The sequence below is a fragment of the Pipistrellus kuhlii genome, unplaced genomic scaffold, assembly GCF_014108245.1.
Source record: "Pipistrellus kuhlii isolate mPipKuh1 unplaced genomic scaffold, mPipKuh1.p scaffold_m20_p_5, whole genome shotgun sequence".
Taxonomy (NCBI): Eukaryota; Metazoa; Chordata; class Mammalia; order Chiroptera; family Vespertilionidae; genus Pipistrellus; species Pipistrellus kuhlii.
The window spans coordinates 74,142,848-74,431,205 of NW_023425551.1; the positions used below are offsets into that span (position 1 = coordinate 74,142,848).

Below are 288,358 nucleotides of genomic sequence, written 5' to 3' on the forward strand. Positions count from 1 at the left end.
AGGATGAACAACAACAACAAAAATAAATGAATGAATGAGACTCTGCTTTCCCCTGTCACGGGGTTAGATCGCATTCGCTCTTTATCCATCTCAGATTTCCTAAAAGACACCCCGCCACCAGCAGCGCAGATGCCCCTGGCCTGGGTTAGGGAATCTTTCGTGATCCCAGCACCCAAGATCCCTCCCATATGGCATCTATCACGCCGCCCTGTACTGTGTCCCTCACTTAGCTGTGAGCTCCGAGGGAGCCCTGTGTGTGTGTTCATCAGTGTCCCTCCCTCTCCCGGCCAAGGCCTAGCGTGTGGTGGGTGCTGATTACATAAGAGCATCCCGAGCAAAGAGGAGCGAATGAGCCTGGTGTGCAGCAACGTAGAGCATGGACTGGCTGGAGTGAGTGAGGGCGGGAGAGGAGGCTGGAGAGGTACACAAAGGAGTGAACGTGTTAGACAGCGGGGAGCCAGTACAAGTGTTAAGTGACACGATCAGCTTGAATTTTAAGGTGACAGGTTGCTGCAGGTGCAAGATGGGGGCATTCAGAGAAACGCAAGGGTCATGGGTGTGTAGAGAAGAAGGGGGGGGGGGGGGGCGAGGCCTGCAGAGGGGACCAAACCTGAAAGGCAGAGAGAGAACACTTCTTGCAGACCCTGTGGACCAGGGAGGGAGAGTGAGGTGCCGGGATGATTGGTTTTCTGCTTGGAAGGCTAAGGGTGTGGTATTGGGACATAATCAGATGTGGTATCATGACTGGGCAGGTGGAGTTAAAAGCTTGGGCTCAGTGCCCGACTGGCGTGGTTCAGTGATTGAGTGTTGACCTATGAACCATGAGGTCATAGTTCAATTCCTGGTCAGGGCACATGCCCAGATTGTGGCCATGCAGGAGGCAGCCGAGCAATGATTCTCTCTCATCATTGATGTTTCTCTCTCTCTGTCTCTCTCTCTCCCTCCTTCCCTCCCTCCCTCCCTCCCTCCCTCCGTCCCTCCCTCCCTCCTTCCTTCCTTCCCTTCCTCCTTTCTATTTTTGTCTCTGTCTCTCTTTCTCTTTCCTTTCTGAAATCAATAAAAATAAGTCCTAGCCAGTTTGGCTCAGTGAAATCAATAAAGATATAAAAATAAAATAAAATAAAAGCTTGGACTCAGCAACAAAACACCTTGATTCAAATCTGAGCTCCACCACTCACTAGCTCAGTCCTAAGGAAGTCACCTTCTCCTCTTCAGTTCACCTGTTCAGGAGGCATCGCAGAGATGGTGAGAAGACCGAATGAAGTAAAACTTGTAAAGCTCAGCCATTGCCTGGCACGTAGCAGATGGCATAAGAGTTAGCAAAACGATGCATACACAGCATGGTGGCTTGCTGCAGATGGCAGCCAGGACTCTTTCCATCCCTGTAAGTGCCTGCTGCCCACCTGCGAAGAGGTGGAGTCTGTTTCTGGAATCTGGGCTGGCTTTGGGACTTGCTTTGACCAAATGCATGCCCCACATGGTGACAATGCCCTGTGGGAGCCAACCCTCAAGTGGAGAAGCGTGAGAGGCCGCACAGAGGGAGTGAGAGGCACCTGCCGACCGACAGCACCACAGTCCCAGACAGCTGAGTGAGGCTCCAGCCTCAGCTGAGCCCATAGAATCATGGGAAATCATAAACGGTTGCTGTTTTAAGTCGGTAAGTGTGGGTCGGTTCGCTACACAGCAGTGAACTTGTGTAGAGAAGAAAAAGGACATTACTGGGGCGGTAAGGGCTTCATTTCAGGGCCTCCATCTCAACCAGGAGGCAGGTGGATAGCAGATCACTACATGGATAGTACGCAGTTATGTGCATCTAGGTCACTAAATAGAAATAACTCGGAAGGTGTTGGAAGTTCAAGTTTGGGCTCAGGAAACAGGTGGAGGGAGGAGATAGAGGTTCAAGAGTCAGTCAGCATCGGACAAGACTTGGTGTCCGGGGAGAAGCTAAGCTTTTCAAAGGAGGTGACAGGAACAAGAAAAGAGTGCCAGGATAGAGTTCTGGCCTCGTAGATGTTTAAGGGGTGGATGGAGAGACGTCTGTAATGGAGACAAGAAGTAATGATCAAGCATGGACAGAGAATAAGACAGAACAGGGAGCTTTGCTTTGAGAAGGGAGGATGGAGAGCTTACAGTTACAAAGAGCAATGGATCTGAGTAGGAGGGAATGGCGATGACAAAGCAATTTGTTTCAAATAAAGTGGCAGGGGTGGAAGTCAGATGATAAGGGGCTAACACTGCAATAGAAAGGCTGTCCCTCCTCCTGCTCTCAGCTAAATCTTTTTTTTTTTTTAATAAATATTTTATTGAGGAAAGGAGAGGGATAGAGAGTTAGAAACATCGAGAAACATCGATCAGCTGCCTCTTGCAAACCCCCACCTGGGGATGTGCCTGCAACCAAGATACATACCCTTGACCAGAATCGAACCTGGGACCTTTCAGTCTGCAGGCCGACGCTCTATCCACTGAGCCGAACCGGTGAGGGCTCCTCAGCTAATTCTTGTTTTAGGTCCCCCACTAACCTTTTTAGGACCCTTATATTCTGGACTTTAAGCCTTCTCTTTCTGTAAAAATCAAACACACCTCAGTGGCCTCCTCCCAACCCCAAGTTCCTCTCCCTTCCCCTTCCCAGCCAAACTTCTCCAAAGAGTTATCTATCAGCTCCGTTACCAGCTCCCACCCCTCCTGCCGCCCCTGCAGCCTGTCTCCGGCCACTGCTCTCCCCTGACACAGCTCTCCATGAAGTCCCAGTGAGCCCGGGAGACACTCACTCACTTCCTGTTCATTCCTTCTCACCCTCCCAGCCCTGCTGGGAAGCTCTCACTGACCTCCGAACAAGGTCAAACCACCCACCGGGGCACTCTCTGTTCCTCCTGCCTCTGTAACAGTTCTTAGTTGTCACTGTTAAAAAATGTCCCGTTTGTGCCAGTATTCCAGGCCTCCTCAAAGACAGTGAGTACGTCTGTCTTTATTGGCCTTGGCAGCGAGGGCCTCACTGGCCAGTGCGGGACACAGCAGGTGCTAAGTAAAGGGATGTTAGATAAACAGTCGGTGCCAGTCTGTGCTAGGCTTCAGGTGTCTGATAATGAAGAAGGTTCCAAAAAGTGAAGGTGGAGGAGAGGAGGAGAGCCAGGGGAGGGTGGGAGGAAGGGCTGCTCCCGTCCTGCTTCCAGACCAATCTGGAGCCTTTTTACAAAGAACACACACCCCACAGCTGTCTGAAAGGTCAGCGACCGGGGTGGGAATATCTGCCTACCATCCAATAGTTAGCATACAGAGCTCTGCAGTGAAGGCTTTCTATCCACTATGGCTGACGCCTCTTCCAGGCATCGAGCTACCAGAATCCAGGGTCTGGATCTGTCTCATTGTGCCCACGTGTGCCTGGCATCTTCCACGTCACTGGTCCCTGGCGAACTCCACAGAGCAGCAAAAGGCCTGTTCTCTGCTGTATCGCCACAGCCAACGGCCGTTTTATTGCGCTTAAATGCTTTCACTACTTGGTTGCTGATTTCCTGCGGTATATCAGTACATAAACACTCACTTTTGACATTAGAAGGTCAATACATATGACAAATATTTAATATCTAACAAACACAGTATGGAGATGCAGCCAGCAAAATACAGACTATCAGAAACTTAACTGAACAAATGACCAGGTTTCTTCCAACAAAATAATTGAGGGGGGAAGTAGTTTAAGTGATTTAAGGGACATATTAACTAGACAATTGTAAGGGATTGTTTGGATCTTTATTTAAATAGAATAACTTGAAAAGGAAATTATAGGACAATCAGAGCAATGTGAATATCGACTGGAACTCTGATGATAATAAGGCTATTTCACCACTTTTTTTTGGAGTTTGGTGATAGTTGATAATATTGGGGTAAGGTTTTAAAAGGGTAGTCCTAATCTCTTTGAGATATAATTGAAATACTGATGGATTGTGAAATATGAAGGAATACAATGGATGGGATTTGCTATAAAATAATCAGAGTGAAGTGGGGTGGGAAAGAGGCCAGGGTTTTAGAAGGAAGAAGATTGTCAGTTGTCAATGGTTGAGAGCTAATATAACTATTAGAACCCCAAAGGACCTTCCTTTTAAAGTGATCTTTAACGTCTGTAACAACTTAGAAGTTTTACACTTTTAAAAATGTCTAAAAGAGAGCAGTGCTTTGATTCACAAGCCTTGTGAGATATCTTGGAAAAAAGGCCTCAGAGCTCCCGGCTGCTTGCCTTTGTCTGTTGTAGGGCTCGCCTCTTTGCCCCCTCACAACAGGCGCTGCGTCTGTTTCAAGGATGCACCGACCTGCCTGCCCTCAAACAGCAGGAAGATACCCATACCCTCGGGCCAGGCCAGAGAGTTCTCAGCCTTCCGGCTGCTTTCGGACCCAGGCATGTAGCTCTGCATCCACGCCTTCACCGGGCTGTACATCCATGCCTTCCGGGCTGTTTGCAGGGGCTGTAAAACACTGCCACGCCTGTGCTTTAAGACCACACCCGGGGCCCTTGTCCCTCGGCTTTGCATCCCTCTCTGACACACTGGGCCAGCCAGGTGGCCTGCCCGTGTCTGCCCTTTACCGCTTCTTTCTCATAAAACTTAGAACTAGCCACCTTCCAAATATTCAGAAACTTCCCATGTCCACTGGGCTCTGCCAAAATCGGGTGTCGGGAAGAAATGAAATTCCTGCAAGAGTTTAATGACATTCAATCGCCTGCTGATACAGACGACACTAACCACCACTCACATGTACTGGGCTAAAGCGGACATGCTGCCTGGCCCAGCCAGCAGTAACGCCCCCGTCCAATAACCCTTGCTTGGCTACCATCTTTCTTCATTTCTACGAGACAGAGCCAGTTGCTGAAAACTTAAGAGAGAGACAGATCAGGGGTTCCCTCCCCGCATCCCCCAGCAAAATAAGTCTTCCCTAAACCTTCCGTGGTTAAATCAACTCTTCTTAAAAGAAAGCAGCCAAGTCATTCCTTCGTGTGACGGAGACAAGATAAACAGCTAGATTTCATCCAGCGGCCTCAAAAACACACCGCACAGAACACCAAGAGCCGCATTTATCTCGTCCAGGAGCAAAGCCAATGACAACAAAGAACAGCAGCATGCATCAGCGGAAGCACGGGCATTTTCCAGCTGCACCTGCACCGGGGCAGGGACACGCGGACAGCACCCCACCCTCACCCCCAGCTCCCTCACCCCCACCCTCACCCCCAGCACCCTCACCCCCAACCCCACCCCCACCCTCACCCCCAGCACCCCCCCTCACCCCCACCCCTCCACCCCCTCACCTCTCCACTCCCCCCCTCACCCCAACCCACTCCCCTCACCCCTACCCCCCGCGCGGGATCTGCCCACGGGTAGCCCCCACTGAGGGTCAGTGGAGACACAGACATGTATGCGTGCTGTCTTTGTTTTGTTTAAATGGGGAGGAAAGGAGGACAGTGCGGCGTTAGACATTGGAAATGTCTCAATTCCCTCCTCTCCCCCCACCTCCTCCGCGGGACTACGCAGGCGGAGCGGGGAGAAGCCGGGGACAGTTCCTGGGCGTTAAATCCCCGATGACAGCCGGGGAGGCCGGAGTGTGAGTTCGGGGAGGGAGATACGGGGAACCCGAGCCTGGAGGGCGGCCCGGGTCCCGGAGCCTGCGCCCCGCCGGCCGCCCCGGCCCCTCCGGGCTCCGGGCTCCGGGCTCCGGGCTCCGGGCCGCCCGGGTCCGGCCGGGGACGGCGCCGCGGGGCGGCCCGCTCGCACCCGGGCTGGCGGCGGCGGGCGAGGCTCCTCCACTTCCGGTGGCAAACCCCTCCCTCCTCCTCCGGGAGAAATGTGACATCCCCGCCGCCCTCCCAGGCTGACAGCCCGGGGCCACCGCAGAGCCCGGGCGGGGGTCCCGCCCGTCCCGCCCAGCGGCGGAGGGGTGACAGCCGTGGGGGGGTGGGTGGGAGAACCAGGGGGAGGAAGAGGAAGGGGGTGTGGAGTCTCACCCTCCCGCCCCCGCCCGCCGACTGCCGCAATTGGCCAAAAACGCAGTAATTCGAGGTTAGGCCCCCCAGAGCCCCCCGAACCCCGCAGCAACGAGGAACCCAGTCTCTCCCATCCAGGTGGCCTCCGCCTTCTCCCGCCCCCGTAACTGCCTGCGGGGACCCTGGAGCCCCGGGCCACGCCGATCTGCAGAGGCTGCGGCTGGAGGGGGGAGGGGGTAGGATCAGGGTTTGGGGGCGGCAGGAATGGGTTGGGGGAAGGGGTGGTGGAAAAGAAAAAACCAGAGGCAAGCAAGTGGCTCCCTAGCCAGCTGTTCCAGCGGCCGCTTCCTCCGACGCGGGCCGGGCGGTGCACTATCCTCCCCCCCCCTCCATCTTCCTTCCCACTGCCTGTCCCCCCACCCGCCACACGCGCACAGTCCCCCCACCAGGAGCGGATCTCCGGCCTGTCAGGGGAAGGTAGGGAGGAGCTGGGGGGGAGGAGGAGGGCTGCGAGTGTCTAACCTTGTTCTTATAAACAAACCCACATGTGCAGCTGCCGCTGCTGCAACTCACCCCACAATCCCGGATATAAGTCCTGCCCCTTTAAGAGGAAAAAAAAAAAAAAGCTTTCCCCTCCTGCCTCCCGCCCCACCCATCCACCAGGACCTTTGTCTCTCCACCCTCTTTGTCAGCCGGCCCCGCCCCTCGGGGTGGAGGAGCCAATGGGCCGAGGAGATAAGGCCGGTCCTCTGACGTCATCGCGTCTGGCCAATCAGAGGGCGCGTTGGTGGGACGCCTCGCGGAGGGCGCGCCCGGAGGCAGGAAGGCCGGAGCGAGGAAGCTCGCCGCCAAGATGGAGACGGCTCATTGCTCCGCGGCCGCGGTCGGGAACGGGGACGCGGGGTCCCAGCGGGAGCGGAGCCTGCTGCCCGAGCGGCTTCAGAGGCGAGATCAGGAGAGGCAACTGGAGGCGGAAAAGCGCAAGCAAAAGCGGCAGGACCAGGAGGTGGTGGAGGAGAAGAGCGACTTCTTCACGGCCGCCTTCGCCCGCGAGCGAGCCGCCGTGGAAGAGCTGCTGCAGGGCGGGGAGTCCACCGAGCGGCTGGAGGAGGCGGCCGCCCGGCTCCAGGGGCTCCAGAAGCTGCTCAACGACTCGGTGCTGTTCCTGGCCGCCTACGAGGTGCGGCAGGCCCAGGAGGCGCTGGCGCAGCTGCAGGCGGCCCTGGCCGACCGGCGCCAGCAGCTGCAGCCCAAGAAGCGGTTCGCCTTCAAGACCCGGAGGAAGGATGCCGCTTTGGCCCCGCAAGGAGCGGATGCGGCTCCCGGCGCCGCGGCGGCGGGAAGCATCCAGGCCTCCCCGCCCTCCGTGACCGAGGACGGAGCCGCAGGCTCTAGCTGGCTCTGCGGCTTCTCCAACCTCAAGTCCCAGGTCTTGGAGAAGAGAGCGGAGGAGTTGCACCAGCGAGACGTCCTTTTGACCGAGCTGAGCAATTGCACGATCAAGCTGTACGGCAACCCCAACACCCTGCGGCTGAGCAAGGCCCGCGGCTGCACGCTGCTCTGCGGCCCGGTGTCCACGTCTGTGTTCCTGGATGACTGCAGCGAGTGCGTGCTGGCCGTGGCCTGCCAGCAGCTCCGCGTACACACGACGAGGGACACCCGCATCTTCCTGCAGGTGACCTGCAGGGCCATCGTGGAGGACTGCCACGGGATCCAGTTCGCCCCTTACACCTGGAGCTACCCGGGGATCGACCGAGACTTCGAGAGCTCTGGCTTAGATAGGAGCAAAAATAACTGGGACGATGTCGACGATTTCAACTGGTTGGCTCGGGACATGGCCTCCCCCAACTGGAGTGTGCTCCCTGAGGAAGAGCGAACGATCCAGTGGGACTGAGCGGCTGTTCCCCTTCTCTCCACCTACACCAAATGCTTCCCGTGTGGGACTGACTCCCAGCTCCTGGGACCCCAAAGTGTACTTATCATTGTCACATAGTGTATGGTCTCAGTAATTAAGACTTAAAATTGTGATAGGCGATTTGTGATTTCCATTCAATTCGAGACAGGTATAACGCTTTTATTATTTAACACTTTTATATTTTGATAAGTATTGCTAGTATTTGCCCATGTCAGTTTGAAGCCTGGGGGACGGGAGGGTGGGGGGGAGTGTGGTTCTCTGTTGGTTTTTTTATTTGTGGTATTTAAAGCTTATTGCACGAGAAAGCAGGCCTTCAATAAATATTTAATAAATGAATGAATGCAGTGGGGCTCTCGTCAGAGGCCGTTAGTGTGGAATGATGGTACCGAACCTGTGCCAAGGACCGTGAAGGAGAACCTTCTTGGGTTGAGTGTCTCAGCAGGTGCGCCTGGGGAAGCCTCCTCTTTGGCCTTCAGCTACACCCTAGTGTGAGCTCCTGGAGTCCAGCTGGTCATTGGCTTGTTTGGGTCCAAACGTTCGGCTTGGACCCCCAGAAGCTCATGGGTTTTCCCACCTGTACAGCCAAAGCTAGTATAGCTACCAATTTTTTGTGCCTTGAAAACCTCATAGACACTGTTCTGAGTACCTCACTCCAATACGCTTATTAAGGCCTCAGAATCGTATGCGGTAGGTTCTGTTTGCACTGCTTTTCAAGCGAGGAAACATAAGTGTGCTGCTCGAGGTCCCGCATGCTGGTGGACTGGAATTTAAAGTTGGCCTTCACCTACTACAAATGGTGATTTTCAATTGTGTTGATAAGAAGCATGCAAAATAATTAAAAAGGGCAAATTGCTTTTTAGAAATATATATATTTTTAATTGATTTCAGAGAGGGAAGGAAGAGGGAGGGAGAGAGAAAAAAAATCAGTGATGAGAGAATCATTGGTTGGCTGCCTCCTGCATGGCCCCCGACATGGGATCAACTTGCAACCCCGGGCATGTGCCTTCACCGGAATTGAACTGACCACTGAGCCATGCCAGCCAGGCGAATTGCTCTTTTTTTTTTTTAACTTCTCAGGCACAATTATGGTAGGTTTCCTCATACAAAAAATGGAGACAGCCCTGGCAGGGTCGCTCATTTGGTTCAAGTGTAACCCTGTATGCCAAGGTTGTGGGTTTGATCCTGGGTCAGAGCACATGCAAGAATCAACTAGTGAATACATAAATAAGTGGGATAACAAATCAATGTTTCTCCCTTCCTCTCTCTCTCCCCCCCAAAATAAAGTAAAATAAAAGAAATTGAAGCAAACATCTAGTTAGTCTATTTTTTTTAATGGTGTTTTCTATGACCATGTGGTATTATATGTAACATGACATAGACATTAAATGGCTGTCTAGGGAAGAGGGCATGGAGACAAGATCCAGCTCAATTTTCCACTCATTTTGCTATGATTAAGGTTACTAACGTGGCTTTCTGCTCTATACCACTCATTATTCTTAAATGGCTAGTTGAAAGATTTTAAAAAAGCTTTTTTGGGTCTAATGGCCTGTAACTAATTGCTTTATATTTAATAATTGCCACAATTATTAATGTGTTTGAAGTACCTTAAAGCATTTATATATTTAATATTTATATGTTCTATTTTGTTCCAAAAAGGGTTTAAAGTAATTTCTAGGATATGTGAACTGTAATAAGATAACTAAAGAGGAGGAGGAACAGGAGAATCACAAAATGGAGGCAGAAAAGTGGTCAATGAAAGTGTGGCCTGCTGTCCTGGCTCAGTGACTCAGTTGGAGCATCGTCCTGTTCACCAAAATATTGTGGGTTCAGTTCCTGGTCAGGGCACATAGCTAGGTTGTGGGTTTAATCCCTGGTTTGGGAGGCAATCGATTGATGTTTCTCCCCCTTCCTCTATCTTTAAATCAATAAAAACATCCTCGAGTGAGGATTTAAAAAAGAAGAAAAGTATAGCCTGCTGAGCCCTATTCCTTAGTCTGACATTAAGCCAGAATTTCCCCCCTCTATTAGCTGACTTGAAAAAGGATCCTAGTCAGTTTCACAATTTACAACATGCACAAAGAAAAAGAAGGGGGAGGGGGAGAGTCAGTTGCTTAGGAGAAATAATCCTAATAATAAAAGATAAATATTTTGTAATGAAATTCTCAACCATGTCTTCACATTAGAAACTATCAATATGATTGGTATCCCAAGATTATGTCCCTGAACACTGACAGTTTAACACCAAGTATACTGCAGGAGAGACCCTGCTTGTGGTACTAATAGGCTTGCAATTCATATGTGTGGAATGATCATTTTTGTAAGAAAGGTAACTACATCTAGAAAAATGAACCTTCTGCAAATCTGCAGTTTGTAATCCTATATAATAAAACCCTAATATGCAAATTGACCAAACGGCAGAGTGACCAGTTGCTATGATGCACACTGACCACCAGGGGCAGACAATGCTGGAGCTGCCCCTGGTGGTCAGTACGCTCCCACAGTGGGAGCATCGCTCAGCCAGAAGCTGGGCTCATGGCTGGCGAGTGCAGTGGTGGTGTTGGAAGCCTCTCCTGCCTCTGATGCAGGTGGGTGGTAAGGAGTGAGGGGTCCCGGACTGCAAGAGCCCCTGACTGTCAGAGGGATGTCTGACTGCCAGCTTAGGCCCAATCCCCCCTAAGCCATCAGTCAGACATCCCTAAGGGGTCCCGGACTGTGAGAGGGTGCAGGCCGGGCTAAGGGACCCCCAGCCCCCCCACCTGCAGTGCACTAATTTTGTGCACCAGGCCTCTAATAGATAATAAACTCACAAAATATGGCAGTTTGAACCCTAGTTCATGCTTGCTAATCTCAGCTGAGCTTTCCTTGCTACTTAGCAAGCCTGTCCTGCCTTCCTGAATAGCCCGCACCACATTACTTATGTCTACTATCCCAGACCTTTTTCTTCTTTCCTAAAGCTCAAAATTGAACGGCTGTAACTGCTGATCTCGCCTAACACATTGTAGGCCATCCAACCAGCACCCCCTTAACATTCCTCAATATTTGAAAATATTTCCAGAGCTACCTCTTCCACTTGTGCCCATCCCCTCCTACTTCCTATAGAGCCTGCTCCCTTCCCATTGGCTTTTTTCTTTTTTCAAAATACCAGATCCCCGAGATCCTCCATCCTACATATCACTGAATGGTGTTCCGGCTCCTTACCTCTGTCAGCCATCGCTTTTTAAAATATATTTTTTATTGATTTCAGAGAGGGAGAGAGAGAAACATCAATGATGAGAGAGAATCATTAATCGGCTGCCGCCTGCATGTCCCCTACCAGGGATCAAGCCTGCAACCCGGGCATGTGCCCTTGGCAGGAATTAAACCCATGAACCCAAGACTTTCCAGTCCACAGGGAGATGCTCTATCCACTGAGCCAAAGCAGCTAGGGCTCTACCAACCATCTCAAAAGAGTAGCTGTGTCCACCTACAACTACATCTGCTCCTTTACGTCTGGAATCTTACCTTGTTTTCTCGGCTGAACTGGCTCATTGATGGTGTCAGCAGCCTCAGCACCAAATCTAGCAGACCCCGCTCCCCTCCATCCTGTCCCTTCCCTCTAGGTGCAGTTCACTCCCTTGCCCTTGAAGTTCTCTCTTTCCTGGCCCTCCATAGCCTTGCTCTGCCCTGTTTCTCTTAGGGCAGCTTCTTTCCCTTCATTGGGGTTCTGGTGACCTACAGGCCTTAAGTGTGAGTGATGCTCCACGTTTTGTCTCCAGCTTCTTGTATTTGGTCTGTTCAGAATCCCAGCTCTCAACCTGATGTGCACAGTCCTGCCTGTATCCCCGGCTTCCACCCTCAGTGGACTCAGCTGCCTTTCAAATTCCATGTATCCTTTACAATCTCCATTCTCACCTCTTTCCCTCCCAAGTTCCATGTTTCATTTAGCGATGTGATGTTACTGTTCTCCAGACACTTAACAGCTTACCAGGGCCAAGCAGGCAAAGTCAATGAGGAAGCTGCTGGGAGTAGGCCATCGGGAGGAGGGGACCAGATGACTTGGCAGACAACATCACGCATTTTGAAAACACTGTACGAGCCAAGCCAGGCTTTTCTGCAGTCTGCATCTGGTCCCTGCGCCGTCCGATTTGTAACATCAGATTTCCAAATCAGATCAGTTCCACCCTCAGCAGGTCCTGCCCACTCATCCTATCCCTTCAAGTCTCTGCCATTTCAGAAAGTTAGACCTTACTATGTTTTCCCTACACTTAAACTGCCATGGATTTAAAAATATATATATACATTTTATTGATTTTTTTTTACAGAGAGGAAGGGAGAGGGACAGAGGGTCAGAAACAGCGATGAGAAACATCAATCAGCTGCTTCCCCCCCCACCCCCCCCACCGGGGATATGCTCGCAACCAAGGTACATGCCCTGACTAGAATCAACCCTGGGACCCCTGAATCCTTAGGGTCTGCCATGGATTTTTTTAAAACCAAAATAGCAACAATAAAAACCCCTCAAAACCTATGTTAAAGTCTCATCCCTGATTTTTAAATGTTGATTAAAGTAATTTAGTTAAGTTTTTATTATGCAAATGTAATGATAATGTTAGTACAATGAGGGCCTATGGCACCAACAGTGTAATGACCAGTTTCATTAAAATTAACTCTGGCCCCAGGTGGTTTGGCTCAGTGGATAGACCATCAGCCCAGGACTGAAGGGTCCTGGTTCGATTCCAGTCAAGGGTATATACCTAGATTTCAGGCTCAATCCCCAGCCCTGCTCCAGACTGTGTGGGAGGCAACCAATTGATGTATCTCTCTCACATCGATGTTTCTCTCTCTGTGTCTCTCCCCCTCTATCCCACTCTAAAAATCAATGGAAAAATATCCTCGGGTGAGGATTAACAACAAAAATTAACTCTGGAAAAGCAATAAAATAGCACATTAGTCAAGTGATTCGTTTGTTAAATTTTATTTATGAACAGATATGACATATGGTATTATATGAATATTGTATAATTATAAAGGATCACTCCAGAGTCTCAACCCAATAAAAATAAGAAATATAGTCAATTTCCTTGTAAGTTCCAATGCTGAAATTCTGATTACAAGAGTTATTATTGAGATCAACCAAAGGACTTGTATACATGCATATAAGTACAACCAATGGACACAAAACTCTGGGGAGGGAGGGTATGTACGGGGGGGGAGGGGGCAATGTTAAAATATGTACACAGATAATAATTTTTAAAAAAGTTATTATTGAAAAAAATTGTTTCAATTTTCTTAATCAGGCAGAAATGGACAAAAATAGCAAGATGTAAAGATTCAATACACTATGGCTAATGTTACATGATAAAACAATCTAAACTAATGAAAGGGTAATACGCTAATGAGACTGGGTCAACCGAACATCTTCGGGTCCTCAGATCCTCCTTCTGGACAAAGCCACAGTGGTAGGGGCCAAGGCAGAGGTTGTTAGGGGTGATCAGGCCAGCAGGGGAGAGCAGTTATGAGTGATCAGACTGGCAAGGGAGGGCGTCTAGGGGCGATCAGGTCGGCAGAGGAGAGCAGTTATGGGTGATCAGGCAGGCAGGCAGAGGGTTAGGAACAATCAGGCAGGTAGGAGGAGTTAGGGACAAGCAGGCAGAGGCAGTTAGGGGTGTTCAGGCAGGTAGGTGAGTGGTTAGGAGCCAGCGGCCTTGGATTGTGAGAGGGATGTTGGGATCAGGCCTAAACCAGCAGTTGGACATCCCCTGAGGGGTCCCGGATTGAAAAGGTTGTAGGCCAGGCTGAGGAAAGCCCCCATGCATGAATTTCGTGCACCGGGCCTGTTTTTTGTTTGTTTGTTTGTTTGTTTGTTTGTTTTGTTTTTTATAAACATCATGCCAATTACTCTGGTACCATAGAAATTAGACAACTAAATTGCATTTACTTCAAAAATCTCATCACCAACTTAAAAACTTAGTCATACTATTTAAGTATTTTCTTATAAATAAAATAAAGTGGCCATTACCATTAAGACGAGGGTAAATTACTTACCCAGCTTACCAGGGCCAAGCAGGAAAGGAGGGAAGGCACAATGTGGCATAGAAAGCCACACTCAGTTCAACTAATCAAATGTTTTAGCCTTCACTATGCACCTGTGTAGTGCTGAATGCTAAGATCATAATGCTGAACAAAGCAAGCGTGGTCTTCTCCTTCATGGAGGTTCCAGTCTAGCTGATGATCAAATGAGTGAAAGAACAACCATGATGGAGACATTCTGAGAACTCTGAGTGGGCGCTGCCCCGTTCTAGCCTCTTCAGGGGAGAGGAGCCTTCAGTAAAGCATCTCTAGCACCACCAGTCCAGGTTTGAAGTCCCTGGGTGACCCCCCTGCCCGCTGCCCACTCAGAGCAGCAGCATCACAGGAGAAAGGAGTTACCCAAAGGCCTGGCTTCCCACCGCTCAGACACTGTGCTTGCCCTGAACTGCAAGAACTGACTAAACCAAGCAAGACGATGCAAAGCCTTTTATTCACCTGGTAACCATCCTCAACATTCTGTTCTGCCTACATTATTATAAAATCGAGGCCCGGTGCACGAAATTCATTCAAGGAGCTTGGTCCGCATAGTCATGGCGGCTGCCTCGGCCCTCGCAGCCCCCACTTCATCTGGAAGGTCATTCAGAAGGTTGTTTGGCTGCCCAGCCTAATTAGCATATTTCACGTATAGATTTTTTGTTTGTTTGTTTGTTTGTTTTAGTTTAAGATCTTTCAGTTGTGTTTGTTTCACCAAGAAAGCTATCTATAACCTAATTTTTACAACTAATATCAAGGTACAGGTTTGATTCTAAAATGATTTTTTAAAACAGGTAAGACATGCGCAGGGATCAGAAAGATCAAAATAAAAAGTAATTCTCCCTCCTTCCTTTGATCCCAGCCATTCAGTTCTCTTCTAAGAACAACTACCCTTTACCTGTTTCCTTTGTATTCCTCTGGCTTACACAATTTCAAACTTATGTACAAAATATCCTTCTTCCATATGTACCATAGGTACCTTGCCTTTGTCACTAACATTATAGTAAGTCCTCACTTAATGTTGTCAATAGATTCTTTGACTTCAAGCAAAATGACAGATAATGAAACCAATATTACCATAGGCTAATTGATACAAACAAGAGTTAAGTTCCTAAGGCATCCCATCAATGTTATAATGAAACTATGGGGCCCAGTGCACGAATTTGTGCACCTTGAAAGGAACTGTGGGCCACAAGGCTACAGCAGGCACAGGGGTGGGTTTCAGCCCACCCTCTGAGCCCCCATCCAGCCCCTCCCACCATGGCTCCCAGTCTCCTGTCTGCCAGCAGCCTCGCTCCTGCTGCTGCCGCTCCCAAGTGTCGATGACACTGGCCCCACTTGTACCCACTGACGGTGTGAAGCAATTGGAGCTGATGACAGCAGCGAGTGTGAGCAGCGCCTGCTGGGTGATCAGGGCCGGCAAACACCACTGGCACCCGCTGATGGTGCCGAGTGATCTGGATCAGCACTGGGCACTGGCAGTGGGTGCGAGTGGGGCCGGCACCAGCAGCAGGTGTGAGCGCCAGGTGGGACCATGGCGCACGGGAGCAAAGAATCCTCAGTAACCACCAGGGCTCGCCCCGATGACAGTGACGGGCCTTAGTCTGGGGCCCTGCGCGCCTGCTCCACCATCCCACCCGGCTAACACCCGTCATGTTTTGCACACGCCCTGGTGGTCAGTGCACGTCACAGCAACTGGTTGTTTGGTTGTTCGTTTGTTCCAGTTGCTCTATCAGTCGATTTGCATATTAGCCTTTTATCATATAGGATGACACTGAACGAAACAATGCAGAGTCCTCTCACTCTGTTTACCTGCTGAGTAAGTGTTTTGGTATATGGCAGGAATGTACCGTACTTCTTTATCCAGTCTGTGACGAACATTTAGGTTGTTTCCAATCTTCCACCATTAGAAAAATATACAACAAATGTCCATATACAGAAGTTATTTGGCATGTTTGCTGTGTTATCTGTAGTCTAAGTACCTAGAAGTGAATTGCTCAGTCCACAGGTTATAAACATTTCTAATATTGACAGATCTTATAATATAATTGCCATCCAAAGAATTTCCACTCTCTCTAGCCACGTCTGAGAGTGCTCTTCCTCCACACCCTTATCCATATACTATGCTATCAGGTTTTTGGATCTTTGCCAGTCTGATGGTTACAAAATGTTACCTTCCTGTTACAATAATTGCGATCATCTAACCTGCCACCCGCCTCCAATTTCTAAGCCATTCTGCAAGTAGCTACCAAACCAGTTTTCTTAAAGCATGTCACGGCTGGTCTAAGCCCTCTCAGGTTCCACTGCCTGCCGGACTTCTTGGCCTGGGAGACAAGCTCCTCCGCCATCTGCTCCTCCCCAGCCTCCTGTTCCTACACCGTGTTTCACTGCTTCATCACACACACTTCATGCTCCAACCGGTCTGAACTAACGCCCATTCACCAGACACTGTCTCCGGCAGGGACCTGGCAGGAAACAGATGGCGCACTCAAAATGGGTAATTGGAGAGGAGCTTCCTTCAGGAGCTACACACAGAGCTGTGGGCAGGGTTTAGGAGAAGCATGAGGGATGGGGTGATACCTGTCACATTAGCAGGCCAACTCCAGAAGCCCATAGAAAGATAACGTATCAGAGTTTATTCTAGGAAGGTCAGAATAGTCTGATTTTAGGAAAAATGACATTTAATTTACCACACTAAGAGATAAAGGGAAATCCTTTATGATTATCTTAACAGAGATAGAATAAGCCTTCTATAAATTTCAGCTTCTATTCATGAGAACACACTTTTGGCAAAGTAGGAAGAGAAGGGAACTAACTTCTTTAACTTGTTAAGGATATCTTCTAACCTACAGCAACCATGATACTTAATGGTGAATCATTAGGAAGTTAATTAAGAACAAGACAAAAACAAACAAAAACAAAAACAAACAAACAAACAACTGTAGCAGTTGGTTAGAGTTTTGGCCTAATATGCCAAGGTTTCAGGTTCAATCTCCTGTCAGGGCACATGCCAGAAGCAACCAATGAATGCATAAATACGTGGGAAAACAAAAATCAATATTTCTCTCTCACTTCCTCTCTCTCTCTCAAATCAATAAAAAATAATGTTATAAAAAACAGAGAATATTGAGGGAAAAAAAGAAGATCCTGAAGACTGTGTATGATATGATCTAACTTTGTGACTCCAAAAACAAGCAAAAACAGATGTGTAGGGAAATAAATGCTACATGGTGGTTATGTGAAGAGAAAAGCTAAGGCGTCCAGAATCACGGCTATGTCGGCTGCCATAGCAGAACACCACCGGCTGGTGGCCTGACTGTAGGAATCTATTTCCTCACAGCTCTGGAGGCTGGAAGTTCAAGAGAGAGGCGCCCGCTGGTTTGGTTTCTGAGGAAAGCTCTCTTTCCGATTCCCCGCTATGATCAAGCTGTGCATGTATGCCTGTGGACCTTCCTGTATGTGTCCATGTTTTAAAAGTAATGTTGGGGCCTGGCTGGCGTGGCTCAGTTGGTTGGGCATTGACCCACGCACCGAAAGATTGCCGGTTCCACCCCTAGGAGAGGGTATGCAGGAGGCAGCAGATGGATCAATGTTTCTCTCTCATGTTGATGTTTCTCTCTCTCTCTAAAAATCAGAATATATTTTTTAAAAGTAGTGTTTTGGGGGGCAAAGCAAAAAGAATACTTAGATGATTCTATTTATATCAAGTTCAAAATCATGCAAAACGAAGCAGTGTGTGTTTAAGGATGTATGTGTAGGTGGTACCACTAGCGAAAGTCACGAGATGGATACATACCAAATTCCGACGGTCTCTGGGAGGAAAGGAGGGACATCCGGTGCTGGGGATAGTCTGTGTCTTATGCTGGGGGAGGAAATAGAGGCGTTCATTTGAGCCTATTCTCTTTATGTATGACATACTTACCAGAAAAAAAAAAAAAAAGGAAAGAAGGAAGAAAGGATGACAAAGAACGGAGGATAAAGGAAAGTCAGGATGACAATCAAGGGAGAGAGGTTAAGAATATGAAAACCAGCCGAAGCCGGTTTGGCTCAGTGGTAGAACGTTGGTCTGCGGACTGAAGGGTCCCAGGTTCGATTCCGGTCAAGGGCATGTACATTGGTTGCGGGCACATCCCCGGTGGGGGGTGTGCAGGAGGCAGCTGGTCGATGCTTCTCTCTCATCGACGTTTCTAGCTCTCTATCTCTCTCCCTTCCTCCTCTCTGTGAAATATCAATAAAATATATTAAAAAAAAAAAAAAAAGAATATGAAAACCAGGTCAGTGACGGTCTGAGATATCACCGCCAAGCTGGGAACCGGGGAGATGGCCGAGACTGACCCCAAGACTGTGCAGGATCTCACCTCCGTGGTGCAGACACTCCTGCAACAGATGCAAGATAAACTTCAGACCATGTCCGACCAGATCATTGGAAGAATCGATGACATGAGTAGTCGCATTGATGACCTGGAGAAAAACATCGCAGACCTTATGACACAGGCTGGCGTGGAAGAACTGGAAGGGGAAAACAAGATACCTGCTACACAAAAGAGTTGAAGGTTGCTAATTTACACTGGAATCTGGAACATTGTTTTTATAAGCCAAGAAAAGACCAGATGGCTTTTTGCAACTAATTGCTATGTGTAGACAGGGTTTATGTTGTAAAGCGTGCATTCTTCTTATCACTTACTATATATTTAGTCGGTAGAGTGGTCCCCCTCCCCCCTTTCTTGAACATGATAACTTAACACCTCAGATCTTGGTCAGTTGTGCTATTAAATATTAAACACTAAAACTTTGGCGGTTCTTCCATAAAATTGTCAAATTTTTTAGTGTATTTTTGTGAAGTCATTTTTTTCTATCATTCTTTTTGTAGTAGTTGCTGTTTGATAAGAGTTGCTGTGTAATTTTTTTCTATTAGACATATAGTCGGTTATTCCTTTATAGTTAGACTTTGTAAAGTAAGACATTTATAGAGTTTGGGGTTCTTTGACTTTCAACAGTGTGATGAACTAACACCAAATAATGTGTTGGTAATACTTTTCCAGTAGTTGAGAACATTTAAAAATTGTTTATTCAGAAATACCTGGCACTACTTGTTGCCAAAACTCAGACTTGAACCATGATTTTGTCTAAGTCTTTGAGGTCAGATGCTGAAGTAATGAACAGTAACCACTGCCACTTTAGCGTGAGAATTTTTAAATATGGAAAATGATAGAATTGCCTAATGTAATGAGGCATTCATCAGTTAGAGTTCTGCATGAGATTTGAATACTTGAGTAGGACCTTACATTGTTCATCTACAATAGTTACCCTACAAAATGTGGCAGGATTTTAAAACTCAGTTGCTCCATCTGTTCTGCGAATTACTGATTGGAAAAAAGGAACAGAAAAGGAAAAGAGACTATGCCAGTTGCTTCACTAGAAAATAATAAGAGACTTGTGATAGGCTCAAGTTTTTTAAGAAATACTGTTTCTTTAAACTACTACTTACCTAAACTGCAGAGTAATGGTTTTATTATTCATGATAGAAGAAAGGGATAACTCTTGCAACTCAAAAATGTAGTGTCGGGAATGCTAAGCCTAAAGGCCAGTATTGACTGGAGGAGATCCATGTGATTGTCACAGCAAAGTGTTCATAGAAAAAAGTGAAAAATGGACTTTTTCGGTGACTGTTAGATTTGCGCTTAATGATTTTTTTTTGTTTCCTATATCACTAGATTCGATTGTATTGCAAATATATAATAATATTAAATAATTTTTCCTATTTATAAATTATATGGAAAACACAAAGGAGTAAATTTCTTTTGTGATAAAATGAGCTAAATCTGTTCATTGCCCAGTGCAGAAACTCCTTTGATGTGCTGCAGGTTTAGCCCAGCAAGCCCCAGAGCCTGCTGCTCTCCAGCCAATCAGATGGAACCTGTGTGCAAGGTGTTTTCAAGCCTAGTCAACAGCAACTGGAAATGGTAGGCAGGAAGGATAGCTAGGACTTAGGGAGGAGTTGGCTTCCTTAAGGGAAGATTCCTGAGGGAAGCTCCACTGACCACAGTATCTGCCCTGAATAAAGGTGCCTGAAATCCTAAAAAAAAAAAAAAAAAAAAGAATACGAAAACCAGTTAATTATTCAAAGACCCAACCAGTGCCTTGGACAGGGGTCCAGAGAGATGATTTTTTTTTTTTTTTATAGAGAGGGGGAGAGAGAATGAGAAAAAGAGAGATTTGTTGTTCGCTTATTTGTGCATTAATTGGTTGCTTCCTGTATGTGCCCTGACCAGGGAGAGAGCCTGCAACCTTTTGGTATGCAGGACAACACTCCAACCCACTGAGCCATCCAGCCAGGGCTTGTTTTTTTATTTTTTTTAAATCCTTAGCTGAAGACATTTTCCCATTGATTTTTTTTTATTTTGATAGAGAGAGAGAATGGAAGGGAGGGGAGAGAGAGAGAGTGAGAAACATTGATATAAAAGAGACACATAGATTGGTCGTCTCCTGCACACGTCCTGACCCTGGCCGGGGATCTTGCCTACAAGCGAAGTGTGTGCCCTTGAACGGGAATTGAACCTGAGACCCTTTGGTCCGCAGGACTGACACTCCAACCACTGAGCCAAACCGGCCAGGGCTTGGGTTTCTTTATTGTTTTAAAAAGGTATAATTTCATTATTTTCATCCCATTATTATATTAGCGTTAAAGGAATGAGTAAAGAAAACCAAATCACCCTTAATTCCATTAACATATTTATAACTGACTTATAGCATCTAGACTCACCTCCAGTGGCCCAGTGGGGGAGGGAGCCAGCTGTCCATCAGGGATTCCTTAGTCTTTCCTCTACAACCCACCGTCCTCTGCTTGCTCCTCACCACATCCTGCCTTGCTTCATAAGCTCGAAGGATTTGGCCTGGGACCTATCTGAGTGTCTGGTTTCTTAGTTTTCTAGATAATGTACATCCTCCACGATTCTAGCCCAGGAGGTCTGGTCCCCCTTTTCTCTTCACGGAGGCCATTCTACTTCTGGCCACCAGGGGGAACCCTCGGGCTTGCGAGGGCCTCAACTCTGCCCGGTAGGTCCTTTGAGGACTATAAGGTCCTTGACTAATCCAGTTATTTTAGAGCTATTTTAAGATTTTTGGTTCTCGTTTCTACATCAAATCTTTCTTCCTTCCCTCCCCTCTGATTTTCTGTTGTTTGCACACATCTCTGAGAGTCTCTCAGTCATTCTGTCCCTTTTCTCTCAGGGTACTTGCCTTCAGACTCTGTGTATCTGAGCCAGGAGTCTGCTCCTACTTGTGAGCATTTTCTCTTGTGGGAAAAAAGCTACAGAAAACAAACCACATTTCCCCCCAATGTCTTTGATGGTGAAGAGTTGAGATCCTTTGACGGTCCAAAGCTATTGGAAGCCAAGTCTGTCATTTGGGATATAAAAATGTCAGCCTATATATAAAAAAAGCTTAATATGCTAAGTGTCTGATCGTCTGGTCATCCACTCAACCAATCAAAGCATAATATGCTAATAATAAACTAAAACTGCTCAACTGCTCACTATGCCGTGCACTGACTACCAGGAGGCAGATGCTCCAACTGATAGGTTAGCTAGCTGCTGGGGTCTGACCAATCAGGTCTGAGGGAGATGGGCCAGACATGCCCCGGACCCCTCCCACGGTCCCTCCCTGGCTGGCCAATCTCCCACATCCCTCCCTGGCCCCAATTGTGCACCAGTGGTGTCCCTTGGCCTGGCTTGCACCCTCTGGCAATCCAGGCTGAGGGACCCTCCCTCTTCCCCTTCCCTCTTCCCCCCTCCCCCTGCCAAGTGCACCAGGCCTCTAGTCTAACAATAAAATAACAAAACTGATTTCCCCATATGGCCCAGACCTGACTTTGGAGAGCATGCCCAAATTGGAGTCTAACATTAAAATGGAGGTTGAGTAATGGAATCGTGTTTCTTTAACATGGCCTTTTCCCTTTCTGTCTGTCCATTCCCCTCCTTAATCATTAAGCCCTTAGGACATCAGATTCTGGTCAGCATCAAACTGCCTAGGAAAAAAGCCCAGGCCCTGGCCGGCGTGGCCCAGCTCATACAACAAAGGGAGAGCACACACCAGGTTGGGGTTTGATCCTTGGGGGTGGGGAGGAAGGGGGTAGCGGGTGCATACGGGGCATCGATGTTTCTCTCTTCCTTCCTCTCTAAAATCAACTTAAAAAATAAAACAAAACATATCCTTGGGTAAAGATTTTTTTAAAAAGCCTCAGGTCTGTTGAGTCCAGGAACAGAGTTTTGTTCAACTAAAAACAACATCTTGACTTCAGCTGGGTTCCCGTCCCATGAAACCAGAATGACCTGCAGACCAGCCCTTAGGAAACCAAGCAGATCAGATCGATGCCATGGCTGACATCAGGCCCGAATCAACAATCCACTGTCCTGACTCTGGCCCCAACCAAGCATTGGAGCCTGTGACCCCAACTTCTTTAGCCACCATGAGTAGTAAGTTTTCGCTCTATAACCCATTTCCTGGAGGCCAGTGAGAGACAGGTGTTTGAGCACCAGCTTACCTGCGACTCTGGGCTTGGCACCATTTCCTCAACTAACAAACCGTTTTTCTTGGCTGCAAACTCCTGTTCAGTTTTTATTTATTTATTTATTTACTTAATTGATTTTTTACAGAGAGGAAGGGAGAGGGATAGAGAGTTAGAAACATCAATGAGAGAATCATCGATCAGCCGCCTCCTGCACACCCCCTACTGGGGATGTGCCCGCAACCAAGGCACATGCCCTTGACCGGAATCAAACCCGGGACCTTTCAGTCTGCAGACCGACGCTCTGTCCACTGAGCCAAACCGGTTTCAGCTCCTGTTCACTTTTGATTGGCTTTGATGCACACAGGCAAATGGATCCCTTTGGAAAAACCCCTTGTGTCTCATTGCTTTGTTCTGACATCCCTTCTGTGGAGAACACTCCTGGGATTTTACTCAGTGACCTGGAGATCGTACAGAGGAGTGCACAGATACTGGATCTAGTGGAGCCAACATGCCTAAAGGAGGAAAGGTTCCAGGTTGGAGATTTGACCCACTTTCTGCCTGAGCTTCTTATTCTAATTATGAAGCATTATTTGGTATCAAGAGCACATGAATTTGAGGGCAACATTGGTTTGTTATTAAAATTATTGTGCTGCCCTGGCTGGTATGGCTCAGTTGGCTGAGCTTCGTCCCCTATATACTGAGAGGTCACTAGTTCAACTTCTGCTCTGGGCACCCGCCCCGGTTTTGGGTTTGATACTGTATTGGGGTGCATGTGGGAGGCAGGGGATCCATTTCTTCTCTCTTTCTCTCTCTCTCTCTCTCTCTCTCTCTCTCTCTCTCTCTCTCTCTCTCTCTTTTGCTCTCTCTTTTTCTCTCTCCCTTCCTCTCTCCCTTTCCCTCTTCTTCTCCCTTTCTCTCAAAAATCAATAAAAACATATTAAAATGTTTTAATAGAGATAAATTATTCTCCCAAAGGCTATAAAAAGTACAGCCTAAAGAAAACAAACAACCTAATTAAAAAGTGGGAAAAGTGCTGGACAGACACCTCACCAAGGGACATATACAGATGTTAAATAAGCATATAAAAAGATGCTCCATATCATATGACCTCAGGAAATGGAAATTAAAACAGCAACGAAGCCCTAGCTAGGTTGGCTCAATGGATAGAGCGCTGGCCTGTAGACTGAAGGGTCCTGGGTTCGAATCTGGTCAAGGGCACATGCCTGGGTTTCGGGCTCCATCCCTAGAGGGGGGTGGGGGTGGGCGTGTAGGAGGCAGCTGATTGATGATTCTCTCTCATTGATATTTCTATCTCTCCCTTTCCTTTCTGAAATCAATAAAAATATATTTTAGTAACAACAATAAGATACCACTACACACTTATTAAAATGGCTGAAATAGCCAAAACCGGTTTGGCTCAGTGGATAGAGCATCAGCTTGCAGACTGAAAGGTCCCGGGTTCGATTCTGGTCAAGAGCATGTACCTAGGTTGCAGGCACATCCCCAGTAGGGGGTGTGCAAGAGGCAGCTGATCGGTGATTCTCTCTCATCGATGTTTCTAACTCTCTATCCTCTCTGTAAAAAATCAATAAAATATATATTTTTTAAAATGGCTGAAATATTGAACACTGAAACACCAAATGCTGGAGAGGGGGCAGAGCAACAGGAACTAGCATTCATTGTCTGTGGAACTGCAAAATAGAACAGTCACTGTGGAAAACTGGCATTTTCTTACTAAGGTAAACCATAGCCTTACCGCATAATCCAGCAATTATGCTCTTAGGTGATTCACAGAAAAACCTGCATGCAGATGTTAAAATGTTCAATTTATAATGCCGAAAACTGGAGGCACAGCTCGCTGCCCTCGGCGAGGTGAGTGGTTCAGCTAACAGTGTGCACCCACGTAGTGCAGGGCTGGGGAACGTCCGGCCCTCTGCCCGGACAAGGCCTGGACAAGGCCCGAGAAATCAGTTGGTCTGGTCCTGCCCAGGCCTTAGGGTGAGTTAATTAAATGTTTGACCTAATAGAGCAGGCTAACTTTTAAGTTGATAATTTTGGGTGGCCCGTGAATGATGTGAAAAATATCCAAATGGCCCCTGGCAGAAAAAAGGCCCCCCCGCCCCCCTGAGTGGAATACTATAGAAAACGAGCTATGAAGCCACAGAAAGACATGGAGAACCTGTAAGTGCATGCAGGTAAGGAAAAGAAACAAGTCTGGAAAGGTACATACTTTATGATTTTGACGATCGGACATTCTGGAAAAGGCAAATGCAAAGGGACAGGGGAAGCCTGGGCTGGGGCAAGGCGAGGAGGGGCAGTGAGTGGGAGGAATGGGGGACTGCTGGTAGGCCAGTGAGACCATTCTGTCTGAGACTGTGGGACGTGGGGGACACGGGAAGTCACGCATTTGGCAAAACCCATGGAGCCGTACAACACAGAGCTGACCCTAATGGAAACTATGGGCTTAGTCAGTCATAACGATGCTATATCAATATTGGCTCACCAAGGTAACAAATGTACCACGCCATCGCAAGATAAGGGAAACTGGTTAGAGAAAAGGTGTTTATTGGAACCCTGTCCTTTCTGTTAGTTTTGTGTGTGTGTGTGTGTGTGTGTGTGTGTGTTTGTGAGTCTAAAGCTGTTTTAAGAAATAAAGTTTAGCCCTGGCCGGGCTGGCTCAGCATTGGCCCTCAGACAGAGGGGTCACAGGTCTGATTCATGGTCAAGGGCCCGTGTCTCAGTTGCAGGTTCCCGGGCCCAGTGGGGGTGAGCGCAGGAGGCAGCCAATTGATGTGTCTCTCTCACGTGGATATTCCTCTCTCTCTCCCACTGGTCTCTCCCTTCAACACTCTCCCTTGATCAATGGAAAAACTATCCTCGGGTGAGGATTTAAAAAAAGAAAGTTTGTTAATTAAAATAATTAATAATAATAATAATAATAATTCACAGACTCAGCAAAAGTTTGCATCTCACTTTAGGCTATCTTTGTTTTCACTGTTTGGTGACAGATGCTCAATCTGATGAATCCAGTTTGGTATTTTGTTAGTTTTAATTTGCATTTCCCTGTGTTCTCCTCAGATTGAACATCTTTTCCAGTTAGTTGGGCATTTCACGTTCTCTTATTATAATTGTTATTGATTGACTGATTCTTAGAGAGAGGAAGGAAGAGGGAGAGGTATATGGGTAGATAGGTATCAGGATGATGTTCTAACCAACTGAGTTACTCAGAGACTCAACATTCCTTAGTACAAGTTGTTTGTTCCTGTTTGTCCAGTTGACAGTTGATCTTTTGATTGTGGAATTATGGGAGTTTTAAAAATTTGCTTATTCATTCTCTTTTTTTGTTTACATGTTGCAAATATTTTCTCAGAAGCTGCTGTTTTTCAACTTGAATAATGATGTCTTTTCTCCATAGAAAGCTGTGTTTTGTTTTGGTTCTTCCTCACCGGGGTATTTCCCCATTGATTTTTGGAGAGTGGGAGGGAGGGAAGTGAGAGGCACACATCCACTGACTGCCTTCTGCACGTGCCCTGACAGGGGCAGGGATCGAACCTGCAACCCAGGTAGGTGCCCGTGGCTGGGAATTGAACCCGAGACCCTTCAGTGTGCAGGCCGACGCCCTCACCACTGAGCAGCCGGCCAGGGCACGGCCACAGAAAGTTTTACATTTCGAAGGAGTTTGGCCTGGAAAGGTGCTCTGTGACCCGGGCCCGCCCTCGGACGGGCCCCATTGCTCTGGCCAGCCTGTCCTTCTGCCCCCGACGCCGCTCCAGGCTGAGCCGACTCTGCTGCGGGGCGTCCGCCAGCCTCCGGGGCAGGCGGTGAGCCTGGCGTGGCTTTATCTAATGGGATGAACCCGCTAAGGAGATTAGCAGGCTGCCTGCGGGTCCCCCTTCTAATCTGCACCTTCAGGCTGTCCCTGGCTGGCTGGGAAGGAGCAGCTGCAGGAACGGCGGGAGGACTGGCCCCTGCATGAGCTGGGACTGAGCCGAGGGGTCCCGGGCCAGGGCGGGCACCATGGGCAGCCCCCGGAGCGGCGCCCTCCCGGAGGCCCTGAGTCTCCGGCCCTGGGCTCGCTGAGGCCACGGAGGAGCTGAGAGGCCGCCAGCACCGCGCCCTGCGCCATGGCGCTGCTCAAGGTCCGATTTGACCAGAAGCGGCGGGTGAGGCTTGCCCAGGGGCTCTGGCTCCTGAACTGGCTCTCGGTGCTGGCCGGCACGGCCGTCTTCGGCCTGGGCCTGTTCCTGAAGGTCGAGCTGCGGAAGAGGAGCGACGTGATGGACAACGCGGAGAGCCACCTGGTGCCCAACGCGCTGATCGGGGCGGGGGCGCTGTCCTGCGCCCTGCACGCGCTGGCCGGCAGGGTCTGCTACGACGCCCTGGACCCCGCCAGGTTCGCGCGCTGGCGGCCCTGGCTGCGGCCCTGCCTGGCGGCCTGCGCCCTGGGCCACGCCGGCCTCCTGCTGGCCGCGCTCTGCTGCCTCCTGCTGCGCGGCTCCCTGGAGGCCTCGCTGGCCCTGGGGCTCCGGCAGGGCCTGCGCTTCTACCGCGACACCGACACGCCCGGCCGCTGCTTCATGAAGAAGACCATCGACCTGCTGCAGATCGAGTTCCGGTGCTGCGGCAACAACGGCTTCCGGGACTGGTTTGAGATCCAGTGGATCAGCAACCGCTACCTGGACTTCTCCTCCAAAGAAGTCAAAGAGTGAGTCCCCCCCCCCCCCTCCTGCCCCCTCCTGGCCCATCCCCGCCCCCCGGGGGTGGGAGCTGACGGCCCGAAGCCTGTGTCCGTCCGCCCCGTGGGTGGTCGCTGTGCTGAACCTCTTTATATATATTTTATTGATTTTTCACAGAGAGGAAGAGAGAGGGATAGAGAGTTAGAAACATCGATGAGAGAGAATCACGGATCAGCTGCCTCTTGCACAGCCCCTATAGGGGATGTGCCTGCAACCAAGGTACATGCCCTTGACCGGAATCGAACCTGGGACCTTCCAGTCCGCAGGCTGATGCTCTATCCACTGAGCCAAACCGGTTTCGGCTGGAATGGCTGACATCCTGACGCGCTGATCCGTAAAGGTGGCCACTTCGTACGGTCCCACCTGACGTCGGGCTGTGGTGGGAGGAGGTGTCGGCTGTGTAAGCCGTGGGACAGGAGTCCCCGGGGAGGACTGTGGCGTTCGCAGAGCGCGTTCCCGAGATGCTGGCCAGCGTGTCTCCTCACTCGGAGGACCTGGGTGCAGCCCCAGAAGCTTGCACTGCCTGGTTCGTTCCCCTGGTTCGGCCTTTGGGGCGGAGCACGGCCCTCAGCGTGTCCGTGGGTGTGGAGGGGAGAGCAGGGGACGGGCAGCCGGGCAGCCAGGCCGTGGCTTTGGCTGTGCCGTTAGTGCCAGGGACCGTGGGTGAGTCACCTGCCCTCTGGGCCCTCGCCTGCCCAGCGGTTAGATAAAGACACTGGATAGTCCGTCTAGAGCCCGGCATACAGCAGGCGCTCATTAAATCTTTCCTTCTTAATCACAGCAGTGCCAGACGGTGAATGTGTCTGAGTATTGTATGCTTATTTTTTTCTTTCTCTACTTGGCAACATTCTCCTAATTACGCAAAATCTGCTTTAAAAGTCACCTCAATTAGTATTTCCCAAGTCCATGTAAATTAACTCCGTCCTTCTTATTTTCTGAGGACTCATTCATTCATTCACTCATTCGCTTAACAAACATCTATTAAGCTCTTGCCAAGTTCTAGCCCTTGTGCTGGAATTCGGAAGTGAGCAGGCTATAATCTAGTCATCAAATAATAACTCACTCCTTAAGGAGCCATAATGCAGTGTGGTAACTTTCGATGTTAGACACACGCGCTAGCAACCTCACCCCTTTACAACCTGTGAGGTTCACCAGACTTTTCCCGGGTACCTGGCGTGCCTGTATTGTGTGTGCAGCTATGGCAGCCTAGGTGGGAAGTCAGGAGGTGCTGGTGGGAGAGGGAGTCTCGCCCTGGAGCTGCGACCCCACGCGTGCGACGCCAGCACACGGCTCCCGGTGCCCCCGCCGCCCGGGCTCCAGCCCTTCTGCCAGTGCGGGAGGTCGGTCATCACCCAGGCCATTTCCTGTGCGGCCGGCGAGTCCGCGGGGCGTGCACACGGTGCTGGGCACAGGGCAGCGGGGCTTGGTGAAGCCCAGACGCCACCACCGAACCCCGGAGGCTGCACCTCGGTGGGAGGGCGGTCGGCTGAAGGTCACCGCCAGGATTCTATTTTCTCCAAGGCCGGGGATTACTGCTGCAAAGCCCCGCCAAGGAGGGGCTGTAACTGCGCTGCCCTGCCCAGGGGACAGGTCTGCAGGGACCGTACGGAGGCGTGGTCCCTGGACGGAGCCCGGAGGGTGTGCAGCCCGAGGGACGAGCAGAGTTCCTAGGTGGGGTGGGGAGGGGTCAGGAGAGGGGGGAGAGGGGTGTTGCTGTAGAACCAGCCCTTGTGAGCTTTTCAACCCTGCCTTTCCCGTCATTTCCCGTGACTGCACAGGGCCAGTCCTTGGAGAGACTTAAAAATCTCCCTGTAATCCCCAATCCCCTTCTGTCCCAGAGCGGAGGCATTCTCCAGGCTGTTCCGTTTTCAGGCAAACATTAAGCTCAGTGCTCCACACCAACCAACTTGTTTAGATTTTTAAAAAAGTGTCTGACACAAAAAAATCAGGTGACAACATTAAGAGAAACAAAAACAGAAAAAGAAATTCAAGTTGGATTCTCAGTCACAACTAAACCTCACCCACTTTAGTTTTTCACTTTTCATCCTAGCCTCGTTAACATGCACGTGATGACACAGAGCAACCACGGCATAAAGACAATCGAGAGCCCATTTTTGCAATTTGATAGCATAACCTTTGCTTAATGTTCAAAACGATCACTTCCTCTCAGCATCACTGCGACATGATGAACAAACACAATGAACAAATAGCACTGTGAAAGGTGAAGGTGCACAGTGTCGGTTTGATACATCCATAGATTGCAGAATGATCGCCACCACAGCCTTCGTTAGGTGACATCATCACAATTTCTCTGCTGCAGGGAGGATACTTAAGGTCTACTCCCTTGAGCAACTTCTTATTTTTTTGCAACTTTCGAGGATGTAACATAGTGCTGTTCAGTGCAGTCACTACGTGTACGTTAGATCCCCAGAACATTCCATCTTATCACTGGACGTCTGTGCGCTTGGACCGGTAGCGGCTCAGGCGGCCCATGATTGGCAGCCTTCAGCCTAGGGCGTTTCTATGCCTTCTGGTTTCCCGCCTCCACGTATACGTGATATCAGACAGTATCTGTCTAAAACGATTATGATCGCTGATTGTGCAATAGTCCACTGGACAACGGACACAATTATGTGGTCATTTCGGTTGTCTTTATTTATTTCTATTATAACTAACGCCGGAATGGGCATCTTTGAGGCTTTTCCTCTCTCTCTCTCTCTCTCTCTCTCTCTCTCTCTCTCTCTCTCTCTCTCTCTCCTCTCTCTCCTTTGTCCCCCTGCCCCACTTCTTTTTTAGGCTGCATTTCTAGAACTGGAACTGTAGAACGGAAATCCTTTCTCCTTTCCACCCCCCCCCGTGACGTCACACCGTGTTGCCAAGGGAACAGCCTGATAGGTTCCCTTGACAGAGAGGCTACATCATCATTCCCCACAAACTTTTAAATCGATGCTCAGAGGGTCTGTGAGGGAGGTGAGGCCCCTGGGCTGTGACCAGAAAGCTCTGTGGGGGCGGACTGCCTGAGGGCCTGGGCTAGCCGTTGATGGAAAGAACGAACAAAGGAATGAAGGAGAGAACTTGAGTGGCACTTCTCCCCCCCCACCCCCATTTCTTTCCGTTCGCATTCTGATTGCTCACTCAGAGAGATAATTACGTTTACCTGACAAAGCTGATCCCCAGCGCAGACAGTGCCTGTGTTTTTTGAGACGGCAAAGCCCCGAGAAGTGGTCAGCGGCCGCCGTTCCCGGCTTTTCTCAGCAGCATTCCCGGGGCTGGAATTCCGAGGCCACAGAGGCCAAGGGAAGCAAGGTCTCCGGAGGAGGATTTGTAGTTGGCGGCCAGTGCCTCCATCTTCAGCTTTCACACAGAAAACCCAACATCCCAAACGCAGAGAGGTTCGACGCACTCCCATGTACCACCACCAGCTTCCACAAACACTGTGCCTTTCCAGTTCATTAACACAAATCCTGGGCATCATCTCCCTTTACCTGTTAATGCTTTAGGAGGGACTGCATAAGGAGGGTGTTTTTTGTTTGTTCTGTTTTGTTGTTTAACGTAAGTACAAGTAATCACCTCAACAAAATTAACATTAATATCATCTAATACCCAGACTGCTCAATATTCTGATCGTCTCAAAATGTCCTCTCCGGCTGGTTCGTTCAAATCAGGATCCAAGCCGAGCCCACACTCTGCACCTGGGTGCTTCTGAGTCTCTTCTCCTCCATCACAGTTATCTTTTCCTGAAAGCCAACCAACCAACCAACCAACCCAAAAACATTTGTATTGATTTCAGAGAGACAGGAAGGAAGAAACATCCATGTGAGAGAGAAACATGGACGGGTTGCCTCCTGCAGGGACCCGCCTGGGATTGAACCCACAACCGGGGTGTGTGCCCCGGCCGGGAATTGAACCGGTGACCTTTTGGTGCACCGGTGACACTCAACCTAATGAGCCTCTGGGGCCAGGGCGGCAGTTACCTCTCATGCCATGAGTGTCGGGGAGAAAGGGCCGCGTGTCCTGCAGAATTCCCCTCACTCCGGGCCAGGCGGCCGCAGCCAGGCTGTCTCCTCGTTCCGCCCGCCCCCCGGGACCGGCTCCGGGCGCAGGTGCCACCGGACTGAGGGGCTGAGAGGGTGCTGCTCCGGGCATCTGACCTCATCACACCAGGAGGCTGTGATGTCCCGGCCTATCTGTAACAATTCCCTGGTGGCTTCCTGTTCTCAGGATGAGCAGAGCTTCCGTGTCTGGGGTGGGAGGCAGACAGGAAGGAGCGCAGAGGGCGGCCCAGGGGCTGAGAGGTGGGAGGCCTGGCCCGGCTCTCACAAGGGGTGGAGTGGGCACTAAACCCTCACTTCACTGTCCGCAAGGGGACCCGCTGGCTGTAGGCATCTGTTCCTGTTCCTGTGCAATTTATAGACATCTTAGGCCGTCTACACATTGGCTAGAAGCTCCCTGAGGACAGGGCCGTGTCCCCTCAGACGGGGGCTCCCTGAGGACAGGGCCATGTCCCCTCAGACTGGGGCTCCCTGAGGACAGGGCTGTGTCCCCTCAGACGGGGGCTCCCTGAGGACAGGGCTGTGTCCCCTCAGACGGGGGCTCCCTGAGGACAGGGCTGTGTCCCCTCAGACTGGGGCTCCCTGAGGACAGGCTGTGTCCCCTCAGACTGGGGCTCCCTGAGGACAGGGCTGTGCCTCCCCTTTCTTATGCCCCCCTCCCCCACTTTATGTTCTGTGGCCACCCAAAAAAGAAACACTAATGCTGCACTTGCTGTATCCCAGGTGCTGTCTGTGTATTCTCCCCTTTAATCTCCACCACAGGCTTGTCGGGCCTGCCATTTCTCAGATGAGAAAACTGAGGCTCACAGAGGCCGTGGCCAAGCTCGATAGGGCTCAGGTGGGGACTGGCTCATTAGCAGCCATCCTGCCTCCCCCTCTCCCTGCTGTGCTGTTTCCCTTCGGCTTTCCTTATTGATTTATGGATTCACTGACTAAATTATATTGGTTTCTCCAGGGAAACTCTGACGTGATGAGTTCCCGTCAGGTGGCTTGGCCGGGGGACAGTGGGCTACGACAGAAGGCGGCAGCCGATGGCCCGTGAGGTCGGAAAGGATGGCGCCGTGGGGCTAGAGCATGGGCTTGTCAGCGAAGACCCTCGGGAGCCTGGGCTGAGCAGGCAGTTTGCAGCCTGGAGCGCAGATAGGAACAAACAGCCCCCTGAGCAGCATCTGCCCGGCTGTGTCTCAGGAAGGCGATGGGGTTGTCATCTGTGTTGGAACAGGGCAAGCACCAGCAGACAGATGTGCTTTGGGGGAGGAGGGCCAGTGGGGGACACACAGCCTGTCAGGGAGCCCCAGTCTGAGGGGACATGGCCCTGTCCTCAGGGAGCCCCCGTCTGAGGGGACACGGCCCTGTCCTCAGGGAGCCCCAGTCTGAGGGGGACACGGCCCTGTCCTCAGGGAGCCCCAGTCTGAGGGGGACACGGCCCTGTCCTGTAGGGACCAGCAAGGTGAGGGGAAGGCGCCACCCAGAAGGCCAGCCTGCAGACCGAGGCAGCTCTGACCTGGGGCCTCAGCCCATAGACTGTGGCCCGGCCTCAGGCAGGTACGGGAGGCAGACTACAGTCCTGCCCTCACTCAGGTGCGGTGCTGGGTGCGGCCCTGCCCTGCTGGGGCCCCCTCCTCTTCTGCAGAACCACCTGGTGGTGGGCCAGGTCCCAGGGAGAGGGCCCTGCCTGTGGGGAGCCCACCTTCTCTGGGGGCTGGGTCTCTGCTAACCCACAGCCGCTGAGGGCGGTTCCCTCACCCCCAGCCCGGGAGAGAGGCCTCAGTGCTGCTCAGGTGCAGGCTCGGAAGACGCTGACGCTGGCTCTTTCCCGCGGGAGGGCACTGGGGACGCCCCGGGGGGACGCGGTGCTGGTGGAGCTGCGCCAGGGCAGGGGGTCAGGCAGGGCGGCGAGCTGGCTACTCCCCATGAGGAGATGAGGAGGTGGCGGTGGGGCTGGTCTTGGGGTGGGCTGTGACATGGTCAGTGGGGTTGGAGCGAGAACTCTGCCGCTGGTGGGGAGCCGTTCTCTTAGCGGGCGCTCCCTCCCAGCCTCCTCAGCTGACAGGGCCCAGCACCCTCCACATGTGATCCCGGAGTGTGTCACGTTGTCACAATGGCTCCCCGGTCAACGCTCAATCACACCAGCTGGGCTGGATCTTTTTTTATAGTCTCGTTTTATTAAGTAAAATATGAATGCTTCATGACTTGGTGTGTCATCCTCATGCAGGCGTCATGCAAATCTCCGTGTTCCAATTTAGTACACGCGCTGCCAGAGCGAGCACCACAGATGGCTCTGCAACATGTTAGACACCAAACTCCAGTCATGAGAGAAGTGGGAATTAAAACAACCATGAGATACTGTTTTTTTTAGTCCTCACCCAAGGATATGTTCTTTTGAGAGAAGCATCGACGTGAGAGAGAAACATCAATCAGTTGCCTCCCGTACTCGCCCTGATAGGAATTGAACCCACCATCTTTTGTTTTACGGACGACACTCCAACCAACTGAGCCACTGAGAAGGGACCCAGGATACTCTTTCCATGGATCAGCTTTCCCTTACCTATCCTCTGTTCCCTTACCTATCCTCTGTTCCCTTACCTATCCTCTGTTCCCTTACCTATCCTCTGTTCCCTTACCTATCCTCCATCAAACCTGTGCGGTGTGGCTGTGGGGAGTGGCTCTCGCAGGTGTGGCTGCCCAGCTCTGAGGAGAGATGCAGAAAGGGTCTGGGGTGCTCACCCTCTGGCTCAGGAATGCATCTTTGGGGGATTTACCCTCTAAATGGATCCATAACATGAAGGACGACACGTGCATGGTTGTATTAACAGGAGACTCGGAAACCCCAAGCGCCCACCACGGGGAAGGCACAGTACCCCAGGCACCATCTGCACAGTGGACACCATGCAGCTCACTGAACACCTGACAACACTCCCCACTGGCAGATATAAAACATTTTCAAGACATTGTTAAGGGTAAAAGGACAGTAGTATAGCCTTAGCCGGATGGCTCAGTGGATACAGCATCGGCCTGTGGACTGAAGGGTCCTGGGTGTGATTCTGGCCAAGGGCTCATACCTTGGTGGCAGGCTGGATCCCGGGCACTGGTCAGGGTGTGTGTGGAAGACAACCCATTGATGTGTCTCTCACATCCATGTTTCTCTCTGTCTCTCTCCCTCCTCCTTCCCCTCCTTAGAAAAAAAGAAAAAAGACAGTAGTATATAATGCTGCTACTTGGGTTTAAAAAAAAAAAAAAAAGCAAACCAGGAAGAACATTCAGGGACCACACGTTTGCTGTCCCTGCTTGAAGCCCCCCCAAAAGGACAGACATGTTGGCCATAGTGGGGGGGTGGGAGGTGGGAAAGGACTGGAGGCCCAGGGATGAGAATGAGGGGAGTTTTATTGCATGAAAGAGATTTTTAAAAATATATTTTATTGATATTTTTACAGAGAGGAAGGGAGAGAGGGATAGAGAGCTAGAAACATCGATGAGAGAGATATATCGACCAGTTGCCTCCTGCACACCCCCTACCGGGGATGTGCCCACAACCAAGGTACATGCCCTTGACCAGAATCAAACCTGGGATCCTTCAGTCCTCAGGTTTGCACTCTATCCACTGAGCAAAACCATTTTTGGCACATGAAGGAGATTTTACTTAGAAGCTAAATATGAAAATCTATTTATATTGTCTTTTTTTTTTTTTTTTTTTTTTTTTTTTTTTTTTTTTTACAGAGAGTTAGGGAGAGGGATAGAGAGCTAGAAACATCGATAAGAGAGAAACATCGACCAGCTGCCTCTTGCACACCCCCTACTGAGGATGTGCCCGCAACCAATGTACATGCCCTTGACCGGAATCGAACCTCCGACCTTTCAGTCCGCAGGCCGATGCTCTATCCACTGAGCCAAACCGGTTTCGGCTATATTGTCTTTATTTTTAATATATATATTTTAATTATTGTCTTTAAAGAGAGAGAGGGGGGAAAGGGGAGAAACTGATTTCTTCTAAAAAATATATTTTATTAATTTTTTACAGAGAGGAAATGAGAGGGATAGAGAATTAGAAACATTGATGAGAGAGAAACATTGACCAACTGCCTCCTGCACACCCCCAACTGGGGATATGTCCGCAACCAAGGTACATGCCCGTGACCAGAATCGAACCTGGGACCCTTCAGTCCGCAGGCTGACGCTCTATCCACTGAGCCAAACCGGTTTCGGCAACAATGATTTCTTATTCCACTTATTTATGCATTCATTGGTTGATTCTTGTATGTGCCCTGGCTGGGGATCGAACCCAACCTTAGCGTACTAGGATGCTGCTCTAACGAACTGACAGCTACCCATAGGGCAGATATCCTGTTGTAGAGTGCAATTACCAATTCAGTGAATATTGTGGAAAACAATTTCTATTTTAAACAAGCACTGGCTCTCTATTCTTGTGCTGTAGAAGTGTGCTATCGCTATGGAATGCACTGTTCATGTGCAACTTAAACTGTTTATTTTTTTTTTTTTTACTCAAGATAACATGCATATAGTCAGGTGCGCCAATCTCAAGCGTGCAGCTCGATGGATTCTGACACATGCAGGCCTGGGTAACTTCCCTCAGGACAGGTGGAGCATAGCCAGCCCGCCTGGTGGGGAGGGGAGACCTGTCGCTATAGAGACATCCCTCCTCTTGAATCCTGAACCCACACGAACATACGGCTGCTCTAACTAAATACCTACATGAATACAGAAATGCAGTTATGTGGGTGCATCCTTCAGTGAGTAAGGAGTGTCCACCCCAGCTGGACAGTTCATGTGGACGGTGAGCAAACGGTGAGCAAAGCGAGGGGCAAGCCTCCTCCCCTGCGCAGGCCCTGGCACATCGTTGAGAACGGATCTGGCCAGAGGGGGTCTTGGTCCAAAGGGGGAGATGAATTTGGAGAGAGGGCTGGGGCTGGAGTCTGTCCCAGTCACCTGGGTCCTGCTGCTCTGACCAGCTGCCGTGGCTCTAAGAAATCGTTGCATGCCAGGAGGATGGGTGATCTCTACACCCCCCCCCCCTTATTTGCTTTTTGATTTATCATCTATCTCAACCCCCCTGAACGGGGGCGTGGGGAACATCCGGCTGTGGGCTAAAGCCCGAAAAATCGTTCGGTCTGGCCCTGCCAAGGCCTAAGGGATGAGTTAATTAAATGTTTGACCAAATGTTACAGGCTAATTTTTAAAAAATAACTTTTTTTTTTTTTAAAGAGTATATTTTTGTTGATTTCAGAGAAGGAAAAGGAGAGAGAGATGAAAATATCAATGATGAGAATCATTGGCTGCTTCCTGCACGTCCCACACTGGGGATTAAGCCCACAACCTGGGCATGTGGCCTTAATCAAAATCAAACTCAGGACTCCTCAGTCCCCAGTCTGATGCTCTATCCACTGAGCCAAACCGGCTAAGGCCAGCAGGCTAATTTTTAAGTTAATAATTTTGTATGGCCCGCAAATGATGTTATAAATATCCAAATGGCCCTCGGCAGAAAGAAGGTTCCCCACCCCTGGCTCCAGAACATAAGTTCCAGCAAGGCGGGGCACTGGCTCTCTGGGGTCACTGCTCCATCTTCAGTGCCTGGAACACTGGCTGGCACATAGCTGGCGCACAGCAAATATTACCGAGAGCGAATGAATGAATGAATGAATGAGACTGCGGTGGGGGCGGGGGGAACTGGCCCCTGGTGAGAAGTCCAAGCGGCCCTCTCAAGCTGTCTGGTTTTCCTCCAGTCGCATCAAGAGCAACGTGGACGGGAGGTACCTGGTGGACGGCGTCCCCTTTAGCTGCTGCAACCCCAGCTCGCCGCGGCCCTGCATCCAGTACCAGCTCACCAACAACTCGGCGCACTACAGCTACGACCACCAGACGGAGGAGCTCAACCTGTGGGTGCGAGGCTGCCGGGCCGCCCTGCTGAGCTACTACAGCAGCCTCATGAACTCCATGGGCGCCCTCACGCTCCTCGTCTGGCTCTCTGGCGTAGGCTCCGGCCCGGCGCGGGGCAGGGGAGGGGGAGCTGTCTGCCCATTGGGATTTTGCATTTTATTTTTACTTTCAAATCCTCACCTGAGGATACTTTCCCCATTGATTTTCAGACAGAGTGGGGGGAAAAAAGGGGGGGGGGGTGTTGGCATCAGTGTGAGAGAGACACATTGGTTGGTTGCCTCCTGCACCTGCCCTGACCAGGGTCAGGAATTGAACCCACAAGCGAAGTATGTGCTCTTGACCCGGAATTGAACCCACAACCCTTCGGTCCGTACGTTGATGCTCTGAGCAACCAGCCAGGGCCTATCTGGATTTAAAGGGAAGAAACTGGGTCTGGAGCACATGCCTTCCTCCTTCCCTCTTGGAACCAGCCTTCTGCCTGGCGTGGGTCAGGAAGGCCAAGGCTTGAACCCCAACACCCCCATCCTCCCTTATTAAAGAATAACTTACTGAGGTGAAATTCATAGGACATAAAACCAACCATTTTGAAGTGAACAATTCAGGGGCATTCAGAACATTCACAATGGTAAGCCACCACCACCTCTATCTAGTCTCTAAACACGCCCATCGCCCCCAAAGAAAACTGCACACCCACTAAGCAGTCATTCTCCACCCCCCAGCCCAAGCCCCAGGCAGCCCCCAATCTGGGGTCTGTCCTTGTGGGTCTATTTCATATAAATGGAATCATGTATCAGGTGACCTTTGGTCTGGCTGCTTTCCCTTTGCATGCCTCCGCTTTTTGGTGTGAGGTCTTGGAAAGTGCTTTACCTCCCGGTTATATGGGCTGACAGCACTTAGCTCTGGGGCCACTCAGTAGGTATGGGCGAATGTTCAGCAAATGCGAGCTCTTTGGATCCATGCTTCTTTTCGATATCGATCGCCGTTTACCTGCTATTCTCATTATTTGTGGCTTCACCTCAGCTGTGAGGCCTAATTCCTCTCTGTAGCCACAGGGCTTGGAATGTAGGAAGCCCTCAGTGAATGCTGAATTCACTTATGGAAGGGATTTCACAAACCTACTGTGCTCCGGGCGCTGTCCTGGGTGCTACGTGGGAGTGTGCATCAGTGAGTGGCAGACCACGGTGGCACGGGGGAGACGTGGGCTCCTGCTTTGAGCTGAGCAGAAAATCCAGACTCCAAATTCTAAGTGTACGAAGCCAGAGACATTAGGTGGGGGAACTTTCCGTCAGAGCAGATTCACTGAAAGGTTCCTTTAAGTCTCTCTTTGTCTATGGAAATGCTCATGCAGCTGTGCCCCTGGCTGACAGTCCAGCACCACGTTCCCTAGAGGGGCTGTGCCCCCTGAGGGGAGCGGGGAGGGAGGGCTTCCTTTCATGCTGAGGCAGAGTCTTGGGAACGAGTGGGTAGAATTAGGAGAGAAGCTACTGCCAGGAGGCTGGGACCCCTGGCTGCCTCTCAGGGCAGCACCTTTTCAGGAACCAGCTCACTGAGGACAGGGAGCTCAAGTACCCCTACTTTTACTTGAGGTATTTCGTGGGCAGAGCTTTGTGATGGGCGAAGGGTGGCTGGGTTAAGATAGGATTCTGTCCTGAGCTTTGCCCTCCCGGACTTCACAAGCCTGTCAGCCGATGACATCTAAGGCCTGAGCCTAAGGGAACCATTACAAAGGCAAAGCTCAGTGCAGCCTTGGGCTGCCTTCGGGAAGGCAGGAGGGGGTCACAGTGGTGCATGCAGGAAGAGGACTTGCACTGTTAAATTTATTAAACTTTCAATGGACCATAACAATAACTTAAACTCTATTAGTTACTGTTATCATCTACTACCATAATTATAAAATGCCCCTAGAGTAGCCATTTTCAACCTTTTCCATTTCATGGCACACATAAACTAATTATTAAAATTCTGTGGCACACCAAAAAAATTTTTTTCTGATCTGACCAAAAAAAAAAAAAAAGAAAAAAAAAAGTGTGATTTTGATTCACTTACACCAGACAACTAGGGTTGTGTAGCTGTTGTCTTTTTTTATTTATTTTTTATTTGACAATCTAAGGGAAAAAGAGGTCGGTGCCCCTGAATTAACAGTGTGATGTCACAGCATGTTTTATACATTCTGCAACACACGGGTTGAAAATTGCTGCCCCATAGCATTCATTCAACAGATGCTCCCTGAGGCCCTCCCGCCAGCCGGTGTGGTCCAGTGCGTTTCACTGGGTGAACGCTCTCCATTAGCAGGCCCAGTCCCCTCAGAGTTTGCTGTGCCCTAAAAGGAGAAGCATCTGAGGGCACGCCAGGACTTTGTGTAGAAACAAGTGGCTAACACAATACAATAGACAGCTGGAAACGATACTCCCCACACTGACTAATAACCGACTACCGCTGACCCCTCACTGTGCACCAGGCGCCACGCCTACACGTACCGAAGTGTCACAGTGCACACACTTCACCTGAAAATCTGCAAACCAGATGAGTAAACAGGCTTCCTCCTCACGTGGTTAACTCGGCCCCCAGGCATTCTGTCACCAGCGCCTGCCCCAGTGATTACTAGTGAGCAAATCCGAACAAACCACCCATTCACCCTCCACACTACGGACGATGACAGAGGTAGAGAAAACCACATAGCACACTGTTTGCAGAGGTCATTTAAAAATCCCTTCCAGCAAATAGCTACTGAATTCCCAATGTGTGCCAAACAGTATGTTAGGAACTGGGAGCACGGGCGCGAGGAGGGGCAGAGAGAAGGAGCCCAGGCCTAATGCCCCCAGGACAGGAGAGACCTGAGAGGATGGGGAAGAACAGGAGCTGAAGCTGAATTAACAGGTGAATGTGGAGGAACAATATTCAAGGCACAGAAAGTAGCAACGGTACAGACCGGGGAAGAGAAAGGCTGGGGTGCGGAGGGACCTAAGGCAGCACAGGTGGCTGGAGAGGGAGGGGGGAAGAGATGAGGTTGGATAGGGGCTGGTGTCTTGCGTGCCTCAGCGATACTCCTCAGAGCCCGCCTCATTGAAGGGCCCCAGTCACGAACAGCCGAGGGCTCCCTGGTTTCTCGGCAGCCCCGATCCCCCCACCCCTCCCAGACCTCCCCTAAGTCTCCTCTCCCCGCAGGTGACCGCCACGACCGGGCTGCGCTACCTGCACACGGCCCTGGAGAGTGTGTCCAACCCCGAAGACCCCGAGTGCGCGAGTGAGGGCTGGCTGCTGGAGCAGAGCGTGCCGGAGACCTGGAAGGCCTTTCTGGAGAGCCTGAAGAGGCTGGGCAAGAGCAACCAGGTGGAAGCAGAGGGCGCAGACGCGGGCCAGGCCCCAGAGGCTGGCTGACGGCCCCCGGCCCCCCTCCTTCCCGAACGCTGGGAAGTAACCGGCTCCAGGACATTCGGACACACACCCTCGTTCCATCTGAAGGTCCCGAGGAGGACGGCCATCTCACAGACTCTCCCTGATGGTGGGATGGAAAGGGTAGGGTCTCTACAAGCATCTGTCAAACATTTGTTGAATGAGTGACTCAGAATGTGAAGAACGAGCCCTCAGACCCACTGCTCCCGCACACGGTCTCACAGGGGCCTCCGGGGTCTCTGGGGATGACTCGCCCACAGCACCCACCTCCGGTCCACCCTGAGGCTCCTGGCCACACCAAGCACTGCTCCCCTTTGCTGAGTCTGCCATTATAGCTCCAAGAGGCTCCCCTCTACGTCCAAAGCGTCACCAGGTGCATAAGCACAGGAGTCGGAAAAAAATGTACTGGCCACGTTATCATTTAAAAAAAAAATGCCAAGACCGACAGGTGAGCCATTTTATCTGCTTAATGGCGGAAAGTAGGGACAATTATACTCTTGTAAGAGTACTGGACTCTCCAAATTAGGGAGGGCTCAAAAGAAGAATTCTCCAATGATAGGGCGAGAGCATTTAAAAACAGAGTGAATGCCTGCTCTGTCTTAGTCACATGCCCTCACTTGGCCAAGAGTGAGATCTGGGTTGGAGGAAGTCAAGCTGTTGTCATGTTCCAGCAACATCCCACCCCGAAAGGTCGGAGTGGCCTCCTCTGGGCCTTCCGTGGAAGAGGAGCAACAACCAGACGGAGGTCTACCCTTTGGAGACCAGGCCTCACCTGGAGGTGGGCCCAGGGACGCCCGCATGGATGGCCGTGTCGGCCCCCGTGGGCAACACTAATTGTCTACAGTGGAGGGCAGAGTCCTCGGAGGGTTCTTCCTGTTTCTATCCCCAGACAGCCATCCTCCAAAGCAATATTCCCGGGATGCCTCTGCATTAAAGAGGATTCTTCGAGACAGCCCATCTTCCTGAGCTAGGAACTGCAACACAAGTTTTCAGCTCCTTCAGGAAAAAGAGAGAAAGGAAGCTTTTTTAGTTGAAGGGGAGAGTGATTCCATCGCTGTCCTGAGTGTTTGGTGTGGAGAAAGCAGGACGTTTGGTGCTGCCTGGGTTTGTTCTGGGGCTCTAACTTTCCCATGCTCAAGACCCACCAAAGGTGTTTGGCCACTGAGATTGTGGTCCCAGGTTTAATTCGACTTCTGATTCCTTGGGCCCTTCTTCTAGAGCCCTCTTTCCTCTCAGGAGTGCTGAGAACCACCAGGAAAGTGCTGCTCTAGGCCCGATGTGTAACTAAGCTGTACAATAGACATTAAAAATTACATTGTTTGAAAACCACTGTGTATAGTATGAAAATGTCTATCTTAGCCCATTCAATAGCACCCCCAACTTTACCTAATATATAAATATATGTATTTAATATTTTTATTGATTTCAGAGAGGAAGGGAAAGGGAGTGAGACATAGACACCAATGATGAGAATCACCGTCAGGCTGCCTCCTGCATGCCTCACACTGGGGACTGAGCCCACAACCTGGGCATGTGCCCTTGACTGGAATCAAAACCGGGACCCTTCAGTCTGTAGGCCAGCTAGGGCTCTACTTAATATATTGGAGATATATATATATATATATATATATATATATATATATATATATATATATATATTTTTTTTTTTTAACAAAATCAAACCTGACATTGAACAGAAGCACTGCTCATGACCAGGGGAGCTGTGTTTCAACAGCATGGGAGTCACCTCCTTCCTGCCTTCTTACGCTCTTACCTCCAAGAAAGTAACTATCAATTTATCCAAATAATCTCAACATTTTGCTAGAGTCTGGAACACAGCTGAATTTATCTAATCACTATAGTGATTTAAGTAAAAATTCCAAAGCATTTTCCACCCTGATCAAAACGTATTTTCCCAAACAGAGAATATGAATCTCAATGGGGCCAGGTTATAGGGGCAGGTATAAGCAGCTTTATGGTCTGAGGACCAAGGACTAACTGACCCTCCAATAATTATCACCAATTGGTTCAGATCAGACTTAGGGTGAGCTGCTTCTTAACAGGTCTCCTCAGGGAGCCATCACTGCCAGAGAAAGCTGGCCCACCTCCTTTGGTCATCGACCAGTGCCCAGCAGAGACCTGGTACCAAGCTCTCCCTGGTGTGACTTCATTCTTTCCTTGGGCCAGGGCAAATTCAACCAAGGGACTCCAAGATTTCAAAGTCCTGCTAGCCTAGCCCTGGGCTAGGGTGAGAGGTAAAGAGTGCCTTAGTAGTTTTATTTTTAAAACACTCCACAGTGCAGAAGTATGCAATGCTTATTCTGAACATTTAGGAAGGTGGATTTTCTAGAATTTGTGGCCTCAGCTCAATAACCCATAGTTTCTTGCAACACATTAAAACCAGGACCAGCCACCAGCAGCAAATAAACCCTGAGTAACCTCAATACGGGCTAATAAGATTAGCTGCTTGCTCTGCGCGCTGCCCTGCCCCTCCTCTTCTGGGCACCGGTGGTGCTAGGCCAGGTTTGCAGCTTAGCCTCGCGGCCGGGGGACCAAAGCAATTAGGGCTTGGACCTGCACTAGATAAAAAGATAGCTGATGACAGCGGCCAGCCAGTTGCACTGTGTCGGGAATAGGGATGTGGGGGGATGGGGATGCCTTCCCAGTCCTCAGGGGACTTGAGATTGGCTTGCAGGGAGGGTGTATCAGTCCTTAACTCCTGATGCACTCTCTTTCTTGTTGTCCAGAGGATGAGTACAAATAGCAAAGTTACAGAATATAGTACAAGGACGGTGTGGGTTGTTATATATAAAGACAAACTCCTATTTACCCAAGTGAAATGAAAACTTACGTCCAAACAAAAACCTATGCATGAATGTTTATAGTGGCTTTATTTATAATCACCAAAAATCGCCCAAATGTCCTTCACCTGGTAACTGCACAAGCACTACCTGGTGATGTCAACACTCGAAGATAAAGGGTGCGTGTGTTGTTATTTCATGTAAATTCTTCTGCTGTGTGTGCACAATTCAACAGCCTGTATTACAGGATTCCCAACTCTTTGGCAACCAAAGGAAATATAGATGATCCTCAAACACATGCCTTTTTTTTTTTTTTAAATCCTCACTTGAGGGATGTTTTCCCATTGATTTTTAGAGCGGAAGGGAGAGGGAACAGAGAGAGAAACATTGATATGAAAGGGACAAACTGATTGGTTGCTTCCCACATGTGCCCCAACAAGGGCTGGGAGCCTGAAACAGAGAGATGTTGAATTGAACCTGGAACCTTCAGTCCACAGGCCGATGCTCTGCCCATTGAGCCAAATCAGCTAGAGTCGCATGCCTTCTTTGCGAGAGAAGCAGACTCAAAAAGCTCCATAAGGTAGTTATACAACATTCTGGAAGAGGCAAGGCAAAGGGATGGGGAAAGAATTAGTGGTTGCCAGGGGTCAGGATGGAAGAGGCGACCGCAAAGGGGCATGGGAGAGCTTGGGTGATGGAACTATTCTATTTCTTAGTTATGGTTTTTGTTAAACAAACCTCAAAAAACTTGACCTGGAAAACAAGAGTAGGAACAGAGCAAGGAGTGTGTCACAGGGCTTAACGAGCCCTGGAACTGATGCACTAGGACCAGGGGAGGGAGGAAGCTGGAAGCAGCATTAATGATAGGGATAGTACAATGGAAACCTGCGTTTTCAGTGTGATCGTTCCTTTGAAGAGGATTTTAAAACATACAGCAGGGAAAAAAAAAAAAAAAAAAAAAAAAAAAAAAAGAGTCCAGCAGAGCTCTCATAGGGCAATGCTTCCCTGGCACTGGATGCAACTCCCTTCCCACCCATCTCTCTCCTAAGCAGAAAGTGTCTGGGGAGTGTGTACGAACAAGACTGGGATCAAGTAAGGATGAGCAAAAAGAGTTTACACCTGGAGACAGGTTTTAGAGTTGGGAGAGACTCTGAGTGCCCCCTTTTCTCATGACTTGAGGCCCATATGGTTTAGAAAGGTTATAAGCTGTCATAGCCAATTAACAGGAAACTTAATCAGCTGAAATGATGACCAAGCTTTCTATGGGAAGGTCAAGATCGACTGGCTAATGGCCATAACAGACACTAATAACATAAGCATCTTAAATGCCAAGCTAATACAGATGTCCCACTTTGTTTGTAGCAAGGTGACATGGGGAATACTTCCAGGGTATTTAAGTGTGAAACAAAATGAAAATGTAGACAGACCCAAAGTAATGTCAACACCTAAAGCATTTATTTGGATATCTTTAAGCTTTTTACATATGATACATTCCAAATTTTACAAGTTTTCCACAGATATTAAAGTTATAGCCAATTTATTAAACAGATAAGATTTTCCCTGATATAGAAAACATGTTACATAAACATTTCCACAATAAACATAATACATGCGGAACAAATCAAAATACTAAGATGATTCATTAGGTAGGGAAGACAATTAGCTTAATGATGCAAACATTATTTCATCTTTTAAATTTATCTTCTCTCAGACTCTGACATTCTCAGAGTGAAATTCAGGGATGACACCCCCAGTCCTAAAAGCTGGAAAATGCTCATGATTTGGTGAAAATGTCCATAATCCATTTATGAGGGAGAGACCAGACCTGGTCTTCATCATTTTAAATTGATGAACATTATTGAGAAAATCCAAAAGAAGCTGGACTTAAAAGCTAAAGGAATGAGGATGTGACAAAAGCCAAAATAAACATTAATATCATTATGCCATCCACAGTCCAAACCATCAGATCTTACCAATGGCAAAAAGGCCAGGAGAAAGGGGAGAGCACTAGGTTCTAATCTAGATTTTCTTCCCGTTGGGTGAGAAATGCTTCCTCTCATCTGGGTGAGTCAGTCCCAAGCAAGAAGGGTCAAGATCATCCTTCCAGAAGACTACCTGGCAGCGGGAGCTGTGACTGCAGCTTCGGCACCCCACTTACTTTACCCCGAAGCCAGGAGTCTGACCTTCCTGCTGGGCACACTGTGGAAGGTGTGATGGAGCTTTTAGATGCAGTTCAAAGAACACCGAGTGGAAGGATTACTGGCATCAGCTGAAAAAAAATCCAAGAGCCTTTCATTGTCCATTTGTCCCTTAGCCTCACCTGAGAGAGGCTCCGACTTTACTCCTCCACAAGTCTGCCATCAATCTGTGTATCCAAGCTCTCGGCACATGTACATCAAACTGAGCGGCCATGGGGTATATATTGTAATAGTTATAATCAATTTTACTAAGGGGCTATCATTCTAGGAAGGCACCTCTTAGTAAAAACAGTAATGTTTAAAAAGAATACAAAACCTGGGCACACAGGCTGTCCCAGGAATGTACTAAGTGAGCCAGCACGTAATCAGCGATCCATCTTTCCAGGAAATGTGAGTGGGGCAGGGGGTACGGGAACTTCAAAACAGTCTTTTTTTTTTTTTCCTGCTAGTGTTTGATTCTAGATGCATACACTTCTCCATTTAGTCTTAGAAATAAAAGAATATGTTGTCTGAAAAATTAGGATACTCTATAACTTTCCAAAAAGCCCTTTAAAATGAGTTTTTCTCTCTCAAAGTCAGAAGTCTTGCCAAAGAAAATAAAATAAAAAATCCAACCTTTCAGTTCTGAGAACCGCCCAGCATTTGAAGAAACAACTGCCTCCCCTTCCTCACAGGGTTCCTCCGACAGCTGGCGCAGACCAGGGAAAGCTGCTTCACAAACCCACTGCTTTGCTCTCAGAGGTAGGGTCCGTCAGCAGAGGGGACACCAACCCAGTCCATGGTGAGTCACTGAGCGGGACTAGGTGTGACCCCAATAGACCAGAGACTTGTTTCCTCCTGCTGGTGAGTCAGCTTCAGGCTGAGCGCCCTGTGGCCAGTTCTGTAACATGGCTCAGATGACTGGAACGGTCAAACGCAGTCAGGTACCACAGAGGGTCTATGTCCAGCCAGGAAGAGAAGCTCCTTGCAAGAAGTTATGTTTGAGGATACAGCAAATGATTCAAGAAAATATGCTGATGGAAGATGATTTTCATCAGCCCCTAGAGCCAGAAACTATAAAAAAAAAACCAAAAAAAACAAAACAAAGCTGGGAAGAAAAGCGTAACTAAACAATTTATTTCCAAATCCAGTGGAACTGATTTCCTATTCTTCTTCTTGAAAAGCTGCTGGGTTACAAAAGTCCGAATTTATGTTTTTGGTGGCGCATGACTATAAATGTTGCCAGTCAATGCCAACCAGTGTCTGATTTGCTTCCTGTGCATGTCCAATTTCCTCTGTGATACTGTGCTGGTGCCAGAGCTTCTGAATCTTCTTAAATCGCTCTTTGCACAAATGTAAAGGATTTCCCCGTCTAGAAAGAAGACAGATGTCACTCTGGATGCATTCTTTTATTCATCTATTTTTCCCAGCCTTTCCCGGGTTAGGAAAAGTTATAAGTTATTGCTTTTAGATCCTCTGCAAAATTTCTGTTTGGCAGGCGACTGTGGTTATTAAGACGTTAGTTTTGCAGGTTTGCTAGGAGAAGCTGAAAGGGAATAAGTGCTGAAAAAAAGAGGAAAATGCACACGAGCTATACTTCCTCAGACGGGGCTGAGGGAACAGGGCAGGGTTGAGCAGGAGAGTCTGGGTTGAGAAGTTAAAACTACCAATTCATTGTCCATTTCGTTAGTTGAATGTAAAAAGAAGAGAGGGGCAGGGAGAGGATAGAAGGCAAATTACAGGGGTACACATGTTCCTCAGAGTACTATCTTTCAGCCACAAAGTCTAAGCAAAGCAGCCAAATGTAAATAACATCTGGGCCTAATATAGTTAAGCACAGGTTTTGGAGAGTTCATGCCTGGGGCCTCTGGTCCCAATTCATAGGACACATTTCTCTCACTCTCTAACCAGTGCTCCTCCTAAGAGCCCACACTCCTTAGAGAATAGGAAAACCATCACCAGGTGGGATGTGCCTAACAACCTTGCAGCCAAGGACCTGGGGCAGCCCATCTATTTATTCTGCCTGTTTCAGACCTTGAACTTCTGATCCTCAAGGTTGGATGGTTATATCTAGGTTAAGACTTACCTTCTTTGGGCAAAAAGAGATGGTCTAACAAATTTTTTAATAGTACTTGAGGGAACTACTATAAGCATTTTGCTTATGATAGAAGTTACCATAGAAGTGATTAAGCCTGTAGTATTGCTCTATACACTGAGTGGCCAGATTATTATGATCTCTGAACACATAATAATTTGGCCACTGAGTGTGTGTATTTGTGTGTGTGTGTGTGTGTGTGTGTGTGTGTGTGTGTGTGTATTTTAGAGGCCTAGTGCATGAATTCATGCATGGGTGGGGTCTGGCCAGCCTGGCCGGGGGAGGGGACATGGGTGGTTGGCCGGCTGGCCTGCCTGCTGGTCGAACTCCTGGTCAAGGGGACAATTTGCATGTTAGTCTTCTATTATCTAGGATATACACTGAGTGGCCAGATTATTATGCGTTCAGAGATCATAATAATCTGGCAACTCAGTGTATGTCCTAAACCTTTGTCCCCAGATTCTTATGAAATAAGCTCATTTCTTATCAATGAGGATTTGCTCTCTTTAGATCACTTGAAGAGCAGCGGTTTCCCCATCAAAGCCACACAAGTTCCAATGGGCTCTCCCTACAGAGCTCTGATGCTGTGGATGCCACAAGCAATTCAAACAGTTTTGATTCTCTGGAGTGAGAAATGGAAAAAAGTTGCAACCTGTCCTGTTCTTTCCTTTATCCTGATGGCCCTCATGACATTCTACAGTCTGGGGAAGGGAGTGCCAAACCAGGCACCAGGCGCCCTCCTTGGAGGAGTCCACGGGTACCAGCCATCTCTGCCAGAACAGAAGCCCTGCAGCAGCCAGGGCTGTGAGCAGACTGGCCTCCGAGCCCATGGCTCATCATGTTCACCATGTACTGAAGGCTGTGGAGGCCCAGAGTCAGTGAACCCAGCCCCCCAGGATGGGGGCCCTTACCTGAGTCCCTGGTCAGTCTCCCCATAGTCATCAAGGTACGGAGGAGAATAAAAACAGCCTTTGGTTTTGCCGGCTAAAAATAGCACCTGACATTCCCGTACTCTGTAGAGAGACCATTTACATGTTATACATTACAACCAAGGTTTGGCTTCAGCTTCAAATGGGTTGAAGTCTTAAAAAATAAATAAACAACAACAGCACTTACAGCAGAGACAGAAGAGTATCAACACATCACTAAAAATCACTGAAATGATTGTACTGTAAATCAATATAGTGAGAAAGTGGAACACTGTGGAACAGGAATTGACAGCTCCCATAATAGTAGCATTTAAAAAACTGTTAAGTGTGAGGAAGTTAACTTCTAAACATAAAACAGTTACTGGTATTTTTAACCACTATCATGAGAAAATAACCCGTTACAAATGGTATACAAACATTTTGAATTAGGCCGACTTGAAACACAAAACAATACTGTACAAGACAAAAAAAAATGTTGAAATATGACAGGTTGGGGAAAATGTTACTTTCACATTTTCCCTACGGGCTATTTAAAAAAGTGTCTCCTGATCCCTGACAGGTTTGCTTGGCTTTTCAAAAACTGAGCTCAATTAATAGTTACTGAAAACCTATCACATACAAGAAACTGTCAGGCACTGAGATGACTAAGATGTGGAGATGATCTATGCCCCAAGGACCTCACTCTCATGTCACTTCTCTCCTTCAAACCCTGAAATGGCTTTCACCTCACTCACGGACGACACCAGGACATGCCAGCCCCCATGAGTCTCCTCATGATTTCATTCACTCCAGCGACACCAGCCTCCTGGCTGTTTCTAACACACAGCAGGCACATTCCCCAGCCACTGTCTACTTGCTCCCTTTCTAGAATGCTCTACCACATCTTTAGGTCTTTCTTCAAGTTACTTTTTCAGGGAACCTTCCCTGGTTCCCTATCTAAAATTCACCCCCCCTCCCCCCGCCATTCCTATTCCCCTCCTTTGCATACAGCACTTTCTAAACCTTTACTGTCTTATTGACCTCCTGCCTCCCTCACTACACGATAAGCCCAGGAAGGCAGAGACTTCGGTCTGCTTTGTTGTTGATTGCACTCTCAATGCCCAGGACACACAAGTCATAACAAGTATTTTTTGTATGTTGTTGAACATATACAACTATATATATTGACACACACATTACACACACACACACACACACACATATAAATAAATAAAATATGTCTGAATCCAAAACCATGACGATACAACAAAAGGAGTAATTGTGACTAAATCTGGGTAAAAAATCTGGTTAGGCAACAGGAAGTTTCACATTAGAGTGAGGCATGAGGAAAGCAGAACAGAACTGTCATGGGCGTGGGAATGATGGCAACAGAACTAACCAAGTTAGCACGAGCCAACTGTGGGGTGTTAGAAGACAAGGCTCCCCATGCTCTTCAGTGAATACAACACATGCGAACAGCAGTCTCGGAATCCTTTGCAATTAGACAGGCATGCACTGCAGCAGATGCAAAGCTAACAAGCTCCCTCAGGGCTCACCTACCTCAGGAAGATGCCCACTCCAGAACCGCAGGAGTAGGTGTGAGCTGTGCAGGCGCCCACATCCTCCCCTTCCAGTTCAGTCTGGCAGCAGTAGCTCTGGGAGCATAGCAGAGTTCCACATACAAGGCACAGAGTTGGGGCTCTGCTCTTATCACCGCCTGATTTGGGGCACCTCCATGGAATAAAAAAAAAAAAAAAAAAAAAAAAAAGCACAAGTCATTGCTCTACAGAAGATGGGCTGAAGAGCTGCTGGTGGTAAAGTCACTGTGGAGCAAAACTGTGCAACATAAGATAGAACTGAAGATGCCTATACCCTATGGTCCAGGAGAACTATTTCTATAGTTGGGAACACCTCACACATATACAGAAACACATATACTGGAAATAATCAACCATTAGAGAAAAAAGAAATAAACTCATCATTAGGAACAAAAATATAAATCCTGCTATAACTAAATAGTGAAATATCATATGCAGTGAAAAATGAAGAATTAAAAGTTATATTTACTGAGTGGCCAGATTATTATGATCTCTGAACACATAATAATCTGGCCACTCAGTGTATATCCTATATAATAAAAGGCTAATATGTAAATTGTCCCCTTGACCAGGAGTTCGACCAGCAGGCAAGCTGGCCAACCACCCATGTCCCCTCAAAACAATGAACAAAATCCCTTAATTCTGTGTAGTGTTTCCAGTGGGAGGAAATGCTCAATCTTCTAATATCAAAACTTACGAGAAATTAGAGGCTTGATTAATGAGGCTGCTGTAATCCTCTGGAAGGTCTATCAATTTGTTAGATTCTCTTGGATAGCTTAAAAACACACAAACATAAAACCAATTAATATGAGGTCATATCACAATGACAGGATAACTCATTTATAACTTAGTCAGAACAAGTAAAGGCAGACTGAACCCGAGTGCTGAGATCTACCAGTGGTACATGAAACCATATAAAAAATTTAAAAAGTTATACTTAAGACCTTATGGTTAACATCTTTACTTGAAAAGCTCAGAATAAACCATTAGGACAGGACAGTAAACAGTACATAGATCCAGCCCCATTTACGTGAAAATGTGGTAGCTCTGGGGAGTTAGAAGGAGGGACAGGAAAGGATATTCATCTCTAGGCTTCCACCAAAACACCCCAGTAATTGAGAGCCCCACCACAGAACCTAGCAGAGGGCAGACAGAAAAGATGTGCTGATTACAGGTGATCTTAAGGCACAAATGAGCGGGAGGAGAGAAGTAGAGAACAGCTAAGTTAGAGGTACCATGTCATGTTGGCAAGTTAATTCAGATACAAGTAGAACCGAATTCAATTGGTATTTGAGAGCACATTCTCGGGCTCATCCTGTCCTGAAAGGGCCTGTGGTTCGGCCCTTCCCTACGGCAAAGAGAGGAGTGGACCGACACCAAAAGGGAGCTATTTGGACCATAGTACTTATACTAGAATCGCTTGGGGAAAATTCGAGGTAGAGGGACATACATGCGAGGAGTCCAGCGTTAGAGATTTGGTAGGTAGGGCCCCACGTATGTTTTAAAGTTTCCAGTGCTGTTCTGATGTATACCTCAAGTTGAGAACTACTGTTGCACATCATGAATGCTGACTGCATGTTGAACCATATGAAATTGGTGGTACTCAACCATTTTTACTTCTTAAAACTGCAATTTCATATTGTTCAACCTAAAAAAATTGTGGTGTTATGGTCTCTGAATTTGGGGCAGACTGTGTATAAAATCAAAGAAACAGAAAACAATCTCCTCTAGCCTTTCAATTTTTATGAATATAGTCAGCAGAACCAAGGAGATATTAATAGATGAAATATATGTTATCACCTGGTAGAGCATACTGCAGAATCAGAATAGAGCTAATGTCAAAAGAATGAAAAAAAATAAAAAATGACTGGTCACCACTGACAGTGAAGCTGTGTAATAGATATATGGATTCTTATTATGCTATTTTATTTTTCTTTCAGAACTGCTTTTATTTAGATAAACGACCAAAGGAGTCTTCATTTGTAACCAAGATGGAATTCACGGGATGTTGTTACATTCACACTTAACAAATATATCTCTATGTGCAGGAATTTGCATATAGATGTAAACATATGTTACTTTTCAAGTATACTCCTCCCCTTCTTCCTGGAGGAAAAAGAAAAAAGCCATCCAACCAGGCAATGCCTTTAAAATAACTTTAATATAAAGATGTAGATATCTCAAAACAAAAAAAGGGTTCTTCTGCTGACTGGGTCTCACAGGAGAGAACACAGATGAAAGTGATGACAACAGCTTGACTTCAGATGGAACTGGACTGTTTCACACTGTATTTGGGAAAAATAGGCAGATTTCTAGAAGGAAATTCAGTCCTTTTGGAAGCTATTTACTGAGCCAATATGGCTGATTAACACTCTCACTAGTATCAAGTCACCTAGAGCAGGACTCTTGGCCTTAGCTGACACCAGCACAGCCGGGTGGCCATGGGCACTGCCGAGGCTGTCCCCACTCCCTAGGTATGGAGGCCCACCTGAGTTCACCTCCTGTGCTTGGTCCATGCCTTCCCATGCTGCAACTGTCTAGCATTATACAAGGTACGCTGCTGCTTACTCATTTCAACTACCCTTCAAGTTAACTAGAAAAACTTTTGTTAAAATAAAGGGGGAAAATGCATCAGGTTATATCATCCAGGCTGTGTGCTCCAGCCCCAACTGGAGGCATGCTAGGTGGGGGTATGTATGGGGGCCTGGGTGGCTGGCCTTTAGCGGGGACAGCATGGGTGGGGAGCAGGACGTTTGGGCTGTAGGTGGAGGGAGGTGAAGGGTAGCTGGAAGTGGGGGGTGGAATGGTCGGTGGGGATAAAAGGCTGGGGGAGGGTACACTAGCTGAGGGGGTGGTTGGTGGGGTAGATGTGGAGGTAGTAGGGCAGGGGAGCTAGTGGGCCATAGGCTGGGGGCAGGTTCTGTAGGAAGGGCCTTTGGTCTTCAACATGGACTGCAGACTGTGGGAGCCCTCTCCAGACAATCGGACCTGGTGGTGGACATTCAGTTATGTAGCTAGAGGGTGGTGATGGCAGTGGCCATGGTGGTAGCTGGTGCACAGGGGTTGGGTGGGCTGGGGGAGGAATGTGGATTTTGGAGAGTCACTGGAAACCATAGGGCCTGGTGGCTGAGCCGTGCCTAAGGAGCCAGAGGGAGGCTTCCAGTCTGGCACTGGGTGGGCTGGAAACAATGGAGGGTAAGTGGCTTCAATTTGGTGGTGGTTCTGCAGCTTTGCTCTTCTTTGGGAGAAACAACCGTGGCTCTCTTCACTGGTGGGGAGGACTAGGCTACAGGGATGGCTTCTTGAGCTGCTGGGCTTGCTGTGGTGGCAGGGCTGATGGCTACAGGTCCTTGTGGGGATGGTTCAGACCCAACTATGATGGTGGCACTTGAGTAGAGTTGAGTGATGGGGCTGATACAGCTGATGAGTCCTGAGATGAGGCATCTGTTTTCCTTATGAGTAAAGATCCAGGAATTGGTGGCAGATATCTTCTAGAACATCCCAGGGCCATCTTCCGCAAACTGTCCCCAGCATCTCCGATACGTGGGTTTGGAGGTTCATTCTTATATTTCAGATTTGCATAAACATCCGCAAGATACATCACTGCTACTGCTATGATCTCTGGTTCCCATGGCAGTGACAAGGATGTGCAGTTACTGTCATTTAAAAGGCCCATGCCACTTGAACCAACTTTTGAATTTTGTTTTATCACCTTTGTTTTGCATATTTGAGTAGGAACTAGTATGGATATTCTACCCGTAAGTCAAACTTTATAGTCTATAGTAAGATTTTTTCCAGACCTACTACTTCTTCCTTTGAGTCATTTCCAAACTGGCCAAATTGTACATCATTTAATAGACTACAAACTCTTTTGATATCTTTTTCTTTTTTTAGTTCTTCTACTTTCCCAGACAGAAAGAGACAACAGCTCCTGTTACATATCTTGGGAATTGTTTGAAGGAACAAAACACATAAAAGTGATGAAAAAAAGTCAATCCAGTTGCCAGAGTATCGTAGTTAGCCCCAATTGTGTGTTCACATCAAAGATGAACTGAATCCTGCCTTGGCAGTACCACTCTTCAGCGGCTGAAGGGTTGGATGGAGTCCTTCTAGTTAAGAGGGTGTACGAGCTAAATCTTTCTTAAATCCCAGTTCCAGCATGGTTTTGTGTAGTTCAGGTTTGTTGACGTTACTGAAGAGCTGAATTTTCTCAATTCTCCTTCATTTATTTAAGTAGACATGCTCCTTTCAAAAGATTCTCTGAAAATGTTAGAATCCCCTTGCCTCAGGAAGCCCCACAGTGACCTCTCTCCTTGCCGACTTTGGCCATTCTGGATGAATATATTAGTCTTTAAACTTTTGGATAGTTTGAAGTTTTCCATAATAAAAAATAATTATAAAGCTAAGAAAAAACTAAAAGAGGACCCAGATTTTTTTAAAGCAAATATTTCAAAAGATAATTTTATTTACTTCCTCTGCCAAAAATAATGCACTATTATTTATGTTCCTAATTTTGATTTTTCTTACAAACTGACACCACCATTGGGCTAAGAAGAAAAAAATATCAAGGCACAATGGCCTACCTCTTGGATTCACTTAAGGTCAGGAAGCCAGTGCTGAAGGAACACAGTACCTGTACCCTGCCTCCCTGCTTCCCGCCCCCACTATGTATTCGACAAAATGTAACTTACCTAATAGCATCTCTTTCACCTTCTAGATATCTTTTCACTTCATTGTGCTGACACCAACTTTAATGTAATTGGGAAAAAAGAAACAATTTTTACTTTTGAAAGGTTAGAACTAGAATTTTTTCTTCTCTAAATCCAGTAAGAGGAAAAAAAAAAACACCTTTGCTTAATATATTTTAACAACTCAAAAGAAGCTTGGCAGAAAACCATATTTTGTCTGCAACTTTTAAAATAAAAAAATATGACCCTACGATTTTCTAAAAGAATGTTAAATATATTACAATTTGTGGCCAGATACACAGTTACACTAATTTGGACACTCTGGAAAAACCAGTGTAAATTAATGACAAGCTCCTATTAATGAGCTAGAACACTTACATTAAAATGTCTTTTTATTGTAGTAAAATATACATAACATAAAATTTATCATTTAGCCATTTTTAAATGTATAGTTCTGTGGAATTAAATACATTGACATTGTTGGGAAACTACCACTGCCATCCATTTCTAGAACTTTCCCAACTTGACAAATTGTACTTGTTAAACAGTAACCAGCCCCTGGCGATCACCATTCCATTTTCTGTCTCCATGAATTCGATTACCCTATGTTCCTCAAATAAGTAAAAACATAGAGTGCCCTTTTGTGACTGGCTTGTTTCACATAGCATATCCTTAAGGTTCATCCATGCTATGGCTTACATCAGAATTTTATTTATTTACCCATTCATTTGTTGATGGATATTGGCTCTTAACATAAGTGTACATGTATATATGTAACCTTATTTTGAATTCTTTTGCAATATATATCTAGAAATGGAGTTGCCGAATCATATGGTAATTCTATGTTAACTTTTTGAGGAACTACCATACTGTTTTCCAGAGTGGTTATACCACTTTCTATTCCTACTAGCAATGTACATGGATTCTAATTTGTCAACATCCTCATCAACACATACTATTGCTGTCTGCCTTTTTTATTATAGTCATCTTAATGGGAGTGAAGTGATATCTCATTGCTATTTGGATTTACATTTCCCCAATGACTAGTGACTTTGAGAATGTTTTCATGTGCGCTTGGCCATTTGTACATGTTCTTTGGAAAAATCCTTTGGGCTTTAAAAAAATATTTTTCTGAAAAATTTGTTTTCTTTGCTCATTTTTAATGAGTTTGCTTTTTTCTTGCTTAGATATAGGAATTCTGGATATAAATATGTTCTGGATATTAACCCCTTGTCAGATATATGATTTGCAAATATCTTCTCTCATTCTCTGCATAAAATAACCAAATTTTACTTTAAACATTGATCGGCTGCCTCACATACGTGCCCTGACCAAACACCAAACCCGAACCTTTCAATGCCCGGGGTTGAAGCTCTAACCAACTGAGCACATCGGCCAGTGCAAAACAGCTAAATTTTAAACTAAGGGTATTGGACTAGGTAATCCTTAAGGTATATTTCAGTTCCCCAAATTTATGGAACTGAGTCCTTAATAAGTAAGTTGATCAGAGGAAATAACCATTTCCACCACTACTCTCCTAGAGTATTACTTATTATAATAACAAATCTTCTTGTGTTATTCACCAGCTTAGCAAAAATCTTACCATAAAGGTAAATTCTTAACTAAAAAGGTCTAATCATTATGGTTTAAATTACAAGGACTGAATTCTTACAAGCTCACTACTTGAGAATTTTGCAATATCTGTGATAAATTAAAGTTTGTTACCATATAATTTCATTCAATGTAATTTTTAAAAAGTGTATAATTATTACCTTTCAATCAGTAATTTCGTTATCTCACTATTTTCTTGAAAAAGGCAAATGAGGTTGTTTGGCAGGGAAAGATAGTTACATAAATGTTCAAAATGGCTTGTTCCAGAAACTGTAAATGGAGAAGAAAATACAATAGTAATAAATATAACAGCTAAGAGTACAACCTGCATTGGAATAAGCAATAGCAGAATTAAAAAAAAAAAAAAAAAAAAAAAAAAAAAGCATGAGGAAAGAGTTCAAAATTGCTAAGTACATAACTCATAGGAAGTTAACAAGATGGCGCATGGACGGGACCCACAGAAAATGACACAATTCAGAGTGGAGTCAGGTTGACTCCTAAGTCAAACTGGTTATAGTTCCTTGGTGTCTGTTTTACCAGTTGCAAAATGGTTTACCTGCATGACTACTTCATGGGGTTAGTTATAAACGTTAAATCACAAAAACAACATGAGTGCTCCAGAAAAGTATAAAGCAGCACAGGAACATAAGATGATTTTATCATGGGAGATGGATTGAAATACTTATTTAATCACCCCTGTAAATGATTAGGAAGTCTAAGTCTATAAGGGGCCTGGGCAACTAGCTGAATGGAGATGCTAGTCGACAAACTTAGAGAGAGAGCAGCATTACCTGCAGGCACTCCATGCCTTTTGCCATGCTCTACAGATACAGTAAATGTTAAGTCTACCTTTACACTACTTGCATGAAATGAATCAAAATAGAACATAGAAAACAACCAGGAAATAGCAAACGAATTCCTACATTAAAATCAAATTTATATGCAAATATAGATATTCTGAACTTTAGAATTAAGAAACACTTGAAATAGTCAGATTTCACTTTTTAAAAGCCAAAGACTTCAGTTTATGAATAATATAAAATTAAACATTTTAACACATGAAAGCAAAATTAGTATACTTTAGAACATATAAACATACAAAAAGCATATTACTGAAATCCAATAAAAGTAGACATATAGCCCTGGCTGGCAGAGCTCATTGGTTGAGCATTGACCTATGAACCAGGACGTCATGGTTTGATTCCCGGTCAGGGCACATATGGGCTCAATACTCAGTGTGGGATGTACAGGAGGCAGCAAGTCAATGATTCATCATTGATGTTTCTATCTTTCTCTCCCTCTCTGTTCATCTCTGAAATCAATAAAAATATATTAAAAAAACCCAGACATATAAATACACATTTTTATTCTATAATTGTGTACATCACCATAGTCAATTAGCTATATTCTAAACTTTTAATCCATTTTCATTTGTGCAAGTGACCTTAATTCTAAGCTGCTGGAATGAAAGACTACATACATTTCTGACATTTTGAAAGAATTTAGAAGTTACCTTGAATTTCAGGCGGAGAAGGAACTCCATTTAAGTAATGAAAAAACAAAGCGGAACATTTCAGGAAGGGCATGATGCCAGTTCTGACACGCCTCCACAGGTGCCAGCCAGAGGGTATTTCTTTCAAAGCACTAAGAGAAAAATGAAAATAAAAAAATTTAAAAGAAAAAGTCATTTTAGTTACAGTACAATGTGGATAGCCCTGATTCTAATAGAATGTCAATTATAAAATGGTGCTATATCCCTAGCCAATGCTCAGTGGTTAGAGTGTCAGCCCATGCACCAAAGGATCTCCAGGTTCCATTTCTGGTTAAGGGCACGATCGTGAATTGCAGGTTCAATCCCCTGGCCATGTCAGGGAATAAGTGGGAGGCAACCAATAGATGTGTCTCTCTCATGTCAATGCTTCTCTCTCTTTCCCACTCCTCCCTCCCTTCTACTCTGTTTAAAAATCAATGGAAAAAGATATCCTCGGGTGAGGATTAAAAAAGTAAAAATGAATAATAAAATAACATGGTGATATAGCTTCAAATGCTGTTATTAAAATTTATAAAAGTAATATAAAAAGAAAAATCGAAAAATAAAAACTTAACCACTATTCTAGAATTTCTATCAGCAGGCACTATTTTGGCAAACTATTTTCATACTAATTGGTCTTAGGCATAATTTAACGTATGAAATTTAAAATTAACATGCTTTTCAGAATATCATAAATGCAATATTTTGGAACACAGCAATTATAACTGATACCAAATTATTCCCCTGTAAGCAAGCACTTAAGACTGCTTTAAATTCTTTGCTAATATAAATAATATCAGTATATATATGTTTATGCCTATAGGTTTTATATACATATATATTTATTGATTTCAGAGAGAAAGAGAGAAAAATAGAAACATCAATTATGAAAATCACTGATTGGCTGCCTCCTGTATGCCCCACACTGGGGGGGAGAGAGGGGTCAAGCTTGCAACCCAGGCATGTGCCATGACTGGGAATCCAACTACGACCTTCTAGTTCATAGCTCAACGCTCAACCACTAAGCCATGCTGGCGGGGCAGGTTTATCCAAATATTTTGTTAGTGTGGATTCTCAGAAATGAGATAACTTGGTAAAAAAACTAAACGAAACCAAACCAAGTTCTTGACATATACTGTGAAGAAGCTAAATGAAGTTGTTGTACCAAATCAAAAGGACTCCAACAATATGTGAGGTTTGAATAATTTCCTGCATTCCTGCCAGCCTTGATATTGCCTTAAAAACAAATTATGTCAATTTAATTTGCACTTTTTAATTCCTAGTGAGAATGTTTTAGAATAGCACTTTCCAAAAATAAATTCCACGTCTCCATGTACCATAACCTAAGCAAAAAAGGGTTCCATGGCCAAGTAAATGTGAGAAGCTCTGAGAATTCTTTTTTAAAACATATCAACTGCCCTGGCCAGTGTGGCTCAGTTGGTGGGGCAGCAGCCTGTGCATTGAAAGGTTGCAGGCTCCATTCTTGGTCAGGGCTCATGCCCATGTTGTGGGCTTGATCGCTGAAAGGGGCATGCAGGAGGCAGCCACCTGATGTTCCTCTCTCCAAAAATCAATAGAACAACAACAATAAAAACACGTCAACACTTTTCCTTATTTACAAATAAGTGCCTTTTTCATGCTATCATGTAAATATTATGAACCAACCTTCCTGTGTGCTGGCGAAGTGTTTTATACAAAGCAAGAACTGCTAATTCTTCTTCACCAGCAGGAGTTTCTTGATCCATTTCATTCTCTTCTGAAAGAAAAGGAAATAGTACTCTGTATTTGCCTATTAAGTGGATTAGTGATCACATCATTTAAGTACTCACATATAGCTTGAAAATACTCCCACAAAACACACAGAACTTAAAATTCCTCAGGGGTGAGCACAGTATTGCTCTCCATCATAATAAGGAGCCTGCAAGCTTTGAGAAGAAGCTGTGCTGATTCAGGATGCCAGGTAGCATGCAGTGAGCTAGATCAGCTAAACATATAGTCTATAGAAATCAAATATCACTAAACTTATAATAAAAATAATGATTCACATTGTTAAGGAATTTTAATAGGAGGAAGAAATTTGTTTCAAAACCTATCACTTTAAACAATAAGGACAAGTAGCCTAATTATAATTTATATACTATTCTCAGTCAAGTACCTTTTCCTTTAATACTTCCTTAAAGAAGCTGACAAAAAGGAGTTACCTGTACATGAGGTAAGTAGGATCTGGATGATGTGTGCCATAGTAACCAGATGGAAAATATGGAGGTCTCCAGTGCCAAGGCTGATCCCTGAAAAATCCTGACACTGCAATGCAGGGAAAGCAAGCACCAAGCCCACCTAGATACCAAACACAGAGCATCAGACAGCTCGCATTCCCTTCACACCTAAACAGAAATTTTGTTCATAAATAGTACATACATTAGAAATCCTACTAGAATTGGCTAAATGGAATTCCTTAAGAGCAAATGGTCTTGATGGATACTATCATTTCATTTATCCAGTGATTCCCCTCAACAGAACTTGTTAATAATCTATATTATAAAAACCCAATGGCCTTAATGCCATAATGACCAAAGATTGGTGCAGGTGGGTGAGGCTGCGAGCACACCAATGCCACACAGGTGGGTGGGGCCACGTGATTTCACACACTGGGCTTCTAGTTCTATATAATAAAAGCCCAGTGACTGAATGGTAGAATAACCAGAACAACCAGTCTACCAGTTGCTATGATGTGCACCGACCACTAGGGGGCAGATGCTTAATGCAGGAGCTACCCCCTACAGGGGTCTTCAAACTACGGCCCGTGGGCCACATGCGGCCCGCAGAGGAGTCTGATCCGGCCCACCAGGTTTTTTGGGCAGTGAGCGCAGCCGAGGTATTATAGTAGGAATTAGTAGTTCATATAGTCCGGCCCTCCAGCTCTCTGAGGGACCGTGATCTGGCCCCCACTTTAAAAAATTTGAGGACGCCTGCCCTAGGAGGTCAGTGCACTCCCACAGCAGAAGCACCGCCTGGCTGACTGGGATGAGCGGTGTTCCCACAGTGGGAGCAGCCACTCAGAGGGTGGATCCACAGCTGCTCGGCTGCGGCTGCTCTTGCAGTGGGCTGATTCCCTGCAGGCCACGTCCCCCACCAGTACACGAATCCCATGCACCAGGCCTCTAGTAATAGAAATAATACCCATGGCTGGTGAGGCTCAGCTGGTTGGGCATCATCCTGTGTACCAGATTGTTGGTTCAATTCCCAGTCAAGGAATTGCAGGCTCAATCCCCAGTAGGGGGTGTCAGGAGGCAGCTGATCGATGTCTTGCTCTCACATTGATGTCTTTCTCTAAAAGTCAATAAACTATTCTTTTTTTAAAAAAAAACATATTTTATTGACTTTTTAGAGAAAGGAAGACAGAGGGATAGTTAGAAACTTCGATGAGAGAGAATCATTGATCAGCTGCCTCTTGCACACTCCCCACTGGGGATGTGCCTGCAACAAAGGTACATGCCCTTGACTGGAATCGAACCTGGGACCTTTCAGTCCACAGGCCGATGCTCTATCCATTGAGCCAAACCGGTTTCAGCTAATAAACTATTCTAATGAAAAACAAGCAAACAAAAAACAGTTGAAATCTTCCTCAGAGTAAGCAGTGGAAAAAGCATGGATTTTGAACCTACAATGATCTAGCTATGAATTCCAGCTCTTCTTATGAGATTTGTAGACAAGTTAACACCTCTGAGTCTCCATTTCCCTGTTAGTAAACTACAGGTAATATACACGTATTTTTAATACTTCAGTAGTAAGGCTGTAAAGGAGTAAGAAAGAATGCATATGAAAGCAGTGTTAATAAGTGTTAGCTGTCCTGTTACCTCAGGCTGCCTATATGGTGGTGGTTTCACAGGAGCGATGCGAACAGTCACAAAGGCTAAAACTTACTAGGGACACAGTGCTCTAAGCTCCTTATATTGACCATCCCACTGAGTTCTGACACATTGTATGAAGTAAGTACTAACCACCTTAAAGGTACAGAATCTGATGCTCAAAGCAATTAAGGACACAGCACTTGGGACTGCTGCCTGTGGCACTGAACTCCATGTGCTGAGGAAGGGGACCGATCTGAGGTGGGACTGAAGTTCAGCCAGTATTGTGCTGGCACCAGCCTGCCCAGGAGACATACCCTTCCCTAAACCACACAAAGGAGCTTTCTATTGCTAAGCAGTGTGATCACAGACAGGGCTGCATCTGCTCAATAGCACGGCATGGGTCAGCAGCAGCCCTTAATCACTAGTATTATTTTACATCTCTGTAGGCAAAAAGCATAGAAAGGTGAAAGTTATTTTTTTAAAATGTATTTTTTATTGATTTCAGGTAGGAAGGGAGAGAAGCATCAATGATGAGAATCACTGATCAGCTGCCTCCTGCACACCCACAACTGGGGATCAAGCCCATAACCCGGCTATGTGCCCTGACCAGGAATCAACTGTGACCGCCTGGTTCATGGGTCAACACTCAACCACTGAGTCACACAGGCCAAGCAATGTTTTCTTTTTGAGGCCCTCAGAAAGAACTATACTCAGAAGTGGTCAGAATTATTGATGGCAACTCCTCCTGTCTGCCTCTATAATGTTCACTAAATCTAAGGTAAAGTTCTATAATACAATAAAGGAAAAGTCAAACACAAATTACAAGATACTCACCAATAAATGAAACATGTCAATATCTAATATGCATGGAAGGTCTCCATAATTGTCATTAGGCACCAAAGCTAAATATTGAAATATTTAAAGAAAAAATACATTAGCACATTTCATATGCCAATATAAGTATTATTTTTTAAAATGTATATAACCTTAGTTTACATTTGTCTTTTTGCAAGATCTATATGAATTTATAAGCTAGAACTTATATATAAAACAAACAGTATTACCAAAATATTTCTGTCATAATGGAGAGAAGTTGTATGACTAAAAACAAAATTATAGATGGAAAATTACCATAACATCTACGGTACATGTATTAATACTCACATGCAAAAAGTTTACAAAAGTGCCCTTGCACCACTGAAAGTAATGCCACTGTCCAATGTGCTGCAGCGAATCTTGTCAGTGACCTAAGACAGTCATCCTGAAATTGATTGACACAAAGCCAGCATAAGAAATAGTTCTCTTTTTTGAGGTCTGCTAGTTGGAGGTGCAGCCAACTGAAACAAAGCTAGATGCACGAGATCTTTCTAAATGGTATGCAACTGAATTTATGACATCTTTTTAAAAATTTATTTATTTATTTATTTATTATTTACAGAGAGGAAAGGGGAGGGATAGAGAGTTAAAAACATCAATGAGAAACATTGATCAGCCACCTCCTGTACACCTCCTACTGGGGATGTGCCCGCAATTAATGTAATGTATATGTATATGCATTATAATGTAATTATAATGTAATGTATATGCCCTTGACCAGAATCAAACCTGGGATTCTTCAGTTTGCAGGCCAACGCTCTATCCACTGAGCCAAACCGATTAGGGCTTAGGACATCTTTTTGAAAAAAATGTTTTTTATTGATTTTAGAGAGAGAGAGGAAGAGAGATATTGATAAGTTGTCTCTCATACACACCCCAACCAGAGTGATTCTACATGAATCAATTTACATGATTTTACTTGTAAGGACAATTTTATGATGTACCTGACACTAGCTATAGAGTAAAATTTAGTTAGCTTTGACTGTATATTTCCCTTCCTCATTTTTCTAGGCATAAATGCACTGTTTTGACATTAATGTGTATTTAATTTAAATGTCACTTATGAAAGGTAGTCACATGTGGAGAACAAGCACTCTGTTTTTAGTTTTTTTTCCATGTTTTCATGTGTTTAAGCAAGAACTCTAGATGAAAAGAGCTGAAGTCTATTTAAAAGAAAAACTAGAAATTTAACCACAAACATTACTTCTTCAATATCATTACAGAAAAAGGGTTTACTATGAAATGAGTAAAGCTATGCCTAAATAACCAATTCAGTTTTTAGGCTTAAAAAAAAGCAGAACCAAAGAATTTTCATTCTACCATTCTATGAAGTGAATAAATTGATAACTTACCAGTCTGCAAGGCAAAGGACCAAATAATGGTTTATCTTCATCACTTAAAATTCTCTCTGCAGATTAAAAGTGATTAAGATGGTAAATTCTGAATGTATATGTTATCACAATTCCAGAAAGTAGTAATAAAATTCTTTTTGGAGAGAGCATAATACTGTCAGGTTTTGAAATTTTCAAGTCATTCTACATGAATAAACTTTGAATGAAACGTACAAATGAATACACATTCCCTCAACAGACAAGAAGCTAAAACCCCACCAAAATGAGTTCTCTGTTGCTGGGAAATTTACCACCTGCCGATCTAATATTTTGTCAGTATGTTGCATTTCATACTTCAAGGTCTTCATATTGTTGCTCACTTTAAACATGTCATATAAATACAGGCTTCTAGAGTAACTCATGTCCATGTATGCTTGTGACTTAATGAGAGGCTTTAAATCTTACCTATGCTTTGGATGGTGTATGCACAGCTACCCCAGCACATTATGGGCACCCGGGGATCTTCTTCATTGGGATGAACCTTTAGTCCCACCTTGTAAGTGGCAGTTCCAAATGTTGTTAGCATTTCTTTTATGCTATCAGAATAAGGGTTCCTGAAGTGAAAAAAGAGGATTGATTAGCTCAGAACAATGTGCTCACATCAAATGTTTTAGATTCTTAACAGCTATTTGCTATGTTGGAACTGAACCATTTAAACTACCTAAGGTAGTTGTATGCAAATTAGTAAAGAGGAGAATAGGAGATCTAGCCAAGTAAGAGAAACAGCCAGGGGAATGCTCAGGGTGACAGCAGTGTCCAGTCTTTACTGGTGCGGGAGCACTCAGAAAGGTATGCTAGGCACCTGAAAGCTCTACTGTAGCATTTAGAGGGGGGAAAAGTGACAGCGATAGAAAACCAAGTACATGAAAAACAAACAAGGCAATTATTAACCACAGGAAAGACAAAACTGTAAAAGAAAAAATACATAATTAAAACACGTAACACGTATCTGCAGGAACAATTATAATGTAACCACTGCCAACAGATTTATCCAAAAATTGTGGAAGAACTCTACTGGGAGACTGGTAAGGAGCAGTGGGTAGGGTTGAGGTAAAAGCTGAATACTAAATTGCTAGCCAGTCAACACAAATTACTGTTTAGAAATGATCCATCAAAAGAGAAGCTAACTATTAATAACTGTTGTAACTGGAAATATGGAAGTAAATAGTAGGACTGGGGAAAGGAAAGGGGAATGTGGTAGGCATAGGGCTGATGTTTGTTTTTTTATTTAGGTGCTATTTTTATTGTGTTACTTAGTACATGCCAGGAATAACTTCCAGGTGGCTTTACATATATTATGTCACTTTAACCTCATAATACTTGACGGCTGAGGAACCTGAGGTATAGAGAGATCAAGCAATTTGTACAGCTGCACAGCTAGTAGGCAGTGCTACTTGGAACCGAACCAAGCAGTCTAGCTCTAGAATCTATGCTATACTTTATAATTGGCTACAGGGTAAAAGAGGATAAAAATACTCGTTTTGATCCTGATGTTAAAATTAAAAAACAAACAAACATTGAAACATGTAAAGAATTTTTTGAGTTTATTTGAGCCAAACTGTCGACATAAGACAGGAAGCAGAACCTCAACGAATTGAGATAATGCTCTGGAGAATGGTGTGATACATTAGTATTTATACATTGCAATCAAAGGAGGCACGGAGGTGGGTTACATGAAATTCATTGGTGATAGATTAAGGAGGTGGGATAAAGCAAAGCGGGGAGAGGGAGAAACACCTCGGATTGGATAAAAAGTAAAATGGTGGACACATACTTAGGTGGGTGCAGGAACAATTAACATGATAATGAAGGAATTGGTGGCACCTGTCCTAGCGCCCAGCATATTTGGTTGTGCTCGCAGGGGCTCCAGAAAAGTTACCCAGACATTTTAAGGGTGTGTTACCAAAGAGGCAAGAAGACAGATAGGCTCAGTTAAGGTAAAGGTTGACCTTGTCAGTGAAGATACTGGCCTAGGACGTAACTGCCCACCATAACTACTTTTAGTTTAAGTTTAATTTCAGACCATCCTTTGTGGTTCCTTTAGGTCTCTGAGTCTGAAAGACTGCTATGCAGGCCTCTCCGGAGTCTGTCAGGTCAGCATGTGGCCCCTTTCGTCCACACTGGGTTACTGATAAGTTGGCGGGGCCATAGACAGATGTATAGAGATCAGGAGGAAAGCACAGGATTTGGGGGAGCTGAGCAATTTGGATTTAGATGTAGTGATGAGGTGTTGTTAAGAAAAGCCGGATAAGGAGTGTCAGAAATTCAAACTAGGAGAGGTTGGTGAGAAACATGCAATGTAATTCTTAGGTTTTCTGATCAATATACTGGCAATAACTATCATTATGCAATGCTTAATCTCAGAATTCAAGATCAATGTCCTATAATATTTGCTCCCAGCTTACAAATCATATTTTTACTAATTGCTAACTTAGCTTTTCATTTCAAGTGGGCCAAGCATGAAAAGAATAAATAAATAATGTACTCACTTAGGATGAAAATCAGGCCTAAACCCTTCAGGGAGCTGCAATTCATCCATATTTTCTGAATTCTTTGAAGAGGCAATATCTATAGAAACAAGTATTTTATATCATTATTCATCAGTCCACAATATTTCTGTGAATTTCCAACATAAATTTCATTCTAAATATAGTTCAAAGAAATTACAAACTATAGGAAAATTTTCCATTAATAAAAGCTTGCATAACATGCATTCAAAGCATGCAATATCCCATTGCTCTGATTGATCAAGGCACCTTTTTTAGTAATCTGCGCTCTTCCTAATAGTAGAACCACAGAACATAGCTACGGAAGGTAGTAAAAGGAGGAGTATGCTATTTTGTTTTTTATAAAAACCAATGATATAAATTCTGCTCAGATTGCTTTCCCTGCGTCATAATTGCAGTGCATGCTGTGAAACTTGGGAAGCCTTTAGTAATGGCAACACTAAAATTAATTAGGCACTGAGAGCTAAAGCTAGCTCTGTAAGAGACAGTAACATTCACCCACACTCAGAAGCTCTTCAATAACATGGGGGAATATGTGAGAAATATTTATTATAAACCTCACATAAGCCAGTGGCTTTTCAAGGAATAAGAAATAACATAGTCAAGTCAAATATAGTTCATTAAGACAAAGAAAATTAAAGTAAGCCAAATTTAAAAATGAGAGGTTTCATTTAAAAACTACTATGCTGCCCGGCCAAGCATGGCTCAATGGATGAGCATCGATCTATGACTCAGAAGATCACCATTCGATTCCCGGTCAAGACACATGCCCAGGTTGCAGGCTCAATCCCTCAAGTGGGGCGTGTAGGAGGCAGCAGATCAATGATTCTCTCTCATCAGTGATGTTTCTATCTTTCTCTCCCTCTCCCTTCCTCTCCAAAATCAATATAAATATATTTTTAAAAATATTATGCTAAGGAATAAGCCAGTGAGAGAAAAACAGGTATCATAAAATCTCACGTATAAATGGAATCTAAAGAACAAAATAAACTACTAATAAAATAGGTCTTGAGGCTGGATGTATGGAACAGAATAAAAAACTGGGTTGGGGTGGGGAAGAGATAGGAAGAGATTAACCAAAGAACATATATGCATACATGCATAACCTATAGGCACAGACAATAGCATGGGGAAGGCCTGGGGCGGAATGGGGTCGAGTGGAGAGAGGCAAAAAGGGAGAAAATGGGAGACATTTGTAATACTGTTAACAATAAAATAAAATAAACAATTTAAACAATTCTTTCTGGACTTCAGGGAAAAATGAAAGCAGAGTATCAGAACTTACTAGGAATACGTTCTTCTTTCCTAAGAATCTGTAATGCTTTCGTTTGCTGAGATATGGTTCTAATCCACTGAGTCAGATTTGGTTGGTCTGAAAAATTTAACCTGCTAGAAAAAATTATAAAAAGCATTTAGTAGTTTGTTGTTGTTGCTTAGTTAAGATATAAAGACTCCTTAAATGGTCATGGGTCTAATATTTCAAACATACTTTTGCCAATGTAAATAGAAAGATATTATTTATTACTATGATGCTACTAACATTATTTGTCAAAAACTTCACTTTTTTCAGTACTGGAATTAGCAAGTATTTCTGAAATATCACAATCACCATACCACCACCATTATTTACTGAGTGCTTATTATGTGAAAAGCAATTAGTAAAGCATTTAACAGTATTAGATTTAATCCTCAAATATTAATGAAACAAGTTGTATTATTATCCCTATTTTACAGATGAGGAAACTGAGGTTTAGCACTATGTAACTTGACTAGGCCATCTAAGGAACAGATCTGGCATTCAAACCCAGTCATGTCAGACTCCAAAGCCTTTATTCTTCATTATTAGGCCATAATTGGCTCTTATGAAAAAAATACAAAATCTAAACCATAAAAGTGAGGTGAAATCCAACAAAGATGTTCTTTTTCTCCTTTTATGTAGTGAATCCTTAACCTAACAATGATTAATTTATCAGTAACTACAGATTAACTCAGTACTATGATTTTTTTTTTGATTAAAAAGCATGAGTTTGCACGGCTGGCCTGGCTTAGTGGATGAGCGTTGACCTATGAACCAGGAGGTCACAATTCGAATCCCAGTCAGGGCACATGCCTGCTTGTTGGGCTCAATCCCCAGTGTGGGGTTTGCAGGAGGCAGTCGATCAATGATTCTCTCATCACTGATGTTTCTATATTTCTCTCCCTCTCTCTTCCCCTCTAAAATTAAGTCATATTCATAAAACTTAAATTAGTACTTCTTCATGTAGATACCATAAGTTTAAACTGAGAAATGAAAATCATATTTAAATAGTAGACAGTATTAAATCCATATTTTGAAATAAAAGTCACACCTATTAACAAGAGTCATCCTAAAATTTTTGAAATGACAAAAATTTTCCATTTTAAATACACCAATGGATTTTCATTGTTTTGGCCCAATTCCTGAAGCCAGTAATTTGCAAAAAATTATATTTAATTGTTAGAATATTCAATAAAGTCCATTTGAGCTTCTGTTCTCTCCCCTATCAAGTTACTGAGCATCTCTAGAAAAGTAAACAGGATCCTAAAATAAAGACAGTTTTCATGAAAACACAGGAATTTTTACGTTCTATAGTGTCTACAGGTAAACAAGAAATTGTTAAATTCTGGCCTATTTCTTTCTAAAAACCAAAATATCTTATAGGCCTGCTAGAAGAAATGACCAAATAAAAAGCTTGGAAACTATCTGGAAAATATTATATAATTATCCAGATTCCCCTCTGGGCTTATTATTTCATTATCTTCAAAGGCAACTACTGCTTTGATATAAAGGTTTTATGAACCAAAACTTACTTGTTAAAAATATTTCTTGGAGGAAGCAGCAGAGGAATAACAGTGTTACTCAAGCACTCACAAAGGGGACAAAGGAATTCTCCATTTTCTACATCATAGCTTGTATGTAAGCGTAATCTCTGTTGCCTTCGCTGTTCTTTAGCTTGAACGGAATCAAAATACCTTTACAATTAGAAAACATGAGGGATCAAAAACAACGATATTTTTTTCAGTAAGTACCATAAGCCTCAACATTTTAAATAATTTGTTTTCACACATAATGCAAAAATAAAGATCTTAACATGAACTGAGTTATTTTTAATACTGGTACTTTAATTTCTGAGTTGCTTTAATCATCAGAACGGGTTCTAAGAGTTCTCAAACAGGAAAATTTGCAGTTATCCCCAACTTAGCTCAGGGAGCAATGACAATTTCAGGAAGTAACAAGTACACTGTAAAAATATTTTCTTCATCCAGTTTGTTAGTGCACATAGATCCCCACATTAAAAAATATAGCTGATATACTTTGAAATTTGTCATTCCTTTATAGTCTGTATAACAAAGCAACTTAATTTTAATTGTTATTTATTAGGCAGTGATGCGGAGTTTTTCTTTAATATTTGTAATTCTTTTTCTCCTTTTCTAGAATGGACTTTCCTTTATATAAAAACTCAATTTTGAGCCTTTGAATAAGCTTTTCTTGACCAATATTAAGAATATATTACCTTTGCCAACAATGGGCATGCATAACGTGTCCACAGCTACCAGTGTGTGTTCCACATGACAGATCAGGGTGCATGAATAATGGATCGTATTTTTCTGCATTACAAACAAACAAAACCAAGCATTATTTTCCATAACAAACGTAAAACTTTACTCTGTGAAATCCTTGATAAAGGCTTGTAAACTTGAAATGAAATGCTAGTTTATCACTTTCCTTTGAGATACCAATGATTTATGCAAGACCCTGGATTATTTAGAATGCAGGCTCCTTTAATGTTCACCACCCTGAACAAATAAAACATCCCTGAATTGTTAAAGAAAACTGGAATTCTGTATTTAAGCACATCTAATCTTTTGAACATTCATATTCTCAGGGCATTGAGACTCCCATTCCTTCCAAAAGCCCAGAGCTCAGTAAAAGGGATATTCTGCATGCGGCTGCACTGAATGCCTTCAGGACAGCTGGGTCACAGTGATTTCTAGCAAAGAAGATGCTTTGGCAGTAATGGGGCACTCCCTCAAGAAGATTCTACCTAACGACAACCCATCAGGGAAAAACCACAAGCATTGGACCAGGGTCCAAGTAGCAGTAAAATATCCAGGACAGCAACCCAGACCAGAGGTGAGGAAAAGGAAAAAATCAGTTATTGCTCTGGTGCTAATTTTTAATATTCAAAGGAGATGAAAAATAAAGACAACCATAATATGGATACTTGGTTTCTTTTGGAATATTTCGAGTTCTCTGTGTAAATTAGTATTATCCTAGAAATTTTATAACATTATAGAAAGAATTACTCGTTTCAATTTGATTGATAGAACAGAGAAAATATCACAGCATAAAGAAAATCTGCTTACAGTCAGCGAGTTTTTTTCTTCATGAAATAACAAAACAAATAAACTTGGCGATTTTATCTTTAATCTGGAATGAAATTATAAATCGCCTAGTTCAAATGAGCATTTCAAAAGATGAAAACAGACCAATCTTTCCTAACTGGGTGCTTGACAGTCATGCTGTGCAAATTTTCCTTATAGAGAAAAGGCAATCTTACCAGTGAGTTTTCAAACTTTTCAGTCCTACAGTGTGAAAGGCACTTGCTTCCTAAGTGCACTGGAAAGCCCAAAGACAGCTCCTACTCTCAAAGAAATTTACTGGTATTGCTGAACAACTCTAAGAGGAGGGTCAGAAGTGTCTATGGTGTCACAGTAACGAGCAGCCTAGATCCTCTGCAGGAATGATGACTTACTCCTCAGCAGTTGGAAGACACTCACTGCCATTCCTCTTTAAGGGGTGACTTCTTTGCTCAAGGTCACACCTCTTTCCAGAGGACCCCAAAAGCAGTCACTGATCAGTCTCCAGGCACAAAGACCCAGCCCCCATGACCCAACTCAGCATGCCTCTGAAGGGCCACCAGCTGCAGAGCTCCCATGGACTGTGTGAGGACTTTTGTGACAGCTTAACTCCTCCCTTGCCCAAACTTGGTTCCTGCTCCCCGTCTCACACACGTTGATGCCAAGGCTCTCCCTAATAAATGTCCCACATGGCAATCTCTATCTATCTCAAGAATCTTTCTGGGGAGAAGAAGAAGAAAAAAAGAATCTTTCTGGAGAACCTATCTGAGATGTGATCATTACTGTAAGCCAGGATCTGGCTCAAGGATTGCCTCTCACATAGGTACCTCACACAACTGTCCTCAAGACAGTACACTCTGGGTCTATCCATGAGACAAATACTTTGTTATTTCTGTGTGTCAACTAATATACAAGTGTGTTGAGAATGGGAATGACTGTTAAGTAGCAAAGCATGTTAATGTTCTATCACAAAGAAAAACTTTCATTTGAATCCCTGATATTTACGAGCTGTGTAATTCAGAAACAATATTTAGCCTTCTGTAATGTTTCCTTATCTGTCAAATGAGGAATTCCTGCCTAAGTTCCCTGAGATACCACCAAACCTATGGAGTTATTGTTGGTTTAATAAAACTTCTGTATATCACCACATGCACTGGGTGGCAGTTATTATTTAAAAAATATATATATCTTCAATTGATTTCAGAGGGGAAGAGAGCTGGAGAGAATCATTACCAATTAGAGAGAATCGTTGATTGGCTGCCTCCTGCATACCCCAACTGGAAATGGAACCCACAACCCAGGTATCGAACCTGGGACCCTTCAGTCCACAGGCCGATGCTCTATCCATTGAGCCAAACCAACGAGGGCAGCAGTCATAATTAAAAGGAGGAGAGGATGAAGCTATGACTTACCTGGATCCTGAATGACTTTATTTCTGTTTTTTGATAATACAGTTGATCTTTGAACAAATGCTGCTAGGACCATTGCCTTGCTTTCCACTTTCACCTCTTGCTCCTCTTGACACAATATACAGGTAACAAATTGTCTTTGTTTAGGGACCTGAGTTTGTGCTGGGCCCAATGCTGTAAGTGTTGTATCTGACACCATAGGGCTGTAATGAAAGGTCATGAATATAATTAATAAGCCTAAGAAGTTTCTATATAATCACAAAACAGTACATGCCAAGTTTGCACATATACGATTTTGATGACTTAAAATGCCAGAAATCTTTCATATTTATCAAACCAATTCCTTTAATTCTTAGAGCATTCAATATGTAACACAGAAGCCATACACTCAGGTAACTGAGCCTAGAGTACTCATTCTCTGTTGTTTTGTTTTTGTTATTTTTTACACTGATCTTTAGAGAGAGTGAAAGGAAAGGAGGGAGAGAAACACTGATGTGAAAGAGACACATCAATTGGTTGCCTCCTACACATGCTCTGGACAGGGGCTGGGGGATCAAATCTGCAACCCAGGTTATGTGCCCTTGACTGGGAATTGAACCCACAACCCTTTGGTGTGTGGCTGATGCTCTAATCACTGAGCAACACCTGCCAGGGCACTGTGCACTTATTCTTTTATGAATGGCAAGGGTCTTTGTATAACATTTTAAGCATACACATTAATTTTCTTATCTACTAGAGGCCCGTTGCACCAAGAGATTTGTGCAATAGGTCTTCCTTTCCTTGGCTTCCAGCACAGACTTTCCTATGGCACCAAGGACCCAGGCCTTCGCTCTGGCCAGAGTCTGCCCTCTTCGTCTTTGCTGCAGACTCAGGCTGGAGTCTGCCATCTTTGTCTTCACTGAAGACTGGAGTCTGCAGTCTTGTCTTCACTGCAGCACTCCGCTCCTGTAGATCCCTTCGCGTGTCTCCCCCTCTCTCCAAGTCCTCCCTCTCATAGCAGGTGTTCTGCCCCACCTGGCCACTCAGCCATGGAGCAGCAGGGCAGCAGCCATCTTTGGCCTTCTAATTTGCATACTCACTCTGTTTGGCTGTGGGTGTAGTGGAGGTACGGTCAATTTATATATTTGTTTATTATTAGGTGAGATAATTAGAGATATACTCATAAACATATACTAAAAAACTCAGATTTATAAGATTAATTCCTTTAACTAGAGGTCACAAAATTTACCTATCAATCTTCTAAATTACTTTAGGACTAAAAATGCACTTATAAGGAAAAAAAAAACTTTCACAGTTGAGACTCAATGGTTAAGAGATTAAAAATTTTTGATTTTGAAAATTCTTACCTATTATCAAGAACAGCAGAGTTAGAGGCTTCCTCCGCCACTGTCTGCTGGAAGAGGTCTTTGTTCTCATCAATAAAGTTCCGCTGCATCTCCGACATCTGGGCCATGACCTTTTCCCGACGCAGCCTGGCAATCTCAGCTTTTCTCTTTCTCTCAGCCTTGTCTTTGTCCCTTGAACTCTGAAATTATGCTTCATTTAATTAGACCACTAAATGCTAAAGAAAATCCCACCTTCCAAAAGCCCCCAGAAATATCTTTATTGGTAACAGTAATTAAAAACTATGCTACAATCTCACTTTCTAAAACTTCTTCATTAACCTAACATGTTTTTTAAAAAAAAAATCAGACTACAACTATTAAAGATAAGCAAGTAGGGGCACAGTTCTTGGAATTTATATTTTTGTGACTAATATCAGCTATCAACTTATTGCAGATAAATTTAAATAGTGAACTTGCTACAATTTTTGGTGTTACCACACTCTACTTCTTATACCTCTTCCGTTATGGTTCCTTCTGTCTCTGCCACAGAACTGGTGGATGAACTTTCCCTCATTTTTTTAATAGCATTAAAAGTCTACAAACAAACAAACAAAAAGCATTAGTTATTCTGAAGCTATAAAACATTATCAAAATATAAATTAAACATTTAATGTTTCTCACAAAAAACAGGAGTGATGCAGAAAATTTACCTTTAATATCCACCTAATCATGTCTTTGTGGACTTCCAGATAGGGAGCATTCTGCAGTGTTTCCAGCATTGCTAATATACTGGAGGAGTTGTTTGGTGCTTCACCAGGTTCTAGGGCAGAAAAAATGAAAGGTGCAATAACAACAGCTAACACTTCATAGCGCTTATTGCTATGCACAAGATAAGTCAAGTTGCTTGTAACATCATGAGCTCTACCTATTAGAGATTTTCAGTACTTCTGCAGAATGTGACATATTTGTACTTCACAAACAACTTAACAATAGAAAGCTTTAATTTTTCAAAACTGACGTCTTATACCAAAATGATTTTTTTATTTAAGTCCAGCTAAAAAGTCTTCCTAAGATTCTATAAGTCTAAGAAAATAAATTAGAACTACAGGGGTGCATTTGTGTTTAAATATATCAATTTGCTGTGACCTTTTCTTTAATAAAACCTAAATTAAAAAAAAATTCTTCTTTTATGAATTATGTCTTTATTTGAGGAAGAAACCTAAAAGTCAAGTCCACAATTAAAAAAAGAAAAGAAAAAGTTTTTATTGGTTTTAGGGATCTGGTCTTGAACCTGCAACTCAGGTACATACCCCTGGTGGGTAATCAAACCCATGACCCTTTGGTGGGCAGGCCAATGCTCTAACCACTGTACATAACCACTAGGGCTCAAATCCATATTAATAAGAGTACTTTTATTTTTTTTTTATTTTTTTTTTTTTAAATATATTTTATTGATTTTGTACAGAGAGGAAGGGAGAGAGATAGAGAGTTAGAAACATCGATGAGAGAGAGTCATCGATCAGTTGCCTCTTGCACACCCCCTACTGGGGATATGCCCGCAACCAAGGTACATGCCCTTGACCGGAATCGAACCCGGGTCCCTTCAGTCCCCAAGCCGATGCTCTATCCATTGAGCTAAACCGGTCCCGGCTTAATAAGAGTACTTTTAATTCAATGTTAGCTAATTTAGTTTTACTGTTAAGAAATGCCAAATTATTGAGTTTTCTTATACATATACTTTTTTACTTTTAAAAATCTTATTAAAAGTAATACATAATTCTCCCTTTCCCCCCCATTATAATTACTGATTTTCTTGATTTAAGTGTTATCATTCTAGCAAACGGTTCCTCTTTCCTAAAAGAAGAGATTGAACTATGTGATCTTTCATATGTTTCCAGGCCTAAAATTCTGTGGCTATGGATTAGGGATCTGGCTTTAAATAATGTGTTTTAATTATTTGAAATGTTTAAAGAGAAATATGAGGAATGTTCAGAGAAAATGATTGTTGAGAGGAAGAAAAGAGAGGAGGGCAGGGAGGGAGAAATTGAGATCATCAAGTGATGAGTGAATAAAATTAGTTTTCTGTGTGATTATTTTAAAGTAAAAGCACTGGTGATAAAGAAGGCAAAAGACAATGTTAGTACATAGAAATAAATCCCGGCAGAGAACAGTAGGGAAAGGCTGGCACCTAAGTCTGAAGTTTTCAGTGAAAAAGTTTTCTCCCACTTAACTGGATGAGGGCAAAGGGGGGAAACAGATCTATGAGCACACAAGGATTATTCCTGCCCACCTCCAAGTAGAACCTGGTATTCTCAATCATTATCTTTTAGGAAGAAATGGCAAAGAACATGACACTAAACAAAGTTATAAATATAATCCCTTGCAATCAGGGAATTCATAAACTCCTATTTTATCACCTCAGCACTCAAACACCTCAGCAAATGGTGGGTGGTGGTCTGGCACAGAAAAAGTGCAAGATGAGACGGGGCAGTCATCTTTTGTACCCCAAAGCAATGTGACATTACCGAGTTGGATTAAAATGACAAAGAAGCCAACTGAACAGACTCCCACTGACCAAAACTGGCACAGTTTGAGGATGAAAAGGAATACTGATTATAACTGATTATAAAACACTGAATAAAGAACAACCCACAGGTAAGATGAAAACAAAGACAACCCTAACCAAAAAGAGTCACAGTTGCCAACCCTGCAGATAATTAGCAGACCAACTGCTTATTCTAAAAATTATAAAGAAAAAGCTTTTCTTTAGAGGCAAAATGATATGTCTGAAATAAGTGGTTCAAAAAAGAGTGCAAATGTAAAAGCAAATATAGCAAATATACTGAATCTAGGTGGTAGGTATATGAATATTTACAACTCTTTCAACTTGACTATATTTGATATTTTGAATAAAAAGCTAAAAAACCCCCACAAAAACACCCTCCTTAGCCTTTTAAAAAAGTCACATTACTTTCTAAAAAATAATCTCATCCTTTAAAACTAATTTTATCATTTTCAATACATTTTTATAAAATAACATCAACAATTTAGAGTGAAGTCCTGATAGCATAGTACTTCGTGTTTTAAAAAGTATATCTTAGAGTTAAAATGTATGTGCTACACTCATTTAATATTTCTGTTTATGAATAAAATTCACATTTCTAAAAAAATATATATATTTTATTGATTTTTTACAGAGAGGAAGGGAGGAGGGAGATAGAGAGCTAGAAACATCGATGAGAGAGAAACATCGACCAGCTGCCCCTGACCGGAATCGAACCTGGGACCTTTCAGTCCGCAGACCGATGCTCTACCACTGAGCCAAACCGATTTCGACAAAATTCACATTTTTAGTATACATAGGGCCTAAATATTTTTATAAAAAATATATCGGGATATGATTTAGTATCTTTACTACATAGATGAATATTTTATATAGCCTCAAATATATATTCAAATTTGGATTTCCTATAAGATCAAATAAAAGAGGCTATCTTACATATTTAAAATCACTGCTATTTTGAGTTAGTTTAGTAAAAAGTGTATACATACTTGATATCTTCTGAGCAAAGGTAAATGTTACTACATGCTCCTCCATGACATTCTCCAAATGCTGTTTTTCTTCTTGTAGTGCCATTCCAATTAAATGCAGCACCTCAAATAAATAGGTTTTATAACTTTTAGTTAAAACAAAAGTACATATTTTTATCAGAAATAACAAAAAATAATTCATTATTAAAAAAAGAAAAACTATTAATGACTAAGTGCAACAAAAAAACAATTCAAAGTAGTAATTTTTATTAAATTCAAACTTTACAGTTCATTTTGTAATAAAGCAAGGGAATAATTCCTATATCAGCTAAGAAAAAAATTCAATTGGAAGTTCTTAAGGTAAGTTAAAATCATTTCCAGATATGACCAGCAATTCAAATAATATTTGATATTAAGAAATGCCAAATTAGGGTTATTCTTTCCCTACAGTCTTAAAAATCTTCTAAGAATCAATGGCCAAATAATTAGAGCTGCAAACACCTGCCATGTAATTATCTAGTCTGCAATACTACTTAGTTTAATTTCTGTATCTAAAAATCTTAATCATCTCAGAAAGAGACATACTTTTATCTCTAATATCACACAATTTATAAAGATATTCAGATTCTTCATTATATCTCAAAAACTTCTTTACAAAAAAAAAAAAAAAAAAAATTCCTTACCAGACTTCTAAGAAAACACTGACTCGCTCTGCATTTTTATGCTCTTACCGTGCTTTCCAATTTTGAGGCAGAGGTGTGCATGGTTTCCTCAGACATAGGGCTACTGTGGTTGCAACATGTGCTAAAACTAGGTTAGCCTGAATGACAGGCAGCGGATGTCATATTAGGACTAGTCAATGAGAGGCAGATTGACCAACAGAACCAACGTAATCACAACCATGTGATCTAAAAAAATCTGTCAAGCTTGTATTTTATTGGTAGATACAAAAGCAGTAACAATATATTTTAAATTAAGGTAACTCACACTACATTTTTCCTAAATTTTCTATGTACAGATACCGACAAACGTATTTTGGTTTTTACTACAAAACATATTAACAATAAATGTCTTCAAACCTACCCTTTGCAACATGGCCTCAGACCAGGCACATCCATTATGTTCTACAGCCCAGTGCAGTATTGTTCTTATGATGTACAACATGACGTCTGACTGCAAAATGTTAACCAGGCTTGCAAACAGAGGGCAGAATGGAGGCAAAATTGGAGGTGGAAGTGCTGAAAATAAAGTTATTATTGGTCTTTTTTTTGTAGAACATGCTTAAAAACTATCTCTTTATTAGATACTTTTAATAGTCTTCACTCAAAGAATTACTCATTAACATGCATCTTAAGCTATATTTTACTTTAAGGACAGTCAAATGCCTAAAAACAGCTTCATAAATAGCAGTACAAGGGAAAGACTTTCTTTTCCCTAGAAATTTCTTAAAACCTGAGATAAAACCATTAAGCAAGAGATGACTCAGTATAGACTATTTCTATATTAATATAATTATTAGTCTTATGAATCTTCACTAGGGAAGCTTATATTTAAATCTTCCACTTCACCAGGATAAACATCAGTGTCAACAAAAAACAATGTTTAATAAGTAAGAGACTGACATGAGATTTTTGGAAAAATTAAAAATACCTGTATCTTCCCTATTTTGTCTTTTTAATTTCCGTTGAGCTTCTTCGGCCTAATAAAAGAAAAGTAATTCGCACAGGGACTTAGTAATACAAAACAGCCTAATATCTGAAATTACTGGCATAATCTTTGTTAAGTTATCTTGACTTTAGAAGATTTTTATCTTTAGTTTTTCATACTCCACCCCCCCACCCCCCACATTGATATATCAAGGTTAATTCCCTCCACCCCCACAATAGGTTGTTTTGCTTTTAAATGCAGGAGAAACATGTGCAACCAAAAACTATTTAGATTTGAATGCTATGACATCCATCAAAAAAACAAACAAAAACTCCATGTTTAAGTTTTATTTAATGCCATTTACTGCTAAAAGACAAAACTTAACTAGCTAAGAATAATTAGGAAAATTCCTAACTCACTTTGGAAAGGTTCAATGCTAAGTTGTAGCAATTCTGAAATGAATATAAAAGAAGCTAACTGATTATAATACAAGTTGACAATTTGCCTTCAAAAGCCAATAAAATACAGTTATACAAGGTATGTGTGAGTATGTATATAATATAGACCTTATGCACAAAACACTGGGAGTGAGGAAACACAAAATGTTAGGTAGTGTTATAACCTGTATTATCTTGTTTGTATCTTTTTATATTTTCTAACTTCCCAACAATATAAATGTATCCCTTTTTAATCTGTGAAAGCAGTAAATTTTGCTTAGACTGAAACAACAATAGGAAAACCCAACCCAACTCAACCCTTCCCCAGTACGCTTTTAATTTTTCCAATTACCTTGGACTGCTCGGCCCTTGAAAAGTGATAGAAATATAAGTTGAACTCTTTGGCACATTCTGGTTTCAGTTCATACATGCCTCGTCCTGTTAATCCAGGTTTCCTAGGGGGAGGAGGGGGAAAAAAGGTCCTTAAAATATTAGTAAAGCCATACACTAATTCATGAAGTAGCCTTGGATAATAGGATAAAAAAAGGGAGCTCTTCCCTGGGCAGCTTGGCTCAGTGGCTGAGTGCCGAACCAGGAGCCAGGAGGTCCCAGGCTCCATCCCAGGCAAGAGCACACGCCTGGCTGTGGGCTCCATCCCGGGAGGCAGCCAGTCAATGATTCTCTTTCATCATTGATTTCAACTTCTCTCTCCCTCCCCCTTCCTCTCGGAAATCAATAAAAATATATAAGAGCTAAACAAAACACAACAACAGAAACCAGAACTATCAGATATTGCTGGTGCGTGTAAGCTGGTATTACTCTCCACGGGTGAGATTGGCAGTCTACATCTCGAGCTTTACGTGCATCCATTTTATCTAGCACACCCACGCCCTGCTTATCCTAATTGGACAAGTGAACCTGACAGTGGTGCCATGGCAACAATTCAAAGTCTAACAGGGAATAGGTTACACACATTATGACATCTCCAAACAATAGAACAACATTAAAAGTGATGTTAACTTCCATATCTTGACATGTAAAGATGTCTGTAATACCAAGTAGAAAAAAGTAGGTACAATTTTAGGATTTAAAGAATTACTTCCTATATATGTATTTTACATTTTTTTTCTTAAAGTGTGTATTATCTTCATAATTGACAAAACAAAGATACTGCCATTGGGATGGGGAGCCAGGAAAAAGCAGGATTAAGACACTGCCTCAACAACCTTAAGGGGATAAACTAGTTTGCTGACTGGGCCACACACTGGACACAAGAGGCGGCAGCATTCAGAGGCCATTCCACAGCTTAGGTGGCACATTCAAATGGAACAATGAAAGCAATTTTAAGAAAGCTTAATGCATTTACTTAGATCACCTGCTCAGGTTAATTTTAATTATCTAACACTATGTGGCTATGAACACCTGTTCTGAATACAAGGAAAATCTTCATAATGCTAGTTTAAGTTGCTGAGCACAGGGCTAGATAATAAAAAGTCAGTGAGAAATATAGTTAGGAATTATGTATTTGGAAATGTTACTCTGTGAAGGCAACAATATCATTTTCAGTTCCATCAAATGAAACACTTTTAAAAAAATGAATGTATCAAAAAATTAAATGAAGAAAAAAAGTAAACTTACTTGAAATGGGCAACTGCTTCAATGACACTCTCCATGCCGGTCTCCTTGTTCTCCTAACGTTACAGGAAACAAATGAAAAAGAAGTCATTACCATAGGGAATCAAGGAGACAGCTTTAAAAAGGAATTAAGTAAAAAGAAAGTACACACAATATTTAAATTAAATTTATGCACAATACTGTAATATTTTGTGAAGTAGTTATACTAATTTCTCATCTATGTTCAGTAGAACAACATTTCCTAAATCATATCCCATTCACGGTTAAGATGTTACTAAAAATACTATGAATAAATAATTTTCTGGTGAAAAATGTTTGATAAATATAGTTGCAAGGTATATTCACTTTTAAAATGCTGTTTTAAATTTTATTACTCCTTATTCTAAAGTCCAAATGAAACTAATTACTTCTTTATCTAGTAACTCAGGATTCATTTCTTGCATTAAGAAGTACAACTAATTTTCTTTTTAAAATAAAAAACAATTTTTATTGATTTTTAGAGAGAAGAAGGGAAAGAGAAAAACATAACATCAATCGCTGCATGCCCCCTACCAGGGATCAAGCCAGCAACCCCAGGTACCTACGTGCCCTGACCAGGAATAGAACCGGCAACCTTTCAGTGCTTATGCAATGTTCAACCAATTGAGCATCACTGGCCAGGGCTAAAGAACAATAGCATTTTATCTTACCTCGCTATTTAGGGATATTAAAAAATTATAATTATTGTTTTCTTTTAGGTGTGTTAATGACATATAGACAGGTTTTCCTAAAAGCCCCTCTCTTTTAGGTCAGTTTCTCAACTCTGGTACTCTGACCTTTGGACCAGTTAATTCTTTGTTATGGTGTGTGTGTGTGTGTGTGTTTGGAAATGTCACTAGGACGTGTAAATGTGTGTGAGCGCGCACATGTTCGTGCGCGCATATCCTGTATATTGTACAATGTTAAGCAGTATACCTGGCCTATGCTCACTGGATGTAGCAACACACCCTGCCCTGAGTACCAAAGGTCCCCTTGGGGTCAAAATCATCCCTGGTTAAAAACCACTGGTTTAGCCGAAACCGGTTTGGCTCAGTGGTAGAGCGTGAGCCTGCGGACTGGGGGGTCCCGGGTTCGATTCTGGTCAAGGGCATGTACATTGGTTGTGGGCACATCCCCGGTAGGGGGGGTGCAAGAGGCAGCTGGTCGATGTTTCTCTCTCATCGACGTTTCTATCTCTCTATCTCCCTTCCTCTCTGTAAAAAATCAATAAAAATATTTTTAAAAAAACCAAAAAAAACAAAACCCCACTGGTTTAGATATGTGCAGTTCTATTCATAGATGAAATGGTAAATCTCTACAAAATAATCCCGTGGTGTGTAGGGACTAGTGGTTGGGGTATAGATAAAACAAGACTGAGCATCTGTTGAAGCCAGAGATGGGTTCTTTATGTTTTTTATTTCTATAGATCTTCAGAAATTTTCATAATGCAAAGTTTAGAAGAAGCATTACTATGCAACAGTATAGGTATTAATTCTAGAAGAATGAAACTAGAGTTCAAAGTTTCTATCTATATTTAAAATTTGGGAAAACATTTTGAAAAGACTCAATGAAAATAAAGTCCGCTCCCAACTGTAAGTTTGGGGTTTCTAAAAAGCCCTTGGCTGAAAAATAGGTGGCTTAGTATTTATGATTCTGGGAGGTAAAATAATTTAATTAACCTATAAAAGCCCATGTGAATTATCTTTTTACATTCACTAAAGAAGAGAAAGGGTTCACTAAGGAATCTTCAGAAGGAAAAGGTTCCAGAAAATGTTCGTTTACTCAACACAGCTGAATAGATTTTCTCACTCCCTTCTTTAAAATACTTTATCCATGTCAACTTTGTACTAAAGATCTTATAATAACCTCGCTCTAATATATATCATTTTCATATAATGGATATACAAAAAATTAATTTCCAAGGACTAGATTTACTTTTCTTTAGCTATTTACCTCTTTCAAAGTGTCACTGTAAAATATTCTATTCCTAAGCCGCTTTCCTCTCCCAGGCCCTAGTATTCTCTTTTTCTGATTGTTTCTAGTAAGAGTGACTAGAGTAATACATGTCCTCGAAATGTGGAAATGATATGTACAATTAAATCTATAAATTCTAAGACTGATAGGTAGGAAAAGACTGTTACAACTTTCTTTTTAAAAATGTAGGTACTTACATCTTCAGGTAAAGACTTTACCAATTCACTATGAGCCATAGGTTTGATGCTCAACTGATGGATAATCTCTCGCTTAATTTCATCTGTAGCGTTTACCTGTCCAACTCCAGGACTAAATCTCTCTCCTGTTAACAATGAAAAAGTATACTCACACACACACATTTAACATAAACACAACACTTACGTGATACATACTTATGATTCACACAATACAACACATTTTTCTTTCTGTACAAGGGAAAAGCAATGACTGGCCTGGCAAGGAGCTAGGGGAGAGGAGCTCCCAACTGCACTTCTGAGTCTCAGGAACGAGTGGTAAGTGCAGGTTTTAGACAGTGGAGAGAACTCTGGTTGATATTTTGAAAGAATAGAATCAGAAGATAGGACGGAATTAGATACAGTAAAGACTTGGAGCAGCAACAGTGGTACCATTTGTCTAGGCTAGGGGAACTGCTTTCATGCCGGAGAGCCTTCCTCTGGGTCCTATCAGGTGGCAAATAAGCTATCACCTTATAAGCTAAGACCCCCTTCACTGGTATCACCTCTTGACAGTTGCCAGGAGTCTCTGTGATATAGACTGTATGGAGTCTGAAATAGCAGGCGAGGTAGAAGGTAAATAAAAGAATAGCAAAGATGGAGGCAACAGGACTGGAAGTGTAGGCAATAAGGTGTCTGCATCGATTAGTTACAGGTCTCTGTTAATGTGGAATTGTTATGTCTGAAGTCAGTATGACACTTTTACACCATAAACCATGGAGGGGAAACATAACTAAGATATAAAGTAACAGTAAATAGCTCCTAACTATCCTATTCTTGCTAAATTATCCTGCTCCTCCTACCCCCAAAACACTAAGAGTCTTTCACTTCATTCTGCTTCAGCAGTTGTACTCTCTTTTCCCTGAAGCAACGGTGCTGTTCCTCTCACCATTACAGTAATCAGAGGGAGAAAAATCTCCTTCCCCTAAAACTGAGTAATCACTCAAAGAAAAAAAAAAAACATGGGTGAGAAATCCTGAACTACATGCTACCACAACAGACAATGTAATTTATAAATGTCTCAAAACAATTCAAACTTACCAACCAGCATTATAATGAGGTATAGCATTTCTTCTATTAGAGTATTGTTTTGCTGAACTACATCCTATAACAAGTGGGGGGAGGGGGAAGAGAGAGAATACAGTTCAGAGATAAGAATAAAGATACTGTATTATTTCAATGATTAATGTAACAAGAAATGAAAGCTGTTTCTTTAATGATGTGTTGTGGTCTCATGAAACATACTCTTACCTTATGGGTAGTTTCAGAACTAAGTCTTTTTCCATAGTCTGGAGTACTGAAAATTTGATAAAGTTCAAAGCGACTGAGCATTATCATCAGGAAATGATTTGGATCCATCATGGAGACACCTGTCTTTTTTTTTTTTTTTTAGATGAAGAAAAAGAGGAAGGTCAAAAGCACTATTAAACAATCAGTGAAAAATATTTTGGTTTGCACAAGAGAAAGCTGCTTACTTGTTCACCAATCCCAATAAAAGATGGAAACCCATTAACCCTATTCCCTACTTGTGGTAGCTTTAAGTGTGGACAGAGCTCTAAGCTAGTAAAACAAAACAAAACCACCCCCTAAAACCCACACATCAGAATAATGTGGATTTTATGTTCTCTTTTCTCTTAATGCTTTGAATTAATTGTATCCCTCTGGATTCAATTCTAAAGTTTTATTTCAGGTTTCCCTTATGGCATATTCAGGGAATTTATATCTATATAAATAAAGAGATTATATGCAAACTAGGCCGGGAGTAATGACCAGACAGGAGGAGGTTGTGCATGCAGGTGAGGCCCAGAGTGGAGACGGAGAGAGGCAGGGGGGCCTGCCCAAGGCGGCGTGGGTCCCGGCCCGACCCCCCACAGGTGCCTCCTCGCACGATTTCAATTGTGCACTGGGCCTCTAGTGTTAACATACTTAAGTATCACAGTTCTTGGAAATCAATTTAAGGGGTTGGGATTTTAGCCAGAGGAGAATGAAGAAAAAATAGCTTTCAGGTTTCTTACTTTAACAACTATAGTTGAACATTTCACCAAGGTAGAAAATCCAAGAGATGAAGAAGGTATGGAGGAAGTAAGAGTTATATTTTGAATATGTTAATGTTAAATCTGAAATGTGTGCAAAAATCTAGATGAAAATGTCCTATAGCCCATTAGTCATATAAGTTGGAGTTTAGTAGATGGAGCTAGGCTAGATTATAGATCTGGGAGTGCTTATAAGTGTTTGGATTCTATGGAATAAACAAGAAGAAAAACTCTCCCCATACCGTTAGGTGTAATGCTTTTAATTCATTACCTGAAGCATTATTATATCCTTGTCAAACATTTCACGTCTGCACTTCACATTATGGTAGTAATAAATCTAAAAAACAAAATTGATTATATTGGGTAAATAGGTTTTCATTTGTGCAGTTCCCTCCTCTCCCCACATTCTGAAAGAGCTAATGGGTTTTGGGCAAGTATGCATGCCCACACAGTGTGATTTCTGCAATAATCCTATCTAATAAAAGAGTAATATGCAAATTAACCATCTTATCTGTTACACCCACATGCCACGCCCACCAGCCAATTAGGAGCAAATATGCAAATAAGCCCAACTAAAAAATGGCTATGGTCACAGAAAGCAGGAGAGAGGCTTGGTTTTCTCTGGCAATAAAGTCAAGCTTTCCGCCTGCTCTTGCTGGCCTAGGCTTCTACTCAGAGCAACAAAGTTTCAATTATAGAAGATACATAAATCAAAACAGAAATCCTGTTTTAAAAAAATTATTAATAAAAGCTGGAAGAGCAGGAGGCTAGGGTTGGCCACCCCCTATGAAGGAAGCCAAGCTTCTGAAGCCCTGGCCTGCCTTGGACTCCACTCCAGGCTACAAAGTTTCAATTATAGAAGATACATAAATCCCAACAGAAATGGCTGCAGCCACGGAGCAAGCAGAAGGCTTGGCTCCACTCCGGGCTACAAAGTTTCAATTGTAGAAGGTAAATAAATTACAGAAACCAGGGGCTCCACATGGGCTGCCAGAGAGCGTGGCGGGCCTGCAAACCACCACAGGCCCCTCGCCCAGGCCACCCCATGTCCCAAGGAAACCCCTACCCTGATCTGGGACACCCTTTGGGAAAAACTAGCTGGCCCCCTTCCATGCACCATGCCTCTATCCTATCTAATAAAAGAGTAATATGCAGATTGATCATCACTTTAATACACAAGATGGCTGCCCCCATGTGGACAAAGATCCTGCCCCCATGTGGACACAAGATGGCCACCACAAGATGGCCAGCAGGGGAGGGCAGTTGGAAGAGACCAGGCCTGCAAGGGAGAGCAGTTAGGGGTGACCAGGCCTGCAGGGGAGGGCAGTTAGGGGCAAAAAGGCTGGCAGAAGAGCAGTAAGGCATCAATCAGGCTGATAGGCAGAAGTGGTTAGGGGCAATCAGGAAGGCAGGTAGGCAAGCAGTTGGGAGCCAGCAGTCTTGGATTATGAGAGGGATGTCCTACTGCCCGTAAATGGGCAGTAGGACATCCCTTGAGGGGTCCCAGATTGGAGAGGGTGCAGGCTGGGCTGAGGGACACCTCCCCCACCCCTGTGTACGAATTTTGTGCACCAGGCTTCTAGGACTCTTAATAAAGATTAACGAATTAAAAATTTCCAGATTTCAGTGGTCACTCCATGGTTCACATTTGGGATCCAATTTTCTGAATTTCTTAACAAAGTTATTTCTATAAGGTTCATAGCTAAGAAAAATGGGATAAGGTGGGGGGGGGGGCAACCTTTATCAACCCTTGGTAAGGTTTAAAAACTAAAGCCTCAATTTTGGAGTTATACTAACAGAAATTTTATCTTTAAACCTAATTTAAGTAGATAAAATCTGAATTTTAATTTTTTAAAAATATCCAATTTTGTCCTAAAAATGATTGCAAGTGAAAAATCAAGAAAAGTGCATTCCTGTCTTTAATATTGTTTCTTGACAAAGTACAGATAAAAGTTTTAAAAACGTTTTTGGTTTAACATATTTATTTTCTCAATTTTAATATAGGTACAATGACTAATTAGATTGAAAATTATATCCTTCACAGAAGCCGAGGAACGAATTAAAAAATCTCCCTAGGATTAAAAGACACTTACCTGGTTCACCAGAGAGAACCCATTTCTTCTCCACATTCCTGCATGCACTTGGGCACATAAAACAAGACATCTAAGAGGGTATTCTATCAACATGGGTGGGCTAAGTTCACTCTGTATATACAAGACAAAAACACAAAGGTCTCAACTCTGAAGAATACCGTTTGATAGAGAAAGAAGTATTAACTAAAACACAAGTTAGAATTCTTTCCATCTATATTTGTGTGGTTAATTTTATGTCAATTGGGCTAAGCCATGGTACCCAGTTTTTATAAGACCAGTCTAGACGTTGCTCTGAAGCTATTTTGTAGATGTGGTTAATATTTAAATCAGTAGACTTTGAATAAAGCAGATTATTCTTTATATCAGGAGGTGGGCCTCATCCAATTAGCTGAAGGTCTTAAGATAAAGACTGAGGTCCCCCCCAAACGCGAAGAATTTCTGCTTCCAGATTGCCTTTGGGCCTCAGACTGCAATATCAAAGTTGTGAATCTGGCCTGGCCTGTCAAACTGCCCTGCAACCATATTTTAGACTTGCCAGACCTCACAGCTGCATGAGCCAATTCCTTACAATAAATCGTTCTCTGTCTCTTCCTCTCTCCATACATAAACACATGATTGCACACACACACACACACACACACTCTTTCCCCCCCCCTCTCTTTATTGATTCTGTTTCTCTGTAAAACCTTGACTAATAAACTTTGTTTCAAAATGATTTCAAGTACATGAAGCATAATAAACAGGCATTTACTTTTAAAGTTAATACTACTTACTAGAGGTAGGAGCTCTGGAAATTTATATGCCACTTCACTTTTGCTTAATAAAACATGCAAACCTACATGGAAGAACAAAAAAAATGTATTTTTATAAATGAAACTCTTTAAGAGAAAAAAACCCCTAAATATTCACTTACCTTTATATTTAACTTCTTTTCTCTTAGAGAACCTATCATGCTACAAATTATGATATAGAATGAATTACATTAATAAAGCTTTATTCTCATGAATCTCTGTATCAAAGGCACACTTGAAACTAGTCTTATTAGGTCTAGTAATAATTAATGTCGTTTTCTAATACTTTTTAAAATCGAATTTATTTAAACAATACAACAAAATTTAATCAACAATATAGTTGCCGTTGTTTTCTACTACTTGTGCCCAACGCTCAGGAAGCATTTTAATCCCTCTGTTGTAAAATTCTTGTGATTTTGATGCAAAAAATTCGGTCAATGCATTTTTGAGGCATTCTTCATTATTAAATTTTTTTCCAAGAAGAAAGTTTTGCAAAGAACGAAACAAATGGTAATCGGAAGGGGCAATATCAGAAGAATATGCAGGTTGAGGGAGAACTTCCCATTCCAACTGGCGCAGTTTTTCAGCAGTGATTCTTGCAGTATGCGGTCGTGCATTATCATGATGAAGAATTACGCCCTTCCGATTAATCAGCGCGGGTTCTTTTTCTCTTAAAGCTTGGGCTAACCTTTCCAATTGGGCACTATACACTGCACTTGTAATGTTTTGGTTAGATGGTAAAAGTTCATAATGAAGAATTCCTTTAAAATTCCACCAAACACACAACATCACTTTTTTCGCATGCAAGTCAGGTTTTGGCGTGGGCTGCGGAGCCTCATTTTTGTCCAACCAGTGAGGTCGCCTTTTCAAATTAACATACAGCACCCATTTTTCATCTCCGGTAACAATTTGCTCTAAAAACGGCAAACGGTTTTGACAAGAGAGGAGCGAACTGCAAATTGTGACTCTTTGATTACGGTTGTTGTCGGTCAACTCATGAGGAACCCATTTTCCAAACTTTTGGACTTTGCCAAGTGCATGCAATTGATTGGAAATTGTTTTGTGTGAACAATTTAAAGTTGTCGCAAGCTCTTGTTGGGTAATTTGAGGATTTTGCACCAAAAGAGCTTGAAGAGCTTCTTGATCAAAATTGGACACACGGCCTCGATCACTCTTGTCATCTAACGAAAAATTTCCCTCGCGAAATTTCTCAAACCAACGCTGGCATTTTCTGGCGCTAACTGTATCTTCACCAAGAGCACTACAGATGTTTTTTGCAGCCTCACTTGCTTTTCTTCCTAATTGGAACGCGTAAAGCATGCAGTGCCGAATATGCTCTTCATCCGCCATCTTCTTAGCCCTAGTTTTGCAATAAAAACCAAACCAAACACAAACTTTTTCAAGAAAAACTTGTTAATTGCACTTCACACGTTCTGTAGATACCACGTGTTTGAAGGTTATGTCAATACAAGTCAACGCCAAGCAAGATTTTAAATGAATGTTGAAAAACGACATTAATTATTACTAGACCCGATACATGTACCAACATACACTGATAACATTTTCTAAGTAAATGTTAGGCATAGAAACATAGCAAGAGCAGCAATATAACTATCAAAGTAATTTATATGTGTTTGCCAACTTTAACAGTCATATTTCACTTGGTAATGGAGTTCCTTCCCATTTAAAGTTCTGTAGTAAGAGATCCTTCTGGAAACTGAACAGAGAAACTGGCCCCGGGATTCACCATATTGATCCTAACCTCAGAATCAAGTTCTCCAGAAACGTCCAGTTTAGGATCAAAGCTCTTTAGTTCCTAAATGCAAAGGGCTCGTTCATAGCTCAACCTTGGATAATTCTGTTAACTAAGAATTGTCTTGTTTATGTTGTATAAATAGAGAATGCTTTTTTACAATTTTAACAATAAACTAGAGGCCCAATGCACCAAATTTGTGCAAGGACCTTGGCCCTTGCCACCACCACAGCCGCTTTGCCTCGGATCCCGCCTGTCGCTGCCACTGTCACCGCTTCTGCCTCGGCCCCCACACACTGCGGCTTTGTCTGAAAGGAAGGACATCTGGTCTAATTAGCATATTACGCTTTTATTTTTAAAAATATTGGCCACTTGGTCAAGCCTGGTTTGAGGCTTTCCTCATCCAAGAAGATTTGCATTATGAATCCCATTCTAATAACATATACAGTACTCTCAACATTTGCCATTCAAGCTCCATTAGCACACACTCCAAGTTATTCTTGAACTGTTTTGGGTATGCTTACTTAGCTCTCCAATTAGATTATAAGCATTCGGGCCAAGGCTTGTCAAACAGAGTGAGACAGAATGCTCAAAAATCTTCAACAAGACCCCTGGCCAGTTTTGCTCAGTGGTTAGAGGGTCACGGGTTTAATTCCCAATCAAGGCACATACCTCTGTTGTAGGTTCCCCAGCACTGGTAGGGGCACGTGCAGGAGGTAACCAGTCAATGTGTCTCTCTCATATCCATGTTTTCTTTCTCTCCCCTGTTCCTCCCTCCCTTTCCACTTTTTAAAGAAATCAATAAAAAAAAATTTCTCAGATAATGATTAAAAAATAAGTTCACTTTAGGGAGAAAACAACAAACAAACAAACCTAAAGTGAGGTGAGGGAGCTTAATGAGGTAGGCATAAAATGGTACATTTCAGAGTATTGACTATTTTCTCTGTGGATAATTATCAGTATCAGTTACCTCCCACACAACCAGATTTTTAAAGGCAGAAAGCTCAACAGCTGAGTCTGAGCCAGGACTCACTTTCCTGTATTCCAGCTGAATATCACAACACTATGGTGATACTTGCCCATAGTGAGAATCAAGTTCAGTATGCTAACAGCACTTTCAAACAACAAAACCGGGCCTGAATAAGTTAGAGGAATTAAGAGGTTTCTTCTTAAATTCTCAACGTCAGTCTAGGTAGTTATATGCTATATATTACTGATATTCAGATGTCTAAGTTATATCACCATGATTGCAATAACAACCCAAAAGCCTTCAGAAATGAAAGAAGGATTGCTACTATTGATCCCATGGACACTGAAAGGATAAAAAAGGAGTACTATGAACAACTCTATGCCCACAAGTTTGATGCCTCAGGTGAAAAGGACCGATTTCTTGAAAAAGAAAAACCATCAAACTCACACAAGCAGAAATGGATGATTAGAACCAGCCTATATCTACTAAAGAATTGATTCAATAATTGATTCTATCATCATTGATGTTTTGAAATCTCTCTCCTTTCCTTTCTGACAAATTAAAGAAAAGAAGGAAGGAAGGAAGAAAGAATACCAATTCACCACAATCTCACACACACAACCACTTCCACATCATATTATTACTGAGTTAGCTACACACTTAAGATAAAACACAAATTCTGCAATTCCTAAAAATAGCTAGCTTCAGATCTTCTCTTTTCTAATCTGGAACTAAAGGAAACAATAAATATTACGTGTGTAGGACAAGCATTCCTGAATCAAGAAATATGAAAGGAAGTATACTGAAATGAGTCTGCAGAGATGGATAAGTGCATTTCAAAGTTTTTGGCTGCTGCAAGGTGGCAGCTTCAAATATTCTACCAAGAATAAATGGCTTGTAAATCAACTATTTACAATGAAAAAAATCATCACCCCACCTTGGGGCTCACTCTTGACCTGCTGCTTAAAAAGCTTATTAATAAATGATTAAGAAACAGTTTATGAGATAAAACCTAGGGTGGTTTCAATTTGTCAGCAATCACTTAAGCAAACTTAATTATAATATCTACCTCAAAGACTGATGTGATGATTAAATAAGTTGACATACATAAAACTCAGACTGTGAGGTAGATATTCAACAAACATTAACCACAAAAAAATACACAACACACACACACACACACACACACACACACACACACACACACACACAACAACACACAACACCTCAAAACAATTTAAAATATATTTTCAGAGTTTTCATGGGGAGAAATGCTTTACCTGCAAGTAAGCGAGTAACTGGGAGGTGAATGCTAACTTTCTTTTGAGAAACACAGTATCTAATAGTTTCCACTGAATGTCCACAAATGCTTAATGTGACTGGCTGTTCACCATCAGTAAAACCACCATGACACTGCATTAATACAGCAAGGCATTTCTTGTAAGCTTCAATTAACACTTTTTCCTTAAAAAAAAAAAAAAAGTATTTTGTAAGTTATTCCAAAGTTAAATTTTTATAAAATTGAATAAAGCACATCAAATTCAACAATGAGTAAGTACCTCAAATATTAATACAGGCAACATCAAGCCCAATAATCCCTTCCCAACCTGGTCTCTCTTCCGGTGCTTGTCTCAGTGAATGGAATCTCTACAGCTGTGAAATCTGGGAGTAATCCCAATATCCTCCTTTCCGTCATTCCTCACTGTCCCATCTACCAAGCTATCAATTTCATCTTCTAAATTTCTTTCAAACCTGGCCACTCATTATATCTCCAGTAACTCAAAGGAAAGCCAATTCTATTATAAATTCACTCTATTATAAATTCCCTACTCTTGCTCCCCTCCATATAAAGCAATTTTTAAAAATGCATAAATGGGACTATGTCACCTTTCTCCTTGGTAGTCTCTAATGGGTTCCCACTTCAATTAGAATAAAATCCAAACTTCCTTCCATTGCCCCCAAGGTCCTGCAAAATTTACTTAAAAATCTGTCCACTTCTCTACTTTTAACCTCTACGCTCCAACCAGAGACTTCTCACAGCTCCCCCAACAATACTTCTCATCAGAGAGCATGATTAAACTGTCCCTCAGTCAGGAATATTCTTTACTGTTTGATCAGTTAACTCTGACACATAGCTCAGATCTAATGGAAGCCTTCTCTGCCTTCTCAACTTAAACAAGCTCTCATCTAGACTTTATAATTAAAATAAGAACAAAATAATTTTAAGATAGGACAAATATACCAATAGTAAAACTTTATTTTTGGATAAATTTAGAAATTATTATTTTTATATGCTCAAAATCTAAATGGGATAATGGAAGAAATAAAGACAGAAATATAAGAGAAAGAAAGTATGGATTATTCCTCCTCTATATATTTTCCAAATTTTTTAAAAAGACTTTAGAATTTTAATTTTTACTGAATTAATAGGTAGAAGTGGAAAATACACGCTTTTATGAGCTAAGTATCTCCACTATCCTCCCCGAAGCTCCTCAAAATTTACTTAAAAATCTGTTTATTCCCCTTCTCCTCCATCTTTCCCTATCTCCTATCCCTAAAAGAAACTCACGTCTAAAGCACACCAGTCCTGCATCATGGAAATAACATGCGTTAATTTCATCTGCAATGTGAAGGCTGCTTCCCATTCTGGTTCCATTTCAATATGCTGTCCTACTTGACGTGTAACAGGATCCATTCCCTTAAAGAAAGTGAAAAGATTTTAAATGAGTTGAAGTTATATTTGTTCTCTTGCATGAAAACTTAAAAAATAATGTAGAGGAAATACATACTGATCACACAAACATAAGAATTTTCAATAGTATGAGAAAGTTCAACTTCTTTAATTATTCTCTAAAATATACATTAAAAATCCCAGTAAAGTATATAGCAAATTATTTTAGAGGCAATCTTCCCTAAGTTTTAAACAATAAGAGAATACTTTACTGCAACAATCTTTCGAATTCTGTTTTAGGTCTGTTATCTATAGGAAAATTATTGGAAGAAGTCTGATAAAATGTTACTGAACTTATAAATGTATTTTATTCAAAATGACCAAAATAGGTATTATTTCTATAGATCCCCCAAACACCACAAAACATATAAGTATTATTATAAATTTAAACACCAGAGAAAAATTTTAAATAAACATTCTAACCTACACCTAAAAGAACTAGATAAAGAAAACAAGAAAGGCCCAGAGTAAGTAGAATAAAGGAAATTACAAAGATCAGAGCAGAAATAAATGACATAGAAACTGTAAGAAAATATTATAAATAACTACAAGCCACAAATTGAACAACCTGGGCAAAATAGACAAATTCTTAGGAACATCAAATCTTCCAAATCTGAATATGAAGAATAAAAAACCAGAACAGGCCAATAACAACTGATGATATTGAAGCAGTAATTAAAAAAACTCCCAGCAAAAAGTTTTGGACCAGATGGCTTCACAGGCAAATTTTACAAAATATTCTAAGGAAATTTAACACTTATCTTCCTCAAATTATTCCAAAAAACTCAAGAGGAGGGAAGACTTTCAAGCTCTTTTTATGAGGACAGCATTATTCTAATTAAAAAAACAACAGATAAAGACACTACAAAGAAAAAAAATGATACGCCAGAATCTTTGACGATCATAGATGCTAAAATCCTCAACAAAACATTAGTAAATCAATAATTGTGATGTATCACATAAACAAAATGTAAGATAAAAATCACATAATCATATCACAGATGCAGAAAAAGCATTTAATAAAATTCAGCACCCATTTATGATAAAAACTCTCAGCAAGCAAAGTGGGAATACAGGGATCATACATCAACATAATAAAGGCTATTTATGAAAAACCTACAGCCAACATCATATTCAATGGGCAAAATCTAAAAGTGTTTCCCTTAAATTAAGAAACAATACAAGCATGTCCACTTTCACTACTCTTATTCAACATAGTACTGGACACCAAGGCCTTGCCACAGCAATCAGACAAGAAGAAATAAAAGGCATTCAAATTGGAAAGGAGGAAGTAAAACTATATGGAGATTATATGATATTGTATATAGGTAACCTTAAAGACTCCAACAAAAAAGCTATTAGATCTAATAAATGAATTCAGTAAAGCAGCAGAATATATCATTAATATTAAGAAACCAGGGGGCATTTTTATACACAAATAAAGATCAGAAAGAGAAACTAAAAAAACAATCCCACTTATTGTAACAAGAAAATAAAGTACCTAGGCATAAATTTAACAAGAGATAAAAGACCTGTACTTATAAAATGATAGAATATTGAAAAAAGAAACAGAGGAAGACACAAACAAGTGCAAGCATATACTTTGTTCATGGGTTGGAAGAATTAACATCATTCAAGTGTCCATTTTACCCCAAGCAATACATTCTGTGCAATTCCTATAAAGTACCAATGGTACATTTCACAGATTTATAACAAATATTCCAAAAATTTATATGAAATCTAAAAAGACCCTGAGTAGCCTCAGCAATCTTGAGAAAAAAGAACAAAGTTGGAGGGAACACAATAGCAGATATCCAACTCTAGTACAAAGTCACTATAATCAAAATAACCTAGTACTGACACAAGAACAGGAGTTATTTAATATAGATCAATGGAACAGAACAGAGCCCAGAAATCAATCCATGCTTTTACGGCCAATTAATATTTGACAAAGGAGGCAAGAGCATAAATGGAGACAAGACAGCATCCTCCTTCCTTCCTTAAAATATATTTTTTAAAAACATGATGAGATTAGCCAAAGAACATATATGTATAACCTATGATCACAGACAACAGTGTGATGAAGGCCAGGGGAGAAGAGTCAGGGATTGGGAAGAGGTGGACAAAGAGGGGGGAAATAGGGGAAATCTGTAATAGTGTGAACAACAACAAATTAAAAAAAAATCACTACCAACACGGAACTCGAGTATTTTCTAAAAACAGTAAGTCAACTATGTGTATTCCTTTCTTAAGAAAAACCAGATAGTTACTAAAAGAATCATAACACCGCTTAGATTTACTGAGGTGTCATCCATCTCCTCAAAGTTAAAACTAGTTATATATGCCAGTTTGTTTCTGTTTCTAGATTATATTTTGTATATGAGGTGTTTCCAAACGAGATAATTAAACAGAGGGGGAAGAGTTTTATACTATATTATATAAATATCTAAAGGAAAAAGAAGTATGGATACATTAAAAAAATCCAAACATTATAGTTTCTTAAATAACTGACTATACTTCTATATATGCATATTAAAAAAATTGCAACCTCCAAAGAAAGAATGTAAATGGTGACCAAAAGAAAACCCAATACAAAAGACATGAAAGTCCTGGTTGGATGGCCCAGGTGGAGTGGCATACCATGCACCAGGAAGTTGCGGGCTTGATTCCCAGTCAGCACACATACCTAGGTTGTGGGTTCGATCCCTGATCAGGCATATAGGGGAGGCAACTGATTGATGTTTCTCTCCCCCATCGATAACAAACAAACAAAATAAACATGTCCTGGGTGAGTATTAAAAAAAAGGAAAAACAATGCCAGAACCTTTGGTAGGATTTCATTCATTCTACACCTTTCTAAGAATTGCAAATTAAAGAGGTGCTTGTTGGTCCAAATTGTAGCCATATAAATCATTCTTTTGGAGATGTGCCCAAAAGGAAATAAAACCAAAGACAGAAAGGTGTTCACTTCAATGAACAAAAACAAAAAAAAACAAAACAAAAAAAAGGAAGAAAGAAAGAAAAGAAAAAGGAGAGTGTTTCCTTTTCAAAATCTATCAGTTTATGCATACCTGCATACATTTGAGTAATTCCAAAAAGGCATCAAATCCTTCTAGGAACTTCTGCCTGAGATCATCTGACCATTCAGTTGGTTTACTAATCAACACATACCTAAAAAAGAGAAAAATACCAATGAATATATAGATAAACGCTGACATTTTACAAGTTGCAACTGGTTTGATAATTAAACAAAAACTTACTTTAGGTCTAAAATAAGGCTCTGAACTCTTCTGAATTTGAAGGCTTGTAAAGCAGTATATCGCTCAAACTGAAATCTACCCTGGGCATCTCGATGTCTCAAATGATCCATAAAAGTCTTAATGATAATGGTCAGCAGGTTTTCTTCTGTGATGAGCATTCGAGCCTAGAACAAAGGGTAACAGACCACATGGTAATCAAAACCTATTTACTAGGAATCTAAGAAAACGTCACCAATTTTGGTTAGTTTTCAGTTTATAGCTTCTCAACATAATAGAGTATGATAAAATAAATAATACATTACTGTGTATTTCTAAATAACAATTACTTACTCCATTTGCCACTTGTATGAAGCAACAATTATATCATGGAGAAAGATGCCAGAATGTTAGGAGACACATCCAAGGCTCATTATTCAAAGACAATTCAGGGTGGGGGCCTGAACCAGGCTGCAAATTTTCCTTAACTGAGATATTTTGACACCTATAATGGTATCGTATAATTACTCTAGAATCCAGAGGTTTATTATCACATATTCTATAGAAATTAGTAATCTATATATATAAAATCCTAAGCGACTACTTCAACCAAACTACCAGAACAACTGGTTGCTATGACATGCACTGACCACCAGAAAGCAAATGCTCAATGCAGGAGCTGCCCCCTGGTGGTCAGTGTGCTCCCACAGCCAACCTTTCCCACCAGCCAATCTCCTGCCCCTGGCCAGCAGGCCCTGAACTCGGACAGAGAATCAGGGGTGGGTGGCGGTGGATGCAACCCCTTTTCCAGGGGGCTTGGTAGGCAACCTCCTGTGCCCCGTCCCTCCCCACAGCAGACATGCCCCATGGTGGCATGGCTATGAGGGAAGGAGGAGGGGTGGAATGTGGGGCGCCGATGATGGTGGTGTCGGCATTCAGCGCCCATTCCTTCTGTGTCTGGCCTGGTGACCATCACCTCCTCTCCCGACCCCACTGGGGGCTTCAGGCCCCAGACTGTGATGGAGAACCAGGGGTGGGTGGCAACGAATGTGGCCTCATTCCTAGGGGGGCTGAGGGCCAGCTCCCTCCTTGGGGCTGGTGGCCAACCTCCCATGCCCCATTCTTGCCCCAGTCAGCAGGCCCAAACTGGCCCCCTGCCTGCCCATTGTGGTGGCAGTGTGGTGGAGTGGGAAGGAGGAAGGGGGAGGCGGGGAACCATATGTTGGCAGGGAACTGACATTGGTGGTATTGGTGTTGGGTATCTGTTCTTTCCTCGCCCGGCCCGATGAATGTTGCCTCCTATACCGACCCCACCGGGGCCTTTGGGCCCCAATTGGCCCTGATCACTGGCCAGGCCTAGGGACCCCGCCTGTGTATGAATGTCATGTCCTGGGCCTCTAGTTTATATATAATAATAAATATTCATATTTACATATATGCACATATATACATTTATAATAGCTGGATTAAGTGTTATTAAGTGGATAAAAGTATGGATATGTATAATTATATCTACCCCCTCACCAAGAATAGCATATTATAAATACTGTTCTACACTTTATTTCACTTAATATATTTTAGAGATTGTCCTATATCAATTCATATAAATTCCTTTATTCTTTGTAACTATCACTAGGTATTATTTGGTATCATACTTTATTTAGCCAGGCCCTTACTGGTGAGACATTTGTTCTTCCCCAGCCTCATTTATTACAAAAGATCCTACAACAAATATCTACTCTATACAGTTGAAAGAATATTTGTAATTTCCTAAAAGTGGAATTACTGTGTTAAAGTGTATGTACATTATAACTTTTGACTGATATCACCAAACTATCCCCTCAAAGAACCTTTCCAATATATGTTCATCTACAATGTGTGATTTCCCCTCGCCCTCAGTAACGCAATGTAATTTCAAACACTTTGATGTCTATCATTCCAATTGTTTTAATTTACATACCTTACTATAAGGTTAAAATTATTTAACAATTTGCATTTCCTTTCTTGCTCCCCAGCAAGTTACAAAAGTCTAATATTACTTTGAATGTCACATATTACTCTGATATAAAAGATCATGGCTTTCTCTGCACTTGTATAGTTTAACTATGTTCCAAGCTGTTGTTGGTGCTAGGTGACTGTTTAACTAGATCTTACATTAGCCAATATCAGGTTTATTAGCAATATAGAAAGCTGCATCAGAAAGAAAAAAAAAAGCAGGACCAGCCCTGGCCAGTTTGGCTCAGTTGCACTGAAAGGCTGCCAGTTCCATTTCTGGTCAGAGCGCATGACGAGATTGTGGGCTAGATGCCCTGTAGGGGTGTGAAAAAGGCAGCCAATCAATGTTCTGCTCTCACATTGATGTTTCTCTCTCCCTTCCTCTCTCTCTAAAAATCAATTTAAAAATCTTAAAAAAAAGAAAGGGGGGGGGACACCAAAAATGCAAAAGAAGTCTGAGATTATAGTGAAGTTGTATTCTAATGTAGAGATTAAATTCTAAGGTTATCAGATAAGGAGAAAAAATATATATTCAATAAATCAACAGGGATTAACTGTTGAAAACTGAGGTCAAGTTTGAAGGAGAGGTGTTAACAGATTGAGTAAAAAGATTTTCCTTTTTTTTTTTCATGCTATATTAGTTGATTTTGATGAAGAAGTTAAGTGAATATAATGCAATTTCGCTAACTAAGGGAAAACACTGTAGAGCCTGCTTACAAGACTTATAACAGGCAGTAAAAGGAAGTTTGTTGGAGTGACAACTTAATATTGGTGTAATGTAAATTTCACCAACTGAGGCACTTACTGGCAATTTCAGTTTCATATGAATGTTAAAAGAGATGGCTCATCCACTACATAGGCTTAGATTGGGTTCTAACTTCTTTACTGTCTGTACGAAGGGACCACCCCATTAAAGTAGGGAATTTACTAAGGCATTTCTACTTCTAAAAAGATAACTAAAGAAGGTGTGTATTTCTCAGGATACAACAGAAAAGAAAAACTTTAAGTGCTTGTCTGTACCACCTCATGCCTAGATTGTTGCTAACTTGCAATGAGCGCCCTGGCTGGTGTGGCTCAGTTGGCTGAATGTTGTCCCATGCACCAAAAGGCTGCCGGCTCGATTCCTGGCACATGCCAGAGTTGTGGGCTCGATTCCCAGTAAGGGGAGGGGGAATGCAGGAGAAAGTAATTGATGCTTTTCTCTCTCTTTCTTCTCCCCCCTTCCACTCTCTCTAAAATAAACAAAAACATATATTTAAAAAAGGCAACGATGCCAAAACCGGTTTGGCTCAGTGGATAGAGCGTCGGCTTGGGGACTGAAGGGTCCCGGGTTCGATTCCGGTCAAGGGCATATACCTTGGTTGCGGGCATATCCCGGGTGGGGAGTATGCAAGAGGCAGCTGATTGATGACTCTCTCTCATCAATGTTTCTAACTCTCTATCTCTCTCCCTTCCTCTCTGTACAAAATCAATAAAATATATAAAAAAAATAAAAAAATAAAATAAAAAAGGCAACGAGAAAGAGAGAATGGGGTAGAAATCATATTTAAAGACAGAATGGTTCCAAAATTTTGAAAAGTAGAAAGGCCTCAGACTAGAGATTTAATATCTACAAATCACAGTATTTATAAATATAAAGAAAACCACATCTAGGTAAATCACAGTAAAACTGCTGAGATGTAAGGTAAATGTCAGTAAAACATTATTAGGTATTCCAAGTGACTATGAATGAAAAGTGGTAAATATTAATAAAAAAAAACAAACAGTAAGAACAAAACTATAGATGATCATATAATGGTATTCTCAGACAATGATTTGAAAATAGCTATGATTTACATATTCAGGAAACTTAGGAAAAGATAAAGAGTTTCACCAGAAAACTGGAATGCATTAAGAAAAGAAAAAAGAAAAAAAAAATATATATATATATTTTAATTAATTTATTTATTTTTACTGATTTCAGAGAGGAAGGGAAAGGAAGACAGAGAAAGAAACATCAATGATTAGAGAGAATAATTGATCAGCTGCCTCCTGAACACTCTCATACTGGGAATTGAGTCTGCAACCTGGCATGTGCCCTTGGCTGGAATCAAACCTGGGACCCTTCAATCCGCAGGACAATGCTCTAATCACTGAGCCAAACCAGCTCAGGTTGAAATGAATTATTTTTTTATTTTATGAATTTACTAGAGGCCTGGTGCATGGATTTGTGTACTGGTGGGGTCCCTCACATTGGTGCACAATCAGGGTTGGGAAAGGACTGTGGGAGGGCTCCAGGGCATTTCTGGTCCATTTCACCCAGTCCCATTAGCCTGTTTCGCCCAGTCCTGATCGGCTAAACCTTAGCAGCAAGCTAATCCACTGGTTGGAGAGTCTGTCCCCTGGTGGTCAGTGCGCATTATAGCTATTGGTTGAATGGTCGAATGGTTGCTTAGGAAGGTAGGTAGATTTTTGTTTTGTTTTGGAATGTATTTAAAACACAGAACAACCTTCACTTTAGGGTTCAGGTAAGATGGAGTAGATGTACTTTTCTCTAGTACATTTTCCCACTAAGTACAACTAAAAACTCTGGACATTATATGCAAAAGTAACACCAAAGACTCTGAAAAGCAGAGAGGACATGGGAGAATTCTTTGTTTTCACTTCATACATCCCAGACATGGAGCTGAAGAAGCTGGCAATCTGCAAATGCCAATGGGAACAGACTTAAAAATTTTCTTTTTAAAAATGCCCTGATAGCCGAAACCAGTTTGGCTCAGTGGATAGAGCGTCGGTCTGCGGATTGAAAGGTCCCAAGTTCGATTCTGTCAAGGGCATGTACATTGGTTGTGGGCACATCCCCGGTGGAGGGTGTGCAGGAGGCAGCTGGTCGATGTTTCTCTCTCATCAATATTTCTAGCACTCTCTCTCCCTTCCTCTCTGTAAAAAATCAATAAAATATATTTAAAAAACAAATAAATAAAAATGCCCTGATAACAGCCTGCTTTCTCTAGCCACAGGAAAGTAATAACTTAACAAAACTTTCAGATAATGACCACTCCACTCGAATAAGCCCACACAGAAATAAACTGGCAGAGTGGAGAATCTACACTTTTACTCTTAAGAGGCAGAAATGTGGTGCTTGACTACAATTTAGGATGCACGTCATAACCTCCAGGGCAATGTTGCTCAAAATATGGTCCACAGACGAGCAGTCTAAAAACTGCTTTTTCCCGTTGTGATGAGAAGTTGGCAACAAGATAAAATCAACTACTTGTAACAGTTCAGTTGACATTATTTTTCATAGCAAGATTTTCTAAAAAAAAAAAAAATGTTTTAAGAAGGAGAGAAAGGAAGGGGAGGGGGGAAGATACACTGATTGGTTGCCTCCTGCATGCATTCCAGTTTTCTGGGGATCAAACCTGAAACCCAGGTATGTGTCCTTGACCTGGAATTGAACCTGAGACCCTTCGGTGTTTGGGCTGATCACTGAGCAATACCGGCTAGGGCCACAGCAAGATTTTAAATATATATATATATGTGTGTGTGTGTATATATTATATATATATATATATATATATATATATATATATATATATATATTATTGATATTTTACAGAGAAGAAGAGAGAGGGATAGAGAGTTAGAAACACCAATGAGCGAGAATAATCAATCAGTTGCCTTTTGCACATCCCCCACTGGGGATGTGCCCGCAACCAAGATACATGCCCTTGACCAGAATCGAACCTGGGATCTTCCAGTCTGCAGGCCGACGCACTATCCACTGAGCCAAACCGGTTTCAGCTCATAGCAAGATTTTTGTTGAAAACAGTAATGTGTGTTTCACATTCTGGTACATACTATTTATCTTTTCATAACTGACACTTGGAGTAAAACTGCTCTAGAGAGACCCTTAAAAGTATTAAATGAATGTACATGTAACAAACTAATAAAAAAATATTTAATCCAAAAGAAGGTAAAAAAAAAAGGAGAGAAAAAGAAACAAGATAGGCGAGTTAAACAGAAAAAAAATCATAAGGTGGTAAATATAAATCCAAATACATGGGTAATTATATTAAGTGTGCAGGAAACTTAAAATATTAAAAGTGTCAGGTTAGATAAATATCAAAACCCAAATACATGCTTTTTATAAGCAATACAACTTAAATATAAGGGTATAGAAAAGTAAAAAATATAACAAAGGAAAATATACACTATGTAAACACTATCCAAAAGAAACCAGTTGATGCTATAATATCAGATAAATTAGACTTCAAGGCCAGAACTATGGTTTGAGATGAAAAGATATAATCTATATATGTAATATATATAAAAAGCCCGTGTCCCTAAAGATTGGAACAAAACGATCTGTGGCCATGAGGAGGCATTAACCACTTCTTAATCCCTCCCCTCACCCTACCTGTGAGCAGGGGTGGGGCGGGACTGGCAACTGGCGAGCAGGCTGAACTGCTGACCTCTTGGTCCCTCCCCCCGGCCCGCAGGATCCAATGGATCAGTGATGGTGAACGGGGGAACTGGGGCGGGTGGTGGGAGGACCCACTGGCTATCAGGCTGTTGGAATCACCAGTGCATCCCCGGCTGCTCAGGGGTTCAGGTTTATGGGAAAGCAGGCTTCAGCAATTTCACTTCCACGCACATGTGCCGGGCCGGCCAATGATGGAATGCGCTGTCAGCTCGGGGCCACTCATACCGGGGCTGGTAGGTCTCGGGCGCACCAAGCAGCCTCTGTCAGCGCCTCAAACCCCAGCAGCAGTGGCACCAGCATCCGTGTTAGCGGCCCAAGCAGACAGTGCATTCCATCAGCTCTTCTGTGCCCACTTTCCCGCAGGCCTGAGCAGCCAGGGATGAGCTGGTGATCCCAATGACCTGACAGCTCGGCAGCAGAGGCAGCATTCGGCATAGGGACCCTACCTGCATGATTTAATTATGTGCTGGGCCTCTAGTATATATATATAACAAAAGGCTAATATGCAAAGTAACCCTTGGGAGTTTAGTAGTTCGCTATGATGTGTGCTGAGCACCAGGGGGTGGCACGAAATGAAGGAAGGCCTCAGCCGGCAGCCAGCAACTGGGGAAGGGAGGCCCCGGCCAGCAGCCGGCAGCCAGAAGGCCCCGATTGGCCCTGATTGCCGGCCAGGCCTAAGTACCCTAACCGTGCATGAATTTCATGCACCAGGCCACTAGTTCATATATAAAAGGCTCAATTTGGAAAGTATGATTCTAAATTTGTATCCATTCAATCAATCATATTGCTTTAAGATATATGAAGCAAAAACTCAGAGAAGTAAAAGGAAAGAAATCAATAATCATTGTGGGAGATTATTAACATGCTTTGATAATTCATAGAACAAGTAGTTAAAATAAATGAGTATATAAAAGACTTATACAGTGAAAATGAACAAACTTGACCTAAGTGACATATATAAATACTATGCCCAATAACAAGAGAATATTCATTGCTTTCCAGTCCACATTGGATATTTACCAAAGCTGATAACATTCTAGAATCTAGATCATAAAATCAAGTCTCAACAAATTTCAAAGGACAAGGATCAGAGTATGATCTCTAACCACAGTGAAATTAAGTTAGAAACTCATAACAAAATTATTAAAAAATGCCCAAATATTTCAAAATTTAGCAATATACTTCTAAAAAGATTAATCACAAAGAAGAAAAAAAGTAGGTCAAAGAAGAAATCACAAAGGAACTTGGTTTTATTAACTAAATAATAAAAATATGACATAATCTTGTGAGATGCAGCTCAAAAAATTGTTTAGATAGAAACTTAAGCCCTAAGTGCGTATCAGAAAAGAAAGGCTGAAAAAGTCAATGATTTAAATGTCTCAAGAAATAAGAAAAAGAACGGTAGTCACCCTGAAAAACAAGTTTTTCTCAGAAAGCTTTTAATATTTCACCATTACACACAATGTTTCCTTTGGATTTCTACTTTTTGTTTTGGCTGTAGGTCCTTTATCAAAGACTTTCTCTTTCATTCCTACTTTGCTATGAGGTATTTTTATTTGTCTTAATTCATAAGTGTTTAATTTTCATGAATTCAGGAAAAGCATTTGATATGATTTTTCCCTCCTTTTTTGTTTGTTAATTAAGGTGAATTATGCCAATTGATTTTTTTCAAATGTTATACTACTCCTGATTGTGATGTATTATCGTTTTAAAAAAATATTACTTGACTCAATTTGTGTGATCTAATTTGTGGTAACTAGATGGTAATTTTCTTTTCTTGTAATTGTTTTTTTGGGTTTTGGTATAAAGATTACACAGGACACAGTTAAATTGGCAAGTACATACTCTTTCTGTCTTCATAGAAACTTACATAAGACACTATTATTTCTTTCTTAAATATTTAGAAGAATTCCCCAGTGCAGCCATTCTAGCCTAGGAATTTCTTTATGAGAAGATTTTTATACTAATTAAAAATTTCAATTTCTTGTTTTTTCTTTTTATAACTTGTGTTTTTCCCCCTGGGAATTTCGTCTGATTTCATCTAAATTTCTAATTTTATTAAGTTGGTCCTCATATTATTTTATTTTCTATTCAGTACCTGTAATATTTACAGTTTGTTTAAATTTTAAAATTTTCTGTTTTTCTTATTAGCCTTACTAGAGATCTATCCCTCTTTTCTGGTCTTTTCAAAGTACCAACTTTTGGTTGTGTTGATTTTTCTCTTTTGAACATTTACTTTGTTTTATTAATTTCTGCTCCTTATTATTTCCCCTTTTCTACTTTCTTTTGTCTTCGTTGATTCTATTGCCGTATCTTAATTAGGGAAAGGGACTTCTCAAAATGTAAGATTATATACACAAGCTGTCTGTTTCTAATGGATAAACTTGTTAGATCAATCAGCTTAATTTTAATTCCTCAGTTCAAAACCTCAGGGAAGTACCTTGAGATAGTACAGATGATGGTAAATTACTTTTCCCCTCCAGATTACATATTTGAGGGTATGTTCTATATAGTATGGTTGAAGGGATCTAAAGTCTGATCACCCATTAATAGGATATTATTCTATTCAACAATATACAGATCTTAGTTCTCTATTATTTTAAGGCTTTATTTTTAGTAATGGAAAACAAAAAAGTTCTTCTTAGTCTTTCAGTACTTACAAGTGAAGGAACTGTGAATATCTGAACCGATAGGTCTGCGATTGAATACTCTCTGTCGTGGTCATCTGTCACATAATCACTCTGCAAACGCTCATAGTTCTATTAAGAAGGCAAAAAAAGGCAAGGAGTGCCAGCTATCAGTTACAAAGGAAAGGCAAGCACTACTCACCAGAGTAGGTGCGGTGAAGAACTGGACAGACAGAGCAGTCGCGGACACTGCTCGCTCGTGATCATCCTCCATAAAATCTCTCTGCAACTGCTGGTAATTCTAAACAACAAGGGGGAGATTCACCTCTAATCCACACTGACCAAATGGTTAAGGATAATAATGAAAAATCAGTGCTAGAGGTGTCAGAGAATAACACGCACTGACACATAAGAATGATAACTGGAATAACTTCTACTCAATAAAGTGTGTATAAATATTGACTCACTGGACAATCGGTTAAAACACAAATGGCAGTTTATGAGCTAAAATGGGAGTAACAACCTGGGATACAGGGGGCTACACCATAGTGCTCAGCACCATCACTGATAAACCAGACTGTATTACTTCTGGATGTATATCAGAATCACCTGATGGCTCTTTCAAAGTAAAAGTGCTTAGGCCCCATTCTTGGTGACTGCTTTAGCAGATTTGTGAATAAAACACAAACACATATATTTTGAAAAAACTTCCCAATGATTCTTACACACTTCCTTGGTTAAGAACTCCTAATTTAGATAAATAATAAAAAGAAATAGCCATTAGCTTAATCATATGCTGCTAAAAAGAACAGAATTCAACAATATCAACAATCTAGAGTTCATGATTTTTAAATCACATCCTTATATACACATGGTTTCAACTAAGATGAGCTCTTCATTGTATAAAATTTAATAGAAATACCACCATAATTCACAGTGGGATAGGTTTAAATTTTCATTTATCATTTCATATCTTACATATCATACATATTTATGATATTCACATTACCATAGGAGATAATGAACAAGAAAAGCCTCACTGAATTTTATTCTATTAATAAAAGATAAAAAGATCATTTATGAAGTTTCTTAGAATTTAAAAGCAACACACTGACATATTACTTTAGCTGCTAATTTTACAAAGGCCAGATATAATCATGGGGCAATAGTTACTAAGTGTACAATATGATGATGTTAATCTTCAAGTCTGAGAAATGACTTACCTTTGCAAATCGAACAGCAAACAGTTTCTTGTATTTCAAATCCATCAGCAGACTGCTCATGAACAACTGGTGGTACACGCTCCTCGCACCTTTACAAAGGGAGCAGGTGTGAGAGAGGGCATATAAAACAAACCGAAAATTACATTCCCCAAGTCTTACATAAACAGCTGTTTTTAAATCTCAAGAGCAAAACTACATGTGTTACTTACTGTAAAATACTTATAGCCTGCTTTTTTAATAAAAAATGGGTTTTTCTCAATATACTTTCTAACAAAATATAAAGGTTATTTAATTTGGGTCATGGACCCCAGAGTCTGTTTGTTTGTTTTTCCCCCAAAGAATAAGACTGCATATGCTAATCTGAAAAACCATACTTAAGAAAACTTAACATCCCAGTTACTTATATAGGTTCCCATATACCTGAAAAGTAGTTAAGAGACTCACCTTTCCACAATTTGGAATCACTGAGCATCAATCTATCCACAAGAGAAGAATTTTCACCATCTGGCCCTTCTTGTAAACCAACTTGACATAAAATTCGGCGAAGACCATCTTAAATAGGAAGAAAAGTAGTCATGAAATAGTAACTTCCAATATTAAACTAAAATTTTAGTAAAAACGTTCAAATAAATCTATGGAGTTTTACATGTTTTTATTTAAGATAAAACTAAATCAGAAAAAGTAAACATATTAATGATTTTATTAATATTTTCATGAAAAGGAAAAAAATTCCAAATCTTGCATTTTACACAAATTCTTATTCAGGAACATCAAAATATATGTCTATCAGAAAAACAATGGCCTCTTATGCTGTAAAGAATTTAAAGAGCAGCTCAGCTGGGGTTGCTAAGTGGTTGGAACGTCATTCTGTGCACTGAAGTGTCTCATATTTGATTACAAGTCAAGGGCATGTACTTGGGTTGTAGGTTCCATCCCTGGCCCCAGGGCCCATGCAGGAGGCAACCAATTGATGTATCTGTCTCCAAATCCCCTCCCTCCCTCCCTCCTTTCCACTCTCTCTAAAAATCAATGGAAAAAATATCTGTGGGTGAAGATTAACAACAACTAAAGAATTTAAAGAGTAAAGAATAATAATTAAAAAAAAAAACACCACTGAAATAATCACAGTTCTCAAAATACTGTTAATTAAATCATATTATAGCAAAATTGAATTACTATTTTAAAGAAGGCACTACTTCAGTGCTGTAATATATACCAGTTCTTTTAATTAATACCATGCAAAATGTTCTTCATCATTAAACAAAAATTCATTGTGTCTGTGTACCTACCTACCTATGTGGATCTATTGTACTATGTGAAACAACCTGGAAAACAAATTCCTATATCCTCTAAACACTAAACTTAAAAAATAAAAAAAAAGTTGCCCAAATCCTATTAATAAAAGCCTATGTGGTTGTCACACCATGATATCCTCACTCTAAAACAAGTGATCACCAGGAAGCTACGTGAACAATGTGAGCGTGCGAGTGGGCGGGGCTGCATGCACGTGGGCTTGATGCTGCATGCATGGCATGGAGGCGGGTCCTGTAGCTTCGCTTGGCTCCAGCCTACCTCTTTGGAGCAATCCATCGAGGAGCCCCCGATGGGTGGGTGGGGCCTACCTCTTTGGGGTGATCAATTGTGGGGCTCCCACACTCTGAGAGGACACAGGCCAGGCTGGGGGACCCCCCCTCCACCCCAAGTGCATGAATTTTGTGTGCTGGGCCTCTAATTCTGATATAAGCATTAACATAACCAAAACTTTAATACTTTTTTGTTTCATACTTTATAATTAATATTACTATTTTCAGAATTCTACAAGTATGCAAATAATTAGAAAAAAAAATAGAATAATTTTTACTATAGCACCTACTGAGGGTAAGAGCTCCAGCCATGTAGCTCAGATGACTGGAGCATCATCCCATGCACTAAAATGTTGAAGGTTCAATTCCCAGTCAGGGCACATACAGGAGGCAACTGATTGATGTTTCCTTCTCAATTCGATGTTCCTCTTTCTCTCTCTCTTCTAAAATCAATAAACATAGCCCCACCGGCATGGCTCAGTGGTTAAGCATTGATCTATGAACCAGGAGGTCACGGTTCAATTCCAGCACAAGTTGTGGGCACAATACCCAGTGGGGACTTGTTGAAGGCAGCCAATCAATGATTCTCTCTCATCATTGATGTTTCTCTCTTTCCTTCCTCTCTGAAATCAATAAAAGTATAAAAAAATAAATAATGAAATCAATAGGCATTTTCTCAGGTGAGGATTAAAAAAAAATGAGGGTAAGAAAAAGAATTGGAAAGATATTTATAAGTCAAGCAAACATGTTCTCTTAAATATCCATACCTTGTTTTTTTACTTGTCAGTTCAGTGTGGCAATGGTCTTTTAAACAGCATTTCAATACATGTTTCAAAAATTTTCTTTATAATAATACATATCAGAATGTCACTTATCCAAACCTCTCTTGCCTGAAGAACAGTATATTGATATCTCCCATCTATTCCTGTTTTACTCTTTAATGTTATACACCAAACTTGTATTTTTGGCATTGGACTGAGGGCTCTAATTCTGTTACCATTACATTAAAAAGATTATCTAATTTGTATATTGTGGAAAAACAAAAAACTAAATTAGTAACTTCAAATTTGCAAATTTGTACAGTTGCAAATTACTGGTAACCAAAAGTTGCAGGAGTCAAAACAGAGATATCAAGATTGGTGTATTATCCTTTAAACTGCTAACCCTTTAGGTTTTATTTACAGTAGCATTTTCCAGCTTGCTAAGTGAAAGAGTTCCACAGGTACTCCTTTAAAAAAAAGGTTCTTTATTAAATTGTAAGACTTTGATTTCATTAGCATATTAAATTCATTTATAATTGTTAAAACACATGTATCCTGTGTTAATTTGAACACAAAATCCTTTGCACGCATATAAAAAGAATCCTGTAGATCAAAATTTGGGAAACAAAGGTTTTTATGTGCATACAGATATTCCGAGATGGTATTTTAAAATGTGAAATTAAAGCAAAAAATTCTTTCACTTGATATTTTTTTCCAAAACAGTTTTGCAAGGGCATATGAGTTCATTTTTCAGTCAAGTAGCACCAAGTTTTTATGAACCTACCTGAATATCCAATAATGCTTCCCAGCCAAGACAAAAGTTTCAAACCAAAATTCTGATGCGCAACAATAGACGAATGCATAACTTGAACTTTAAGTGGCTTTGTCTGTCTACTGGTATTTCTCTTAAAAAGAAATGGAACGATGAAAAAACAAACTTAAAAAGCTATTTTATAAGAAAAAAAGTTAATATTTTTATTTCATATAACTACAAACTGTTATTTTATTTTGTTTATATTAACCATCCTAATGGGTATGAAGTGGTAACTCATTGTGGTTTTTATTTGCATTTCACTAAGGATTAGTAATGTTGAACATGTTTTCATGTGCTCATTAGCAATCTGTACATCTTTTTTGTGGACACGTCTCTTTAGTCCATCATAAATTTTATTTAACATGTCCCCCTTCACTTCAGTTTAAACCATTTCTAGCCTCCCATTTAATCCCATCTCCTTAACCCACATCAATACAGTAGATCTTTGCAAAGTTTCTCCATCTATACAAATTACATATGTATTCATTTAAAAAGATTTTTGATTTATAAAACTGGGATACTATATATACTCTTGTGCATCTTTGTGCTAACTGATATTTTTGGTTAATGACTCAATACTCTGTGGTATGGACTTATTCAAGCATCCTCTAGAGAAGGGCAATCATATTCCATGTGTTTTCAGTCTTCCGTGACCACAAAAATAGCAGTACTAAAAAACTTCGTACACACACTTACTGGTACTTATAGCCTATGGGATAAATTGCTAGAAGTAAAACTTTAATAGATGTTACACTGTTTTCAAAAAATGCTGTTGCAATTTTTTTTATATACAAGAAATCTCTGCATCTCTGCCAGCAAGATATTTTATCACTGTAATTTCTCCATTCTGTTGGGTACGAAATCTCGCTGTCATTTCACTCTTGCATGTGGGTCTCGTTTCATATATATATAGACCACCTACATTTTCTCTGCTGTGATTACTTTTTTGTATCTTATGACCATTTTTATAACTTATTTGTTCCCTACTTTATAATCTATGAGTGCTGTTTATCATAAATATTAAACGTCTACCCTATTTTAGAAATAATTTTTCTAAATCTACTATTTATCTACTGATTTTATTTATGGAATATTTTGCAATGCAATTTTTAAAAAATGTATTTTTATTGATTTTAGAGAGGAAGGGAGAGGGAGAGAGAGAGAGATGAAAACATCAATGATAAGAGAGAATCATTGACAGGCTGCCTCCTGCACACCCCTACTGGGGATGGAGCCTGCAACGCGGGCATGTGCTTTTGATGGAATCGAACCCGGGATCCTTCATCCACAGGCCAATGCTCTATCCACTGAGCCAAACCAGCCAGGGTTGCAATGCAATGTTTTTATGTAGTAAAAATAAAATGTTTCTCTTCTAACTCCATTGGGTTCTAGTCTTAAGCTAAGAAGATCTCTTTTGCCCTAGCTAGTTTGGCTCGTTGAATGAAGGATTGGCTTGCAGACCGAATTGTCCCCGGCTCGATTCTGGTCAAGGGCATATGCCCAGGTTGTGGGCTCGATCCACAGCAGGGGACTGCAGGAGGTAGCCAAACAATGATTCTCTCTCATAACTGATGTTTCTATCTCTCTCTCTCCCTCTCCCTTCCTCTCTGAAATCAGTAAAAATAAAATTAAAAAAAAAAAAAAGCTCTCTCCTCCCCTAAAATGTACCTAGAGATTTTTAGATTTTCCTCATATCAGTATCTATTTCTGGACTTTCTATTTTATATTATGAATGTATCTATGCAAACATCATCAGAGATTACAAGCACTAATATTAATATATATATATATATGTGTGCGTGTGTGTGTGTATCTTCTAAGTATAAAGGTATGCATAAGAAAATGAATTACAGAAATAATTATCTCCAGGGAAAAAGTAAGGGAATGGGATTAGGGGATAAGACTGGGGCCACTATACTATTTTATTTAAAATAAGTACAAAAATTGTATATAATGTGGATACACAGGTGTTCGTCATATGATCTCTATTTTATCTGTATATTAAAAACATTTAACAATATATAAAATTATTTTTAAAAAGAAGCTTTTACATAAAATGCAGTTACATGGAATAGTTAAAAATAATAAATGCTAACTTTTAAAATAAATTAAAATGTGGGGATGCTTTCTTTTAGAGAAATAATACACATAATAAATGCTATTAAGATATATGCAGCATACCTTGCTATAAGGTACCAAGAAACAACTTCCCTTGAATTCTAATCTTGGTGCTAAAGGCCAGTTTAATTCTTAAAAAGTAACGTGAAACCCTATCAAAAATAAAACAAGACAAAAAGCAAAAAACTTTCTAGAGATGTCGATGTCTCTAATAAATAAGAAGGCAGAAAATATATATCATCTAAACATTCACTTTTCTATATTAATCTTACACAGCTTTAAAAAATTAAATAAAGCAACAATGCAATGCTCAAGAAACTTATCCTCAAACAATTTTTGGCTGATGTTGGCTTTACATTAATAAAGGCAGAAAAATGTTTCCATAAATGCCAAAATATGAAACTAGTCTTAAACTAATAAAAAGATAATAGTGTAGACACGTCTTATAATTACTTACCACAATTACTGATTTTGCCTGCTCACAATACGGAAAATCTCCATATCGAACAGACCTACGTCCCTATAAACAAAGATATTTACTATTAACTTGTGAAAATATTATATTCAGAATTACTAACTTTTGAGCCAATAAACAAATAAACACATTTGAGCATACAACAACTCTGGTCAAATTTTAATATTTATTTCATTCTATTCATTAATAAAAAGTAAACAAAAATACTTTTCTTCAAAGCTATCCCAACATTTTTTTTTCTTGTTTAAAGTATTACATGTCTCCTTTTTTCCTGATTGATCGCCCCCACTCCTACCCCCGAGGGCAAGCCCACACACCCCAGTCTGTGTCCATTGGTTATGCTAACATGCATGCATACAAGTTCTTTGGTTGATCTCTAACCCCCCATCCCAACATTTTCAAGGCATTAATAAATATATTTTCTTGAATAAAACAACATTTATTCTTTCAGGCTGCTATAATTTCTTTCTTTTTTAAACCTGCTTTAAAAAAAGTTTATTTAGGATCATGGAAGCAAATATTGTTAGTGTTTCTCTCTGGAGATATAGAATAGTGCTTGGGTTTCTATAATTTTTATTTTCATAACTAAAGATTTTGAATCACTGGGTAGAATAAGGATAAGTATATCTATGTATATTTTCTCCTAAACTTCTTATCTGACAATAATTTAGTTATATCCAATATATATTTGGGCCAATATTTAAATGAAATTTAAAAATCAGCTTACACTTACATACCTAATTCTATATAACTTACCTGTGTAAAAGTTCTATTTTATTATGTGACATCAATTTAATAAAATTACTTACATCTCGATCTACTGTAGTTGCAAAGCCAATGGCTTCTTTTTGTGTACAGTTAACAGCTTTCTGAAGAGTATAAATAACTTGTTCGTAGGTATGAACCTCATCATTAAACAGCATGCAATAGTAGGTGTCAGGCTTCTCTCTATGGGATCAAATATTAATGACATATTATCTATTTGCATATTTTTTGCTCTAGGCTAACTTGTTGTAGGGAATGTACTAGGTACTAACTATACCAAAGTCATCCATGGTCCCCATGCTCTCTGACACTACTATCTGGTGAGGAAGATAGAGATTGGACAAATAATTCTATGTGAACTGCTTTTATCAAAGGTAGGATGCTACAGTAGAACAGGGTAAAACAGGTCTGGGAGCTCAAAGAGGAACCGTCAGAGAAGTAATCTGAGACCCGAAGTCACAAATGGCTATTAGTGGCTTTTAAAAGGGAACAATTCTCCTCTACCCCTCACAGTTGACTATGTGACAATGTTTGGACAATTTTGGTTATCTTGATTAGGAAGTGGCATCTAGTGGTAGGGCCAGAGATGCTACTAATTATTCTACAATCCACTGGACAGTCCCCATAGTAAAGAGTTAATATGACTCCTAATGCCAGCAGTGTTATGACTGAGAAAACCTGGGCTAGAGGAAGGTCTAAGCCACATGTGTCAAACACAAGGCCCGCGGGCCAAATCCGTCCCGCCAGGCCTTGCAATGTGGCCCGCACCTCGCTGTCATCACTGCACTCCGCTGCGTTTCCATCACAATGACAGTTTATGACTGTTCAGTAAACCATTCGGCCCGAGATTTAGGCTGGATTTTAGATTTTGGCCCCTTCTCTGATTGAGTTCGACACCCCTAGCTAAGCAAAGGTCACAGAGTGGTGAAGGTAAATATTAGGATCTGGAGCACAGAGAAGGAGGAAATGATTAGTCTGGAAAGAGGCAGAATTAAAAAAAACTTTTTAATTAATTTTGATTATGCCATCCTAAGGGCAATCAAGAATTTGAATTGGAAATATGGTCAGTTTGCCTTACAGTGTGGAAAATGAACCGTGAGGGCAAGAGTGACTATGGCAATCCAGTTAAGAAGGCCATATTGTCCAAAATAGAAATTAATGTAATTTAGGCTATGATACCCTGTTCCCCCGAAAATAAGACAGTGTCTTATATTAATTTTTTTCTCCCAAAGTTGTGCTAGGTCTTATTTTCAGGGGATGTCTTATCTTTCCATGCACTAGGTCTTATTTTCGGAGGATGTCTTATTTTCGGGGAAACACGGTAGTAGTAATGGAGATGAACAGTAGAAAAATTTGATAGAAGGATTTACTAAGAAGTGAAAACAGTACAAAGAAGGAAGTTTCTTTTTTCTTCTATGCTAGTATCCTGAACCTACAAATGTACAAAAAAATAAAAAATAAAACTCTTCTATTATCTTAGATCAATGAATGGTTCCCAACTTGAAGTACATGAAGATAAAGTCATGAGGTACTAATTAATTTTCAATATTTTATTAAAACACTTAACCCACAACTACTTATCTGAATTGCTGTTGAGAAAATAAAAAAGAGCTAACACCGATGTCCTTCAGACTCTCATTCCAACTTGCACTCAACTTTAACTATGAAAACAATTCTGACAGCCTGGTTAGAGTTAAAAGTAAAAGAGAAGACTGCCTAAGGCAAGCACACTCACAAGAAAAAGTAAGCCTTTAGCCTTAATAGAGCTATGGCAGAATACAGTTTCCACTCACAAGTTTGTGACCTCCTCGATAATCTAAGTACAAATGGTAAATATGTTAGATGTACACTAAAAGAAGCTCAAAGTGTAGAATATATTTTTATAAAATTTTAGAATCAAAATGACTGAGCATTTAGTCAAAGCAGAAAACTCACATCAAAGAGCTCATTCCCTAATCTTAGCTGATAGACACAATAAAAGGAACTGTAGAATTAACTTACCTGTTTTATCACACAAAGAAGAGAAAATTGTTTATGCCTGAGCTTTGACGTAGCTTAAATATGGCTAAAAAACCAACTAAGTCAGCCAACTAACAGGGAGAAACTGCTACCAATTAAGTGCATCACACATATTTTAAAAGTATAAAATCAAGATTACTGTTCTGCTGAAAATTAATTATTGCAAAAGAAAAGATTATGTTCTATCCTAGCTATATTAAAATTAACACGAGAAATCAGAATAAAAATGGATAAAACTGAGTGTGAGGAAATACATACAAATACAAAAAGTAAATGGTTGTACTTACACCATCTCTAAATCTGCTGGTAATTCACTTTCTTTTTCCCAGGTTAATATCTCTACTGCATAATGAAACATGATAGCAAAAATGTTGTAAGTTCTTGTTATTACATCTTCTGGTAAATGAATGAGAGGATCCTGAAAAAAGAGCATAAAAATAAAATACAACTTTGTTAAATGCACATTAATTTTCCTCTTTCCCATTCTGCCTCCATCTCTCAAAATATTACTGTAAAAAGTTGACTGATTTTTCAGCTTAAGCTTCTCTTCCAATTTGATCCTGTATATTACATCCTACCAAATCAAGCTTCCTAAAATGTTTTTGTTAAATTATAATCCCAATTCTGAAACCAACTGAACCAAAATATTCAATGGCACTCCAATGTCTAATGAATAAAACTAAAAACTTAAGAATGATATTCCAGGATCTTTAAAACCTAATATCAAACCATCTTCATAGCTTCCTAATCCTTAATTTCCAGAATAAACAAAGGAATGTTATCCAAGGACAATCAATTTAGTTTTACAAAATAAAGAAGAACCTGATTTTGAGGATTACGAAGATGAGAAGTCAACAAGGTCAAAAAACTGCTCTTTGATGTTATAAGAATCACTCACAAGTTGTATGCATGTAACAGGAAGCTTCCTTATTTATATTTAACAGTAAAATTACTAAATTTCTAGGTTAATAAAAAAAATACTACTTAAACATATATGTACTAAGTTTATCATGGTGTCTTTCAGTCATGGTTGGCAAATGTTTTTAAACTTAATGTTTTATCTTAAATCTAAGCACATTATTTAGCTTAATGGTTAATTAATGTTATATTCATGTCTCAAGTAAAAGATTAGTATGTTCCAACATCACAGAATGAGAATCAGCACGTTCTTGCAAATATGCATAAGGCTTCACAAAGATAAGCTTAGTGGAACTGGTAGAATCCAAATGGAGATGGGAGATAAAAAGAATCTGAGGGACAAGGACAAAAAGGACAAAGATTTCTAGGACTTGAAGAATGTAAGAAAAAGTAAGGAAAGTCCTGGCCAACACTCTGTTGGTTGGAGTGTTGTCAGTACACCAAACTGCCCAGTGCACGAATGTCATGCACTGGATCTCTAGTTTAAAAATAAATGTTGGCTCACACATGCGTGATACATTTAAAGCCTTCATTTCTGATTCCAAGAATTGATTTGTCCCTGTCTGACACAGGCCTCCTATTTAAATTAATTCAAAGACAGTTTCCCGTGATGCCAGCATTTGCAATGACTATTAATAAATCACAAGGACAAACTCTAGACAGAGTAGGAATATTCCTACCTGAACCCGTTTTCGCACACGGTCAGTTATATGTTGCTTTCTCTTGAGTTGGAGAGTGTGTAACATTAAAGTTTTAAATACTTCATCACAAGGGAAATTAGTAAAGCACTTAAAGTGTTTTTACTCTTAATATGGTATACAGCGCGAGATATTAAAATAAGTTTAATCAGTTGATCAGTCATTGTTTTATCAATGTTGTTTTTATATGTCTTTGTTGTTATATCATGTTATTTATTTATTAATCAACTTATATATTATTTTCATATACAATTTACTAATTTTCTTTCAACTCTGACACTTCTATTATAGAGAAATGGTGAATGGTGATATTGAAATATTTCTTCTAATTAATTTCCTTTCAATGTGCATGAATCTGTGTACCAGGCCACTGGTCTTTTTTATCTTACTTTATAATCTTATCCCTGAAGACCTCATTTTTCTTAATTGAATTCTTAAATAGGAATTAAATGGTAGAGTCCAGAGGTTTTATTCTCTGGCAAGTTTCTGTGGAGTATTATATATTCTCTAGGAAGGGCCGGTAGCTTCAGCCAAATGATCTTGCTGTTCTATTCTTAAGATTCAAGAAATTACCCTAAGTCTGCTCTTTTTGATAGCTACCCTACCCTCATACTTTAGTAGGGTAGCTATCAAGAAGTGCAGACTTAGCCTCCACCTCCGCTCCTTGTCCCAGCACACTGGGGGAGCGGGCCTAAGCAATCAATAGGACATCCCCGAGGGCTCCCGGATTTCAGGGGGGGCAGGCTGAGCTGGGATGCATTTTCATGCACGGGGCCTCTAGTATGAGATAAAAATGAAGCTGCTCTAAAAGGAGTGAAGAAATCCCAAACCCTGACCACATGGTGTCTCTCTGTAGCAAATTCTAGAACACTTGGACAAAGCACATAAAACACAAAATACACGTTTTCTATAGCACTGAATAATTATGCACAATTTTATCTGTCCAAAACATAGTGGAACACAGTCTGAAAGACACTGTCCCTACACCATAATGTCTTGGTAGTTCTGTGAAAATATTTGAGACCTATAAGGTATGAGCAACAAGAAGATTATTTAAGCCTCAAATCTGTATTAGACCTACTAATAACATAGAAGTACTTTGAACGTATTCATCTCTCTGCCATTTAAAAATAAAATCTGCATAAGGATCTTTTTTTTTTTTTTTTTTTCCCCTCATCTTTTCTCACACTTCCTAAATAGCCTTCTTTGAAAAAAAGGAAGCTCAGGAAATACAAAAGTGGACTGAGGATATTTTTTCCATTGATTTTTAGAAAGAGTGGAAGGGAGGGAAGAATGAGGCGGGGGAGAGAGGAATACAGAGAGAGAAAAAATAACACACCAAACCACTGATGTGAAAGACACACTGATTGGCTGCCTCTTGCATGCACCCTACCTGCAATCCAGGTATGTGCCCTTACTGGTAATCAAACCCATGACCCCTCAGTGCTCAAACTGCCATTCTAATGATTGAACACCAGCCAGGGCTGAAATAAGGATCTTGACTCAAACATCAAGTTGTCACAAACAGCAGCAGAGAGTCAAGTATTTATTGACCAGTAGTTATAAATATATCCTTAATATCAGTTAGGGAAAAATAATACAGGGCCAACACTTTATTACAGAAGATATGTACAGATGGAGTGAGTATAATTTGTACTGAGCTATCATCTCTACACTTGGTTGCATAACACATCCAGTGTCACTGATTACCAGATGACTATTAGAAATGGCTGCCAGGTATGGCTATAGGAAAGACAGGTATCTGGCCTACAAAGTCTTAGTTACAACACAAATATACAAAAACCAACTAAGTTAAGTGGTCTACACTTATAGGAAAGTAATCCCTTCAATAATAAATGAGAACTTAAAAAAAGTTGAATTAAACTAAATTTCCAGAATTTCAAGTGTGTACTATTAGCAATGGTATGGCATCATTAAATGCAAAAAACTTTTAAAGTATACCTGGTCACTATTAATAGTGACAGGACTATTTGCTTATCCATTGCTCATATTATAACGATATTCCTATGTCTCAAAGTATTTTAAACTCATGGTTAAAACAGTATTTCCTTAAAAAAAACAACACCAAAACTTAGAAAATAGTTTTTACCTCTTCTTCCTCAATTTCAGAGGTGTTAAGTTTGTGTTTTTCACAGTAAGGACCTTCTTTCCACGCTTCAGTATCACCACAGTCACAGAAGCCTCCACCTCCTGATGTTGTCATCTTAAAAAAAAATCATAAAGCATGTTGTCATTAAGTGCTTGCTGAGGGCTCTTAGATTAAAAGAAAAGTACTAAGGAAATAACATTGCTAGAGTGTTTAAGTTTCTTTAAAGGGATGAAATTTTAAAAATGGCAAACCTCTCAATGTTTTAAAGCTTATTTTAAATAAGCCTATAAGCTAATATAAGTGATTTCAAAATAAAATAAGCTACTTTGTGGTGAACTAGTACACTACAGATATTTTTAAAAAAATATATTTTATTCATTTTTCACAGAGAGGAAGGGAGAGGGATAGAGCGCTAGAAACATCGATGAGAAAGAATCATCGACCAGCTGCCTTCTGCACACCCCCTACCGGAGATGTGCCTGCAACCAATGTACATGCTCTTGACCGGAATCGAACCTGGGACCTTTCAGTCCGCAGACCGACGCTCTATCCACTGAGCCACACCGGTTTCGGCCACTACAGATATTTTAAAGAGATAAGATATGCCCACATACATAAGCTCCTTGGTTAGGGAAATCATAAGGGTTTGGGGGCTGGATTTTGACTAAATTGGTATAATGCTGGCCTCTATGCTAGCAGGTTACAGTGCTATAATGTAATACAGCAGAGTCAAGGGATATAAGAACTAGAATAGTCCAAGAAGAGTGTGCATTTGCATTAGAGGAAGTAAGATAGTTTATTTTTCTTTTCTTATACTCCCTAAATAGCCTTCTTTGAGAAGGAAGCTCAGGAAATACAAAAGTGGACTGACTGGTCAAAAATACCTTTGCACCACTTTTAGGGTTCAAGAATTATTTATACTTTTTTTTTAAAGGCAGTTTATTCAATAAATGGTGATGGGAAAATTGGACACATACATGCACAAAAATGAAACTAGACCACCTTCTTATACCTTACACAAAAATAAAGTTAAAATGGTATCAGAGTAGTGGCATCCTGAGAGGTCCCCTTGGTCTCCCCCTTGAGAGAATTACAGCCACATCACAACAAAAGATTTCCTGCTCAGTGCACAAACATACCGGAGAGATCAGTGCACTGAAACATGTAAAGGTGGATGGGTAGGTGGAACAAGGGAGGAGGGCAAAAGGGGGGTGGGGTTGACACAAACCAGGGAGACAGCCCAGAAGCTAGGAGCTCGTGATGGAGTTCAGCCCAGGGAGGAGAGGAATCCTGCTGCTGCTGACATCCCCTCTGCCAGGAAAAACAGGGGAACTGGGTGGACACTTCTGCAGGCATGAGCAGGACTAGTTATGGCTAAACTGAAAGACTATTTGCAAAAAATTACTAGGCAGTATGTCTGGGATAGCTATAGTAGCTTCTGGTCAGGGAAATTAGGAGCCATTCTACAATAGAAGCTGGGAAGGGTAAGAGGTGCCAGCCAGAAGGTTTCATCCTGAGGCCTCTTCTCTTGCCTTGTAGATGGCCACCATCTTACTTTGTGCTCAGATGACCTGTCTTTGCATTTCCACATAAGGAATGGAGAGGAGCAAAAGAAACTATTTATTCTTTTAAGATATGGAAATGATTCAAGAAATCTGGCAAGACAGAATCGGTTAGTTAATCATTGGTAGACTAGAAATTTTGCTCTTTAAAAAATTCTGAGAGTTTAGAAATGTTTAAATGCAAATTTTAGATCAGCCTTAATACATTTTGCCCAAACAATCTGTTACATATCACAAATAATTAATGTAAACCCACAAACGACAGTTATTCTCAGGGACTGCAAAGATATTTGTCAAGAAAGATGGACGGGCAAGCAAGCATTTGAAAAGTGATAACTCCTCCCTACAGTTTTCATGCACATTCTCTTCCAGAAGACAGGCAAACAGCTTAAAGGAAACTGGGATTCTTTTATTAATTTAGTAAAATAAAAAGAACACAAACATACAAGGAGTTTGTTATTACCAGTATTTGGGTTCTATGAATAAAAACAAATAGGAGGAAAAGTCTTGAACCAACAGGGCTCCTGAAATAATAAGACACTGATATTCTCTACCATTTTATTTGAGATTAGGGTGAAAAAAGCTCCAGTTACTAACAGTTCCCTAATTTATAAATGTTCATTGATCTGCTTTGAACTCTCAGTAGAGAAAGCAAGATAGGCTTAATAATAATCTGCCTTTCTCATGTCCTTGACTTAAAAGCAAACAAAACTGATTTTTTTAAAGTACTGATTGCATTATAGCATAAAAAAAAAAAAAAAATTAGAGGGTCTTATGTTTTAGAGTTGAGCCCTCTTCTACACTGTAGTAGCTGCCTCTTTAATATTAAGAAATGACAAATCTTCTGAGGAAGATCAATAAATAGAACATTTTTTAAATGTACACTGAGTGGCCAGATTATGATGATCTCTGAACGCATAATTATCTGGCCACTCAGTGTGTGTGTGTGTGTGTGTGTGTGTGTGTGTGTGTGTGTAAGAGGCCCCGTGCATGAATTCGTGCATAGGTGGGGTCCGGCCAGCCTGGCCAGGGGGAGGGTCATGGGCAGTTGGCCAGCTGCCTGCTGGTCAAACTCCTAGTCAAGGGGGTAATTTGTATCTTAGCCTTTTATCATATAGGATATACACTGAGTGGCCAGCCTATCATGCGTTCAGAGATCATAATAATCTGGCCACTCAGTGTATAATCCTGTCACTTTTCCTTATTCCTTGTCTCACAAACCCCTTTAGGAACCTTCCTCTCATACTTTTAACTCAACTTTATCCTCTAATTTTTGATAACCCCTTTCATAAACCTAGAGTTTTGAAGATAATAAACATAGAAAAACATCAAGATAAATTAATTGAAAACCAATATGGAGAAGCTGATATCTGTGTTGTCTTTTTTAAACTACATGTTTCAAAAAGTCTAGATTCATATCTACATTGCCATTGTATGTTTAATGGTGTTTAAATAATATATTTCTTAAATCACACTCTCCTATTTTAGTGTTAAACCTTAGAATTTTAAAAAAGCAGAAAATGTATGCCGAAACCGGTTTGGCTCAGAGGTAGAGCGTTGGTCTGCGGACTGAAGGGTCCCAGGTTCGATTCTGGTCAGAGGTATGTATGTTGGTTGGGGGCACATCCCCGGTAGGGGGTGTGTAGGAGGCAGCTGGTCGATGTTTCTCTCTCATGGATGTTTCTGGCTCTCTATCTCTCTCCCTTCCTCTCTGTAAAAAATAAAATATATTTTTTTAAAAAAAGCATAAAATGAATCCTATATAATAAAAGAGTAATATGCAAATTGACCATCTCTCAAACACACAAGATACCACCCCCATGTGGTCAAAGATGGCTGCCCCCATTTGGACCCAAGCTGGCCACCACAAGATGGCAGGCAGGGAGGACAGTTAGGGGTGACTGGGCTGACAGAAGAGGACAGTTGAAGGGATGGGGGGACCAGGCCTGCAGGGAACGGCAGTTTGGGGTGACCAGGCTGGCAGGAGAGTAGCTAGGGGGTGATCAGGCTGGCAGGCAGAAGTGGTTAGGAGCAATCAGGCAGACAGGCAGGTGAGCAGTTGGGAGTCAGCAGTCCTGGATTGTGAGAGGGATGTCCAACTGCCCGTTTAGGCCCAATTGAAGAGGGTGGAGGCTGGGCTGAGGGACATCCCCCACCCCTGTGCATGAATCTCGTGTAGTATAAAATTCAATACTAGGTATGGTTATTATCTAAACATTACTAACCCTGTATCGATGGTCTCTGTGAATACTTCCCAAAAAGCATTCCATGCATAAAACACAAGTTGGATCAACTGCACAGTCTCTGTAAAGTTAGAGAAAAAATAAAAATCAGTGTCATAAAAATCACTGCATATTTCACAACATAATACTTCATATCGGATTCCATTCTAGAAAGCAATAATAGTGAACTGTCTTAATGTTAAAAGAAAGGAAATACTATTCCCAAAGATCTCTCAGATCTTTGATAATGAAGTCAGCTTAAGAATCTGTTTCTCATATTGGATATGTATTAGTGAGTCTTTGAAGGCACATATTACTAGAATGGTAATTTTCCCCAAAGATTCAGGGAAATCACATTTTATATTAAAACACACAGATGTTATGGAGTAGATTTTAAACTTTATCTTGCAATTTTAAGTAACTTCCTTCAAACAGGTGTTTCAAATCAATGGTCTTCAAAGTGGTATGTGTACACCCCCAGAAAGATAAACTATTAGAACTGGTATTTCTATTTAAATTTTAACTAATTTAAAAGGGAAATTAAACAGTTTAAATGATTAATGTACAGACTGACATGTGTGGCCTCATTTGGTCATTATATCTGGTGGTCATACAACACATATGGTTTCTAAGATATCCTGATGAGAGAAGAATAATTCCACAAGGCTGCCCTAGCCAGTTTAGTTCAGTGGATAGAGCATCAGCCTGCAAACTGAAGGGTCTCAGGTTTGATTCGTCAAGGGCAGGTACCTTGGTTACAGGCTCCTCCCCAGCCCAGGCCTTGGTCAGGCCTCAGGCAGGAGGCAACCAATCGATGAACTTCTCTCACATTGATGTTTCTCTCTCTTTCCCTCTCTCTTCCATTCTCTCTAAAATAGGGGTGTCGAACTCAATCAGAGAAGGGGCCAAAATCTAAAATCCAGCCTAAATCGCGGGCCGACTGGTTTACTGAACAGTCATAAACTGTCATTGTGATGGAAACGCAGCGGAGTGCAGTGATGACAGCGCGGTGCGGGCCACATTGCAAGGCCTGGCGGGACGGATTTGGCCCACGGGCCTTGTGTTTGACACATGTGCTCTAAAAGATCAACGGGGGGAAAAAAATCCTCAGATGAGGATTAACAGCAACGACAACAAAAGAATTCCACAAGATGGATGGGCTGTGACAGTGCTGTCCTCATTCATTTCATTTGCTTTCATCATACTGCCAGTTTGATATATCTACAGATATATATATGCCTAATATGCAAATTGTCCCCTCAGGAGTTCGACAGCTTGCTAGCAGGCAGCAAGGAATGAAGGCAGGCCCTAGATGGTAGCTGGCAGCTGGGGAAGGGAGGCCCCAGCTGGCAGCTAGAAGGAAGGCCCTGATCGGCTCTGATTACCAGTCAGGTCTAGGGACCTACCCATGCACAAATTTTATGCACTGGGCCTCTAATCTTAAATAAGAGAATCTCTCTAATGCCATGAAATGAGATGGGGAATGATGAAAAATCTTTAAACTTCCTTTATCCTTGGTTCTTATATCCTCATAAGCAAACCATTCTAATGTGCTTATTGTATGCCTTTTTATTCATACTAGCTGCCCGGTGCACAAAATTCCTGCATGGTGGGTGGGGGAGAGTATCTCCCAGCCCAGCCTGTGCCCTCTTGTAGTCTGGGACCCCTCAGCGATCATTCCACTCACAGTCAGGGACTCCTCATTCCTTACCGCCCGTCTGCTCACTGCTCCTTAGTGCTGCTGTGGAGGTGGGAAAGGCTCCCGCCACCACCCTCGCCAGCTGTGAGCCTGGCTTCTGGCAGAGCGATGCTCACTCTGTAGCAGTGCACTGACCACCAGGGGCAGCTCCTGTGTTGAGCGTCTGCCCCCTAGTGGTCAGTGCGCATCATACTGACCAGTTGTTCTGGTCATTGCCATAATATAATGGTCGCATAGGCTATTATATAGATGTTCTTGCGAAATGTTTTTGAATGCATATATTTTTAATATATGCAAATCTTCCTGTTATGTATCACATTCTTTATTTTTTCACTTCTGTAACATGATCCATTTATTTTGTATGAGTACATCTGATTTTCTGCTAGACAATATGCCATGGCCTGTGTCCAAAACATTTTCTCTCTCCACTATTTCTGGGCCCAACATCTAGATTACCTCCAATGACTTTCTATTATAAAAGATGCTATAAGGACATCCCTGTAAATGTTCTCTTATAGATGTGTCTGAGACTTTCTTTGGTATATAAACTCAAGAGCAGAATTGCTAAGTCAAAAAGTTCTTACCCTGAGTGCCATGCTACTGTTCAGAGTGCCTACATACACCCCCACCAGTGTGTGAGGGTTCTAATAGCCCTGAATTTTCATTAGTACTTGGTTTTATCTGATTTTTTTTTTTAATATATTTTATTGATTTTACACAGAGAGGAATTGAGAAAGACAGAGAGTTAGAAACGTCGATGAGAGAGAAACATCGACCAGCTGCCTCTTGCACACCCCCCAATGGGGATGTGCCCGCAACCAAGGTACATGCCCTTGACCGGAATCGAACCCGGAACCTTTCAGTCCGCAGGCCGACGCTCTATCCACTGAGCCAAACCGGTCCCGGCTTTATCTGGTTTTCTAATGTGTGTCAGACTAACATATCTTAATGGTTAAATTTGCATTTCCCTGACTGCCAATATGCTTGAGCAAGTCTTCATATGCTTACTGCATTGGGTGCTTCCTTCTCTAAAAACAACTTGTTTTTATCCTTTGCCCATTTTCCTGTTGGGATTGCTTACTTATATATTGCTTATTTATAGGAGTTCCCTGTATAATCTAGTTTAAAGTACATTAATCAATGGCAATATTAAACATTGCAAATACTGGTCTCCCATTTGTCATCTATGTATTAATTTTGTCGTAAGGTCCTTTGTTGAACAGAACTCCCTATTTCGATGCAATTAATTTTATACACACACACACACACACACACACACACTCACACACACTCCAATTGGTTTGTGACTTGAGGTTTTAAGACTTTCTCCAAACAAGGTCATAAAAATAATTTAAATTTTTTTCTATTAACCTTTTGCTTTTATCTTCCACATTAAAGTATTTAATTCATCTGGAGTCTACCTTTGTATAGGATATAGACTAGAGATAGGCTTATTTTTCTACATACAATGAGCTTCCCCCTATCAGCACCACTTACCAAATAATAGTTTTATCTACTAGAAGCCCAGTGCACAAAATTGGTGTATTTGCAAGGGAGGGGGTGTCCCTCAGCCTAGCTTGCTCCCTCTCGCAGTCTGGAAGCCCTCAGTGATATCTGACTGCCAGCTTAAGCCCAGGAAGTGGCAGTTGGACAGCATTAGTGCTGCTTACAGAGGTGGCAGAGGCTCCCTCCATTGCCGCTGCACTCACCAGCCATGAGCCGGCTATATTATGCTTTAATTGGTGGAACAGATGACTAGACACTTAGCATATTAGGCTTTTATTATATAAGATTGATTGTGGTATTACCTTCATAATATAAGTTTCCACATATCCTTGGTTCTACTTCTAGGCTCCCTAATATATTTGAGTGATCTATTTGTTCACACTGTATTTCTATGGCTTTGTACTATGTCTTAACATTTGGTAGGGGAAATTCCTCTTTATTCCCCCTTTCTTGGGTTGACTTAGCTATTTATAAACTCTTTATTTTTCCACATATTATTGAGGATAAGTTTATAGAGTTCCTCAAAAAATATATAGCTAAAATTCTGACAGAGATTACTTGGAATTTATTGATAAACTTCAGGAGCTATAACATTCTTACAAGAGTAAATCATCATGTCCATGAACATTTCTTATGTTTTTTATTAAAGTTTTAAAGGTTATTAATTTTTAATCCTTACCTAAAGATATGTTGCTGTTCTTTATTATTTTTAGAGAGAAATACTATTAAGTTGCCTCCTGTATATATCCCAACTGGGGATCAACCTGCAACCTAGGTATGGGCCCTAACTGGGAATTGAACTTGCAACATTTTGGTGTACAGGACGGAGCTCCAAGCAATTGAGCCACCTGGCCAGGGCTAAAGTTTTTTTTAAGGTAAATGAGTACACAGTCTGTACATATTGACATTTCTTTTATTTCTTTTTTAAGTTTTTTAATTGAGTTTTAGAGAGAGAGAGAAAAGAAAGGGGAGAGAGAAACAGCGATGTGAAAGTGAAACGTCGATTAGCTGTTTCCTGTACATCCCTTACCAGGGATCTAGCATGCAACCTGGGCATGCGCCCTGACCAGGAACTGAGCCTAGCAACCTTTTGGCACACAGAACAATGACCAACCAACTGAGCCACACAGGGCTCCATTTCTTTCTTTACAACATTTCAAAGAATTGATAAGGGATTATGTTGTATCAATATGTTTTTTTGTTTGTTTGTTTTTAAACATAAACTAAAAAAACTAATAAAGAAATGATAGCCCAGCCAGTATGGCTCAGTGATTGAGCCTCGACCCATGAACCAGGAGGTCATGGTTCAATTCCCGGTCAGGGCACATGCCCAGGTTACAGGCTCAATCCCCAGTAGGGAGCATGCAGGAGGCAGCCAATCAAGGATTCTCTCTCATATTCATGTTTCTATCCTTCTGTCCCTTTTCCTTCCTCTCTTTAAAATCAATAAACATACTTTTAAAAAAAGGAGGAAAAAAAAGATAAGTTAGAATGTTACCATTTTGCTACCTCCTAATAAAATAATGATCTAGACCAGCAATTTTCAAACTTTTCATCTCATGGCACACATAAACTAATCATTAAAATTGTGTGGTACACTAAGAAATATATTTTTTATTAATCTGACAAAAAATTAGGTATAATTTTGATTCATTTACACAGGATGGCTACTGTCTTGGCTGTTGTCATTTTATTTATTTACTTACTTATTTACTTACATTTTTATTGATTTCAGAGAGAAATGGAGGAGAGATAAAAGCATCAATGATGAGAGAGAATCACCTGCATGCCCCCCACTGGGAATCGAGCAGCAACCCAGCCATATGACCTTGACCTGAATTGAACACGGGACTCTTCAGTCTGCAGGTTGATGTTCTATCCACTGAGTTAAATGGGCCAGAGCTTATTTTATTTTATTATTATTTTTTTTTTTGAGAGAGAGGAAAGGAAAGGGATAAAGAGATAGCAACGTCAATAAGAGAGAAACATCATAATCAGCTGACTCCTGCATGCCCCCTACTGGAGATTGAGCCTGCAACCCGAGCATGTGACCTGATCAGGAATTGAACCTCTTGGTTCGTGGGTTGACACTCAACCACTCAGTCACATTGGCCAGACTATTGTCATTTTTAAAAATTTGACAATCTAAGGGAAAAAAGGTCAGGGTCCCTGACTAAATAGTCAGTTTATTTTTATTTTTTAAATAAATTTTATTGATTTTTTACAGAGAGGAAGGGAGAGGGATAGATAGCTAGAAACGTCGATGAGAGAGAAACATCGACCAGCTGCCTCTTGCACACCCCTTACCGGGGATGTGCCCGCAACCAATGTACATGCCCTTGACCGGAATCGAACCTGGGACCTTTCAGTCCGCAGACCGACGCTCTACCACTGAGCCAAACCAGCTTCGGCTAAATAGTCAATTTAATGCATGTTTTAAAAATTCTTGCAGTATACTGGTTGAAAATTGCTGATGTAAGCAACAAGTAATAGTGACTGCTTCTGGCATAAAAACCAGTGGAAACTGAGGCTGAGGGAGATGGAGGGCTGATGGAGTCCCAGGCAGTTCCTCTAAAAGGAACTGCACTCAGACTTGCTTGGACTCACTCCCACTTGAGCTCTAACATTAAGGCAGCAGCTCAAAGGGCACCAGGGACATTAGAGGAGGAACTGAATTGTATGGCATCAGGATGGGAGCGGAGGGGCGGCTTTCACCCAGACAACTGCTGACAGAGGCCATTGTTTCTTTCCTAAGCCTTTTTCCACAGAGCCAGCAGGTGGGCGCCATATTTAAGTTTTCATCAGTCTAGCTAACACTGTTAGCCCTGCCCTGGTGATTTCCTGAGACCCTACCACACAACTTTTGGTCCAAATATGCAGTTTCCAGTGGCTCTTCCATATTAATGGCCTGTCTCGACTCATGCTTCTGACTCTCCTACAATCTCTCAAACAAGCAGCATCTGGCCTGAGCGTGCCCCATGCCTCTTGCTAAGTGACCCCAGAACAGGCACTAGCAGCAGTTGGCCTTAGTTTGCAGCTTAAGCTCTCCTCCACACCTCTAAGCCCAGCACAAGTAGCAGCCATTTGCAGATTGCTTTGTAGCTCATGCCAGGAGGCAACAGGTAGAACACAGGCAGGGGCTGACCTTGGCCTGTACCTCCCAGATGGCTCCAGAGCCACCTGGTAGACAGCTTCAGACCACATTGAAGATGCCCAACCACTTCCATGAGATGTACTCAATGGGCAGACTCAGAGCTCCGCTGAAGTAAGTCCTATACTGTGGGGTGGCCCTTGCACAGGTGATCTATTGTGGCCAGTATTTCCAGCTGATCAACCTGGGGGTCAATCCTTCCCATTAACGTGGCAAAAGCAGTCAAGGCTCAACTACAATAGGAAGGTGTACACAGTCCACAAGGTGGGGAGGAAAACATCTGGACTGCCCAGCTTGGGTGAACAGGGAGGCTGTGCCATTTGACCCCACAGAACACTTACTACATAAGGCCACTCTACCAAGCCTGGAAGACATAACTGCTCTACCTAATAACTAACAAACACAGAGAGGTTGCTAAAATGAGGAGACAAACATGTCCCAAATGAAAGAACAGAACAAAACTCAGAAAAATAAAATGGAGATGAGCAATCTACTAAATGCAGAGACCAAATCATTGGTTATAAGGATGCTCAAGGAATTTAGTGAGAATTTCAACATCATAAAAAAGGACATGGAAACCATAAAAAAAGTGTATCCTCACCAAAGCCGGTTTGGCTCAGTGGTAGAGCATTGGTCTGCGGACTGAAAGGTCTCAGGTTCAATTCCGGTCAAGGGCATGTGCATTGGTTGCGGGCACATCCCCGGTTGGGGGTGTGCAGGAGGCAGCTGGTTGATGTTTCTCTCTCTTCAACGTTTCTAGCTCTCTATCTCTCTCCCTTCCTCTCTGTAAAAAATCAATAAAATATATTAAAAAATAATAATAAAATAAAAGTGTATCCTTCATTTCTGAACCAGTCAGAAATGAAGGATACACTAAAAATTAGTTTGCGATTGATCATAGACCCAGGCATAAAATCTAAAATTTCAAGGTTCATAGACAAAACAGAGAGAATATCTTTGCCATGTGGGAGAAGGCAGACATTTCTGAAACACAGGATACGATCATCACAAAAGAAAAGATTGGTAAAATGAATTTCATCAAAATTTTAGAACTTCTGTCACCAAAAGATACCATATATGTAAGCCACACACTGGGAGAAAAATTTCACAGAAATGTCTGACAAATGACTTGTACCAAGAATATACAAAGACTTCCAAAATTCAATAAAGACAAACAATTAAAAAATATGGACAAAAGACTTGAACAAAACTTCGGAAGTCAGATGATGAGCAATGGACACATGTAAAATTCCACCAACATGTCATTAGGAAAAAGTAAAATTAAAACCATGCCCTGGTCAGTGGGGCTCAGTTTGTTGGGAGTGTCATCCAACACTGAAAGGTTATGGGTTCGATTGATAGTTAGGGCACATATCCTGGTTGTGGGTTTGATCCCCAGTGAGGGCAAGTGTGGAGGCAACTGATTGATATTTCACTCTCATAACAATATTTCTCTCCCTTTTTCTCTAAAATTAATTTTCTAAAAAGCATGTCTTCAGATGAGAATTTTTTTTTTAAAAAAAATTAAAACCATAATGAGATACCACTACATAGATTGGCTAAAAATGAAAAGACATCAAATGTTGGTGAGGATATGGAACAAGTGAAACTTTCATGCATTATTGGTGGGACCAAAAAAACATTTTGGAAAAAGTTTTACAGTTTCTTATTAAGTTCATCATATACCTGACCCTTTGACTGAGCAACTCCATTTGTAGGGATTAATACATGAAAAATGAAACGTATGTCCACAAAAAGACTTGTTTACAAATGCTCATAGCCAGCAACTAATGTATCCGCTAATAGTGTTCACTGTATGAGATTCCAGTCTAAAAGATCCTTTATATTCCTAAAATGTGTCATGAAAAGCTGAAGATTTTTAATAATGCAAGATTTATGTTATTTGGCATAATATACACATAGAAGTACAGAATAATAATGCCTAATACTTTAATACTAGAGGCACAGTGCACGAATTCATGCACCAGCAGGGTTCTTTGGCCTAGCCTGCGCAATTGGGCCAAAACTGGCTCTCCAACATCCCCTGAGAGGTCCTGGATTGCGAGAGGGTACAGGCCAGGCTGAGGGACCCCACCAGTGACTATCAAGGCTGGGAAGGGATGTGGGAGGTTGGCCAGCCAGGGAGGGACTGTGGGAGAGCTCCAGGGCATGTCTGGCCCATCTCACTCAGTCCCGACTGGCCGGACCCCTACAGCAAGCTAACCTACCAGTCAAAGCATCTGCCCCTGGTGGTCAGTACATGTCATAGCGACTGGACTGTCTGGCCCCTGGTAGTCAGTGTATATCATAGTGAGTAGCTGAGCAGCCTTAGCATATTACACTTCGATTGGTTGAATAGATGACTAGACACTTAGAATATTAGGCTTTTCTTATATAGGGTGTTGCATTTAAAATATTGGCATAAGCTAATATAATTATGAAATAAATTATCATTTTTCTTTCCTTTAAATTTTAAAAATTTGCACTAAAGAAAAAGAATGAGTTGTTCAAACAAAAGGTCATAGAAGCCTTGTTCATGATAGCCTTAAACTAGAAACAACCCACATGTTTTATCAACAGGACAATGAATTATGGGCAATTACAGTACATTCATACAATGGACTAACACTCATCAATTAAAAAAGGAACCAACTTCTAGTGATCATAACATTGTGGGTAAATCTGATAGATATTTAAAAGCAAGCCAGAAACAAAAAGAATATCATTTCATTTTTATGAAGTTCTAGAACAGGCAAAACTAACCTAAAGGGAAAATATCAAACAATAGTGGTTATGTAGGGGCTGGACCTGTTAACAAGGAAATTTCTAGTCAGATGGAAATGTACTATCTCTTGATAGAACATGAGTTACATGACGTTAACTACTATTAAAAATGTATAATTAAATTTGTGTCTTTCGAAATGCATAAATTTCCCCGAAAACAACAACAAAAATTTTGGTAATATAAATTAGAGTTTCCACACTTGAAAGGATTCCCATAGTAATATATTTTAGTTCTACTATTTCCTAACATCTAAACAAAAACATCCATGTAAAGTTGAGGTTGTACCCCATATAATTCTATGCTTGATCCTGAAGCAAACTGGTGCAGAATAAAAATGATCACAAATCTCTAAGCAAATGATCACGACTCATTTTAGACAATTATAAGAATCCACACTAGATTATCAGGAAATATGACCAACAATTTACTTTCATTTTCCAAAGTCAGAGACTAGGGTAAATAAAGGAAATTTCCAATATTGAAGGCCACGGTGATAACACATAGCATCGAAATTCTACTTCTAGGTATTTACCTTGAAAAATACTGAAGCATGTACAAATACAGGGGTTGGCAAAAGTAGATTTACAGTTGAGTATGTGAAAGTTTATTCTTATATTATTTATTGATTGTGTATTTGTACTGTAACTATAAACCTACTTTTGCCTAACCCTGATGTACAGGGTGTTCTTTGCAGCACTATTTGCTATTGGGGGTGGGGGAGAGCTTAGATACTCCCCATTTCTGACTTGATTAATAGAGCAATCAAATAAAATATAGCTTGTCCTTACTATGAAAACACAGCAGAAAAAAAGAATATAGATTTATATATATTGACAGATTGCTAAGACAAATTATTAAATGAAGTAAAAAAAAGCCACAATTACAATATGCACAGTAAAATTTCATTCATGTATCACCTCCACAATTAAAGGTAACTAATATTTTTAAAACTAACACAGCACTGATTTTTAACCTCTGGACTATTCACGTTAAAAATACACAGTTTTAAAATAGAACTCTGCTTAAAAAAAAAAAAATCAAGTGTTTAAAAAGTAAGAAGCCCTAGCCAGTTTGGTTCAGTGGGTAGAGCTCCAGCTCTTAGACTGAAGGGTTCCAGGTTCAATTCTAATCTCGGGCACATACCTGGGTTGCAGGCTGAATCCCTGGTCCCAATTGGGCACATGTGGGAGGCAACCAATTGATGTGTCTCTCTCACATCGATGTTTCTCTCTCTTTCTCCCTCCCTTCTACTCTTTCTAAAAATCAATGCAGAAAAAAAATAAAAATAAAAAATAAAATAAAAATAAAAATCAATGAAGGATTAACAACAAAAAATAATAAGAAACTGAATAAACAATTGTTCTTACTGGAATTAAGTGGTTCTTCCATATTAGTGCTTTATATTTCCACACAGAAAAGGAACAAAACTATCTCTATCCCTCTGACATTACTCATAGTTCAATATCTTATCTGAAAACCAAGTATTTGGCTTAAAAAATCTTACATACTCAGAATAGAAAAATGTCCTATATAATAACTATTAGTAAGGCCTAGAAAGTAGCTGATTTACAATAAATATGATATTGCCACTAAGAGAGTACAGAAATATGGAACAAATAGGAATACGAAAGCAATTTATCTAAAGTAGGAACAGCAAAATAATATCTTTCAAACTGTCCTCTGTATTTTGAACAATATAGCAGGCATTTGCCCAACAAATATTTGCTGAACACCTTATGAGTACAAGGCACTATTACATGTGCCAAACATATGCAACTGGAAAACAGGAGCATATAGAGTAGACTATTGAGATAATGAGGGGAAAAGGAATCAGGCAAAGCACAAAATTCTGTTACCAAAAGCTCTTTCTCCAGCTTAATTATGATTTTTATTTAATATCCTTTGCATTACTTCATGATTCAGAAAATAGTACTGCAATGCAACTTGATTTTCTGGTTAGGAGTCAGAGCCCTTACTTACTATGTAGTAGTTCCTGAATTTCAGAGTTTCAGGGATGAGTAGAATGAGCAAAAAAAAGGAGCTGCTAATTTATTTATTTATTTTTTTTGCAAGAACATTAAAAAACAAACCAAACTATCTAATTGTCTTTATTTTATATCCTATTTCTCAGAATTTAGGAATGAAATAAATTTAGCCACAAGAATAACTCAGTCTTTTTCTCCAGTTTTTTACTCATTTTACTGAGAATAAGTGAAAAATTCAATGGACCAATATGTGAGATTCAAAAAAAGGTAAAAAGAAAAACATGGACTTTAGAGTAAGAGAGCTCTGGTTTCAATTTTCATAACTACAGGAAGTCCCTTAAACTACTCTGCACCCTTTCCTAAGAATTTTATAGAAGGATTAAATGTGAGTATATAGAAAGATTAGCATTAAATTCAGCAGCTAGAATGTGCTCAATAAACTTAACTTCCACTGTTAAAATAAATTATGGGATTTCCATTTCAGATTATGACAGAAAACTGGTACCGAGCTAACTCTCCCACTGAACACAACCATGAAACTAGATGAATACATGAGGCAACTACTTCCAGGCATTCAAGGGACAGCACTAGGGTGCAATAACTAAGAGAAAGGAAATTCATGAGCTGAACCCCATATTGGCCCTGCACTCACTGAGGGGGTAAATTCCCACCTGGGGCACAATAAACTAGAGTCTAAGCAGAGCAGGAAGGTTCTGCTTCGCTGAGGCCAGATCAGAGTTTGGGGCAAGTGAAATAGTTGAGGGTCAGGATACCAGAAAGATGGAATGTGTGAAGGATGGGGGCAGGTAGGGGCAGAAGTCTATGTGAGGGTTACCAGTGAATGAGTTCTTAGCTGATGGTTGGGCTACACATGCATAGGGAGACACTTTCTAAGTTTACTGGAGAGTGGCTGCTATGGAATTGAGAGAGCCACAGAGAAATCTAGCAAGAACTTTGGGAAGTCACATTTGACCGAGAAATCCCACTTCAAGAAATATATCCCAAGAAATCAGAAACAAAAATCAGAAAGGATATAAGCACCCTTATATTCATAGCAGCACAATTTACAATAACTAAGATTTGGAAACAGCCTAAGTGCCCATCAACCGATGAGTGAATTAAAAAACTATGTTACATCTACACAGTGGAATACTATGCTGCTATAAAAAAGACGGCACTCTTATCATTTGTAACAGCATGGATGGACCTGGAGAGCATTATGCTAAGCAAAATAAGCCAGTCAGAGAAAGATAAATATCACATGATCTCACTCATTTGTAGAATAGAATGACAACATAAATTGATGAAAAAAATAGATCCAGAGACATAGAAGCATCAAACAGTCTATCCAACCTCAGAGGAAAGGCAGGGGGGTGGAGGGTGTAAGAGATCAACCAAAGGACTTGTATGTATGCATATGAGCATAACCCATGGACAAGGACAGTAGGGGGTGAGGGAATGTGCTGGGGTTGTGGGAACGGCTGGGGAGAGGTCAATGGGGAAAAGGTAGACATATGTAATACTTTAAACAGCAATTAAAAAAACCAACTTTGGAATTCTTATCAAGATAGATCCAGCTGAGTAACAGAAAGGCCAGAATTGAATTAGGGACCATGCATTTAAAAGTAAAACTTATTTTATATCTGCCATAATAAGGAATGTGGGGAAAGCCACCAAGGCCCAGCACAGAGTGTAAAGTTCAAATGGGGTAAAAGCTGGGTGGCAGCAGCAGCAGCAGCAGCAAGAGAATGGTCATATACCATGATCAAATAAGTATTTTTAGGATGGGGATGACGCTCATCAGAAGGGACTTTCAAATATGCAAAGGAAGAATATTGTGGTGTTGGACTGGAATTGGAGAGATCACTGTAAATGTATGGTCTTCAGTAACTCTTTCAATATGTATCTACAGATACAGATCCACTGAGAGGGCCTGGGATTAGTAGCATATCCACAGCAACAAGCACACATTATTTCTAAACAACAGTCTCTACTAAAAAGGGACCAGGCACCTTGGAGAAATGTTTGCTTTTAGGGTTGGGGAAGGGAAAATTCCAAAATGTGCCCCAAACATCTTGTGTCAGAAAGAAAAATGAATTACTCAGAGAATGATGGGGACATGAAAAAGAACAAACAAAGAAGACAGCTTTGAAGGGTCTCCTAAAAAATTTGAGCAAAAGAATAATGGGACACCATGAATACATATTAATATAAATAAATGAATAAATTGAATGGTAAGAAATGGAGTAGATAGTAGTTTCAAAATACCTTCCCACAAAATACTGATTACAGAAGGTGAAAGAGTAACTTTACAGTGAAGTTTACAGCATCTCCTTAATCAAGTGATCTAAGTTAACATCATCAGTTACCAAACAAATCAAAATCATATGCTACTTGATAGGGTACAATGAGAATAGATGACTTCTGTGATATTTCTGTGAAACATACAACCTGACTTTAATCATTAAGTTTATTAGACAAAGCCAAATTAACAGACATTTAGAAAATAACTGGCCTGTGATCTTCAAAAGTGTCCAGATCATGAGAGTAAAAGAAAAATGGAGGAAATGCTCCAGATTGCAAATTAAAAGACATGGCCGAGACCGGTTTGGCTCAATGGATAGAGCGTCGGCTTGGGGACTGAAAGGTCCCGGGTTCGATTCCGGTCAAGGGCATGTACCTTGGTTGCGGGCATATCCCCAGTGGGGGGTGTGCAAGAGGCAGCTGGTCGATGACTCTCTCTCTCATTGATGTTTCTAGCTCTCTATCTCTCTCCCTTCCTCTCTGTACAAAATCAATAAAATATATTTAAAAAAAAAAAAGACATGCCTTGAAACTGATTCCTTTGGCTACAAAAGACATTGCTGAACAAATGAACCTCAGTTTCCTCATCTATAAATCATGAGAGCTAACTAGTTCTATTGCTCCAAATATCCTTAATTGGACTCAAAGATGTTTTTGTAAAGACAGACAAAAAATGAGATCTGACATTCTATCTCTATTGGTATTCTAACCATGCTGATAAAGATAACCACAGATATCCAGAAGCCTACCCACAAATTTCAAAAATTTTTTATAAAAAAAAAAATGTTATGCAATGTCTCTATTAATAGTACATCCACACAATGAATTATCTGGTTATATCAGCTGATATGAATAGATGTCAATACTTTGTTAATCAGAGAAAGGAAAATTTAATCCAGTATATATAACACTAGAGGCCCAGTGCATGAAATTCATGCACAGGGGAAGGGGATGGAGGGTTGTCCCTCAGCCCAGCCTGCACCCTCTCCAATCTGGGACCCCTTCAGGGATGTCCAACGGCCCCCTAGTGGGATCGGGCCTAAATGGGCAGTCGGACATCCCTCTCACAATCCAGGACTATTGGCTCCCAACTGCTCGCCTGCCTGCCTGATTGACACCTAACTACTCCCCTGCCGGCCCAATTACCCCTAACTGCCCTCCCCTGCAGGCCTGGTTGTCCCCAAATGCCCTTCCCTGCATGCCTGGTCCCTCTCAACTGCCCTCCTCTGCTGGCCTGGTCACCCCCAACTCCTCCTCTGTCAGCCTGGTCACCCCTAACTGCCCTCCCCTACTGGCCTAATCACCCACAATTGCCCTCCCCTGCAGGCCATCTTGTGGAGGCCTTCTTGTGTCCACATGGGGGCGGCCATTTTGTGTGTTGGAGTAATGGTCAATTTGCGTATTACTTTTATTAGAAAGGATATTCCCTTTTGTATGTATATTTGTACATACGTATGTATAAGATAATTATATTTACACTAGTGCCTCAGTGCACAGATTCATGCACATTGAAAGGAAATCAATTAGAAGGTGGCTGGCAGGGTGGGAGATGGGCCGGACACACCTCCCCCGGTCCCTCCCTGGCTGGCAGCACCTGGGGTGGCGCGGCAGCTTGGAAGGGCGTCTGCAGAGTTAGTGGGGTCTCTCCGGCAGGTGGGGTACCTTGACCTGGCCTGTGGGGATTTGGCCGAAATTGGCTCTCCAACATCCCCTGAGGGGTCCCAGATTGCGAGAGGGTGGTTCCTGGGTGACACACCCCAGAATTGGACTCCCTCCTCTCTGGTTCCGGGGTGCATCACCCAAGAACTGCTGCTGCCAAGTCAATGCAGCTTGGCATCTCCTGTGATGAGTGTCTGCCCCCTGGTGATCAGTGCACATCACAGATATCAGTCAAAGCATCTGCCCTTTGGGTGATGTAAAACTGCCGGTTTATGCCCAATCCCTGTGGACCTCTCTCTTGCAATCTGGGACCGCTGGCTCCTAACCACTCACCTGTCTGCCTGCCTGATTGGCCCTAACTGCCTCTGCCTGCCTGCCTGATTGCCCCTAACCTCTCTGTCTGCCTGCCTGATTGCCCTTAATTGCCCTCCCCTGCCAGCCTGATCTCACCCCCAACTGCCCTCCCCTGCCAGCCTGACTGCCCCTAACTGCTTCTGCCTTAGCCCCCACCACCATGGCTTTGTCTACAAGGAAGTCAGACATCCGGAAGATGGCTGGTTGACCTGGCCTAATTAGCATATTACCCTATAATTAATATAGATTATATAGGATAGGATTGCTTAAATGGGGGGCGGGGGGAGGTAAAGAGCATCTCCTCCTTTTTCAGCAGGAGGAGATACTCTTGGCAGACAAAAATACATAATCCCCATATCTGGACTGATAGCCAGCCATATACACTATACTGCCAAACCGGTCATTAAAAAATTGAAACGCTTTCTTACACCTATACCAAACTGCTATTGCCCTTAAAACCCCTCCTCAGCCCCCATCTTAGGTTCTGCCTTCACAGTTCACCAGATTTGGTTCTGATTGGTCGGTTTCTATGCCAGTCAGCATCTCTGGGTCTATTTCCGGGCCTAATCAGAGAGGCTGGGCTGATCAGCAGCCCTCGCAGAGGCCCGGGAAGAAAGAGAGGTGTGGCTGCTGGCCAGGCCTGGAGGAAAAGACTGAGGCAAGGGCTGAACAGTTGCTATTGAGGCTACAAATAAGACCCTGCTTCCCTCTCCAGGCCTCTCTCCGGCAGTCAGTGCTGGGTCACTGTGCTGGCAGCGGTAGGACTGACTGCTGGTTGGTTGAGCCTTTGGACACGATGCACCCTGGATTTTTATTTATTGGGATAATAATAAAAGAATATACTAATTAAACCGGATAGCCAAACAACCTTCCAGATGAAGCCAGGGCTGTGAGGACTGAGAAAAGCCACAGAGGCTGAGAGGGTCGAGCCCCTTGCACAAATTTCATGCAGCAGGCCTCTAGTATAGATATATATGCCTGCATATGCATATAAACTTCTTAGAGGGATACATAGTAAAATATTAATAATGATTAGTTCTGACAAACAGGAATAGAAAGTCAGAAAGGAGATGAGCACTTTCCTCTCTATATTCTACTCTTACATACTCAATATCCAACGAGAAATTTTTAAAAAAGAAAAAACAAAACAAAAAACAACTCATCTTGTAGCAGTAGGTACCTGTAACCCCCCATATCTTGCTTCCTAACTACCATTCCCAACTAAAAGGAAACTGCCTCGAATAACCTGTAACCCTGATTAGATCACTCCAAAATTTATAAGACTTATGTAACACTATGTTTAAAGTTTACTGAAAGTTTCACAGAAAGACCAAAACTTAGTCAGATGTTTATCCATACCTACACAATACCTGATGTTGATGATTGCTACTAATGTTTTTCATAATCAAGCCCAGGATATTCTGCTAGACCAGGGGGTGAACCAGCTAAAATCACCTGAGACTGTCTGGAGCAGCCTGAAGAACCCTTCATTTACCTCCACATGAACTTTCCTCATTAAAACACAAAAACCTCCACCCACGGGTAGATTTGCAGATATTTTTCCATCATTTTTGCACATGTAATGTATGTTTAAGCATGTTTCCTAAGGGTGCAAGTGCTGGCGTGTCCTTACCTACACATGCAATGACTAAATCTACCTTGATGCTAGTGCATGATTTCCCCTAATAAATATGGATTATATTCTCGTTCTTGCTTGCTGGCTCACAATAAAGTTCCTTCTCAAAAAATCATCTTTTTGCTGGTAACTACTGAGCATTTAGATCCAGTTTGGTTGGTAACATGATTGTGCATATGGGTCAGAATAATAAATAGTAGGCTGTGGACATTTTGAGACAGAAATTAAAGGAGTATTCAAACACTAATGAAGGCATATAAAAAGGATAAACATGCTAGTGTGATGAGGCTTCCACAGATGTGGGATAATATGAACATCAAAAAGAATCACTGTAACTGAAAAATGATCAAGAAAAGCAAGGACCACCCTAGTCGGTTTGGCTCAGTGGTTGAGCGTCGATCTATGAACCAGGAGGCACAGTTCAATTCCCAGTCAGGGCACATGCCTGGGTTGTAGTCTCAATCCCTAGTGTGGGGCATAAAGAGCAGCCAAACAATGATCCTTTCATCACTGATGTTTCTCTCTCTCTCTCCCTCTCCCTTCCTCTCTGAAATCAATAAAAAATATATTAAAAAAAAAGAAAAAAAGAAAAGAAACTGAAACCGGTTTGGCTCAGTGGTAGAGCGTCGGTCTGCGGACTGAAAGGTCCCAGGTTCGATTCTGGTCAAGGGCATGTACATTGGTTGCGGGCACATCCCGGTAGGGGATGTGCAAAAGGCAGCTGGTTGATGTTTCTCTCTCATCGACGTTTCTAGCTCTCTATCTCTCTCCCTTCCTCTCTGTAAAAAATCAATAAAATATATTAAAAAAAAATAAAGATAGATAGATAGATAGATAGATAGATAGAAAGAAAGAAAGAAAGAAAGAAAGAAGAAAGAAAGAAAGAAAGAAAGAAAAGCAAAAAAATGATTATTACAAGAGTCAAGAAAGCAGTTAATTATGGGGTAGGAAGAAAACATACAGTGAGTTTCTAGGATGCTGGTGATGTTCTACTTCTTGAACTGGAAAATAATTTCATGGATGTTTCTTTCATAATTACTTATTATACTGCATATACATGCTGCGTACACACACACATTATACTTCATAATTTAAAAACAAAGATATGTTTTCAGGAGGAAAAAAAGTCAGGTAAAAACAAGAGCCTTTTATAAAGAGAATGATAATATTTTACCTGCAAGAGTAAGTAGGCTCTCCTACTTTAAAAACACGACCACAAAGATGAGAAGGTTTGTTTGCTTGTTCAAGTTTTGGAAATCCAAATGCAGGATCTTCACCACAAATGTACCATTCCATTGGTCCCAATAAGACTAGTTGTGCCAGCATGTCTTCTCTCTGTGGAAAAGGGTTGGGACCCCTGCAGTAGATTTTGGGCACATAGTGGGCTAAATGCTGGTATACTTCTCTAGTGAGGTCAGTAGATTGCAGCCATTTCTATAAAAAAAGAAAAAAGAAAAAAAGTTTTAAATAATGTCAACAAACTAATTTAAATAAATCTCTATTTTCTTTTAGGTACAAAAATAATGGCAAGAGTCTTATAAATTATTTTGTTGACAACACTCATTACTATATGTCTTCTTTCCAAAAAGGACAAAATTTAAAACCAAATCCAAACTATTTTAGAATTCTACTGAAAGTGAAAGTAAAAGTGAAAGGAGCCCTTCTTCCTCAACTCCAGAAGCCACCTTCTGTAGGCGGTACAGGAAAATGACATCAATTATATAAATCACTAGCCAGTGAGCCCATTCATTTCTAATGCTTTGTTCAAAAATTTTTTTCAATTTATTTCCTAAATTATTTTCAACTACATTCTATAGACATTATATTAGTGTCACGTCACGACATAGTGATTAGGCATTTATATACCTTATGAAGTGATCACCCTGATATTATGACTGTGATTTGGATTATTTTTAACAGTTTGCCAACAGGAACAGCATGTAGTGAACATCAATAACCAATACATTGTATTTCTGATTGACTTATATGAGATGATATGCCACTCTTATGAATATCAATCCACAAGAGACTTTACCAATTTGGCTTCTTTCCCTGATCAACCTCACTATACGCCCTTTCCTCTTTCTTCTCTCTGCAAGAAACAAACCAAAACAGCCATTTTTTTGTTCCCAAACTTTTATGAAACTTTGTAGCCTTAAGTGGAGGCCTAAGCTGGTCAAGGTGTCTGGAAAGCTTGGCTTCAGTTGTTGGGGAAACCCAAGCCTCTCAACTGCTCTCTGTGGCTACAGCCATCTTGGTTGGGTTAATTTGCATACTCGCTCTGACTGATTGGTAGGCGTAGCTGGTGGGCGTAGCTTAAGTGGAGTGATGGTTAATTTGCATATTACTCTTTTATTAGGCAGGATAAACCAGTAACCTATATATATTAAAGCCTAAGCAACTGATTACCCATTCACTATGATGGGCACTGACCACCAAGGTGCAGATGCTCAATACACAGGCATGGAAACATGGAACAGACTGATGAATCTCAGAGGGAAGGGGAGAGGAAAAGGGGGGGCAGGAAGAGATTAACCAAAGACCTTATATGCATACTAAAGGCCCGGTGCACAGATTCGTGTACCAGTGGGGTCCCTCGGCCTGGCCTGTAGGAATGGGCCAAATCTATGCACTGGGCCTCCAACATGTCCTGAGGGGTCCTGGATTGCAAGAGGCCACAGGCCAGGCCGAGGGACCCCACTGTGCACAAATCCATGCCCTGGGCCTCTAGTCTAGTAAATAAATTAGATGTTCTACCAAATGATTGAACACAAAGAAAGGATCATGCAAACTGATTTGTAGTCAACTCAGACGAAGTTGTGGATAACTTGAGGACAGTGGTGAAGCAGGAAGTCTTGTGGGACTAAGACCTTAATCTGTAGGATCTAATGCTTATTCTAGGTGTATAGTGTCAGAATTGAATTGAATTGTAGGCCACCCAATAGGTGTCTCAGAGAATTACAGAACTGCTTGGTGTGAGGACCCCCCGTTTCCCCACACACACACACACTCACATTGGGCAGCCAGAGTATTAGTATAAGTGTAGAGAGAAAAAGAGTTTTTCCTTTCAGATACCAACTCAACATGTCCAAAACTGAACTAATGATCACCCCCGCCCCTCCGCCAAAAAAAAAACCCTGCCATTACCGTTACTTCTCTATTTTAGATACCAGCATATATGTGGGTATCCAAACCAAAATAACCCTGAAAATATTCCTCTTACCCCAATATCCAATTAAGTCTTGTCCATCAGGCTTCTTAAATCTTGATTGAACCCATCCATTTTTCTCTCCATCTCTACAAGCATTAACTCCACTTAGTCCAAACTCCCCAATTCCTATCTTTCACCAGAATTAGCCCAACAATGTCTTAATGGTGATCTCCACACCTCTTTTTCTCTACAGTCCATTTCCCAACCTCACTACCAGAGTGGTTCTTGAAAAATTCAGCTTATCCTTGTACTGATAATCAAGTCAACTCCCCTAAGATGATTTACAACGTCCTTGCCTTATATCAATTCTCTCCGGTCTTCTCCTCCAGACGCAAATTGGTTCCTCTCTCTGCTTTATAAGGCTATTTTCTACTCATTTTTCATATCTCAGCTTATGTTTCACTTTTTCTAAGATGCCTTCTTAATCCATTCTTCTCCCCCATCTCCCACATACCTCCAGGTCTAAAACAAAAATTGGCCTCAGTGAGCATTTAGTAAAATCTGCTAACTGAATCACTATAAGTATGATTACACTATTTACTGACACATTACCCTAATGTTGTGGAAAGATGATATGATTTCAAAGAAAACAAAGGTAGAGCAGATCCAGACCTGCAGACTCTAAAAACTAAACCAAATAATCCCTAGGTAAAGCATCCTTCAAACCACTTCCTTTCTGTTCCCTTTCTATTTCCTGAAGTCTTTTCTCTGTATTTTGTCACTTACCCCTGTCTCCACTGCCAATTGAGTTGGTATGTTTATTTGTTTTCCATACTACTTTATGTTCAAGTGATGTCTAACACCATAAAACAATAGTATAAGATCTTCATTTTAGTGATTTATATAATCTTCAGCTCACTTCCTTCCAAAAATAACATATAGAAAGACATTTTAAGTATTCAGGAAGTGTTATATATTAACTTTCTAGTCAATTTCACATTGCAGAGAACGCTTACTAAAATGTAAAAAGCTTGTTCATAAGTTAAGGGGCTGTATGGAAGCTTTATGCATGTAAGAAAGATACTAAATTACTCTTAAAATAACAGTCTTTCTTGAGACAATCCCACAAGTTTAAGAATTTGTCTCCATTTGTTTGTTTATTTATAAATCCTCACCTAAGGACATGTTTATCAAGAGGAAGGGGGAGAAAGGGAGAGAGAGGAAAAAAAAAAAACCCCAACAACATCGATGTTCGAGAGAAACAATTGGTTGCTTCCCATATGCTCCCCACCCGGGGATAAAACCTGCAAGAAACCATGAATGTGCCCTAACTGCAACCTTTCAATGCATGGGACTAAGATCAGCCAACTGAGCCACGTGGCTGGCCTCTTTCTCCCTTTAGAGCAGTAGTTCTAAATAAAAATTACATACATACTTCAGTAATTATAAAAGTGACAAGAAAGAAAAAGTTAAGGCCCTGGCTGGGGTAGCTCAGTTGGTTAAAGCATTATCCCAATACACCAACGTTGCAGGTTCTATCTCCATTTAGGGCATATCAAGAAGCAACCAATCTATACTAATAAAAAGATAATATGCTAATTAGACTGGGAGACCTTCTGGATGTCCTTCCGGACAAACACATGGTGGTGGGGCCAAGGCAGAGGTGGTTAGGGGAGAGCAGTCCAGCAGGGGATGGCAGTTGGGGGCAAGCAGGCTGGCAGGGGGAGGGCAGTTGGGTGTGATTAGACCAAAAGTGGGGGGCAGTTGGGGGCAATCAGGCCATCAGGTAGAGTGGTTACGGCTGCTCAGGCAGGCAGGCAGGTGAGTGGTTAGGAGACAGTGGTCCTGGATTGTGAGGGGGATGTCCCAGATTAGAGAGGGAGCAGGCCAGGCTCCTTGCTGTGCACAAATTCCGTGCACCAGGCCACTTGTCTACACTAATAAAAGAGAAATATGCAAGTTGACTGTACCTGCATGATGCCCACTAGCCAATCAGGAGTGAATATACAAATTAACCCAACAAAGAAGACTGAAGGCTCTGGTCTGAGTGAAGACTGAATACAAATGAAGACTAGAGACTGAAGAGGCTTGGCTTCTCTGCTGTGGCCAGAGTGGAGAATCCAAGCCCACTGCGGCCCGAGCTGAGAAGCCTCGGGGCTTGGCTTCTCTGCTGCGGCTGGAGCGAAGGCCTGGGTGCCGGGCGCTGGAGGAAAACCGGCGCGGCAGCAAGGGGAAGGAAGGCCTATTGCATGAATCTTCGTGCAACAGGCCTCTAGTGAATGCATAAACAAATGGAACAATAAATCAATGTGGTTTTTTTTTTTTCTTTCTCTAAAATTAATTAATTAAAAGGCAAACTAGAATCTAATTCTTTAAACAAAAAAAACACTTTTTAGGTTACATTCAAGGTTACAAAATGTCTAGTTTTCCACCCATTGCTAGTAAACCCTATTTAAAATATGAATATAGGCCGAGACCGATTTGGCTCAATGGATAGAGCGTCGGCTTGGGGACTGAAAGGTCCCGGGTTCGATTCCGGTCAAGGGCATGTACCTTGGTTGCGGGCATATCCCCAGTAGGGGGTGTGCAAGAGGCAGCTGATCGATGACTCTCTCTCATCGATGTTTCTAACTCTCTATCTCTCTCCCTTCCTCTCTGTACAAAATCAATAAAATATATATTTAAAAAAAAATAATAATAATTAAAATATGAATATAGAGTCAAATTATACTAAGTAATTTATTATTTATGAATGAAAAATTAAGCACTAAGAGTCAATGGATTCCCAGGTGGGTACTAAAATTAAGGAGGGGGGAGGGGAGGAGATCACTTCCTAAATCATATGATTGTCTAACCACTACACTTATACCTGAAACTAAGATGAAATGATATTGAATGTCAACTGTAATTGAAAAAAAATATTCAAATAATTCACCTCCATGATTCTGGAAAATTATGCTTTAGGCAATCTTATTTTATAACACATTTAAAGTTTTTGTTTTAAAAGCAACTTTTGTTTTGTTCCCATTTCTCTTAAAATTTCACTTGCAGTTCTGGCTGGTGTGGCTCCGTTGGTTGAGCATTGCACTGGAGGTACCAGATTGGATTCCCTGTCAGGGCACATGCCTAGGCTGCAGGCTCCATCTCCAGTAGGCACGTGCAGGAAGCAGCAATTGATGTTTCTCACATCAATATCTTTCTCTCTCCCCCTATAAAAACAGTAAAAACATATTAAATATATATTATTAAGAACAAGCACTTCATTCTAAATATTATTTATCATACATTATTCTAAATTATTAAAAAGATATAGAATCTGATTCAAGGCAGGCAGGCATAGCCCTGGTTGATGTGATTCAGTTGAGCATTGCACCAAAGGGCCGCTGGTTTAATTCCTGGTCAGGGAATATTTCTCCTCTCTCTCTCTCTCTCTCTCTAATCAATAAAAACATTAAGGGGGGGGGCAGGCATATATTCCAAATTCAAAACCATGCAACAGATTAGCAATCCTTTACAGGCATTTTAATGTTTTTAATTTTAACATATAAAGCAAAGAGACTTCTATACCAGAGATACTGAATCAGTGACTTGCAACAGTATAGATTAAAGGGGGAAAGTTGCAAAGAGAAAGTAAAAACTTTTCTGGTGCCTTTCAAAATAACAGCTCCTGTATTTCTCTAAAGAATAAAACTTACAGCTTTTCGTTTAGTTCTTACTAACATAAGCTGATTATGTAAATGTTTAACATGAAAAACTATTGAAATTTCTAATTTGGCTGCATGTTAATTTGCCTTTATTTCAGACACTTGTGGCTGTTAAACCAATGCACACAACAGTGTAATAAACTTCTTATTAGGAGCCCTCCATAGGGAAGTAAAGAAACTGTCAACTCATTCCACTAAAGTAAACATGTTATGACAATGTTTCCAAGAGCTTTCCTTTTTTGACTGCTACATTTAAGCCTGGGGATAGAGAGTAACTACCAACACAACAATGAAAGATTCCCTAGAGATTAGCTTTTTATTACATTATCTAATTATTATTCTATACCCAATTAAAACTGCATCATTTATCCCTATTTGATTTTGCTTTCAAGAAAGGATAACCAACATGTAAATTAATTGTAAAACCACAAATGCTAGTAATCTTGAAATGGCGTTTTCTGGACTACAATTTATTAAAAATTTAAACAAATCATATTATGAGTTGTAAAAATGAAGTAAAAGCATTCACAAATAAAAATAATATACAAACTCAATAACAAAAGACAAAAAAAATCTAATTTCAAAATATACAAACGATAGAAACTGAAACTTCTAAAGAAGATATACAAACAGCCAAAAAACTCAGGAAAAGATGGTCAACATCATGAGTTATAGGGAAATACAAATCAAAGCACACCCAACAGGATGGCTATAATAAAAAAGACAGTGCTAAGTGCTGACAAGATGTGGAGAAATCCACATCCCTCATGTTCTATTGGTGGGAATGTAAAATGATATAGCTACTTTGGAAAACAATTTAGGAGGTTCCTCAAGACACTAAGCAGAGAATTATGTGACAGAGAAATTCCTCTCCTGGATAAAAGCCCAAGAGAAATAAAAACGTATGTCCCCACAAAAAAAAATTGTACACGATGCTCATAGTAGCATGATTCACAATATCCAAAAAGTGGAAACAACCCAAATGTCCATCAAATGATAAATGCATGAAGAAAGTATGGTATATGCTTACAACAAAATATTACTTAGCAATAAAAAGGAATGAAGTATTGATATATGGTACAATGCCAATCTTGAAAAATTGTCAAGTGAAAATGCCAGAAACAAAAGACTACATACTATACCATTCTATTTATATGGTGTTTCCAGAATAGGAAAATCTATGGAGACCAAAAATAGATTAGAAATTGCCTAGAGTTTGGGAGTTTAGGTGAAAAAGGGGATTGACAGCTAATGGGCACAGGATTTATGATTGGAGGTGATGAAAATGCTCTGAATTGATTGTGGTGATGGTTGTATAACTCCATCAATATAGTAAACACCATTAAATTGAATATGCATTTGAGTTATATATGAAAATTAAAAATTTTAAAGCAAAAATAGCCATAATTAATATGTACGTCTTTTATACTTAGGGAAAATATATGGATTTCTTAAATTGTGATCTCCATTGGGACATATTATAATCAAACTAGTGACCCAGTGCATGAAATTTGTGTACATTAAAAGGAAATTAATTAGAGGAATATTTTAATATTGCTATTTGCCTTTTCTCTATAATAGAAGTGTCGGAATGAAAGAATAATAGTAAAATGTAGTATATGAAAATCTTCTTCCTGTCAGAGCTGGGGCGTGCCACTGGAACCAGAGTCAAGTCCCCACCCACCCATGTGCGCCTCGAAACGAGACTCAGACCCGGCTGCCCCCCCCCCCCACCATTGGGCTAGATCTAGACCAGGCCCACCTGACCCCCGTCGGGCTCCGATGGGTGGGGGTGTGTGGCCTCAGGTCACCAGGCCCAGTGCCAGGGTGGGGTGTACAGCCTGAGGTCCCTTGGCCTGGGCCAGAGCAAGGGACATGCCTTAAGGTCCCTGTTAAGCCCCACTGGGCAGGGGGCAGAGCCTCAAGTCCGCTGGCCTGGCACCAGGCAGGGGTTGTGTGCTGAGGTCCTCCATCGAGCTCTGCCAGGTGGGAGACATGGCCCGAAGTCCCCAGTCAAGCCCTGCCAGGCAGGGGGTAAGTCCTAAGGTCCCCTGGCCTGGTGCCAGGGCGGGGGGCATGGCCTGAGGTCCCCTAGCCTGATGCTGGGGCAGGGTGTGTGGCCTGAGGTCCCCTGCCCAGTCAGCATCCTGCAGCCTCCGGTCCCTGCTGATTGCTCATTAAGGCTCCTTACGGGTACTCGAACTCTGCTGTGGGCATCTTGTGTTACAGGATCTCCACCTCTACTTTGTTATGGTGTGATGGTCAATTTGCATATTCCTTCTTTATTAGATAGGATCAGTGGAGCATGCAACATAGTAGTTGAGAAAGTGATACTTGTGGTGTGAGTTCTACCAAGTGAGAGAGAAGACTGAGAAGGGAGGGCCTTTTTAATATCCTGAACTTAAAATTATTGAAGATAGCACCTACATGCTTTATTTGTAAAGCATACTATTTAGGATAGATGGGAGATCACAAATAGTGACCTCATTATAGGAGAAGTTGTGCGTAAATAAAGTGTGGGAAAGATGACACTAGTGCTTATTAAGTAACTTCAAATGGATGTGATCCCAACAAACTGTAGGATCAGCGGTCTAAAGGCTGCAATAGCTGCTTTCTGAACTTGTTTGCCCTCTCTAAAATTTACTTCTCACCTGAGAAAACTTTATTAATTCATTTTAGTTTGTCTCTGTCTCCAGTTTTATAATTGACTTCCTCAGGAACCTCAACAAGTTGAAGCTCTAATCTACTTGGTAGCTTGTACTTTTAAAAATGGGAAAATAGAGTACGTAGCCTGTAATCCTGGGCCAACAGACCCTAAATTCGGTGGGAGAAAAAGAAAATATTACTTCGAGGTAAATACCAGATTAGTTATCAGTATGGGGTAATAACAAGACGACACGGAGATGGAAAATCATGATGACCATTTTACTGTTTACTTGTAACACTGCTTTTTCTTTTTCAGATATCTCTGATAAATGAAAGGCCAATGGGGGCTGAAAACCCTTGGTGAATGTAATTATTAAGCAGACATGAAAAATGCCTAGAGGAAACAAGTGGGTTAAAAAAAAAAAAGGGAGCAAACACTTAACATTCAACAATGTATTTCTTTAAACTCTTCACCTCTACTGCTCCTGCCATGTAATTCCATCCACTCTGACTTCAGCGTCCTCCTCAATTCACCCAAAATTAATTCCATGACCCACAGCCCCACCAAGCTCTGCTAAAATTCCGTTTCTAACATTCAGGTTGTTGACGTTAGCTTTTCTAAACTGAAGGCCTCGGAGGCGGGGCCTGGGATGTTTTGGTCCATTCATAATCATTCTGGACAATCTGCTCTAATTGGGTGTTCCCTGTCCTTGAAGCCAGATGCCAGCGAGCTCATTGACGCAATCGTCTCACAACCCTGCTGCTACCCACACGAGCATATTCATGGGACGCTTTCAGTGCCATCCCGGGTTTGGATGGTTTAAGTTTGGGGCATAACTGTTCCCACGCTGCTCCGGCCAAACCTCACAGTATTAACTTGTTTGTTGAAGGCTGCTCTCTCCAAGTTACATAACGTTTGTTCTCCGCCCAACTATCCCAACTCCTAGAAAAATGGTTGTTGTTGTTGTTGTTGTTATCTCCCAGCCTCCAAGCACGACTTTCTCACACTCGGCAAACAAGCCGAAACACAATACTTTCCCCGCACATTCACCAGCACTGTGGACAGCCCCAGCCCGGGTGAGAACGCTGGAGAGGGGAGAGGGGAAAGCAGAGAGGGGAAAAGGGAAAAGGGAGAGGGGAAAGGGGAGAGGGGAGAAGGGAGAGGGGAAAGGGAACAGGGGAGAGGGGAGAGCGGAGAGGGAACAAGGGGAGAACAGCATGGGAGGCATCCCGGGTGTCAGCGCAGTCCCGGAACAAAGTAGCGACTCGCGCAGGGAGCCAATGCCCCGCTCGTCCCAAGAGACGGAATCAGGCAGAGAAAGCAGGGCGATGACACCCCAAACAACCAGGAAGACGCTTTCCTTCGCTCTGGCCGGACCTGGCATGAAGGTCAAAGGCCTTATGTTGGGGGCTTAATGAGAACTGGGGGAAAGGAGGATGATGAGGCGCTGCCGGTGCTGGGCAGGAGGGTGGGTAAGAGGCGGCCGGTGCACACAGCAGCCTTCGGGCTGTTGGCGGAGGTGAAGGAGGTAGGGAGGGGGCCGCCCCGCCCGGGGAGGGAGGCCGCCGAGCCGGGTGGCCGCTCCGGGGTTTCCGGGAGCCGGTCCTCCCCCGCGGGGCTTGGCCTGCGAGGGCCGGACGTCCCGCCCGGGCCGGCACTCACCCCCGCCGTCTCCTCAGCCGAACATTCCAGCAAACTCTGGTCGATGGCCGGCCCCTCCGGCTCCGGCTCCGACGCCATCTTCCTTCGTCCTCCTCCCCAGCGCTGACGCCGCTGCCGCCGCCCCGAGGGCCGCGGCCTCGCTGCCGCCCGGTGGCCGCGCTCGCCACCCCTGCCCGGGCAGGCGCTCCCGAGCCGTCCGGGCGGCGGCGGCGGCGGCGGCGGGCGCGGGAGCGGAGAGCCGCGCGAAGGGCAGCCGCACAGGGGGGACCGTGGCCTCCGGCGCTCCCCGCCGGGCTCGGCGCCCGCGTCCAGTCACCGCCTCGTCCCTGCTCCGGGGAAGGGCACCGAGCAGCCGGGTCTGGCACTGTCGCTCGCTTCCACCGCGTCCCGAGCTGGGAAAGGGGCAATAGCACCCGAGAGCGGAAGCAGAGCCCTCTGGGAAGTGTAGTCAGCCATCGCTGGGCCTCGGAGAAGTGTGTGCCCTTATAGGGCAGGCCCAGGGGCATCGTGGGAGTTGTAGTCCGTCCGCTGACGAGATTAGGCATAGGGCAGGTGAGTGGGCGGGGCTTTCTGCACCAAAGAATCATGGGAAGAGAATATTGGCAAGAAGCGCCCTTCTGAGCCTCCGCCTGCGGACTGAGGGTCCTGGGTTCATTCCATTTAAGGGCGGGGCTCCATCCCTCAGGTGGGGAAGTGCAGGAGGCAGCCCATCAATACCTGTCCCTTCCTCTTTGAAGTCAATAAAAATATATTCTTATAAGTATATTTCCAGTAGGACATGATCTCAATCATCTAGGGGAAATGGTGAACTACATAGACTGATAAACAAGAACAGACCCAGAGATAAGGAGCCATGGGTCAGACTGTTGGACCTCAAAGGGAGGGTGGGGAAAATGGGAGAGATCAACCAAAGGACTTATATGCACACATACGAGCCTAACCAGCAGTCAAGGACAATAGGGGGGGGGGGGGGATAAGGAGGGGGAATTGGAATGGGGGGTTGAGGACAAATATGTGATATCTTAATCAATAAAGAAATTAATTAAATATATATGTTTAAAAAAAGAAAAGAAAGAAAGAAGCACCCACCTAGAAAGAGACAGAAGAGTATGATACTGTGAGAACTGTAGTTTTATTCTCTCAATCCATTTGTTCATTTTAAAATATATATATTTTATTGATTTTATACAGAGAGGAAGGGAGAGAGATAAAGAGCTAAAAACATCAATGAGAGAGAGTCATCATCAATCAGCTGCCTCTTGCACACCTCCCACTGGGGATATGCCCACAACCAAGGCACATGCCCTTGATCAGAATCGAACGGGGGTTCCTTCAGTCCTCAAGCCGATGCTCTATCCACTGAGCCAAACCGGTCTCGGCCATTTGTTCATTTTTGTATCTGCAGATTCTAGAACAGTACCTGGCACTTGGTAGACACTTAAGTACTTTCAAAGCAGATTATAGACACTCGAATACTCGTCCAATTAGTGAATGGGTTACATTGTATTCCTATAGTTCTCTAGCCCTGTCATTTATAATCCCATCCTTTAAACTAGTAACTGGGGTGAACATTACCAGGTGTTGGAAGGTTTTACAACATGTTACTATTTTAAAGGAAACATTTCCAAGCAAGTTAATTATGACCAGTTATCAGAATTTATTACAAGTCTTGCTGCAAAGAAAAAGGAGTCTGCCAAAGTCAATTCAGAGATTTACTTCTGATAGGGATTTTTTACAGAAATAGATAATCATTAGATTAGGTACAAAATAAAATTATATTTGATTAGAGACATGCATTTGACTGACAGTTGGAATGAATGGGCTTCTTAGAACAAGTCTTAAATTCCCTTACATTTATCAAGTAATTGCTTACACATTTTATCAGGTGTGCTAGTTTATTCTCAGAAGGAGATTGTGAGTTACATTAGGGAAAAAAAGTTCTGACTCAGTCCAGGTTTGGGATTTGTTTTTGTTTGTTTTGTTATTGTTAACAATACTACAATATTAAACAAGTTTTTTAAAGGAAATAAAAATTACCCATAACCTCATAGTACAAATAAGCCTTGTTATCACTTTAAAAAATAAGTAATGCACCGAAACTGGTTTGGCTCAGTGGATAGTGTATCAGCCTGTGGGCTTCAGGGTCCCGGGTTCGATTTCGGTCAAAGGCAAGTACCTTGGTTGCAGGCACATCCCCAGTGGGGGGTGTGTAGGAGCAGCTGATTGTTTCTCTCTCGTTGATGTTTCTGGCTCTCTATCCCTCTCCCTTCTCTATAAAAAATCAATAAAATAGGTTTTAAAATAAATAAACAAAAATAAGTAATGCTATCTAATAAAAAAAGTAATATGCAAATTAACCATCACTCTGCTACACCCACCAGCCACACCCACCAGCCAATCAGTATGCAAATAAACCCAGCCAAGCTGGCTATGGGCCACAGAGAACAGAAGGGAGGCTTGCGTTTCCCACGCAATGGAGGAAGCCAAGCTTTCCACCTGCCCTTGCTGGCCTAAGCCTCCACTCAAGGCTACAAAGTTTCAATTACAGAAGATAGACAAATCCAAACAGAAATGGTGGTAGCCATGGAGCTAAAGAGAGCAGGCTAGGGTTGCCCCTGGCAATGGAGGAAGCCAAGCTTTCTGCACACCCTGGCTGGCCCAGGCCTCTGCTTAAGGCTACAAAATTTCAATTATATAAGATACATAAGTCTCAATAGGAACAAAAAGGAGGCTTGGCTCTGCTCCAGGCTATAAAGTATCAGTTGTAGAAGGTAAATAAATCCTCTGCTTGGGTTGCCAGGGGAAGTGGCCTGCCTGCAAACCACTACGGGCCCCTTGCCCAGGCCACCCCACACCCCAAAGGAACCCCCAACCTGATCTGGGACATCCTTCAGGGCAAATCAGCTGTCCCCCAACCGTGCACCAGGCTTCTATCCTATCTAATAGAGTATTATGCAGATTGACCATCACTCCAACACATAAGATTGCTGCCCCATGTGGTCAAAGATCCTGCCCCCATGTGGACACAAGATGGCCACCACAAGATGGCCAGCAGGGGAGAGCAGTTGAGAGGGACCAGGCCTGCAAGGGAGAGCAGTTGGGGGAAATCAAGCCTTCAGGGAAGGGCAGTTAAGAGTGACCAGGCTGGCAGAGGAGGGAAGTTGGGGGCAAACAGGCTGGCAGGGGAGCAGTTAGACATCAATCAAGCTGGCATGGGAGTGGTTAGGGGGTGATCATGCTGGCAGGCAGAAGTGGTTAGGGGCAATCAGGAAGGCAGGCAGGTGAGCAGTTGGGAGCCAGCAGTCCTGGATTGTGAGAGGAATCCCAGATTGGAGAGGGTGCAGGCTGGGCTGAGGGACACCCCCCTGGCCCCATGCATGAATTTTGTGCACCGGGCCTCTAGTATATGTATAAGGTTAGAAATTTAAACTCAATAAAAATATTTTTAAAGAAAAAATAAAAACTACTTCTCTTACCCAAAGAAAAGAATTTTTAATACTTTCTTATGATATCTGCATAGATATCTAGAATGAGATATCTTCAAATGTTCTTCTGGGCATTATTTTTTTCTTTGCCCAACTGCCTTACACTGATGCACTGCCTAGTAAGGATGAACCTGGCAGAAAATTGGGATTGTTACAATCCAGAAGCAAAGATAATATCTTTCTAAGGGTCCTAACACATAATTAAATAAAGTAAAATACATAGATTGCAAATAATTTTATACTCTTAACATTGTTATTTTCTAATTCTATTACTTATGGATTGATTTTAATATTACTTTTCTAAATGTTCAAATTGGATGTTTGCTATTAATCTTTCTCTTTTTCTCAATATGTACAGCTAAGGCAGTGGTTCTCAAACTTGAGCATTTATCAGAAATGCTTGGAGATCCTGATAAAATACACATTTTTGGCCCAGCCCAATGGTTGAGCTCAGTGGTTGAGCATAGACCTATGAACCAGGTTATGGTTTGATACCTGGTCAGGGCACATGGTCAATCCTGTGAGGGGCATGCAGGAGGCAGCTGCTCAATGATTCTCTCTCATCGTTGATGTTTCTCTCTCTCTCTCTCTCTCTCTCTCTCTCTCTCTCTCTCTCTCTCTCTCTCTCCCTCTCCCTTTTTCTCTGAAATCAATTAAAAATATTTTTTAAAAGTTAAAAAAAATTATGGAGGGTGAAGGTGAAGATGAGGAGTGGGAGCAATGGATAGGTTGGCTAGGCAGGCATATCTGAGGATGGGAGAATTGAACTGAGCCCTGAGTAAAAAGAAAAGAGCTAACCATCTGAAGATCTGGGACAAGAGCATTCTGGATAAAGGAAACAGCGAGCGCAAAGGCCCTGGGGCTGAAACAGACTTGCACTGGACCAAGGACAGGAATAACGCTATGGCTTTATGGCAAAAAAAAAGTTTTCTGATAAATTAGTAAGTGCTATGCTCATTAGTAATAGTAACAGGCGTATTATTTCTATTCTTTATTAAAACCCTCTCAGATATGTGTTATTTTCAGTTAAAACACAATGAAACCGAGGCTCAGAAAGACAAGCTAACTTGCCCAAAGTCACTGTGGTAGCTTGGTTGCAGTTTTATGGCCCCAATGAATGCTCTTCCATTACCCACTCTCCACTGTATGCCTTTGCCAGCCTTTGAGTGGAGTCTACTTTCTTCCCAGCCCTTGAATCTGAGCTGGCCTTGGGTCTTGCATTAGGAAACAGAACCAGGTGGAAGTGACAGTGTGCCGCCTGTATCCCTAGATGTGGTCTTGCCCACTTCCACCCTCCTTTTGAACCTTGCTTTTTCCATGGGAACAAGTTAGGGCTAGCCCACAGGAGGATGAGCAACCACAGGAGAACAGAGGGACAGAGGTAAACAGGGAGCTTGCCAAAGCCTGGAAGCAGAAGCACGGGGCTGACCTGTGCGTCGCTGCAGGTACCTGCAGGGATGCAGGAAGACCAGAAGAACTGGCCTACACCGCGGACCTGCAGGACGGTGAACTAAATGCCATTTAAGCCACTACATAGAGGTAATTTTATAGGCAACGATAGCTACTTAATTCAGTCACAAAGTTAGATGAGAAGCAGAGCTGGCATTTGAACGAAGGTTCTCTAAGTCCAACCTTCATATTCCTTCCATGCCATCTTGTTCCCCCGATGTACCCATTTCTAGGGAAATCTATTTATTTATTTATTCTTTCAGAATTAAAATAACCAAGCTCATGTATAATAGGCCAAAACCCAGTCTCACTATTTCTTGAGAAATCCCCTCCCCGCAAAGCAATTGGCCCTGGATGCCTGGGTATGATAGGTGTCCACCCAAAAGGGCCTTTTCCATAGTCTTGTCCACTCTGACCCTTGCTTTACTACCTTGGCCCTTCACCATTTATATTATTCCTTCTGGACTAATAAACTCCCTTGTAAGAATGTATCCCCTGGCTATCCTTTTAGAAAGTTCGTTAATCGCTATCAATGAGGAATTTCATTCAGTATTATTTTAATCACACAAGACATTGGAAAGAGCCAATGAGTTAATCAATAAGGTTAAATACGTTTATATAATGGGATACTGTGCAGCCATGAAAAATAATGAAGTATTATTAGGTTAAAATTCAATGTGGTATCCTGGCACCTAATATGCTGTAGACACTTACAGGAACATGAATAAATGCATGAACAGGGTCCTTACCTTTATTGAATTCATGTTTTAGCTCTTCTGGAAATAAGACAAACTATTAACTGAACCACCATCACTCCCAACACAAATACCTAGAAATGCTGGATAAAAACATAACAAATATGATGGTAATGCGTATTTTAAAGATTGACATATCCAGTGCCATTCTGATGTGTCCTTGTGATTTCTCTTTATGAAAGTTTGTAGGATTCTCTCTTTGTTCCTGATGTTCCAAAGTTTTCCTATGATTTGCCATGATAGTTTTGAGGGGGGAAAAAAAGAGAAATTAAAAAAACACTCATACCCTGTAAGCTAGGGATTCCAGCTCCAAAATTTTATCAGTTCCACAGATGTACTCATATAAGTGCAAATTTCAAGAGTTACATTGGTGTACAAAGTTGTTGTTTTTGTTTTTGTTTTTTAAAAAAGGTAGAAAAGAAAAGAATCCCTGGCCAGTGTGACTTAGTTGATTGAGCAAATTTCTATGTTCGGGTTTGATTCTGGGTCAAGGCACATACCCAGGTTTCAGGTTCAATCCCTAGTCAAGGTACATCTGGGAGGCAACTGATGTTTCTCTTTCCCTTCCTCTCTCTCTAAAATCAATTTTTTAAAAACTTAAAAAAATAAAGAAAGAAACCAAATACCTTCCTTGTATGGCTTCTTGGTTGTTTTTCATTTTAGGCATTCGTTATGTACTTCCTGTTGTGAAAGATAAGGATTCCACTCTCTCTCAGCCACTGTCCCCACCGCATTCCATTCTTTCCACTCCTCTCTCCTCCTGGTATGGTCATATTGTAATGCAGTTAGGTAACTTTCCAGAGTTTACGTTATCGCGCTGATAAAAGTTATTTATAGCTGAGTCATGCAGTAAATGATGATGACTTGTTTTCCTGAACAAACTTTTGTTTTCCATGGAGTTAATAATTGTCTTATTTTTTATTTTGATCCTTTCCTCTGAGCACACTAGGATATTCCAGCCCCGATTCTCCAATTGCTAAATCTCTCATGATACTGAGACACATCCAGGCGTTTATAAATTTTACCTTGCAGAAACCTCTCCTGGAGTTTTCCGACCTGCTCCCAATGGACGGGGTGCCCTGTTAGCCAGCAGTGGGTTTCCTGTGATGCTAATGAAACTTATGCTTTAGCAGTGTAGCCACATGATCCTGAGTTTTGTGAAATTAGCAAAGTAAGATATTTTAATTGTGGTTGCTCCAATTCGCTGTCTCTTTTCTATCCAACTTTTCATCGATCACGTTTCCTTCACAGGGATGTTTTGTGACCCAATCAACGGGAGGTAGTAAGTTGGAGAGCCACTCAGTTTAGATTTAGTTGGATTTACCAGTATTTATGCAGTTTGCATCTCCTCTATATAAAGTTAGATCAGTGTCAGCGAAACCCTGTAGGAATTGCTTCAGGAATATTCCTCCCTCATGCTGCACTGATTCACCCTGGGTTGCAACCTGAAGGTGCAAGGTCAAAGATATAATAGGATATGAACATGAGAGCATAGGTTGCCTCCTGCATGCCCTCTACCAGGGATCAAGCCCGAAACCTGAGCGTGTGCCCTGACCAGGAGTCAAAAACAGCAATCTTTTAATGCACAAGATGACGCCCAACCTCCTGAGCCACACCAGCCAGGGATTCCTCCAGAATTCTGATGGCAGCTCCCAGTGTTCTGATGGCAGCTTCCCAGAATTCTGATGGCAGCTTCCAATGTTTTTATTGAGAAATCTAACACCATTCTGATATCTGATTCTTTATCTCTGATCTTTTTCTACTTCTGGAAACATAAAGTATATTCTTTTTATCCCTACATTTCTGAAATTTCACAATGTGACTTGATGTGGATCAGTCTTTTTGTTTTTTTATTTTTATTTTCTTTATTGATTAAGGTATTACATATGTGTCCTAATTCTCCCTTTACCTCCACCCCTACCCTGCTCATGTCCTCATGCTCCTGGGGTCTGTGTCCATTGGTTAGGCCCATATGCATATATACAAGTCCTTTGGTTGATCTCTCCCCCTTACTCCAACCCTCCCCTACCTTCCCTCTGAGGTTTGACAGTATGATCACTGCTTCTCTGTCTCTGGATCTATTTTTGTTCATTAGTTTATGTTGCTCACTATGTTCCATAAATGAGTGAGATCATGTGATATTTACTTTCTCTGACTGACTTATTTTGCTTAGCATAATGCTCTCCAGGTCCATCCATGCTGTTGCAAATTATAGGAGTTCCCTTTTATAGCAGTGTAATATTCCACTGTGTAGATTTACACAGTTTTTAATCCAATCATTGGTTGTTAGGCACTTAGGCTGTTTCCAAATCTTAGCTATGGTAAATTGTGCTGCTATGAACATAGAGGTGCATATATGCTTTCTGATTCATGTGTCTAGTTTCTTGGGCTATATTCCTAGAAGTGGGATCATTGAGTCAAATGGGAGTTTCATTTATACTTTTTTGAGGAAACTCCATACTGTTCTCAACAGTGGCTGCACCAGTCTGCATTCCTACCAGCAGTGCACGAGGGTTCCTTTTTCTCCCCATCCTTGCCAGCACTTGTCATTTGTTGATTAGTTGATAGCCATTCTGACAGGTGTGAGATGGTACTTCATTGTCGTTTTGATTTGCATCTGTCAGACGATTAGTGACTGTGAGCATGTTTTCATATGTCTCTTGGCCTTCCTTATGTCCTCTTTCAAAAAGTATTTATTAGGCCTGTTGTCCATTTTTTGATTGGGTTGTTTATCTTCCTTTTGTTAAGTTGTATGAGTTCGCTGTAAATCTTGGAGATTAAACCCTTATTATTGGTGATAACATTGGCAAATATGTTCTCCCATGCAGTGGGCTTTCTTGATGGTTTTTTTTGCTGTGCAGAAGCTTTTTATTTTGATGTAGTCCCATTTGTTCATTTTCTCCTTAGTTTCCATAGCCTAGGAGCTGTATCAGTGAAGATATTGCTTCAGCATATGTCTGATATTTTGCTGCCTGTGAATTCCTCTAAGATTTTTATGGTTTCCTGTCTTACATTTAAGTCCTTTATCCATTTTGAATTTATTGTTGTGTATGGTGCAAGTTGGTGGTCTAATTTCATTTTTTTTTCATATATCTGTCAATTTTCCCAACACCATTTATTGAAGAGACTGTCTTGATTCCATTGTATGCTCTTACCTCCTTTGTCAAATATTAATTAAGCATTGTAGTTTGGGTTGATTTCTGGGTTCTCTATTCTATTCCATTGGTCTATATGTCTGTTCTTGTGCCAGTACCAGGCAGTTTTGAGAACAGTGGCTTTGTAATATAGGTTGGTATGTGGTATTGAGATCCTTCCTACTTTGTTCTTCTTGGATCAGTCTTTTGTTGTTGTTGCTGTTAATCCTCACCTGAGGATGTTTTCCTATTGATTTTCAGAGAGAGTGTAAGAGAGGAGAGATGGAGAGAAACATTGATGTGAAAGAGACACATCAATTTGTTGTCTCCTACACACACCTCAACCAGGGCCAGGGGTGGAGCCTGTGACCGAGGTAAGCGCTTTTGATTGGAATTGAACCTGGGACTCGTCAGTTCCCAGGCTAATTCTCTATCTATTGAACCAAACCAGGTAGGGCAATGTGGTTCAATCTTAGTGCTGAGCACTCAGTGACTCTTTCACTATGAAAACTCATGTCCTTAAGGTTTTGGAAAAATTTGAAGAATGCGTTTCTAAAAAGAATGTTCCCCCTATTTCCTTCCTTTCTCTCTTTTTCTCCTGGAACTCCTGGACTAATTTCTTTCTCTTATCTCTCCTATTTCTATTAGTGTATCTTTTTTTATTTTCTTTCTGGGAGATTTCCTGAAGTTTATCTTTTTTAAAAATATATTTTATTGACTTTTTTTTTTCTTTTTTTTTTCACTGTACTAGGATAGAATGAACCACCTCAGTAGCTTCTGAGGCTAAAACATTTCTATCACCACAATTACTTTAGCAAACCTGGTTCCCTTTACTTCTGACTTTTTTTTTTTTTTTAATTGAGAGGAAGGGGGAGGGAGAGAGAGTTAGAGACATTGATGAGAGAGAAACATCAATCAGCTGCCTCCTGCACACCCCCCACTGGGGATGTTCCTGCAACCAAGGCACTTGCCCTGGACCGTAACCAAATCAGGAACCCTTGAGTTCGCAGACCAACACTCTATCCACTGAGCCAAACGGGTTAGGGCCTGAACTTTCTTTAATCCTTTTAATGAATTTTTTAAAAAATATATTTTATTGCTTTTTACAGAGAGGAAGGGAGAGAGATAGAGAGCTAGAAATGTTGATGAGAGAGAAACATCGACCAGCTGCCTCTTGCACACCCCCTACTGGGGATGTGCCCGCAACCAATGTACATGCCCCTGACCGGAATCGAATCTGGGACCCTTCAGTCTGCAGACCGATGCTCTACCACTGAGCCAAATTGGTTTCGGCCTTTTAATGAATTTTAAATTTCTTCTTTCCATTTTGAATTACCTCAGTTTTATTCACTGACCATTCTTTTATAAATAACATCTGCTTTCAATAGCTTGTCTCTGAGGATCTCAATTATAGGTGTGGTTTTTTTGTTTTGTTGAAGTTTCCTTTCCTGTTAAATAGTTTCTGTTTTATCTGACTTATATTTTCCCCCAGCTAGTTTTAATCTTTATTTTTTATATTAGAGGCTTTAAATGTTGTCGTTGGCTCATTTTTAAGAGTGGGAGACTGAAAGGTGATGAGATGTTCTGAAAGCATGGGGAGGGCATATCTATGGTGAAATTTGCTATAGGATGACCTGTCTGGGATGTTTTATTGGGAAACCTCTGATGTCAATATCTGTAGGCCTTTCCTTTTGGTCAGGCCATATTTCTCACAGAAGATCCTTAGTCTTTAGCTTGGATGGTAAAATGGTCCTATCTTTCCCAACTTTCAAGGGAGAAGTCCAATATGGCACCACTCACTGTCAGAATTTGAAGGAACAGAATTGGTAGACTCCTGAGTTGAGACACCTAAATTCATAGTAGACTAGAATGGATAAATATGTTCATATATATATATAAAAGTTAATATACAAAGTGTCCCTTCAGGAGTTTGACAGAAGACTGGGAGTTAGATCGCTTGCTATGATTGTGTTGACCACCAGGGGGTAGCATGGAATGAAGGAAAGCCCCAGCTGGCAGCTATATAGAAGGAAGGCCCTGGCCAGCAGCCAGAAGGCCCCCATCAGCCCTGATTGCTGGCCAGGCCTAGGGACCCTACCTGTGCACAAATTTCATGCACTGGGCCTCTAGTTTTTACATAAAAGGGTTAAAAATCATTCCTATGGACTTAGGGTCTGTATACAAAAATTACTATTGGCATTTCTTCCAGTCCATTACTTATTTTTGCCAATAGTTGAAGCCTTTGATGGTTGAGCTTCTACCGATCTGGTTTTCTATCTGCAAATACTGTATAATCCTATATAATAAAAGCTAATATGCTAACTGTCCAGTCATCCAGTCAGCCGTTCAACCAATCAAAGCATAATATGCTAATGATATGCTAAGGTCATTCAACTGCTTGCTATGACATGCACTGACCACCATTGGGCAGACAGTTGACCGGTCCACCAGTCGCTATGATGTGCACTGACCACCAGGGGTTAGATGCTCTGACAAGTAGGTTAGCTAACTGCTAGGGTCCAGCCGATAGGGACTGAACAAGATGGGCCAGACATGCCCTGGAGCCCTCCCATGGTCTTTTCCCTGCAGGCTAACCTCTCATGTCCCTCCCCAGCCCCGATTATGCACCAGTGGGGTCCCTCGGCCTGGCCTGCATCCTCTCGCAATCCAGGACCCCTCAGGAAGGTCAGAGAGCCAGTTTTGGCCCAACAGTGGAATGACCAGTCGCTATGACGCACACTGACCATCAGAGGGCAGATGCTCAATGCAGAAGCTGCCTCCTGGTGGTCAGTACGCTCCCACAGGGGGAGCGCCACTCAGCCAGAAGCCAGGTTCAAGGCTGGCAAGCACAGGGGAAGTGGCAGGAGCCTCTCCTGCCTCCATGGCAGCGCTAAGGATGCCCGACTGCCTGCTTAGGCCCATTCCCTGTGGGGAGAGGGCCTGTCAGCTGGACATCCCTTGAGGGCTCCCAGACTGGGAGAGGACACAGGCTGGACTGAGGGACCCCTCCCCCTGAGTGCATGAATTTCATGCACTGGGCCTCTAGTTTAAGTATTAATAGAGTATTTGACTATTCTTATTCCATCCTAGTTTGGGAGGTCCATATGTGTTCAATCTGTCCAGAACTGATGTCTGAGGAGCCACTTCATGTTGTAGGTCTTGCTGCTTCGCAATGGAGGGAATAATCCCACACATACCAGGGGCTGGCCTTTGATCAGTAGGAGCAATCATGAAATGAAACACAGCAGTTATACTAGAAAAGAAAGGTTCAATCAAAGATCTCTTCATATGATTTGGGGATATTAATTTATGTTTAGGATCATATTCAGTGTTTCCTGGGCTTCCTTTCTTCTTCCCTTTATTATTTGAGTGCAGATAGCAAGTTAATAATCTATCTACCACTTGGTTAAAAGGAGTTTTCATTTTTACTTTAGCCTTTCTGGTGAGTTGGGAAATCACCAATTCCTGTATCAGTACACTCAATGACTGAGCATCATATTGTTTGCTCACATCGTGAAAAACCCAAAAGGTAGGAGGAAGTTTCATTTCAGACTCATATGATTAGTTGTTGTTTTCCCCAATTCATAATTCTTTCCCCACTCTTCACCAATCCTTTACTTGTGCTTTATCAAAGCAAAGTGTAAGACTCCTTATTTATATTGTTTAGATCCTTTCATTCGTGATGTCATCAGGCATATTTAGGGGTTTAGACCATTTATTGGCAGAACTCTTACATATGCCCTATTATTATTTTAAAAATATATTTTAATTGATTTTTTACAGAGAGGAAGGGAGAGAGATAGAAAGTTAGAAACATTGATCAGCTGCCTCCTGCACACCCCCTACTGGGGATGTGCCCACAACCAAGGTACATACCCTTGACCGGAATCGAACCTGGGACCCTTTCGTCCGCAGGCTGATGCTCTATCCACTGAGCCAAACCGGTTTCGGCTGCCCTATTACTTTACTCCTCCCTTGGCCCTACCACCATGGAGGCATATCATAGAGAACAATTGTCACCAGAGTAAATGGCTTGTGACAAGACTGTAGGCAGCCTCATGCATGTTCTTGAGCTAGTGAGCATCCTCAGTGACAAAATGAGGGGGTCAATTCCTTCCTCTTTTCTTACCTGCTGCTTGGGAGAGCTATTATATATTTACATTATAAGTTCTCCTTGAGTCACATTAGCTGTAAGATTGTGTTTCCAAAGTAGATGCGAAGGAAGCAGGAATGCCATTTTTCTGCACAGCTTTCCGAGTAAGCTGAGTTGACTCCACAATGGCTGTTTTTACCTTGTGAAGCGTTAATCACTGTGCACATACTTTTGGTCCGGATGGGTTGGGCAGCAGTGGGTTTGGTGTTACCTCCAGGCAAGGCACTGAGCAGGGAAAGGCCACCTCACTGAGCTGAGGAATGTAACCTGTTGGCTGCTAATTGCCTGGGCTCCGGTGTTCACTTGCCTGCCTCTTAGGCGTATCTTGTCAGAACATCAACAGCTGTGTTCCAACGAGAGTCCTCAGCAGGGATTTGGCGGCATCTATGCAAGGAACCAGGAGCTTAATTTTGTCAGAATTGCCCGCCAGTTGAATCAAGCAGCCGAGCCAGGGGTGCAAACCCTAACCCCAGGAATTTCAATACAGGAGAGAATGTCTCGTTTTATCCCCAGAGCCCCGGTTCATGTCGTGGGTACTGCCCTTATCTGCCCACTGGGACAAGACCCTTCATTCTCCTCTTCACGTTGCTCCCCCGGGCTAGGCATGAGATGACTGCCATGTGTGCAGGTTTTAGAAGTGGAGGTGACAGAGCCTTGGGCCCCCCTAATGGCTCATGTAAGAAGAGAGCGTTTTTTTCGACAATGTTGCTGGGTGACTCCAGGGGGCGCTCTTGCCCAGGGCTGGTCTCCGCTGCGCCTGGAGGAGGACCGGCTTTCCTATCCCTGGGGCTTCTCTTCTGTAACAATGGAGCTTGCATTCGTTTGTGAGCCCGGGAGAAGTGCCTGATGTTCCTTGGCTGTTTTGGGTCCAGTAGGCAGTAAGTAACTGACATTCACAGGGAGTTGTCCTCAGGGTCGGAAGCCTGAAGCCAATTGCCTGCCTCCTCTCCTCCCTCCCTCCCTCCCTGAGGAATCCCAAAGAGGCTCTAGCCTCCATCTGTCCAAGGAGACACCTCCTGTTCTGACCTGTGATGTGGACCCAGAGGTAGGGCGCCATGAGCGGCCTGGCCTGTAAGGCTTTCGAAGGGTGTGATTCAGACTGTAAAAATTCTGATGCAATACCCAGATGTGGGCTTCCTGTCTCCAGGGCCTCACATGCCCCCTGATATCTGTGGCTGCTTTTTGGAAGTAGGGCTCCTGAAGAGCAAAAGCCGCTTCCCCGGGCCAGGGTGAATCCTCTCCGGCCAGAGAGAGAGCCAAACTGTGTCTTGAGGACCCCTGGCCTTTCTCCTGGTTGGTCACAGCAGTCACAGCTATAGTAAAGGAAGACAGAACTCTATGCACGCTTGTTTCTGAATCACCCCTACGTAATATGTGGTAATTGAATGGCCCAACTTCAATGTCTGAATTAGGCCACCTGTTGAAATCTGGCCTTATCAACTGACGGCACATTACTGGAGAATCGATTCTGCCTGGTGCAGGACCAACGGAGTTGCTGGACTTGTTAAATGAAGGCTCATTATAAATAGGTTGTCAGATTTGGCAAATACAAATAGGAGACACCCCTATTTGAATTTGAATTTCAGAGAAACAATTTTTTGTTTTGTTTGTATAATATGTCCCAAATATTGCATGGGAGTACTTATACTAACAATCAATTTGTTCTTTCTCTGAAATTTAAATGTAATGTAAGTGGGTGTCCTGTATTTTATCTGGCAACTCTGTGAGAGAAGAAAAAAAAGAAGAAGAAGAAAGTTCAAACAATCTGAAAGACCTTAGGTTCTCAATGTCATTGTGCAGATAGCACCCTCAATAGTTTTGGTTATATTTGGACATAGACAAATATTTATCTGTGTATTTAAATCCTGGCTCTTCCGGTTATTAAGCCTGGTGACCTTGGGAAGGTTACTCTAATTTCTCTGGGTCTTAGTTTCCTATTTGTAATAGTAATACTAATAATAGTAACTGCCTCACAGTGTTAATGGGGGTTTATGAGTCTGGCACATAGAAGGCACTGAATTATTATCATTAATATTATACATTATGTCTTCAAAATTCAAATGGAGCCATAACCAGTTTGGCTCAGTGGACAGAGCGTTGGCCTGCAGACTGAAGGGTCCCAGTCAAGGGCATGTACCTTGGTTGTGGGCACGTCCCCAGTGGGGGGTGTGCAAGAATCGGCTGATCGATGTTTCTCTCTCATCGATGTTTCTAGCTCTCTATCCCTCTCTCTTCCTCTCTGTGAAAAATCAATAAAATAAAATTTAAAAATTCAAATGGAGACATACTATTATATATGAGTTGTTCTATACCTTGCCCTGTCTTTTGTATCTTGCTTATTCTTTTTTTTTCTTTTTTTTTTTTTACAGATGCATGGAAATCCTTTTTAAAAAGTTAACTAGTTTCTATTAATGGTCATTTAGGTGATTTCAACCCTCTTCTATCTGGATACCACTTCAGTGAACATTTTGTGGTACAATAATTGTCCAAAAGCGCTTCTTCTAAATAGCTTAGTCTACTGCTCCCAGTGGGCGGGGCTGCAATGGAACTGGGGGCTCCTTCATCCAGGTGCTGGCAGCTGGCTTTCCCAGACAGTAAACACGGTGACAGGGCTGAGATTGGAGTGCCTGGATGCAAAATTTAAGAGGCCACTCAATGCCAGTAATCAAGAGAAAGGATATTTACCACTAATGTAGTATTTAAAAAAAAATCAATATTATTGCAAATAAATCTATGATGAACATTATATCAAATAAAATTTGAAATAAAGACAGCATCAGTAATGGCACTGTGCTGAGTCATATTGAATTATACATTCATTTTTATTTTAAAATATTATATTAAAATATAATTTATCTTGATTGCTGACTTTTTGGTTCTCTCTTAAATTTTGCACAGAGAGGAGTGCCTCATTTGCCTCACACTGTGTCTAAATTCTGGCTGCCACCTTGTCCCGATGGCACAATGTCCAACTTGTGCTCCCTTGACAAGGTGGTTCTCACACTTGCCCTAAAAGAGAGGAGCCCCTCAAGGCATGGGGTCCAGGCACACCGCTCCAGGGACCAGTGGGTTGATAGAGACCATGGGCCTTTTCTTGTTGACCTTACCCTTTCCTCACTAAAGCCTATTCTTCTTTTCTTTTCTTTTCTTTTTTTTAACATCTATTATTGATTTTTTTATTTTTATTTTTTGTTTTTTAAATATATTTTATTGATTTTTACAGAGAGGAAGGGAGAGGGATAGAGAGTTAGAAACATTAATGAGAGAAAAACATTGATCAGCTGCCTCCCGCACAACCCCCACGGGGGATGTGCCCACAACCAAGGTACATGCCCTTGACCAGAATCGAACCTGGGACCCTTCAGTCTGAAGGCCACAGCTCTATCCACTGGGCCAAACCAGTCAGGGCTAAAGCTTATTCTTTAACCCACACCTGGTGGCTTGTGGAATTTATGTTGCATCCTGTCACACAACAGGAGTTATATTCCCTGTTCTTCCTAAATTCCTGTTATTTGGGTATTGGATGTCCTGGACCAGACTTCTAATGTTCTCCCTTTTTCTTTCCCATTCTCCATCTCCTTGTGCTCTACGTTCTGGGAGATTTTCTCAACACCATCTTCCAAATCCTCTGCAGGCTAAAAACAAATCTCTGATGTCATTCCTTCAAATTGTAAGGGTGAGCTCTGTTCTCCAAATATATTTTTATAGGATTCTATTCTTATTTTATAGATGCAATATCACAGCATATTTTCATTTTTCTAATGATAGCAATGATTGTTTGTTTTTGTTTTCTTCTCTGCAGAACTGTTTAGTACACTTCCTCCAAGTTCCCTTCTCTGTTTGCACACTTTGGTTTCGGTGCTTCCTGTTAGAAGTTCTCCTCAGATGCCTGGTGATCTTTGGTTGTCTGCTCCTATTGAAGCTGATTGGAAGCTCTGACTGTGTAGGAAAGGGTTGTAGGATACTCTGCCTGGAAGATATCACTGGGGGAACCAAGATACCTTTATGTCTTTCCTTGGGAGCAGGCCAGATTCCCCAGATAAGTCTTCTCCGAGCTCCTTCTGGAAGATGAAGGCCAGGCTGCCATCTTCCAGCATCAGAGGTATGCACTTCAGCACCTCATACAGGTGTTTTCGTCTGGTTCCTCAGCCTCAAGTGTGCCTAGTGTCCTCCAGTCCAGAGATGCCTTTCAGAGAATAAACCGTGGTGGGGCAGAGCGTAGGGAGGGTATTTAGGGCTCCAACTGCCTTATTATTATTTTTTAATTAAAATTTGAGAGAGAGAGAGAGAGAGAGAGAGAGAGAGAGAGAGATACATCAATTTGTTGCTCCACCATGTATGCACCCATTGGTTGATTCTTGTACTGTGTGTGCCCTGACCGAGGATGGAGATCACAACCTCGGCATGCCAGAAAGACACTACCCGGCCAGGCCTCCAACTGCCTTTTAAACAGTATTTCAAGCCGTCCTTTTTGCTTATCCCTCTTTTATTTTCAAAGGTCACTGGATCCACCAATTCCTAGCATTGGATTTTATGGTGTAAATGGGATTGATCCTTATCTTTCCCCCTGTCTTCTTAGTCTGTTTTCCCAGGTCTACGTCATTGACTTAGAGGGCAGCTGTTCATTTTTGTATATTTATTTTGCAATTGTCTTATTCTTACGTTTTCAAAGTATACGATCACAACATCTGCGATCAATGAAAAATTTCTTTTCTTTTTTAACTTCTATACTTCCCACTTCCTTCCCTTCTATAACTGCATGGGTTTATCCCTTTAGTACAATAGGAAATGATGGTGGCAATGTGGGCAAATTTGCCTTTTTCTTAGATTTGCGAGGTGTCTTTAAGTATTCATTAATGGTGATGCTTTTGGTTTGAATGTATACATTTATTATGTTAAGGAAATATTTATCTTTTTAATTAAATAATCTTATCAGACATTAATGTTGAGTCTTTCTGATTTTTAAAAACTATTATTCATGACTAAAATTGGCCTGTAGTTTTCTTTGGCTGCTATATTTTTCAGGTTTTGGTATCAATACAGTACCGGTTTTGTAAAAAGGAGTCTGAAAGCTTACTTTCTCTCTTATGCTTTTGCATAGTTTAATAATGTTGGAACTATCTGCTGAGTAAATTATAAAAATTATAGTGTCCAGTCCTTGGACAGGTTACCCCCTACTGTCCTTCACATCAAATCACAGTTGTAGGCCGATGCCTGCCTCTAAGCAGACATCCATTGTAGTCTCAGCAGGCTCAAAAGGAATAGTGAATGAAAGATGAAAAATTTACTTTCTGGAGGCTTCGGGGAGCCGGAAAAGGAGGAGAAGGAAAAGGAAAAGGAGGAGGAGGAAGTTAATTGTATTGTTTGGATAAGAATTTAGTTCAACAGACCATGTTTCTCTTTAGCAGGCCTGATAAACTAGGACAAAGTGAAAGGAAAGTCTACTACTCCTTTCTCCTCAGACTTGGCCTCACCATCCCGAGGTTGCCCCAGGCGCCTTTTGGGAAATAAGCTCCTGAGGAAATAAGAGGCCTCTCTGTACCAGGAGAACAGGTCTGGGGTTCTCGGTTGCTGACACCCAGCAAAGCCCTGTGTTGATTCAATGACTTGCTGATCCCTTTCTCTGTGGAGGGGGTGATCAATTCATCACACCCACTTTGATTTACCTGTCTGATTCAAGACCTAATGGCTTGTCAAAGTTTCTCCACCAGCTGGAGAAGCTGAGGGGGAAGGTTCTAGAAAAGGAGTTTAATATGCTGTAAGTGAGAAACTTCTGGCTGTGTTTGCAAATGGTAGTTGCTGCCTCTGGAGGCTTGACATCACCATCAATCAGGGGCTAGATAGGATGATAGGATAACTTAATTTTTCAAGTCTATGAAACAGGGAGATTTTTGGTTTTGTTAAACTTTTTTGCTTAATCCTGAGCATTTCCTCCTGATTTATTTACTTATTTATTAATTTACTAGGGGCACAGTGCACGAATTCGTGCACCTTGAAAGGAACTGTGGGCTGTGAGGCCCTGGTGGGCACAGGGGCAGGTCTTGGCCCATTCTCTGCACCCTGGCCTGGCCCCTCCCGCCACGGCCCCCGGTCCCCTGTCTGCCAGCAGCCCCACCGCTGCTGCTCCCATGCACTGACGGCTGTGGCCCCTCTCACATCTGCAGATGGGGTGGCCATGGAAGAAATACATGCAGCTCTGTCTGGAGCTTGCGCCTCAGCACAGGATATGGCAGGGCTGAGTGTGTGCCCAGAATGCTGAGCTTGGCTTTATTCAGGGACCTATCACTCTTAACAGATAGCACTACTATTGCTCCCCAAAGCATAAAAGGGTTAAGTTGGAATTTCAGTGATTCCCAAGTCAGGTGAAGAGCAGACTCTCTTGGACAAAGTGTCACACATGCAGATTCCTAGGAGCCACTTTGTGATAAAATGGGGCAGTGCTGGCACCTCATAAGGTTGCTGTGAGCTCCTCTTTCCCCCTTCCCCCCCAGATTTATTGATTTATTTTGCTAAGCTTGCTATGAAAAGCATTGGAAATCTCATGACCCTGATCAGGAACTTGGTAAGTTAGTGGTTCTCAGATCCGGGAGGAGGAGAGACGGACTACATATCCGAATTGCCTGGGGAATCCCCTCCCTAATCTATGTCTACAGAGTGGAGGCAAAGGTTGAATTTCCCAGATGGTACGATATACCAGCTGCAACCCCAACCCGCACTTGTGACCTACACTTGTATATCCTGGAAATGGAATTTCCTGGGGCCAATCAAAATGATCTTGCAAAGTGTCTTTTTTTTTTTTTTTCATGCAAAGGAGGTCATGATAAATCATTGAATAAAAAAGATTATAAACAGGACAATGGTAGGAATTTTTTGAAATCCTTACCAAAGAATATATTTTTATTAATTTGAGAGAGAGAGAGAGAGAGAGAGAAGGGGGGAGAGAAAGAAAGAAACATTGACCGATTGCTTTCCAACTGGGGTTGAACCCACAATCTTTTGGTGTAGTAGGCAATGATGTTCCAATCAACGGAGCAACCCGCCTAGGGATATCATAGGACTTTTTAGAGAAAAACTACAGATAGCTGTCTATAAATAGCTAAGGATCTGGAATATCAAAAGTATGGGTGGCAGACGTGCTGCGTCAGCATCCTTGTGAGAGAAATGTAGAAACGGGGCCTTACTCCAGGCCCAGAACCTGCCCTCTGACAAGATTGCCACATTGTGACTGGTGAGCACATTGACCCCTGAGGCCCACTGTTCTGGACCACTGGTTCTTGTCTGGGATGCTCATGAGAATTCACATAAGGAGCACTAACAATGCTCAATACCCAGGGACACCCAGACCTGTCATATCACAGCCTCTCGGGGTGCAGCAGGGCATCCCATGGTGTCAAACTCCCGGGTGGTCCCGGTGAGCAGCCAGGGTTGGACACAGCTGCCGTTTGGCTTGTGGGCTGTGGGAATCTGGTGGTTCTGATCTACGTCTTTCTGCTTCACTGTTTTTTCGGACTTTTTAAAAAGGAAGCATGTGTTATTTTTGTAATGATAAAGAGGTTATTTTTTCATTGAAAAACCCTACATGAATGCCAGGCTCATGTGACGTTTAGAGGGCAGCAACCTTGAAATGAGGACGTTGTTTTAGGACAGGATTCACAACAGAAAGCGGGGCAGGGGGCACATGCTCCCAGGTTAGAGGCGGGAGAGTGGTAGCGACACCATCTTTTATTTCCAGTCATGATACCACATTGCTATTGTATTTTGAAGTGAAAAGCATCACAGAAGGAAAGTATGAGCTTGTGTTCAGCAAAAGGGAACACGGTTAAACGTGTTAGAAAAACCCTGTTCTAGAGGAAAAAGAGGAGTCATTCCACCCAGCACAGGACCTGGCACATCTCTTCCCCTTAAGACAAAAGAAACCAAACAGGGTTGAGAGCTCACTAATCACCCATCATTGTAATAGGCATTTCAGGGATCCTTGTAATGATGCCAAGGAGCAGCACTACTGCACCCGCTTTGTAGGGGAGACTGAGCCCCAATCACTTAATTTGCATTTCACTCCTCTCCTGGGCTGCCCAGTGGTAGCCAGGAGCCACATATGGCTATTGAGCGCTTAAACTGTGGCTGTTCTGAATTGATATGTGCTGTGAATGTATTGGGTCGGCAACTAAGTAATTGCGGATTTTTTAAAGAAAATCAAAGGCAATTTTTTTATGGAACTAAATAACTTTATTCTGTAATGTATTGCCCATTTTGATCAATGACCTTTTGCCATCTTTCAGGCAGCATCATAATCCCACGTTCAAAAAACTTCTGGTTTTTATTAGCAAAAAACTGAATCAGGTACGATTTGACATCATCATCATTATTGAAATTTTTACCATTCAAGGAGTTTTGTAAAGATGGAAACAAAAAGTAATCAGATGGTGCAAGGTCAGGACTATATGGTGGATGTGGCAAAACATCCCAACCAAGCTCCATTAATTTCTGCCGAGTGACCAAAGATGTGTGTGGCCTTGCATTGTCATGATGGAATACAACACCTTTTCGATTTGTCAATTCGGGCCACTTTTCTTTAACTGCATTATTTAATTTCATTAGTTGTTCAATGTAGACATCAGAATTGATCGTTTGGTTGGGTGGTAAGAGTTCAAAGTAGACAATTCCTTTGTAATTCCACCAAACTGATAACAAAACCTTCTTTTGATGAATATCAGCTTTTGATGTTGTTTGAGTTGGTTCACCTGGCCTGCTCCACGATCTTTTCCGCTTGATATTGTTGTAAACAACCCATTTTTCATCGCCAGTTATCAGTCGTTTTAAAAATGGATCATTTTCATTATGTTTCTTTAGCAAATCGCAGCTGCTAATGCGTTGCGTTAACTGTGATTCTTTCAGTTCGTGAGGAACCCATGTATCGAGTTTTTTAACATAGCCAAGTTGTTTTAAGTGATTTTCAATGCATGTATGTGATACATGAAGCTTCTCTGCAATCTTACGTGTTGTACTGTGACAGTCCGAATTGATTATTGCTTTGATTAGGGCGTCATCAACTTCAACTGGACGACCAGAGCGTTTTTCATCTTTGAGTGAAAAATCACCAGAACGAAATTTGACAAACCAATTTTGACACTGCCGTTCTTTTAAGGCTTCGTCACCATAAACAGCACATAACTTTTCATGAGCTTGCAATGCGTTTTTCCCTTTGCGGAAATAAAAAAGCAAAATATGACGAAAATGTTCCTTTTGATTTTCCATTTTTCAACGAACGCCAAACAAAAACTACAAAACAGATCAAAAAACTTTTTTTACTGATTAACAGCTGAATAGCCAACTATCAAATAACAAAATGTGTTTTACATTTGTACTACGTCTGCAAACCTAAAAATTCAACTGAAGCCATATATGTGTGAAACCCGCAATTACTTAGCTGCCGACCCAATAACACACACACCAGATTGCAAAGATTTACTGTGTGTGTGGGGGGAGGCGGGGAGGTAGAATAGCTCATTAATAATATTGCATATTAATTACACATTGAAATGGTATTGTTTTGGGTATATTTGGGTTAAATAAAATATATCATCACAATTACCCTGTTTCCCCGAAAATAAGACAATGTCTTATATTATTTTTTTTCCCCAAAGTTGTGCTAGGTCTTATTTTTGGAGGATGTCTTATTTTCGGGGAAACACGGTATTTCACCTGTGTCTTTCCCCCTTTTTGAATGTGGCTACTAGAAAGTGCGTATGTGGCTTGATTTGTGGCTCAGACTTTATTTTCAGCTGGGCAGTGGCACCAAGAGGTTAGATCCAGGGGGATTATTCAAATTTGCTGTGAATTCTCTTTGGAACCCTCCTCCGAACAGAGAAGCAGCTTCTCCCTAGCCTGTCTGATTGATGTTTGGACTGAAAAGAGGTTAAAATGAGTTTGAAGGCATCTCTGTCTGCCTTGCTTAACCCAGTGGTCTCTGCCTCATCTGAACATTAGAATTTCCTGGAGAGCTTTTTAAAATCCTGATGCTTAGCCACACTGCTGTCCGATTAAATCAGAATCTGGAGATCCCTATTTTTCAACTGACAACTTTTAGGAAGCAGAGATTGAAGATGATCTTAAGGGGTGTTACTTGTGTCATTTATAATATACTAGAGGCCCATTGCATGAAGATTCATGCAAGAATAGGCCTTTCTGGCCGCCCAGAAGCCTGCAAGTCCTCACTCCCAGGAGCACCACTCCTGTAGCTCCCTCTGCTCCTGCCCCGCCCCTCCCCATAGCAGGGGTCCCACCCCACCCAGCCAGCTGCTGTACACCTGCATATGCAAATTAACTTTCCATCTTTTTTGGGTTGGTTTGCATATACACTCTTGATTGGCTGGTGGGAGTTGCGGAGGTACAGCCAATTCGCATATTTCTCTTTTCTTACTGTAGATATTTTTAAAATTGAGGTTGCTTTATTTCCCTTTTGTGAGTTAACCTTGAAAGAAGAGGGTTAGTTATCTTGAAATTTCAGTCTCTTGGCCACCAGTAGGACTGGATTAAAACTCTTGCTGAAGGATAAACTGTGTCATTGGTAAAACAGCTCAGAGTAGAGATTAGTTGGCCTGTCATCCTGGTGGGCTAAGATCAGTGCACCTTGCTACTTTTAAACTTTTATTTAAGTCCTAACTCTCTCGACTTTTGTATGAATGACAATTGATACAATCTTTTTGGAGATCACTTTAGCAATATAATTATAGAAAATATTTATTGAGTGTTCATTCTATGTCAGCCATTGTGCTAAGTGCTTCACATTCTTTATCTCATGTAAATCCTCATAACAAGCCTATGAAGCAAGTACAATTATTATGTTGATTTCAGTTGAAAAACTAGGCCCTGGCTGGGTGGCTCAGTAGATTGGAGCATTGTCCTGAGGTTGTGGGTTTGATTCCCCATTGGGCACCTACCTATGTTGCAGATCTGATTTCTGATCAGGGCACATACTGGAGGCAAACAATCTTTCTCTCTTTCTCTCTCTCTCCTTCTCTCTCTCTCTCTCAAAAAAGCAAAAACAAACAAACAAAATAAGGACTGGAAGGAACAAAGAACAGATCCATGGCCACAGAACTGGAAAATACAGGATTTGTATTTTCTGTTCCCAGAACCTGCCTCTTAACCTCCAAAAAATAGAGTTTGCTCAGTGACTTTAGTTCTAGGACTTTACTCAAGGAAGCAATCAGACAAGTGGATTATCCAGAACCAAGGATACAAAATAAATAAATAAATAAATAAATAAATAAATAAATAAATAAATATAAAAAATCCCAATTCTTTAGGAGACTAGTAAAGTAAATTAATATATTACCATAAAATAAAGTAATACATAACGGCTAAGAGTGCTGATGGAGAAGCCATTTATTGAAAAGGGAAAATCTTGCCCTAGCCAGCTTGGCTCAGTGGATAGAGCGGCAGCCTGTGGACTGAAGTGTCCCAGGTACGATTGCAGCCAAGGGCACATGCCTGGGTTGTGGGCTCGATCCCCACTAGGGGGTGTGCAGGAGGCAGCCAATCAATGATTCTCTCTCATCATTGATGTGTTTTTTCTCTCTCTCTTTCCTTCTACCTTCCTCTCTGAAATCAATAAAACAATATTTTTAAAAAGAAAAGGGAAAATCTTCATGAAGTATTAAGTTAAAAAAGCAAGTGATAGAACATATTCAGTACAATATCCAGGAAGAAAAAGTCTGGTGTATGGGTGTGGGAGGGAAGACTAAAAACATTCACAGTGGCTATATTTAGACAGAATGGCAGGAATTTTAACTTTCGTCTTTACATTTTCTTGTATAAGATACATAATGTATCTTTCAAGCAGTATTTTGTTTTAAAGTGATGCAAGCTATGATATTTCCGGATATAAAAGAACAATGCCCGATTAAAGGAAGTGGAAGAAACAAATGGGAACTGGTTCTTGAAGTTGTCCTGGGCACTAAATTTAGCGCTAAAACGCTGGCAGCTGAAGGAAAAAGAAAAACATATTGGTTGTATAAATTTAACATTATTCATTTAATGTTTTACTTATTTATTTTTTATTGTTGACAGTATTGCAGATGTCTCCCATTCCCCCATCCCTTTATCCCCCGCTGCCAAACCCCTACCAATTCCCCCAGGTTTTCGTCACCCTATCGCCCATGTCCATGGACTGTGCATGTAAGTATATACATTCTTTGGCTTAGCTCTCCTTGTCTCCCAACCCTCACATGCCTCCATGCTTCAGATCTTATTTTGTTAATCAATTTGTTTTGTTCATTAGATTTCATAAATAAATGAGATCATGTGATACTTCTCTTTCTCAGATTGGCTTATTTCACTCAGCAAAATAGTCTCCAGGTCCATTCCCGCTGTCCCAAAGAGTAAGAGATTCCACTTTTTTATTGATGCACTGGTGGGTCAGTGCATGAAATTTGTGCACGGTGGGGGTGAGGGGTTCCCTCAGCCCAGCCTGCACCCTCTCCAATCAGGAACTCTTTGGGGAATGTCTGACTGCTGGTTTAGGTCTGATCTCACAGAGATTGGGCCTAAACTGGCCGTCGGACATCCCTCTCTTAATCTGTGACTGTTGGCTCTTAACCACTCACGTGCCTGCCTGTCTGATTGCCCCTAACTCCTCTGCCTTCCTGCCTGATGGCTCCTAACTCCCCTCTGCTGCTGGCCTAATCTCACTCCCAACTGCCTTCCCCTGTCAGCCTGGTTGTCCCCAACTGTCCTCCCCTGCCAGCCAATTTGGTACTAATTGGTCAGTTTCTATGCCAGTCAGCATCAAAAGCTCTGCCTTCTAGGCAGCCATGGGCTTCTTACAGTTCACCCAGATTTGGTTCTGATTGGTCGGTTTCTATGCCAGTCAGTGTCTCTGTGCCTATCTCCAGGCCTTATCAGAGATACAGGGCTGATCAGCAGCCCCTGCAGAGGCCCAGAGAGAAATAGAGGTGTGGCTGCTGACAAAGCCTGGAGACAGAGAGGCAATGGCTGATCAATAGCTGCCATGGAGGCTGCGGATCAGACCCTGCCTCTCTCTTCTGGCCTCTCTCTGGGCCTGATCCGCAGCCCCCTTGGCAGTCAGTGCTGGGTCACCAGGCAACACAGCACTGACTGCAGGACTGACTTCTGGTGTTCAGTGGAGCCTTTGGCTGGTCATTACGGACCCACGGTTTTTATATATTAAGATAGTATTCTATTGTGTAAATGTCCCACAGCTTTTTTGTTCACTCATCCCCTGATGGGCACTTAGGCTGTTTCCAAATCTTAGCTATTACAAATAATGCTGTATGAACATAGGGGTACATCGCTTCTTTCTGACTGGCATTTCAGGGGTTTTAGGGTATATTCCCAGAAGTGGGATTGCTGAGTCAAACAGCAGTTCCATTTTTAATTTTTTGAGAAAACTTCGTACTGTTTTCCATAGTGGCTGCACCAGTCTGCATTCCTTCCAGCAGTGAACTAGTGTTTCCTGTTCTCCACATCCAGGCCAGCACTTGTTGTTTATTGGTTTATTGATGGTGGCCATTCTGACAGGTGCGAGGTGATATCTCATTGTGGTTTTAATTTGCATTTCTCTGATGATTGGTGACTTTGAGCATTTTTTCATATGTCTCTTGGCCATTTGTATGTCCTCTTTGGAGGAGTGACTGTTCAGGTCCCCTGGATTGTTTGTCTTCCTTTTGTTGAGTTGTATGAGTGCTTCATGTATTTTGGAGAGTAACCCCTTCTCAGATGTATCATTGACAAATACGTTCTCTCCTACAGTGTGTTTCCTTTTAATTTTGATGGTGGTTCACTTAATATTTTAGGGGACAGCCTATTTTTAAAAATATATATTTTATTGATTTTCTTGTTTTGTTTTGCTTTTAATATATTTTATTGATTTTTTACAGAGAGGAAGAGAGAGGGATAGAGAGTTAGAAACATCGATGAGAGAGAATCACCGATCAGCTGCCTCTTGCACACTGGGGATGTGCCCGCAACCAAGGTACATATCCTTGACTGGAATCAAACCCGGGACCTTTCAGTCCTCAGACTGAGCCAAACCGGTTTCGGAGGGTCAGCCTCTTAAGTGGTTTTCTGCATTTCTAATTGTTTACTCTTGGGAACTTCAGAGTGTATGACACAAAATAGATGCTCTATGCAAATCGGAGTTCTGTGTTACCAAGTGGGTTGAACTCCACTGAACCTGTTTTCATTGAGTACCTCCTTGGTGCCAGGCTAGGAGCCAACAACACTCTGACTCTTACCTCCTGCTCAGCCTCCGTCTGGAATCCCATCCTATTCAAATGCTCCTGGTTCCTAAGTCTAGTTTAAGCACCCCCACAGGAGTCTGTGTTCCAAACCAATCTTTCCCTTTTGAGAGTTCGAACACATTTCTTCATCATTTCATAGGCATCCACTATGTCTCCACTATTAGACTGGAAACACCCTTTTAACATGCGTCTGTTCTCTCTTCGGTACAGAATTATGAAATTACAGCATTTTCAAGTTTGAAGGGGGTGCCTGACAGCTAGGAGAGCCAATGCATCTTGGTTTGTCTGGGACTTTCTTGGTTTTAGCCCAAGGCATCACATCTGGAAAAACCACAAGCTTCTGGCAAGAAAGTTGGGAACTTTATGAGTTCTCACTAATTATTTCTTGATTGGCTAGATTGCTTTATGTGGTAAAACTCCTACTGGGCTTATTCCCATTTTTAGCTATATATTGACAAAAAACAACCCCTGTATTGGCATGAATGCTTGTGTGATCCTTAGGCAAACTCCGAAAAAAGGAAAAGGCAGGGTCATTAGTCCAGCTGAGAAAATTGAGGCTGGGATGAGTTTTGTGAACGTTTCCAAGTACTAAGTGACAAACCAAAGCAGTGAGTTAGGGCTTTGATTCCTAATTGGGGTTTCCCTGGAATTTGAAAATATCCAGCATGGAACTTCAAGACATGTCTTCCACGATTTAAAATAAATGCACAAGAGTTTTGTAAAGAAAAACATAAATTGTACTTTGAGATCGAAAGGGCTCATGGAATATGAGAACAAGTTAATATTGTGAAGATAATTTTCATGGAACAAGTTAATATTGCAAAGATGATTTTCCCCAAATTAGTTAGCAAATTGAATGCAGTTTTAATAACCATCTCAACAAGATTTTTCTTGAATTGTGACAAAGTGATTCTAAAGTTGATTTTCTAGAATATTTACTGAAGAAAAGTTGAAAAAATTTTTGAAAAAGAACAATTATGAAGGTGGGGGGATTGTACTATGAGGTAGTAAAAATTATTAAACCACAGTACTTTAAACAGTGAGGTATTGGAACAAAATTGATTAATCAATGCAACAAAATAAAAAGCCCAGAAAGCATGTGGGAAATTTGGTGTAGGATAATGGTGGCTCAGGCCACCTGGGGGCTAATGACATATGGAGTGAAGGATGTTGGGCAAGTAGACATTATTTGAGTGCAAATAAAATTGGGCCCAAGCTCTCCCAAAACACCAACATACATTTCAGATGGCTTACAACATTTAATGTTAAAAATAAAGATTCCAAAGAATAGAAGAAGAGCCAGTGAGTGTTTATGTAATCTTTAAGTGAAGAAAATCTTTCTAAATATAACATGAAGAACAGTTACCAAAAGGATCAAAACATATTAAATTTGAATACAGGGTAAATATGTTTTTAAAAAGTACAATAGAAATGACAACGTGTGGAAAACTTTTACTGCATATGTGATAATTTAGAAGAGTTCTTAAAAAGCATTTAAAAAAGACCAGCATAGTACTAATACAAAAATGGCAAAGTAGACAATTTACTATGGAAGTAAAATTGACAACAAAATTATTAAAAATTCTGTCTCCTTAGTAAGCAAATGAAAGTAAATACAAACCAAAAAGATATACCCTTCCTTTTTTTTAAACATAAAATTAAACAATAATAACCTTTGCTGATGGGAGAATAAATCAGCAGTCTTTCTATTAAATATAAGGTCTATGGTAATAAGAATCAAAAGCTTTATCAATGTGTATTCATTTTGATCCAGCAATTTCACATTTCCATATATTTTAAAGTAATAATCAGAAATATGTGCCAATATCCTCTGATAATTATTTGCATGGGAATTTTATTTATTGGAATTAAAAGGAAGGAACAACTTGAATGACTAGTTCTCCAGAGTTGGTTGCATAACTGATAGTATATTTATTGCTTTGGTAAAATTTGAGGCAGTTATAGAAATACCAGAGGCCCAATGCACAACATTTGTGTACTCGGGGAGCTGGGGGGAGGGGGTCTCTCAGCCCGGATTGTGAAAGGGCACAGGCCAGGCTGAGGGACCCCACCGCTACACAACCAGGGCCGGGGAGGGATGGGGAGGTTGGTCAGCTGGGGAGGGACCACCGGAGGGCTCCAGGGCATGTCCGACACATCTCGCTCAGTCCCAATCGACCAGACCCCAGCAACAAGCTAACCTAATTGATTTTCTAATAAGAAAAATAAATAATTACTATTAATTGTTATTAAAGAGCACTTAGATCCTGGTTTTATGAAGGTACGGAATTACAGGGATGCTCATGTTTTATGATATATATTTCTGTAATGCTTGAATTTTTTTTATTGAATCTGATCATGTTAATAATCAAAAGGAAACAATTTTAAAATAAAAAAAGGATTAGGGAACAGAGAAGTTCATACTCTTTAATCCAACAATTTTACTTTTAGAAATGTTTTTAACCCTGAATATAACCACATATTTATCCAGAGATTGCCTAGCACAGCATTATTTATAATAGAAACAAAACAAACATCCTATAAATAATGTGTAAGCACCATCTAAATGTCTTACTACAGGGAGCTAGATAAATTATGATAGGTCAGCATTGTGAAGTCAACCTCAGTGCAGCCTGCCTGGATTCAAATCTCAGCTCTGCCACTTACTTGCTGTGTGACCTGCACAAGTTATTTGACCTTTCTAAGCTTCAGTTTCCTCATTAGTAAAATGGGGATAACAATAGTACCTACATCGTAGAATGGTTATGAGAATTTTAAGTCAGAGTCCAGGCAGGAAACAGGTGGCACACTCAAATTGGTATTTTGAGGAGAGCTTAATGAAGAGCCCAATTATTTTTGCAAAGACAAAACTCAATTATTTATTTAGTTTTTCAAGTACAGTTTGCATTCAATATTATTTTGTGTATGTTTCAGCTGGTGCAGCATGATGGTTAGACAATCATACTTCCAGTACCTACCTGGTACCACATCTATGTATATAAAAGCATAAGCGACCAAACAACTGGTTGACTGGTTGGCTGGTCGCTATGATGTGCACTGACCACCAGGGGACAGACGCTCAATGCAGGATTGGCCCCCTGGTGGTCAGTGCGCTCCCACAGGGGAGCACTACTCAGCTGACCAACCCATCCTGGTGGCCCACCAGCCCTGCGGCAGCCATTCACTCCCTCAGTAGTCCTGTAGGTCCAATCTCCGGAGAACAGGCCAGGCACTGATGGACCAGCATCTCCGACACGATCCTGACTACACAGCAGCCTCCTGGGTCAGCCTTGGGCACTGTGGCCGCTTCCCCTCCCTAGATGCTCCACAAGGAAGAACCGATATAAAAGCGGCTGCCAGATGGCTGCCACCAACCGGCACAAATATAAGGGGACAATCTTGCCTGGAGGACAGATTACATTCTGCCCTTCCCCGCCCCCCTGGATACCTCACCCATGCATAAATTCATGCACCGGGCCTCTAGTATAGTTATAACAGTTAGTAGCCCTGCCTCCCTCCAGGAGCTCTCTGCTCGCTGCCCCACCCCCCTGTGGTTCCCCCTATCCTTGCCCCCCTCAACGCTTGCTGCCTTGCCCCCTCTTGTAGCTCACTGCCCCACCTTCCTGCTGATCCATGATCCAGTCGTTACGTAGTTTAGGGCCATTTGCATATTACATCTTTATTTTATAGAATTATTGACTATATTCCCCATGCTGTTCTTTACATCTCCATGACTATTTTGTAAGTCCTAATCTGTACTTCTCAGTCCCTTCACCTCCCTCTCCCCCCTCCCTAAAGGCACTTTTCTCAGAGGTGTGAGCAGGGGGTGGGGAAATCACCCAGGGGAACCAGTTCTCTGGGCTCCTACCAGCAGGAAGTCTTAGGGAGAAGTTGGGCAGTTATTGGAAGCTGTAGAGGGAGGCAGAGATCCTAGGAGGAGCTGGGCCCTTTGATGAGAGTGGCCCTTCATAAACACCTTGACCTTAAACTTCAGGCCCCTCTGGACACCTGTGACCAGCCTCCCACTCTTGCGATGATGGTGCATACAACCCACCCCAAATCTCAGTAGCTCCCACCTGGTTTTTCTCGCTCCCCATTGGGCTGGAGTGGCTCTGCTTCAGGTTTTGCATTGGTTGGGTTCAGGTCAGTTTTGTGGGCCTCTTATCTTGTTACCACCAGCCAAGAGGCCGAATCAAACAGGCAAGTCCACTGCAGGCCTCTGTTCATGCCAACTCTGCAAACATTCCATTGGCCAAAACATGTCACGTGACGGAGCTGAAACTAAATAAAGTGGAGATATTTATATTACATATACTCTCATAAAAGGCAAACTCCCATGGCAAATCCTAAGACAGGGAGACAGGGGAGCGTGCAGTCAGAAATGATAGTCCAACCACCACACCTGGTCACTGGCCAAACCCAGTGAAGTGAGGGCACAGAAGCTTACTGGAGGAGTCTGTGCAAGTGAGTGTGCCCGGGCACAGGGCAGGGTGGGGGAGGGCAAAGGTATCTGGAGAAGCAAGCAGGAATATCTGTGCAGGATGACACAGTTAATATTTTTAATGACTAGGATTGAGACTGGCACAGAAAAAATGCCACATAAGCGGCCTCTCTGGCTCAGTTATTGAGCTTTGGCACATGGACAGGAGGTCACGGTTGGATACCCAATCAGGGCACATGTCTGGGTTGTGGGCTTGATCCCCAGGAGAGGGGATATGCAGGAAGCAGCCAATCAATCTTTCTCCCATTGATGTTTCTGTTTTGCTATCCCTCTCTCTTCCTCTCTCTAAAATCAATAAATATATATTTAAAGAACATTATATAAGAATTTGTTAAATGAGCCAAAATCAGTTTGGCTTAGTGGATAAAGTGTTGGCCTGTGGACTGAAAGGCTTCGGGTTCGATTCCGGCCAAGGGCATGTACCTTCGTTGCGGGCATGTCCCCAGTGGGGGGTGTGCAAGAGGCAGCTGATCGATGATTCTCTCTCATCGATGTTTCTAACTCTCTATCCCTCTCTCTTCCTTTCTGTAAAAAATCAATAAAAATATATTTAAAAAAAGAATTTGTTAAATGAAATAAAATATATCGCCATTGAGAATGATGTTTTTGAGGATATTTAATGAAATGTTTTCATTGTTCACAATTCATTATTAAGTAAAAGAGGTTTAAAGCAGGTGTACATTATAACATCGCTTAAAAATACAATATTCCTAGGAGGAAGCCTGGAAGGAAACTTAGCAAAATGTTAATGTTGTTGCTGGAGGCAGAATCCTGGGGGACCTTCTACCTCTCACTCTGTGTTCAGAATAAGGTGCCAATACGGCCTCCGAGGCTGTGCACTGCACAACTCCAGGAGGCGCACTTGTCTCTGTCCACACCTTCAGCTCGAACAGACTTCTTTATCGCCCAGAGCTTCTAAGATGCACGTGTATTACTCTGTGCAATCAAACAAATAAGTGCAGTTTTTTGGTTTTTTTTTAAACCGCAACCTTGCTGTTTCTAAAACATTTCAAATACAATCAAAGTTGATCTAGTTTGGCATTTTTATTAGAATGGGCGAGAAGTGATCTCGAAAACAGTTGTTTTACAGGCTCAATCACCAACTGGAGACAATCAGGGACCCAGTCACCATGGCAGAACTGAAAGGAATCACGTCAGGCATGTGAAGTAAATAAAGGAAACATTTTTGGCCTGAGCGAGTTAATAAAATTAAAAAAGTAATATATTTTATTCACTGGAGAAATCCAGAACTGATGGATCAGAAATGATGAATATAAAAGTGAGGTATCCTACAGACTAAAAGTGTAGTATGCAAATTGTCCCCTCGACCAGGAGTTTGTCTGGGAGTTCGACCAGCAGGCGGGGCCAGCGGGGAGAAGGGAGGGAGGCCCTGGCCAGACACTGGCAGCTGCTAGGGACCCTACCAGTGCACGAAATTTGTGCACTGGGCCTCGTTCACAATAAATCCACAATGGGGGAGATTTAAAGTAAAATGAAGGCGTCTCTCCCCATGTCAAGGATGAGAGGAGTCTGGTCCTTTTTTTTTTTTTTTTTTTTTAAATCCTACTCAAGGATATGTTTTTATTGATTTTTAGAGAGAGAGGAAGAGAGAGAGAGAAACATTGATGTGTGAGAGAAATATTGATTGGTTTGCCTCCTGTACATGTCCCAACCCCACAACTGAGGTACGTGTCCTGACTCGGAGTCGGATCTGCACCCTCTGATCAACCGAGCCACTGGCTAGGCAGGAGCCTGGTGGTTAATGGCATCCAGACCAAACCTGTACTTCCTGCCTTCATACTTCTTGTAATATGAGATAATAAATATTGTTACTTTCTAAGCCACTATAATTTCATCTTCTGTTACTTGCAGCCAAAAATTATATATATTCTCTTCCCATTTCCTGGTCTATTGCCCACAATCTCTGTAAGTACCTCTGTTGTAGCATATTGTGGGATGGTCATTGCCATGACTTGTTTGTGGGATTGTCCAAACAATTCATGGGTTTTCTTTCATTTTTGTAACCTCAGTATTCTTCTTGGTACCTAACCCAGAAGCCTGGGTTTCATAGTGGTCAAGACTTCATATGCTCCCTGTTCTGGGAAGTATGGAGGGCACACTTCCTTGAAAAAACTGGTACGTGCCCTTATACACACACACACACACACACACACACACACACACACACACACACACGATCTCAGAGCCTGTGGGGCTGTCAGTAAGGGCTGAGTCAGAAACGAACTCTCCCTCAAGCCCTGAGCCCTGGCAGTGCACGCCTAAGAACTGGTAAATGGAACTGAAAGTCCCTCTAGATACGGCGTGGGGCAACATGGAAGAGTATGTCTTTCCTCCCATTCAGATTCTTATTGGCTATTATTTTAATTTTATTTTTAAAAATTATTTTTGGAGATTAAAATATTGGCTTCATGACAAAGCTAGATCGGAGGATGTGGTACGGTTGTGAAGTCAGATAGGCCTACTAATACTCTCCTATTCTGAACTTACCCTCCAAAATGCTCTGCTCCACCCTGCTGGACCAGAGCTGTCTTTCGTGAGGTCCCCGGAGAAAGAGAACAGAACACACCTGCATCCCCCAGACCAGGCTGCCAGCCACTGACTCAAGCAAAAGTGTGCTCAGAAAGCCAGGTTCACAGTGAGTTCGGAAAGTGGGGCCTGCTAGAGGGGGAAGGTGGCGAGTGAGCATGATCTCCTACTGGATCACCCGCTACTCCAAATTTTAAAAATCTTTCTCACTTTTCTCTCCTGGTTTGGATCATGGAGAGGTCACAGTGTTTGAACATCTCCCCTCAATTTTGGTTTGGTTTTTGCTTTCTTACAATACAAAGAATGTAGCTTCTGAGCTGAAGAATGTGGACTGCAAAGTGCGAACTGTGTTTTGTTTCTACTCATCTTAGTTTGATACTTTGTGCACAGAGTTTCAGTGTGACGGCTGGAATTATTGTTGGCAGAATTATGCAGGAATCCCAAGCCGACAATTTGGGCCCCAGGCGGCAGTAAAAGTAACCAGTCCAGCCAAGGCTGGGTGGTTAAGCTGGTTGGCACATCGTCCCTTACACCAAAGGGTTGTGGGTTTGATTCCCATTCAGGGCACATATTTAAGTTGTGTGATTGAGCCCCAGACAGGGCTGGTATGGGAGGCAACCGATCTAGGTTTCTCTTTCACATCAATGTTGCTCACTTTCTCTCCTTCCCCCTCTCTCTCAAGATCAATAAAAACATATCCTCAGGTGAGGATTTAAAAAAAAAAAAAAAAAAAAGTGCCCTGACCGGTTTGGCTCAGTGGATAGAGTGTTGACCTGCTGACTCAAGGGACCCAGGTTCGATTCCGGTCAAGGTCATGTACTCTGGTTGCGGGCACATCCCCGGTAGGGGTTGTGCAAGAGGCAGCTGATCGATGTTTCTCTCTCATCGATGTTTCTGACTTTCTATCCCTCTCCCTTTCTCTCTGTAAAAAAAAATCAATAAAATATTAAATTAAATTAAAAAAAAAAAAGTAGCCCTAGCCGGTTTGGCTCGGTGGTTGGGATGTCAGCCAGGGGACTGAAGGGTCCAGGTTTAATTCCAGTCAAGGGAGGCTCCATCCCCGGCCCTGGTCAGAGTGCTTTCGGGAGGCAACCAATTGATGTGTGTCTCTCACATCGAGGTTTCTCTCTTTCTGTCGCTCCCTCTCTCTTTTACTCTGTTTAAAAATCAATAGGGAAAATATCCTCAGGTGAGGATGAACACACACACACACACACACACACACACACACACACACACACACACGTAAGCAGTCCAAGGTGATATTTTCAAAGTTCACAGGTCCCAACAGTCAAATCCGATTAACCTGATAACGTGTTAACAGCAGAGGAGAGGTTTGTATGTGAGGCCACCGAAAACTTATTGTCACAGCCCCTTTAATGCCTGACTCAAAGGTGGGTGTCCTGTGGGAGTGTTAAACCACGTGGCAGGTCTCCTCAGGGAGGGGTGCTTCACCTGGCACCCCCAGATCATGGCATATAGGAAGCTCCTGCTTCATTCTCCCCCACACAGGCTGGCAATTGTAAGAGTGTGGTGGGGAAGGGGGCACTTTATCACAGGGGTCTTCAAACTTCTCTCATTATGAGAATCACCTGGTGGAGTTGTTAAAACACAGATTCCCGGATCCCAACTATAAGAAGTGCTATCAGGAATCTGTGTTTTAACACCTCCACCAGGTGATTCTCATAATGAGAGAAGTTTGAAGACCCCTGCAAGTTTATCAGATTAGTTGATTGGATTTGACCGTTGGCACCTGTGAACTTTGAAGGAGCAAAGCACAAGTCCAGCCTGAGCTGCCTGGCCTTCCATCCCCCCCCCCCCCCCCAACTCCCACTGAGATACACTTCACCAGCTTGGGCAGAAACAGGAAGTAGGTGAGGGCAACCCAGAGCCCTGGGAACGTGACCAGGGCTCCATGCCTAGGTTCAGTAGAATACGTTGATCTGATCAGGTTCCATCCAACCACTCTGAGATGCAGGCTCTCCTTGCAGCCTGCTGAGCTAGTACTGCCCCGGGCCCCCAAGGCCAGCTGCCCGGCCCACTCCACAGCCACGGTCCTCGGTCCTCGTACTGCTAACCTGCTGATTCTCAAGTAAACCACTCTCTCAGGCTCTCAGGGGGCTGGGCCGGAGGGTGGATGACTCAGCGGGGCCCATCCCCACTGTTAGAGAAACAGCTGGAAGCAAACAGCCTGTGACAGCAAGTGCATCCCCTCGGCTTGGCTGGAGGACATTTTATGGAAGGTGCAGCAGTGAAAGGCATTTGCAAACCTCTTAAGACGGATTTCTGTGCTGTGAAAGGGGAAGTTAACTAGACTGAGTCTGGGATGATTTGTTTCTCAGTTTAGACTTGTGTGCCTCATTCACTTCTGGGACGTGGCTTCTCGTCCATCTGCCGTGGGGGACCGGCACCGACAGAGGAGTGAGTCACCGTTTGACCTCGCCTTATTTTTTGGTTTAATCCCTTAATGTAAAAGGGAATTAGGCAAGAGGATTAAAGCAGATTAAGCAAGATTCATTACTGAATAATTAAAAAATTAAGCTCTGGCTTAAGGCAACCTAAGAGGAAACATGTTCAACAAGCTGAGGGACAAAAACAAACAAACAAACAAAAACTTCTTACTTAAGCACAGAGATGTTATCCATTTGCTTCTTGGCAAAAAGAAATAATTGATAGCAATAACATGCTCAAAAGAGATCATAATGGTTTTTCATCCACGAAGAGGCCCACCTCTGAGAGGGTCTAGGCCTGGAGGGAAGCTCGGCCCTGAGTGGGTTAACTGACTTTCCTGATGGACCCTTGGACCAGCCTTCTTCCCCAGGGCACTCAGCTTCCAGCTGCTACCGGCAGACAAATGCTCGGAGGGTGTGTGAGCCCCAGGGAGTACTCCAGGGCAAGGCTTCACGGAGACACCCCAGACAGGCAAAGTCCCCTTCCCCTTGGACAGACTGGGCTGTCAAGGTCAGCGTCTTCATTTACTCGTGCCCTCTAGTCTCTAGGTGGGAGGACAGAGAGTGAAGATGGAGAAAAAATTCTGGGGAAAAAATAAAATTAGGTTTTCCTCAGAAAACTCCAAAACAAAAAATAAGAATTTTCGAGTATAGGAGGTGAATAAAATGTGTAAAAGGTAAGAGGATCACATGTTGCTTATTCAGTTTCGTCCCCCCTCCCCCCCCAAAGGTATTTCTTAAAACCACAAAATATGGAAAGTTTCTGTAGATCCAGCTCGCTCTCAGATTACACTTCCGGACGTCGGAGATGGGCGGAGGATCTCGGCACCCAAAGGGTGTGTCTGCCTTCAGAGCTGCGAGGATTTTTATGAGAGGGAGGTCACTGCCTTTTGGGCTCGTTGCTGTTGTATTCAGCTTAGAGCCAGGGTTTGTAACCTCCCAGAAGGACCCTGGATGGGCAACGGGGGTCTGTGGACCCCGGGAACTTGTAGCCGCCTTGTCACTATACTTACATGGGTTGGGGAATGTGGAGGAGCCAAACCTCCCCTTAGATTCTCAGAGAAGTCCCTGGTCCCTACTTGAAGAATGCTGGTTTCAAGAATGGAGCATCTGCATGCTTTCTAGTTCAGCTGCAGAGCCCGTACTTTACATGAAGGGAATATATTGTTGTCCCCGGGGTGCAGATGAGGAAACAGGCTGACAGAGTTTACATAACCTGTGCCAGGGGACAGAGCTGGCGAACGGTGAAGCCACGCAGTGACCCAGGTCTGTGCGACTTCGGAGCCCGAGCATCTCGTTTGTGGGCAATACCTCGTCTACATTTTAGTCTAAAAGAATATGATCTAGAATTTGCTTGGACTCTTGCAACTTACCCACATCCTTATAGCAGCACCCCTCGATAGGTGCCCCAGTTCTGCCTGAACCCCTCTGGAGGTGGGATCGCCTGTCTCGCCAGAGGCTGGCTCTGTTGTTGATCTTAGGGAGTGCTTTAAAAATAGCAAGCCCCCATGGACCTTAGGACTGGATGCTGGCAAGATGCTCTCAAGGGTTGTAAAATGCACTTCACCAGCTTGGGCAGAAACAGGAAGTAGATGAGGGCAACCCAGAGCCCTGGGAACGCCCTAGGTTCAGTAAAATACGTTCAGTAAAATAGGGTGCCATGCCTACGTTCAGTAAAATACGTTGTCCTGCTGTCCAGGACTGAAGTTCTGCATCATGGGCATTCCTACTGCTCTCCCTTTTCAGGATAGAGCAACTGCGGGGAAGGGGCCTGTATTGGCAAATACAAGCAGGCACATCAAGAAAGAACTTGACATGTGGCATGGTGGGGAAGGCAGTCTTCCAGAAGCATTAGAAAGAGGTGAGCTTTGAAAATGAGAACAACCTGGCAATTTTTGTATATGGCAAAATCTTTATTTGCCGACTTTTTTTTTTTTATCGTCTTTTGTAAGAATGATCCTTTTTGTATCTAAAGAACAAGACATATGGAAGAGAGGAAGGATGTTTACTTAGAGTATTGATGGCTTCTTATGAGCTTAAGTTTTTCCTGCTCCTCAAAAGTCCTGAACGATAGAAGCCTTAAAAATGAAAAACACTTAACAGAAATATCAGTAAATTAGAAAATTTATTATTATTGCCTGAGTAAACTCTTCTCTCTTTTAAAATCCTCACAGGAGATTATGTTTTTATTGGTTTTGAAGGAGGACTGAGCTCACAGAGGACTGCAGCCCCAGCTGATATAATCACATAGAGCAGAAAAACCACCCCACTGAGCCTAGTCCACTTACAGAATTGTGGGAGATAATAAAATGGTTGTTATTTTAAACCTCTAAGTTATGGAGTGGTTTGTTACTTAATAATAGATAACCAAACACTTTTCATATATCAAACCTTATTATTTTTATGAGTAAACAAAGTTAATAAAAATTAGTAGGGCCGAAACCGGTTTGGCTCAGTGGTAGAGCGTCGTTCTGAGGACTGAAAGGTCCCAGGTTTGATTCCAGTCAGGGGCATATATGTTGGTTGCGGGTACATCCCCAGTAGGGGATGTGCAAGAGGCAGCTGGTCGATGTTTCTCTCTCATCGACGTTTCTAGCTCTCTATCTCTCTCCCTTCCTCTCTGTAAAAAAATCAATAAAATATATATATATAAAAAATTAGTAGGATAGCAAAGTGACTAAAAACACTTATTTATCTTGCAGAACACCTAATCAGAAATAAGCATCAGTAAAATAATATTTGGACCACAATCTGATAACACTTTACACCTACTAGGATGGTTATAATAAAAAAGACAGACAATGACAAATGTTGGTAGGTAGGCAGTGGAATTGTGACCTTCATACAGTGCTGTAAAATGTAAAATGTTGCAGCTGTTTTAGAAAATGGTCTGGTAGTTCCTCATGGAGTTAGCATTCAGCCTAGCAATTCTACTACCAGGTATACACCCAAGAGGAATACAAATATATGTCCCCACAAAAACTTGTACATGATTGTTCATAACATCCTATATAATAAAGAGGTAATATGCAAATTGACCATAACTCCAACACACAAGATGGCAGCCCTATGTGGTCAAAGATGGCCACCCCATTGTGGACACAAGATGGCTGCCACAAGATGGCAAGCAGGGGAGGGAAGTTGTGGGCAATCATGCCAGCAAGGGAGGGCAGTTGGGAGGGATGAGGCCTGCAAGGAACGGCAGTTAGGGGCAATTGGGCCAGCAGGGGAGCAGTTAGGGGTGACCAGGTTGGCAAGGGAGGGCAGTTAGGGGTGACTGGGCCAGCAGGGGAGGGAGTTTGGGGCAACCAGGCCTGCAGAGGAGGACAGTTAAGGGTGACCAGGCTGGCACAGAAGCAATTAGGCATTGGTCAGGCTGGCAGGGAGTGGTTAGGAAGTGATCAGGCAGGGAGGCAGGCAGGTGAGTGGTTGGGAGCCAGTGGATTGTGAGAGGTATGTCTGACTGCCTATTTAGGCCCTACCCTACTGGGATTGGGCCTAAAAAGGCAGTCAAACATCCCTCGAGGGGTCCCAGATTGGAGATGGTGCAGGATGGGCTGAGGGACACACACCCCTGTGCAATAATTTCATGCACCGGACCTCTAGTTATTTGTAATAGCTGAAAAGCAGAAGCAACACAAATGTCTATCATCTGATGAATTGATAAATAACATGTGGTACTATCTACACAATATCTATATATATAAAACCCTAAGTGACGTTTTGACCATTTGACTATTTGACCTTTTGACCATTAGCTGACCTTCAATTCTGAATGATAGATTTTCTAAGTAGAGTAATCTTGGTTGTAGATTCTTGCTATTCATCACTTTGAATATTTCTTGCCACTCCCTTCTGGCCTGCATAGTTTCAATTGAGAAATCAGCTGACATTTGAATGGGTATTCCCGTATAGGTAGCTAACTGTTTTTCTTTTGCTGCTTTTAATATTCTCTCTTTGTCTTTTGTTCTAGGCATTTTAATTATGATGTGTCTTGATGTGGTCCTCTTTGAATTCCTTTTGTTTGAGGTTCTGTGTGCTTCCTGGACTTGTAAGTCTATTTCTTTCACCAGGTAGGGGAAGTTTTATGTCATTATTTCTTCAAATAGGTTTTCAATATCTTGCTGTCTCTCTTCTTCTGGCACTCCCATAAATTGGATGTCAGTATACTTGAAGTTGTCCAGAGGCTTCTTACACTTTCTTCATATTTTTGGATTCTTTTTTCTTTTCCAATCGGGTGTTTTTGCTACTTGCATTTCAAATCTTTGACTTGATTCTTGTGATCCTCTAGTCTGCTGTTGGAACTCTGCATATTATTCTTTATTTCAGTCAGTGTATGCTCAATTTCTAATTGGTGCTTTTTTTATGTCTTCAAGGGACTCACTAAATTTATTGGCAGTTTCTAGAAAATTCTTGAAAAGCCTTATAACCGTGGTTTTGAACTCTATATCCAGTAGTTTGCTTCCTCCATTTCTATCATTTGTGACCTGTTTCTTTGTCTCCGCATTTTGGTTGCTTCCCTACATTGATAAAGTGGCTTTGTGTGCTAGGTGTCCTACAGGGCCCAGTGGCTCAGTCTCCCCAATTATCTGAGGTGGACACTCTTGGTGCACTGCTTTGTGGGCTGTGTGCACAGTCTTGTTGTAGTTAAGCCTTGATTGTTGTTGGTATCACTGGGAGGAATGAACCTCCAGGCCAATTGGCTGTGAGGATCAGTTGTGTCTATGATGGGAGAACTTCTGTGCTGGAGACACCCTTATGGTGCAGAATTTGCTTCAGTGGGGCTTTGGTGCTCACTGTGTCTGCTCCATGAGTGTGTCCCTTATGGATCTGAGGAGTTGTAATCTAGATGGTCCCACTTTGACCACTGGCTTTTGGATCTCTAAGGAGGTGCAAATTTAGCTCTGCCTGAGGCCACTCAGCAGGAGCTATGGAGAGATCTGCAGATTCCTCTTCTTTGTTTGGGGATTGGAGGTATCCAGATGAGGCCCAGGTGTGAAGCAATGCAGGCTGCTGTGGAGCCTTGGGCCTTCTTTTGGAAGTTCTGGGGCTCTCTGACCCAGCTGCAGTTTGTTAGGTAAGTTTAGATTGCAAAGGGCCAGGCTATTCATATGCAAAAGCCTATGCTCACAGCTGGGGTGGAATTGTACTGTTGGGTGGGATGTGGTCGCAGGGAATCAATAGGGTGGAGCAAACAGCAATGGCTTCCTGTCAGCCCTGCCCTAAGAGGCCCCTAGGTCTCAGTGCCCTATGGTAATTGCTGCAAGCACCTTTGAGAAAAAGCTACCCTTGTGTTCTGGCCCAATGCCAGACAGTCCAGTTTCCTCCCATATGAGTTTGGGTCCTCAGAGTCTCCCCTGGAACTGAAGTTCATAGCAGTTGGGAGCTTGTGTCTCCTTCTCTATTGAAAAAGATAACTGTGTCCTCAGTTGCCAGCCCTTTCTGCTCGAGCACCCTCCGTATCTCTGCACTTTACTTCTGCACCTCCTGTGAGTCTCAGTGTGCTTTTCTCTTCCCTTTTAGTTGTAGAATTTCCACTCAGCCTTCCTGTGGTTCTGGATGATGTCCGTTTTGTCTTTTAATTATAGTTTTGAAATTGTTGTGTGAGGCAGCAAGTTCAGGTGTTTACCTATGCCACCATCTTGGTTTCTCCTGGACAATTCTAAAGGTCCATCTTAGCTTCAGTGCTCCCCATGGTTAAATGATCAGCTCATTCAGCTTTGCCAGAATTTTGCATCTCTGAATCCTCTCAATCTCAGTTTCTGGGAAACTCCTCAATCCTGGGTGAACCGGGACAATTGATCATCCTTCCCATGAAGTTGACCGAAGTCTTTATTGCGAGACTGCATCACTGCTCACCTTCTCCCTCTGTCCAGTTCTGCTTCCGTCCTTTTCACTGGTATTGACCCCAAGAGGTCCCCACAATAAGCCTCCTGCATACTAATCTATTCCCCAGGGAATCCAACCTATAACACACATCTTTCTAAATTTAATTATAGAACATTCTGTGATATTTTCTCTCTAAATATTACCTTTCACACTCTTCATTATTTTCTTTAGGAACAGATACAAAATGCATGTTGAATCTCTTCATTCTATTCTCCACTTCTCTTCATCATTCTCCCCTTCAAACTTCCCCTTCCCCCATCTTTCTCTCTTTCTCTTTGAATGTGCTAATTTCATCTTCATGTGACTCTAATTTTATGTTTAACCTATCTATTGACTTTTACATTTTAATAACTTCCTTCATTTGGCTTTGAAGACACACAGTCATCTGGTTTTCTTCCTGTATTTCTGGTTGCTTTGTTTCAGTCTTATTAGCTGGTTCCTCTTCATCGTCCCTACTTCTAAGCGATGAAGTCCTGGGACTCAGCTCTTGGATCTCTTCTCTTTTTCACAATCTAAACCACTTTCCAGATGAAGTCATCAATCTTGGGACTTCAAATGCCATAGCTATGCTGATATCTTCAAAACTTATAACTCCAGTTCAAATGTCTCCTTTAAACTCCTGACCCATTTATCCAGCTGGCTCTGAGACATCCCCGCTTGGAAGCTTTGAAACTGGGCTGCTGACCCTCATTCTCAAGTGCTGCAGTTTTTCCTGTCTCAGTTAGTGGTGACTATTATTATAGATGTTCAGGCTAAAATCCTTGGAATCATCTTTTTACTTTTAATTTAAAAAATATTTGTTTATTGATTTCAGAGAGGAAGGGAGAGAGAGAAACATCAATGATAAGAGAGAATCATTGATTGGCTGCCTACTGCATGCCTCCTACTGGAGATCAAGCCCACAATGCAGGCATGAGCCCTTGACCGGAATTGAACCTGGGACCCTTCAGCCTGCAGGCCAAACTGAGCCAAATCGGCTAGGACTGGAGTCTTTTTGTTCTCCTCTCTTTGTCTCACATTGCAAATATAGCAAATCTTATGTGTTTGACCCCAAAAGATGGACCCAGAACTTGACCACTTCTTACAGTCCTTACTGCTGCCTTCCCTGGTCCAAGTCACCATCATTCCTTTACTGGATTATTGTGATGGCCTTCTGACTGGTCGGCCTGTGGTTTAGTCTCAACACAACAGCCAGAGTGATCCTGTTAAAATGTTAGCTGAAATCCTTACTACCCTCTGCTTGACAAAAAAGTAAAGAGGGATTAGGCAATTAGAGATTGGGTCATGAACCGAAGGTGGTTTAGCAGCCATTGGGTACCCCAGGAGTAGAGGGGCATGGCAGCCTGGGCTGGGGATTTGGTAGGAAAACAGTAGTCCCTGAAAGAGGGCTCGTTATGGCATTTCACATCTGCTGCCTGACCTGGGAGAAACAAATGTTCCTTCTTAACTTTAACTCTGCAGCTGGCCGTGCTGGTGCCTGTCCTCCCGGCTTCGTTTGGCTGGGCTGCCTTTTTTTTTCTCTTTTTTTTTCTAAGCTGATTTTCACTCTTTAAATCCCAGGTAGGATTTTACTCTTTCACCAGCGCAGCAGGATATTTGTAAATTTTTTTTTTTATTGTGTACTTATTTTCAGCAGATATTGTTTCTTCCTGTGGGAGGCCCTGAAGTTCTGGACGCTGACATATCTTCCTGGAGCAGATGCATATTTGCTTCAGCCAGAAGGCTAAGTGTCTCAATGGCCCTACGCCATTTTTTTTTTTTACGCCATTTTTTTTAATGTCAAATTTTCATCTTGGAATTTGTGCCACGTCGGCAGCTTAATTTAGATCCCTCCCCCACGTCCCACTCCTGTGCATGGCATCAGCCTAGGGTTTAAATTCCTCCTGGGTGACATTTTCCCTCCACGTCTAAGAACCTAGATAAACGGTGAACGTCCTGACCAGTTCCTAGGGCCTAGGTGAAAGCGTGGCACTGTCAGAGTGTGGAGCGGTGGTGGTGGGAGTGTGGCTGCCAGCAGACAGGAAACTGAGGGCCATGGGGGGAGGTCCTGGGTGGGGGCATGGAGGATTGACTGAGACCTGCCCCTGTGTCCACCGCAGCCTCCCAGCCCACAGATCCTTTTGAGGTGCACAAATCCGTGCACTGGGCCCCTACTACATATATAAGAACTCAACAGACACCACTATTAGTATTATTATCAACTAGAGGCCTGATGCACAAAATCAGTGCAAGAGTAGACCTTCCTTCCCCTGGCTGCCTGCACTGGCTGCCTTCTGGCACCAGGACCCAGGCTTCCTTCCAGCCCTGGCTTCATCTGAAATGATGTCAGGTCTAATTAGCAAATTACCTTTAAATTAGATGTAGAAAGTTAAAGAAGTAAAAGAGCAAGAAAGAAAATGATGTGTGCCCTTTGGTAGCAAGACCTACCTCCTAAAACCAAGAGCCCTCCATTCACTGCAAACATGTTCTGCTTCTGAATATAGGATCCTTACCCATCTCATGGCCAAAAAATCTTTGATTTCCTCAACAGGGTTTTGAAAAACCTTCCTCTGGTTACGCTACCCAAGCCATCCATGGCTTTTGCCTTTGGAGGCGGGTGGTGGCAGATTTGTCTTTTAACATGAGACCTCTGACCAGCTATCTCTGTTATCTGTGGTTTGTGACTTTTGCCCACAGTTTAGCAATTTTTTGTTTTGTCTTCGGTAAAATTTTTCTCTTTGGTGTCCTCTGAAACAGAACCCTTCCACTTCCAACACACACAGACGCGCGCACACACACACACACACACAGTCACACACACAGTCACACACACTCACACACACAGTCACACACAGACATACACAGACACATACATACAGAGACACACACACATAGACACTCACAGGCACACACAGACACACACAGACACTCACAGGCACACACAGACACTCACGAATCTACACTCACAGACACACACACACACACACACACACACACACACACACTGCCCAACTAGGAAAAAATGCACTTCTTTTGCAACACTATGACAATACAGTGAAGTGCCATCGTAGCATTAGATACATATTTAAATTTCCTCACATGTTCTGATTTTGGAAATCTGACATCTTTTCTAAACACTTGCATATCTCTTTCAATTCTCACTTTCTCCAGTAAAGATAAATGAGTCACTACACATATCAAATTTCTTCCCCACCTTGCACCCTCAGGGAAGGTCAAACACACACACACACACACACACACACACACACACACACCGTATTTTCCGGCATATAAGACGACCCCCTAATTTTACAGTTAAAACATAGGTTTAGGCCTATATTCGCTGTATAAGACTACCCCCCACTTCAAAGAAAAGACTTACTTTGCGGTCAAGATCTGCAGTTAATTTTTGTGCAATTTTGGTCTTTTGCCCCCGATTTTCGGTTGACTTTTTTTCGTTTCCAAAAGTCGTCTTATACGCCGGAAAATACGGTGTGTGTGTGTGTGTGTGTGTGTGTGTGTGTGTGTGTATAGCCTCATACCTCAGGACTTCTGAATTCATATGTTATGAAGATTAAATAAGGAAGCACATATGAAAGTATTCCTTGGTGTTTTGTAGGCTCATAACAAATGGATATTGTGAATTGGACATAATTCTAGTCACTACATACTGATGGCATCTAAGGTAGATTTTGTAATTTTAATTTTTTATCCTCACCTAAGGATAAGTTTTACTTACTTTAGAGAGAGATGATGGGCGAGAAATAGATGCACTTCATCCTCGGAAGTGCATCTCCTATAGGCGCCCCAACTGGGGATTGAACTAAAAACCTAGGTATGTGTCCTAATGGGTTATTGAGCCTGGCCACCTTTTGGAATACTGGCTGATGGTCCAACCAACCAAGTCACCCAGCCATAGCTAAGGTAGATTTTTTTTAAAGTAACTTTATTCGTTTTAGAGAATGAAAGAGAGGGAAAGAGGAGGAGGAGAAGAGAAGGAAGAGGAGAAGGAGAAGAGGAGTAGGGGAGGAAGAGGAGAAGGGGAGAAAGAGAGAAACCTGGATTGCCACATGCCCCTGCATACCACTGCAGGCCCCCAACAGGGATGAGCCAGAAATCCAGGCATGCGCCCCAACCAGGAATGCAACTGCCAACCTTTTGGTTCAGGGATGCTCAATCAACTGAGCCACGTGGACCAGGGCTAAGATAAATTTTGTTGTTGTTGTTAGTCCTCACCTGAGAGTATTTTTTCAGAGTGGAAGGGAGGAAAGGATGGAACAAGGGAGAGAGAGAGAGAGAGAGAGAGAGAGAGAGAGAGAGAGAGAGAGAGAGAGAGAGAGAGATGTGAAAGAGACATGTAGACTGGTTGCCTCCAGTACACCCCGACCAGGGTCAGGGAGTGAGCCCAAGACCCAGGTAGGAGCCCTTGACTGGGAACGAAACCTAAGACCCTTTGGTTTATGGGCCTACACTCTACTGAGAAACACTACCGAGGGCTAAGGCAGATTTTTAAAAATATATGTTTTTATTAATTTCAGAGAGGAAAAGAGAGAGAAAGAGAGATAGAAACATCAGGGATAAGAGAGAATCATATATTGGCTGCCTCCTGCATGCCCCTCACTGGGGATCGAACTGGCAACCTGGCCATGTCCCCTGACCAGGAATCAAACCCAAGGCCCTTCCGTCTGCAGGCTGGTGCTCTATCCTCTGAGCCAAACCAGCTAGGGCAGATTTATTTTTTAATGCAAATAATAATTTCCTAATGTATTTATTTTCAAAGTTTGTCATATATATAGGATTGGCCTGCCAGTCCGTGAATCTGTGTTTCTAGTTCTCAGATGAGACGTGTAAGCTTCATAGAGCCTTATACATATACCCTGAGTCTTCCTCCACCAGATAGCTTATGGTCTGCAAGACTTCTCCTTGTACACAGGATAGTCATGGCTGGCCTTGGTGGGTGAGAGTGAACCCCATGTGCCTTGGGGGAAATGAAGTTGTCCCCCTTTTTTCCTTCCATGTCCAATATTGCAAATAGGCTTACTCAGCTCCATTCCAATTCCCTGGTAATACGCCCTGCTAAACGCTTCAGATAAAAACCTATTTCCTGCACTCCTTGACAGCTTAAGTTCCGATCCATTGAGGAAACACACTTGGGGGTCTGGGGAGCAGGAATAAGGAGGAGGCCGTGCTTCTGCTGTTTCCTATCATTCCCGCTGACAGGCGCACAAGTAGGGATGGGTTGGGTTCTGACAGCAATGGCAGGAGTCCCCGTGTCTGGCTCTCGGCTTTGTGGGTGTCAGGAGCAATGTGGTCCCAGAGACCTGATTTGACCGGAGTTGACAAAGGGGTGGTTCCCTTTGTGGGCCGCTTCCACCATCTTGTTCTGGGGACTCATCCTCAGAAGTGCATCCCAGGGCTCTTTGCACAGCCCTGCAATCAATGCTCTCATTAAAGGGCTGTTTAACCCAGCCGGAGTGGTTTCTGATTACCTGCAGGCAGACCCTGAGAGATGGAATGTTCAAAGGCCCCCTCCTCTCACACCCACACATTCCCTCCAAGGCCAGTGACTACAGTTCTAGTTTAAAAATACACTAGCTGGTTTGGCGCAGTGGAGAGAGCGTTGGCCTGCGGACTCAAGGGTCCCAGGTTTGATTCTGGTACCTTGGTTGCGGGCACATCCCCAGTAGGGAGTGTGGGGGAGGCAGCTGATCGACGTTTCTCTCTCATCGATGTTTCTAACTCTCTATTCCTCTCCCTTCCTCTCTGTAAAAAACAAACAAAACGAAAACAACCCCACTCCATTTGCTTGGGACTTTGAATCATATTATTAATAAATCTTACCAACCGTGGGGCTATATGACCCATTGTAGGATATTCTCAACCAATAATAGTTCATAACAATACATTTAGACTTCTCTGGGTAAAAGATTTTGAATGTGTAGACAAAAAGGAAGGAAAGGAGGGAGGAAGGAAGGAAGGAAGAATGGGAGGGTGGAAGGAAGACTGGCTACAGGTAATAAGGCATCTTTGGGGAGGAAGTGCCACCGATGGGGAGAACCAGATGCTGAGCCAGGAGATAAATACTGCCACCCTCAAACTTTTACCCCACAGCTTCCCCTTATGGTGATGAGTTTGTTTTTTAGGTCGGAGTCCAAGTAACTAAGGAAGTGGCTGTAAGGCCTAATTGGTTTAGCTCAGTGGATACAGCATTGGCCTGCAGACCAAAGGGTCCCAAGTTCAATTCTGATCAAGAGCACTTACCTTGTTTGCAGAATCCTCCCTGGCCCCAGCCCCGATTGGGGCACATATTGTAGTTTCTCTCACATTGATATTTCTCTCTGTGTTTCCCTCTCTCTTCCACTCTCTCTAAAACTCAATGGAAAAGTATCCTTGGGTGAGGATACAAAAAAAAAAAAAAAAAAAAAAAAGCCCTAGCCAGTTTGGCTCAGTGGACAGAGTGTCAGTCTGCAGACCAAAGGGACCCGGGTTCAATTGTGGTCAAGGGCACATACCTAGGTTGCAGGCTCCTCCCCGGCCCAAGTCCTCCCCAGGGTAAGGATTAAAAAAAAACACCACACACACAAAACTGTCCTTGCCTGTGCCCGCATTCATGATGCAAATTTTCCAAAATGCTGTCTAGCAAATAAAGAGTTGGCTGTGGGATTAAGAAAAATCCCTGACACTCTGTACCCACCCCAAGTACTCTTGGAGGAGAGAAATTTTTTTTTTAATTTAAAAGTAAAATGTAGTTATTTTTAAAGACTGTTCCCCATCTTGAACACATTTTCATATTTTTCTTCTCTCATTTACAGCCTATTTCCTGAAAAACGTTGAGAGGATTTAAGTGTCTAATATTTTCCAAGGCCATCTCCATGACTCATCAGTTTTTTGTTTGTTCATGTCCGCCTTTAGAAACTGGCTCACAGGGGTATGGCCATCTGGGTTTGCTCTTCTGATTTACTTCATGGCTGACGTGAGGATGAATGAAAAGATTAAGAAGTCAACATTGGGCCGAGCCCCTTGGATAACAAGGAGGCCCTGAAAGAACCGAGTCAAACCACACCGGGCACCCCTCTTCTACGATATACAATCACATGTTAATAGAATTTGTAACCGGAAGGGGCCTTAGACCTGGCACCTCCATTCACAGGGGAAGGAGCTGGGCCCTACAGAAGGGAAATGACTAACTCAGGATCACACCCTCGGCCTGTAGCAGAGCGAGGCCTCGAATTCAGGTCTCCTGAGGTTCACCCTCCAGTGCTCCCTCCGCCGTGTTGGTATTTTCAAGTGCACCCATTCTGAAGACTCTCCTTTTCTGCTCTCCAGCTGTTTCTACGTTGGTAGGAGTCAGACATCTTTCCGTGTGTTTCCACTTATGAGGAATCAGAGGTCATTGAAGCGTTTTCTTCTTCTCAGAGCTCCATAAAAGTCAGGACGGCCAGCCCCCTTGTGCAGACAGGGACGATCAAGTTCAGAGACAGAGTCTGACTTGCCCAGAGCCACACTCAGGCCTCCTGACACCCACGCCCATGTCTTCCCAGCACATGATAGTAGGTGGCCTGGTACTGCCATGAACGCGCTGTGCTTCTGTTTTAGGAAGCACAGAGTAAGCAGAATTTGGTCTCATTAAAGGCCATTCAAGGGGGTGTAATGAAGTACAAAAAGGACCTCATTAAGAGAAGCTATCCTCTAAAAGGCAAGCCAGCGGCAATTACCTTTCCTAAGTGAACATTAGAAAGCAGTTCCTCCTTAATTTCCTAATCTAACGCCAAGATTTTTATATAGAGAGTACCTCTAGATCTGAATGTCCTTTTATTATCAGAGAGCTGCTAAGGTCAATGATCCTGAGCTAGTAACCTTTCTTCATCTATAATTACTTAAATTATGAAAGTAGCCCTGCTGGTGTGGCTCAGTGGTTGAGCTTTGACCCAGGAACCAAGAGGTCATTAGTTTGATTCCTGATCAAGCAGATGCTCGGGTTGCAGGCTTGACTCCCAGTAGGGAGCATGCAGGAGGCAGCTGATCAACGATGTTTCAGTTTCATCAATGTTTCTATCTCTCTATTCCTCTCCCTTCCTTCCTTTCTAAAAACAAATAAAGGGTAAACATTTTTTAAAAATTATGAAAGTTATATAAACACATTACAGATCTTTGGAAAATTTAGGAAAGGAAAAATATACCTGTAAGTCTATCATCCATCATGTTATTGTTATTATTTTGTATATTTCCTTTCTGTCTTTTCTTCTAGAAGTGTTTTTGCATAGTTTTAAGTGGTCTTCCTCTCATTTCTGTAACATACTTACCACCTTGTATCTTACTTTCCCCTGTGGCATTATACTATGAATATTTTTCATGTACTATGTTGTCTTCATGAACATTGAGTTCAATGCCTGCAAAGCATCCTGCCTCATGAGGTCCTATGAAGTGTCTGCGACCCTCTGCAAGACCTATGGACATTATTCCAGAAAATTCCAAGGAATGTAGAACATTATCCCACACTCAGAGACAGCAATTTATTTGAGTTTCAAAAAGTAAAGGGTAGTTCAATTAGTCATTCAAGCTATTTCCCCTTCAAAGCTGAGTCTTTAGAGAGCCTCTGGGTGTGTGTGAGGGAACATGCAAAAAAGGATTAGTGCAGATCACGAGCCAGTCCCTCAGGGTTTACTCCTCCTTTTTATTTATTTTTAATCCCCACCAGAGGATATGTTTTTATTGAGTTTCAAAAGAGAAGAAGGGAGGGGGGGGAGAGAGAGAGAAACATGGGTGTGAGAGAGAAACATCTATTGGTTGCTTCCCATACTCGCTCCTATCAGGGGTGGGACCTGCAACCTTGGTATGTGTCTCAACCAGGCATTGAACCCACAAGCCTTTGGTGTACGGGATGATGTGCCAACTAATGAGCCACCCGGCCAGGGCAAGCTTTACCCCCTTAACAACATAGGAAAACATAACCAACCCTGAGACAATGTGACATTGTCTTTATTTCTTATCGCATTATTCAGTCCATACTCATAATAGATTATAGTCTAACAACAGAAAGACTAAGGAATACTATCACTAAATGTAAATTAATAAGAAGAATTAAAATTATAATTCTGAACAGATACACAACAACATGGAGGAACCTTGAAAATATTATACTAAGGTCAGAGAGGATGGTCACAGATGAAAGAGGCCAGGCTCAAAAGGCCACAGATTGTATGACTCCATTTATATGAAATGTCCAGAATAGGCAAATCCATAGAGACAGAGAGCAGATGAGTGGTTGCCAAGAGCTGGGGGAGAGGAGGGGTGGGAATGGACAGTGACTGCTTAATGGTTATGAGGTTTCCTTTCTGGGGTGATGAAAATGTTCTGGAACTAGAAAGTGGTGATCGTTGCACAACATTGAGAATGTACTAAATGTCATTAGTGATCATTTTTATATTATGCCTATTTTACCACAGTAAAAAATTGTAATTCTGAAATTTTTCCTTCAGAGTCTCTTACTAGATAGGTAACTTTTATTTGTGATTCAAAAAACATACATTCAAACATCAAAACATGTTTGAAACTTTAAAGTCTGTTTTGAAAGAAGCAATTCATTCACTGGAATAATGATTCTATCCACACCCAAATTCCATTCCCAAATGTATTTGTAGAGAAGTATTTATTTGCAAAAAACAGTCTGAAATCTCTCTCGTCTCTTTATTTATAAACAAAATATAAAAATTATAAAAAAAATAAAACGGCTGATAGTTTAAGTTAAAATGCAAGAATTCTAAACACTAGGCATTAAAAATAGTTTTGCCCATTTTAATGTCATCACATAGTTTCTTAAATGTAGATTTAATCCCTGAACTAAACACAATAAATGACTCCATTTCAAAATGTATGTTGAAAATTATGCTTTATTTTATTTTATTTTTAATCTTTATTGTTGATATTATTACAGATGTACCTACTTTCCCCCCATAGCTCCCCTCCACCCGGTTCCTGCCCTGCCCAGGCCTTCGCCACACTATTGTCTATGTCCATAGATAATGGGTAAATGAATATAAAATCTTTGTTTAATCTCTTCCTGTGACTCCTCAACCCCTTCTTTCTGATAATGGGCAGTCTGTTCCATTTCCATGCTTCTGATTCTGTTTTATTCACCAGTTTATTCTGTTCATTAGGTTTCTTATTGGTTTGATTTTTATTTATTCATAAATATATTTTTATTGATTTCAGAGAGGAAAGGAGAGGAAAAGACAGAAACATCAATGATGAGAGAGAAACATTGATTGGCTGCTTCCTGCATGCCTCCTACTGGGGATTGAGCCCACTTCCCAAGCATGTGCCCCTGACCAGAATCAAACCCAGGACCCTTCAGTTGCATGCTGATGCTCTATCCACTGAGGCAGACTGGCCAGGGCCATTTGATTTTCAGATTCAGTTGTTGATAGATATGTATTTGTTGCCATTTTGTTGTTCATATTTCTTCTTCTTCTTCTTCTTCTTCTTCTTCTTCTTCTTCTTCTTCTTCTTCTTCCTCCTCTTCCTCTTCCTCTTCCTCTTCCTCTTCCTCTTCCTCTTCTTATAAAATACCCTTCAGCATTTCATATAACACTGCTTTGTTGGTGATGAACTCCTTTAGCTTTTTCTTGTCTTTGAAGCTCTTTATCTGACCCTTAATTCTAAAAGATATCTATGCTGGGTAGAATAATCTTTGTTATAGGTCCTTGCTGTTCATTTGAATATTTCTTGCCACTCCCTTCTGGCCTACATGGTTTTTGTTGAGAAATCAGCTGACAATCGTATGGGTGCTCCCTTTTAGGTAAGTAACTGCTTTTCTCCTGCTGCTTTTAAGATTTTCTCTTTGTTGTTAGCACTTGGCATTTTAATTATGATGTGTCTTGGTGTGGTCCTCTTTGGGTTTCTCTTGTTTAGAATTCTCTGTGATTCTTGGACTTGTAAGTCTATTTCTTTCACCAGGTAGAGAAATTTTTCTGTCATTATTTTTTTTAAATATATTTTTTTAATGATTTCAGAGAAAAAGAGAGAGATAGAAACATCAATAATGAGAGGAATCATTGATTGGCTGCCTCCTGCATGTTAGACAGAGACCACAACCCAGACATGTGCCCTTGACTGTAATTGAACCTGGAACCCTTTGGTCCACAGGCCAATGCTTTATCCACTGAGCCAAACCAACTAGGGCTCATTATTTCTTCAAATATTTATTTTTTTCAGTATCTTGCTCTCTCCCACCTCCTTCTAACACTCCCATAATTCAGAGGTTGGTGTACTTGAAGTTGTCCCAGAGGCTCCTTACACTATCTTCATATTTTTGGGTTCTTTTTTCTCTTCTAATTGGGTATTTTTTGCTTCCTCATATTTCAAATCATTGATTTGATTTCCAGAATCCTCTACTTTACTGTTGAATCCCTGTATATTATTCTTTATTTCCCTGTATGCTTAATTTCTGTTTGGTCCCTTTTTTTTTTTTTTTTTTTTTTTTTTTTTTTTTTTTAGCATTCTCACTAAGATCCTTGAAAGTCTCACTAAGTCACTTGGAGATTTCTAGAAGATTCTTGAGTAACCTTATAACCATGGGCTCTAAAACCAGTAGTTTGCTTTCTTCCATTTCTTTCATTTGTGACATGTTTCTTTGTCTCCACATTTTGGCTGCTTCCCTGTGTTTGTTTCTATGTATTGGGTAGAACTGCTAAGTCTCCTTGAGTGGTCTTTCATGGTTGGTGTCCTATAGAGCCCAGTGGCTCAGCCTCCCCAGTCACCTGAGGTGGACAACTCTAGCTGCACCCCTTTGTGGGTTGTGTGCAGAGTCTTGTCATAGTTGAGCCTAGATTGCTATTAGCGTCACTGGTAGGAATTGACCTCCATGCCAATTGGCTATGGCTGTGGTCAGCAAATTGTGGCTGGTGAGCCACATGTGGCTCTTTGGCCCCTTGAGTGTGGCTCTTCCACAAAATACCATGGCCTGGGCAAGCCTATTTTGAAGAAGTGGCATTAGAAGTTTAAGTTTTAAAAATTTGGCTCTCAAAAAAAATTTCAATTGTTGTACTGTTGATATTTGGCTCTGTTGACTAATGAGGTTGCCAACCATTGGGCTGTGGGGACCATCTGCCACTAGAGTGGGAGAGCTATGGAGCAGGACTTGCTTCAGTGGCGCTTTGGTGCTCACTGAGTCTGCCCCTTGAGTGTGTCACTTATTGATGTGAAGAGTTGTAACGTGGTATGGTTTAACACTGACCACTGTGTACGATGGCTCTTGGGTCTCTAGGGAGATGTAAAGTCAGCCCCTGCCTGGGGCCACCTAGCAGGAGCTACAGAGAGATCTGCAGATTCCCCTCTTTGTATGGGGTTCAGAAGTGCTCAGACGAGGTCCAGCTGTGAAGCAAGGCAGGCTAGTGCTGTTGCCAGGTCTTGGGCCTTTTATTGATTGGTTTGGGGCTCCCTGACCCAGATGCAGCTTGTTTGACAGGTTTTAGCCTGAGCAAGGACAGGTCATTCATATGCAAAAGCCGCTGCACAAGGTTGGGTGGGGTTGTAAATTGGATGGGGCAAGGTCTCAGGGAATCACCAGGGCTGAGCAAACAGAAATGGCTGCCAGTCAGCTGCAACTGGGAAGGTCCCAGTATGGGTACAATGACCATTCCAAGCACCTGTCTGGGTGAAAGCTGCCCCAGAGTTCCTGCTCCAGTGCCAGACAGTCCAGTTTCTCCTTCTATGTGTCTGGTTCCCCAGAGCCTTGCCCAGTACTGGAACTCAGAGGAAGCAGGACCTTGTAAGTTCAGTTTGTGTTCCAGCCTTTTAAGAGGAGCCACTGGGTCTCCAGCAGCCTCTGTGTCACTGAGCCCCAATCTGCACTGGCTTTTACAGCCCTTAGTTCTTCCTGCCCATAGGGACTTCTTTTCCCAGCTCTGGGACCTGGGCTGGATGGCTGGTGTGGGGCTGGGACTCCCTTGCTCCTCCAGGTGGCCTCCGCAGAGACAATCTCCCTCCAGATTAGAAAAGTGACACACATGGGTCTCAGACCAGCCATTCGGCGCCATGGCACCTCCTACCAGTCTCAGTGTGCTTTCTTCTTTACTTCTCTAGTCGAAGGACGTCCATTCAGCCAGCTTCCCAGTGGTTCTGGATGATGCTTGTTCTGTATTTTAGTTGTAATTTTGATGTGGTTGTGGGAGCAGCGAGTATAGGCATTTTCCTAAGCTGCCATCTTGGTTCTCTCAAATATGATGTCCCTACTCATATAGCCTCTATACTAATCTTATCTTTTTAAATCTTCATAATAATTCTGTAGGGTAGGAGGTATTATGTTCCTATTTTCTAGATAAGTAAACCAAGACTTGAAGAACTGATTCATGTAATTATTTTAAAGTATGTGTCATGTTAATAGGAAGTTAAATTTTGTATTAATAACCTGGATATTAATGAAGGTTGTATTAAAATAATCTATCATACAATTTTAATACTATTTTGTTAAAAAATTAAATAGTTTATAAATATTTAAAACATATATGAATGATCTAATATTTATAAACATTTTTAATATTTGAAGTGCTTAGAACAATGCCAGGCACATATGTGTTGGTTAGAAATAATGTAAAAACAAGCCCTGTCTGGCATGGCTCAGTGGTAGGACATCAGCCCATTCACCAAAGGGTCTCAGGTTTGATTCCCCTTCAGTACTGACCTGGGTTGCAGGTTCAGGGCTGTATGTGGAAGGCAACCAATTGATGTGCGTCTCTCTCACATCAATGTTTCTCTCTCTCTCCCTCACTTCCATTCTATCTAAAACTCAATGGGAAAAGTATCCTTGGGTTAGGATTTTTTAAAAATGTAAAAGTTATAAAATGATTTTTTAAAATACTATGAATTTTATTAGGTTATATATGAGTTGACAAAGGAGACTTGCAGAATAAAAAAAAATTTAAATCTATATCTGCATAAATAGGGAAAGATTTATGTAATGATTCCCCCATTGTTTGGATATTTGTGTTACTGCCAAAGTCTTACTTTTGTAAGGATTAATTGTTTGGTTATTTGGGTTACTGCCAATGTCTTACTTTTGTAAGGATTACTATGATAAACATTTTTCAAACATAGAGATGGTTCTGTAGTTTATTTTCTTGGGGGTATAGTCACAGAATTAGGGTTATTAGTCCAAATGTTAGCATGTCTTTTAATATGTCATCATTGCTAATCTTATCTGCTTATTTGAGCATAGGGGAAAATATAATGTCCCCACTCATAGAGTCTCTATCCTTATCTTGTCTTTTTAAATCTTTATCATAATTCTGTAGGGTAGGAGGTATTATATTCCTATTTTCTAGATAGGTAAACCAAGACTTGAAGAACTGATTCATTATACCTGATATCTATCAATAGAAGGGCATATTGCATTTCAACCGCCGGGACACCAAGCAGGAAAGAGTATCTTGTATGGTAAATTTCTTTCTTGGCTGGGGTGGGGTGCAGCCAACCTATGGCCATCTACAAGAGAGATGGAAAGGGTGTATGTCATGGTTAAAGACTGGAAAGATGCAAAGTAGGCTGGAGAGGGAATCAAGAGCGATTGGTAGGATTAGGTTGTGTATTAATTAGTTTCCTAGGGCTGCTGTAACAAATCACCACAAACTCGGTGGCTTAAAACAACAGAAATGTATTCTCTCACCGTTGTGGAGGCTAAAAGCCTAAATCAAGGTATCAGCAGGGCCGTGCTCCTCTGAAGGATCGAGGGGAGAGATCCCTCCTTGCTTCTAGTTTCTGGTGGCTGCTGGCCATCTTTGGTATTCCTTAGCTCATAGATACAGCATTCTCATCTTGGCCTCTGTCTTCACATGACCTTCTCTTTGAGTTTGAGTCTTGGTGTCCCAATTTCCTCTTCTTCTTCTTCTTCTTCTTTTTATTGATTTTTCATAGAGAGGAAAGGAGAGGGATAGAGAGCTAGAAACATTGATGAAAGAGAATCATCGACCAGCTGCCTCCTGCACACTCCCTACCGGGGATGTGCCCACAACCAATGTACATGCCCTTGACCTGAATCGAACCTGGGACCTTTCAGTCTGCAGACCGACTCTCTATCCACTGAGCCAAACTGGTTTCGGCTTCCCTCTTCTTTTAAGAACATCAGTCACATTGCATTTAGGGCTTACCTTAATTCAATATGACCTCATCTTATCTTTACTACATCTTGCAAAGACCCTATTTCCAAATATGGTCATATTCACAGGTTCTGAGTAAACATGAATTTTGTATGGACACTATGCATCCCAGTACATCTGAGTAGCAGGAGGCTGATAGTCTGTCCCTCATACTTCCCACTTTGTGCCATGCAGTGGTTAGCAGAGGCACCTGTCCCTTGGGCACAACAGGCAAGGCAACATTCAGGAAGCTGATCTACCCAGGGACAGAGAGCCTTCCCACATTGCGAAGGTCAGGGATGGGCCCACCCCCAGCTTCCTCCCCAGACATTGCTGAAAACAGGTTTTAATAAATAGCTACCATAGCTCAGGCCATCTGAGGATCTCAAAGGAGAAGATGTGCACAGAGCCAAAAGTCACGAGTACATCATAAAAGAGAAGCACAAAATGCCAACACATGACTAATACTTATAAACAGTTAATAGCACTCGCAGAAGGTAATTTTAAGGGAAATATAATGAAAATATTCACAGGGATAAAAGAGACAATTGAATCCATGAAACAAAAAGGAAATTATTAAAAAAAATTCTATATGCAGCTATTATTCAAGTAGAGGCCTTGGGAATGAAAAGTATCCAGAAGAAGGAGAAATAGCAGCATGAATACAGAGGAAGAGCCACTCAGTGAGCTGGAAACAATAGCTGAGGATTCTCCCAGAATGCTGTACAAGAGGACAAGAAGTGTGAAAGACACGTGTAGGAACATGGAGACAGAACCAGAGGCTCTCGGACCTATTTATACACGTTCCAGAAGAAAATTTAAAGAAAAACACACAGAGAACTTGAAAGGGAGGGAAATTTGAAATATAAATTTGAGATCTTACTTCCTGGCATATGTCATCCATTTGGCTCAAATAAACTCTTATAAAAATTAAAATAATAATAAGAAAAAAAAATTTCCATCATTGAAGAGAGACACAAGTATTTAGGTTGAGAACTATGAGAGAGATATCTACATTTAAATACACAAAGTAAAATTTTAGAATAGGCATTAGGAGAATTACTAAAAGCATCAAAGCTTTTAAAAAACATTTCTACAAAAATTGATATCATAATTCTTTGTTGTTGTTTTGTTGACACTATTACAGATGTCCCAGTATCAGAATTCTTAATGGAAACACATTGGAGACAAGAAAACAATAGAAATATTCTTTCAATTTTCACAAGAAAAATGGTTACAAATCTAAAATTCTATATGCAGCTATTATTCAAGTTTGGATGTAAAATAAATACATTTATAGATATTCAAGGACTCGGAAATTTTACCACACACGAAAAGTAAATAGAGGATATAGTTACCTAGAAAAATGAAAAAGAAAGTAATCACATATAGATCCATTGTTATTAAAGAAATCAGTGAATTTATTGTAAATCCATATAAGTTACGGTAACCGCTGGAAGAAATAGCAGATACAAGTGCCAAATTTTAAGAAGCATAAAATAGCCCAGCCAGTGTTGCTCAGTGGTTAAGCATCGACCCATGAACCAAGAGGTCACTGGTTCAATTTCCTATCAGGCTACCTGCCTGGGTTGCAGGCTTGATCCCCAGGATGGGGTGTGCAAGAGGTGACTGATCAATGATGTGTCTCTTTCATCCATGTTTCTCTTTATCACTCTCCCTTCCTCTCCTTCTGAAAATTAGTAAACATACATTTTTAAAAAATATATTTTATTGATTTTTCACAGAGAGAAAGAGAGAGTGATAGAGAGTTAGAAACATCGATGAAAGAGAATCATCTATCAGCTGCCTGTTGCACACCCTCCACCGGGGATGTGCCCGCAACCAAGGTACATGCCCTTGCCCGGAATCAAACCCAAGACCTTTCAGTCCGCAGGCCGACGCTTTATTCACTGAGCGAAACTGGTCCCGGCAGTAAACATCTTTTTTAAAAAGGATAAAATAGGACAAAGAAAATCCAATCAGCCTTACAAAAGACAAACAAAAAGGACAAAATACAGGATAAATAGAAAAGGCAAATTAGATGGAACTTCAGATGTGTCAGTATCACATTGGATGTAACTGGTTTAAGTTCATGGATGACAAAGGAATCTTATACTGGATTTTTAAAAATCTAGCTATTATAAGTGACATATGTAAAATAAAATCACCTCAGAAGGTTGGAAATCAAGTGATGAAAAAAGATATTCAAAGGAAAAGTAAATAAAAGTAAACTCTGTGTGATTGTATTTAAAGTGAATTAAATAGCACTCAAGGGAGACCTAGAAGATAAATGTGCCCAGTGCAGTGACACGCCTGGTACCTGCACAGTGGTCCACGAACGTCACTTCCCACTGAAAGGAATCGGTGTCCACTGGGGAGGAGGCTGGTTCCAAGTCTGGGGTAGGAAAGGCGTAAGTTGTCCCATTAGCGGCAAGAAAGCTAGAGAACACACAGAATGTCAAAACCACAGAGGAACCAGCTCACAGGGCTCCTACTGGCTAAGGGGTAACAACTTTGCATTAATAAAAATGAGAATTGTACTGAGTTGAAAACACTTTAAATATATTTAAGTTTATAAGTATGGGATAATTTTTAAAAAATTCTTTTTGGCCGCTCTCTGCAAGAAACAAGGGACAGAAAAAACACATTAAACAACCCCACAGGGGAGGAATGAGCAAAAGCCAGACTGTAGGAAATTCTGCAGAACCAATGGTCCAGTTCTTTCAACAAATAAGTCCCAAGGAGAAAAGAAGGGTGTGGGAGTGGGGGTTGGGGGTGGGAGCGGGTGATCTATAGATTAAAAGAGACTTAAAAGACGGGCCACTCGGTTGCAGATATGGAGCTTAATGGCTCTCAATACAAATAAATACACTGCTAAAGTATTTATGAGATGTACAGGGAAATTTGAGCCCTGACTGGATATTTAATGATATTATGGGAATGTTTAAAAAAGGGTTCTTATATTTTAGAGACATACTGAAATATAGATGAAATGTGATGTCAGGGATTTGCTTCAGAATGATATTTGCACTGAGTGGGTCATTTTTGGCTATGAGTTAGTACATGGGGAGTTATCATGCTATTTTCTGCATTTTTGAATTTTTTTTTTAAAGTTAAAAGAAGACACGAAGCCTAAGAAGTTTTATTGGTGAGTACTACTGAACTTTCCAAAATGAGAATTTCTATGTGACGTACATTATTGTAGTGTTGGAAAGCTATGCAGCTCGTTCTGTGAGACCAGCAAAGCAGTGATGCCTAAACTGAACGTCAACCTCACATGGAACCTAGATGTGAAAGTCCTATTTAAACTTCAACAAATCAAATACAACAGGATATCCAGGGACTATATCGTGACAAAGGGTGGTTATTACAGAAGTTCAAGCATTTAATTTTAACTTAGGAATTTTATATAATTCACTACAATTACAGGTTATAGCATCTGATTATATCAATAAATGCTGAAAAAATAATTGATAATGTTTAATCATTGTGAATGATTGTTTTAAAACACTAAGCCACTACCTATAGAAGGGACATTCCTTATGCTAATGAAATGACATACCAAGAACCTTACAGATGATTTTAATGTAATCCTATAAATCAAGAATAAGACATGCTTGCTTTTAGGCTACTCTACAACATTAAACTGGGATATCTAGTCAAAGCAATAAAACAAGAAAAATGAAAAAGAAACCTATAAATGAGGTTGTCTTCACCCCCCAGTAAAAATGTCTGATTTGAAATACCTTATATGATAAATACATCTTATTATTCTATGTAATAAAGAGGGAATATGCTAATTGACCCTCACGCCATCACAAAGATGACAGCACCCACAGCCAATAAGGAGGAAATATACTAATTGACTCTCCCACCCTCAAAGATGGCAGCACACAGAGCCAATAAGGAGGAAATATGCTAAGTGACTGTACCACTTTCAAAGGTGGTGGCACCCACAGTCAATAGGAGGGAATATGCTAATTGACTGCCATGCTCTCTAAGATGGAGGCACCCACAGCCACCAGACGGCAGCACCCAGTCCCTTCAGGCTCGTTGGGGTGGCAGGTGCTGCACACCTGCCTCTGGAGTCCCCCAATCCTCTCAGTTCCCCAACCCCCCCATGCCAGGGCCAGCCTGAGGTCCAGGCAAGCCTTGAATGGTGGATGCCCAGCCTCCCAGGGATGCCAGAGGGTCAGGTAACCAGGTCTGGCCGAGGCTTGTGCTGGTGGCAGTGGCAGCAGCAGAGGTGTGATGGGGGTGTCACCTTCCCCTGATCATTGGGCCACCTCCTGCCCCTGAGGGCTCCTGGGCTGTGAGCAGGGGCATGCTGGGCTGAGGGACCTCCCTCCAGTGCATGAACTGTCATGCACTGGACCTTTAGTCTCACCTAATAAGAAACCTGAGGTAGGACATTTCCAGAGTTGGTTAATTTAGTGGTTTACTGACATCATTAAAGACCCAGGTTTTTTCTATTTTTAGCTCTAAATGTACCGTCCAGGAAGTCAGGTTTACATGTTTCTCAAGCTTGCCTCTCCCAAGGCAAGGAGATGACTCCCATGCTACCAGGCATCCTGTGTAAACCTGTGACACAGAAGAGATGGTTGTCTTCAACACTGAGCAAGTGTTTCCCAGAAGTGGTGCAGAATATGTCATTACATCTCAGTGGCCAGAACTGGGTCATTGTTCATCTCCGATTAATGGACTGGGGCTCGCAGTCTGCTCAGGATGGACATTTCGTGGGAGAAAGGAGAGAAGTCTTGGTGGTCAAACGATTGAGATTTTGTATTTGTTACTGCAACATAACCAAGCCTGTCCTGATCCAATTAAGAAGACCTAAAGTTAACATCTTTATCCTCCTCCTAAACAATAAATCCATCACCCTCTTTCCTACTGGTATGCACCACACTCCTCCCTTCCCTCTGCAGTGAAATGTTTTTTATCAGTTTCTTTTTAATACTTCCAATATTTATTTATGCAGATACAAGCAAAAGAGAATATATATTATTTTACTCTTTTCTTGCATAAAATCAAAACATTATTACTATTTTGTGCACCTTTATTTTATTTCTTAAAATAGACCATGAAGATCTTTTTATATCAATACATAAAAAGCTTCCTTTTTTTTTTTTTTTTTTTTTTTTTTTTTTTTTACAGTTGTACTGTGTTCTATTGAGTGAATAGAGAACAGTTCATTTGACCAGCTCCTTATTGATGGGCATGTGATGGTTTCCGATCTTTTTCTATTGTAGCTAGTGATGCAATGATGAATTACCCTCCACTGTATATACATCATTTTGTCAATGTGCCGGGAAACATATAAAATGTCCACAAGTGAAGATGTCAGGTCAAAGGGTAAATGCATGGTAAATTGGGGAACTACTGTCAGTTGCCTTCTGTTATGGTTGCTTCTTTTTCAGTCTCGCTGGCCTTACTAACAGAAACTGCTATTCAACTTTTGGGTTTTTCCTAATAGTTTTCTCAGCTTAATTTTATGCTGCATTTTAAAATTATGAGTTAAAGGAAATCTACATTATTTTTATATGCATAAGGGCTATTGGTGTGAACTTTTTGTTCTTGTACTTTGCTCATTTTTTCTTTAAAAGTATTGATCTTTATTGGTCTTTTTTTGTTTGATTTATTATAACTCTCTATATGTTTGGAGAATTAGTGCTTTTCCTATGATGTAAGTTGCAAATATGTTTCCCCAGTTTGTCTTTTGTCTTTCAACATCCTATGGCATATTTTTTCTATACACTAAAGAGTGTGTTTTTTTTTAACTTAGTCAAAATTACTACTCTTTTTGTGTGTCTTTTGTTTTTTGAGTTATAATTAGCTCATAAAGAACCTCATTTAGGCTTTCTTCAGATAGATTTATGGGTTTGTTTTTTAATTAAGGTTTTAAAGGTATTTGCCCTTTTTCCTAGTATATGATGAGAGAAATCGATTTGCCTTTATTGTCACTCTGACTTTGGGTTGCTACCTTTTCATATACTAAATTTTTTATGTATTTGGTTCTATTTCTGCATTTTATGCTCTCCTCTTTTAGTCTGTCTAATCATTATCATACTGCTTTAATTATTGGGACCTGTGAGTAGGTATTTTAATATCTGTCTGGGATAGCTCCACTCACTGTTCTTCCTTTTCAGAATTTTTATGGTTACTCTTTCTTTCTTTCTTTTTTTTTTTTTTTAATTGATTTTAGACAAAACTTATCTAGTTCCTGAAAACAAAATCTACTAGTAATTTTAAGATACAATTAAGTTTATAAATTGATTCAGAAAGAATGAACTTTTGTGTCATGTTGAATTTTTCTTCCAAAGAACATGGTATAATATATATTTCCATTGTTTTGTGTCGCACAATATTGTTTAAATTTTTTCTCATAAAGATGTATGTTTCTTGTTACATATATTATTAAGTAGTTTATCTATTTGTTGTTGTTTGCTATTGCAGATGTGGTCTATATTTCCGTTGTATTTTTAAACCAGTATTGTTTAATACGGAAAAGTTATTCATTGCTCTATATTAATTTTATATCCTGCAATTCACTGGATTATAATACTATTTGTAGTAATTTTTCACTTGATTCTCTTAAATATAAAATAGTATCATTTGAAAATAATGATAATTTTACCATCTTTTTAAAAATCTTATCCTGGCTGGTATAGCTCAGTTGTTGAGCATTGTCCCCTAGAGCAAGAGGCCCCAGGTTCAATTCCTGGTCAGGGCACATGCCCTGGTTGTGGGCTTGATCCCCAGTGTGGGGTGTGCAGGAGGCAGCCAATCAATGATTCTCTCTCATCGTTGATGTTTCTCTCTCTCCCTTTTCCTTCCTCTCTGAAATCAATAAAAACATATTTTTTTAAAATCCTCATTTGAGGACATTTGTCATTGACTTTTAAAGAGAAGAGGAGGGAAGGAGTGGGAGAGGGAGAGAGAGAGAAAATGAGAGAGAGAGAGAGAGATGGAGAGGGAAAGGGAGGGAAAGAGAGAGGAGAGAGAGAGAGAGAGAGAGAGAGAGAGAGAGAGGTTGACTTGTTGTTTCACTTATTTATGCGTTCACTGGTTGATTCTTGTATGTGCCCTGACTGGAGTTCAAACCCACAACCTTGGCATATCAGGAGGATGCTCTAACCAACTGAGCTACCTGGCCAGGGCCTCTTATTTTCAATTCTTATTCTTTCTCTAGCCTAATTGTATTTGTTAATATCTTAGGACAATAATAAATAGATCCCCTAACCAAACACACACACACAATAATGCAGGAAAATATAAGCAAATATTTGTCACCCGTGGGGTAGAAAAAATTCTCTAATGCAGGACATCCTCACAAAAGGCTTTACTGAAAATACTGAAAAATTTTATCCTCAAAATAATACCTTTCTTATTCTTATAAAATGCACTAAAATCAAAGTGAAAGACAAAACAAGAGGCTAAGATTTGCATCATCTAAAAATTAATATTAAAAATATGTTAGATAGTCAACAAGAAAAAAAGCAATTCAATAAAACATTATCAGAGGCTATAAAGACAGAAAACAAAAAGTCAATAAAGTTGTTTACAGATATCTTTTATAGTTAGTCAGGGATATGCAAATCTTAACAACAATAAGACACTATTTCTTAACTCTAATGTAGACTAGAATTTTATATAGATTATATCAACATGTAGTCAAAGATACAGAAAATTGTTATTTTATATTCAGTAGTTGAGAGTTTAAATTCATATAATCTTTTGGAGAGAGAGTATAGTGATATCAAAATTCTGAAACTGTATACACTTTTATGTAGGAACTAGAGGCCTGGTGCACAAAATTCGTGCATGGGAGGGGTGTGTCCCTCAGGCCAGCCTACATCTTCTCCAATCTGTCTAAATGGGCAGTTGGACAACCCTCTCACAATCCAGGACTGCTGGCTCCCAACCGCCCACCTGCCTGCCTGATTGCCCATAACCGCTTCTGCCTGTCAGCCTGATCACCCTCTAACCACTCTCCTGCTAGCCTGATTGACACCTAACTGTCCTCTCCTGCAGCCTTGGTCACCCTTAACTGCCCTCCCCTGCGGGCCTGGTCGCCCCCAACTGCCCTCCCCTTGCTGGCCACCTTGTGGCAGCCATCTTGTGCCCTCATGGGGGTGGCCATCTTTTGTGTTGGAGTGAGGTCAATTTGCATATTACCTCTTTATTAGATAGGATGCTTACACAGCATGCACTAGAAGTATAAGTGGTCATATGATAAAAATATCTATAATAATAAAAATTTAAAACAAACCAACCATCAATGGTAACATAGTTAAATAATATGTAGATTGTACATGTACATAAGGATATATATATATATATGCATCACTGTTTATAGTAGCAAATAGTCAAAACAACTTAAATGACAACCATGGGGAAATGGATAGATAAAATGTGGTCTAATCATATAATGGATTACTATGCAACAGTTAAAGTGAATACAAACATATTTATCATGCTTATAATTTGAATTATAAAAGGAAGGTAGACACCCAGCATGCTACTACTTTTGTAAATGTTATATAAGTACTTATATATTTCAGAGAGGAAGAGAGAGGGAGAAATAGAAACATCAATGATGAGAGAGAATCACCGATGATTGCCTCCTGCTCACCCCCACCCTCCCACAGGAAATCAGCTGCCCTTATATCCCTGGTGAAAACCAAGGTCCTCAGAAAGAAGACCAACAAGTTCATCCAACACCAGTCCGATAGATATGACAAAATTAAGCGCAACTGGCGGGAACCCAGAGGCATTGACAACAGGGTGCACAGATGATTCTGAGGCCAGATCCTGATGCCCAGCACTGGTTACAGGAGCAACAGGAAAACAAAGCACATGCTGCCCAGTGGCGTTGGGAGCTCCTGGTCCACAGCGTCAAGGAGCTCGATGTACTGCCGATGTGCAGCAGATCTCACCGTGCAGAGGTTGCTCATAGGTCTCTCTCCTGGGAGAACTGCAAAGCCACTGTGGGAGGAGCAGCCCAGCTGGCCCTCAGAGTGCCCAGCCCCAATGCCAGGCTGCTCAGCGAAGAAAATGAGTGGACAGCGTGTGTACGCATTGTATTTGTGTTAATAAAACCTTAATAAATTCTTCCAAAGAATAAGAAAAGAAACAGAGGAACAAGATTGTAACACAACCATACCAGTACTTAGGTGACAATTAAAAGTAAACAAGTAAGTGAAACTGTATTTTTTTGACATGGGAAAATCTCCATAACATATAGGTAAGTGAAAAAAGCAAGTTAAAGGACCATATGTATAATATTATAACACTTACGTAAAACAAAACCATAAAATAAAACTGTCTTACACACACACACACACACACACACACACACACTCACACTCACACTCACATGCAAATGAATAGAGAAAGTTTTTAAAAATATAACAATGGAAAAAATATAAATGGCGATGTGGGAAAATTTTCTACATTATGTATAAAAATTTATAAATAATACATGACAAAATTAAAGACAGATAGAAACTCCAGGAAAAACAAAAAACAGTAAGAAAGGAAATGTAGCTCTAACAATTACTACTTCTGCAACAAATAATATTTCACAGTTACAATAATGTAAAGCTTTTGTTTTTTCCTCTTTCTCTCCCTCTACACAGCTCTGTGTGTATGTGTAAGTGTAAGTACCTTAAAGTACCCCTAGATTTTTCTTTATGGGGATACATAAAAGATAAAGTTTATGGTACAAAACCAGCAACAGTCGACAAATTGAGGGCACACAAATACCAAACAAAAAGACTCTTGATGTTTGCAATTCCATTGCTTCATGTTATCGGCCGTGCCTGGACCAGAACAGTCATCGGTTTGAAAACAGGCACTGACAGAAAATCATTCCTTTCTTAGATTCTTTTAAATTTTGAAATGACCTATATGTTAATAAACCTGACTTTGTAATCTTTCCAAGTGTGTATACATTTTGGGGGGTACCCTGTATATGTGAATATATCTGTCCGTTAATTTCCACAACTATTTTGTTACTTATTATTTCATTTATTAATCCTCCCCTGAGGATATTTTCCCATTGATTTTGGGAGAGTGAAGGGAGGGAGAGACGGGAAAGAAGAGTGCTAGAAACTTCAATGCAAGAGAGATACATTGATTGGTTGTCTTCTGCAGGTGCTCCAACTGGGGCATGGATAGAAACAGGAATCAAACTGTGACCTCATGGTTGACGCTCACCACTGAACAACACTGGTTGGGCTGAATGACCTAATTTTATTTTTATTTTATTTTATTTTATTTTATTTTTTAAGATTTTATTGATTTTTTACAGAGAGGAAGAGTGAGGGACAGAGAGCTAGAAACATTGATGAGAGAGAAACATCGATCAGCCGCCTCTTGTACACCCCACACTGGTGATGTGCCTGCAATCAAGGTGCATGCCCTTGACCGGAATCGAACCCGGGACCCTTCAGTTCGCAGGCAGACGCTCTATCCACTGAGCCAAACCAGTTTCGGCTGAATGATCTAATTTTATACAAGGGTTTCAAATAAATTGGATATCACTCAATTTCTCATCAACTCATTACTTTTGGAAAATATTTTCCCACAAAAAATGCTCCTTTATTCAATAGAAAAGTAACTACACTGTATAAATGAGTGTTCAGGACAGAATTCATGACCTGGCCAATGGAGGAAGGCTCCCTACTCAAAACATGAATAGCTCCTTGTCCACCTCACTATTTTTTCTAAAATGTTTTATTGGTCTTTTTAGGGAGAGGTAAAAAGAGAGGGGAGAGAGAGATAGAAACATTGATGAGAGAGAAACATCATGGATCGGCTGCCTCCTGCACAGGGATTGAATCCAAAACCCAGGTATGTGCCCTAGCCAGGAATGGAACCAGTGACCTCTTAGTACATGGGTCCGTGGTCAACCACTAAGCCACACCGGGTAGTTAAGGTAATGGAGACCAAGATTACTATATCCAGCAAGGCTATCATTCAAAATAGATGGTCAAGTAAAGACCTTCCCAGACAAAAATAGAGTAAACGAGATCATCACCACCAAGCCAGCATTACAAGAAACGCTAAAGGGATTGCTGTAAAGAATTGCTGCGAAGAAGAAACAGAGAGAAACCTAGCCATACAGAATTAAAATGGCTATAAATAAGTACCTCTCAATAATAACCCTAAATGTAAATGGATTAAATGCTCCAGTCAAAAGGTGTAGGGTAGCTGAATGGATACAAAACCATGACCCAACTATAGGCTGTCTACAAGAGACCCACCTCAGAACAAAAGACACACACAGGATGAAAGTGAAGGGATGGAAAAAATTTTCCATACAAATGGAAAAAAAAAAAAAAAAAGCTGGAGGACTAATACTCATATCCAACAAAATAGACTTTAACAGCATCATGCTAAGCGAAAGAAGCCAGTCGGAGAAAGATAAATATCATATGACCTCACTCATTTGTGGAATATAATGAACAATATAAACTGATTAACAAAAATAGAGCCAGAGGGGGAAAATATTCTAGAATATAACAGGAGTAATCCTGCTATTTGCAGATTTTTAATATTTCCTACAACTTTTGTGATATCATACTATGTTAGTATGGGTTTGGTAATATTATTATACTTAAAATCCTCTTATTCTTGCAATATTAATGTTTATTGCAGGTAACATTATCATATTTAAAATTGTTTTTCTTGAGATTAAAAGTAGTAATAATAACCAAGTCAGAGACTGGACCTGCAGAAATCTCATTCCACAATGCCTGCCACTTCACTGTGTGATTGGGCTTCTAATAGAAAATTCCAGGTATTGGTGATGTTCTTCTGGAACGATCTTTCTAGGACAGTGGTGAGGCTGGAGATGTAGATACTCTGGTCAAATATAAAACAGTGTAAAAGTATTGGACAATATCTGAGGAAGGGATGGATGTCCTGATCCCTCGGGACCTTTATGAATGGGATGGACTGAAACGTGTCCTTGGGAGTTGAGCTGTTCATCTATCTGAAGGAAGCATGCAAAATTAGATATGCTTTCAAGGTCCTTTCTAGTGCTGGCTTTTTATGTGCTGAAAATGTAATAGCACAAATATAATTTAAGCTTCCCATTTTGTTTTGCCCCCAAGGTACATAAGTCTGACATGGAACATGAAAATGGTGAGTGGGTAAAATAAGCAAATTTGAATTTAAACTTGCTTTTCCTAAAAATGACAGAGCTTGTGGTTTCCCACAGCTTCTATACATCTTTGAAACCAAATTCTTCCTCCATTTATTCCTAATGGTATTCAGGAGTGGTTCTTCCCAAATAAGATTTTTAGAAATATATATTTTATTGATTTTTCACAGAGAGGAAGGGAGAGAAATAGAGAGATAGTTAGAAACATCGATCAGCTGCCTCTTGCACACCCCTTACTGGGGATGTACCTGCAACAGAGGTACATGCCCATGATCGGAATCGAACCTGGGACCTTTCAGTCCTCAGGCTGACGCTCTATCCACTGAGCCAAACCGGTTTCGGCATTTCTAAATTAGATTTTATTCAAGGTTGGCAGCCATAGAGGATCCAGGAAATAGTTCTGCCTGCAAAGTGCTTTTCCATGGAAGGAGCTTGAGGAACATTCGGAAACAGTGACCTCATCAATCCCAGCCACATTTGTTCGAGTGGACGGCCACAGGTGTGTGACAATGTCATACACAGACAACGGGCTGCGAGGCAAGTTAAGTGATTTGTTAAAGGTTTACCTACAGTTTCTTAGGAACAGTTAGATGATCATTTTCTTATATTTTCATCACTGACGGTGCTTAATAGGTTTCTCTCTAAAAGTATGGAAACATCTTAAGTTTTTGGATAAGTATTTTCTAAAAAAACATTATTTATTTTACTTTCGCAGATTCTGAAAGTAGGGCATGATTGTTGTGGAAAATTTGGAAAATGTAAGAAAGTAGGGAGATGGAAAAAGTCACTGTAACCCCACACTCTCAAAAACAATATCCTTTCTTTCTTGGAATATCTGGAATGGCTTCTGACTTCTTCATCAAGCTCTGCCTGGTAGATTGGCTCATGTGGTTCAAAATCTCCTGTGGCCGAAGCCGGTTTGGCTCAGTGGTAGAGTGTCGGTCTGCGGACTGAAAAGTCCCAGGTTCGATTCCGGTCAAGGGCATGTACATTGGTTGCGGGCACATCCCAGGTGGGGGTGTGTGCAAGAGGCAGCTGGCCGATGTTTCTCTCTCACCGACATTTCTAACTCTCTATCTCTCTCCCTTTCTCTCTGTTAAAAATCAATAAAATATATATTTTTAAAAATCTCCTGTGGGACTTCTTCATGCCAAGTGACTGGCCTCCATACTGTAGGCCACAGATACCCATTCAGGAGGTCAGTAATAGGTCAAGAAAGTGAAAGAAGACATTGCAACAGAGAATTGTACAGACATACCAATACCTTGTCTCTCCTTTGCCTAAAATGGAGCAAAATTAAAAGATGAAAATAGCCCCACCCAAGGCACCTCTCGTCTGTGAGCGCCTCTGGGTCATGGGGGAAGCTTTAAAGCGTTTCTCATTCAACCTGTGACCTAATAGTGGCCTTCTCCTCTTTTTCTCTCCCCTCCGTTCTCTTGTCTTTTCTTTCTTTTCCCCACTCCTCCCGCCCCCTGTCTTTGCCTCTTACAGAACATTGATTCCTGCCGCGCAGGCAGTGGCACATCTGCACAGTACAGCTGTGCTCCGTGCGCGCTGACGTTTGCAGCCAGACCGACGTGCCTCTGATGTGCCTTCACGCAAAGCTGGCTGGTGAGGACCATGAGCAGGTGCAGGACTTGAAGCTTTCAAACCTCTACTTCTTTGATCAGCACTCCCGATTTTATACAGGATGAAGCCCATCAACCCCATTCCTACCCAGATCTGGTAAACCTGAGTGTAGTAAGGTCTCATGGGGACCTAAACATTTATTATTTTTTTTAATTTTGTTTGTTTGTTTGAAGCATTACAAATAGTAGTACATGTGTCTCCTTCTTTCCCCCTTGACCTCCCCCCAGCCTCCCCTCCCCCCACACACATATGCCTTCACCTTCACTTTCACCTGTCTCCCCCTCAAACTCTCCCCGTGTCTTGTAACCGTTGGTTATGTTTATATGCATGCAGACAAATCCTTTGGTTGTTCTCTTAACCACCCCCCCCCCCACTTCCCTTGCCTTCCCACTATAGTTTGACAGTCTGTTCAACGGTTCTTAATCTCTATAACTATTTCCCCCCATTTCTTTTCTTTAAAAAATCTTGCAGCTGCAGACTAGAAATAAACATATAATAACAAAAAGCGTTTGAGTCCCATTTGCAATGTCCAGCAGTTCTGAGACCCAGTTTCAATCATCTAGGCTCAGGGCCCACAGCTCAGACTGCCTGCAACCCACACAACTGACTGGGGAAGGTGTTGTGTCAGTAACGACTTCAACTGTAAGGATAAAAACTGAAGTGGAAACAATAAAAACTTCTGAAATCAAGGGAAGAGATCAATGGGCATGATTTTAGAGACAGCAATTCTAATATGAACAAGGATGAGAACTGTTATGAATCCGAAGGAAATATTTTCCAGCTTTAACAAAGAGCTCTTCAGCCGAAACCGGTTTTGCTCAATGGATAGAGCGTCGGCTTGGGGACTGAAGGGACCCAGGTTCGATTCCGGTCAAGGGCATGTACCCTGGTTGCGGGCATATCCCCAGTAGGGGGTGTGCAAGAGGCAGCTGATCGATGACTCTCACTCATCGATGTTTCTAGCTCTCTACTCTCTCCCTTCCTCTCTGTACAAAATCAATAAAATATGTTTAAAAAAACAAAACAAAACAAAAAACAAACAAACAAACAAACAAAAAACAAAGAGCTCTTCAGAATGACCATGTGCTGTGTCAGGCACTGAAGGCGAGACCATGGTTAAAAGCTGTCCTGCCCTTAAGAAGCTGGACAAGTCCTAACCGGTTTGGTTCAGTGGACAGAGCTTGCCTCTCCCAATCAATGATTCGGCCTTCCAGTCAAGGGCATGTACCTTGATTGCGGGCACATCCCCAGTGGGGGGTGTTCAAGAGGCAGCTGATCGATGTTTTTCTCATCAGTTTTTCTAGCTCTCTATCCCTCTCCCATCCTCTCTGTAAAAATCAATAAAATATATTTTTAAAAAATAAAATTAAAAAATTAAAAAAAAAAAAGCTTGACAAGACAATAAGTGGATTGACTGTATGGCCAACAATGGCTTAAGCATAAAAGGGCGTATTCTCTTCCGGACAAGAAGTCTGGAGGAGGTAACCCAGGAATGGAGTAGAGGTTTCACAAAGTCCCTGGCCACTGGGATCCTTCTTTCTACTCCATTATCCTTAGCCAGTGGCTTCCATCCTGAAGGTCCCCTCTTGATTCAAGGTGGCTTTCTTTCGCTCCAGTCACCCCCTCTTCACCGCAGGCAGCAGGAAGGTAGGAGGAGGAAAGGAAAGAGACCCAACTTCCACCTGATTTGTCCTGGGCAGTCTTCCTGTAAGTTCCAGAAGATATTACCTTATATCTCCTTGGTCAGCCCGTAGGCCCATGCCTGTACTTGACGAGGGCGGCTGGAGAAGGTGATTTCTATGGATAACTGGGGCCGTGCTCCTAAAACGTGGGAGAGAAGGATACTGGTGGCCTCTTCTGCTGAAGGGAGTTAACATCCACCTGGGGAAACGGGAAAACATGGGCTTGACAAGGCATTCACAGTCTATTGGGAAGGGCCACACGACGGGCTGCTGCCGCTGGGAGGAGAAAGGGAAGGTGTTAGGAGGTCCGGGAAGCTTTTCGGGAGGACTAGCCTTTGAATTGACCTTTCAGGATGAGGAGGACTCAATAGGCACCGAAGGCGGAGGAGGGCATCCCTGCGGGAGGCGCCGCCCCAGTGGAAGCCCAGAAGCTGGATGATGCCGACCAGCCGTGGGCAAGAGCAGCAGTGACCGGATGTTAAGCTGGATGTGATGGGGTGTTCGGCTGGAACAGAAGGAATACTGACTTTTAAAAAATTACCCAACGAGCCTTAGAGTGTTTGGCTCAGTGGATAGAGCGGCGGCCTGCGGACCGAAGGGTCCCGGGTTCGTTTCTGGTCAAGGGTACATGCCCAAGTTGCAAGTTCAATCCCCAGTAGGGGGCATGCAGGAGGCTGCCAATCAATGATTCCCTCTCATCGTTGATGTCTCTATCTTTCTCTCCTTTTCCCTTCCTCTCTGGAATCAATAAAATATATATATTAAAAATAATAATAATAATAAAAATTGCCTAAGGCAAAATGGTGACTAGGATATAAAAGGAGAATACGTACTGAATTTGCTTCCAGAATTCAGATCACAACTCACGCCAGCAGAAATGATCAAATTATTTACTTCCATGTCTTCCCCTCATTTTGGACTGTCCAAAATAGCACAAAGAGTGTAATAAGTGACTATATGACAACAGAAATTAAAATAAATACATGGAATGCCTAAGACCACAGCCCAAGGCTGCTATTCATTAAATCAGAGCGGAAAGGCCCACAACTAGAGAGTCCTGGGCCTCTTTCCTAAATATTAATTGTTTATTTCATGATTCTTCCGTGCTCTAAACAGAGCGTCCACAGCCCCTTCCTAATATGCTCCCATAAAGGATTATAAACTAAAGGATTTAAACAAAGCAATCAGAAAGTAAGCAATCTTCTCTTTCTCTCCGGCTCGAAGCTTGTTTTGTCTGTTAGGGAACTTTTCTCTTCGGTGCCCAGACCTCAAGGTCAAAGGGAGGTCACTCTCTGAGGTATGGGTGCTTTCACACTATTTGCTCATTTTTATTGCTGAGAATAACCAGCCATTTGCCCACATAACTGGGGCCTCCCCAACACAGAGACTTGAGACACTGGCAGGGGTGTTAATTCCATTCCACACACGGCAAACAAGTTCAAATCTGATTCAACATTGGACTTTGCAGCAAGAATACAAACATTTCCAGTTTAACAAAGGAAGATAGAAAGGTGACATGGAAGTATTCTCATCGTTTAGTGGAATAAATCATACCAACATGATACTAAAACTGTCAAGATGGTGGGGGGGGGGAGGGGAAGAGAATAAAACGCCATTAATAATACAACAGCAATGCTTCGTTTTTCACACGAGGAAAATTCCATTACAGCAAACAGCCCGGGGCTCTCCCATTGCTCTCGCTCTAGATCCGTGGGATGTTTTATGCAGAGGGCATCTCTGGCCATGGTCGTTTGGATTTGAAGATGAGGCCCAGGTGATTTTTCAGAGTGGACCAGCAGGAGGAGGTTGCACCCCGGCCATGTGTGAGGGACCTCCTTTGGTGCTGCACCCTTCCCAAGGGAGACCCTTCACGTGGCCACACCGCTGGGTGAGTGGCATACAGGCCAGAATGCAGATCCCTCACTGCACAACCTTGTGCAGAAGCATTAGTTGCCATGCTTGTTTATGTTTTTTAAATATATTTCATTTATTTTTTCCAGAGAGGAAGAGAGAGGGAGAGAGAGCCAAGAAACATTAATGAGACAGAAACATGAATCAACTGCCTCCTGCACACCGCCTACTGGGGATGTGCCCACAACCAAGGTACATGCCCTTGACCAGAATCAACCCCGGGACCTTTCAGTCCACAGGCTGATGCTCACGGAGCCAAAGCGGTCAGGGCTCACGCTTGTCCTTGGAAGGCCTGTGTGTAAGCTGACTCTGAAGGACAGGCCTCACTACCTGCAGCCTTTTTAGTGAGAAGATCCTCTTTGATGGAATTTCCCATTTAAGGATCCGAACAAATGTTTCCCCCCAAGTTTTGGAAACTCTTTGGATTCATCCTACAAGGGTTTTGTGGGTCTCCTTCCCCCCAAAAGCAATGCCATGCTCATGGTGCATCTGGCAAGGTATGGGCCAAGGTCGGTCAGAGGCCTTGCCTGTACAGCCAGAGTTCTCAATAGACATGTGACCTCCAAGGGTACTGCCTTGGCTTGGCTTCCCCTAAAAGCAGATATTTAGATAACAATTTGGATATAGTACTAACTGATTTGGCTTAGTGATTCGAGCGTTGGTCTGCGGACTCAAGGGTCCCAGGTTCGATTCCAGTCAAGGGCATGTATCTTGGTTGTGGGCACATCCCTAGTAGGGAATGTGCAGGAGGCAGCTGATTGATGTTTCTCTCTCGTCGATGTTTCTAACTCTCTATCCCTTTCCCTTCCTCTCTGTAAAAAATAAATAAAATGTATTTTTTTAAAAAAGAATTTAAATGTAAATGGTTTGTTTTGGAGGTGGTCCCAGGAAGCACAGTTAGGGCTTGAGGAATTCAGACAAGGAAAGAGGAAATGTCTGAAAGAATTCATCAATGGGCAGGCTACTCCTGTGGGCAGCTGCGGCCCAATCCACTGGGGACCCCCTGAAAGACTGAAATCCACACCTTCGAACTGTCCCACAAGGACACAGAAGTATTTGTTCACAAACTACCACCCTGATTGATTGAAGATTGATCTGGGAGTGTAGGCTGATGTGGTGCTGGTGCCAGAGAAGGCTCAGAGCCAGAAGAAGCAGGTGCTTGGGACACAAAGTGGTTGGTGAGCCCAGGAACTTCCACCAAAGCTGCAGGCGGCCTCCGAGTGGGCAGAGCATCTGGGGCACTGACAGCACCTCCCCCAGCGGCCCTTCTTCATGGCGGATCCAGAGAGGGCCACTGGCAGTTGCTGACCACTTTAGGTATGTTGAGGCAGAGAAAGTTTGAGAGTCATTTGTACACTGAGAGGCCCCTTAGACCTCACTCATGTCTTTCTCCCCTTAATTCTCTGCACCAAGCATGTCAAACCCAAAGGCTAACACAGGCCAAATAAACAAGGTTTAAGTGTATATGGACCGCAAAAAGACAAAAGCTTCTATTTTCATAGAAATGTAGGTTTATTTCGATGAGACATGCTGAATACAAAGGGCTGAAATACATGTCTAGGTTGCGGGTTCAATTCCCGGTTAGGGTATGTATGGAAGATAACTGATTGATGTTTCTCTCTCACATCCATGCTCCTTTCTCTCTCTCTCTCTCTCTCTCTCTCTCTCTCTCTCTCTCTCTCTCTCTCTCTCTCTCTCTCTCTTTTCCTTTTCTCCCTCTCTCCTTCTATCCCTTCCCCTCTCTAAAATCAATAAGCATGTCCTCAGGAGAGGATTAAAACAAGAAAGAAACTATTATTAGTTCACTGGTACTCAATAAATATTTTGTAATGTCCTTTTTCTGTACTACAATGAAATTCATAGGTAATATGATCATCCCTACACTGAAAATTAAAAAAATAATGATAATACCCAAATGCAAAGGAGAAATAAAACAAGATCCATTTATCACAAAACTACATAAAATGCGCAGACCGACTGTCACAGAAAACACAGTGGATCTGTCAGAGGCCTCACCTAGCTGTAGAGCCACTGACGGTGAGAACTTCAGCTGCAGACCAGTGTGTGGCTTGTACTGGTGACTTCCATACCAAGGTCGGTATTGGTGAGTGTAAGGTTTTTCTTTAAACATGTTGGTAGAGCTCCGACCAAAATGAAGTTAAAATCTCTCTGTGATGTTCACATCCCTGGGATAATGAGTGTGGATGAGCCCACGACAGAGCCTTTGCGATTACATGGAAACGGAGTTAGGTGCTCGGCCTGGGCCTTCTGAGCAGGCTTTCCCCTCAGTAAACGCCCAGCAGGACTCCGGACGGGTGTGTGGCACAGCCTCGGGCGTTCTTTGTTGAGCAGGACTGTCCCCTGCACGGGAGGAAGTACAAGACCCTGTCCCAACCCCCTGATGTCAGTAACGCCAGTCCCCCACTCACCGTGATCACGGAACTCCCCTCACATTTCCAAAGCACGCCGAGGGGGTGCACGTCTCTCAGGGACAAGCCCTGGGTTCACTGGTCTTAAGTCAAAAAGGCCTGGAAAACCCGAGACCAGGAAAATCTTCTCTCCTCAGGGAAGATTTTACTGCAACTGGCACTTCCGCTTGGCCTCTCCCGGCTCAGACTCCAGCTCCGGGGCGGGAACAGAGCTCCCTGACAGGCGTCCAGTCCTGGAAGGACCTGGAAGGAGATAAACAGTACCTCTAGCATCTCACGTCATCTCTCCCCTTCTCCGCAGGGCTGTTTCCGCTTTCTCCTCCCTCTCGGGCTTTCTATCTATGAAAACTCTCTTTTTAGAAGTGGAGAAGATTGCAGGCATTTATCTCTTTTTTAAAAAAAGATATATTTTATTAATTTTTTTACAGAGAAGAAAGGAGAGGGATAGAGAGTTAGAAACGTCGATGAGAGTCTTGACGGGAATCGAACCCGGGACCCTCAAGTCCTTAGGCCGATGCTCCATCCACTGAGCCAAACCGATTTCAGCGGCATTTATATCTCGGTGTGAGTATGTGTTCATTGGATAGCTCTCAAACCCAAAAGGCCTCTGAGCATGGGAAAAGATGTGCAACCTCACTAGAAATGAAGCGAGTGAAAAATGTGTAACAGCAATGAGATACTAGCTCATACTCCTCACGTTGGCAAAAACCTAAAGGCTCAACAATACTAAACACTGGAAACAAGGTGGAGAAACTGGCATAACCACTTTGGGAAGTAGTTTGTCTTTTTTTTTTTTTAAATATATTTTATTAATTTTTTACAGAGAGGAAGGGAGAGAGATAGAGAGTCAGAAACATCGATGAGAGAGAGTCATTGATCAGCTGCCTCCTGCACACCCCCGACTGGGGATGTGCCCGCAACCAAGGTTCATGCCCTTTATCGGAATCGAACCCGGAACCCTTGAGTCCGCAGGCCGACGTTCTATCCACTGAGCCAAACCGGTTTTGGCTGGTTTGCCTTTTAATCCTGCAGATTGGGAATGCTCGTATTCCTACATTCTAGGAAATCTACCCCTAGGTGTGAACCGTAGAGAATCTCTATCTGGCTGCCCCAGACGTTGTATATGCTTGTGGCAGCATTACCTTTAATAGTGAAAGATGAAGTCAAGTGGAGCCATTTAAGTATCATTAATAGACGACCAGATTCATACATCACCATGCGTTCATGCAAGGGAATATTATGCAGCAATTACAATGATGAATCACAGCTCCGTGTCTACACAATGATAAATTCTAAAACAATACAGAAGAGCTAATTGCAGGGTATGTAGAATGTGACACCATTTCAGTAGTTTTAAAACCTGCAAAACCATACCATATATTGTTTATAGATACATGAATACGCAGTAAAAGCATGGAACATGTACAGGAATAATTAATGAGACTTTGATCGTAGTTATTTCTGGAGAAAAAGAAATAGGTTTAGAAAGGGATGCACAGAAAGACCTCAGTGGGGTAGGCACCGCTTTTGTTCTCTAAAAAAAACCTGAAGGAAATGTGACAAACTGCTAATTTGCTCCAGATAGTGCTGGATATACGGGCCATTCATTATGTCTTTAACTAATTTCTGTGAGAAATGTACCATAATAAAAATAATTTTAAAAATTGATGCATCTCACCCTCGCTGGCTTGGCTCAGTGGATAGAGAGTTGGCCTGTGGACCAAAGGGTCCTGGGTTCGATTCGGGTTGCAGGCTCCTCCCCTGCCCTGGTCCTGGTGGGGTATTGTGTAGGAGGCCATCCATCGAAGTCTTCCTCTCACATTGATGTTTCTCTCTGTCTTTCCCTCTCTCTTCTACTCTCCCTAAAAATCAATAGAAAAATATCCTCGGGTGAGGATGAGTAACAATAATAATAATAATAAAAAGATGCATCTCTAAAGAGTATTTGTATTTTTGATTTAACGAATTCTTTTCAACCTTCTAGGCCTCGGGTGCTGAGACAGAGAACTCACAGAGAACAAGAGACAGCCCCAGTTTCAGACAGCGATGCTCAGACCTCCTGCACCTAGAGGGCATCTTAGAGCACGGGCTGCTGGGCCCGCCCCCGGAGTTTCTGGTTGGGCAGGTCTAGGATGGGGCCTGAGAACGGGCACCGCCTAGGTGAGGCTGATGCTGCTGGCTCAGGGACACACTTCTGTGGGAGGACAGCCGTCATTCCTGCTGTAAGGATGCTAAGAACCGACAGGAGGACTGTTTTCTGGATGCCATGCTCGGCCCAGCCTCTGAAAGCACGCTTATCCTGCATGCCCTGGGCCACAAAGACCACAGCTCTTCCTGACTTCTCAAGAAATGTAACGTCATCCTTCCCTCTTGGCATTGTGTATATTTCAATTCATTCCATTAAAATCTTAGCTCCCTTGGAGCAAACACAAATCCTGTTTGGTGTATACCCTATACAAAATGTTAATAGTAGTTACTTTTAAAAACATATATTATTGATTTTTTTACAGAAAGGAAGAGAGAGGGATAGAGAGTTAGAAACATCGATGAGAGAGAATCATAGATTCTTGTACACCCCCTACTGGGGGCATACCCGCAACCAAGGTACATGCCCTTGACTGGAATCGAACCTGGGACCTTTCAGTCCACAGGCCGATGCTCTATCCACTGAGCCAAACTGGTTTCGGCAATAGTTGTTACTTTTGAATAGTGAAACTGTGACTAATTTAAAAATGTTTTAGCTTGTCTGCATTATGTAACATTTCCATATCAAACATTTCCCTTATGAACAAGTATGAGTGATATAGTAAGGGCATTATAGTAAAACTAGAGGTCTTGTGCACGAAAATGTGTGTGAGAGCAGGCCCTCCTTCCCCAGGCTGCCAGCACCAGCTTCCCTCCTGCACCTGGGACCTGGGCTTCCCTCCTCCAGCCGCCAGCAGGCACCCAAGACCCGGCTGGCTTCCTTCCTGCCCCAGCTTCATCAGGAAGGACGGCCAGAAGATATCTGGTCTAACTAGCATATTACCCTTTTATTATTATAAGTAAACTAGGGGCCCAGGGCACAAATTCATGCACCTTGAAAGGAACTGTGGGCCTCAAGGCTGCAGTGGGCACAGGGGCGGGTCTCAGCCCATTCTCTGTGCCCCCAACCTGCCCCTCACACTGTGGTCCCTGGACCCTGTCTGCTGGCAGCTCTGCTCCTGCTACTGCTGCTCCCGTCACTGATGGCGCTGGCCCTGCTCTCACCCACTGACTGCGCCAAGCGATGGGGGCCAGTGCTTGCAGCGGTGCGAGCAGCAGCTGCTGCCTATTGCCCCTGAGGAGCAGGGGGAGGTGGAGAAGTCCTCAGGGACGATCAGGGCCAGCAGCCACCACTTGCACCCACTGATGATGCCAATAATTGGGACTGGCACTGGCAGCGGGTGCGAGCATATGCGAGAACAAAGAATTTTTAGTAACCACCAGTAGCTCGCCCGGATGACAGCAACTGGTACCCCACCTTCATCTGGCACCCCTGCTCACCTGCTCCACCATCCCACCGTGGTCAGTGCCTGCCATGTTCCACACATGTCCCCAGTGGTCAGCACACATCTTAGTGACCGGTTGTTCAGTTGTTCGGGTTATTCCACCGTTCGGCCTATTTACACATTAGCCTTTAATCATATAGGATATCTATCACCCTGGCTGGTGTTGCTCAGTGTTTGGAGTGTTGTGGTTAGAGTGGTTAGAGGGTTGTGAGTTAGAGTCCCAATCAAGGGCATGTATCTGGTTTGCAGGTTTGATCCCCAGCCCTGGTCGGGGCCCATGCAGGAGGCAACCAATTAATGTATCTCTCTTACATATATGTCTCTCTCTCTCTCTCTCTCTCTCTCTCTCTCTCTCTTACTCTCTCCCTCTTCCTTCTCTCCCTCCCACTCTCTCTAAAAAATAATAGAAAAAAATATCCTCGGGTGAGGATAAACAACAACGATATACATATCAAGTTACGTTATATTCTTTGATGAGGGCGGGGACGCTAAGAAGTAATACAAATACTTGCCTTTAAGAAGATAATGATCTTGTTCATAAGAGAGAACATGCATTGGGAAAATATTGTTAACAAGACACAGTATTCAGGAAATCGTGTTCATTGAGACATAAATGTACAGTGGACAACTACTTTGGGAAGACAGGATGGCTGAGCTGAGGGGCCCTGGAAAGGGCACATGGGCCTGGCTTGGCATGATAAACCAGCTTGGCATCTGCAGGGCCCAGGCAGAGGGCGAGGGAGGATGCAAACACATCCCCACGGGGCCTCCGAGCACAGCGGCTGCTCAGTGAACACCGCTGATGAAGCCAAGTGGAGCGCTGGGCGGTTATTTACTTCACAGAGAAACTTCACTCAGGCCCAAGTACATGTTCATCATAATAGTGATTTATACCCCTCTCAGATGGCACAGGAGACGCTAGGATAGAAACCAAACTTAATTTCCCTGTGGCTCTACGGCAAGTCACGTATGGGGGGCGAGGCTGTCATGTTCCTCTTTTGCAGGAGTCTGCATTGCTGACCTCATCCCCCAGTGCATCGTGATGTACAAAGAAAGCCCCCGGACTGCATGCACTCCTGGTGTGCTCTCCACTTTCACCCTAAACACTGGGCTGTTCTCTGCGCACTATCGGTCTCCTCGTTTCTCGGTTCAAAAACATCCTTACCCTGAGAGAGCATCTCCTCACTTCTTGACTTTTGGATTGTTAATGTTTATCTCCGTTTTAAAAGTACTGGGGAGAAAGAAAAAAGAAAGCTAGCCTGGAAGGACAGGTAACATTTGAAAAAATTCTCCCAGGCTAGTACTTGGGTGATTTCTCTTTCTTTTAGCAGATTAAAAAATGACTGCGCAGCAGAGGTGAATGTACAGGGAAAAACACCTCCATGCTGTGTGACGGAATGACGCCCTCTCCTCTCAGCAGACTTGTTATTATTGCTCAGCACAGGTCTGAGAGGCTGACAAAGTCAAAGCTTCCCAACCCTCACTGCGAGAGCTCTTTCCAAAGTCCTGCCCCCAGTTTTTTATTTGTAACTGTGTTTTCTTTTTTTTATAAGAGGCTCTAGTCATGTGGTTATAGGCACTGGAGCCTCCTCTGGCTCTTCCAACCGTAGGGTTGCATCCTGTTGTTTGGCTCCATAAAACATGGACAAGCCTGGCTAGTGTGGCTCAGTGGTTGAGCGTCAACCTATGAACCAGGAGGTCATGATTCAATCCCCGGTCAGGGCACATGACCCAGGTTGTCGGCTCCATCCCCAGTGTGGGGTGTGCAGGAGGCCACCAATCAAGGATTCTCTCTCATCATGGATGTTTCTATCTCTCTCTTTCTCCCTTCCTCTCTGAAATCAATAAAAACATATTTTTAAAAAGCAAAATCAAACAAACAAACATGGACACAACCCTACTGTTGGGAGGGGCCAAAGGAGGGTTAGTGAGCAAATTGTTCCCATTACTCCTGCACTCAGGACTGGGGCAGCCAGAGAGCTTTAGGGCTGTGGCTGCCATGCTCAGGCTCAGAGCATCGCTCTCTCCCTGGACAAGCCTTTGTGGACTTGGCAGAAGCGGCTCAGGAGCTGTGAATAACATGTAAGACTTTTTTGCTTTCTTTCTTTCTTTTTATTATTATTTTTTAAAATATATTTTATTGATTTTTTTTACAGAGAAGAAGGGAGAAGAATAGAGAGTCAGAAACATCGATGAGAGAGAAACATCGACCAGCTGCCTCTTGCACACCCCCTACCTGGGATGTGCCCGCAACTAACGTACATGCCCTTGACCAGAATCGAACCTGGGACCTTTCAGTCTGCAGGCCAACTCTCTATCCACTGAGCCAAACCGGTTTTGGCGACTTTTTTTGCTTTCTTTCTCACCAACTGCTCTTTCTGGAGAAAAATGGCCCAATGAGTACAATTCCTTTTCAGCAGCTCATGAATGTTCACTTCCTGCTTCCTTCAGCAGCAATCCAGAATTGAGCAAACAATCCTATCTAAGAAAGAGGGAATATGCTCCTTGACCATCCTGCCCACACAAAGATGGTGACACCCACAGCCAATAAGGAGGGAATATGCTAATTGACTGTCATGCCCTCAAATATGGCGGCACCCACCACCACAAGATGGCAGCGCCCAGTCCCCTCAACTCTGCATGTCTACTTCCGGAGTCCCCCAGTCCCCTCAGCCACCCAGACACCCAGGGCCAGCCTGAGGTGCAGATGGCGGCTGCCCAGCTGCTCAGGTAACCAGGGCTGGCAGAGGCTTGCGCTACTGGCAGTGGCAGGAGCTGAGGTGCGATGGGGGTGTGATCTTCCCCTGATCGCAGGGTTGCCTCCCACCCCTGAAGGCTCCCGGATTGTGAGAGGGGGAAGGCCAGGCTGAAGGACCCCCCTCCCTGCAGTGCATGAATTTTGTATAAGAGAGCTCTGTCTCAGGTGCTCTCTGTGACGGACCTTGAGGAATTTCAGTTCCCAAGCCTCCAGAGAAGGGGTTTTGAAAGGATCACCTCGCTCTTCCTCTCTGCCTTCCAGATCCCATCAGTCCCTCAGGACGGCCCGGTGCCTTCCTCCAGTAACTGCCTTCCCAGAGCTCTCCAGTCCAGAGGGAAATCTGCCTTCCCCAAACCCAGCACCTACGGTATGTCCATTGCTGATGCTACCAGGAGTTTATACTCCATTCCTAGAACATGTGATCTTGAGAACGTGATGACCTTTCTGAGCCTGGAGTTCCCCAATAACAGTTTGTGCCCACACCAAAACATATTAATTTTATAATTAAACTATTTTGTGATGGCAGTAATAATTCCTACTGATGTCACAAAGTTGGCATGAAGCTGAACTAAGATAATGTGTGTAAACATCTGTAATAATGTAAGGAACAGGCAGAGGTGATATTCCAAATATTTGATGACCAGTAGGCACTGGCCTTGGCCCATCAGAATGGTATTCAACCACAGCTCTGGAATAGGGACCAGTAGATTCCCTGCTGGGGCGGACATTAACTCTTCAGTTGCTGGATTAAGGGAAGGTTTGAGGTTTCCCAAAAAAGCTGAAGTAATGGGGGCCTAGAGACTCAGCCATCAAAGATATTTTAGTATTTCAGCAAGTGTTTTAATTTGCGTACCAGTGCAATTGCTTTAAAAAGCAATGCTCATTCACAAGCAGTAGAGTTCAACATGAACTTTATGTACCTATTCAGTGTATGTTTTTTCCAAAAACGAGGCTCAATCCTCTTTTACACTGCCCTGGTTTGTAATGATATTGTCGAACTCTGTTCAACTTGGAAAGCCTACTAACGAGCCCTCATTTTTGAGGCATCCTGTTTACACTCTTAGAAATATCCAAGATACAGCCGGGACCGGTTTGGCTCAATGGATGGAGCGTCGGCTTGGGGACTGAAGGGTCCCGGGTTCGATTCCGGTCAAGGGCATGTACCTTGGTTGCGGGCATATCCCCAGTAGGGGGTGTGCAAGAGGCAGCTGATCGATGACTCTCTCTCATCGATGTTTCTGACTCTCTATCTCTCTCCCTTCCTCTCTGTACAAAATCAATAAAATATATTTAAAAAAAAAAAAAAAAAAAAAAAAAAAAAGAAATATCCAAGATACAATCCAACATTAATCTGCAGACAAAGAACCTGGAAAATCACAACCAATAAAGGAAAAGACAATCAACAGAAACCAAATCCAAGAAGACATAAATGTAATTATGAGACCAAGACTTCCAAACAGCAATTATAGCCATACTCAAAGAAGTACAGACAAACACCCTAGAAACAAATGGAAATATATAAAGTCTCAGTGAAAAGAGAAGATATAAAAAACTGAATGGAGATATTTTAAAAGAAAAATACCATTACCAAAATTAAAAAAAAAAATTATCAAATGAGCTCAGTCGCAAAATGGAGATGAGAGAAAAGAAATCTATGAACTTAAAGGTTGATCAATAAAAATGATTCAGTCTTAATAATAGAGAGAAAGAAGATTTTAAAAAATGAACACATACACAAAGTAAATTTAAAAAAAAAATGAACACACCCTCAGGGACCCATGAAACCACACCTAAAGTTCTAACCTTTGGATCATCAAATATTTAGATAATCCAAAAGAAATGAGGAAAGAGAAAAGGAGAGGGGTTGGGGAGAAACCCAGAGAACAAATAGTGAAAAAGTAAATATAAGTCCAAATATACCAAAAAATGACATGGAATGCCCATAGTTAAATGCATCAGTTAAAAGACAAGAACCATCAGAATTGTTTTCTTTAAAAAAGAAAAAAAAAAATCCAATCCTGGCCAGGTTGGAGTGTCATTCTGTGCACCAAAAGGTTGAGGGTTCGACACCTGGTCAGTAGAAATGGCTATATTAATAAGACAAAGTAGACTTTAAAGCAAGAAAAATTAATAAACACAAAGAGGGACCTTACATGATGATAAGTGGGTTAATGGCTGGTAGGTGAACTCATCAAGAAGATATAATAATCCTAATTTGTATGCACCAAACCACTGAGCTTCAAGATATGTGAAGCAAAAGCAAAGACAAATTCACAATTGTAGTTGGAAATTTTAATATTCTTCTCTCATTAATAAATCAGGGGACCGGTGCACGAATTCGTACACCTTGAAAGAAACTGTGGGCCACGAGGCTATGGGGGACACAGGGGTGGGTCTTGGCCCATCATCTGAACCCCCTCCCAGACTCTCTACCATGGACCCTGGCCCCCTTTCTGCTGGCAACCTCACTCCCACCATTGCTGCTCCCATGTACTGACAGTGCCACCCTGCTCCCAACCACTGGTGGTGCAGAATGATTGGCACCAATCTTTCTGCACCAGGTGCAGTTGGTGTGAGCGGGGCTGGTACTGTCAGTGGCTGTGGCTGTTGGGCTGGTGCTATCAGTGACTGCTACCCTGATTGCCCCTCAGGAGCAGAGGGAGGTGGAGAAGCTCTTGGGGTGATCAAAGCTGGCAGCCACCACTTGCACCTGCTAATGGCGCCAAGTGATTGGGTCAGGTGCCAGGCACTGGCAGCAGATGTGAGCAGCAGGCAGAACCACGGCATGCAAGAGCAAAGAATTTTCAGTAACCACCAGAGGCTTGCCCTGATGACAGCAACTGGCACCCTGCCTTGGTCTAGCACTCCTCTCACCTGCTCCAACATCCCATGTTTGGCATGCACCCCCTGGTGATCAGCAAATGTCATAGCAACTGGTTGTTTGGTTGTTCCGTTGTTCAGTCTATTTGCATAGTAAGGTTTTATATACATAGACAGACAGACAGAAAATTAGCAAGGATATAAAAGACCTGAACAACACCATCAAACAACTGGATTAACAGACATTTGTAAAGCATCCCACACAATAGCAGCAGAATACACATTCTTTTCAAATACACATGGAACCTTCATCAGGACAGTCCACATCCTGAGACATAAAACAAATTTAAAGAAATTGGAACAATCTAAAGTGTGTTCTCTGAATAAAATTGAATAGAACTAGAAGTCAATAACGGAAAGATAATTGGTAAATCTCCACACCCTGGGAAATTAAGCACACATCTAAATAATCTAGGGGTCAAAGAGAAAATCTCAAAGGATAATAAAAACATTTTTGACTGAACAAAATGAAAGCACAACTCATATGTCACCTATACTTTAATGCAATTGGGCACATAAAAATTTGGGGGATGAGGTAACAGCAGTGCTTAAAGGGAAATTGATAACATCAAAATGCTTTTATTTGAAAAGAAGAAAGTTCTCAAATCAACAAACAAAACTTCCTTAAGAAACTAAGCAGAGCAGAATAACTCAGTGTAAGCAGAAGGAAGGAAATAATAAAAAGCAGAGTTTAATGACATTGAAAAAACAAACAAAAAAATAGAGAAAATCAATGAAATCAATAGCTGGTTCTATGAATTGATAATTAATGAAATTAATACACCATAGCCATCCTGACAGATTTTTAAAAAGACACAAATTACCAATATCAGTAATGGAGGAGGTTTTTTACTACAAACCCCACAGATATTAAAAAGGAATACTACTTAACAACTCTACACACACAAATTCAGTAACTCAGATGAAATGAATCAATTCCTCAAAAGTCACAGACTCCTAAAACTCACCTAATAAGAAATAGGTAACATATATACTAAAGAAATTAAATCCATAGTAAAAACCTTAAAAACAAAACAAAACAAATAATTCTAGGCCCAGAGGTTTTCACTGACGAATACTATTAAACTTATAAAGAACAAATAGCACTAATTCTACACAAGGTCTTCCAGAAAATAGAGAAAATGGACCATTTCATAATTATTTTATGAGTCTGCTAGAAGCCCAGCACACAAAATTGTGTACGGGATGGTCCCTAGGCCTGGCCTGCAATCAGGGCCATCTTTCCTGGCTGCTCATAGCTGGACCCACCCTCCGCCACCAGCCACCCCGGTTTCCCGTTCGCCATCGGGTGATGGGAGCCTGTGGTCAGGGGGGAGGAACTGAGAGGTCGGCCATTTCACCTGCTCGCTGGTCCCTCCCCCCCACCCCAGTTCCCCATTCGCCATTGGGTGATTGGAGCCTGCTGGCCTGGGAAAAGAACCAAGAGGTGGTCAGTGTGCCTCATAGTGACTGGTTGAGCCAATGTTCTGGTCATTCTGCCTGTTAGGGTCAATTTGCATATTATCCTTTTATTATATAGGATAGAGGCCCAGTGCATGGGTGGGGGCCTGCAGGCCTGTCCTGATGGGTGCCCCAGATTGGGGTGGTGGTCCCCACTGGGGGGCAGGGCAGGGCTGGCACTGGCAAAGGGCCATGGATAGTTTGCAGGCCAGCCACGCCCCCAATTGGGATGGGGATCCTGTGGGGGAATGGGGCCGAATGGGGCAAGGGCCCACAGTCACTCTGGTCTCTGGTCATTCTGGTCATTCCGCTTTTTCAGTTGCTGGGCTTTGATTATGTAGGATTGATACCAAGCTAGGCTATGACAGTACAAGAAAGAAAACCAGTATATGAAAATACTCATCAAAATATTAGGAAATTGAATCCAGCAATATATAAAAAGAATAATACTCCATGGCCAAATAGGGTTTGGAATGCAAGGCTGGTTCCAAATTTAAAAACCAATCAATGTGATTCACCATATTAAAAAAAATTAAAGAGGAAAAAATGACAAGAGCATATTAAACAATGAAAAAAAAAGCATATGAAAACATCCAGCATCCATTCATGATAAAAATAAATAAATAAATAAATAAATAAATAAATAAATAAATAAATAACAACTTCCAGCAATTTAGAAACAGATGGAATTTCCTTAATTTGATAAGGGCATCTACAAAATACCTATAGCTGACATCAAGCTTAAAGTGAAACACTAAATGCTTTCCTCTAAGATAGGGAACAAAGCAAGGAGGTCCTCTCTCAGCATTCCTATTCAATGTGGCACAGGAAGTCCTAGTCAGAACAATAGGCAGAGAAAGAAAGTAAACGGCACGCAGATTAGAAAGAAAGAATACTGTGCCTCTAGCCAGTCTGGCTCAGTGGATAGAGCATCGAACTGCAGACTGAAGGGTCCCAGGTTCGATTCCAGTCAAGAGCACATGCCTGAGTCTCGGGCTCGATCCCCAGTGGGGGGCGTGCAGGAGGCAGCCGATCAATGATTTTCTCTCATCATTGATGTTTCTATCTCTCTCTCCCTCTCCCTTCCTCTCTGAAGTCAATAAAAAACATTTTTTTTTTTAAAAGGAAAGAATAGTGTGCCTATTTTCAGGTGACATTTTCTATAGAGAAAACTCAAGGAAGCTACAAAAAACCATGTTCTAAATTAAAGAGTTTAGCACAGCCACAGAATATAAAGTCAACGGACAAAAATATCATCATATTTCTTTATGCCTAGAGTAAACAATTTGGAAACCAAATTTTAAAAAATCATTACATTTAAAAAAAAATAGAAATAGGCATACATTAACAAAACATATAGGATCTATCTGCTGAAAACTATAAACACTGAAGAAAGAAATAAAAATATACAAATAAATGGAGAGACAGCATGTTCATAGATTGTAAGAATCAATTTAGTTAGACATGTGCATTTTCTCCAAATAAATCTATAGATTTAATACAATCACAATAAAAAATTTAATATAATTTTTGCTTATATAGGTAAGCTAATTCTAAAATTTATTTGGAAAGGCAAAGAGAACAGAATAGCCAAAACAATTTTGAAAATGAAGGATAAAGGTGGAGGAATCAGTCTAATTATTTATTACTTTTAAAATATATATATGTATTGATTTCAGAGGGGAAAGGAGAAGAAGAGAGAATAGAAACATCAATGATGAAAGAGGATCATTGGTTGACTGCTTCCTACATCCCCCTTACTGGGGATCCAGGCTCTAACCAAATCAACCCAGGCTCTAACCAAATCAAACCTGGGATCCTTCAGTCCACAGGCCGACACTCTACTGAGCCAAACCGGCTATGGACAATTTTTAAGACTTACTATAATCAGGACAGTATAATATTAGTGGAGAACAGAAGTGTAGCTCAATGGAGCAGAATAGACTGTCCAGCAATTGATTTTCAAAATGTGGATTGCTAACAAAGGTGCAAAGGCAATTCAAAGAAGAAAGGATAGTCTTTTCAACATATAGTGTTAGAACAATGACTATCCATATGCAAGAGGTCATAGAAAATAACCTCAATATAGAAAATCTTGACCTCAGTTTCACACTTTATATAAAAATTAAATAAAAAGCTCTCACTGCCCAAACTGGTTTGGCTCAGTGGATAGAGCATTGGCCTGGGGAATGAAGGGTCCCAAGTTCAATTCCGGTCAAGGGCATGTACCTTGGTTGCAGGCACATCCCCAGTAGAGGTGTGCAAGAGGCAGCTAATCTATGTTTCTTTCTCATCGATGTTTTTAACTCTCTATCCCTCTCTTCCTCTCTGTAAAAAATCAATAAAATATATTTAAAAAAGAAAAGAAAGAAAGCTCTCACTGATTTGATTCAGTGAATAGTGTCAGCCTATGGACAAAAGCAAGCATGTCAAACTCAAAGGCTAACACGGGCTAAATAAACAAGGTTTAAGTTTATGTGGGCCACACAAAAAAACCAAAAGCTTCAATTTTCATAGAAATATAGGTTTATTTCGATAGAGACATGATGAATACAAAGGACTACAATAAAAAGTAATTGTTAACATAAAATCCTATCTAATAAAAGAGTAATATGCAGATTGACCATCACTCCAACACACAAGATGGCTGCCCCCATGTGGTCAAAGATCCTGCCCCCATGTGGATAAAAGATGGCCAGCAGGGGAGGGCAGTTGGGAGGCACCAAGCCTACAAGGGAGGGTAGTTGGAGGCCATCAACCGTGGGGGGGGGGGTTAGTTAGGGGTGAACAGGCCAGCAGAGGAGGGAAGTTAGGGATAAACAGGCTGGCAGAGGAGCAGTTAGACATCAATGAGGCCAGCATGGGAGTGGTTAGGGGATGACCAGGCTGGCAGGTAGAAGGTGTTAGGGGCAATTAGGAAGGCAGGCAGATGAGCAGTTGGGAGCCAGCAGTCCTGGATTGTGAAAGGGATGTCCAACTGCCCATTTAGACCCGATTCTGGTGGTTGACCATCTCTCAAGGGGTCCCAGATTGGAGAGGGTGCAGGCTGGGCTGAGGGACACCCCTCCCCCCAACCCCCTGCACGAATTTTGTGCACCGAGCCTCTAATAATAGAATATTTTAATAAAAATTAATATTTTTCTTGAACATTAACTTACGGACACTGAATAACTTCACAAATTAATAAGCGTAATGCAAATAAACCTATTTTTCTTGTTCTCTGAAAGCAAAATATTTCCTGTTGCACACACCAAACAAGTCAGTTCAAGACTAATGACATGGCAATCGGTTGCTAACATATTTACTGCTAGTATTAGTGGAGAAAAATGGTGTGCCAGCTCATAAGGCACATAAGGGAATTAATGCAACACGATTATAGTAATCAGTCATTAGCAAATGTTGTAGTTCATTATTAATAGCTAGAGGCCTGGTGCACAGGATTTGTGCACTGGTGAGGGGCATGGCCTGCAGGGATCGGCCCGCTGTGGGAGTGCCACTCATCCTGGTCAGCTGAGCAGCTGTGTACCTGCCCTCTGAGTGGCTGCTCCCTGGTCTGGCACCGTACACGGATCCGGAGCACTCTCCTCCCCAGGGTACCTGGTCGGGGCCGGGTCCAGAGACAATAGCACTGAGAGGCAGCAGCCACGAACCCGCCTCCCAGCTTCCAGGGTGAGGGACATGCTGCACAGCCAGCAGGAGTCTGAAGGAGGTGGCAGGGAGCGAGGAGGAGGAGGAGCCGGGGTGCCAAGGTGACGATTGCCGCCTGGGTTCCTGCCCGAGGGCCTGAGGTTCACAGTGAGAGCAGCCGCTCGTCCCAGGCAGCCAAACAGCACTCCCATTATGGGAGTGCACTGCCCATCGGCATTGAGCGTCTGCTCCTTGGTGGTCAGAATGTATCATAACAACTGGTCAACAGGTCGTTCTGGTCGCACTGCCATTCGGAGCTGGGCTTTTATTCTATAGGACTAGAGGCACAAAATTTGTGCAAGAGTAGGCCTTCCTTGCCGAAACTGGGTTGGCTCAGTGGATAGCGCGTCGGCTTGCAGACTGAAAGGTCCCGGGTTCGATTCCGGTCAAGGGCATGTACCTTGGTTGCAGGCACATCCCCAGTAGGGGGTGTGCAAGAGGCAGCTGATCGATGACTCTCCCTCATCGATGTTTCTGACTCTCTGTCCCTCTCTCTTGCTCTCTGTAAGAAATCAATAAATTATATGTGTATATATATTTAAAAAAATTTTTAGGAAAAGAGTAGGCCTTCCTTCCCCAGCTGCCAGCACCAGCTTCCTTCTGGCACCCGGGACCTGGGCTTCCCTCGCAGCCCTGACTTCGTCTGGAAGGACGTCCAGTCTAATTAGAATATTAAGCTTTTATTATTATAGATTATGTATAACAGGATATGGTAAACATTGAGTTATGAAATTTTTATTAAAATGTTTCTTACATACCGTTACATTGGCTGGACTGCAAATATTTGTTGTGGGCTGCGTGCAGCCCGTGGGCCACGAGTTCGGCATGCTTGGACTAAACGGTCCTTGATTCAATTCAGGTCAAAGGCACATGCACTGGTTGCCAGTTTGATCCCCAGTAGGGGGTGTGCAAGAGGCAGCTGATCAATGATTCCCAGCATCGATGTTTCTATCTCTTTCTTCCTCTTCCTATCTCTCTGAAATCAATAAAAATGTATTTTAAAAAGTTAAATAAGAAGTGGATCATAGTCTTGGGGGAGTGCGGTGGAAGGATTGAGAAAAGAGAGAGAGAGCTCATGGACAACAGTGTGGGGATTGCAGGAGTGGAGAGGGGTGGGTAGAGATGGTAGAGGGCACAGAAGAATAAAAGGTAATGGAAAAAATTAAATTTAAAAAATGGATCTTTGATTAAAAATAAAATAAAAAATGAACTTTTAGAAGAAAATATAGTCGCAATGTTCATGATCTGGGATTAGGGAAAGTTCTCTTAGGCTTGGATACCAAAAGCACAACCCATATGAGAAAAAAATGATAAATTGGACATTATTAAAATGAAAACCTTTTTGCCTTCTCAAAGATACTAAGAGAATGAAAAGCTACAGACTAGAAGAAAGTATTTTCAAATCACATACCTAATAAAGGCCTTCTATCTAGAGAAACTCAATAGTAGGAAAACAGACAACCCAATAAAAAATGAGGAAAACATTGTGTAAAAACAAAGATACTTATCATGATAAGAAACAATGACTAATAACTTTTATTTGTTTATTTCCAATGCTTTTTAAGTATATAGTGCTTCCTTTATAGTAATTTACATGACTGTAAACAAGAACAAAAGTAATTGAGCTTTAACATTTAATTCTGATTGACATTATGGGAAAAGTATAAGCTGAATATTTTATTCTCTTTTGTTTAATCCAAATGATCAGTTCCCAGAAAGCTCTCCTTGACCCCCAAGTCTCATTTTGTGGTTCCTCCTGGTGCTTTGCCAGGTTCCTGTGCCTGATTATCACAGCACCTTCCTTATCTGACAGTATTAACCTGTCTGTGTCTTAAGGATAGCTTTTACTTAATTCCTAAATCCTAGTTAGTGCCACATAATAACTGCTCAATGTGTTTGTTGAACAATTAAAGATTTGTAAAGATTAAATTAAAATTATTGATAAAATAATTACATGACAACAGAAAACAATAAATGTGATGCTTTCAGAATTGTGCCTGATACATAGCAAGTACTCAATAAATGTTAATTAATTCATTCAACAATAGATATCTACTATGGAAAGCACTATTATAGGTGATAGGATATTGCAAGTTACAAGCATTTTAGGTTATAACTGTTAGAGCAATGAACGGTATAGACCAACATTTCTGTCTTCATGAAACTTACATTTTTATAGGGGAGACAGACAATAAGTAAAATAAATATGTAGGTGGATGGTTTTCTTTGTTTTTTAATATATATATATATATATATTAGAGAGGAATGGAGCAGGAGAGAGAGAGAGAGAGAGAGAGAGAGAGAGAGAGAGAGAGAGAGAGAGAGAGAGAGAAAGAAACATCAATGATGAGAGAGAATCATTGATCTGCTTCCTCTTGCACATCCCAGGATCAAACCCACAACCAGGGCATGTTCCCTGACCGGGAATTGAACCATAACCTCCTGGTTCATAGATCCACACTCAACCACTGAGCCATGCTGGCCAGGCTGGATTTTTTTTTTAAGGTGAGGGGCAAAACACTTAAATGTTTAGACACTTCATCAAAGTGGGTTCCTAATTTACATTAGGAAAATGCAAATTAAAACCATGATAAGACATTACTACACATCAATTAAAATAAAAACAAGAGCATGATAGTATCTACTAATGGCACAGTTGGAACGCTCATTGCTGGTGGAAATATAAAATAATACTAGGGAAAATATGCCGAAGCCAGTTTGGCTCAGTGGTAGAGCATTGGTCTGCGGACTGAAAGGTCCCAGGTTCAATTCCAGTCAAGGGCATGTACATTGGTTGCAGGCCCATCCCCAGTAGGGGGTGTGCAAGAGGCAGCTGGTCGATGTTTCTGTCTCATCGACGTTTCTAGCTCTCTATCTATCTCCCTTCCTCTCTGTAAAAAAATCAATAAAATATATTTTAAAATAAATAAATAAATAAAATAGTACTTGGGAAAATAACTCATCTGTTTCTTATAAAGTTAAACATGACCCACTCCTAAGTATTTATTTTAGAGAAACAAATCTTTTGTTTTCCCCAAAACCTGCACATGAATGTTTGTATCAGCTTTATTTGTTTATTTTATTATTATTTTTAAATAAATCTTTATTGTTCAGATTATTACAAATGTTCCTCTCCCCCCGCCCCCATTGCTACCCTCCACCAGGTTCCCACCCCACCCTCTGCCCTTTTCTCACCCCTCATTGTCCTCTTCCATAGGTGCACAGTTTATGTTCAGTCTCTTCCCACATCCCCCTCTCCCCTTTTCCCCAAGAATCGTTAGATCATTCCCCTTCCATACCTCTGATTCTATTATATTCAACAGTTAATATTGTTCATCAGGTTTTTTAATTCCCTTGGATTTTAGCTTCACTTGTTGATAGTTATGTATTTGTTGACCTTAATTTTTATCTTTATCTTCTTACTCTTCCTAAAGAACCCCTTTCAGCAATTTATATAATTCTGGCTTGGCGATGATGAACTCCTTTAGCATTTTTTTTTTGTTTTGTTAGTGAAGCTCTTTATCTGACCTTCGATTCTGAGTGATAGCTTTGCTGGGTAGAGTATTTTTGGCTTTAGGTTCTTGCTATTCATCACCTTGAATATTTCTTGCCATTCCTGTCTGGCCTGAATGGTTTCTGTTGAGAAATCAGCTGACAATCGTATGGGTGCTCCTTTATAGGTAACTACCTGCTTTGCTCTTGCTGCTTTTAATATTCTCTCTTTGTCTTTTGCTCTTGGAATTTTAATTATGATGTGTTTTGGTGTGGTCCTCTTTGGATTCCTTTTGTTTGGGGTTCTGTGCACTTCCTAGACTTGTAAGTCTATTTCTTTCCCCAGGTGGGGGAAGTTTTCTGTCCTTATTTCTTCCAGTATTCTTTTGGTATCTTGCTCTCTTTCATCTTCTTGGACCCCCATAATTCTGATGTTGGTTCGTTTGAAATTGTCCCAGAGGTTTCTTACACTGTCTTCAACTTTCTGGATTCTCTTATCTTCTTGCTTCTGCGGAGGATTGTCCTCTGGCTCTTCGTGTTCCAAATCTTTAACTTGATTCTTGTGATCTTCTATTCTGTTTTTAGGACTCTGTATAATATTTTTTATTTCAGACAATGCATTCTTTATTTCTAGTTGATCCCTTTTCATATCCTCATAGGTCTCATTTATTTTATCAGCCTTTTCTAGGAAATTCTTAAAAAGCCTTATAAGCATGGTTTTGAACTCTATATCCAGTCACTTCTTGTCCTCCATTTCTTTTGTTTGTGATCTGTTTCCTTGTCTCGGCATTTTTGCTGCTTCCCTGAGTTGGTTGAGTGACTTTGTGTGCTAAGGTGTCCTATATGGTTCTGTGGATCAGCCTCCCAGCTACCTGAGGTGGACATTCTTGGTGTAGTCCTTTGTGGGCTGTGTGTGCAGTCTTGTTGTTAAGCCTTGCTTGTTGTTGGTATCACTGGGAAGCGTTGATCTCCAAGCCAACTAGCTATGAGGATCAGAAGTATCTCAGCTAGGAGGGTTTCTGTATTCGGCTTGGTTGGGGCGGAGTCTCAGGGTGGCACAGACAAGCTTGGTGAATCCCGCAGGATTGGTTGCAGGCACGCACACCTCTTTGGTATAGGTGCAGACAAGCTTTGGATTCCTGTCTGTCCCTCCCTAGGAGAGTCCTATTCCCAGCGAATGAGAAAGCTAGCCACTGGAAGGGCTTCTGTGCTCTGCTTGGATGGGGCGTAGTCTCGGGTGGTGCAGACAAACTTTGGTCAGCCTCTCCTTACGAGGGCCTGGTTTCTGAGTCCCACAGTAATGGCCGCTGGCTTCACACACCTCCAGGAGATCTCTGCCCACTGCCTGACAGTATGGCCTCTCCCTGTCTGGGGCCGTCTATCAGCGCAATAGGGTAGTTCTGCTTTCCTCCAGAACAAGAAAGCCAGCCGCACATTAGCTGTCAGCCCTCTCCGCATGCAGGGAGTGAGGCAGTAGCGAACTCACCCCGCCCTCTCCGCGCTCCGCAAGCAAGCCGGCAGCGAACTCTGCGGCTGCCTTTTCACGCAGTTCTCCGCACCTTCACAGTTCCTGAGGGTCAGCGTGCCTTCTCTCTCCTTCCCAGATGGCAGAGCCTCCTCTTATCCAGCCGTCGGATGCTTCAGGGTGATGTTTCCCCTGTTTTCTAGTTCTAAATTCAAATTTGTTGTGGTAGGCTGCATTCAGGTGTCTACCCTATGCCACCATCTTGGTTTCTCCTGTATCGGCTTTATTTGTAACTAGAGGCCCAGTGCATGAAATTCGTGCATGTGGGTAGGGAGATGATCCTCAGCCCAGCCTGTACCCTCTCCAATCTGGGATCCCTCTCACAATCAGGACTGCTGGCTCCCAACCACTCACCTGCCTGCCTGCCTGCTTGCCCCTAACCCCTTCTGCCTGCCAGCCTGATCACCCCCTAACCACTCCCCTGCCAGCCTGATCAACATCTAACTGTTCCCCCACCAGACCAAATATCACAACTGCCCGTCCCTGCAGCCTGGTCTCCCTCAACTGCCCTCCCCTTCAGGCCTTGTCACTCCCACCTGCCCTCCCCTGCCAGCCCAGTCACCTCTAACTGCCCTTCCCTGTCAACCTGGTCACCCTAACTGCTCTCCCCTGTGGGCCTGGTTGCCCTTAACTGCTCTCCCTTGCTGGACTGGTCCCATGCAACTGCCCTCCCCTTCTGGCCATCTTGTGATGGCCATCTTATGTCCACATGGGGGCAGCCATCTTGTGTGTTGGAGTGATGGTCAATTTGCATATTATCTCTTTATTATATGGAATTATTATATAGGATCATTGCCAAACTGGAGACAACTTGAATGTCCTTCGATGGGTGAAGAGATAAGGTGAGTACATTTCTACTATTTAGTATTAAAATACTATTTAGCAATAAATACTCTTGCTAGTATAATATGAATACTATTTAGCAGTAAAAGGAATGAACTATTATTACATGCAGAAACATGAATGCATCTCAAAGGCATTGTGTGGAGTGAAAGTAGCATCTCAAAAGATTATATACTGTATGATTTCATTTAGATGACATTCAGGAAAAAGGCAAAGTAGAGAATGATGGAGAGCAGACCAGTGGTTGCTAGGGGTTGGGGATGAGGGTGGGGGAGGGGAGAACGTGATTTAAAGGGATAGCACAAGGAATTTGGGGGTGGATGAAAGAAACTCCCTGCATCCTGATTGTGATAATGTTTACACAGAATTGTACACACACGTGCACACACGCGCACACACACTCACACATACACACCTCAATTTTTTATTATGTTAATTTTACTAATTTTCTTTTTTTCTATTATATGCTAATTTAAAAAAGAAATCCTACCCCTGCGCAGGGCCTCTGACTTCACCTGAGAGATACAGTTTACCAAAATTTTGTGTTCCCTGCTCAATTCCAAAGTAGAAGACAAATACTCTTAAGTCAAATAAATAGATAAATTTTTTTAAAACCATCAAGAAAAAACAAACCCAAAACACACCTTATAAATGTAGGCTCAATAGCAGTGTCAGAGTTGATTTACTTGGTAAGTATTATTCAATACAACTAGACAATCATGTTTCAAATGACTAGGGCAATAGGCTGCATTGAAGAAAACTAGGTCAGGGTGCTTTCTGATGTGAAATTCTTACCATGCAGGGGCCTATTGTATTGTTTTTGTCCGTTGACTTAATTTCATTTTCTATTTCAGACTGCATTTACTGAGAAGCACTCTGGGGCTATTTTTTTTTTTTTTAAATACACGTATAAGGGTTCCCAGTGATCTGTATTTTCTTTTTGCCAGTATTACTTTTATACACTAATAACTTAAATAAATTATAAAAACTCAAGTCAATTGCTAACTAGGAGTATCTTCCCACATGAAATCTTTTTGGAATTTTGTTTTTTACTTTATAGGCAGAATGGGCTACGTTACTGTAGGTCTGAAACAAGTGATTGTAAACGAGTGCTTCTCAAAGGATTCCAACACGTGAGTTCCCTCAAGATTAAATGTAAACAATGTGTTAGTTCCTCAAAAAATTAAATCCAGAATTATCTTATGACCAAATAATTCCACTCCTATTTGTATACCAAAAGAACTGAAACCATGTATGCGAATAAGGACACTCGCACTCACGTTCACAGCACCGTTGCTCACAAGTGCCAAAAGATGGGGACCACTGAAATATCCATCAACCGATGAACGGATAAAGAAAATGTTGTAGATCTTTACAACGGGATATCGTCCAGCATGAAAAGGAATGAAGGACAGACACATGCTACACCATGGATGAGCCTCAGAAACATTATGCTGCCTGGCCTGTGTGTGGCTCAGTTGACACATGCACAGGGAGGTCACTGGTTCAATTCCCATGTGTTCAATTCCAGGGCACATGTCTGGGGTTACAGGCTCATTTCCTAGTGGGGAGCATGCAGGAGGCAGCCAATCCATGTTTCTCCCTCATTAATGTTTCTCTCTCTCTCTCTCTCTCTCTCTCTCCCTTCCTCTCTCTGAAATCAATGAAAGAAGCCAGACAGAAAAGGTCACTCATGCAATTCCATTTATATAAAACTAGAGGCCTGTTGCATGAAGAGATTTGTGCAATAGGCCTTCCTTCCCTTGGCTTCCAGCATCAGTTTTCCTCCGGCACCTGGGATCCAGGCCTTTGCTCTGCCAGAGTCTGCCATCTTCATCTTCACTGCAGACTCTGGAGTCTGCAGTCTTGTCTTTGCTGTGGCACTCCGCTCCTGTAGATCCCTTTGCCCCCGCACCGCCTCCCCCACCCCCTGCCCTCCTCCCTCTCATAGCAGGCCTTCTAATTTGCACATTCATTCTGATTGGCTGTGGGCAAATTAAATTGACCGAAGGTATGGTCAATTTACATGTTTGTCTATTATTAGGCAAGATATCCAGAATAGGTGATAAATCTAAAGTCAGAAAACAGATTGGTGATTGCTAGGGGCTAGAGGGAGGGGAGAATGGGAAGTGACTGCTTAATGGGTATGGGGTTTCCCTTTGAGGAGATAAAAGGAGTGATGGCTATACACCATTGCAAATATATTAAATGTCACTGAATTTCACACTTGAAATTAATTAATTTTGTGTTCTGTGACTTTTACGGGTGAAGTGTATATCCCTGAAATTTTATTCCCATTTGTAGCAAAATGTTTGGTATTCAAGGAGATTATAAAGGATTAATTTTGTTTAGCCCGTATCTGAGTGGAACGCAAATTAATCAGGAACATGTACTTCCTGAAAGCCATCTGAAAACAGTAGTCTTTCCTTTTCCAAGAGGAACATCCCAAGACCCGCAGTGGATGTCTGAGGCTGCAGACAGAACCGAACCCTATAGATACTGTGTTTTTTTCCTATACATATCTATGATAACTTTTAATTTTTAAATTAGGTACAGTAAGAGATTCACAATAACTAACCATAAAATAGAACAATAATAACACTATACTATAATAAAATTATGAGAATGAGACATTAAGTAAAACAAGAATTACTTCAACACAAGCACATTGATACTGCAACAGTCAATCTGATAACCCAGATGGTTCCTAAGTGACTAAGGAGTGGATGGCATCTACGCTAAGGTGACTAGACATCCCGCTTTTGGCGGGACAGTCCCCCAAAAGCGGGACGTCTGGTCACCTTAATCTATGCCTGGATACTTTGGACAAAGGGATGATTCATACCCTCAGTGGGATGGAGCAGCATGGCACCAGGTTTCATCACACGACTCTGAGCCATGCACAATTTAAGACTTATGAAACATTCATTTCTGGAACTTTCCATTTAGTATTTTTGGACCTTAGTCGGTCACAGGCATTTTGAAAATGCTGAAAGCGAAATCGTGGGAAAAGGCTGGGAGGAGGCCCCTCTAATCTAAACTGTCCTGTGGAATGGAGAAGTTGGGATGGTTACCTCATCCTAATACACTCCCTCTGACAGAGCTCTCTGATGCTCCTACAAATATTTAATTATACCCAATGGTATCTACAAAAATCTAATTGTCCCAGAATCCTATGTTGGAATATATCCTGTTCCGCTGCTATTGCCCTAGTGGCCCTTGCCATTCTGTCACAGGCACTTGTGGTTGTGATGTGGGCCTGAGAGAGAGGAAAGTAAAGGTGAAGGGTGTTGTTTGCAAAATTTGACTTTGGGACCTGGGATGATTTTAATCTTTTGAAATCCGAGGCTCTCTCTTCGCTAACGATGGCTCTTTCACATACCTACGTCTCTTTTCATGGAAATTCTTAGGTCTTCTTGTTTTTCCTTTGAAAGTGTATACGCACCTATGCATGATGCATACCAAATGATCATCCTTTCATCATTGAAAAGTCCTTTATTGAAATCCATTGTTCGTGATATTTCTATTTTATTTATTCTTAACTCTGATCCTGAAAATTTCAAGTCAAAGTCCTGAGCTGGGTATTCTCTGCCCTTTGCGGACTCACTCTTACCCTCCCCCCTGCTCCCTCTGCCCTAGCAGGCTGGCCTTGGTTGATTTCGTCAGCGCGCTCCCAGACCCTCTGGCTTCCTACGAGAGAGAAGTTGGGGTGTCTGTCACCTGCCTCCCACTCTACAGGCTGCGGGCTGACTATGGCTGTGCTATTCTACAGAAGGCCACCACTCCTGTGTGTGACCTCCTCCTCCAGCTATAGCCATAGCCACAGCTTCAGCCACAGCTCTCTCTCCGTCCCAGTTATTTCTCCTCCTTGCCCTTTCTGACTTAGCAGTGGCAGAGGCTCCACACTGATTTTAGTCCTTGGGTGCTATCCCACCTGTCATATTGCATACTAGAGGCCCAGTGCATAAAATTCATGCACTGGGGTGGGGGAGGGGAGTGTCCCTCAGCCCAGCCTGTACTCTCTCCAACTGGGGACCCCTTGAGGAATGTCCAACCGCCTGTTTACAGGCAGTTGGACATCCCTCTCACAAACCAGTACTGCTGGCTCTCAATTGCCCTCCCCTGCGGGCCTGGCCCCCCAAATGCCCCCCTCCCCATGACCTGGTCTCCCCCAACTGCCCTCCCCTGCAGGCCTGGCCCCCTCCAACTGCCATCCCCTGCAGTCCTGGTTTCCTCCAACTTCCCTCCTCTGCTAGCCTGGTCACCCTTAACTTCCCACAACTTCCTTCCCCTGCAGGCCATCTTGTGGTGGCCATCTTGTGTCCACATGGGGGCAGCCATCTTTGACCACATGGGGGAGGCCATCTTGTGTCTTGGTGTGATGGTCAATTTGCATATTACTCTTTTATTAGATAGGATAACACTGAACACAGGACTGATGACATCATTTGAGGGGCCCAGCAAAAAATGAAAATGCAGGAACCTTTATTCAAAAACTACTAATAATTTCAAGATGGCAACCACAAGGAGTAACTAGTAAACTAAGTGGAGGACATTTCTAAGTGTGGGATCCCGTGTGGGATCGAGGCTGTAGGCCCACGAAGGCCCCGTTTGCACACTATTGTATACACTCCTCAGTTGCCTATTAAGTGTGCCACCTGTTTCCTGCCAGGATTCTTCCTAATACACAGTCTCATGGGTTCTCTCTCACACCTAAAAGAAAAGTTGTGGGCCCATGGAGGTTGCTAGAAAAGTAGCCATTATCTACGCTTACATTTAAACCCTGTGCAGTTGAAAACTTAATAGATCTTCATCTACAGTAGGAAATTCACTTAATGAATTTCCTCACCCTCAGAGCTAACAAAGCCACTCATTTGAGACCATCGTGGGCCACCATAGCCCTCGAGCACCACCTACCCTGTAGTACTAATACCATAGCGAGGCGGGTGCAGGAATTTTTAGCAGTGATTTCAACCAATTAGTTGCTTTTGATTTTGGGTATTATATACAAGACCTACCATATATTCTAGCTCACTTGTTTCTTGGAAATGTGACTTAAACTGAGAACCTTCTCATAGCCTGAAACCTATTTTCTCTCTCTCTGGCTAGAAACTTGCTTGAGATACTGATCGCTCAGTATTGCTAAACAAATCACCAGTTGGGCCTCCTGTCTTGAGTAAGGTCTGCTCTCTCAACAGACGCGGGGGCTGAGGCTGAGGAGACTACGAAAAACATGCTGTCTTGCTGGTTTTAAAATGGGAGTCCCAGAAGCCCTTCTGGGCCACTGTGTTTGGCTTCCATGGCTCTGGTTGTTATGGTGTCAAGGATGGCAAAGAAACTAGAGTTTGAGAAACACCCACAACCAGACTCATTGCTTGAGCTTGCCATGGACTCACTTGCTCTTGAACACCGAGCCTTCAGCAGCTGCATTAGGCACATCCGCGCTCATTCCTAAAGCACACGCTGGATTTGTTCCATCCTCATGGTCCCAGTCGCCGGCCAGGGCCTTCATTCTGCAGCCATGGAAAGGGCAGGAAGCACGGGTGATATTTTCTTTCCCCGTCTAGGTCTGTAGCTTTTCCAGCTTTTAAGAAGCTCTCTTAAAGAGTTATCTTGAGCATAAAGGGAAGTATTATACAGAAGTGTTCAGTTCTTTGAAGAGTTTCCGAATATATTGCCTTATCTTTTCTCTGAAGTGCAAATTTTCTCTTAAAGAGGACAAACTTTCGTTTCAAGTCAGGGTCATACATAAAAATAATTCCCCGCCGTGTAAATCCAATTACTTTTAGAACAATACACGAATAAAGGTTTTACCAGGCCTAAAACTTTCATTTGGTAACGAATTGGCTGCATTTTCTACACTTTAAAAAATAATTTTGAAAAAATGATATTGATTTCGTTGTTGTTGTTTTTAGAGAGAAAGAGGAAGGGAGAGAGAAAAAAACACCAATTTTTTGTTCCACTTATTCATGCATTCATTGGTTGATCAAACCCATGATCTTAGTGAATTGGGATGGTGCTCTAACCGACTGAGCACCCAGCCAGGGCATGAATCAGCTACATTTTCATTTCCATCTGGCCTCAGATATAATCCTTCGCTTGTGAAAGCCAACATCATTTCTTAGACTTCGGGTCTGGCCAGCTGGAGGAGGCCAGAGAAGTCTTACACTAAAATGACTATTGAGGGAACTCAAAGCTTTACTTCTGCACTGGGTGAGAGAACCCGTGAGCAAAATTGAGAATTCCGCCCAGTGCCTCTGATCCCTAATCCTTGCAATCTTGAAGTGACTCTGTGGACTTCCTAATTCATGTACTTGAATCATATACTTGAAATTCTGTCCCTCAATTCCTCAATTTTAATTTGCTTGTTCCTGTAACCCAGTACTCCTGCCATTTACCTTCTGTACATTGTCCTTTGTGTGCTTGGATGTGTCTTTAACAATTACCTGTCTACCTTGGCTTCCTCCCCCCTCACCCCCCCCCCCCAAGCTGGTTTATCTGCCAGACCCAAGTGCTGCCCTGAGTGTCACACAGGAACAAATTTGCCATTTTTGCATGCCTACTTATAAGCCAATACTGTATTTCTTTTTAAAAAATATATTTCTTATTGTTGATAGTATTACAGATATCTCCCATTTTACCCCCCTTTACACCTCCCCTCCCAGCCCCTACCCACCCTCCCAGGATTTCACTACCCTATTGTCCATCCATGGGCTATGCATATAGGCATGTAAGTCCTTTGGTTTATCTCCTCTTGTCCCCCTAATCCCACATGCTAGTACTATATTTCAATAATGTACATTAAAACTTTCATAATCCTATTTAGTAAAAATTAATATGCAAATTAACCCACAAGCCACAGCCATTCAGGAACGAGTATGCAAATTAATCCAACCAAGACAGCTGCAGTCACAGAGTGAGCAGGAGGCTTGGGTTTCCCCAGTAATGGAGGAAGGCCTCTACTCAAGGCTATAAAGTTTCAATTATAGAAGATAAATAAATCCCAACAAAAATGGCTACAGCCATGGAGTGAACAGGAGGCTTGGCTCTGTTCAAGGTTACAAAATTTTAATTATAGAAGATAAATAAATCCCAGATACCAGGGCTCCACTTGGGTTGCCGGAGTGCATGGCTGGCCGAAAACCACCACAGGCCCCTCACCTAGGCCACCCCACACCCTAAGGGAACCCCCAACCCTGATCCAGGACACCTTTCAGGGCAAACCAGCTGGCCCCCACCTGTGCACCAGGCCTCTATTCTATCTAATAAAAGAGTAATGTGCAAATTGACTGTCACTCCAACACACAAAATGACTGCCCCCATGTGGACACAAGATGGCCGCCAGAAGATGGCCAGCAGGGGAGGGCAGTTAGGGGTGACCAGGATGTCAGAGGAGGGAAGTTGAGGGCAACCAGACCTGCCAGGGAGAACAGTTGGGGAGGAACCCAGGCCTATAGGGGAGGGCAGTTAGGGGCAAACAGCCTGGCAGGGGAGCAGTTAGGCATCAATCAGGCTGGCAGGGGAGCGGTTAGGGGGTGATCATGCTGGTAGGCAGAAGTGGTTAGGGGCAATCAGGAAGACAGGCAGGCAAGCAGTTGGGAGCCAGCAGTCCTGGATTGTGAGAGGGATGTCCGACTGCCCGTTTAGGCCCAATACCACCAGGATCGGGCCTAAATGGGCAGTTGGACATCCCTCAAGGGTCCCAGATTGAAGAAGGTGCAGGCTGTGCCTTCACCTCCTGCCCCCCCCCCCCAGGCACTAATTTTGTGCACCAAGACTATTTTTAATAACAATTTATAATAATTAAATAAACCTGATAATGAAAATTTTAATAATTTTTACATGATTTTATTTTTAAATTTTTTCAAATTTATTTGAAACATTTCATAGAAGTATGGAGGGCAGAATAACGAATAGCTTCAATAATGACCCATACTTTGCTAATCTTGTTTTATTTATCTCATAGTTTTTTGGTGGAGAGGGATGAAGTATTTGAAAATAAATCCCAGACATACTTTCACTCACATTGTTTTCATTATGTATCTCTAACAGACAAGAATTGGAGGAAACATAACCACAATACCATTACCACATCCAATCAAATTAATAATTTCTTAACATGTTTATCAAGTCTACATTTTATTTCCTTGATTGTCTCAGCAATGTCTTTTTAGCATCGGCTTACTCGAATCAGAGCCATACAAGATCTAAACGTTGCATTTGGTTTATTGGCCATTTAAAACAAACTTTATTTACGTGCACTTGACCTTCACATGAAGCCAATGGAAACTGTATGGTCCCAGTTCACAGGAGGGGGCTTGGGGAGAGGTTAAACACCTTCACAGGGTCTCATGGCTGCTTAGGGCCAGACTCAGAATTTGGATTAAGACCTGCCCTAGTTCAAAGTCTCCATTCCACCCCTTTCCCTTCAGTTCCCAGAATTGTTCCTATGTTGCAGAGAGGCAAGAGGGCTAGTGGTTAAGACAAAGGGGTTGGGTTCAGGTTGGCCTGGATTCACATTGGAGCAAGTTATGTAACCTAATACTCCACTTCTGTCTGCATCTGTAAAATAAGAATATTGTGGTGATGATGGTTTGGGGCTGGTTAAGTAGGATAATACAGGTCTAGTTCTTAGCATAGTGCTTAGCACATGGATAGCACTGCATAAACCTCAGTGATGATTAGCGTAGAGGAGAAAGAATCACAAAGTGTTTGCGTTTGTTAGTTTTAATACAGCCTGTTTGGGGTTGAGGCTGAAGGGTCGGGAAGGTGAGAGCGGGATGATAATTCTGCCTGGGTTGGAGAAGGAGCCCTGGACATAAAGCATTGAATCAGGCACCGCAGGAGCTCTCCAGGGGCCTCAGCTGGAACCTGGTTCACTATGTCTTCTGAAGGCCGTGAGCGTGGAGAGGTCTGCGGAGGCGAAATCACCCCAGAGCTCCAGAGGGAAAACCGGTGGTGGCAGACAGGGTGGGAGACTTGAATTTGGAATCATGTGAATGCATTAAACCTATTCCCCCCAAATGAACTGCATTTAAAAAACCTCTTTTACCATGGGGGTAAGTGCTGCAAATGGATCTAACAGTAACAACAACAACCCTCTTACTCTTTTTTTGCAATTCTAGGAGGACTTTGGTCGGACAAGGCAGGACTGGTACAGAGGCTGGGAATACTAGTGTGTCAGCTGGATTAGAATTTCAAAGATTCAAGGTAATGTTCTCATTTCAGCTGTTTTCCCTCTGACACTCATTGTCCACAACCAGCAGTCACAGATTTCATCCCTGGATTGTCTTTGCGCATATGCACTGTTAAAGGTTGAACCTATTGGCTAAGTAAGGCTTCTGTATGTACTGTCTGTGCATTTCCCAGGTCATTTTTGATGCTTACATCAGTTAAAAGTCTGGGGACCTAATTTTCTAGAACCCTCGAGAGGGGCCACATAACCACAATCACAAGTAATCAAGAACTTGCCTAGATAACTGTTCTAAGGTCTTTACATAGATTAACCCAAACCTCGTAACACCACACCGCAGGTGCCATTATACCGATTTACTTTCAAGGAAGCAGAACCACGTAAGATTAGGTAACTTGTTCAACATGAGCCCGCACAACTAACCATTAGGCAACACTGCCTCTCTGTTGGCCGTGACCCAGCCATGAAGGGGTTCTTTGAAGATGCATGGTACACAGCATCCTTGGCTGTGTACCATGAGCCCCATATCCCAAACCCTTCTCTGCAGTTCTTGGTTCAGGAGCAGGAAAGACCGGGGTGTGAATTTCCGCCTTGACCTCAGGCAGTTGACTTGCTGGCTGCCAGCGTCAGGTTCTTGATCTGTGCCAGGGAGGAGCTTAGATGAAAAGACCTCTCCTTGGTGTACGTGTGTGTGTGTGTGTGTGTGTGTGTGTGTGTGTGTGTGTGGTGTGTGTGTGTGTGTGTGTGTGTGCAGGGGGTGGCAGGTGGAGGGGCTGAGGCTTCTGGGCGGTGCACTTGCTTTTGCAGGTCTCTGGAGGGAACGGGGGTTTTGAAGTTCTGTCCTGGCCAACCCCCTCTCTGGAGGTCGGGCCCGGGCAGCCACGGAGCTCGGCTGGGCCGGTCCTCCGCCTCCGCTTGGAAAACGCTGCCACAGCCCGGAGGTCTAGCCTGGGTTTTTTCCTCAGGGCCGGGGGCAGTATCCTCCGGCTGTATCCTCAGGCTTCTGGAAGGCAGTGGCAGCTGAGGCCTACAGGTCCAGCCGGCGTCAGTAAGAAGAGGTGGACGGGGCAGGGTTCGCGTCCCGCACCCCACCCCCAGCCCAGAACAAAGGAGCGCGGCGGCTTACAGTAAAGGAGGAGGAGCCCTGAGCGTGGAGGTCTGCGGAGGCGAGATCACCCGGAGCGCCAGGGCTGGGCTTTTTATTCTAAGAGCTGCGGGGAGGGGTTTGGAGGGACGTAGTCCGGAGTTTTAGAAGGACCCCAGTGAAGAAGAAGTCGGAGGGGGGCCGGAGGCTGTCACCGAAAGCTGCCCGGCTGGAAGATGACAGGCGATGGAGGGAAGGGAGCGCGGGGGACCTCGCATCGGAGCCGTTCTGTCTCCGCGCCCCTGCGCACTGCCCCTGGACTTGTTGGCTGATGTGGAAGGGCCCCACAGGGGGCTGGGCTCTGGCCAAATTCCCAACGAGGACAGTCCCGAACCCTCTCCCCTTTAGGGGACTCTGGGGTCCAGGCGCCCCAGAACTGGGAGGGCTGTGCGGGAGAATTGTCACTGCCGAAGACGGAGAACCGAGAACCGTTACCCCCTGGAAATACACAAAAACCTCCAGGCTTCTTGGCAGCAGCCTCCTCCGCCCATGACCTCATGCTCTAAGCTCCTATACAGCCTGCCCCCGCCCTGTCCACACCCAGTGCCGCGTGGGGGCGGGGCGGGGGAAGAGCGGCCGAGGCCTGGGTAGCGGGAGCACCTTATTTTTCCTGTTGTGTGACTTTTGGGGAACGGGGTGCCATGATCTCCCCTTACTGCAAAAATAAAATAAAATAAAAATAAATGCATGGTTTAACTTTCCCCGGAGCAAAAATGACTCGCTGTCGTCTGCCCTCGATGAGCTAGATGCCTCGAAGTGGTCTGTTTGAGCTGAATCATCTTTGATTCAGACGAGAAAACACACCTGGAAATGCTGGGTCCCAGGCCGGACCGGCAGGGCGGCCGCGCTTCCGCGGGGCCAGGGGGCTGTGCGGTCTTCGCCCGCCCGGCGCCGCAGAGGCTTGAACCCCAGGCTCGCCTTTCAGCCCGCGCCCTGCCCCCTGCTCGCAGCTGCTCCGGGTCTGGGTGCAGCGGTTTCCCCCGCAGAGGAGGAGGAGGAGGCAGAGGAGGAGGAGGAGGAGGAGGAGGAGCAGCGGGCCGCTCGGGCTCGGGTTTCCGCACCAACGCCGAGCGGCCCCGGCGGCCCTCCTCCCGGCACCACGTTCCTCAGTCATGGCGCGCGGGGAGGGCGGGCGCTCCGCGGCGCCCCGCACCCCTCCCCTCCTCCGCCGCCCGGCCCGGCCCCTCTCCTAGCAACCCCCCTCCCAGCCCGCGCGGCGGAGACCGAGCCCCTCCCCGGAGAGCCGCGTCTCCAGCGCCGCAGCGCTCCCGCCCCCATCGGGGCGGAGAATGGAGCCGCGCGCTTCGCGAACCGCCAGCCCCTTCCCCGGGGCGCCGGCGTCCTCTCCCCCGGCCCCGGCCCCGAGGCCGGGGTGCAGTGCGGGGCGGGGTATGGGGGAGTCGGTGCAGGCCGCCTCCCCGCAGCCCACCTCGGCCATGGCATCATCTTTGCAACAACCCCTTCAACAAAATAAACCCGACCCCAAGCCCCAGCCGTCAGGCTGCAGAGCGCGTTACAGTGACCGGGACGGCGCCGCAGGAAGCAATCCTGCCCCGGGTCCGAGTCCACCGCGGCAGCTTCCCGGCCGCGCCACCGGGTCCCGGGCCTCAGCGTTCCGGCCACATTTCCTTCGCAGACAGGTCCCCGCGCGGCCCCAACGCGGCCCTCGCCCCGCGCCCCATCCCGGTCCAGGCTCCCTGCAGCCCACAAAAGGTGCCGCCACCCCATGCACATGCAGAGCACACAAATGAGGCCGCAGCGCGGGGCCGAGGCGCGGCGAACAATGCGCGGGCGGCCCGCGCCCGCCGGAGCGAGGCGCCCCCGGGGGCCGGGGCCCGGGGCGCGGGCGGGTGGGCGGGGGCCGCGCGGAGGACCCGCCGGCCGCCGGGCGCTGGACACCTTACTTCCTGCTTCCCCGCCCCCGGCCAGACCAGCGCTGCGGAGGGATATCTCTCCCCTCTCTGTCCCCCTCTCCCCCCGCCCTCCCCCCCTTTTTTTTTGCTTTTGCTCCCCCCCCCTTCCACCCCCACCCCCACCCCGCCTTTCTCCTTTTTGCAAGAAAATAATTTGACAGTCGATTTGCTGACAGGGGAGGAATTTGCATCCTGGATTAAAAAAAAAGAGAGAGAGAGAGAGAGAGACCGAGAGGAGCTTGGGAACGGTTGCTAGGGGTGGGTAAAGGGTGAAAAAAGGGGGGCGCCGGGGAGCCGATCGGGAGGGCTCGGGGAGGGGCGGGGATGGGGAGCCGGGCGAAAGGTAAGGCCAGGTTCCTGCGGGCCCGGCCCGGCCCCGATGGGCTGCGGCCGGGGGAGGGGCGAGGGATGCATATGCATGTCTGTCCCCTCCGCACCCCTTCCCTCCGCGATGGCCGGGAGGCGGTGCGCGCGGGCGGGAGTAAGTTTCCTGGCGGGGAGGGTGGGTGCCGCGCGGCCCCGCGCCCGAGCCTCCCCCGGGCGGGCGGGCGGCTGGATGCGGGGAGTTCGGAGTTGCTGGCGGCGGCGGAGGGGAGCCGGGCCGGGGAGGGGGGCGGCGGGTGCTATAGCTGGGAGTAAGTTTCCAGGATCGGGAGAGCCTTGCACGCTGCTGGCTGGCTCGCCAGTAAGTTTCTGGCCGGGGAGGGTGAGGAGTGGAGGGGGGGGAGGAGAGGGAGGGGTGCATGCATATAGGAGGGGGAGGGGGGAGCAGATTTCCTGCGGGGAGGCTGAATGCATATGGAGAGGAGATTTCCTGGAGGGAGGAGGGTGGAGGCATAGACGGACCGAGTAAGTTTCTTGCTCGGGTGGCGGTGGCGGCCGAGGTGGTGGTGGGTGCTTTGGGAACGCTGGGGCTTGGGTTGGGGAGCACGCTGCGGGGCGGGGGTGGGGGTGCGCGCGGGGGGGTGGGGGGGAGGATGCAGGGCCGGGCTCCCTGCCGGGGAGAGGGGCTTGCATCGGGGGAGTATGTTTCCTGGCGGAGCGATATTTGTTTACTGGCCGAGGGCAGTACTGTAAGTGAGGAGCGCCGGGAGGAGGCGGCTCTGCCATAAATTAATATTGAAATTGCTCCTCCAGCGCTGCCTCCCCCCCATCGCGCCCCCCAAGCGGAGACTGGTCTTCTGGTCGGATTGCCCATGCACTTGTTGCAGAAACAGCCAAGGTAGGCAAGAAGCTTGTTAAGTTTCATTTTTTTTTAATTAGTTGGGGGTGCGGGGGATGCTCCGTGAGAAGATGGGGGAGGGGAGAGAAAAGTCTCTCCCCCACCCCCACCCCCACTTCTGTACTTTCAGTATGCGAACCGGGCCTTCTCTCCGCCTCCCTTCTCCCCTCTTCCCTCTCTGGGCTTCACGGCGGCATCCCAGCCAAGGGGGAGGGCTGCGATGGGCCCCCAAATGGGCAGATGGGGCTCAAAGGGTGGTGTGCTGGGGCTGCACTTGAAGGTTGTGATGCTGTAAAGCCTTCATTCTCCCAGCCAGCAAACCGCAGGACCCCAGGGGTGCGCCTTTTGGGGTTTTTGACTATATATATATATATATATATATATATATATATATATATATATATATATATGCATGCGCCTGGGCGCTCTCTGGGGGCTCAGTACCCACCAGAAGTTAAGGTGGCCACCCCGACGAGGGAAGTGTGTGAGGGGGTAGAACTGCCCCTCCAGTCCTAACTTCGGTTTGGAAGTTGTTACTGGCCATCTAAATAGACAGATATTAGACAGCAGCACAGCATCACCCACTCCCTGGCCGGTGGCCCCTGGTCAGCGTGGGCTGGGCATGTGCCCCTGCCATCCGCCATCCTCCCGGGAAGGGAGAGGATGACACTCCGGTTCCTCCTGAGCCTTGGGCCGGCCTGCCAGGGCCAGCTTTGTGGAAACTTCCCAGACCCGGGGCTTTGGCAAGTGAAGTGCGTGTGGAAGCCGGTTGCTCACGGCGTGGCCTGGGCTGTCTTGGGAAGTGCAGGGAAGGGATGCTTAGGAATGACGGGTCCAGGGATGGCTGAAGAGTTCTTATAAAAAAATGCCTCCCGGGCCGGCTGGGTGCACTTTTGGGCAGGCCTTGCTTGGAGCAGAGCGTTAGGAAAGGAGAGTTCTTCGCTGCCCCAGTTGGTACCAACCTTCTGCATCATTAACCGTTTGGAGAAAGCAGTCTGGTCACCGCCGGTGGGGTTTGGTGCCCGCCGGGAGGAGAGCAAGCAGAAGTGCTCAGCGGCTTACCAGTTAACCAGCAGTCTCTGCCTGCGTTGCTGGTACTCAGCCTTCTGGTGTCTGCAGATGGGTTGTGGGTCTTGGCTGTCAGGGACCGGGATTAGGCTGGGAGTTTTAACTCTGCCAGGATAATTTTAGCACCAGAGGTTCAAACCCAGACATGCTTAGTAGGGTCAGTTGGAAACACTAGGCAGTGCGGTTAACTCAAGTTGGTTAAGCTTTCTGCAGTGCTGTAGTCAGGCTCTGTTCTAGCAGGGAAAATAAATGGGTTTAAAAATATTCCTCTACATGTTACGGGTGGACAGTGCTTTCTTTCCTTCCTGTTATCAGATTTCCAGATTGAGGATTTGTTATTTGGCAGCTCGAGAGCTGAGTTAGTTGGGAAATAAATATCGCCGTTTATCCAATGTTCCTAACTAGGCATTAGTTAAACAAATTAGCTATTAATTTCCCCCTGCTGAAAGTCTGTGTCTGGTGGTGTGTATATGCTGGGAAGGTAAACAAAATCTGTATGCATGTTTATCCCAGGATAGTGGAATTATTGACATGGCTGCCCTCGAAAAAGCCGAGAGCAGTCACTCAGGGTTTTTTTTTTTTTTTTTTTTAATTCTTCCAGTTATGAGATTTATTTTATTGTCTTGCTTTGGCCATTAATCAAGTCACAGTAGCTTTTTTTTTCTCTTCTTCTGGGAACGTTCTTGTGGTAATAAAGGTTTGAAGGCCCATGAATCATAATTCATTCTTTTAAAAATACGGTGGTGATTGTCAGGGTTTGATTTATAGGAATTGATACAGGGAGTGACACAGCTCTCCGGGCCCCGCCCTGTTGGGCATGTCCGTTTTTGCCAGAGATTTGTGGAGAAGCCAGCCTGACGTCTCAGAAAGGAGCGTTTCCGTCTGCTTTATGGGCACGGAGGAGATTAATTTTACAGGTTCCATGGTAAACACGGGTCTTTTCACAGCTTGGTAAGCAGGCTTCCACAGAGCAGGTGTGTGTGCATATCACATAGCGTTTACGTGCGCTTGCTGTGAAAACAGTTGTTCCGTGAACTGTGTGGGAAGTACTCCGTTTGGCTTTCTTTAACCCGCTTGGGCCTGTGGTTTTTGTTGCGGTAGCAGCATTAATTATAAGGGAGGGGACTGCTGCTTATATAATGAAGTGTGTGATCAAAAAAAAAAAAAAAAAAAAAGAGCCACCACAAAGCTTATTTATCATATTCTTTTTCTTGTCCTTTGATGGTTGGGTTGGTCGTAATAATCCACAGCATTGTTTTCTTGGGAGACGTATAAGGATTCTCCATCACGTTGATGAATCAGAAAGTATGGACATGGCTTTGCCTGCAGGGGTTGCCTCGCATTTACAGTATTTGAAAAGTGCCCAAGAACTTTGAAGGTGGCTTGATGCTCACAGCAGGGAGGGAAGGTCCAGTTTCTAGCATTTCTGGCCTTCAGATTTTTTTTTTTTTTTAATTAGGGTTGCACAGTTTGATCCGTGAGTGACGTCTGTGTCTGAAATTCTGTCGCTCGGTCTTGTGGAGAGAGCTCTCCGGAGAAGTCTCCAGAGGTCTTGACAGTGTCTTCCTGGGCCAACGGCCAGATTGCTTCATGGACTCGTGCTGAGTTGATTAACTTCCGTTTTTGTCCTCTCATGGAAGGAGTGGAGTTGTACCTTGGCATTCCACAAAAGACTCTGGAGTGGCCTGGTTACCTTGACCATCAATGCAAGGAAAAGCTTAAGAAAGCCCGCCACTGTCTTGGAAAAAGAAAAAAAGGGCATGGTCGATACCCAGTTACATGTGTTGATAGAGAGAGGTACGTAATCCGAGGCCCCGAAAATAATTTCAGTTCATCTCGGAAGTTTCCCCTGCAACCAGCTGGCTCATCTGGCTAACGAGGCTCGGCCAAATCCAAGGCTAACAGAGCAGACCAGAGAGCCTCGTGTGGCTTTACCCGCTGTCTGTGGAAAATTCACACACGGGTAATCGGAAATTGGTGGTATTTTTACCATCGGGTCCATGGCCTTGATATTGTATTAATGTCGCTTCTGGGATATCTCATATTTCACTGTGGGCATTTTTTTTCGGGGGGGGGGGAGGTCTTGATGTTTTTATTGACTTGGAACATTCACGTGTAGTGCAAGGATCCAGGCAAGTGGCTCAGACCCCAGGCAGTACAAATTTGTGCTGATCGTTCCTCTGTAAAAGCAGTCGAATTCAGCTCATTTTATTTCTGACTTCATAAAACTGTGATGTAGGGACTGGGGGAGGGTTAGGATTAGCCAGGGTCTTGTGGATTAATAATATTTGTGAATTTGCATGTTTAAGGGGAACCAATAAAATAAAGAGGATGTGAAGCGTTTGCTTTCTTTTGTGGGGAGAGGAAGGCCAGAGCAGCTGGATCTGTTCTTGCTTTGCAGCTAGCCACTGTGGTGTTTTAAGGAATAATATAGGCTTGAGAACATGAGTTTGATTCCATGGTTCTCGCTCTCTCTCTTTTAAAAAAATATATTTTATTGATTTTTTTTTACAAAGAGGAAGAGAGAGAGATAGAGTTAGAAACATCGATGAGAGAGAATCATCCATCAGCTGCCTCTTGCACACCCCCTGCTGGGGATGTGGCTGCAACCAAGGTACATGCCCTTGACCAGAATTGAACCCTGGACCTTTCAGTCCGCAGGCCGACGCTCTATCCACTGAGCCAAACCGGTTTCGGCTCCATGGCCCTCTTAATCGGTTTTTATTTTTCTGGGTTAAATAAGATACACAACAAAAAGACCCTGCGGTATTTTATAATGATTTTCAAGTTCCCTGGGCAGCTGCTGGTAGGGCCTACCCGTTAATTTGGGTTTACTGAGGAAATGGATGATTTTTGCTTTTTCCTCATGGAAGACAAGCTGAGAGTGGGTGGGTGGGGTATGCTGAGCTATTGGGCTTTTGGTTTAGCAATGTTAAAACATTTTCATTTGTGTGGTGTTTTTTTTTTATAGAGAGGAAGGGGAAAAGAACCTGTGTGCCTAAATGGCAGCGATAAGTCTAGGCGCATAGACGGTAACAGCTATTTTCATGCAATGGCCGACTGGTTTATTCATCTGTGCATTCGGCAGTTACCCTGTTTCCCCAAAAATAAGACAGTGTCTTATATTAATTTTTGCTCCCAAAGATGCACTAGGTCTTATTTTCAGGGGATGCCTTATTTTTTCATGAAGAGGAATATGGTACACATTTATTGTTAAATGAAAATAAAGGAAATTTATTACCTGTATACGGTACGGTAGTACGGTAGTTGTCAACACAAACCAGACAAACTGTGAATCCTACACTATCAAGAATTTACTCATTTATTCAATGACCATCATGTCATCATCTTCTGGAACATCATCATAACAATCCAATTCCTGAATTTCCTGGTGAATTTCTTGTGACTCCATTTCTTTCAGAATCAGTGGACCAAATCTCTCATGTTTAGCCTAGGGGGGGCCTTATTTTCGGGGGGATGCCTTATATTTCACTCAGAAGGAAACCCGTAACTAGGTCTTATTTTCGGAGGATGTCTTATTTTCGGGGAAACACGGTACTTATTGAGCACCCCTTATTTGCTAGGCCCTAAGTTCAGGCTCTGGGAATACGCTGATAATTCAGAACCACATAATCCACCCCCTGTACCCATCCCCCGCCCCTCTCCCCGGTTTACAGTCAAGAGCGGAGGTTGACTGTAAAGGAATAGATATTGCAAAATGTGACACATGCTCTGATGAAATCCCAGGGAGCTAGAGCAGCCTAGGAGGGCCGTTCTGGGGATGGGGTGGGAGAAGCAGGGCCCCGGACGGAGGACAGCCGTGGTGGGAGGTCTTCGGCTCTGGCCATTGAAGAGAGGCCCGGTGGGTAACGGGAGGGAGAGGCCACAAGAGGTGATTGACCAGGCAGGGCTCTGGGGGCCTTGAAAGGTTTGGGTTTCATCGGAAGAGCAGTGGGAAGCCATTACAGTTAGAGGTGACACCCCCTGCCCAGTGCTCTGGTGGAGAGGGGCCGGTGTGGGCCTGGGGGGCACAGTACTGTGGCAGCCGGAGCAGGTCAGGTGGGAGGTGACGGAGGTGAATGGAGGGGGGCCGGCCGGTGGGTGCCAGACGCATATTGAAGGTAGAATGGGCGGGGCTTGGGGGTTTGGGGAGGGATTTGGTGGGGGTTGGGGAGGAGGAATCCAGGATAACAGGTTTCTGACTTGAGCAGGTGTGTAGATGGGTGGTGCCATTTGCTGGGATGGGGAAGAGGGAGAGGGAGGGGAGCAGAATCACGCTGTGTCTCTTTGGGCTCCTTGGAATCTGAGATGCCTGTTTGACTCAACCAGGAGATGTTAAGCAATCAGCCTGATATCAGCATCCAGGGCAAGAGATGAAGATGTGGGGACCGTCAGCCAGGGGGTGCCATTTTAACCCAGGAGCCTGGCGGACCTGTTCTAAGGAGCCCGGCGGGAAAAGGCAGGGCGAGTGGGTGTGTGTGAGACGAGGCTGGAAAATTCACCAGTGGATTCGGCGCCATGGAGGTCATTGGCAGCTTGGCGAACAGTCTCAGTGGAGAGATGGATTGGGCAGAAGCAGGGTTGGAGAGGCTGGCAGGGGAATGGGAGGCGAGGATGAAGGTGGCATGTGTAGACATGGAGGTGGCATGTGTAGACATGGAGGTGGCATGTGTAGACAACTTCTGGGCACAGATTGACCCGGAAAGGGGGCCTGAGGGATGGAGTGGGAGTCGAGGGACACGGGGTAGAGGGACGGGGATTTTGAGGTACAGGTGGTTCATTTGTGCGCTGATGCGGACCAGTGGAGAGGGGGTGATGGATCCAGAGCCCTGGGGTGGGTCTCCTGAGCAGAAGCCCTCGAGGCCTGTGGGGAGACCCGGCCTTTCCCGGAGGAGGACACTCCCTCGTGTGGCCAGAGGGCGCGTGCAGGTGAGGGAAGGCGAGGGAGCCGGGCCCTGAGGTGCCCTGTCTTTCCAGGCTGAGCCCCTCCCGCCCCCCCTTCCAGGGCTTTGGGCTCAGGACCTGAGTCCTGCGGAGACGGCAAGGGTTAAGACTGCATCAGACAACTGTGCTGCATTTTTTTTTTTTTTTTTTTTTTTTTTTGAGCATTTGACTGCATTACTGAGCAGTACCGAGGAAAGAGCAGACTCTTTCGCTTGGGAAAAAGAGTCTTCCGTTCAGGTGACTTGGGCCTCACATTAGATTTATTGGAATACTGTGATTGGAAAAAGATCTCCGTGATGCCCAGCCCTGTTCGTTCTGAGGTTGGCGGGCACTGACTGGGTCATACATTTTGAACAAGAAGCTCCAGAACAAAGGGCAGAGGTCCGCCTCTCCTTCAGGCTGCCTGTCATAAAATAAAATATGCCACCGACTGCCCGCCCCTGTGCCAAGCACGGGGTCTGCCCGGGAGGGGGTCGGGAGGAGAGAGTCAGGACACCTGGGTGGGGTCCGGCTCCGTCTTCGCTCTGGGCCAGGGCCTCTGAGCCCGTCTCCACGTCGGCAGAAAGGGGGTGCTGAGGGCGATACCATCTGTCGCTCTCTTCTGAGCCTGGTGAGGATGCCATCAGATAAGGCACGGAAAGTGCTATGTAAACTGTAGAGGCGGTGGTGAGGTGAGCTGATCTTCAGCCAGATCTCTTCAGAGGTTACAGACCTGACAGCCAATGAGACGCGGCCCTTCATTCTCCAGAGCTTCTGCCGAAAGCCGCTCACCGTGTTCACTCCCGCTTATGTTTCCTCCCGAAGCGGCTTTCTGTTTGGGGTGTTCGGGCCTCTGCGATCCCCCGGGCGAACCTGATCCCGCCGCTGGCAGGCAGGCTGTGAAAGGTCAGTCCCTGGAGGTCCAAACGCGGATTCCATATTTAGAATCTGAGGCCTGTCCACCCAAAGGGGCCAGACGTGCTTGGCGTGTGAACTGGGTGCAGGGGAGCCTTGAACCTTCCACCCGAGAAACCTGGCTGCGGTCCCCCCCTGCTGTCGGCCGTCTTCGTTTGGGTCAGTTCGTTCCTTTTTGCAAATGAGAACTGTGGTGTAGACTGGGTCTACCTAAACAACAGTCCTTCAGCCTCTAGTCCCACTGTGTGTGCTGGGAAGTCATGTCCAGTTTTAAAAAGTAGCCCGTGCCCTAGCCAGTGTGGCTCAGCGGATAGCGCGTCGGCTAGCAGAGCAAAGGGTCCTGGGTTTGATTCTGGTCAAGGGCATGTGCCTCCGTTGCATGTTCCTCCCCGGCCTGGGCCCTGGTCGGTCGGGGCACGTGCAGGAGGCAGCCAGTTGATGTGTTTCTCTCTCACATCGATGTTTCTCTCGCTCTCTCTCCCACTCTCTCTCTAAAAAAAAAAAAAAAAAAAAAAAAATCAATGGAAAAATATACTCCGGGGAGGATTCACAACAATAACAAAAGTAGAAAATAGCCCGTACTTCTCACTAATCAGACCCTGGCACCTGCTCAGGAGGCTGAAGGTCTTCTTTCTACGTCAGTTTTTATCATGAAAAATCTTTAAACGTGTAGAAAAGCAGACAGTGGCGTAATGGCCTCCCTCGGCCCCTCACCTGGGTTCGGCGGGGAGTCAGGTTTTGCACACCAGTGGATAACGGGACCTTCGGTACTTATTTGTGTAATAAATACAAATTTGTCGGTTTTGAGAGATCGGTGGGACCGATACCAGCCTGGTTTCATAGAGAGGGGGAAACAAACAACAACAAAAGCAGAGAGGGAGGAAATGGATGCCGCCATGGAAATCACTGGTGTTTACCCAGGTCCAAAGCCTCTGTGACTTGTCCTATTTTATCCGTGTCTTGCGACAACCATAGGAGGTAGATAGTATCCTCATTTTACAGCTGAGGAACCTGAGGCCCAAGAAGTAGAGTTGACAAAAATAAAACTAAGCGATTAACCTGGAGTCATTGACCAGCCAGCCAGCTTTCAAAGCCCGGGTTGGATGCCCAGAATGTAAACGGTCTCCAAACTGTATGGCACTCTCCAATAGCTATTGCTCTGCGGTACTAAGAACGTGATAGAATATATTATACGTAAGTGATCGTGGAAACCAAAACGTTCACCTGCGAGTTTCAGGCGGCCTTCGTTGGAAATACGCGGGTGATTTAAGCGTGTTTTGGGGCATTCCATTTTTTTTTTTTTTAAACTTGAATTGTCTGGTTCCTTCTGGAGCACACAGCTTTAAGCCGGCCTCATTATTAAAGCCAAAACTTTGAACAAATCACATGGCTCTTCTCCATCGGCCTCCTCCTCTCGGCCCAGTCCCTCTGCGGGCCCCGCGGGGAGGCACCAGCACGGCCGTGGTCAGTTTTGGACGGCGTGGCCTGCGGCCTCCGGGCCTGGCTTCGGACAGAGGGGGGCCTCGGGCAGGGTGCTGCCCTGGAAAGTTTCCTGAGGGCCTCAGGAGCCCTTGTCCTAACAAAGGCTGCTCCGAGGGCTTCTCCTCGTCTTTGGGGAGCTGCCACCAACCTAATTGCTTTGCATGATTTTCTTCTTTTTAGAAAAATATATATTTTTGATTTTTTACGGAGAGGAAGGGAGAGGGATAGAGAGTTAGAAACATCGATGAGAGAGAAGCTGCCTCCTGCACACCCTCTACTGGGGATGTGCCCGCAACCAAGGTACATGCCCTTGACCAGAATCGAACCTGGGACCTTTCAGTCTGCAGGGCGACGCTCTGTCCACTGAGCCACACCAGGTTCGGCTGCACGATTTTTTAAAAGGAAAAGAAAAAAGCAAAGATGGATTTGATGCCCACGGAGTTCTGACAGGGGTGTCCTTTGAGCCTCCTCGTTGTCATCACAGCGGGAGACACAAGCTCCCATTAACGTTCAACCGGAGGATGCGGTGTTGGGGCCATGGCGAGGTATCGGGGCCTGTTCGCTTTTCTGTTTCAGCGGGGTGGACGCATGGGAGCCGAGGGGTTTTCCTGGGGAGGCGCAGGAGCGGGGACCTGTAGGGGTGTCTTTCCTTTTGAGGAGCCCGAGCTTCTTCAGAAACCAGCATGAAGTTCAGACAGCTCCGCCGCGCAGACACTCACTCATTCCTGAAGCCCTTCTCGAGGGCCCGGTGCCCGCCTGTGGGTTCGGGCTCTGGAGGGGGCGGGAGGGGGGACCGGGTTCTGCAGCCCTGGGTGCTGTTGGCATGCTTTTCCCTGGGCGTGCCCTCCACCCCTTCTCCACCGCCCGGGGGAGGGCAGAACTGGGTCATTCGTTCCTACGCCCCCAGCACCCAGCTCAGAGCCTGGCCCTCGGAAATGCCTAAGGCCCGCTCAGTGCTGACTTTATTTAAGAATCCGCTTTTTGCTGTTGTTTTGCCTTTGGGTTTGTTTCCCCCCCGCCCCCCCCCCACGGGTTGTAGTTGGAGAAACCCAGGCCTCTCTGCCCCCGGAGGGGTCCGTTCCTGCAGCCGCCGAGGGAGATCAGACCAGGGACAGGTTTCCTTCCCTCTCTTGCTCTCCTGGCCTCTCAGCCTTTCGCTGGGGTGGTTTCAGCCGAGCTCTGAAATGCAAATGCGGCCTCCCATCCCCCACCCCTTTTAATAAGTGACATTTTGTTAAATCAGTTATTCAAGGCCTTATCTATATTTCTGTCTGTGCTGGCTTAGTCAAAATAGGAAAGAGAGTGAATATTAGATTTCTCCCCGCCCCTCCTCCTTCCCTCCCTCCCTCCCTCCCTCCCTCCCTCCCTCCCCCCTCCCTCCCTCCCCCTGTGAGCAACTCCACATAAGATTTCTGATTGGGGAGGGCTGCCGTCCTTGAAGAAGTAAACGCTGCACGCAGGAAAAAAAAAGCGTGGAGGGCTTTGACTTGTAGCGAAGGCTGTTTTTCAGCAGCTGTGATTTTTCCATTTTTCTTCTTCTTTCTGTTTTGATTAGTGGAACTCATTGTGCTCCGGGGCTGGGATGGCGTTGGGGGAGGGCGGGGAGAGAGGGAACAGCTTTTACCGGGAGAGCTTGCTCTGCGCTGGGGAGGAGGAGGCAGGGGGAGAAGGGATTTATTGAAAATATATGTCTACTTCGGCGGTGATAAAGCGGCGGGCCTGTGAAAATCAAGGGGGAAATCATTATTGTGGTAATGCAGGCAGAGCGCGCTTTCTCATTAGCAGGGCTTAGCCCGCGTGGAGGAGGCGGCCAGCCCGCGGGGAGAGTTGGGGTATTCAATAATGGCAGGAACTCAGGGGACTGTCTCCACCCCCCTGCTCACCCCCTCCAGCGGCCTTCTCCTTCCTCTCTCCCCTCAGTGGGTAACCTTTCCAGAGCTGCTGGTTGGATTCCGTGGTCTCCTTCCTCACCCCTGCCACCCCAACATGGTGTAAGGGCTTTAAAGGTATAATCTTTAAAGCTAGAGGGAAACAAAATAAATTTCCGCTTGGGAACTCCAGAAGAATTTTGGCGACCCGTGATGAGTCAGAGGTGGGCTTATGTCCACCCCAGAGAGCACCCGGGAGCAGCTCTTTATTTATTTATTTATTTATTTATTTATTTATTTAATATATTTTATTGATTTTATACAGAAAGGAAGAGAGAGGGATAGAGAGAAACATTGATGAGTGAGAATCATCGATCAGCTGCCTCTTGCACACCCCCTACTGGGGATGTGCCCGCAACCAGGGTACATGCCCTTTGACCGGAATCGAACCCGGGACCTTTCAGTCCCCAAGCCGACGCTCTATCCACTGAGCCAAACCGGTTTTGGCCCGGGAGCTCCGGGACTTGCCTATTTGCCTACGGCGGTTCCACGCGGCCTGCTGCTGTTTGCAGAGAGCTTGCTGTGTGCCTGGCACCGTGCAGATGTGCAGTCCGTCAGCCTCCCAGAGGCCGAGGCGATGCCCGCTCCTCCCTCGAGGAAACGGCTCAGAGCATCCCGGACCAGCTCAGGAGCACGCAGGGGCTGCGTTTCCCAGCTGGTCCCCAGACCCAGGACTGACTCCAGAGGCTGGTTCCTGACCCTTTGCTTTGCTGCCTTTGAAACTTGGCGAATGCCTTCCCTGGCGTTCAGATCTCTAGGTTCGGAAACCTGGGCGAAGCAGAGGCACTGGGAGGCCGGGTGTGAACAGTGATGGGAGGGCGGGCAGGATGTCCGTGAGGAGCGGCCATTATAAGGAAGGTGGAGGTTAGGCATTCACACCTGTGTTAGAGGAGGGGAACACCCCGCCCCCGCCCCTGCCAGGCCACTTGCTCACCAAGCTTTCACTGAGTGCCTCCCATGTGCCAAGATGGCACCGGCGGCTGGAAATACCAGGACACGTAAGGGGCAGAGCACAGAGCCCTGTGGAGGACGGTGATGAGGGCATATAAATATGATCCACGGTGAGGCCTGGCTGGGAAGAGACAGCATGCAGAAGCAGCCGTGCGAGAGACCGGGGGAGTCTTCAGGGAGAGGCGGACCATGGTGGCCTGTGTGGGTTCAGGGGGGCAAAGGGGAGGGGACAGCAGGGTGAGTATAAGAAGCCACGTGCAACCTGGCCTGACCGAAACGTTACTTCCACACTTACCTCCTCAGCCTCATTTCTATCAGCTTCTGTTTAGTTCTCTAGCCCTGTGCTGTCCAGGGTGGTAGCTGTTAGCCATGCATGGCTGTTTACGAAGAAATTAATTAAAGATTCATTGAAATGCACAGCTCAGCTCCCCAGTTGCAATATCCACATGTGGCCAGTGGCTGCCATATTGGAGAGCATCTAGAACATTTGCGGCAGTGCAGGAAGTTCCGTTCTTTGCTCCTGGGTCTCTTGTGCAGGGAACGCCTCCTCCTGTGCCCCTCCTCTGGCTCATCCCCGCTTCCCCCGGGGCCTGCCCTAAGCACCCCAGCCCAGGCCTCTCTCCCCGTGTCCGTCTGCATCGCAGCAATCCCTCTGTGTGTCCGTCTCCCAGCAGGACTTCCGGCTTCTTAAGGCTATAAGCCAGATCTTATTCATCCGTGTGCCATGTCCTGCTTATCATGTGTCCCCAGTGCCCAGCTGGGGTCTGGCCACCGGGAACCTCTCAGTGGCAGGTGCAGGTGCTGGGGCTGGAGAGGGAGGCCGGGATCCGGCAGGGAGGACATGGCGCAATGTTATGGAGCTTGGTCTTGACCCTGCAGGCCGTGGGAGTCACTGAGGGTGTTAGTGAGGAGGGCTGTGTGGGGGAAGGGGGTCAAGCCTACTCCATGTATTAGAAAGATTACTTTGAGCGGTATGGAGGACAGGCTGGAGCAACTGCTCTTGTAGGCCAAGAAGTGAATGAGGCTGAAACTGGTTTGGCTCAGTGGATAGAGCGTCAGCCTGCAGACCAAAAAGGTCCCGGGTTCGATTCCGGTCAATGGCATGTACCTTGGTTGCGGGCACATCCCCAGTAGGAGTTGTGCAAGAGGCAGCTGATTAATGATTCTCTCTCATCGATGTTTCTAACTCTCTATCCCTCTCTCTTCCTCTCTGTAAAAAATCAAATATATATGAAGTGAGTGAGAACAGTGCTCGGGTGCCCTGCATGGCCTTGGGAAAGTCACTTCAGCTTCCTAAACCTCGGTTTCCTGAAATGGCCAGGTCTGCCCGGATAGGTCGTTGGGAAGATTAATGGCAGAACAGACGTAAAGAAGTCAGTGTGGTGCCAGCCAGACGGTGACATGGGCTTGTGGACGAGCAGTCATGGGCTCCACGGCCCATCGCCTCTCCCTGGTCAGCGTGTCATGGCTCGGGTTTGCACAACAGTCTCCTGCTTTTAAGGCCTGGAGGAGGCGCGGCTCAAAGCTTCCTTAGAGCTGAGGCTTGTTTTGCACCGAAGTGGTGTGAATGGTGAGTGAAAGTAGTTCCTAAACCTGCCTTTCCGGGAGGGAGACTGCAGATAGAACGCGGTGATGATAGAGGATTTGGGACGTATTGACAGGAACCAGGAAGACAATACAAATAGCCGTTAACTCCTTCCTAGTAACAGTTCAGTCATGTCCTTCCAGAGTCTTTCTCTAGGCAGCAGAGCCTGGAGTCAGGCTGCCTGGGTTTGATCCAGGAGCCTTCCCTTTCTGGAAATGATAACGCTGGCCTGTAGGGCTGGGGGAGGGGACGTGAGATGATGCGTGTAAGACATGTGAGGTGCGCCTGGCAGATAGGAAGCTCTCAGTAAACACTTGCTGTGATATTATGCTTTAAAATATTATGAGGGGTATTTTGCATGTGTCTTAATATATTGCTCATTCAGTAAATGCTCCTTAGAAACTGTTTTTTCTTAAATAGTTGTTTAGCAACCTCTCAGATGGATTCTATGGTTACTGAATATTTATTATTTATTAACGAGTCTCTGTTATTAGAAAGTTAGCTGGTTTATAATTTTTGACTATTATAAGTAACTAGAGGCCCCATGCACGAAATTTGTGCAAGTAGCTCGGCCCTTGCAGCCCTCGCAGCCTCGGCTTTGTCCAGAAGGTCCTCCGGATGGTTGTTTTGCTCTTAGATCTAATTAGCATATTAGCTCTTTATTATACTACTAGTGGCCCGGTGCACGGAATTCATGCACGGTGTGTGTGTGTGTGTGTGTGTGTGTGTCCCTCAGCCCGGCTTATACCCTCTCTAATCTGGGACCCCTCGGAGGATGTCCTACTGCAGGTTTAGGCCCGATCTCACAGGGACCCGGCCTAAACTGGCAATCGGACATCCCTCTCACAATCTGGGACTGCTGGGTCCTAACTGCTCACCTGCCTGCCTGCCTGATCACCCCTAACCACTCTGCCTGCCAGCCTGCTCGCCCCAACTGCCCCCTCTTACCAGCCTGCTCGCCCCATCTGCCCTCCCTTCCTGGCCTAATCTTCCCTTACTGCCTCTGCCTCAGCCTCAGCCCCACCACCATGGCTTTGTCTGGAAGGTCTCCCCATCTAATTAGCATATTACCCTTTTATTAGAATAGATAGGATGCTTTGATGAACATCCAGATACATAAATCTTTTATCACATTTCAGTTTCTTTCTTTTTTTTTTTTTTTAATATATTTTTATTGATTTCATAGAGGAAGGGGGAGAGAGAGAGATTGAGAGAGAGAGAGAGAGGGAGAGAGAGAGAGAGAGAAAGAGAAAGAAACAGAAACATCAGTGATGAGAGAGAATCTTTGATCAGCTGCCTCCTGCACTGGGGATTGAGCCTGCAACCAGGGCATATGCCCTTGACCGGAATCAAACCTGGGACCCTTCAGTCTGCAGGCCAACACTCTATCCACTGAGCCAAACCAGCTAGGGCTCAGATTATTTTCGTAAGATAAATTCCTGGAAAGGAGAATTGCTGTGTTGGGAAATTTTCAAGTTTCTCGGTAACATTTCCTAATTGTCCCTCACAAAATTTAAAAACTTATTTGTGTTCGAAACACTAGCGTGTGAGCGCACTCACCTCCCTTCATCCTTGTTTCTCAGCCACGGGGATTCCCGTGTGGCCGGGATTACCTTCCACACAGGACACATCGCTCCTCTGGCTGCGTTTATTCTGCTGTCAGGCGGAGTGCAGGCGTCTCTCGCACGATGTCTGTTACCTGTTCATTTAGCAAGATCTCCGTGTTTTTGTTGTGGAAAGACGGCGCACAGGACCTGACATGGTCAGGAGAGACTCTCCCTGCTGAGTTAGGGTTTCCTCGTGTTCATGGAGAGACAGCTGGAGGCGTGCTCTCACCCCAAACAGTGAGTGAGTGGCCAGGCCCTGCCTGGGGGCAGGGTGTGTCTGGTACCCGGCCTGTCTGTGTTGGCAGACCAAAGCATTCTTCACTCACATGAATGGTGCCGATAATTGGCTGCAGAGTTACAGGGTCTCTGTCCAGTGTTCTAGGAATTTGTTCTTGTTGAACCTTCTTGGTAAGAAAATGAAGGCTACTTTTACCTCCCTCAAGAAAATACTGTAGCCGAAACAGGTTCGGCTCAGTGGATAGAGCGTAGGCCTGCAGACTGAAAGGTGTCCCGGGTTCGATTCCGGTCAAGGGCACGTACCTTGGTTGCGGGCACATCCCCAGATTGGGGTGTGCAAGAGGCAGCTGGTCGATGTTTCTCTCTTATCGACGTTTCTAACTCTCTATCTCTCTCAATTCCTGTCTGTGTAAAATCAATAAAATATATTTAAAACAAAGAAAAAAAAGAAAGAAAATATTGTAGTTGTTTTATATGAAACCAAATATTGAGGGGGGAAACTTGTTCTGAAAATGCCGAGGAGTATAAAGAAAATGAAAACTGGTCATCATTTCATCATCTTGATAGAGAACTTCTGCTTCAAAAAGTTGTTTCTTTCTAGTATTTAAAAAAATATATACGGCCGAAACCGGTTTGGCTCAATGGATAGAGCGTCGGCCTGCGGACTGAAAGGTCCCAGGTTCGATTCTGGTCAAGGACATGTACCTTGGTTGCGGGCGCATCCCCAGTAGGGGGTGTGCAATAGGCAGCTGATCGATGATTCTCTCTCATCAATGTTTCTAACTTTCTATCCCTCTCCCTTCCTCTCTGTGACAAATCAATAAAATATATATTAAAAAAAAAACACGTATCTTTACATAGTTGGATGCTTTGTGTGCGTAATTTTATATTTTTATTTTTAGAGCCAGCCCTAAATTAACACTTTAACCATTTCCTGGACAATACAAGCTTCTTATAACACTTAGACTCCTTTTATGTCCTTAATGGCTCTTGAGGTTCTGTGATTTTTTAAAATATGTTTTTATTGATTCTCTTGTAGAGAGAGGAAAGGAGGAAAGGAGGTTTCTAGTTGTGAGTACGGGAAACAGTTTATTCTTGTATTATTATTTATTACTTACTAGAGGCCCGATGCATGACATTTGTGCAAGAGTAGGCTTTCCTTCCCCCGCTGCCGGCACCAGCTTCCCTCTGGTACCCGGACCTGGGCTTCCCTCCAGTCAGCAGCAGGCACCCGGACCCGGGCTTCCCTCCAGTCACCAGCAGGCACCCGGACCCGGGCTTCCCTCCTGTCACCAGCTTCATCTGGAGGGACAGCCGGTCTAATTAGCATATTATGCTTTTATTATTATAGATTATATTATTTTCCATATGAACAGCTGTGCAACTACTTTTGCCCCACTCTGTATATTAAATTCCATAAGACATTATTTTAAAAAGTCAATAACTTATTTTAATCCACATATTTACTCTTTTTGGGTGTTCTTTCTCTCTTCTTGTATAACCATGCTCAGTTCCTCTCTCAGTTGTCTTCTGTCTAAGGAACTCTGTTTAGTTGTGTGTATGTGTGTGGGGGGGTGTCTGTGTGTCTGTGTGTCTGTGTGTCTGTGTGGTGGAGTGTGTCTACTGGTGTCACAATTCTCTCAGTTTTTATTTGAACACCTTTATAATTGGAGAATATTTTCACTGGATATAGAATTCTAGCTTGCCTTAAAAAAAAATTATCCTTTAAAGATATTCTATTGTCTTCTGGCTCCCTTTATTTCTATTAAAAAAAAGTAAACTGCCAGTTTTATTGTGGTTCCTTTGAAAGTAACATATTTGTTCTCTTTAGCTTGGTTTTTAGCAGTTTTACTAAGATATGCCTTAGTGTGGTTCTCTTTGTATGTGTTCTTTCTGGAGTTTGGAGAGCTGCTAGAATTCATGGCTTGGGTGTGTATTGTTTTTGTTTTTGTTTTTGTTTGCTTTGGAAGGGGAGTCAGTTTTAGAAAATTCTTAGGCAGTTCTCGTCAAATACTGCTTTTGCCCCATTATGTCTCTCCTCTTCTCAATTCCTACACATACTAGTATGTTGGACCCTTGCGTGATATTCTACATGTTCCTAAAGCTCATTTTTATATTTTCTCTGCTTCAATATGAAATGTTTTTCTGCTGACCTATCTTCCTGTTCACCAGTCATCTCTTCTGCTATTTCTTATTTGTTGTCAAACCCATGAATTCAATTTTTAATTTGCTTTTATTTTTTGTAAATATTTAATTACATATACCAGGTGCACCGGTTATTAATGTGGATTTTGTAATCATAGGAAACACAATAATTTCAAGAGAAACATCAAAATTGCTTTATTCACAGTAATATCCATCGCTAGCTACACATTTCCCCCATATTTAGGTTATTTGTGGATACCGTTCCAATAGAACTTTTATTGTTTTGAGGCAACCCGTTCAGAGACCCAGTTTTCCACTTCTTCGTATGTTTTGAAGTGCTGCTCAGAAAGTGCATGTACCATCGATCGGAACAAGTGGTAATCTGAAGGAGCAAGGTCTGGTGATACAGTGGGTGGGTTAATACTTCCTAGGCAAGATCTTTTAACATGTCTTTAGCTGGTTTTGAAGTGTGTGATGGTGTGTCATCATGAAGCAAAATTACTTTGCTGTGTCTTCTGGCCCATTCTGGTTGTTTTATGGTCAAAGTGTGGCTCAAATTGATTATTTGTTGTTGGCAGTGATCAGTATTAATGGTTTCACCTGGTTTTAGAAGCTCATGATACACCACACCTTCCTGATCCCACCAAACGCAGAGCATTGTCTTCTTTCCGAAGCCATTTGGTCTTGCAGTCTATGTTGATGGTTGACCTGGATCAACCCATGATTTTGTGCACTTGGGATTCTCAAAGTAAATCCATTTTCCATTGCCAGTCACAATTTGATGCAAAAAAGACTTTCTTTTGTGCCATTAAAGCAATATTTTACTGATGACTTTTCGGTTTTCCATTTGTCTTTTGTTCAGTTGATGTGGCGCCCATTTTCCTTCCTTTAAAATCTTTCCCATTGCTTGTAAACGATCAGAAATTATTTGCTGAGCAACATTCATAATCTTTCTGCAAGTTGTTTTTGAGTTTGACATGCATCTTCATCCAATAATGCTTGTAATTGTTGGTCTTCAAAGTTTTTCAGTTGACTGAATGTTCTTTGTCTTTCACATTGAAATCATGACTTCTAAAGTGTTTAAACCAGCGATTCACAAGTATCTTGAGATGGAGCATGTTCATCATAAGCTTCCCGAAGTATTCAGCAACACTTTTCTTCAAAATAAAGTAATGAATTAAAACTTCCTATAAATGCTCTTTTTTTTTTTGGCACGAAATTTGACATTTTTAAGTGTAAAAATATCTATGATGCTAACACCTTCAGAATATTTGACATAAGAAGTTTTGAAGCTTGTTGTCAATACAACAAATTAACATACATATCAAATCGCATATATATCAATGTATGTATAACTCCATCTATTGAAAAAATAATCCACATTATTAACCAGTATACCTGGTAAATAATATACAATAATATTTACTCATTAAAAATATATATTTATATGCATAATAAAATATTTTGAGTGGATGGCTTTTCTTTTTTATTTTATTTTAAAAATTTTTTAAAATTATAGTTGACATACCATATTATATTTGTTTCAGGTATACAACATAATGATTAGACATTTTATATACCTTAGGAAGTGATCACCATGGTAAGGCTAGTACCAGTCTGGCACCATACATAGTTATTACAATATTATTGACTATTTTCCTATGTTAAACTTTACTTCCCCATGACTAATTTTATAACCAGCGGTTCACATATTATACAATCTCCTTTATTGTTTTTGTGCAGCCCCTATCCCTTCCCATCTGGCAACCATTCGTTTGTGCTCTGCATTTATGATTTTTTTTTCATTTATTAATTCTTTTTTTTATTATTATTATTTCTAAGTGAAGTAACTTGATATTTGTCTTTGTCTGTCTGACATGTTTCACTTAGCATAATACCCTCTAGGTCCATCCATGGGGTCACAGATGGCTAGATCTCATCATTTTTTACTAGAGGCCCAGTGCACGAAATTCGTGCCAGGGGCTCGGCCCTCGCAATCCAAGCTTTGTCCCGAAGGAAGTCCGGAAGGTCTTTCCGCTGCCTGGTCTAATTAGCATATTACGCGCTTATTATTATAGATGGCTGGGTAATATTCCATTGTACATATGTGCCACATCTTACTTATCCATTCTTCTGTTGAGGGAATCGTGGTTTCTTCTGGTTTGGTCCTGTTTGCGGAATACTTGGTCGTTGCTTGTTGAACGCTGGGCATTTTACAGGGACCATGCAGAGGCCCCTGTTGGTGCCGCACCTGGGTTCAGGAAGGCCGCCTGTTTCCGATTCGCCCTCACCCGTACAGTGGGTGCTTGTTAGGGCCCCTCCTGTACGGTAGGCCCGGATTTTCAAGTTTTGTTTCTCTGCCACTGAAGCCCAAAGCTCTACTTAACTTTTCAGTCTGTAAACAGCCCCTTGCTGCTTGGATGCCAGGGTCCAGCCCTCTCCTCACAGGGCCCAGGTGCCAGCAGGGGCCTGGAGGGGCGCTCTGCAGAGCACCCGGCTGCCTTCCTGTGGGCCACTTTCCTCTGGCTCCTCGGCCCATCAGGTCCTGGATGTCTTTGTCGCCCGGAACTCCAGTGTTTGATCTTCTCGGTGCAGGAAGAAAGCTGCTGCAAGCTTGACTGTGCTGCTTTCTGTTTTACCTCAGTGCTCCTTCTACCAGAGGGGACAGCGTCCTGATACACACCTCCCCGAGCTCCCCTCTCTCTCGCAGCGTGGTCCCTCCCGTCGCAGCCGTCTGGTGGCACTCCCATGCCTTCACACAGTTGTTGTTCTTGTTATTATTACTGTTTTGTATTTTACCTGCCTTCATGGTTGCTCTGTAGAGGAGTCTGGTTGGTTTAATAGTTGTTAGGTCATAATAGCTGAACGTGAAGTCTAATTCTGTGTCTTTTATTATCTGCCTCATAAGTATTTTTCATGTCTTCGCAATTACTTTATTAAGTGATTTTTAATATCTGCACAAAAACCCCTTCTTATGACTTCCAGGCTTTACTCAGCCATTCTTCTACTGTCAGATATTTAGGTCATTTCCCATAATTTACTTTTATAAATAATGCAGTAAATGTCTTTGTGCAAAGCATTTTATTAATATTTTAAAAGTATGAAATAGGACTCTCAGAGTTGAAAACATTAATCAGTAGTGATATTTTTTTTCATGTATACATCACATACATAATAAAACCGTAGACCTTTTCTCAGATATTTCAGAAGAAGCTTTCCTTTTTTTTTTTTAAAGTATTTTTCTCGCTTTAAAAAATACTTATATCATGCTTACCATGCGCTAGACATTCCTTTACATGTTTTATTCTACAAACTGTAATTCTCCTAGGAGTCCTAGGACACTGGTACTAGTAATGAACCTGGTTGAAAAGGCGAGGAATCTGTGGCATGAGCGGGTAGATAACTTGTCCAAGGTCAGACAGGTCATGAGTTCAAGGTCACCCGTTTGTCCTCATGTGGAGCTTGTGCCGTGCATTCTGGATCTGGAGTCCCTGTGTGTAGCTCCTACCGTGCACCATCTTGAGCTCATGTGTTAATGTATTGCTTATTTTCTGCTGATTTTTAGCGTATTCCTGGGCTTCCCCAGGCTTTCCTTCATCGGGCGTCCTTTGTCTCCTCTGCAGGGAAGTTGCTGGGGGAGGAGGGTGGGCGGGGACAGTTTGGGGAGGAGGTACCATGATGGACGTTGTTGTGGGGACTCGGGCTTGTGTGGTGGCCACTCACTGTAGATGGGCCACGTGAGGCTGCCGGTGGCTTTTAGTGAGTCTGTTGGTGCTCTCTGGGGTGGATTTAATGACAAGGGGCTTTCTGCTTCCCTCTCTGATGCGGCTGGTTGGTGTCAGCGGGGCCACTGCCTTCGCACTTTGGAGAGGGCCAGGGAAGTCATCTTTCTCGTTCCAGTTCCACTGAACGTCAGGATAGAGAGGGAAGAGGTACGAGGAGGGGGCTCATGCACTGGTTTGTCTGTCAGGCCAGCCATGGGCCTCGGGGACTGAGACGATGAAGTGCTGGTGCATTGGACCTAACAGGTTGCAGGGCGTGGGCGAAGAGTAAGGAGCCCGTTGGACATGGTCCCTCTCTGGAGCTTGCTGTGCTGTCCCATGTGTGTCTCCAGGGCCCCCCGTCATGTTTTCCTGGTGCCCATCCTCCCCTTCCGTCTTCCCGCCCACCTCCCATCTTTCCTGTTGGGTCCAGTATTTGGGGGGGTGGGCACCGGCTGTTTTCCTGTGGGCTGTCTGAGTTTAGAACCTGCAGCGATCAGTCAGAGAGGGCTTTGCAGGAGAGGGAGCCTTTGAGCTGTATTTATTCACTGGTGTCCGAGGAGGTTCCAGGAAGAGTGACAGAGTGGCAGGGGTACCTGTGCCTTCCCTGCTCACAGCCCTTCAGCGGCCCCCGCCTTAGTCTGCGAAAGCCAGAGCCCTCACAGCAGCCTGGGGACACCTGTCCCTTCCGCACAGGCTTCTGTGACACTGCCTCCTCCTGTCCACGTTCTTCACCCGGCTCACTGCGCCGGCCACAGCGGCCTGGCTGTTCCTCCAACACAGTGGTCGGCAAACTCATTGGTCCACAGGGCCAAATAGCAGCAGGACAACGATGGAAATTTCTTTGGAGAGCCACATTTTTTAAACGTAAACTCCTTCTCACGCCACTTCTTCAAAATAGCCTCGCCCAGGCCATGGTGTTTGGTGGAAGAGCCACACTCAAGGGGCCAAAGAGCCGCGGTTTGCGGACCACGGCTCCAGCACACCCCGCGTGTGCTTGCCTCGGGGCCTTTGCACAGCCATCCTTTCTGCGGGGGCTGCTCTTTCAGGACCGAGATACCCATTTGCATTGCTCACTCTCTCCTCCTTCAAGTCTTTGCCCGGATGTCTCTCTCTTCCTCATTGAGTGTCTCTCTCTGCTGTATTTAACACTGGGCCTGCCTCCTGCCTGGTTTTCCCACCCCCTTTATCTCCTTTTTTTTTTTTTTCTTTCCCAAAGCACTTTAACCTCTAGCATTCCCTATAGTTTACTTGTTCATTATCTTTACGGTCTCCTCCCTCCTGGACTCGGAGCCCGAGAAGCCAGGGAGAGCTGTGTGCCTGCTCCCTGCAGCCTCCGAGTGCCCAGCATCCCGCAGGGCGCCCAGCAGGCACGCAGCGAACGCTGCCTGCAGGGTCCTCGGGGGCTCCGCAGCCTTCCAGCTCAAGAGACTTTCATCACATCTTAGGATCTGGAAAATCTCTTTGCCCGTTGGAATTTTTTTTTTAATTAAGATTTTTATCATTGTCATCCCCTTCCCCCTTCCAGTTCATTTGAGACTGTTATGAAACAAAACTCATTATGCCTCAGAATCTGACAGAGCTGAGGCCCTGGGGAAAGTGAGAGGAGGCAGCAGCCGCCTGTGCTTCCTGCCGTTCCTCCTCCCTGCTTTTCTCTGCGGTGGTTCACGGAGGATGGCGGCCTGGACCCCAGGCCTCCCAGGACACCCCGGGGGAGGGTCTGTGCAGTGAAGGCTCTCTGCCATCACCGATCACCCGTACTCGGGATGGAGGAGGAAGGAGGCAGCTGGAGAGGAGGGAGCAGGGGGGATCTGCATTTCCTGTCGTTCAGCTGGAGGAATACTGTCATAAGAGGTCCAGGAGTGTGGTCTTCCTGGAGTGTGACTTTTAGTTTTCACTTAAAATAGGCGGGTTTCACTCATTTGCTCAGCAGCAGGAATGGGATGCCTGTGGGGGTACAGACAGGCCTGAGGGGCTGTGGGCCTGAGACATAAGTCAGATCTCCGGCTCCTTCTCCTTCTGTAGGAGGGACGCGACCAGGGACCGTGGGTGTGACCCAGCGGCTCAGGGCCAGTGAGCTGAAGTTCTCCTGCATCTGTGGGTTCCTGGGAAGTGGAAGGCCTGCTGGGAAAAAGGAATGTGTGGAAGAGAGGGAGGAGGCCCGTGGATGAGGAAGTGGCTTAGGCTCCTCCCAGCATTCTTTTTGAACCGTTTCCCCTATGCCCTGGCTCTCAGAGTCCAGGCAGACCTGTCCCCTGACTTCCCAGCAGGCCACGGGTTTGTTCTAGGCCTCAGACCTCCAACTCTGAATCTCCTTTTGACTTTCGGGTTTTTCCTATGAACACAGAAAGAGAGCTCAGAGAGCAGTCTCCGTGGGTCAGTACAGGAACGGGCCAGGATCCCAAAGTGACTGATGAGCTATCAGCGTGCAGGGGGGTCCCGTGTGGAGACCTGAGAGAGGAGCGTGAGGGGAGCCTCGGCCCCCGGCCCTGAGGTTTCACCCTCTGCCACCCCTCCCACCCCAATCTTGGTATCTCATCTGCTAATAAAGTAGCGATACCAACTGATTTGAGTTTCACCTCCTTTCATTTCCTCTCTCCCGTCTTCTGGTTCTGGGGCCAGAATGAGCTTCAAAAAAAGCCACCAACCGAATGAATGATCAGCTTCTGAAAAATTGAGCGTGCAGAACGAAAACCATGCAGTTGCATTATAACGAAGATGTACTGATAGATAAGGGGAAATCACTGAGCTTACAATTGATGCATTGTCCGGCCAGAAGTTACATAGGAAATAAGGGAAGTGATTGGTGCTGGGCCTGTAGTTTAGTTGTTTAGAATATGAGGCTGGGAGGCCAAGACCCAGCTTTGAGCCCCACTTGACCAGTCACCCAGACCTGACTCCCAGAACCGCCCAGATGGCCTGCCGCCCACACTGCTGGCTCTCACTGCGGCTCTGGAGTGCACACGACTTGGTGCGATCCATTCATCCCTGGAAGAGGACAGTGCTCAGGCATACCTCCTACGGAGATATCAGGCGTCCCATTAAAAAACCTATGTAAATAGCCGGGACCAGTTTGGCTCAGTGGATAGAGCGTCGGCCTGCGGGCTGAAAGGTCCCGGGTTCGATTCCAGGCAAGGGCATGTACCTTGGTTGCGGGCACATCCCCAGTGGGGGGTGTGCAAGAGGCAGCTGATGGATGATTCTCTCTCATCGATGTTTTTAACTCTCTATCCCTCTCTCTTCCTCTCTGAAAAATCAATAAAATTTTTTTTAAAACATTAAGAAAAAATAAAAAACCTATGTATATAAAAAGCCAGTGACCAGGATGCTGGAACAGCCGTTGCTATGATGCCCACTGAGGCCAGCAAACTGGCCAATCGGGGTGGGGCCGGCTGGCCAACCTCCTGTGGCTCCCCCGCCCTAGCCAGTCCCGCCCCTGACAGGCCTCTCCCACCCCAACAGGGGGTAGGGCTGGCTGGCCCACTGCCCACAGCCCCTCCCCATGACCAACCCTGCCCCCATTTGGCCTCCCCAGTCGGGGGCAGGGCCCACCAGCCAATTGCCTGTAGCCCTTCCCCCCAGTCATCCCTGCTCTGACTGGGCCTGGGCCAGCCGGCCAACCTCCCGCTGTCTCCTCCCGACAGGCCTGGACCCCATCTGCCCTGATTGGGGCCAGGCCATCCGGACCCCACCCGTGCACGAATTCATGCACTGAGTCTGTAGCCTACACTAATAAAAGAGAAAGATGCAAATTGACCATACCTTCATGATGCCCACCAGCCAATCAGAAACCAGTACGCAAATTAACCCAACAAAGATGAAACATTAGTTTGCATGCATAGTCAGGAGAGGGGGGTGGGATGCTTGTGTCATTGCCATGGTGACGATACAGGCATTTTGTACCACCCAGCCGCTCTGGGCCTCTGGGCAGCTTGGGAAGGTGGTGCAGGCAGCCAGGGGAAGGAAGGCCCATTCTTGCACGAATCTTCATGCATCAGGCCTTTAGAGTGTGTGTGTGTGTGTGTGTGTGTGTGTGTGCATATATATATATATATATATATATATATATATATATATAAATATATATATAAATAAATATTTATATATATATAAATAAATATATATATATATAAATAAATATATATAAATAAATATAAAAAATGTGTGTGTGTGTGTGTGCATATATATATATAAATAAGCTCATATATATATATATATATATATATATATATATATGAGCTTATTTCCTATTTGCTAAGTGTTTGCTATTGTAAGTCCTGAGTAAATTAAATCTTTGTGCTTGTGTATTAGCTTGATTTGGGCTCAATTGAAATAGTTAAATAAATAAATATTATTGAATCCTCATATATGCATAACACTAGGCTAAGCATTAGATCCAAGATTGGCAAACTTAATAAAAGTAAATATTTTCAGCTTTGTGGGCCAGTCTGTCCTAAGTACTCAACTCAGCCATTGTATCCTGAAAGCAGCCATCGACAGTACATAGACGGGTGAGTGCCAATCAAACGGTACTTGTAAACCAGGCTATGGCCGGATTTAGCAGCAGGCCACCGTTGGTCAGCCCTTCATCCTCTTTGTTAAAGCTACAGCCCGGCTGGAGTGGCTCAGTTGGTTGAACGTCGTCTCTTGCACCTAAAGGGTGCCAGTTCGATTCCCAGTCAGGGCTCATACCTGGGTTGTGGGTTTGATTCCCTGTCGGGGCACCTATGGAGGGCAACCAATCAAAGTTTCTCACATTGATGTTTCTCTCTCTCTCCCCTTCTCTCTCTAGCATGTCCTCTAGGGAATGATTAAAAAAGCAAGATACAGCTATGTCTCACACTGATATTTTTCTCTCTCTTTCTCTCTCCCTCCTTTCCTTCTACTCTCTCTAAAAGTCAGTGGAAAAAATATCCTTGGGTGGGGATAAAAAAAAAAAAAAGATACAGCTATGAACAAAACAGACAGGATCATGACCCTCACTCAGGGAGCTTTCATTCTTGCTGGGAATGATTCTTTGCTGCTGTTAGTAGCTGTTGCTTTGAAACCAGACTTGTTACAAGTGCTTGGCAAGGAGCTGTGTGTGGGGGGAGCATTGAGAACCCACGTAACTTTATTGAAGAAAAAGGTTCCAGTGGACACTCCGTTCCACCCCCGGGGCTGCTGTGTGCGCTGACTTCGGCGTATAGATGCTGTTTGTGAGTCGCTGTTTTCCCCGCTTC

At 43.2% G+C, this 288,358-nt stretch overlaps 5 protein-coding genes and 3 pseudogenes across 16 annotated transcripts in view; 5 read left to right on the plus strand and 3 right to left on the minus strand.

Annotated features, from left to right (window-relative positions):
• Nucleotides 1-6,656: 6,656 nt before the first annotated feature.
• Nucleotides 6,657-8,039, plus strand: TBCC (tubulin folding cofactor C). Its single transcript, XM_036414344.2, has one exon. The coding sequence runs from the start codon at nucleotides 6,816-6,818 to the stop codon at nucleotides 7,854-7,856; it is 1,041 nt and encodes a 346-aa protein (XP_036270237.1). The 5' UTR covers nucleotides 6,657-6,815; the 3' UTR covers nucleotides 7,857-8,039.
• A 10,160-nt stretch (nucleotides 8,040-18,199) lies between these two features.
• On the plus strand, nucleotides 18,200-19,700 carry LOC118705506 (heat shock factor-binding protein 1-like). Its single transcript, XM_036414349.2, has one exon. The coding sequence runs from the start codon at nucleotides 18,240-18,242 to the stop codon at nucleotides 18,468-18,470; it is 231 nt and encodes a 76-aa protein (XP_036270242.1). The 5' UTR covers nucleotides 18,200-18,239; the 3' UTR covers nucleotides 18,471-19,700.
• Nucleotides 19,701-26,534: 6,834 nt separating this feature from the next.
• PRPH2 (peripherin 2) lies at nucleotides 26,535-40,486 on the plus strand. Its single transcript, XM_036414343.1, has 3 exons — nucleotides 26,535-27,133; nucleotides 36,955-37,201; nucleotides 40,274-40,486. The coding sequence occupies exons 1-3, from the start codon at nucleotides 26,553-26,555 to the stop codon at nucleotides 40,484-40,486; spliced, it is 1,041 nt and encodes a 346-aa protein (XP_036270236.1). The 5' UTR covers nucleotides 26,535-26,552.
• Nucleotides 40,404-151,747, minus strand: UBR2 (ubiquitin protein ligase E3 component n-recognin 2). Of its 12 annotated transcripts, none has more exons than XM_036414328.2 (47): nucleotides 151,330-151,747; nucleotides 141,340-141,599; nucleotides 123,090-123,168; nucleotides 119,303-119,416; nucleotides 115,864-115,994; nucleotides 113,602-113,740; nucleotides 112,775-112,837; nucleotides 110,170-110,290; nucleotides 107,486-107,593; nucleotides 107,042-107,130; nucleotides 105,852-105,950; nucleotides 96,756-96,919; nucleotides 96,567-96,666; nucleotides 93,334-93,462; nucleotides 92,045-92,228; nucleotides 88,024-88,085; nucleotides 87,251-87,361; nucleotides 85,429-85,494; nucleotides 84,376-84,498; nucleotides 84,166-84,229; nucleotides 83,089-83,213; nucleotides 80,903-80,955; nucleotides 79,617-79,719; nucleotides 78,831-78,879; nucleotides 78,264-78,418; nucleotides 77,202-77,304; nucleotides 74,360-74,469; nucleotides 74,164-74,244; nucleotides 73,671-73,849; nucleotides 72,328-72,527; nucleotides 70,069-70,162; nucleotides 69,365-69,526; nucleotides 67,821-67,924; nucleotides 66,518-66,596; nucleotides 64,434-64,582; nucleotides 63,990-64,045; nucleotides 62,926-63,022; nucleotides 62,596-62,663; nucleotides 60,112-60,247; nucleotides 59,576-59,666; nucleotides 57,893-58,023; nucleotides 56,541-56,649; nucleotides 54,772-54,828; nucleotides 50,778-50,855; nucleotides 50,043-50,213; nucleotides 48,486-48,587; nucleotides 44,736-46,851 (listed from the first exon to the last, which is right to left on the minus strand). In XM_036414328.2, the coding sequence occupies exons 1-47, from the start codon at nucleotides 151,405-151,407 to the stop codon at nucleotides 46,710-46,712; spliced, it is 5,268 nt and encodes a 1,755-aa protein (XP_036270221.1). In that variant the 5' UTR covers nucleotides 151,408-151,747; the 3' UTR covers nucleotides 44,736-46,709. The 12 variants fall into 12 exon arrangements, with proteins under 12 accessions (XP_045429109.1, XP_036270221.1, XP_045429102.1 ...); XM_045573146.1 differs by having other exon boundaries at nucleotides 79,617-79,746; XM_036414330.2 differs by lacking the exon at nucleotides 105,852-105,950 and adding an exon at nucleotides 106,021-106,119.
• On the minus strand, nucleotides 52,808-54,765 carry LOC118705502 (annotated as a pseudogene).
• A 9,145-nt stretch (nucleotides 151,748-160,892) lies between the features above and the next one.
• Nucleotides 160,893-161,044, minus strand: LOC118706218 (annotated as a pseudogene).
• Nucleotides 161,045-217,581: 56,537 nt separating this feature from the next.
• LOC118706012 lies at nucleotides 217,582-218,170 on the plus strand (annotated as a pseudogene).
• A 43,687-nt stretch (nucleotides 218,171-261,857) lies between these two features.
• Nucleotides 261,858-288,358, plus strand: part of TRERF1 (transcriptional regulating factor 1) — a 215,762-nt gene continuing 189,261 nt past the window's right edge. The window contains 2 exon segments of the mRNA XM_045572697.1: nucleotides 261,858-261,997; nucleotides 262,450-262,534. The gene's annotated coding sequence lies outside the window, so the exon portion shown is untranslated.

Bases quoted from the DNA above. Each gene is read 5' to 3' on its own strand.
- TBCC (XM_036414344.2), top strand. From the start codon at position 6,816: ATGGAGACGGCTCATTGCTCCGCGGCCGCGGTCGGGAACGGGGACGCG.
- LOC118705506 (XM_036414349.2), top strand. From the start codon at position 18,240: ATGGCCGAGACTGACCCCAAGACTGTGCAGGATCTCACCTCCGTGGTG.
- PRPH2 (XM_036414343.1), top strand. From the start codon at position 26,553: ATGGCGCTGCTCAAGGTCCGATTTGACCAGAAGCGGCGGGTGAGGCTT. The intron at 27,134-36,954 runs GTGAGTCCCCCC...GTTTTCCTCCAG, and splicing joins TCCTCCAAAGAAGTCAAAGA to TCGCATCAAGAGCAACGTGG. The intron at 37,202-40,273 runs GTAGGCTCCGGC...CTCTCCCCGCAG, and splicing joins TCCTCGTCTGGCTCTCTGGC to GTGACCGCCACGACCGGGCT.
- UBR2 (XM_045573144.1), bottom strand. From the start codon at position 142,131: ATGTATTGGTTATTGATGTTCACTACATGCTGTTCCTGTTGGCAAACT. The intron at 107,594-110,169 runs GTAGGTTCATAA...TTCCTATTTAAG, and splicing joins AAGCATTATTGGATATTCAG to ATGGTCTTCGCCGAATTTTA. The intron at 67,925-69,364 runs GTAAGTTTTGGT...AATTTTTTCTAG, and splicing joins CCAAGAAATATTTTTAACAA to CAGGTTAAATTTTTCAGACC.